Source organism: Lycorma delicatula, chromosome 12, assembly GCF_047948215.1.
Source record: "Lycorma delicatula isolate Av1 chromosome 12, ASM4794821v1, whole genome shotgun sequence".
NCBI classification, from domain to species: domain Eukaryota; kingdom Metazoa; phylum Arthropoda; class Insecta; order Hemiptera; family Fulgoridae; genus Lycorma; species Lycorma delicatula.
In genome coordinates, this window is record NC_134466.1 from 64784466 (window position 1) to 65029952 (window position 245487).

General features: G+C 30.2%; 3 protein-coding genes across 8 annotated transcripts; 2 read left to right on the forward strand and 1 right to left on the reverse strand.

Moving 5' to 3' along the window:
- The first annotated feature begins 30917 nt into the window (after window positions 1-30917).
- On the forward strand, window positions 30918-159782 carry LOC142333248 (E3 SUMO-protein ligase RanBP2-like). 5 transcript variants are annotated; one of them, XM_075380243.1, is made up of 36 exons: window positions 30918-31092; window positions 40662-40887; window positions 45120-45302; window positions 53047-53216; window positions 56077-56231; window positions 61416-61545; window positions 65326-65494; window positions 70567-70664; window positions 72602-72725; window positions 75571-75792; window positions 78210-78330; window positions 85819-85978; window positions 87691-87860; window positions 91488-91638; window positions 93172-93394; window positions 94688-94899; window positions 97295-97782; window positions 101430-104181; window positions 106875-107130; window positions 109952-110662; window positions 113733-113899; window positions 115945-116111; window positions 121097-121304; window positions 124972-125044; window positions 127466-127597; window positions 130050-130118; window positions 131458-131648; window positions 131826-132129; window positions 134380-134604; window positions 135852-135985; window positions 141800-142019; window positions 145641-145748; window positions 150586-150797; window positions 155553-155678; window positions 156503-156561; window positions 158658-158786. In XM_075380243.1, the coding sequence occupies exons 1-35, from the start codon at window positions 31003-31005 to the stop codon at window positions 156557-156559; spliced, it is 9204 nt and encodes a 3067-aa protein (XP_075236358.1). In that variant the 5' UTR covers window positions 30918-31002; the 3' UTR covers window positions 156560-156561; window positions 158658-158786. The 5 variants fall into 5 exon arrangements, 3 of the variants coding, with proteins under 3 accessions (XP_075236358.1, XP_075236357.1, XP_075236359.1); XM_075380242.1 differs by lacking the exon at window positions 156503-156561 and having other exon boundaries at window positions 158658-159782; XM_075380244.1 differs by lacking the exon at window positions 156503-156561 and having other exon boundaries at window positions 155553-155720; window positions 158658-158790.
- Window positions 159783-162138: 2356 nt separating this feature from the next.
- Window positions 162139-213957, reverse strand: LOC142333063 (pancreatic lipase-related protein 2-like). Of its 2 annotated transcripts, none has more exons than XM_075379884.1 (12): window positions 213826-213957; window positions 193258-193451; window positions 188861-189129; window positions 183349-183495; window positions 181376-181499; window positions 178236-178352; window positions 173686-173808; window positions 171286-171425; window positions 167541-167688; window positions 166464-166593; window positions 165163-165351; window positions 162139-162502 (listed from the first exon to the last, which is right to left on the reverse strand). In XM_075379884.1, exons 2-12 carry the CDS (start codon window positions 193418-193420, stop codon window positions 162406-162408), a joined length of 1647 nt encoding a protein of 548 aa, XP_075235999.1. In that variant the 5' UTR covers window positions 193421-193451; window positions 213826-213957; the 3' UTR covers window positions 162139-162405. The 2 variants fall into 2 exon arrangements, with proteins under 2 accessions (XP_075235999.1, XP_075235998.1); XM_075379883.1 differs by lacking the exon at window positions 213826-213957 and adding an exon at window positions 213424-213578.
- Window positions 213958-225084: 11127 nt separating this feature from the next.
- LOC142332788 (uncharacterized) lies at window positions 225085-239752 on the forward strand. The gene is made up of 7 exons (XM_075379403.1): window positions 225085-225188; window positions 228829-228948; window positions 233040-233841; window positions 233969-233976; window positions 234069-234228; window positions 234746-235066; window positions 239541-239752. The coding sequence occupies exons 2-7, from the start codon at window positions 228832-228834 to the stop codon at window positions 239750-239752; spliced, it is 1620 nt and encodes a 539-aa protein (XP_075235518.1). The 5' UTR covers window positions 225085-225188; window positions 228829-228831.
- The last annotated feature ends 5735 nt before the right edge of the window (window positions 239753-245487 follow it).

Consider the following 245487-nt stretch of genomic DNA (forward strand, 5'->3'; position numbering starts at 1 on the left):
TCCCATAATCATGTACAAAATTTCATCAAAATCGGTTTATAAAATCAAAAGTTTCAAACACGCCAATTCATGTTAATTCATACATATGATTATTACTCTCCACTATTTTTTTTTATTTTTTGAGGTCCCTGGATCATGAAAAGTCAAAAAATGTAAAAAAAAAAAACCAATCCCCAGTTATGTTTTTATGAATACCACACTTTCCTTCTTGCAACATAGAACTATGGTGTCAGCAAAGTAAAAAGCCGACAAAGAGTATAATGTAACTCGGCAACTCCTTAGTTACAGAGGGTTTATCAACGAATTATATTCTTACAAGGAAAATTAATAATAAACCTTAGAGATTTAATAATCTCGTGGCTTTGGCATCTTTCGATTACTTTTATTACGCATTCTTGATTAAGGAAAATTAAATTTATCCTCCCCCAATCCTGAATAAAATTTTCTTAATACATAACATGTGACTTTGAATCCAGAAATTACAAAAAAGAAAAAATATATTTTGCTTACAACCTTTTATGCGGGTTTGAATAAGACCAAATGCTATGAAAAAATATCTTGGCAACGTAAAATGCATTCGATTATTTGAAAACTGTTATCTAACTTTTTATTTATTTTCCTAATGTATACGTTATAAGCAACCCCTCCCCTCCACCAACTAAATGAGATGAGAATGATATATATGACATGTAAATGAAGTGTTCTTGCACAGAAAGGCCGATCATTCCTAACGGTGTGTTAGGAACGGTGTGTTAGGGTTAGTCTAGTGGTGAACGCGTCTTCCCAAATTAACTGATTTTGAAGTCAAGAGTTCCAGCGTTCAAGTCCTAGTAAAGTCAGTTATTTTTATACGGATTTGAATACTAGATCGTGGATACCGGTGTTCTTTGGTGGTTCGGTTTTTCAATTAATCACACATCTCAGGAATGGTCGAACTGTGAGACTGTACAAGACTACACTCATACATATCATCCTCTGAAGTAATACCTAAACGGTAATTCCCGGAGGCTAAACAGGAAAAAGAAGGCCGATCAATCTTGAAATGTGTGGTTAATTGAACCCCAACTACAAAATTATACCAGTATCTACTGTCTAGTACTCAAATTCGTATAAAGGCAACTAAATTTTACTAGGATTTGAACCTTAGACTTCGAAGATCAGCTGTTAAACAACGGATTTGTGACGACGAATTAACTACTAGACCAGCCCTAGGGTGGTCTATCCTTTAAAATACCCAGGACTAGGATTTAAATACCCAAGACTAGTGTGGTATATCCTTTAATTAGAATTTTGTGATATGGGATCCATGAAATCCAAATCTTCCTGCCCCTTCACCGATTGTAGCAAAAATTAAATGACATTAATGATCTAGGTAAAGAAATCATTGTGCCAAACTTCATTCTAATCGGATTCAAATATAGTCTGTAGATATCAACCATAAAAAAAACAGCCTACTTACAAAATAATATATATATATATCTGCTCCTGAAATTTTTCAATGTTAAAATTCTTTTCTTTTTTTTAAACGGGTTGGGGGTGGGTCATGAAACGTGTACATCTGTAAAAACCTCGGCAAAATTTGATCCGATTATCATAATTTCCCTTAAGCTAAACATTATAACAATTATATAGCCAGGAAAGTAATTAAATTGAAAAAAAAATACCTTTTCCCACGAGAATGTATTAAAAAAGCATTCCAACAATGAAAAAAATCCCCTATTCTAAGTAATAAAATTTGTTTAAATATTTATTTAGCTCGAAAACTTGATTTCTGTATTAAAAAAATACAGTATTATTTGTTTTTCATATTCAGAAACAATGTGTTTTATATATATATATATATCTTATCGAATTCGAACCGATGTACCTTCCCCTTGTAAGATCAAAATATTTCATTAAGTAAAATTTTATTTGGCTATAACTCTGGAAACAATGAAAATAAGTACCACATGATACATCGTTAAAAAGCTCTCAATGAAAACTTATTACTGCAATTAAGAAAAAATTCAAAAGTTTTGTATTATGAGCTTATTTGGACACTTTTGGTCCATTCGATTGTATTCAAAAGAGGAGGTACACAACTAGATGTTACAATAGTCCTAAATCCAAAATTTCAACATCCTACGGCTAATCGTTTATGAGCTATGCGAAATACATACGTACGTACAGACTCACGCCGAAACTAGTAAAAATGGATATTTCCGTTGAAATCTGAAAACCGAAATTTTTCCGCGATCACAATACTTCCTTTACTTTGTCAAGGAAGTAAAAATAGAGTTTTTTTTATTATTCTTTACAAAAAAACCCACACATTTAATTTTAATTATCGTGTTGCCATACATTTTTGTCTTAGATAAGACAATAATTAAAATTATATGTGTTTTTAGTAAAGAATAAAAAATATATATGCGTTGTACGATAAAAAATGCTTATCAAAAAGTTAATAAAAATATGTTAGTATAATTTTTTTTTACATGAATTGAATTTATTTTCAATTCTTGTAACCTCTCAAAGAGATCGGCAATTTTTTGAACATTAGTCGCTTCTGTGTCTTCTTCAAAGCAAAGTTTTTTGATATGTTGCTCTCTCTCTCTCTCTCTCTCTCTCTCTCTCTCTCTCTCTCTCTCTCTCTCTCTCTCTCTCTCTCTCTCTCTCTCTCTCTCTCTGTGTGTGTGTGTGTGTGTGTGTGTGTGTGTGTGTGTGTGTGTGTGTGTGTATTCGTTCGTATTTAATTTATATGAGAATTGCTTATTCGTTCCTTTTTGTGTACATGAATATTAATATATAATATAACATGTGATGGGTAAAAATAAAAAAAATAAGGCAGTTGTTGTACAGTTCTTAATTTTATCTTTATAAGTATAGAAAAAAACATGTCCTGCGCTATTGTCTAAAGAATATATCTGTGTTGTATTGATGGTAACAACTTCAAACAAAAAATGCCGTTTAGTTAATGTTCAAGGACAAAAATAAGTACGTGACGTATGAAATATATATACATACTACAGCTTACAGTAACAAACATATAGAAAGGAGCAGAGGACGGTGGGGGGGTAAAATAAAAACGAATAAGAGAGAGTAGAAAGACTACAAGTTTAATCTATTTAACTGATTTCTAGTAGCAATTTGTTCAGCTTAGCAATAATGAAATACACAAACTTTTATAGTATACTGTTTTAAAAGTTAGTTTACTCACACATACGCGCACATGTATCAATACACGAATGTATATAAATTTCTTTTTTTTATTTTTTAGATCAGAAATAATTGATTAATTTTTAAACAAACATTTATATTGTATACAAAAATAGTGTTTTTTTTAATAGTTTTATTTAATAACTCACTGTGTTTTATTTAATCACACAATTATGTGATTTTTAAATATATGAAAATATTTTTTGAATAGTACGATATTTCACCTTAATAATTGCTATTCTTAGTGTTAACAGCTTTAATAAAGAGTAATTGTGTAATCAAAACAAAGAATATTGTGTTTAATAATTCTCAGTTTCTGTTAAATTATTATTAATAAAGATTCATAACTATGATTGGTAAAATACAAAAACTATCTACAATATGACGGTGAGTGTTTATTTGTTTTTTTTTTCTTGTATATTTAATTAAAAATTATTTTAAAGATAGATAATCTACATTTTTATTATTATTATTATTTTTTAATTAGTGATAATATCATTATCACTACGCTAATCTTTGTAGCGGAGTAGTAATATGTTAGTCCTTCACCCAGAAAGTCCCAGGAGCGAACCTCATTCAGGTATATTTGATACACTAAAAATTTCCATGCACATACTTTTAACTATGTAGTAAATTAATCTTTTTAAACAAATGAAAAGGTATATATGTTATTACAAGAACTTTCAGTTATTAGAACGGCTGTTTTATTTTTTGTTTTTGTTTTTTCCTAAGAGGGTGAAAAACACTTTTGCGTTATCATCGCCCGAAATAAACATAATACAATATTAAAAAAAAAAAAAAACGTATTTCAATAATTAATAAATAATCGAATGCAGATGCTTGGCCTTAAAAACAACAAGATATTCGATAGTATCATCGTATTGTTTCCTAGAAATCTCGCATAGTTTGCTTGGCATTTCTTCCATTCGGTCGCCCTAAAGCATAAGACCGAATGTCTTTGCCAAAAACGGCTACTGAGCCTCGAAACAGTTTAGCGACCAGTGTCCTAACTAGTTCCTAGAGTTAACCTAAAAGCGTTGAGTGGAATAAGCGTGGTGCTATACACCACTCGCTTGCGTGTCCCACCGCCCACTTGTCATATATCACTAAAATGGGTAAGCGCACCCCGTCAACTACTAAAACATATATGACTATCAATAATTAAATTTATCTCGTCAGACAGCAATTCGCTGTCACGCCTAGGACGCTGAATGCCAGCAAGTACCTGTTCACCATTAAAACGCTTGGAGCTTTTAAATAACTCTCATGTTAGTTCCTAATCTAAATTTTCGACATAACTGCGCATAACACACGTAATACACAAGGATTTGGTGTATCGTTAGTTAGCGCAGTCGCAGCGAACACAAACTGGTGCATCGGTCTGAATCATTATGTGACCATGTGTAATATTAGTATGCCCGTGTATATATTAATGTATTGTTTGTCGTCAACGACAAACAATAACCTCCTGTCAACGATTATTTCGTATACTGAAATTGTAATATAAGGTTCCCCAATTTTTTCGCATTTTTTCAGTATTAAATTTTACTTAATACAACATTTTTTTTTAATAATAATTAATTAATAAAACATTACAGAAAACGGCACTTGTGCACTTTAGATGTACCTTCTCATTGATTTTCTCTTAGATATTTTAATTATAGATATAAATTAACCAAACTTAACCTACGGTCGATTCGCTCGTTAACCTTGACTAATTAACAGTAATGTTTTGTTTATTACATATTATGTCTTTTGATTTTACTTTGCTCAATTTTAGGTTTATTATATAAATTATTATATATATATTATAATAATATATTATATATATATATATAAAATCAAACAGTTAAAAAAACATTTTATTATATATCATTTTAAAACAACCCATCAAATTCCAACTTTACTTTCTTGAACGCTTTTGCCTATTTTGCCGCCTTCAAGAGGATAATTATGCTTATAAAACTGTAGTCTTAGATGAAAAAATGGAGGATATAAAACGAAAAAGTACTTTCATACAACCCACATTAAAAAATACACAATTATAAACTATATTATTTCTTTTACTTAGAATTGTATGTAAATTATGTTTTTAAGACAACAGAGAATTAAAATTTAACCGATATTTTATTTGACAAAGTAAAATTTATTCTAACTGAAAGTTACTACAGCATTCTAACAAACATAATTTTTATAAGACGTATATAGTTAAATAATTTAACAAATCAAATAAAATTTAAAAAAATTAAATACAGTCTTACCTGTAATTGTACCATTACACATAAAAAGATTACCTAACAGTACACCAATTTTTAAAAATAAAATCTAAACGTAACTCCTACGAACAGATTTTACGTCTTTCTTTTAGCAAAGATAAACAGCTGACTGCTAAATCTAAATACTAATTTCTGGAATTCCTTCAACGTAAATGTTTTAATAAAATTTATTTAAAAAAAATTTAATCTAAGTAATTCAATTGAAAATAAACAAATGGTTATTATATCTGGAATAAAAATGTATAACCAAATTCATTTCATATTTATTAATTTTCATTGATATTAATTGAATAAATTCTTCCGTCTTAGATAACTTTAAAAAAAAACTCGTTTTTATTACCAAATTCTTTTCTTACTTTCCCTAATTGAAAAAATTATTACTGGTACACAAAACAAAAATTCAATTCTGTAAAAGGTTCAAAAAATAATTTGTTAATTTTCAACTAGATTGGTTGGCAATTGTGTCGACGTAATGTTATTTTTGTTAAATAATATTTTAATACAGGTAACAATTAAATAAAATCATTTTGAAATTAGATCTGTCATTTTATTTTAAATGATGAATTTCAATTCGAAATTTATATTTTAAAGCAATCATTTATTGAAATTTACTTAAAATTATGTATGATTGAAATGACCGAAGACAATCAACGCACGGGATAAAAAAAACTTAAATTATGTCACGATAGGGTTGTTAGGTCATGTAAACAACTGTGTACTACATTGACTAATCAGAAACTCTGAAAAGTAATAAAGTGGTTTGTGAATTCTTTTAACATCGTACTAATGAGAGACATCTTTCAGTATCTTTGTAATCGTTTACATTTGTATGTGTTATATGTATAGTAATTTTAAAGAATCTTCTAGAAAGAAAAACAACACAGTTCAGGACATTATTTTAAAGTGAGGAACTTTTGATTATTTTTATTGTAAGTAACATAGGTTTTTTTTATACATGAGTATCAGATTAAATATCTTTTTATTTACAGCTTAAATTGTAAATTACGATTTCAATTTAGTTTTTAAAAGCACGTTACTTGAATTTGTATAATAGATTTTTTTTACATAAGATCTCGGTTTTTAAAATTTTAAATCTATTTTAATAGCTTGTTAAATAATAATTTTCTGATTTTTATATAAGTTGTTTTATTCAAAAAAATATGATGGATAATGTAATTTTTTGCCTGATGTGAACAAATCAATATGGTGAAATTTATACAAAATTAATTGATGTATTAAGATCTTATCTGTAACATTTTTTTTGTATAATAAATTAGATAATATAATTAATTTTCATATATGGATGGAGCACATAATAAAATGTTCAAATTTTGAGAAAGATCATACTAAATTTAAAAATTTTAAGAAAGAAGAAACCAGAAGAATAAGGAAAGAAAAGTTAGAGAAGAAATGCAGAAAGGTGAGCTCTGATTAGCAAAAAATGTCTACTTTGTTTTCTATTACTTCTCTACTAGTACATGAAAGTGAAATTAGAATTGAAAAAAAAATGTAACGCTAAATTACTTATTCAAGGGGAAAAAATAAATATGTTAAGATTCATTGATTATATTGATTTTACAGAGACAGAAATGATTTAAAAGAAATACTGAAGAACATAGGTTAATTGCTAGGATAAAAAGTAAGTTTGAAAATAAAAAAAAACAGAATAATATAATGAAGAATAAAGTAAAACACAACATAACTAAATGTTTTTTTATTACTTAGTTATAAAAATTGCAATTAGGTTATGTCAGTAATGGACTGGTACAAATAGAAGAGTTTTTATACAGAAAAATAAATCTGCTATTATGAACTGTAGTAGATCTGGGAATTCTTGAAAATATTTATGTTGATAGTAATGCTTTATGACAGCAATAATAAAAACAGTACAGAAAAAAATAAAAGTCCTTGAAACCCGGTATTGCAGAAGAATGTTGAAATTAGAATATCTGTAAAATACTATTGAAGAGGTTTTAAAACAAATAAGAAATGCTGGAAATCTGTGGCAGAATTAATTATTGATCAATTTTATATATAAATTAAAATTAATTTTATTCTGGTATATAAAGTATAATTTTATAGGTTAACAGTTATCCGGATATTTGACAAACAGACAGTTATTTGTATGTAACAGTTGATGTAATATATATATATATATATATATATATATATATATAAATTACATCAATTTTACATATATTGAATAGAAATGTTTTTTCTTGCTTTTGGCACCCTGTAATTCCATACTTACTATAATGAATATCGTTCAGGAACTATCTGATTTTTCTGTTCGATTTAACTGAATTCTTAATTAATATTCTGAAACGGAAAATACTTATGTATTCTCCATTATTTTTTTTAGAAACTGTATTAAAAGTAATTTTTTTTTTAATGAGATGTGCTAGCATAGACTGCTGTGGTCATTTAGTCTAAATGAACATTTATAAAATATGATAAATGCCATGCCTAGATTCAGGGCCTAGATGAAAGACTGAGATGCTACCACTTGTACAATGGAGGCCAGTATAAAGCTTTTGAATTAGGAAAATTGTAATATAGTGTTCTATAACAAAAAAATTTTAAATAAAATTTTTCATTTTTAATGAGAATGCTTTATTTGCATTGTATTTTATTAGTGTTTCCAGAAACTTCCACTAAATTTCCAGACCATACAGTAAAAAAAGTAAATGAGCAAACATAAATATTGTTGATTGTATAAAGTTTCACTTGCCAACAATTTTAAAAGTATATATCCAAGTACTTTCAGAACCATTACTCTATCATCAGGGATTTCCCAAAAGATGTTAATTCAAATTCAAATGTGTAATTGTATTTAAATTAAAATTGTTACGTTCAGAATAGTTGGTCGTCAAGAAAAAATTAAATTGTACGTCAATAAGAGCGTAACGACATGTTCATAAGATGTTTGCAACTATTATTTATTATATAAATATAGTTGAGCTGACCATGAGCAGCAGAAGCAGTGCAGTGTTGCCTAATGTAGCACATGAGAATGTAATTGGTTTGTTCATTAGATCAATAGATTACATGAAATTATTGCAATGCAAAATTACTAAATTATAATATAATTTAAGTTTTATATAATTGTTCGTTTTTTCATAGGTTGAAATGTAGCATATACTTACAATTTAACTAGATTATTATTTTTGACAGCCAGTAATTATTTAATTATAAAGTAAAGAATAGCCACGAAAAGCTCCTGATCTTGTGAGATATCATCACATAAAATGAAGGTGAAATAAGAATCAAATTATTGGGATGCCAAGATCTTTTCATCTAGATATACCCAAATTTTTAATTATAATAATGAAAATTGTGTACCTACTTTTATTGATATAAAGAAAGGGTTTTGATAAATGAAACAAATCAATATTTTCACTTAATACGCATATATTGCTAATATAAGATATAAATAATATATTGCTAATATAGGAAATTTAGAAGTGATTTCACTGTTTTCTTTTTATACAGATTGAAATTGTATTTCAATTAGGTTGAAAGTATAATGAAACCATGCTCACATCTCTTTGACTAAAATTGTATAGAATACGGTTATAAACTATATGGTTATATCCAGTAAATAAAAATTTTTGTTATGCTGAGCTGAAAAGTTTTTAGCTCAGCTTATATAACGTTAATAGTTAATACTTAGTAGTTAACATTAATAATTGATATTATTCTAAAGTGACTCAAATATCTGGAAGTAAAGCAGTCTGTTATCATAGATATCTGTTTAATCCATAACACTTATCATAAGTACTTATGATAAACATAAACACTTATCCATAGATAAGTGTTTAATCCATAATAACTTATCAGTAATTTTTCTGCTGTTAATCTTCGTAAAAGTACTGTGTGTGAGCTGGATCCCCACTGCTTTAAAAGGGACTTACAAGCATTTCTTTGAGCAAGTTTTCTTGCTTAGCAGTCTTTCTGTGGATTATTCTTTTCCTTTAACTTTTATTCCTTCTACCTCGATCTGTTTTCTGTTTTGGCTGAATTCTCACTGGATATGTGCTAAGGATGTGGGGACATTAGAAAAATTCAGTATCCTTGGTATTTATTTAGTTTGAAGGAGGGGTAGCTTTTCTTATGAATTTATCTAGCTAGTTTCTGTAAAAAGTGTTTGTATAAAAAGCTCTATCTCAGGCTGAAGTATTTAATAAATACAGATGGACCATCTAATCATTCCTAACACAATAAGTAAATATTTGTGTTAGAAAGAGTTCAGTACTATCATAATTAAAATGAATGTAATGATTTAAAAAATATATATTTATTAATGTCACAGCCATTAATGAATTTGTCTAATTTTCTTCTGTTTCAAGTATCTCAATGGTTCATTTAATAATCTTAGGGAGAGCTGCTATGTAAGTGGCCCTCCTCGCATCACGGTACTCCCTTTTACAATAGATTAAGTTTACACTAAATTTACTTACTTTTGTTATTATTGTTTAATATTATAAAATTGTATGTTAAAATTAAGTTGTGTAGTTTTAAGTTGATTGTATAATATTAAGATAAAATCGTGGTAGGTTCCCAGTCCCAATAGGGTTCACTGATAGGAATTTCTGTGTGGGATTTTTTAAGTGGTACTTTGTGTATATCTCTGTTTCAGGTTCAGCATTAATTTTACATTAAGATTACTTAGATTAAGCAGTATAGATTAAATTTGATGAAAGTAGATGTAAAGTTTTGTATGTTTTTTTCGGTTCAACATAGTTATTATTTTATTAATATTTAAGTAAGTCACGTCCATGGTCCAAATTCCTAGTAAGTTTCCCCATTAATAGGATACGATATTTTTCATTGTATTTTATACATACATCCTTTCTGTTTTCAGGTTCTACATATAATTCCTAAAATTACTGTATATTAACCCATTTCCCCACCATCTTTCATAATATGTTGTATGTTGCTATGTTTTTTTCAGGTTCATTAGTGATTATATAGTTAGATTTCTTAGTTTAAGTTTATTATGTAGGTTAACTTTATATAATATATTATAAAATAATATAATATATATATTTATATTTAATGTATTTCTTATATTTTTTTAATGTTTTCATATTATGTACAGTATTAATAGTTTTGTAGAGTGATTTTGAGTTGTATGTGTTGTACCGGGAATACTTTTAAATTCATGGAAGTTGTGACAAAAAAAAAAAATAGTTACCGATTTCAAATATACTGTTGCAAGTGGAAAATTATTATGGGTGCTAAAGAAAATTTTATTTAAAATGACTGACTATATCACCATACTTTTGAATCTGGATTGAATAAAAAGTAAGTAGCATTAATGACTAGTAGAATATCAAAAACAGAAAAATATCAAAAATAAAATTTTTTCATCATACTTTATTGATTATATCACTAGTCAACAAAAAAAAAACGGTTTTGTGTATCTGGAATCATACATGGTGATTTTAATTAATTTGGGGTGTTGAATTCAAAACTATTATCAGAATTTTTGTAATACATAAGTTTTTTTAGGTAAGTTTATTACATAAAAAATTTAATTTTATATTTATACAATTTATTTACCAGTAAATGCTTAATCACCGTGAATTCAGTATTTTATGAAAGTTATTATTTATGTGTATTCATTTATAATTTGTTTAAATCAACTAAATATTTATTTATTCAGACACAGATAATTTGAAATACATTAATTAATAAATTATTAAAACAACAGTTTCTAAAAGTCTAAAGCATTGAAAATGCCATTAAAAAATCACAGTTAAAAGTTGGAATCATTGGAATTGTCTTACTCTTAATTTTTAAAAGACAAAACTTTTCGCGTTTACAATGTTTCATATATGGCAAATGAAATAAATAACGTAATTATTTTATTGATTTTGTTTTCTAAATACAAGTTCTTTCTACATAGAAATAAAAAAAGTGTATTTATATATATAAAAGCTAATTCTTAATTACAAGTAAAATTGGTCGACTGTTCTTATGCAATATCAGGATAAATGGATAAAAACTCACATGTTTTACTTTAGTAAAAATTGAAAGTTATCTAGAAAAGACCACTCTACAATATGTATAGACAAATTATGCATGTATATGAATTGTGGTAAAAAAATAATAATATTTAATTATTTAGATCACTTATAAACACAAACTTCTAACGCTACATTTTCCCATAGTCACTTTCTACTCTTGGGCACTTGTACCCACAACTCCAACTTTTGTAGAATTGTGTTACAAATCAACCACCAGGGTATATCTCTGATGAACCCCTAATTAGTTTCATTATACTGATTATCTGACAGATCTTTATCTTAATAAAGAGATGGTATTCAAGCCAAACCCAGACTATAGGAGTAATTATAAAAAACTCAAACTTGAACCGATAACTGAAGCCTTTGAATAAACTATTAGTGTAATGTTATGCATTTACATTCAGAAGAATAATTGAGATTAGCCTACACTGATAATTGAGAGCAGCCTGCACCATTTGATTTGTCTAACTTCCTTCAATTCATAATAAGATTCTTATACTAATGCAATCCCAATTTACATGAATTCTGCTATTAAATTGTTTTGTTCCCAAAATGTTGTAGCAATCATTTTACAGTTGAATTTTTTTGGCTCACTTCTCTATCATTTTCTGGCATCATAATCATGTCAATATTAATATAAACATGAGATCATCATCTACAGATTTCAGTTACATTTTATGCTTGTTCAAAAAACAACGAATTGCAAAACATATCTCACCATTGTTAACAGCAACACTATAGTGTTTCATCAACTACTCCTTTACCAGAACTGAAAACAGAATGAATTTCTGGTAAAGGAGTAGTTGAAAATTTGATTAGATTATAGATCGTAGATTGGTGATTACTATGCAATTTATGTCATTTAGACATAAGCAATATCATGTAGAGTTGATTTCTTTAAGTTAATGATGACACTATATATCCAGTCTGTGGTAAACAGAAATAAGGGGTCAACAATTTCAGAGCTGAATATAAGCTATACTTCGATTGAGGTTTAACATGTCGAAGTCCAATAATTTTTGTGAAAAAGGCACACCCTTCAATACTCATTTTCCTCAGTAAGTTGTCATGATTTTTTTTTTTTTTTTAAGATTGGCTTAGCCATTTTTGGGAATAGATATGTGTCATGTGATGTTATCTGTAACTGTGTTACAGATAACCTTACAGAGTTGAGTTATGACTCCTACATAGAGACAAAAATATTAATTAGTACTGTTGTTCTTGTGAACTCAACTTCTTAAATCAAGGGGCAGGGGTCCCTTATTCCAAAAATTTGTTCCACATATATTGGTTATATCTTTTAAGCTTTGTCTTTTATAAAGATCTTATCTTATCTTTGAAGTTGAGGCAATGCCTAGTAAAATTGCTACCTTCTTAATCATTATATGTATGTACTTGAGATTCTTATTTCTCAGGCAAATTATTAAATTAAAATTACAACAAACCTAGACTTACATGCCTTAATGAATTAATTAATTAAGACTATAGTTTAATTCACCAAATTACTTAAAATAAGAGCGTAGAAATAAATTTTACAATTTATTTGTCCATACTTGTGGATTGAATTGTGTATGTACTATATATATAGATCATTAAACAAAAGATTATACTAATAGAAATTATAGACTTGTTCTTTGTTTCTTATTTAATATAATTTTGTAATAAATAATTCAATTGAAAAACTTTTGTGCAGAAATGCTGGAAGGAGTGCTGTTATGGAGGATGTTTATCACAGAATTTAACCTAAATGGAATCTTCAGTTTCATCAAATAAACTTGGAGAGAAGACAAATATCAGTGAGTTTTTAATTTAATTATTAAAATACCCCAAAAAATTTAATACAGTATAATAAGTAAAGACTCTTAAAACATTAATGTAGAAAAGTTGTAATAGCTCTTAGAAGGGGAAGACACTTGAAGGAAAAAAATAGAAGGGCTCTAAAAAAAGTTCCAGGTTTTTTTTAAATGCAAAGAAAATACGTAATAGGATTAGGAAAACTTGTTGGGATTTACTCATCACTTCCTGATTCTACAAATTTGTATTTATTTTATTACAATATTTAGAGGCTTAGTTCTATGTTGAGGTTTATAGACTTTAAATTACCTTGGATCGAAAATAATTGTCTTGAAGACAAATAGAATATTAGTAGTAAAGCAATTAATTTTGAAAGATTGAAAGTTCCAAGTTAACTTGGAAGTCTTGTAGATTACTTTGTATAAGAGATGAAGTTTATCGTGGCAGGTTTTAATGTATCTACCAGAGAAATAATCTGTTATTAAATAAAACTGGGGCAAGAGAGTCTTGCCCTGTCTCTCTTCTTTATTTTTAAATTGATTGTGGAAGAAGCAATTAAAAAAGCAAAAGAACAAAATATTGATAGCATAAAAACAATAAAATGTTTAACATAACCAATGATGTTATTTTAGTTAAAACTAAAAATGAGTTAAAATAAATGAATTATATACAGATTGTAGGTCAGAAATTCAAAGTCAGAATTAAACTGAATAAAAAATGGTAACAGAAAAGAGGATTAAGCATTAAGGTTGCGGAACTCAACATATCAGAAGTTAAAGAATTTTGTAAAAATATTTAAGTAATAGATTTACAAATTATCCTCAAATTAATGAAGAAAGGATCTTAAACATTGATTTAGGTTGTAAACACGGATTAGAAGATTTTAAAATATTTATACAGTGAAGCATTTATAACAATCAAGTACAATTATGAAAGTCATAAAAACAAACAGTAGAGGTTTTGAGATTGATGTTAACAAAAGAATTTTAAAGATTTTGATGGGCTGGTAGAATATTAAATGGAAAAGTTTTGAGATAGATTGTTGAAGCGAGAAGTTTGTGGAAGAATTTTGTAAAAAGGATAATGTGATTATTGGGACATGTATTACGGTATTCTGGATCAGTTAATTAGGTTAAAGATGGAATTACAGAAGGTCGAAGACAAAAAAGGAAGGCAAAGATAAATAAAGACAAGATTTTAATTTGTAATAAAGCATAATTGCATAATGTTGAAAGAAGAGAGAAGTATCTGAGCTAAGGGATTGTCACAGAATAGAAAATAATGGAGAACTGCATTAAACCAAAAAACTGAAAACCTCCCATTCCATTATCTGTAACATTTTTTCTGTTTCTCTTTTTCTTTTTGTCTTCCGTCATTTGACTGGTTTGATGCAGCTCTCCAAGATTCCCTATAAAGTGCTAGTCGTTTCATTTCGGTATACCCCCTACATCCTATATTCCTAACAATTTGTTTTACATATTCCAAACGTTCCCTGCCTGCACAATTTTTTCCTTCTACCTGTTCCTCCAATATTAAAGCCAATATTCCAGGATGCCTTAATATGTGGCCTATAAGTCTGTCTCTTCTTTTAACTATATTTTTCCGAATGCTTCTTTCTTCATCAGTTTGTTGCAACACCTTCTTCATTTGTCACTTTACCCACCCATCTGATTTTTAACATTGTCCTATAGCACCACATTTCAAAAGCTTCTAATCTTTTCTTCTCAGGTACTCATCCAAGTTTCACTTCTACATGAAGCTACGCTCCAAACATATACTTTCAAAAATCTTTTCCTGGCGTTTAAATTAATTTTTTATGTAAACAAATTATATTTCTGATTGAAGGCTTGTTTTCGCCTGTGCTATTCAGCATTTTATATCGCTCCTGCTTCGTCCATCTTTAGTAATTCTACTTCTCAAATAACAAAATTCTTCTACCTCCATAATCTTTTCTCTTCTTATTTTTACATTCAGTGGTTCATCTTTGTTAGTTCTACGACATTTTTATGTAATAAATTAGATAATATGATTAAATTAATTTTCATATATGGATGAAGCACATAATAAAATGTTCAAATTTTGAGAAAGATCATACTAAATTTAAAAATTTTAAGAAAGATGAAACCAGAAGAATAGGAAAGAAAGGTTAGAGCAGAAGGGAAGAAAGGTGAGCTCTGATTAGCAAAAAATGTCTACTTTGTTTTCTATTACTTCTCTACTAGTACATGAAAGTGAAATTAGAATTGAAAAAAAATGTAACGCTAAATTACTTATTCAAGGGGAAAAAATAAATATGTTAAGATTCATTGATTATATTGATTTTAGAGACAGAAATGATTTAAAAGAAATACTGAAGAACAAAGGTTAATTGCTAGGATAAAAAGTAAGTTTGAAAATAAAAAGAAACAGAGTAATATAATGAAGAATAAAGTATTAAGAAGTGAAACACAACATAACTAAATGTTTTTTTATTACTTAGTTATAAAAATTACAATTAGGTTATGTCAGTAATGGACTGTTACAAATAGAAGAGTTTTTATACAGAAAAATAAATCTGCTATTATGAACTGTAGTAGATCTGGGAATTCTTGAAAATATATATATATTTTTTTTTTTTTTTTTTTTTTTTTTTGAGGTTTTTAGGGGCATCGACTACTTTGGTCATTAGCCCCATCCCACTTCAAAAAAAAATAAAAAAAAGGTTCTTTAATTCATATTTCCATGAAGAAAATAAGTGATCAAAATTTCAATCTTCTAATTTAAAATCCAACAAATTACCGCCTAGGCTTTCCTTTCGGCCATCCTTTCTTACGTTTTTCCATTCTGCGAACGGCCTCAACTTCCGACGACAGAGTGTCTGAGGCTTCGGACATGGCATCGTCTTCTCTTTCTGACGTCAATGACGTTCGCCGGCTTACATCAGGTGATGAAAGCTTCAATGGTGCTGTGAGCATCGTTGCAATTGAGTCTAAACTTGCAACCGATGCACTTTCGGCGGCTGATGAACTTGATTCAATGTCTAAGGCTGTGCTTGGGCCGGCTGATACAGATGCTCTCGCCACAGTTGTTCTCTGAGCTTTTGGGGCCTCTGTAGGTACGGTTTTAATATCGTCTGTGTCTGGTGCTTTTTCGATAGTTACTTGCACCTCCATTTTGGTTGACGCAGATTTTTTCTGTACTCTTGTCACTGTATCCTTAGCTATATGACTCGTCGTCGGGGTGATCTTTAGATCTTTGTCGGATAAATCAAGATTTTTCTTCATTACGTCTATTGCTGGAGTTATAATCGAAGATTTTGCCGGTTTTTTAAACTGCGCTGTTACGGGTCTTCTGTCGGCGACGTCAGTCCGGGAATGAGCCTTCTCATGTTTACTTTGTTGTATCTGATGAGTCGACTCGATCTTGGAATCAATGATTCTTTCTATCATTGTCGCGAGACTTTGTGCCATCGTATTAAGCAACTGCTCCGCGTTGATTTTAGGTGTGGGGGGAGCAGCAGCTGCTTCTGCGTATGTAGTCGATGGTCTAGGTGTACGTAGGTTTACAATCTTCTTCGCTTCAGGGTAGCTGACTTTTTGAAGCGTTTTAACCTCCTGAATGGCTGTTTCTGATTTGTATACTGGGCAGTTCCTGGATCGATAGTTATGGTGCCCTTTACAATTAATGCAGACTGGAGGGTCTTTACATGGATCACCCTCATGTATCTTCATTCCGCATATACAAATTTCCTGCGCTTCACATCTAGCTGCAGTGTGTCCGAAACGTTGACATCTAAAACATCTCATCGGCTGCGGAATAAATGCCCGTACATCAAGCCGATGGATGCCAGCTCGTACCTTTTCAGGAAGACTTGGCCTATTGAATGTCAAAACATGAGAGGCCGAAGGAAGAATCTCACCATTTCGTCTCATAGAAAGTCTGCGACAATGTGTCACTCCCTGACTAGACATTTCCTGCACTATTTCTTCTTCAGTACAGTTAAGAAGATCACGGCAAACAACAACTCCTCTAGATGAATTAAGTGTACTATGCGGTTGGACAGTAACCGCAAATTCACCGATCTTCTTCAACGCCTGGACTTTCTGGCTTTGCATGTTGTTTATAGTTTCGACATGTAATCCGTTAAACGTCTTACGGATTTCCTTGACAGGACCACCAGCACAATTTGTAATCTCTCTAGCAATTAAGAATGGACTTACCTTTTGGAAGTTACCATTCTCTTTTGTAATGACCAAAAATCTTGGTTTGGGAACATTATTTCCAAACAAAGCTTTTCTTAAATCTTTACTGATTTTATCAGCATCTTTTCTAATCTTATCACTCTCCTTACTTTTTTTCCTCTTCGCTTGTGGCGAATCGGCGGTTTCTAAACGAGGGTGTTTACGTGCACCCTCTGCCACGTTAGTTGGTTCAGGAAAATTCATGAACATTGATCCCTTCTGTAGCAAGGCTAGCCGCCGGGGTACACCCCCACTCCAGGGCTACTAACCTTGGAGGCATATGTCCTGGCAGAGAGCGGATGCGCAGTCTCTGCACTGACTCCAGGCTCCTACTCACTGAAGCTTTCAGAGCTCCCATGCACACCGACATACATGGGCACCATTGCTACATGCTTGCCATCGCAGGGGGCATGTGGACAACGGAAGGGTCTCCGTTACACCTGCAATAACATTGACCCTGGCCGCCACATCGCCAGCTCTGAGTGGTATAAATCCATTTCCAAAATCGTTTGTTATTCCATTTACTGCAGGTAGCCAAAAATCCAGTCCGTTTAGTGACCTGAAGTTGGAACCAGGTCAAACTTAACAAAGAATAACCGAGGAATTTACTCAGAACCCCGTTAGCCAGCTATATGTGATGTACAAAGGTACAGCTGTTGCCGCCCTGGACGTGGAACATAGATGTTGTGTTCCGGACGTGGGGATTATCTACCTCAGGGCAAATATTTATGTTGATAGTAATGCTTTATGACAGCAATAATAAAAACAGTACAGAAAAAAATAAGTCCTTGAAACCCGGTATTGCAGAAGAATGTTGAAATTAGAATATCTGTTAAATACTATTGAAGAAGTTTTAAGACAAATAAGAAATGCTGGAAATCTGTTGCAGAATCTTTTAAAAAAATAAAATAGGTTGGTGGATCGTGGATTAAGGCATGGTTTTATAGTTAATTTGATGATGAAGGACTTGTAGAAAGTGAAAATCATAAAGAAAGAATGGAACCGAAGGTTGTAGAATGTAGTAAATAAATCAATGTTAAAAGATTAGTATGTAAAGGAATGGAGAATTACTGCAAACAGTCAATAAACAGTCAAATACTCATACATACATCATACTGCAATACATCAAGTAAGTATTTATTTACATTCAAAACTATAAGTATTTATTCATAAAATGGCAAAACACATTTAATTTGTGTAAGTGGATATATCAGGCTAATCATTGACTATGTGCTTCATTGAGAGAGACTATTAGATTCCCTCGCTGAAATAGTTGTTTCAGTAATACTTACATTCAGTTTTGTCTCCTAATTATTATTTGATCCAGATTTCTATATGTACCACGATAAACCCAGAAAATAACACAGCTAATATACACTTCTTTCACTTATTGTGAGTGAATGAATTTGTTAATTGTCATTGCCTCAAAGATTTGCCATTTCTACTTACTTTGCCTCCCATTTACTTTTTTACTTACTGTGTCCTCTTTGTCAGTTCATTAAATTTCGTCAAGGAAGTAACATTCTTAGTAGATTTTGAGTCAAGTTTGATCAGAAAGACCTAATTGTCTCATTTAATAGAAAATATGTGTAATTCTAGCCAAATATCTAAGTTTGTTGATCTATCTAAAGTGAATTGAGCAAAGAAATTTTATTTTTCCTGGTTACATGATGTTTTTACTTCTCACCCAAGGTACAGTCATTGTTTTACATCATTTCTGAACAAGTTTTTGTCTGATTTTATTTTAAGACATCCCATTTATTATCCTACACATTACTTAAAATTATACAATTTTTTTTAATCAAAATCATCTCTTATGATAAAGTTTCATTAATTTATGTCAATAAAATATTTGTTTGATTAGAAGTAAATTATTATATTTTTAAATGGATTTGAAACGGATTTTTGTTATTTTTTTGTTGTTCTTTTGCAGATAGGTGATCCTGATTCTATTCCTGGAAAGGCTCTTAGCATCTTTTTACCTATTATTTAATCTGTTTTTTTTTTTGTTAAAATACATGTAAAAGTGTATTAATAAGTATTAGTTTTTAATTTTATTAATATTTGTAACTGTATTATTATACAGTATTTTACTGAATGATTTATTAGCTTTAAAATTATATTTTTTTCTTTTTTCTTTACAGGGTTCATTAGATGCACAATATTCAAGAAATAATTAAAATTAAGCAATTTATGTTGTTTAAAAGTTAATTAAATGTATTAATAATATACTGTGAATGTATTGCCAATAGATTCCTTTTTGTAGTATTACATACCTTTAATATTGTAGCATATTATCTACATAAAACACTGTAAGCTGTTCTGACCAAGGTTTTACCACAGTTTCCCTTGGTCTAACAGGGTAAATGCCAGAACATTTAATGTTAGTTTACGTGGGTTAAATAAACTTTTTTATATTTCAAAAAATAAAATATTATTAAATACTTTTCGAATTATTTGTTACTTATGTGACTCGAATTTATAATCCTCAACTGTTATTTGATAGTGTAACTATATTTGGTAGTGTATGTTTGTATGTTAATACAAAAATGAACTTAAATAATTCCACAGATCAATGTCTGGCTATATAATCTTAATAATAAACTGTGATGTTACTTAATGTTTTATCATGGTTTCCCTTGATCTATCTAGCCAAACTTTGGCACAGTTCCTTTTTTTATATCTGTGGAGTAGTATATTAGAAAAATGAACTTAAGTTACGGTGCTGGAAATGGCTATATAATCTATACAAGGTCTGTAATTAAAGTAATGAGACTAGGTTTTTTTTGGCAGCTAAAGTGGCAACACTGTAAAGTTACTAGTAAACATATGATTACATGAACAGCTGGTTTATATTAGGTATTAATATTTTTAGTCTATTGTTGTCATGTGAAACATAAACAAACTTTTTGTGAAACAGGTTTTTGTTGTGCGTTACAAATATTAATTATGAGCAACGTTGTGCAATTAAGTTTTGTGTTAAACTTTATGAGAATACTACTGAGACTTTTTGAAAATTGAAAAGGGTGTATGGAGATGACGCTCTATTACAAGCTCAAGTTTTTAACTAATTTAAAACATTTTCAGATGGCCGGGAATCAGTTACAGATGATCCACACTCTGGAAGACCATTAATGTGAAAAAAGTGTCAACAATGTTGAGCGAATCAGAGACTTGATATGGTACAACCGGTGATTGTCAGAATGAACAAAGAACAATTGAATTTTAACCATACCACAGTCCATCAAATTTTGACAAATGAATAGGACATGAAAAACGTTTGTGAAAAATAAATCCCAAAAAACCTCACTGTTTGACAGAAAAACAGCAGGGTGGACATGTGCCATGGTTTTCTAGGGTGAATTGAAACTGATCCTGATTTTCTAAAAAATGTTATTACTAATGATGAATCTTGGATATGAGTTTTGAGTACGACTCTGAAACAAAACACCAGAGCAAGGAGTGGTACACTTCAAACTCACCACATCCCAGAAAAGCAAAGTAAGAAAATCAAAACCATGTTAATTTGTTTCTTCAATAGTAATGGCATTGTCCACAAGGAGTTTTTACCTTCAAGACAGACTGTAAATCAATATGTTTACCAAGAAATTCTTCAAAGACTGCGGAAAAGAGTTACTCGCATGAGACTAGCCATCCAAGACAACTGGATGCTGCATCATGACAATGCACCTTGTCACACTGCACTCTCAGTTAATGAGTTTTTGGCAAAGAAAAAAATTCCTGTAATTCCTCAACCACCTTATTCACCTGACTTGAGTCCCTGTGACTTTTTCCTGTTCCCAACTTTAAAAAACACCTCAAAGGACGCCATTTTGGAACAGTAGAAAACATAAAAAAGAATGAAACCGACCATCTGAAGGATATTCTGGTTTCTGAGTTCCAACACGTTTATGAAGAGTTGGAAAACCGTTTGAAGCATTGCATGAATTCCCAAGGGAACTATTTTGAATAGTAAATAAAAGGTTTTTCTGAACCAGTCTGATTACTTTATTTACAGATCTCGTATAATTAATTGTATATTTATTGATGCTGTTCTCATCAAAGTTTTACCACAGTTTTCTTAGAATATCCAGGCAAATGCCTGGCACAGTTACTTTTTTTATCCATGAAATAGTATATCCATTTCTAATGTGATGCATATCACATTATTATTTTAAACAAAGTAGATTTAAAAATTTATTTACGTAAATAAATACTAGAACACAAATATCTACGTAACACTTGCACAACTTGCATCTACTAATTATAATGAGGCCAGCTGTATCCTGTTGCACCACATTAAAATTTGTTGCAGTATTTTATTATTTTCTTTATTGAGTGATTAAAAATACTTCATTAAAATTTGTGGGGCTAGAAGATTATTCATATAATTTTTCCATCTACTGAATATAATTTTCTAATAAATTCTACATTGAAATGGCTTCTAAAAAATGGTGTTAGTTTGCTTTTAAAAGTCCCTGATGAGCTAATAAGTTATCTAAAAACCATTATCTATTTGACACAAATAGGTAATAAGTTAAATACTAAGGTTTTAATCAGCATAATAATTATTATTATACATATAAATATACTGCACTATTTTGAATTATAGCAAATTAACATTTTAAAAGATTGATATACATGATATTAAATGATAACATGTTCATTTTTTGTATTTCAGTACAAAAATAAGTTTTAAATAATTTGTAAATTGAATCTTAACCTAAACTTTTTTTTTAGCATTTTTTACATTATATAAGGTATATAATGTACATTATATAAGGTATATTTTTACATTTTATACATATATATGTAAATTGTTAATTTAGTGTTTTTAAGCAGAATCATCAACTTAAGAAAACTTATAATCAAAAGCTTTTTAAAAAAATTTGCTTTTGTATATACTCCTCCATGCTATATGGTTATTTGTGTTTCCCATCGTGGTCAGGGGATGTTTAGTCAATCAGGTTTATTTCGCTCGCCCTTCCCGTCTAGCCAGGGGCTCTGCCCCCTGGACTCCTCTTGTTTATTAAACTCATTGTTGTAAGAATAATAATGATAAATAAAAATTAAATCCTGTTCAATTTATAAAAACTATCAGTGTGTTCTAATTTCTTCAGGGAAACAGTTTGTCACCCACTAATTGAGTTCTTTGTGGCTTCACTAGCTGCATAATCAGAATTAGAAACATAAATTACAATCACAACGTTACTAAATCTCATAAAGATTGTTTCAATAGCGATAGCATAAACGTCAGAAATTTTAAAACTGTTTTTTTACCCCTTAAAATATTAAAATTCAAAAAACCCTAAAATATTTTTAGATAATTTTTGCAATTTTAGATAATTTGAGTAATATTTGCAAGCCCAAATCTACTGAATATCTTCTTTACTATAATCGAAAAAGGAGAAAATTTGCAATCATTGGTCAAAAGATTTTTACATTTCTTCACTCCTTTCAAGATCGAATTTAAAAAATATCTAAAAAATGGTTTTTAGATATACACATGAAGATTACACATGCCAAAAATTAACTTGATACCTTCATTTGCAGGGAAATTAAAAAAAAAAATAGCCAGGTTTCAAAAAAAAATCCATTTTAACTACAAATTTCAAAAATCTGGAGATTAGTTTTTAAATATTAAAATGAAGATCAACACACACCAAAAATAAAGTTATATCTTCATTTGTTACAGAGAATCTTCATTTGCTATGAGAAATTAAATAAATAGTAAATTTCATTGTTACTCTGTTATAACTGTTTAAATTTGGTATTTCAAAAAATCCTTTCTTAGTGTGCACTTATACATAAGAAGAACATGTATACAAATTTTCATCAATATATCTTCAATAGTTTTTGCTGGGTGTTGATGAATCAGTCAGTCAGGGCAAGTTGCTTTATAGGTAGAGGTGGAGCTCCAGATCATTATGGTCAGTCAGCAAAGGATTTTTTAAATGATCATTTTGAAGGGTGTGGATTATTATTAGGGACTCCCAAATTCAGTGGCTGCCTAGAAGTCCAAACAATAGGTGACAACTCTTTCTGGGGCATAATAAAAAAAAAATCTCCCATTTGCAACTAAGGAATGTTGATGACCTGCTGTTGTCAGAAACTGTTTTTATTGCTTTGATCCTTTAACACAAAAGTGAATGTCTAAACGCACTTGGCGACTTATAAAACTATATCCAGACATTGTAGTAGCATATACAGATGTAATTTAAAGTAAACTTTACGTGTTATAGTTTTATTTAAATATATTAAATAAAATAATTAAAAACAATTCATGTTTATTTCTTTATATGGAAAGAAACTTTGTGGCCTCTCTGATTGATATACATATATACAATGCTAATAAAATACAGGAACCATTAAATAACTTTTCAACAAAAAAATTAGGTTGTAACATATTTTATTACCACCAGATGATATATTTCTGGTATGATACACATCACAATCCCAGATGAGGGCAACTCAGAAATTTTAAATGGGAAAAAAGTAGAGTTGTGATACCATTTTGAAGGATATTGAAAAGCAATAAGTTTGACCCAAAAAACTTAGGTTATAACAACTGTTGGGGAAAGTTACAAAAATAAAATTACACATAGCTCGTTTTTGCCAAAAGAAAATTGGACATTATTTTTAACAGAATTATATAACCATATTCATAAAAACAAAAAAAAAAGCATAAATACATTATTACATAATTGTTTTGTTAAAAACAGATGTTTTGGACAAAATCTCCTTAGCGATATTTATATACAACAATCGTTAAGTAAAGTATAGGTAAACTTGTTACCTTAAATATTTCTTTTACTTACAGACAGAATATAATAACAATACAGAGTATAATAATAATATCTTATTATTTAACAGAGGATTACCTTATTATTTAGTAGACGATTACTAGTTTTTGTTAATGAAAAACAATATCTTGATACTCACTGGCACAGATTGTAATCTGGACTATCATAATAGAAAGTTTAACAGACGATTACTGTAGAATGAAAAACATTAGTATCTTGATATTCACTTATGCAGGATGTAATCTGGCTTATCATAACAGAGAGTTTAACGGACGATTACTGTAGAATGAAAAACATTGACATCTTGATATTCACTTGCACAAAATATAATCTTACAATCGTGGATTTTATATATGTCTACATAAATTTCTTTGAGTTTAATATTTTATCATACAATTATAGAGAAGAAGAATCACAAACATAATGTTTAAAGGATTTTTGACATACAACAGATTCATAAGTATTAAACATAAAGAATGTTCGCTGAGTTCACACAACAAAGATTCATAGGTATTATAACATAACAAATTGTTGAAAAATATATATAATTTAATGTATGTACTTGTATGCTGTATGATGATGTGTAAATCTTGACTAAACAATATAAGTCTTCAAATGATAGATTGAGAATAGACTAGACAAGACGAGAGTGACTGTGATCAGAGAGGCTGAGAGAGACTGATGGTCAGAGACAGACAGACTGAATCTAGTGGGGAGCTGGCTTATATAGTGTAGATGGAGCCGAGTGAACCACCAGGAGCAGAGTTCACGCAACATGTTTACGTATTTTTATTTATTTTTTTTTTTAAACATAAACATGAAATAATACAGAGTTAAATCTTAATAAATAATCAATACAAAAGGCATAAATAAAAATCAGCTGAGCATATATTTATATGTACGTTGAATGGGGGGATGCATAAATTTCAGTTTATGAAAAATTTCTTATTTATAATTGAAATATTCATTACACTGAAATACTGTTAAATTTTAGATGAAAATAAGTTAAATACCAAGTTGAATTAAAACTGCTTTACGCATTGGCGTAAACAACAACCTTTCTTTAATGATCTATAGATCTTAATGCCATATTTTTCTTTGTGTATTACATATGATGTAAGTTAATCTAATGATATGAAAACATATATTATATATATAGATTCAATTCTTTCACATTTGGTAACTATTAATAACTTTTCTGTATTATATAGACTTTTAATGTACCAGTGGTATCACACCCCCAACAAATATTTCATTATCTTAAACAGGAAAACTACATTACAATAAATTGCCGTAAATGATTTTTTTTTACCATTCAGAATCCACCTGTTCTAAGTTTAAGATAAAATTAAATTAAGATAAAATTTACACTCTTCATTTAGTGTATTATTGATATGTTATCTTTGTTGGTAACAAAAGTAAGATATATTTTTGTTTAAGCCAAACTGGGATTCAAAACCTGAAACTTATGTATGAAAACAAGATATCCTAACAAAACACCACAGAGGTTGATAAAATAATAAAAATTAAACAAATCCCTAGAGAGTGAAGAAAGAAAAATTAAGATATATCAGTTACTTGTTTTTTTATTATTCATAACTTATTTGAATATAAAAAGTAAGATTTTCTTTTTGTTATCACTACCATACCATTTTATTTATCTTTATCATAGGTTGATGATATAAGATGTTATAGCATCAACTAATTTCTTCCACTGGATTTTGTTTCGATAGAGGTTTGCATTTTGTGTCAAGTTGTATTGCATGTGTTTCATGTCTTCTTGGATTTGTCTGACCACAGTTTCCAAAGTTGCCCTCTTGATCTCTTCCCAATGCCAATACTGTTGTATACTTGGTATAGTATTGTAGTATTGTTATTGTCCATTCTTGAAATATGACCGAAACAACGAAGACAGCTGCAGAAAGCCAGACTAGTAGGTGGCACTTCAATAGCTTCCACACATCTTTGTTTCTGTAGCACTGCCACCATTTTATTTTCTGTAAGTACCGTGTGGCAAAACTGATGAAATTTCTTTGCTCTTGTTTTTAGAGCATCTGGATTTCAGATCCATACCAATGGGTTGATTAATTTGAACACTTTCATTTTCATTTTCAATAGAGGATGCTTTTCCACAGCATTTTCTTTAATTTATTAATATTAATTTATTAATGGTTAATAATTAATTAATTATTAATGCATTAAAGTGTGACAAAGAAATACTGAAGGAACCACCAAATATTCTATACAAAGCTAAATTTAACATTCATTAGCTTATTAGATAGTATGAATGAATGCTAATGTTTTAATTGAAAGAGTTCAAAGAATTTTTAATGATCAATGAACATACAAATTTTAAAGCAAATATAAATATAATTTCTTGATTTTTTTGAGGTCAAAGAACTGCTTAAAAAAATGTTCATGTTAGTTAATTCTCATTTATTTCTACCAATACAAGAATACTTTTATGAAGTCTAACAAAATGGGTATAAATAACTACCTAAAAAAAAAGAATGCGTTAGATCAGTGATAACCTTTTTAACTCCATGACCCCAAAAACTAACACAAACAAAATGAATATTTAACAACCCCCCAACCTCAACCCAATCCAATGAATTCTAATTAAAACTATTTAGCTTGGATGACAAGCGACTGGTATGAACATGCATGTATGAAGTATACAAACATGAGCAATTTATAGGTTCCAACTTGATGTGTACATGCTCCTAGTGATTTGGTCTGCTTGCATAATATTCATGTGAGAGTGTCAGGTTCAAACATGCATATGATACGTCTGAACACATAATGCTCTCAGCAGTACAAAAGAGGTGTAAAAGATTACAGAACCTCAGTTTAGTTTTGAATGTGAAGCGTGCATTTGGTGCCTTTATTTAAGTTTTTAAAAGCATAGTTTCATTGAAAATAATAATAATTATCAGCATACATATATATTGATCTCTGTGGCGGATTGGTAGTGCCTCGGCCTTTCATCCAGAGGTTCTGTGCTCGAATTGCGGTCAGGTATGGCATTTTTCATATGCTGCAAAATTCCACTTCCATATCCCATACACAAGCTTCAAACTTTGTGGTGATATCAAGCCAAAAAAATTGAAGTTTCAGTTATTTAGTGTATGATCAAATGGTATATATATATTTTTTTTCAATTATATTCTTAAAGTTTAAACCAAAGACTCTCTAAAAGTCAACCATTACAGAATAAACTGTTTGCTAAACTATGCAATGAAGTGGGCGAAAAAAAAACCCCTCTTCTTTTCCATACAGAAATCAGACTGTTATCGTGGAGGAAAGTATTAGCCCAATTATTAGAATTATCAGATGAATTAATTCTACTTTTCCGGCACAAAGAAGCACTACCCTCAATGTTTTTACAGAATAATGAGTACATGATGATGTTAGCTTACTAAGCTGATCTATTTTCTCATTTAAACAATGTGAATTTACAAGGACATGAAAAAAACACTTAATGACAGACAAGGTCCAAGTTTTCATTAAGAAGCTTGATATCTGGATTTGCTTTCAAACCAAAATTTTTGATATGTTTCCACTCACTTCTGATTACACTGAGAAAAATGGATAACGAAAACACTATTATTCACCTCAGTTTATATAGCATGAAGATACATTTGCATGAACTAAAATTCAGTCGGTGCAGTATTTCCCAGAAGATAAAAATGATTTCTCAAAGAGATGGGTACTAAATCCAAAATGTTGTTGCAGCTGCTAAGTTAGCCACCGAGATTCACGACCAGCTCAACAAAATGTCTGCCAATAAAACAATACAGCTACAATTCACATCTGAAGATTTAGATACATTTTGGCTTGCTCATCATAAGTAAATGTGGAAATCTAGTCATAGAAGCATTGAAAATATTAAAGCTTTTCATCACATCATACCTTTGTGAAAAGGATTTTTTGTCTATGGTTGCATTAAAACCTAAATATGAGAATTGTCTTTTATTACTTGAAAACAATTTTCTTTTGTGTGTTTCTAATATAGATCCTCATATGGAGAACACTTTTAAATGAAAAACAAATGTAACCATCTTGTTAATTTATCTTCTTTACATGTGTACTTACAAATGTAAGTAAAATGTTTATAATAATTGATATTTTTTTCTCGTAAAATGATTTTATTATTGTTTACATGTAAAATAGTAGGCTTATTTCACAACCCCCTTTCATATCACTGCAATCCCCAGGTTGAGAAACACTGCTGCAACAGATGTAAATTAGATTAACTTTTAGAATGAACGTAATTTTGACAACTTTGCTATAATTGTTTAGGCAGTATCTTTAATATTTTCTATATTAATGTCAACATTCAACACATTAACTTCTAAATGAAATGATAATCATTTGGTATTCTGTCGGCTTATATTTTAAACTAATACAACAAATAACAGTTTAAAAACTAAAAACATATAAAACATTACCTAATTTAGCATCTCAATCCCACAGGGAAAGACCACCCGCCTTGTTATGCTTCTGGTCGCCACACTTCCCACCACTCATTCCTAGCCCTAATGGGCTTTAACCGGAAACCTAATTTACCAGTAGCATTTCGGCAGTGAATTACAATCTTTTTGTATTTGGTGCTAGCATCACGCACCCAGGTTTATTAACTGTCTTATTATCACAGCTGTAGAAAACTTATTAAAATCTGAAAAGAAACAAAATATTTTGTTTTTAATGTTAACTACAGGAGTTGCCTTTCTTTCACTGCGCATGAAAAGTTTGAAGTTTTATCATTATATTATGCGTTTACATTAATTTAATTATGCCTACATCTAATATTTAAAATATTTAATTCTTTAACCAATTTTTTGAAGTATATATTTTTAAATAATTTATCAAAAAGAAATGATCTTTTTTTATTAATAAATTTTCATAAATTATTTTCCTGTTAAGTATTAGCTTTCAAAAAATAGGTATGTTTAACCAAAAAAATTAATCTTTTTAGTAATAAAACAAGATCTGTCTGCTAATATTTACTGATTTTTGTACATACAGTTCATTTTCATCTGTTTATCAGTTTTAGAATGTTATAGTTCAATATTACATAATTATATTTCAAACAACTGACTTAATAGAAAACCTTTGTTTTTGTTTTAGTAATACCATAGAGTTAATTTACGCTATGTACATCCGTTACTGCAAGCGTCTTCAATTTAAATGCAATAACTAAGGTGTTTTAAACTTGTAGAAACCTGGTATAAGAACAGCTTATCTTTGACTTATTGGTGATTATTTATTGAAAAAGAATATATATATTATATCAATAATAATTGGTAATATCAACATAGGTTCTTTGTGCCTAGGAAATATCCAAAATTTTAAGAAAACTCCCTTCAATACCAATGTCATTTCAACAATACACTTATTTATATACTAAAAACTGACATTTTTCATTCATATACTTGAAAATAAGGAAAGTTCGAAGTCTATTAACTCATTTATGTCAAAAAGTGACATTAGTGATTCTGATCTTACATCATAGGGTAGAACATCAATATAAAATGTATTTGGAGACAGTGTTGGCAACTTTGGTCTGTTGACTAACTGTTACCTACATTTTTACTACTTTCCTCTGTATATTAGGCGAGTGATCATAACAAATGCAGTTTGTGATATAGTTAATTACAATAATCATTTATATGACTGTTTAAATCAAACTTAAACCTGAATTGTCAGTTAATTGATTTAACAAAAATACTTAATAAAACTTAACAGCTTTGACTAAGATTATAGTAAAAGTAAATTCTATTTAAAAGCCAATTAGTACAATATTAAACTGAATATATGTAACTAATATTTTATGTGTATGCATATAACTAAACTAATTACATTTAATATACAATCAAATGAAAAGCAAAACGAAAATATTAACGGTTTTTCAGAAAAGTAAACGGTTACTGATAAATTGCCGTTAAAGATTTAAACCCTATCTTTAAACCTGTAATATATTATGAACACGTTCAAAAACTTAGATAGTGATTGAAAGCAATATGCATTTCAAACAATAAAAAATTATACACAAGAATAAATTGAAAATAGAATTAATTACAGATTAATACAAATATTAATATATTTTAAATTAAAATTATTTTTGCTCATAGTGTTAATGCAAATACATTTTTAAGCTGGAGATATCATTTAATGTTTTAAAATTTATACATTATTATCAACGTTTTGTTTTGTTAGCCTTGACAGGCGCACACAGTTAAAAAGTCTTTAACCATATTATAAAGTTTTTTTTCAAATGAAAAAAAATCTTTATATGAATTTATTTCAATATTTTATTAACGATTAATAATTCTGGTAGAAAAAAGTTAATAGTTCTGGTAGAAAAAGTGTGAATACAATTTCTGATAGTATTTAAAGTTCGGAAATAGTCAACACTTCTTTTTTTTGTTCAGTAGAGCAGAAATCCTACATATTATTGTTCTTCTTTTATCATGAAATGTCTTCTATTCACTTTACTAACTATGTAATTTTATTCAATTTTTTGGAGTTTAAATTTTTTATTATTAGTTTAAATTATTTTCTGTAATGTAGTGTGGCAACAATGTTGTTCACATTTTGGTGAGAAATGCTGCGTTTCGTTTTGCTACCTATGTGGTCTTAACATGTTTGTTTGTTCTCGTGTTAATAAGTGATTTTTACAATGTTGAAAATTATTTTGAGAGAACGCTCGAAAAGAGACGTTGACCGATATGTTGATGAAATTATGCGCAAAGTTAAAAATGAAAAGGAGGTAGGTGACTAGAATATTGTACCGCCATTCTGACCGGTCGGCTTTTTAAACCGAAACGACAGTTAAGTTCGTTGTTTTGAGAAGTAATTCACTTACATGATTTCTATTGATAATCTTTCTTGACTCTACTGTTAGGACTTCTACTATATCACAAATAAGTTTTCAATTTTAATGTAGACTTTTTACTGCGATTGCACAACTGAAAGTAGGGTTAAATATTTGTAGTGCACCGTAATGAAATGGCTTTATCTTTTCTGCTAAGTTAATTGCGATTGTATTAAACATTGTAGTCGCTTTATCGAATTTGAATGTTTGTTGAAATAAATTTCGATGTTGTCATACTTCGACAACTTAATGCAAGGTGTTTATTTGAATAAAAAATTACTATTAACAAAAATAAAGCATGGAGGTAGGTTTTCGCATTAATTGTGGTTTCAGTCATTTTTTAACAGTGCTTAAATTATTTTGTAGAAATATTGACTCCTATGTAATCATTAAACTTGCGACTTAAAATAATTTTACTATTAATGTATATTTTGCATAAGATATTGTATGCAACAGAATCAATTTTATAATTTTCAGTCAGTATTAAAGCCCAGAAAATGCTTTACTTAAAAAAAAATTATGTGATTGAGAATATGACTGAATTTCTATTGTTAATGTTGATAGGAAGTCTGCCTTAGTGAATCATTTGAGTGTAATTTACTACTGCTTTATATTTAAGTTACCTGTGCTGTCATGTTATTGATCAGTCTACTTGAAACAAATATTGCAGCCCATTTCATAAACAGATATTGTTCCTTCCACTGATACTTGAGAAAACCATAATTACAACATTTTTTCTCATTTAATTTAACATAGTTTAACCCTGTTACACATTAACAACAGGTTTAGTTAATTACCTCCTTTTTTTATTAACATTGTTTTAAACATAGACACTAATGACTTATTTTCCAGATTGATGTCGATCACTTTTTTGAATTTTTCAATTTGTACTTGTAAAGGTTTTTTAAGTTCAACATATATTGTGGGTGCATAGTATATTCCATATTTTATATATATGGTTTATATATATTCAGCAGCATCAGTCTATTGTGCAGCAATTTTCGCTCAACATTTTTAATTTTATAAAACTTATTAGCAGACCTCTGTATCTATATGAATGTAAAACTGCCATAAAAAACTTTTTGGGGATTATTTTTTTGGCAGCTGTTTTTATTTGCACCAATTTTGTTTTGTTTTCACAAATAACTTGCTTTACGGAAAACTGTAACTCCCTTATTTATAAAGACATCATGGTAATTTAAAAACCAGAATGTTCAGCATGAAATTGTCCAAACTGATTAAGCTATTTTCTTGTAAGTATATTAAGGAAGGGGTCAATCCATTTGAAGTGTCCCAAAAAAAACATAAGCTGGTTGTTTGACCAATTCAAAAAAAAAATTGAAACTTACCCACTTGCTTCTTACATGTTTCAGCAGCTTAAAACTATTTTTTTTTTTTAACTTTTTATCTAAGCGATTTACATGTGGCAGCCATTTTTGTTATGGTGTGCACACCTTTTTTTGTTATTGTAAGGGTTTACAGAAAAAAATCATAACTAAAAAACTATTGGTCCTGGAAGGATGAAACAGAAAGCAGTTTAATTATATTTTCTCAAGGTAAAAGATTGGTCCAGTGGTTGGTCTCGTTATTTTTCTATGAGAAAATTACTAATAGTTAAACATGAAAAACTGTGAAATTTCACTTTTGGTAATTTTTTCAAGAGGCAGGGATGGCATACATAGTTTGAATTATTTTTTTAATTGTTGGTATGTGTTAATAGTATTACCATAACTAATATTAATGGTGATATACTTACCCTAAAGTTTTATGAATTTTTGAAAATAATTTTTTAATATTCAAATTTTGGCTTCAAATAACTATGATGGGGCTGATGATAAAAATCTCAAATTTGCATAACTTTCAGTGTTTTTGTAGATGTTTATGGGAAATAAAAAAGGGTCATTCCATGTGGGTGAAATTTGTATAAGTTCCCTGCTCGACCCTCTACAATTTTGATGAAATTTTTATAGGATGTGCATTTGGGTCTTACATGAGGCCTTGCCAATTTACAGCAACATAAGTAGTGTGGTTGGGCCACTAGCCATATTTTTGTGAAGGCTACGTTTTTGATATGCAACTTAAATGTATAAATCGTTAAGTTTGTTTAATATTGCTCATGATATAAAGGACCTATCATGCTGAAATTTAGTAATCCTGTTGAACTTTTTCAGTATAATAACTTGTAGAACAAAAGCTCAATTTATAGAAGATCTGTCACAATGTGTTATCAAAGTGGCTCGTAAATCTTGCAACAAATTTGAACCTAAATTTTATTAGCCTGTATCTACTGAAAGAATAACTTTCTGAAGCTGATTCTTTAGTCTTTTGCAGCCTGTCAACATGTCATAAAGCTATGCAATTGGCATCTTGATTGCTCAAATAATAGAGTTATCTCAGTTCAAAGTCTACTCAAAAATTTATTAGTCAATTTTGGCTCATTTTCACAAGGCCATATCACCAAGGGATCACTCGAATTTGTCTCTTTACCACAGGTTCCCAAGCATGATTATAGGTGTCTGATTTTTTCCCAAGCCTGATTGCACGTGTCTTTAACAGGTTACCAAGCTTGAATGTAGGTATTTAACAGGTTCTCAAGCCTAAGGTGGTTATCTTTATGATTCCTAAGCCATAGTGATAAATTTTCATTGATTTAGTTGCTGGAATGTGTTGATGATAGCAATTCCAGTTGCTTCTGGCAAGCTATATTGTCAACCCATTCTTGTTACTGATGGAGTTGGAATGACAGAAATAATGTGTTAGTCTGGAATCTAACAAATGTCCTGTCTGGCTGGCCAGTAAAGTGAACGTACAGATCCATGGATGCACGAAACTGACTGAGACATCATTTTCTTCATTTGAAACTTCGGAGACATTACCAGTACATTGTTTTCCATCATAAATATAGGCAGTGTATTAGCCTGCCTGTAAGGCTGCAATATTTACATGAGAAACAGCTATACTTTTGACTTTGGTCAACATTTGCCACAAAGCAATTTGTCATTGGATACTCTTGTAATGCAAACTTTCCTTTCATTCAATGGCACAAAGTGATGATTCTCTCTTGTTCCTGATACTGTGCAGCCATTTTTGAATCTTTCTTGCACAGTTTCTTCTTTTGAATTAAAAATTAATTGGATTTTACTGATATTCTTTGTATGGTATTTAAATAAATCATTTTGTGTCAAAATCTGGTCCAGTTGGTCTTGCTCTTACTGCCAGGCGCTCTACAGTTCCTCCAAATCCATCACATGGAGATTTTCCATGGCTTGTAACAAAAAAGTTCTATTCAGCTGAGATTCCGAAGTCATTTTGATGGTGACAAAGATTCAGGAAATTTTTATATTGTGCTACTGACTCATCACTGAAATAGTGTGTGTGATTTTTTCAAGGCGACATTTCAGATCTTCTATTAACTTCACAAAAAAGAGTATAGAACAATTGTGTCATGCTTCAGGCTGTCACAACACAGTAGCTGATTCTGTCGATGTCCATATTGTTTAAGAAGTACACAACAAATTGGTATAAAGTTGCTTGGCTATTATCTCAATGAAAACCTTGAACTGCATCTTAAACAATGAATGAATAATTTTCTGCAAAATCCATTAATATTATCAGGTCTGTTAGTTTGAGGATTTCCTTTGTGCTTTAGGTGCTTTGGTGTTTAACAATATAATGATGAGTGGAAAGTTTGTCAATTTTTGAAATCAGGCTTTCAATAAAATCTTGAGTGGTTGGTTTCTAATGTGTCTTATCAGTGTGCACACACTGTTTGAACTAATAGTAGCTTCTGGATCAAAATCTTCAAAACTGTTGCAGAAATTCTTTTCCAGGGCAAATTTCACAGTGGTCTTTGGATTCCAAATCATACACTGTTTTAGCAGTCCTGTAATCTTTGATTGGACTGATTGCAAGCATCAGTTTTACATTTTGGTGTATAGTGGAAACAGACTTAATGGGTTCCTGCAGTATCTATAGTGATGCACCATTTTGGTCTCAATTCACAAAATTAGGAAAATCCAATTTCAGACCCATGCTGAAGTCAATATCCAGCAAACATTTCTTTCAAATTATTCAGAAATAAGTATTTTTGCATCAAAACCTTTTTCCATCTATTCTAATTGATACACAATCCTTTTTACCTGGGCAAATTCGGCTAAACATTACTATTCTTTATTTTACAGCATCTGGAATCTTGCCACATTTGTTTTTTTTGTGCCAGTACACCATTTTCTGCCTTTAAGTTTCTAGCTGCTTTTACCATCCTTTCTCCCATCATGAAATTCTTGCATTACCTCGTTTGTAGTCCAGCTTTGAGGTACTAATGTCAAAATCTGCAGTTTTCAGGCTGCCTTGACAATTGCAACTTCTTTCAGTTCTTTAATCAGCTGCTTATAATCTAAGCATTCACGACATGCCTTGCTTGTACCCTAGTACAAGCACCTATGTTTGAAAATCATTTGGGTCAAAGTCTCCAGCAGCTCTTGAGTTTCACTTATTTTTCGTTTTGCATAATCTTTGGCATCCTTTGTTGATACTCTGAAATTTTAGAGGGGAGACCCCAATAGCAGTTATGCTATTGGGGATATGCTAACTCTGGTTCATCTTCTGACTGGATTGAAGTTGACTGAGGCTGTAATCCTTTCTTTGATGCAAATTTTTTTTGACAGTGAGAAATCTTCTGACCACATTTGATTTGTTCTTTGTCACAGCTTTCAATTGATCTGCTGTTTTCACATTAACAACCCATAAGCCCTTTTTCATAGAACGGTTCTTTACACCAAAAAGATTTCATCAGGATTTCTGTAGAAATTCATACTTATCCAAATATATTGCTTTGTGATGAAAGCATATTTGGGCATTTTCAGCAAGACATAATTCACTTGTTTGGTTAAGTAATTATCATTGTTCTACTGAAAATTCTTTCATTTGTTTGAAGCCTTGTTGAGGTGTTTTTTTTTCAGATGACATGCAGAATTATCTGCAAAACCAATGCTGCATGGCATTAAAACATTACCTTCAATATACGTGGAACTTCAGTTCAATTTTAACTTCCAATTGCCTTTGCTTTCAATATGTGATTTGTAAAACTGCTGAATATTTCCACCTGAAACAATTGAACAATCATAGATGGTGAAAACTGTTGTGGGGAATTTTGGAACAGGACAGAAAAAACTTAAATGACCAGATAAACATTTCTAAAAAGTCAGACAGCTTAATAAAAATTTTACTTTCAGAAAAACACATTTAACTAGTAATGACAACAGGCTTTACATCATTTAAAAATGTACACATTCAAAAAATCTGCTCATCCTTCTCACAAAAGCGCCCTTCGGAATTATGATCAAAACATGTTTTTAAACTTCATTGTTATCTTTAAACTAGTCTGACTCAAAAATGTTCCCTTTTGAGATATGTCCTCTTAGAAGTGTGCCAAAATTGATTAATAAAATTTTTAAGAAGACCTGAACTTAGATAACTCTGTTATTGTTTGAGCAATCAAGATATGCCATTTGCATAGCTTTTTGATATGCTGACAGGCATGTTGTAAATGATTTATGCATGATTGACAGGTGTGATTCTAAAGAATCGGCTTCAGAAAGCTATTCTTTAAGTAGATACAGGCTCATAAAGTTTGGTCCAAATTTGTTATGAGCCACTTTGATAGCACATTGTGATAAATCTTCCATAAATTGAGCTTCTGTTGTGCAACAAAGCTATTTTACCCAAAAAGTTGAACAAGATCACTAAGTTTCAGCATGATAGGTCCCTTAGATCATGAGCAATGATAAAAAAACAAACTTGACGATTTATTCATTTAAGTTCAATGTCAAAAAAGTAGCCTTCACAAAAATGTGGGTAGTGGCCCAACCATACTACTTATGGAGCTGTAATTTGTCAAGGCTTCACGTAAGACCCATATGTACATCCTGTAAAAATTTCATCAAAATTGGAGAGGGTCGAGTGGGGATCCTTAGGCCACTTGACATAAAATGACCAAAATGTTTCTTGTCTTATACTAGTAAAAAAATTATAACCTCTCAAAAATCTTGAAAAACCTGTTAAAAGCAATACCATTTTGACTTGCTAAATAAGTACTCCAATGGGGTTTCTTTCTTCTTTACACTTACATTGAAGTTGAGGTTTTCAATATTTTTAAAATAGTGTTTTTTTAAATTATTAATGATAAGTCGTAGTTTAATGATAACTTAACCAACAACCTAATACAATTTTGATTAAAAAATATTTGTAAAACTTACCCAAACTGAGATTTCAATGAGTAACCTACATATTTTTTTGGTGGTGGGGGCAGACAAACCGTATGTCCAAAAGGTATCACCTTTAATGGTTTTTTCATGATTTTTGAGAGGTTGTGGAAATTTGAGATATTTATCACCAGCCCTAACAGAGTTATTTGAAGTCAAAATTTAAATTAAAAAAAAAAGTTTTCAAAAATTCATAAAAATTTTGGGGTAAGTATATCACCATTATTATTATTATTTCTGGTAAAACCACTAACATACACCTACATATAAAAACATAATTCAAACTGTTTATGATGCCATCCCTGACTCTTGAAAAGTGAATGACCAAAAGTGAAATTTCACAGTTTTTCATGTTCAAATTTATTGATAATTTTATCATAGAAGGAAGAGAGATAGATAAATAAACGACTGGACCAATCTTTTACCTTGAGAAAATATGAATAAATTGCTTTTTGTTTCATCCTTCCAGGATCAATAATTTTTTAGTTATGATTTTTTCCGTAAACCCTTATGATCACAAAAAATAAGGTCTTGAGACATGTAGGAAACAAGTGGGCAAGTTTCAGTTTTTTTTTTAATTGGTCAAGCAACCACCCTTGGGTCACTTCAAATGGATTGACCTGAAGTTGGTTAAAAAATATATATATATATTACAATTGAAATTCAATTTTTGAGGCCAATATTTTTCATGATGGTAAAGAGTCTCAAATTGATTATTTTTTCCTATCAAAGATCTTGTAACATGGCTTGGAACTTACGTTTTAGCCAGGAGACTTGCCTTTTTTTCCTATAGTCCTTCAACGATGGCCAATTGGCTGTTTTCATCCATTTTCAATGCCTTATATCTGAAAAGGGAGTAAGTGAAAAAATTTGAAAATTTTATGCAAAACACTTCTTCCAAACATAAACATTCTGTATACATTTGATTACTAAGACTTGCTTAGTTTAGGAGTTACAGATTGAAAATGCCAAGCCAGAGTATTTTCACACTTTGAGTGCTGCAATAAGGTTATAATTTCATTATATTAGGTGTTTTTATTTTTTTATTAATAAAACACAGATTTCATTCCAATAATATATGATACAAGTTTATTGTACAACAGACATAAAATTGTTAATGTGTGAGAGCATAAAGAATGAAAGCCATTAATATTGTTAAACTAATAGTGATGGTTGACAAATCATAATTTTATTATTTCCTTGAAGTATTAAAAATTGATGAGATTTCATTGCACAACGTTTTTGATGTATTATATATTCTTCCAGACGTGGTTGTTAATTTGAGTAAGTTTTTTCAAAACATTCTTTATGGGGGAACCCAACAATGTCTTTTTTAAATAACTGAAAAGATTATCTGGGACCTGATGGATCGAAAAAATGAACCAGAGCCTAGCTTTCTTGGTTTTTCTCCTTCACTCATCCAACCCACAATTTAAAATCATTGATACAAAAATGTTATCTTGGATTCCTATAGAGTTTGTGTTAGTAAAACAGAATAGATATGTTTGATGGTCTTCAAATTTATTTGATCTTGATGTAGGAGATAGCATTTTATTTGATTATCACATAAGGAATGAACTAATGGTAATTTCTATTGCTTTTACTTGTAAGCAACATTCAAAACTCTGTTTAAGTTTGTTCTTTGTGGAGTGTATTTCTTTTGATGGGACAAATATATATTTTACACCTGTAATTTTGTCAAACATATCTATTGGAGTCAAAATTTGGTCATTATATGGGCTTTGCAAGCTAACCCTTGTCACCTCTCGCTTGGTCGTGCCTCCAATTCTATCACAATTGTTCTTGCCATGAGAAGAAGCGAAGACGTTCCACTCGGCTAGTATTCCAGAATCGTTTATATGTTGGCATAAATTAATGAAGTTCTTATTTTTATATTGGCTACTGGGACCGTCGCTAAAATATATCAATTCGTAATATCAGGTAGCACTACTTTTAATTATTAGCTTTCATTGAAAAGTGTGTATAGCAGTAGTATTGCGAGAAAGGCTATCACTTATTGTACATAACAAACTTACTACTCTTACAACAAACTTTGCCTTCTTTTTTTAAAGTAAAACATAAAGGGAAGCTTTAAATTTCATTTTGAACAGTAACTTACACTGAGCTTAACTCCCTCAATCATCAATTTAGCATTTTGATGATATTTGCAGACACAGACACTCTGCATACCAGATGAATCTGGCAGAACATGCCATTTTGGCTGCAATGAACAAAACATTGATTGGCCTGCTTTGTGGTCAGGGTATTTTACATTATACAGACTAAAGAACTCATTTAAGGAGATCATGATTAATTGCTTTTTTTTATATACTTTACGGTTTTTTATGAGTGTTGAAACAAATTCTTTCTTCTTTGGACATAATTGACTATTTTCATAATCTTCATAAAATAAAATTACACTCTTAACAATCTCTTCACTAATCTTGTTACCTTGAATTTTTGAAAGATGTGGTGGAATATCTTGTTCATTCACTAATTGCCTCATCATATTTATTAGATGACGAGACACACCAGATTCTTCAACAATTTTATTTATTTCTTGACCATGAATTTGGCAAAAGGCTGATAATTTTGATTTTATAATCTTTACATTTTTGTATCATTTTTACAATTCTCTCATACTCATTTACCTGTGTGTTACAACTAGGCTGATTTTTTTCTTCAAAATCCTCCCAATGAGGTTTCCAATTTTCCTTTTACAGCAGATGCAATTTTTATCAGTTTTTTCTGTAGTGCGAAATGCTTTTGTTCTTTATTTAATTTCATTATTGGGTAAATCCATGTCAAATCAACCAATGCATAAAACTTTAATGTCAGGAATTTGGTTGATTTTATATATATTTATACCTTTACACAACATGTTTTAAAATACTTAATTTCAGAATTTTTGGAGTACTCTTTTTTGACTTAGGATTTACTTAATTCTCAAAATTTTCTTAACACCATGTATTGAAATCTAAATCTGCGAGGTTACTAGGGTTAATTGATATGTTATCAGGACTGTTTTTTCTTCAATTTGTGTTTAGTGAATTACGTGTGTTTATTATTATAATTATTATTGAGTGAACTTGTGTAATTATGTAACATTAGCTTTACTCTCATTAAAGATTTTGTTAATTTACTGAATAAGAATTGTTTATGAGGTTATGATTAATGGATATTGGACTTTATTATTTTTAGCGAAATTTACGTTGCTACCATATTGCCACCCAGTATTTTAAAGTTGGTGACTATGCGTCTGCACGGCGTTATGTATGTATGTATTTATCAGCCAAAGAAGATTCTCCAATGGCTCACAAATTGCTTGGACAGATATTTGAAGGACTTGGAGAAAAGGAAAAAGCTGTTTCTGAATATAAACGATCACTTGAGTTGGAAAACAAACAACCAGAACTTGTATTAAAAAGTAAGTTATTACTTTTTAATAATGTAGTTTTATAAGACCGACTTTATTTTTTTTTACAGTTAACATTTTAGATTTTTGCCTTCATTTCTTTGCCTCTTTTTTGTAGCATTGCTGTCTTTTTTTTTTTCATGAATTATTATGTGGAAATCAAGTTTTTTAAAGTAAGGGTGACTGATGTAAAAACAAAAGTGAGCGATATAGAAAATATATTATATATTAATAAACTGTATACTAGCTGCAGAGGTGTGGCTATGGCATGCCTTCCGCAGCTAGGCTCTGCAGGCGGCATCTCGAAGTGGGATTATTTATTTTTTTTTTGTCTTCAGTCATTTGACTGGTTTGAATGCAGCTCTCCAAGATTCCCTATCTAGTGCTAGTCGTTTCATTTCTGTATACCCTCTACATCCTACATCCCTAACAATTTGTTTTACATATTCCAAACGTGGCCTGCCTACACAATTTTTTCCTTCTACCTGTTCTTCCAATATTAAAGCGACTATTCCAGGATGCCTGAATATGTGGCCTATAAGTCTGTCTCTTCTTTTAACTATATTTTTCCAAATGCTTCTTTCTTCATCTATTTGCTGCAACACCTCTTCATTTGTCACTTTATCCACCCATCTGATTTTTAACATTCTCCTGGGATTATTAGGTGTCCAAAATTGATTACCTCTTGTATAAAAATATTTTTTTTTTTTTGAATGATGAAAATTGGTATAACGAAAGTTAAATTAGAAATTTAACTCTAGAAATTGATGCTAATGAATTGGGATTTTCTGCTAGTGATAGTTAAATTCAGTGCCCACTTTTTTGTTATAGTTGATTATTTTATGAAGAAAAACAATCACATAAATAAAAAAAAATAAAAAATATATTACTAATATGTATTTTGTATATATATCAATGTATAATAATATAACAAGTATACACCTGATCACCATGAGATATGTCCTAAAAAATCGGGATTTTCCGCTAGTGATTAGTACACTCTGATACTAAGCTAAGAGGGATGGACGGACACACACACATACAAATATCCTTTAATAGGGTAGGATATGTATATAATATATAAATATCATCTATATGTTACTATTCAATGCAAAACATTTTTCATGTCATTGCACTAGTTTCATTATTATGTTTTAAAAAAATTTCCCCCCCAGTGATTTAAATCAGTTATTTCATTTTTCAGTTCATTATTTTCAGAGCTCTCTCATGCAAGCCATCATTTTAAATAAAGAAAAAGGTAGTAACTATTAGAGCTGAGTTCAGGACCATAATGAATGATTAAAAAGATTTCCCAACAGAGTTGATTTAACACTTGAACTGTGTCTTTGTTTTTTGTTATGAAGCATTGTCATGTAGAAATAAAATCCTGCTTGCCAGGATCCCATATCTTTTATTCTGAATAACAAGAGTTTATATTTACATTTACATACTTCTACAATGTAGTAACTCTGTAAGTGTTATTCATTGTCTCAAAAAAACAGTGATTTTAAGTTACTTGTTTGAACTTTTAGCTTAAATTCTTAGGCTCTAATGATGAGTGCCACATCATTCAATGAATGCTGCTTTGCTTCAGTATTACTGTATAATATCAAAGATTCATCTCCAGTCACAGTGTTAAGCAATTCATTTCCTCCATTTTGGTAGCACTCTAGCAAAACGTTTTTCCTTTTATTCATCCATCTGTTAACATTTTTGGCATCCACTTAGCTTACAACTTTCTTTAATCAAGTTTTTCCATTAATATTTTGTAAATTGCTGATTGTAAAATGTTTGGAAATTTATTGGATAGTTATGAAACTATAAATCATTTGTTTTCACAAATTTTTTCATTTTCCAACAAATAAATTTTGTTCAGACAGGCAACCAAAAAACTATTTTCTTTGTCATAAACATTTGTCCTGGCCTTTCAAAACACTAATTTCAAATTTCCCAAACATACATAAGATTGTAAATGTTTTTTGAACTTCAGCAGCAGGTTTTTTTTTAACCATCAAGAAGTCAATTGCTACTCAACCCTCGACCCGTACACTTTATGTTAATTTACTTTACTACTAATTTCAATTAGATTATGCACATTGACTAATGTGAATATGACTAGAATATTGCTGCTAGTAGATTAATATTGATATAAATAAACATCAGGAACTTTTCCTTTAAGTGTCAGCATTTGGCTTTCTTTTAGAATAATGTAAATGCTCCTTAGCATAAGCTAGAATGACATTGTTGCATGTTGCTGTTGACACCGTAATGACTGGCCCACTGGCTGCGACTCAGTGTTGCCAGATTATTATCAAAACAGCGATTCAGTATTCGATTGATTGTAGTGTTATTCTCTACTTTATTCTTTTTAATTTTTTTTTTCGTTCATAATAAACATATACCATACAATAATCAACATAGACTGTACAAAAATAAACATACATAAAAGAAATGTAAAAAAATAACGAAATGAACTAAGAATACAGAACAATAATAATGTAGAATAATACAAAATATGAAGGATAATTTATTCAGACAGCATAAATTCCACCCTAAGTTTTATCAGGATCGATGTGCATATTAGGTCCACCGATCTCAAACGGATTATTTAGTAAATTGTCTTCGCACACCTTATGCATATAACTGTTCCAGTTGACATAGTGAATCCTTTACTGTAGCAGTAAATGAACGTGACAGTACGAAAATCTAACTGTCATTTGATGAGCCGATTCCGTGTCTCAATTGTTTAAACTCATGACGGTTTTTTCCGGAGCAAACTGAAGGCTCTTTATACAAGAGTATAAATTTTCATTTCATGCCCATTAGCACATAACCGTAGTTTATGTAGAACATCTTTATTATACTAGAGTTGAATAGTTGTTTCATTCTGAATTTGACTGGTCAATTGTGAATTCATTTTAGCAAATACTATGTTTTTAGAAAAAAATGAGAACTATGTTTTTACGAAAATAATAATAATGATTGAAGACTTCAACTCGCATTAATGATTGCGGCTATGTTGTCATTCCATCCTATCCTGAGGTGCATTTATATTATTTACAACAGGATGAAATGCTGTCACTTAATGAAAAAGATACAAACATTCTACACTTGTACTGCCTTGTTTGCAACAAATATATTTTCTGTAATTTATTTTTATTGTATTATTTAAAAAGTTATAAAATTTGTTACTTATTTGGTTAGTTTTGCTTTTAACAGGAAGTCACTATTATTATTTTATTATAGGTAACCTAGTTCTTAAATCAACGTTATTGTTAATTAACAAAAAAATAATCTTTAGAGATTTTGGTATAAGCGACTATTTTATGGATCAAATTTTAGCCTCCAGACATATATAGTTGACAGCTGATTACAGGTAACATGTAACACCCTTGTTTCATGATCTGTGGTTCAAAACTCAGGGAATCTATTAGAATTTATGTAAAAAATAACAATAATATATAAAAAATTAATGGTGTCCAGTAATTAATAAGTACCCTTATTTATGCATTGTATGTTCTTTAAGTATATATCTTTTATGTTAAATGAAATGAAGAAAAGGTTAACGACTTACCCTGATACCGTTTAGTTCAGGTTTTATATATATTATAAAAACAAATACACTATATCCGCTAGATACAGTTCAAATACAAGGTTAAGAACTCTCCCTAACTTTGACTCATCCTTTTCATAGTAGATTGTGACACTAGTATATATATATATATATATATATAATGAAATTAATTTAAAAAATTTAATTATGCATAAGCTTTGTAAAATTTTGGCTGATAGTAAAACGCCTACAGTTAGGTGAGTTAGTGTTCCAAGCTTTTATTTGAACTGTAACTAGTGTTTCTAAAGTACTTTTTAAATAATTTGTTTAATATAGTGGTATATATAATATTTGAAAAAATATATGTACATACTTTTTTTTTTAAATGGCTGTGATTTATTTAATGTTAATAACGTTCTACCATTTAAACGGAAGCTCCTGTTAGCATTTTTAACGCTGTCAGTCTAATGTTATTGAATATTTTTATTTTACTATTATTTGAAATCTTCATTTTTCAGTTATCTATCTTCACTTGACTTTTTATTTCTAATAGAACCATAGGATTGTGATAAATTTGTAATTTTTTTTTTACCAAATGTCTCATTGATTTGTTCATTTATATCTCAATTTCTTAAAATTACTAAATTAAGTGTCATCTAGTTTGGATTTCATATTTATTTTTTTCTTTCAGTATGTCAGTTAATTAATGAAAGTGAAGTACATTTTGATTTAGAGAGGGCACGATATTGGTGTGAACGTGGTGAGGAGATGTTTCCACATGATCCAGCTATATTTCGTCTCAAGGAACGTCTTCTTATCAGTAATAAAGAGAATGGTGTTTATAATGTAAAGGCTTTTGAAGATCTGATACGTTGTAAGTCATTCGTGTTCTGTGTATATAATATGTAAAACTTAAATTTTATTTTCCTTATTCATGGTAGTTTTTTATCTTGTGAAACATTGCATTGTATACAAAATTTTAGCAATTTCATTCAAGGTAATAAACATAAAATCATGAACAGCTGAACGTTACCAAAACGTGGTGAAATAATTTCTCATTTGTGATTGAAATGCGCCCTGTGCCCACAACTGAATATTTGAAGTTCCCTTATGCTTTTTTTGATGAAATGTAGCATCTATATTCAAGATGATTAAAAAAAGAATTCCACTTACTTTAGAAATAATTTTGGTTAATGTTTAATCTCAAGATTTTCTGAATAAAAATTTGTTCTGTCTGGTTTTTTCTATACTCTAGTTAACAAATTCCAAACCATCAAAACTTTATGATCATTATTATGTAGCAATTTCTCTACAGCATGTATTAAATCAGGTGTAGAAGTTAACAAAATAAAGTTATTGTTCTATAAAGCCTACAAAATTTCTTCACTTTTCAGAAAGATGTTTGTGCCTTTTGTTATATTCTCTTTGAACACCGTGAATTTGTACTTCTATCTTTTTTTAACAACTTTTTCATATTTCTACACCACAATATTTAGTATTTGTTTTCTAAACTGTTGTCATCTTTTATGTACTCTGAACATATTGGATTTATGCCTTCTGTTGTCATCTGCTGTTATGGCCTATGGACACTTTTCTTTCTATCTCGATGGTCTATCACAAATTTAATTCATTTTACATACCAGGTGTAATATCTGATGATCTTTTTTGTTGATTTCCTCCATCAACCATTTATCAAAATGGATCCCTTGTCATAATAATTCAAGTCAACCATTTTACTCATTCATAGCGTTTTATATAACAAAAAAGCACTATCGTGTTATAATGTTGGCAATATTTCACTGTTTTCCCAATCTTTAAATTTTTAATGCATTTGGTTTGTTTAAATGGTATATGAGAGTATACAATCTACTTTCTTGAATGAATACATTATGTAGATTTCATGTGACAGAATTTTGTTAAAATTCTCATAGGACTTCAAGGTTAATCCAAGTTTTTCTTCACTCTTCTTGACTATCACTTAATTCCCTTGCCACTAATCTTTGTATTCAAGAAATATAACATTATATTCCTTAAACCAAGCTTTATGTATATACAGTCAAACCTGTCTAATTTGAACCTCAAGGGACCAATATTTTTTATTATTTAGGAAGTTTTCTATTTAAAGATAAAATAATGAAACTTAAAAATTGTACAAAAAAATTTCATAATTTAATAAACATTTATGTTTATTAAATCTATAATAATGTATTACAGTACTAAATTACATTAGAAAGGACAAAATATGTATAGTATGTAAAAATAAAAAAAGTGAAATACAGTACAATACCTGTAATTATTTCTTGGAAAAAATCTGTAATTTTTTTTGTTTTTTTTTCTGGCAGATTTGTAAATCAAGGACATTCTCAATCTTTACGAATACACTCTCTTACTTCGCTTGAACTTTCGAAGGTTATTTATTGTGAATTTTCCATCTTTTGCTGTAATTGTAATTTCTACTTTTTCGTTATGAATTGTTGAATGTGACAGACGTGATGTCATCATCGGTTGGAGTGGCACTAACTGCAATATCATCAACAAAGTGTGCGAACAAGTCAAATGAAATTTCATCCATACTAATGTTAAAGTTTTTACAAATTTCATTCCATTCTTCTTCTGAAATTGCGAAAGGGGCTACAAATTCATCTTGATATTTTCCGAATGAAAATCCATAAGTTTTAAAGCGATTAACAATTGTTTCTAGGCAGACATTCCTCCACGCTTTATCAGCGAAAGAATAAGACTGGATGTTACTCATCATACAGTGGCACATGTAGTTTTCGTAATCGACTACTCTGGTGACTGGCAATAGAAATAAACAAGTCGGAAGTTGATTAACGTAGGTATTGCAGTGCTGGATAAAATTCACAGTCCACACTAATGATTGCTATACACTATTAAACTGATTTACTGCTCTATGCTTCTTTGGAAATCAAGTATAGTATGTAAATTCTTTTTTGAAAACGTTTGAAAAAATGTTTCCATCAAAGAAATAATATGTATATCATATCCTTGAAATTTTTGAATAAAGTAGATGATTTAATTCGATTTAAAGAGGATTTTTCAAGGGAACAAAGTAAATATTCGATTTAGGGAGTTATTCGAATTAAGGAGATTTGATTTAGGGAGATTTAACTGCATATATAAAAATCAAAAGCTACAGCATACAAGAATATTAATCAAAAGACATTTACAAAAAACAAAAATAAAAATAAATAATTAAATATGGATATGTACAATTTACTTGCATAGATTGTTTAAAACAGCCGTCTGTTTTAGTTTGAACTAAGTCCTGGTACATATTTTTTTCGATTAGCAGCTGCATTTCTGATTTTAAAATAATGCCTTTTGGTAAACCTTTTTGTTATGGAAGTCAAGGAACCAAAAAAATTAGATTGGAAACAAAATTAGGTTCACACCAAACCAAAAAAATTTCATTCACAAAGCTGTTAAAAAAGATGGACTAAGTGATTATAATTAGGAGGGAAATATGTTGAAAAATATTTAATTTTTTTTATCAGTTGCAAATAAAAATAATGGTTTTTTAATTTTCGCTTTACTTTTTGGCTTAGCATAGTTGTTTTCATATTCTTCGTAGCACCACAGGGAATAAAATAACTGTTGTATTTTCCTTAGGTACATTTGACAGTAGTATAACATCTTGGGATTCATATAAACTTGTCCTGTTTAGTCTGCTTTTAGAAGGTGGAAAAGTTGTTGAAATTTTTTTTTTTCTATTCCTACAGATGTAAGCAATAGTTCCTTTGAGTAATAACTGGAACACCGGTTATTACAAGTAAGGTTTTTAGACTACCCTTTAGAATGATTTAAATATTTATACAGCAATTTGTATAGTTGTCAATTCTCAGTTCCTTTTTCGGTTGTAAAATTCAGTATATTTTAATGTATAATTGGCGTAAGATATCTTAGTTTACTTATGTAAAGATTGTTACGCCACACTTGACCAGCTTCTTGACTGACAATGAATTTCTAAACAAAACTTAGTCCTCAAGTTATTTTTAATGTTTTACTACTATTTATAAATTCTGATTAGGAATTCATAAGGTTACCCGTAAACCGGTCTAAGAGTAATTGAAGTTAATTTATCAAACTTCTTTCTTTCATTCCTTGGATTTATTTTTATTTATCAAACCCTCTGGACTGTCAACAGGTACAGTTACTCTTGATTGACACTACCCCATGACACATTTCTGTTCTAGTCCCATCTGAAATTCATTGTTCTTCTACGTACATTCTCATAGCTTTGTTTGAGGCAAGAAGGTACAGCAATCAAATTATAGCTGTAATCAGTTTTTCACCATTATTATTTATGTCAATAGGAGCATGACAGTTAAATATTAAAAATAATTTTTAATAGTACAATAGCTTACAAATTAATTCACACAGATATTATTTAATAAAAAGTAATTTTATTTAGAAAAACATACCTGTACAATTTGCAAATAACTAGTAATTAATTACTAGTTTTTCACACTAATCTGTAGTAGACTTGTTGAATCTATGCCAAAACGCATATATGAAGTCATTAAGAATAAAGAAGGACAGATTAATTGCTAGTTAATTTATCAGACATGGTTACCGCTGATATATTTAATAAATTATTAAAAAATGAAAATCCACCTTGCTAGCAAATTCTAGACAAAGACTAGAAATCTTTTGTATAGTATTGATATATTGTTTGATAAACAAAGGGTTGTGAGAATTGCGATAGATGTCTGTCTGTATGACCAATTGTAAATTCTCTGTACGTGCAAAAGAACACATGGACAGTATTAAAAACAATAAACCAGAAAATTCCAACTTTTCTAAACATATATTAGATAATGGTCATAAATACAATCCTAATAATTTTATGAAAATTAAAGACATTTCTTACAGTTATAATACATCTAATTTAGAAAAATATCACATTTACAGTAATCATAAAAATCTAATTAATAAGCAAAAAGGTTTTAGAGATGATACATTTTTTAAACACACCCTAAGTATAAAGAAATAATTTAATCAAATAAAATATTCCTGATAACATGGTTTTCCTTTTAATTACATTTCAATCCGCCAGAGTATCTTTATATTCTTTCAGTAGATTGTTAGAATGCAAATAGTCGTGACTATAAGTATTTTAACCTTTGACCTTATTTTAATTTTTTAACTTAATATTTTCTCTCCTGATGATGGTTTTGAAATAAACCAAAAGATGTCGCACTTAATTTGTGCTGGTAAGGTGGATTTTCATTTTTTAATAATTTATTAAATATATCAGCAGTAACCATGTTTGATAAATTAACTAGCAATTAATTTGTCCTTTTTTATTTTTAATGACGTCATATATGCGTTTTGGCATTGATTCAACAAGTCTACTACAAATTTTTTTTCGTTTCTTCATGAAACCGTGCTGATATTATTGCTTTAATTAGTTCAATTTTTATGGTACAGTTCACTTTTGAGAGCCTTTTTCCGACTATTGCCCAAAGATTTTCAATTGGATTTAAGTCTGGGGAGTTCCTGGCCACAGGAGCACTTCACACTGCCTTCTTTGAAAAAAATTTTCTACTTTTTTGATGTGGCATGGCACCAAATCTTGTTGGGATACTCCATTGTGTTGTGTGGGAATTTCTTTTGCAGTATGTCAACCCTTTCCTTCAAATTCTTGATTTATCAAGATATTTTCAATATATTATCTATTTAAAGTAATGAAAAGGGCCTTCAAATGTGAAACAACTCTAAAATATTTTTTCCAGGGATGTTTTAACTGATTGGTGGATGTTAGTCGGTGTTGTATTTTCATCTGATTCTTTTGTAACATATGGAATCCTTTGTCCCTGAATATAAGAATGTTACTTGTCAGAAAACATATATTTCCACTTTTCTTTAGTCCACAAGAATCTTTTTTTCACGTTGCTGATGTTATAGCTGCTTTTTAGTTGACTGACAAGTTTTCCACCCGCTACAGGAAGTCAGAATTTAACAATTGTCACGTGTAAATCTGTTCCACTGGCTGCTAATTCTCGATTTAAGCCCACAGCAGATAATTTTAAATCAAGATTATTTTTTCTTAGTTATAACTGATCTTGTAGTTTTTTTTTTTTACGACCACATTTGCCCTTTCTGTTGATATGAAAAGGAACCGATTTCTTTAAATTATTTAAAAATATCATTCACTGTCTTTAGTTCAACATCACATTCAAAATCTATTTGTTATTGTGCCATACTAGTATGCTCAGAAAGAGAACTAGTTTTTAAATGCTTTCTTGGAGTTTCATCTATTATTATACATTCATGATACGCAGAACAAAAAATAGGAAAAAATTATTTTATAATAAAAAATGAAATATACTTGTTTACACCATTTGCTTAAGTCGTTTTATTCCAATGAATTCAAAGCTAGGGTTGGGTCATGTTGTTATTACAGGCATGGTAAATTTATTACTATGTTTCGTTTTGGCCTTGTCTTATGTGTATCTGTTTGTTTATATTTCTTCGGTTTATTCGAGACCTGACGTCAGCCAGACGAGCGATTTCTGTCATCTTTAGTGACCGCGTGTTTTCACTTCTTGCAAATTTATTGCTGCTCCCATACACTCCCTTTTGCTTCATTCCCATACTAACACTAAGACACTACTCTTGTTGCCAACACACACTCTCTCCTGTCCACTGCCTAGGCTTGATTTCCCCCTCCTTTCGCTCACGCCATCTTTTCATCATAGTAGATCAGACCTTCACCAAGTCAAGTTGCCTTTGACTCTTCGCTCTCCAATTTTGTGATAATATCTTCATCGCATTCATACTCGCATACACGTTGCGGTATTTCTCTGTCGAAATTATCTCTATTTCTACCAGTCAGTGGTTCGTTATTTCACCGATCTCTATGTTTTGTTTTTGCCTCGTTTCTTTGTCAAGTTTAATCTTCAAATTCTGTATATTACGTCTATGCTGAAAGTGCTTCAATTACTACAAACTGCCAATTGTATTGATGCCGAATCTTCCCTAGATGCTGCTTACTTTTTCATAGATGCAGAATCTCTCCAAACTCTTTGCTACATTTTTGAGACGCCACGTCCTGCTCAATCTCTAACCATGTTCTCACCCCCGTATTCCTGATACGCCACTGCGGACTACGCCCAGGATTACTGTATGTATTCATTCATCTTCATTTACGAGTTCGTTTCTTGCTAATATTTGTGTGCTACAGGAAAGTTCAATTTTCATTATTTATTACGTTAAACAGTTATTTTATCATTAAAAATTTGTGGAACATTCAGTTCATCGTACCTTATGCATTTTCAATTTCAAGTTTAGTTTAAAAACCATTTATTCACTTAAGTACAGTCACGACAGGTGATTTATATAAGACTGTGTCATCGTTCAGCTGCAACCTATTTTTACGTGCTTAATTAATTTCAATTTGATTACTGTAATTAACTCTTTTTGTACTATAATATTATTGTGGCCTTTTTTCTACATTAAACTAGAATTACATGTTTGTATTATTTAGTGCTAAGTTTGTTGTTCGTAAATCAGGAAAGGCCAGTGCCAATTAAGATTTACTGTAATTTATTTTTCTAAGTTGATGACATTTGTTCATTGCTAATTTTTCAATATTACAGCATTTGTCAGCAATGCAATAATTTTTTAGACATGCTATGTTTAATTGATGTTTTGTTTTTTCTAAATATATAATTGTAAATCTCATTTAATATTATTATTACTGATATGCTGATTTCAGTTGATATTCTTATGTATCATTAAGTTACGTTAATTTCATAATTTCCTTTTAGTTTTTAAGGTTATGATTTAACATAAGTTCAGTTGTTTTCTTTCTCATTAAAGTCCAATTTCTTTTGGCAAATACGAGCTGTGTTTTTTGTTAACTTTACCCAACAATACTCACAAATCACTATAATGTGAAATTTGCTTAACAACTAAAGAATAATAACCTTACATTACAGAGACAACTTAAAGAATGGGTCGGGTCAAGCAGTGTAGCAACAACATGAAATAAACAAAAAATTCCCTGTGTAATTTGCATGTTGATGTAACTATTTTTTCTGGTGTATTATGTACAATTAAAAAAAAAAAGGAATTTAAATGTATGCTTAATATTATTATAATTTTTTTTTGTCTTCAGTCATTTGACTGGTTTGATGCAGTTCTCCAAGATTCCCTATCTAGTGCTAGTCATTTCATTTCAGTATACCCTCTACATCCTACATCCCTAACAATTTTTTTTACATACCCGGAGATCCGAACGGGAGACTTATTATAATTGTTATAATTTGTTATAATTACTATTATTATAATAGTTATTGAAAATCTTTTTTAAGGAATATTCTTTTGAGCAATTGCTATGCATATAATTTGAATTTTCTCTCATTTGTAAATTTTATTATTCTCTTCTACTGTTAATAATTTGTCTTTATGTAATAATCTCCACTATTTTCACATTAGGGAGTAGGCAGTTTTGTAGACACATCTGTTAAAATCAGTACTCTCATTATTTACATTTATCTTCAACTTTCAGATTTGTATTTCACATTTACAATCTAAAATTTATTTAGGTTATTTTATGTTAAAGTGCATTTTTTTATACTTGTTTTCAGCTGAACTGAGAGCACTTCCTCAAGATGTTGGTGTGCGAATAAGGCTTTTGAAGTTATATGTCGATACAGGTCGTACTGAAATTGCTTATAATCATGTTATTGAATTAGAAAATCTACAGATATTTAGACATGATTTAGCATGGTATGAATATATCTGTGAACTTTTCCAGGTACCGTATTTACTTAATTCATAATCTTAAAACATTTTTAATTTTTGTTTGATTAAATAAGACATTATCCTGAGTTACGGATTGGCTATTATTTATTGCGGAAGTGAGATACAAAACACCTGAGTTACATAGAAGTCAGTGCTGTTGTTTCTGGGATTAATATTCTTTATACAGTCGGATCTTTTGATGTACAGAATGAAGATGTCATTTTTAGGGCAAAATATCATTTGCATTTTGATAGTTTTTACTTACTGTTGCAATTACTTTACTTACCAAATTGATAAATAAAATGGCTACTTACTGTTTACTCCTTGTATGTAGGAGTTAATATTGTGTATGTTTGTAGTGAAGGACCATAAAAAACCTTTTATATAAAAAATAATAAATCTAAATGTTGAATTGCTACATTTAATCTGGTTATAGATTGTTTGTATATCAAATATCTTCAATTAAGATGTACCATATTTGTTCAGTTCCAATGCCTGTAAAAACTTTATGGTTCCTGTATGACCTTTTGCTACTTTTAAATAGTTGAATAGTCAGTGGAGCTTGGTGGTTAGGATATACAAGGTCTATTAAAAAAATAATCAACCACCTAGCATTAAAATAAAAATACCTTGGCATTGCTTTTCTTTATCAAAATATTTTTTGGTCATTATGATAGTCGTAACATTCATATGAAAAGTCATAACCTTTAAGTGGTGCTTTTGGCTTATGATGTTTGGAGATCGGTAGTTCTTGGCAAATCTAGGAGGATTTTATTTTGCGTAAAGTTTCTGTAGTAAATGGGGAGAAAGATACTGTCATTGTGAAGGAATTTCTGGTTGACAATGAACTAGGACATGAATATGGTGAATTTCTGACATAGAACATTTTTTGAGATGTGCATCTAACTTTAATCATGTCAACACGTCTTTGATTCAGTTCTTTACCTACATAATTCTGCAGAGGTGACCACTAGTATTTGATAATTTATAAAAATACTTATTTATTTATTTATAACTTATGTAATTTATTTATTTTTTAACACCCATTGCATCACTGCTTATATAATTCCTTTTGCATTTTTATATTATTTTTAATATTGGCTTCACTGAGCTTTCGACAAAACTTTATATGCAATTGCACATTGTGTTATGTATAAAATTGTAGATTAATAAAAGTATTTATTTACCATAATTTACTCAAGAATTGTGGTATAGAGTAGCTGACTTCGCCATGTGAGCTTGGGAAATCATGCAGTAGGTGAACATTAAACACCACATTTTGACACCCACTGCTTCTGAAGAAAAATAAGACCTGACACTACCTGAATAGGATGTTTTATTGAATGCTCCAAATTTTTAATGAATATTTTATTTCAAATAATAAATTCTATTAACAATTTACATAGAAAAAATTATATTTTGAAAATGTTGTTTTGCGCTGAAAAATCTTTAACCTAAAAAATAAAAAGCAAAAAAAATTCAGTAAAGTTTATAATTTAAAATTATATGAGTCTCATGATATAAAAAAAAAAAACAATAACGTCAATAAAAATATAAAATCATAAGTACAAATGAACCTGTTCTTGAAGATACATGTGAATCATACAGATACAGCTGAACCTGTGAGGATACAGGTATGATAAAAAGACGCCAATAAATGAAAATTGCTCAATGAGAAAGAAAATTGAATTATATATGCACATGGTTAAAAAAAGTGAAACAACATAAGCATAAGGTAAGAAGCATTATTGAATTCTATACTCTTGCTGGATTATACTTCTGTCTTTGATTTAATTAGTACAGAGGAGAATATGGAAAAATGCAATACACACACATACACACACACACACACACACACACACACACACACACATATACATTCTTCAAGAATTTTTTATTTTTAAATTATTAGAGATAAAAAAGTAAAATAGATAGTAGAGAGGGTGTTAAAACATTAAGATCTTCAAAATCTCAATTTGACCCAATTAGCATACTTTTTCTTATAATAGTGTATTATAATTAGTTGTATATTATAACTACAGAGAACGTAAGTAATGTTAAGAATTCTAAAGTATATATTCTGATGATGTTAGAAAGGATTAAATTCATATGAAATCAGGGTGACTCATACCGCACGATTTGAATGTAAAATTCACAAATAGTTCTATTAATGACTGGTAAATAGCAATACTAAAGGCAAGGCTTACAAGATATGGCTGTCCTATGACGCACAAGTGGAAACACAAGTACCAGACAATGCGGACTTGTATAAAAAATACATGCTTAACAAAAATTCAACCATGTTAAAGTATAATTACAGGATGGAATAATGTGTACTCATTTTACATTAATGTCATCAATTTACATTGATTGGATGATTGTATATCAGAGTGGCGCAGATTGTGCTTGCTTGCTTGCTTTTTTCTGACACGTGAGTTAAGGAATGCTACATCCAGTTAGAAAAAGTAAGAGATGCATTAGCTGGACAGGGTAATGCCTAATTGGGTTTGTTTAAGACTGATGTTTTTATATGTAATTTGCTTGTCATGACTGAAATTTAGACCCAGAACCTTCTGAATGAAGGGAAAGGAACTACCATACCCAGTGGATCAACTGGAATGGGAAAGGAGATAATTGATGGCACAGTATAAAATTAAAAAAATATTATACATATTTTTTTGTTTTCATTAAACTGTGAGTAAGCATTTTTCCAGAATTATAACATCTTGGTTTATGTAACCAGATGACTATAGTAACATTGATATTTGTCATACACCAATAAAAAGAATGCAAAAAGATTTTTTGTAATAGTTGAAGTACTTGATTCTTTTTATTAATGATCCTACCTAGTATTTCTGATTTTTCTCTTTTAGATTTATTATGATGAATTTAAGTCACGTGTTAAAGCAGATTGGGAATTTTATGTTAACTGGTTATCTGCATTAGAACGATTAGTTGCTTTAACACTAGCTGAAACACCTGGTTCTGTACCAAGAACTCTTACTGATTGTTGTAATGGACTGTTTAAGTAAGTATTTTTTTCGTAATTTTTAAATTGTCTAACCATTACTAAAAATTGTTGATGTAGGTTAGCTGATAAAAAACTGAAAGTTTTTTTTTTATAAAAAATGTTACCTAAACTGTTAGAAATAATTATATTTGGGATATTCCATTTAATTCAACAAATAATCAGTGCATCTGTTTTTGATTCTTGATGATTTGGTATATGATACCCACCTTATAGTGGCCAAAAAAATATTTTTTTATATTTAAAAAAAATGTTTAAATGAAAAATAATAGATTATTTTCTAACTCACTAACAGGTAAAAACAGCCATTTTTATCACTGTTTCCATGAGCTGTAGCATCTTATTTTACATCGTACAGAGGGTCAAAAAGAGCTTTTTGGAAAGAGTAAAAGTGGAACTTCATCTTAGTATACTTAAAACTGATTTTATTACGTAACCGTATTTGTAATGTTTACTGAAGTTATGTTTAAAAATTGTTGTTTTTTTTCAAATTTTTATAAAGATAACAGGCCTGTTTTTTTTACCTTTAACTCTTAGGGTACTAGTAGTACTTATAAAAAAAAATTTGACTGTTACAGTTTGTCCTACATTAAAAAAAAAATGGCCACCAAATTGTAAGATTTTGAAAATGTCTCATTGTTGGGGCCCAAAAACCACATGTGGGACAGATAGCAAAAATCTGAAATGTTTACAGCACTAAGTACTTTTTATATACTTTAAAACCATATAAAGTTTATTTTGTTAGTCAAAGGGTTGATGAGTAATGAAGCCAACAAAACTGCTAAATTCATCATATTCCTTCTAACCATAAACAACGTATCAAAAAATACTGATTGCTGTTACGTATTTTTTTTAGATTTTTAAAGATTACAATTAAACTCATTAGAATGAATAAATTGATAATTAATAAATAGTTAATTACAAAATGATACAAATTTCAAATACATTTACAAGTTGTTCGTTCAATTCACTGTTACTTTATTTTTACTCCTACTAATGGAAGTGTTATGAATAAATCTTACACTTTTTGATAACAAACTTAATTAACATGACTTAGTGCTCCTGCCATTTTTTTTATTGAGAAGGGCTGATAAGTCCTCATTCGTCTTTGGTGTAATGTTGATAGAAACCTCTTCCAGTAGTTGATAGAAAAATCTCTGAAGGCGTGAGAATCTATAATATTTTCCAGTTGAACCCATGTTTGATTATCCCTCAGTGATTTCTTGAATGAAGTATCAGGACCCTGCGGATGGAAAAAGTGTATTCGGTGTTCCTCTTCATTTTCATGTACTTTGACTTTAATGACTTCGCCTGACCACCACTTGCCATCGTATATGCAGCATACATAATTTATACATTTTGGTTAAAGCAGTCAGAAACACTGTTGTCCTTGGGTACCGATACTAACGTAAATGTTTTTAGTTCAGAGGTCACCTGGTATTTCAGAATATACTTCTCACTTGTTGGAACATGACTGTGAAAGATTCTTGTTTCTGGGACTGTTGTGATTACCTGATAATGAGAACTGAGCTATTCTTTAGTCTCTTGAACAGCAGAAAATAAATGTTATACTTTCAATATTGTCTTTGCAATAATTGTACATTTCAGGTGTAACAGTTTGGTTGTTGACTGTCCTTTAAAGGCTTGCTTTAGTCACATCCTTTTTACAAATCCACCAATACCATCACATGGTCCTTTTCCGTGGTATGAGGCAAAAAAATGCCATTCAGCTGCGATTTCAAAATCTTGATGGTAGCACAAATTTATGAAATTTTTTTGTTTTTATACTGGGCTGAGGAGCCATCAGAAAAATAAAATAAATTGTGGTTCAGTGTTTTTACCTTATTTATAACTTGCTTTTGGAAGCAGAAGATCGATGTAGTATTATGCTTCAAGTACTCTCTTTTCACACAGTAGCTTTGGCTGTGTAATTTTCCTTCTTTTTTAAAATACATGAGAAGTGGATGTACTGTGGCATAAGTGTTTGACCAGTGATATGTCTGGACTTCATCCCTTACCACAAAAGGAAAATTTTAAGAGAAGTCTCCCATTACAATACATTCACCCTCCAACAAGTTTTCCTTTTTAATGTTGAGTAAATTAGCTTGTTGTTGAGGTATTAGCTTGTTTTAAATTGGTTCATTAGCTTGTTGGCAAAGTTTCACTTGCCAACAAATTTAAAATATATTTCCAAGTACTTTTGGAGTTGCTACTCCATCATCAGGGATTTCTTATAAGATGTTAATTTAAAATTGGACATGTATATTTAAATTAAAATTGTTATATTCATAATAGTCGTTAAGAAATAAAAAATAATTTATATGTCAATAAGACTGTAAGATCTGTCTTTCTTGAATTAACTTTTTCTTTGCAACAAAATGATGCCTATAGATTATTTAAATTTTCAGAAGTTTATCTAAGTAGTTTTGAAATAGAAGAATTTGGGTAGTTAGTTCACAACGGTCAGCAGAAATCAACTGTTTGAAGATAATTTCAGAATCAAAATCATCCCAGTTCACTTGTAATCTGAGCACTTCATTAGTGCCTGAACATTTTTCACTTTAACAGCATGCACATTTCATTTTCTGTATCGCATAACACGGTGGAAAGGAGCATTTTATATCAAATTTCATTTTTAGAGCAGATAACATGAGTTTGTACATTTTGGTAGGTGACACACACACACACACACAGAGGGAGATAGAGAGTGAGTGAGTGAGTACCTGACCCACCAGCCAGAACACAAAATTTAGGTCTTAAATCAGCAAATTTTGAAAACCAATTTTTAAATTATGTTTTTCTTTGAAGGCTGTGTACAATTCTTTTAAGTTACATAAGATAAGCCATTTTTGAATATTAATTTTCTTCCCAACAGCTAGCTTGTCTTACCGAGACACAATCTTTCTTGACTGTCATCATTCAGGTGTACTCATCTTGGACACATTCTCATCAATTACGTGACTAGGTTTCTTTTTCCCTGGGTTGTTGTAACTGTTTTCATTTTAACCTTTATTTTTTAATAATTAATTCTTCATATTCCCTACCTAAATCAGCATAATTTTGTGGTACTAAACTGGTTTCTTCTGTAGAAATATTTAAATCAAAGGATTCGTTTAATTTACTCTGGTTACTGACTGCTGTTTTTGTAATTTTATTTTTTTTTAAATTGGTTCCTTTGTGTTGCTCAATAATTTTTGGACCTTAATGGGTGAATTGTCAAGTGCTGAACAAGCTTTATTCACAGACTCGACTGTAACATATTGAGGTTCAAATATATTTTGACATTCTGATTCACTTTCTGTATCTTCTTGTGGTTTTTGTATTTTGTTTAACCATTTTGTACACAGTGCTCTGCCTGGAATTAATTTTAAATTTGGATTGCTTCTTGAAAGTGTCAAAAGATATTTATCGAAAAGATATCTTAACCGGTTTAGTGTGTCAGTTAAATGGGTCAGAGCAAATTTTCTCATTAATATGAAAATATTTATCTAAATATTAAGTTTTATGAAAAGTGCAGATATTTTTTGTTTCAGTACATCCACGTCTTAAAGATATCAATTTTATTTGCTGTTCAATAAAATCTAAAATATCATGCAATACTGAAGATCTATTGTAAGTTAATTTATGACATACTGTTTCAGTATGAATGCCAATTGAACACTCCATAATCCATTTTTATAAAATGTAAGGGTTCTTACTATAATAATACAATTAGTATAAATTATTAAACTACCAATTACACCTCACTGTCTTATCCTAGTTTCTGTACAGCTAAAATAAAAGTTTCTCTAATTAATAAAATAAAAACTAAAAGAGAAGTTCACTGCTAATAAAATTACTTTATAAACAAGTGTACATTACTTGTGAAATCATAACAGTAACTGAGGCTTCTACAATGTTTACATTCAGGATTACGCAAACATTCATGTCCATGCTTATCTATTCACTTTCGTGTTAAACATGAGTTTATGTGTACAAGTCATCCTTCTCATTATAGACATATCAAAACATTTTGTATAGTAGGCTTACATTATCTGAAAAAATACATGCTGTAAATTTTTTGGATACATTTTTATGGTTAGAAAGAACAGAATTTTTAATGGTTTTGATGGTTTCATTACTCAACCCCTTTGTGTAACAAAATAAATTTTATGTGGTTTTAAAGTACATAAAAAAGTACTTACTGCTGTAAAATGTAAGATTTTTGCCACCTGTGTCCCGTATGTGGTTTTTAGGCCACAAACATGACACATTTTAATTTGGCGGCCAGTTATATTAATGAAGGATATTAAGTAACAGTCCAATTTTTTTTATAACTACTACTAGTACCTAAGAGTTAAAAGGTAAAAAACAAGCCCTAAGTTACTCTAAGCCCTTACACCTTAGTTGGTTTAGCATCAGTCAAAATGGCTGGTCTCCCAGTTCTCTTATTGTCTGCAACTGATTTGCATTCTCTTTAACAGGCGATAATCTCATTACGGTCAAATTGTTAGGCACTGTCACATCCAGATATTTCTCACGAAATTTTTCTACAAGTGCATAAGAACAATTGGAAAAATAATGTTTGACAATGAAAACTCATTGCTGTTGAAAACAACATGTTTACCAAACAATAAACAAAGCACTATTGCAAGTGTCATGTGATCAGTAGATGTAACAATGGCATCTAGGTTTGTTTTTAATACCCATGGTGCTATCTTGCTGTAACCATTAGAATTTAATCAATTATACTACTATTTATAAACACTTTAATTTTGATGTGTGTCTTTTGGACCTCTCTGTATAGACTGATTTTTTTCTTCCCTGAAAATCTTGACTTATTTTGATCAATGTCCTTAACATGAGTCATCCTCAGTTGAGTCCCAACCAATTTTATTAATAATTATCTGAAAAAACTACATTTTGTAAACTAAATCTGAATATAAGTAAATAAAACATTTACTACAATCCTGTAAAATTTTAAAAAAGCATACAGTAAAGCAGCCAAATTAACAAAGTTTTTATGTATGTGGGATTTATTAAACTGGACGCAATGATTGTGAAATATATATATATATATAAAAACATGCTTTTAAAATGAGTTTTTATCAAAGCATTTTATTAACAATAGTAATAATAATAATAATAATATAAGTATTATGAAGGAAAAATATATTAGATATATATGTTACATTTTTGTTTCAGATTTGATAAAACTCTGCATCAAGCTCATATGATTTCTGATACATCCAGATTATTTGATGAATTTTTAAAGCACTTGTCAGCACAATTATGTTTACATTTCGCTACATATATTTTTAAGAAAGCTAAAAAGGTATGTTAATATTTTTTTATCCCCTCCTATAGTTATAATTTATTCTAATTATAATTTGATTTGATTTATCCAGTAAATATTATTTCTCTCTCATCCTTGTTATATGTTTTGGGTATGATCCGTAATAAGGATAATGGGAATCAAGGAAAACCAAAAGCCAAGAAACAAGTGCATGGTTATTCCTGATATTGTTATTTTGAGACAAAGATGGATACTGGTCCAAAAGCACGTAACTGCTTTGATGGAAGAAATAGAAAAATTGAGACTTAATAACCACAGAGAAAAGTTAAATGTTTGTAGTGACAAGAAAAATGGACAAATTGGAAGAGACAGTCTCTATGGTGAGAAGCAATAAAAATTTTTAAAAGTTTAAGGTATGTCAGGTGGGAAAGAAATGAGGCAGGAAATTAGTAACAGTCTACAGATGGCAGGAGGAATTTATTACGATGAACTTTATAATGTTGTAGAAGATCAATATAGAAAGGAAACACCAATGAAATTGGTGATTCTGTTGGTGTTACTGTTGCAGAAAGAACGACAAATAGTATTACAGTTTTGATTAAATACTTTGTAATAAATTGTGCTAAAACGTAAGTCTTACATTTTACTAACATTTTTAAATCTCATATAAGTTTTCAGGTGCAGTAAAACTTCCCAATATCGGACACAGCCTGGGAACAACAATCTGTCCGTTATTTAGAGGCATCTGCTATTCAGTTAAATGCGAATACAGTATTATGTTCAGTTACAGTACAGAAAAAAACACTATAGAACAACTGTTTTTTATATTTATTTCTTGTAAATTAAATTTAAAAAAAAAAAAAATAGTTTCTAATTAAAATGATTTTGTAAAATTTCAATATTTTTATTGTTTTCTGGAAAATAAAGCACTGTTCTATATGTTCATACTTTAATAAAAATAAAAAAGTCACCGTAAACTACTGAACTATATTGAAATGGAATAAAAAACAATGTACGCTAGAAAAAAAAAATCAAATAGCTACAGTATATAAGAATATTAATCAAAACACATGTACAAAAAATAATTTAAAAATGAAAATAAAAACTCAAATATGGATACATACAATTTATTTATTTATTTATAGATGTTTTAAAATAGCATCTATTTTAAATTGAACTAAGTCCTGGTACATATTTTTTCAGTAAGCGATTGAAAAATTGCTTTTGGTTATCCTTTTTGTAAGAAATAATGCTTTAATTTTATTACCTCTTCTGTAGTTTCCTTACTCGTGATAGTAAATCTGGGTACATTGCCATTCATTTTGGAAGTAATCAAGTATGAGGCAGCAACAAGATCCCAGAACACAGAAGCCATACACTTTCTGTTGGAGAAGGTTCGCTTGAACTTCTTTGGTTTACTGGGAGAATGAGAATGTATCCACTGTTTGGCTTGTTCTTTTTTTTCTTCAGTTTCGAAATGGACCCATGTCTCATCTCCTGTGACAATTTTGTTCAAAAAATCTTCTTCATTGTGGTAGCGCTGGAGAAACGTTAGGGAGGCGTCCATTCTCTATGGCTACTGTGTTCTGGGACCGGAATGGAGTTCTCTTGGTGGAATTCATGGTACATGGCACGACCATCACTGCAGCTTCATACCACGTGACTCTTCAATGTCTACGAAGGGCAATTCAGAATAAGCGGAGAGGAATGTTGTCATCAGGCATTGTCTTTCTTCATTACAATGCTTAGCCGCACACTGCAGCTGTAACAAAGAAGCTCCTGCAGCGTTTTCGTTGGGAAGTGTTTGATCACCAACCATACAGCCGGACTTGGCTCCATCCGATTTTCACCTCTTTGCTCACTTGAAACTCTGGCTAGGAGGACAACATTTTGGCACAGAGATCGAGCTGCAGACCAGCATAGAAATGGCTAAAAACACAGGCGGCTCCGTTCTATGACGAGGGCATTGGAAAGTTGGTACCACGCTACGACAAATGTCTAAATCGGAGTGGCAACTATGTAGAGAAATAGTGTAACTATGTAAATACTTGTTACAAATAAAAAATCTTTTACTTTCACTGTGGTTTTAATTTCGTGACCCGATCGGACCTTGAAAAAAAATAACCCTCGTAGTTCAGTGATACAGGTTTGGTTTCAAGTTAAAGAAATCAAAAATCATTGTTCTTCCGTATTGGAATCAATGCCAAAGAAGATTAATGAAATAATTAAAAACAGAGGACACATAAAATTAAATTTGAATAAGTTTGACTGTTAAACATCTTTTCTTTTAAAAATAAAATTCTGTATTCAGATTAATTTGTTCAGCACTGTATGTATAGAAAATTTACTGCAATGAAAAATACAGTACTATATTATAACAAAAGTATTACACGTGTTCATTGTACAGTATACACTTGCACATACGAATCATTCTGCATGATGAATTGATTGAAATCATCATCATCATAGTCTGGGCAGGAAGTGATGCAATTCTCAACATAAATAAATATAAGTTAAACAAAAGTTTAGTCACATTGAGTATATAATAAAACAAGAAAAATTATAATTTTTATTCCTGGTGTCTGCTTTCAGAACTGATTGAATATTTTGGATTAGTAAATTCATTGTTCGTGTCTGTTATTTAGAAGGTCCATTATTGAAAACTATTTTGTCCATTAATACCACTACAACAGTGCCAGGAATCCAAAAGTATCCAGTGTAAAGAGAGCCTGTTATTGGGAAGTGTCCATTATGGGAAGTTTCACTGTAGCCTCTATACAATTATAATTAGAAGAACTGAAAGTATGTGTAAAATTGTGTTATGTGCCAAATTGATATTAGATAGAAATTAAAAATTGGATTTATATATTAAGAATATTTCAGTGTAAAACGTTCATTATTTTGAAATGTCTTTTATTTAAAAAAATCATCAGAACTGTTTATTTTTCTTTATTATGATCTCATATTGTTGATTTTTATGTTCAAACAAATATATTGGTATCAATTTTGAAAATTTTGTAAAGAATCATATAAAATATTAAAAAATTGTATGTAATTCGTCATCTGTTTTTTATCTCTAGTCTGGCGAGACAATTAATTGGAAGTTACTTTTTTTTTTACTTATATTGTTTATGCTGTTATATTTAAATTTATAAAGATATAAAAGAATTTTTTATACATTTATATATTTACTGCAAAAATCAAATTTTAATTTATTTTTTGTTTCAAAAAAAAAATTAATTGAAAAATAGATAATTTTCATAAGTTTTATTTTAGTTTTCTAACATAAGAAAAGAATGTAATAAAGTACAGACAACTGAGATTAAGTTTTTAAGAAGCTTGTCAAGAAAGAAAAAGAGATAGATAAGAAATTTTGCAATAACAGAACTAAGATGTAGATGAGAATTGAATAGGAGAGACTTAAAACCGATTTGGGCCTAACAGAAAATCCCAGATGATAGAGTAGAGAAAGAAAGTGTAAACTTACATATATTGGGAAAAAGACCTAAAGAAGAAGAACAGAGGTGGAGAAAATTTCTGACGAGGAATGATAGAAGACAGCTGGAGGTCCATAATTTTCAGCCTGACATTGTAAGAATTTAGTAAAGGGAAAGAGGATAATAATTATTATTTATCGATAATTTTTCTAAGTAAATTTATAAAAAAAAAACTTAGTCATATATTACACTACATTTATTATTCATATCAACTTTTTTTTAAATTATATGTAAATTAATCATATAGATAAGAAATTTTGTTTTGAAATTGTATGAAGCGCCTTAATATATTAAAAAAAATTTTTAATTATTTTTTTCCCAGGACCAGAATAACTGGAAGGATGCATCTAAAAGCGTACAGCCATTGTTACTTTTATCATTGACCAATCGATTTGATGCGAATGCTCAGTTTACTGTTGGTCTACGTGACTCGCAAAAGAAACAAGTAAAATTGTGGAATGAAATCGCTTTATATAGGGTTTGTCAAGCAGGTAATTTTTAACATAAGTATAATGATGTTTTATTGATAATCATATTAAAAACTTGTCTAGGTGGAATGAAACAATTTTTTTTCACATACTATATATATACACTTTTGGAATCCAAAGAATGCCAAGCCTGACTGGGAACAAGGATTTTTTAATTAAAAAATAAAATATATATATATATATATATATATATATATATATGTCTTATGCCCTAAAAATCTTTTTATATATTTAAATTCTATTAAACCCCCTACTATAGCATATTGAGATAACATAATTTAATTTTTAATGAAAGTACTTTCATTAAAAAGGGAGTGCATCATCTTCAGTCATGATTGAAATAATTCTATTATTGCATGATAGAAATATAAAAATAATCATAATTACTTATTAATTATTAGTACGTCTCTCTCAAACACTATCTGATGGTTTATCAAATTGAAATTTCAGTTCTATTTACATTATGTAATATTTTTCTAATACTTTTAATTTTATGTCATCTTTATTAATTTTTAATATTTCTAAATTTGTGTAAATATCAGAAGTAGAATGTTTATTGTTTACTAGATGGTCTGCTGTATTAGATAAACCTAATTTATTATTTTTATAATTTCTATAATGTTCAAGAAATCCAGTTTTATTTGATTATTAAGTTTGTATGCTGGTTTAAATATTTCTTTATTGTAAGTTTTAGAAATGTTTTCATTGATGTTAGTGTACAAATACTTTATATTGGTTGGCTCTATTAATCATATTTGTATAAGTGTTAATTTTTATGAGACATGGGTGATTTGATTTTTTATGAATTGTTATTATATTATATGTAGGTTTTCTATATACTGATATTTCAATTTTTTCCCCTTGTTTATTTTGGATTGACATCTAAATGTTGTTTTAGTCTTAACTTGATTTAGTTTTTTTATATTTAATACGTTTAGTTTAAATGCCAATTATACATACATGTGTGTGTGTACACATATAAACACTAATGAAATAACAAGTTGTAACTTTAAAACTGTTCAGATAGAATGCTGTATCTTTAGGAAAGGTATCTATCAATTACTTGACCTTTTGATAAGAAATAGAATTGCAACCCCATCTTGGGTAAGGAGTGGCCCAGGGACTGTAACTCAATTATTTTCAATGGTAACACCATTTGTGTGATATTTTAAAGGTCTTTTTAAGACGAGAAAAACGGTATAAATAAAAAGTTGGATATAATGTCTGTACCCAAAATGGCGGCAGGATAAAATTTGGATTTTGAAAAAGATTATTTTGATTTAACGAATTGTTACCAAATGTCCTCCTTTTGTTGTTTGACAGTGTGCCAGTTGATTGTAAAAGGATTATATTGCTTTATTCAATGATTCCCTAGTTATATTTTGTGCTGATTCTCAAATTCTCTTTTGTGAATAATGGCCCCTGTAGAAAGTAATCCAATGGTAACAAGTCGGGTGATCTCGCTGGCTGTTCTATTTGACCCCTTCGGCCAATCCGTCTTCCAGAAAAAAATCATTTAAAATTTCACATACCTGAAGACTGAAATGAGGTGGGCACCATCTTATTCAAATGAAATGTTTTGGAAGTTGGTGGGCAACAACATTTTGAATGTTTAGAATAATATGTTTGAGAAACAAAGCCCTCATATATCACTGCATTTAAATCTCCCATCAATAATTATAGGCCCTATCCAATCGTCCACCAACAATACCTGCCTGTAAATTTACTTTGACTGGATACTGTGTTTGTGCCTCGTGATATCAGTGTGGATTAATATAATTTCTGTATCAGTTGTGGCGATTTATATTACCATTTTAAAAAAATGCGGGCTCATCACTAAAAATTGTGTTGTTTAATAAATTAGGATCTGCACAAATATTTTTGTTCATCATAAATTCATAGAACTCAAGCATGGTCCTCTTCATTATGTTCTTGCACCAGACAATTTTTGAAGGGTTTGAAATTTTCATCTTAATGTCTGAATCTCAGAACTTTGGCTGATGTTATGTTCTCGTTCTGCTGTTCGAGTTTAGAATTGAGGCTTCTCAAATTCTTGCATAATCTCTTTAACAATTTGTTATTTGTTGCAGATTTAGGTCTCCTTGATTTTCCCTCTGTTATTAATACTCCACATTTTTTCAAATATTTGATAGTTTTGGACACTGTACCTTTTGAAACAAGGTTATGATTATTAAATGTTGCATTGGACAGTTCAGAAACTTCATTATACATCCTAACTGTATCACCAAAGTCCCTCATCTTTAAAAGTGTCACCCTTTCCTGTTCACTAAGTGACATGTATGTTAGCAATGTTAGCAGGTATCACAAAAAAGATTAATTCAATATTTTTATTTATTTACTCATTAAATTAGAAGAAAAATAATTTTTAATTTTTTAAAATTTCAATTAATCTTTGAAATAAATTTTAATAAAATTAGATTAAATTTTTATTTAATTCAGTTTAATTTCTTTTTATTCAATTTTATTATTTAAACTTTTAAAATTTTTTATATTTTTCAAGATCAAATTATCCGCCACCATTTTGGGTACAGACATTGTACCTACTTTTTATTTATACAAACTTTCTTGTCTTATAGACTTTGAAATAATTTATCTTACAAAGTGTGTTATCACTTAAAATATTAGTTATAACCCCTGGGCCATCCCCCGAAGAAGAGATTGAAATTTTATTTCTTGTCAAAAGGTAAAATAGTGGACTGATGATGATAGTGTCGTAAAAGTTGCAGTGTTCTATGTTGAACAATTGTTGAGGGGTTTCCATACTTTTAACTCGCTCTGCATATAATAAAATTATCACTTGCTACTTATCTTTTTAAAAATTTTCTCACATTAGTCCTTTTACGGTGTGTACCACTTCATCAGATGCGTTAAAAATTAAAAAAGAAGGATGTTGTTACTCCTTAGTCAGGTTGTTAAATCGTATGCTAAACTATAAATTCATTATAATAATAATAATATATAAAAGAGCACACTAAGAAAGAATTCTTTGAAATTACAATTTTAAAGGGTTTAAAATTGAAAATGAAATTTACTTTTTTATTTCTCTGTAACAAATGAAGATATCAACTTAATTTTTGGTGTGAATAATCTTTATGTAAATATTTAAAAACCACTTCAAGATTTTTTTGAATTTTGACCTTGAAAGGGGTGAAGAATAGTAAAAAAATTTCCAGCAATGATTACAAATTTTCTCCCCTTTCTGACTACCAAATGACATTCACTAAATTTGGGCATGAAAATACTCTTCAAATTAATATCAAAAAATCATTTTCAGGTTTTTCAATTTTAATATTTTAAGGGATAAGTCTTTATGAGATTTGATAACATTTTTATGGTAATTTATGTTTGTAATTCTGACTTTGTGAGTGAAGCCACGATGGGAAATCTAAAAACCAGCTAGTGGTACTTGTACTAACCAAACTGTTTTGTTTAAAAATTACAATACACTGATAGTTTTTATATATTAAATAAGCTTTTTTATCATTTTTATTCTAAGTACGAGTTTAATAAACACTGAGATCTAGGAGGGCAGTGTCACCTGGCTAGACAGGAAAGATGAGGTTAGTGAGCCCTGACCAGCTAAACATCCCCTGACCATAATGGGAAACACAGTCGCATGGCATGGGCGAAGCTGTGATGGTAGTGCTTAATGTGTATATATACATATATATATATATAAAACCTTTATTCATTAATGTTGAGTATTTCAATGGATTTATATGATGAAATTACTGCAACAGTTCAAGTACTGCATTCAGATAAAGTATGGATTTGCTACATATAATGATGCTCTCTCATTTATAAAATTTATTCAGTGAAATTTCTATTCTGGTGGAATTAAATGAGTCCGTGGGTTTTATTTCTCATATGCAGCAGATCCATACTTTTCTGAATGTAGTACTTTTGAGTTTGAGACAACTTTGCAAAAATTCAATAATAAAATATAAAACCTATGAAATTGATTGTCAACATTAATTAATAATAAAACCCTTGGACCCATTTAATTTCACCAGATTGAAGGAGGAATTTTAATTGAATAATTTTACTTAAAAATTATATGCATACATAAAATCACAAAATATTTCTATATTATACTAAGAAGTTGAAGTGTGACGTTCATCAGAAGGAAGATGAATTTTTTTTGCACAGTAGTTGTATATTTTTGAGTTGTAAAATTTTAGTTGTTTTTTATTTTGCCATTGTTTTTAGTATTTTAGTTTTGAGTTTAATTTTGTTTTTAGATTTCTACTTTAGATTTTATTTTCTTTTAATTTCGTTGTTGTCTTATTAGATTATTTTAATATTCCATATTTTTGTTTTCAGGGTGATTGTAACGAAAACGTTTTTCGTCCCAAAAAATATTAACATTTAGTCTACAGTTTTGTTTTGTCTTTGTTTTTAACTTTCTACTTTAAGTTTTTATTTTGTTTTCATTTTTTATTCTATTATGTTTTGTTTGTATACAATTTTTAAAATTTAGTTTTTTAAAGCAAATAAATCGTGTTTTGGGCAATGATAACGCTGGAGCGTTTTTCACTCAACAAAAAAAAAATGAAGAATTGCCGTTATAATTTTCAAAGTTTTTTTTTTAATAAAGCTACATTGTGTAAATGTCTGTAAAAAATGTTCTATTATGTGTACATTATCATAATTTTGTCTGTATTTGTAAAACTTTTATTAAAATATTACCACAACAAAAGAAAAATATAGTGGATTTTTTTTCAGTATTATAAAATATATCGTTACATGCAAGAATCAGAAAATTATAATTATTTAAAATTAAATTATTACAAAGTTTTATAAAGCACAATGACAAACTAATAGATGAGGAAGTAAGAAGTACTGTTATATCACTTAATCATGTGACACGTCTGAATGACTGTTGAAATCTATTTATGTTACTATCTATCTATTTATGTTGGTGGGGTTTCTTTTCAATGAACAAAAATTGGATAAATCTGAAACCAAGAGGTTATACCCCTAAAAGTATATCTGTATTATTTTAATGTGAAACTACAATATTAAATTTTTTATAATTTAATATTATGTTGCAGGTAATGTTTTACTAAGTTTGACTAAAGATTCTGGCCCCCAGTTCATAGAGAAGGTGATTCATACATGTAATGTTAATTGGAGAGAGAAATTATTTCAGGTAATGTTCTATATATATTTTAAATCAAATAATTAACATATTGACCACTGTGCTATTAAAATTGCCATATTAATTTCAAGAATTAATATGGTAATCAACTAATTCTCCTATATAAGATAAAAACTGTTTTTAACTTTTTCCCCTTACTCTAACTAAAAAGATTAATAGAAAAGGGATGGTGCCACAAAACGGGCAAGACCCTTTCTTTTCATCGACCTAATCTTTCATCTTTTACAAATAATTTAAGTTAAGTAATAAATATTAAATTGTATTATAATTCTGTAAAATGTAAAATGTAATTCTGTAAAAGTGAAAGAAGTAAGAAATATAAAAAGAATCCATTTTCAGAAGATCCCATATCTTCAGTTTGTATAATTCATAATTACATTAAGATAAATTGTTTTTGTAACTTGTGAATTTGTCAAAAATGTTACTATTTTATAAGTTATTCTGGGTGAATACGCAAATGTTGCTGTCCAGTACTTCAAAATTTATAAATAGCAAAATGTGTTATACAGTAGTAATATAATACGTTATAAAAGTTATATAACCTGCATTTAGTGGAAGTAGAAGATTAAACAAAATGGATATTTTTTATAATATGAACACACAAAAGAATCTTATTTTTTTATAGCGAGGCTAACAGGCTACCTATCTGTAACATGAATTCTCTCATGTTTATACTGTAATTTTTATTTCAATATCAAAACCCTTGTAAAATAATACATAAGCTCTCTTCTAATATCTAACTCTGATTGGCTGTTCAACTGATTTAACAACCAATCACATTACATTGGCTTTTCAGCTGGTTGAACAGCCAGTTGCTCTGATCAACTGGTTGTCATAGTGACACAATAGATGCATAGCAGCTCATAATAAGACTTAGAATCCAAAATTTTTCTTTTGCCAACTATAAAATGGTATATCATGTGGTTTTTTTGTGGAAGGGCATTGCATCACTGAGATCTAGAGAATTGTGTTGTGTTTATGGTGCTAATGCTATAAGGAACAGCTTTTTGAGAGATTAATGTTAAAAATTTGTAGAGGAGTATATATAGATTTGAATAATAATGGAAAGAAGGATGGCGCTTGAGTGTAACTAAGGAATTTTTTTAGAAAACTGACAGGATCATATGTGATAATTATTTCATATTTTGAAAAAATTCCTGCAAAAAAATTTATATGAATTTTGAGAATTTTTGTTGGATTGTAACACTGGTTGGGTTTCTATAAGTTCTGTCAAAATTATAGGTAAACAGTCGGTTGAGATTAATTTCTGGTTACAATAAAAATAGTATGTACTTGTCAGCAGAATTGTGACTGGAGATAAGTATTGAAAAAAAAAAATTAGAAATTTTATGGAAAATTGAATCATGAGTGGTTGCTGAAGAAGAGAATAAATGAACAGAAAGAAAAAGCTCAGATGAATATCTTGTGAAAAAAATCTGAAAATAATTCGGAAAATTTTTAAGTGAAGAGCTTCATCTTGTTTACAAAATTGAATGAAAGTTTTATTATTTCTAAAAAGAAGAATTAGCAAAAAAAATAACCAAAGAATAAAACTGAATTTCCAAATGCCAAATGATGTTAGAAAACATAATAAGAATTATTGGGGTTGGTGATAATATCAAGCAGGGGTGGGGCGGGCTGAACCACTCTAGTATATAATTATTATTAAATAATTCATTTTTTATTGCTTAATGTAGTTTTGCATTTGTTTTTGTTACTCTCTTATTTATTATTAGCATTAAAAAAGTTAAAAGATAAGTAAATGAAATAATAAATATTGAAGGGCATTCCTTTTTAGATGCAAAGTTGATAGTTGATTATTTAATCTAAAACTTCTACACTAATTATTATTGATAGAGCTAAACTATTGTTTGAACATATTTATTGATACTTTTAAAGTTGTAGCTTCTGTATTTTTTCCTTTATAGAGATTATTTGGGCAGTGGGATATTAAAGAAGTGAAACTCAGTTCGCATTTTGTTCAGTATACTGGTTACAATACACTACCACATCATATGATACCTGTTTCTCAGTTACGATCTCCTGATTACAGTGAGTATTAAGGGTTGTATATTTGTATAATGGTATTAATTAGTAATAATTAAGGTATTGGTATTAGTAAGTAATAATTTGTTTTTTGTCTAACACCTGTTAATATTTTGGAAGTTTTGTACAAAATAAATTATCTTGTGCAGCAGACCTCTTAGGAGGACTGAGTTTATGTAACATAGGGAGGCACATATTCTCATAATGTGGTAAATATTAAATATTAATCTATCATAAAATATTAAATCTATATTAAAATATTAAATCTATCATAAACGTAATTAAAAAAAAGGAAAATGATTGCCAAATTTCAACTGCCTTGCTACTCAGCAAATAGAAGAATCAAAAGAGTATACTTTCAGGGAATAGTTCCCTATAAATTTTAACCAAATCCCGATGCTAATCTTAGGAAAAATACAAAAAACTGAATTGCTTGACACCCTTAGCCACTGACTGCTCGCACAGTACAAAAGGAAGAGGTTTTTATAAAATAATTTATTAAAAGTAAATACTGACTTCAAGAAATGATAATACTAAAAAGTTCTAGTAAAGTTTAAAAAAAACTTTATTTTAATTTATTAACTAAAGTAAAAGTATTTACAACAAATAACTATTTTTTGAAGCTGTGCCACACAGCACAAATCAGACGTAAAGTTAGTACCTCAACTGACTGCTAGGCGGCTAAATGGGATCTGAAAAGCATATAAAGAGAGCTTCTAATGATCATACCTCATCTTGAGTTCACAAAAGCATATGTACTCTGCTGTGATAATAGATCTACCTAAGCATCTAATGGGTGATCGTAAAGTCGTGCAATCCAAATGATAATGAATTGTTTTTTAGAAAGTATTTTTATTAATTTACAAAATAATATTAATGTTTACAAAAGTATTAAAAGTAAGTAGTAAAGGTATTATAAGTATAAGTGCTGGAAATGTCCACCATGACTTTCAATGCACGCATCAACGCATTTAATTACATTGTATGTGGCCTTTTTCAGTGCAGCAGTGTTATTTGATATACTGTCCTTAATATTTTAAGTTCATAAAGTGTACGCGGGTTGTCTTTCAAAAAGCCCTAAAAATAAAAATTGGGTGGACTCGGGACCAGTGAACAAGGAGGCCGTACACCACAAGAAATTATCTGGTCATCGACGAAATTGCATACTACTGTTTACCGTGTTTGCAGTTGCTTCGTCTTATAGCCATCAATCACGTTCATCAGCATGTAGCAGAGAACTGCATGATTATTTCTTGAGACTGTTTTGCTGGATGGTCTCTGAAAAAAAAGATAGGCCCGACGATTGTTCTCCGATGAGATACACCACTTCACACCCCAATTTTTTGTGAATGTAATGGCTGTTCGTGGAACAGGATGTGGGTTCTCTGAAGACCATATTCCGTCATTTTTATTGTTATAAAAATATCCATTAAAATGGAACCAAGCTTCATCACTGAAAAAACCTTGTCTAGAACAAATATGTCATTTTGAATGGAACCTCTAAACCATCAAGAATACTGCATTTGTTTCTTGGAGCCAATGACTTAAGTTAATCCGGTACAAATTTAATTTTAGAACTTCAGTAGCCTTATGAACCGGTAAGATAGCTCAGTCTAGTTAGAAAGCTTTCAAAGAAATTTTTTTGAGAATGTGAAGTGTTTCATTTGCAGTCATGCGCACTACGTGTATCCAGAAAATGATTATATAAATGACATAGAGGATTTACTTGGCACATTAGCATGTGGTAAAGCGTTTAAAAAATCTGGACTCTTTGCGTATGATTTCAATTTGCAGTAATTCACAACAGTAAAGACGTGTTGTTCTTGTGTAAAAGACATTGCTGCTCAGACTAAACAAACTGCTTGGTGCCATCCCCATTGTTGCCTGGAGGCGTGATCTAGCAGTGCTACCATGCACTATTCTGTCACACAAGAAATTACTCTAATTAAAATATCTTTTACAAATTTAACTGTCATTCCTACAAAGCAGAAAAATTTGGGTTATACAACTTTACAATCACTCTGTATAAAGTATTCTATCACATTTTTGTATGTATCATTTTATTAAGTAAAAAATTTAATAGAAATGAAGAAGAAATATATTTATCTCTCTATAATCTGAATGCCCAGTTTTAGAGTTTTAAATATTTGAATAAAAATAGGTTTTATTCCCCATAGAGTTTGTTGAGCCCTTTATAATTCAGGTAAGTGGTTATGTAATTATTTACTCTCTTAATGCTTGGAGGTGTGAATGTTTTTGTTCCAGAACTAAATCATTAATTTCTCTTTCAGTTAACTGTTCAGGTAATTTTATTTTGTATTTGTTGTTATTGTGTGTTAGTAATTTTCATTATCAATTCTTTTACTATTAATTAATTACTTATTGTCATAATTCCTATTTTTTTTTTGCAAATTGCCTTTATTAATATTGTTATTACAGTGGCTCTGACGAGTTTTAATCGCTATTTTGATATTTTGTTTTTTGTCTTGCTTATGTATTTAATTTACTTGATGTTATTTTTATATTTTAAGTTATGTCACATTTCCATTAATTTTCATTGTCCCTGTTTTGTTATACTTAGGACAATCCTTTGACAGTTCATGATCCATAACAATACTATTACAAAATGTTTATAAAGTTAAATTTTTATTTTTGTAAAAAAATAAATTTCCAAAATGAAAAAAAAAAATTTTTCTCCTGTAATTTAAACTAAATAGATTTGACTGCATTTCTAATGTTTTATACATAATATAAACACATGTTCTTTATTTTTTATGAAAAGAAAGAAGTTTTTTGTTTGGATGTGATACTTTAAAATTCTTACAGTTCATTTTTCATTTTTTTTTTATAGTAAAAGCTTGTGAAAAAGTTCATCCTGGAAGTCTTCATCACATCGCTTGGCTTGGTCTACAAACGATGCGACACTCATCACCTAGACCACCTCAGCTACTTCCTCCACCTGAATTTCACACTTATGGATTCCCTGACTTGCAATTTACTGTTCATAATCTTGCTTCTGTTGGTATTGAAAGTTTAAATCGACTTGATTTAGATTCTTTCTTATATGCTACAGGTTTGTTGTACTATTTTCTTATTTTTTCTTGTTTTGAAATATTTATTATGTTCCATACAGTAAAAGATTAAGTCTGGTTTTAATGTTGTGTATCTCATTAAGACAAATTTATAAAAATCTATTACTTACTTTTTTAAATTAATTATGTAGACCGTATGAAGTTACTTAAAGTTTTAGAAAAACTATTCTGTTTTCATTTAGTTTGTTTTTAGATGTGTTGGGTGTACAGTTTCTTTTAAATAAATATATATATTTATATATAATATAATAGAATATTTCATATATATATATATATATATATATATATATATATATATATAAATATTCTCACTTGTTTTTGAGATTATTCCTTTTATGACAGACTTAAGAGTACTAGAGTGTATGAATTTCAGTCATTGTTAATGATTTGCTTGACATAGTTATTACTCACACTTGATAATGTGCTGACTATATAGTCAAAAAATACTTTAATAAAAAGTACTCATATCAAGCCTTCTGTAGAAAGTGAAGCTGGATCTGAGAGTGAAACATACATACAGCATGCCTTCCTTTCTTTTTCCTGTTTAGCCTCCAGTAATTACCTTTCAGATAATGCTTCAGAGAATGAATGAGGATGATGTATGAGTGTAAATGAAGTGTAGTTTTGTACAGTCTCAGTTCGACCATTCCTGAGACGTGAGGTTAATTGAAACCCAACCACCAAAGAACATGGGGTATCCATGATCTAGTATTCAAATCTGTGAATAAAATAACTGACTTTACTAGGACTTGAATGCTAGAACACTCGACTTCCAAATCAGATGATTTGGGAAGACGCGTTCACCACTAGATCAACCCGGTGGGTTACATACAGCAGCAAGCCTATTCACGTTTTCTAAGGAAGAACAAGTTACTCTGTTACAGAATAGAAGTTAGATGTTAGTTAACAGATTTTGGTAAAAGTGTGGGGTTTTAATAAGTCAATAAAAGGTTTATTGGCATTCTAAGATATTAAATTGGAAAAGCATGTATATCTCCACTGCTGCAGTTTGTCATAACCTTTCTTCCTTAATACAAGATTGGTTTTTTGAAGCCTGCTAAACTTAAATCATTAATTACAATTCATTTTCCATTTAGGGGTACTGATACTTTTTAAGCTGTAGTAAAAGCTTGTGAAAAACTATGTTTCGCATTGGTACAATCAGTATAAAGAAACAATATTTATGGTAAAATTAGACTTGCACAAAGAGTTAGATTGAATAGAAATCTACTCTATAAAATTTCTTCAATTACAAATCCCAGAAAAAATTAAAAATATTATTTTAAAAATTCTCATTGCAAGTAAAATTGAATTGCTGCAATTCAATTGACTTAAAACCAGCAGATGGGAAAATACATTTTCATATTTTCTAGTAGAATTGAAATGAAAATCAGTACAAATGAATAATTTTTAAGTTGGTAAAATGTTGAACTATTCACAAGGAAAATTGAAAATCAAAATTCTGAGAAAGCATCAAATACATGTTAATGTTACCACTTGGTTTAATAAAAAGTAAATGAACATAAATTTTGCAGTTGAACCATTCTTGTTTGTTGAAAAACTATTGATAGAAATATTTGGTTTTTTTTCATATATAATAAATATAATATTGAATAGATAAAGCAGATTAAAGAGCAACCTAAGCATAAAAGAGGAGGATGGTTTGGATAAAGTATAATGCAGAGATTCTAGTGAATGTAGGAAGAAAAAAAGATACACTGTAGAAAAAGAAGGAATAGTAGGCCACTTTAAAAGAAAATATTTTTTCTTCAATGGAATTAATTAAAAAATATTTATTTTCAATCACGTAAAGCAACAATAACATTTTTTTAAATGTAATTTAATGCAAGGTATTGAATGAAAAATTTTGCCCTAACAAGCCAATAGTGATTTCTGAATTTAAGCAGCATAGGTTTAGCAGCACTTTTTTCCTGTTTAGCCTCCAGGAATTACCGTTCAGGTATTACTGCAGAGGATGATATGTATGAGTGTAAATGAAGTATAGTCTTGTACAGTTTCAGTTCGACCATTCCTAAGATGTGTGGTTAATTGAAACCCAACCACCAAAGAACACCGGTATCCACAATCTAGTATTCAAATCCGTATAAAAGTAACTGCCTTTACTAGGACTTGAACGATGGAATTTTCGACTTCCAAATCAGCTGATTTGGGAAGACGCGTTCACCACTGGACTAACCTGGTGGGTTGGATTAGCTATCACTACACTAGTGTTAGGTTACTGGATACTGGCATATCACATTGCATTATTTCTCAGATGATTAAAGATATTTATTTTTGTTTTAATGTACAATTTCTGTTACCCATTTATAAATTTTTTCAGTCATCAGCAATTTTCAAGTTTTTTTTTTTAATTTTTATTCTTATTTATTTTCTTTAGTATTATGTGCTGGTGCTCAATTAGATGATCAAATCAGAAGTGGATTTTTTGCTGTAAATCGCCCAATTACATTGCCCGCTGATATTACAGCTCAATTTTCCACACCTGAACAAGCCAAATGGTAAGTAATATTATAATATATTTATATTAAATGAAATTTAAACCAACAAAACACAATAAATAGATAAGTTAAATTTACCATATTAGTTCCAAGAATCTATTTTTGCAGGATCCCTGCAACTTCAGTTTGTATTAAATTCTATTATTACATCGAAATAAATCATTTTTATAATATATGAATTTTGAATTTTCAGCCAAAAATGTTTTGGTTTTATAAATTCTGAATTTTATTATGGGCTAATACTGGAATTAATCATGTTTTAAATTTTGTTTAATATTAAATTTTATCACACAGCGGGTAGAATATGATTTGTGTGTGTGTGAAATTTTTTTTCCAGCTTATGAATAGAAATGTATAGTATCAATAATATCGGTTACCAATAATTTTTTCCTTAAAATGAATACAAAGATTTTACAGAAAGGTAAAGAAATTTGAATTTGTAAGTATGAAACTCTGTACTGTTCTAAATATATGTTTAAAAATTTACAAGAATTACCAGAATAACCTATTGCATTATTAATTTGTTTAATTAATTTTTTTGCATAAAATTGTAATAATCATTAAAATTCAGTTCAGCATAAAAAAGGAAAGTAAAAAGACAAAGCATGATGTTACTTTGATTTTCAATCTATAACTTGCAGAAGTCACTAAATATTGTCCACAATCTATAAACTACTAGAATTCGTATAAAAGTAGAAAATGAAAATAAAACCAAATTATTTAAGTAACTTATAATTGTTTGTTACTTATAATCAGTGGAATATGCTTTCACTTGATGAAAATCCATAATAACAAATTTTCCAATTTGTTACTTGGTTATTTTTGTATAGAATCTAAATAAGTCTATTGTTCTGAAACTTATTTTGTCATGATTAAAAAAAATAAATTCTTAAATTATTAATAAATTCTGTTCTATTGTTGGAACAATGATCTTCATGGAAATGAAGCAAATTTATTTGAAGAAAAAAGCATATACTTCACTGCTGTAAATGCTTAATTTTATGTCCTTTCTTGGTGTAATTTAAATGAACAGAACATAGTTTGAAGTGGAGATCTTAAACACAAGGGCTATAAAACTTTGTGATACTTGGCAAATATTAAAATTTTTCTAGCTATATTAAAGTAGAAAATACAGCGCTCTTGTCAAAAATGAGATACAGGGTTTTTTGCAAACTTTGTTTTAGAATCCAACTAGTTCCTCTAAAAAAAAAATACATATGTGTGTCTCACCGCTTTTAATTGTGTGTATTTCAAGATGGACCAAACTTATTTTCTCAAATTTGGCTCAAATACTTCTATATCACCCTCACTCACATACTCACACTCTCATGCAGCAGAGATTATAATCTCTTTTTTCCTGTTTAGCCTCCGGTAACTACCATTCAGATAATTCTTCAGAGGATGATATGTATGAGTGTAAATGAAGTGTAGTTCGACACATTCTCAGTTCGACACATTCTTGAGTTGTGTGGTTAATTGAAACCCAAACACCAAAGAACACCGGTATCCACGATCTAGTATTCAAATCCGTGTAAAAATAACTGGCTTTACTAGGACTTGAACGCTGTAACTCTCAACTTTCCAAATCAGATGATTTGGGAAGACGCGTTAACCACTAGACCAACCCGATGGGTTAGTAGAGATTATACTAGTATTTTTCAAAGTTCTTATGGGGTGGGGATGTCATGAAAAAAGCAGTTCTGTTTTTCTTCAGAGGCACTTTAGAAAAAACTATTTTGACAAATTTGTTATCAATATTGCATATATAAATAATAAAAAATTTCAAAAAATCAACACCCGCATCTTAAAATTGAAATATATACAAATATATATTTTTCCTTGCTCAATCTCCCTTCGGTTTTAATTTTTTCTATTTTAAACATCATGGATAGGGGTATAACAAAAGTCTACAGTTTTCCAAAATGATAAACCCTGAATATTAAGCACAGAAATATTTTTTTAAAGAATTCGTTTTTTTAATAAGAATCACTAAAAAAATTTCTACTAGGTCATCGCCACATAGTAAGGGAACCCTGAAAAATGTAAAATATTTTTTTTAGTTAGGAAATTTTGATGCTTAAATCTTATTCTCATATAATTATACGATTAAAAAAGCCACATTGATAATAGGGGGTCTTAAATTTTTTAAAAATTAAAAATATTTTTGTTTTTTACATAACATTTATTATGAAAATAAAGATAAACTTTTAATGATTGAATTGGAAAGATATTATAGCAAAGTCTGGGATAGGTTTTGCATTAAAAAAGTTGTGCAAGGGTGTATGGCTTTACTGGCTTAACCGGGAAAGTCATACTGTACTTTGCCAGCTTTTTTAACTACTGTTATTTCTGTGAAAACCTTATTAATATTTTGAGATGACTGGCATCAACTGCTGTGGTCATTTTTTTGTCTTACAAATATGAAAATTTATAGTATATAAAAAATGCCATGCCTGATTGGGATTTGAATCTAGGACCTCCAGATGAAGGGCTGAGATGCCACACTTCACCGCAGATATGCTAAATAAAACTTCATAATATGTACTAAAAATGATGCTGCTAATTTTTAATCTACATTTTTTGGCAACCTTTTTTGTCTTTTTTTATATTTATATGTATATATGTTTTGTTTTTTTCCTACTTCAGTTATATAATTAAATGATACATTTTAGTAAAATTCATTTGGTTACTAATTATCATTTTATTTTTCTGTAAAAATTATTTTTATTATATAAATAATGTAGTTTTAGTTGATTGAAATAGAATGTATAATTTCTCTGAGCTAATTATAATTATCAGATTTTAAGTGTTCATTAATTAATTTATGTTTTAATATCTGTTACAAATGTTATTCTTGATTTTATTTTAAAAAGACATTGTGTATTTTGTTATATGTGATAATCCTTTCTAATATTTTGGCAGTATTTAAACAATAGGTATTATGCCTTCTTTATCGTTTATTGTTTTTACAGTATTGTAGTTTAATTTTAGTCTATTTATATTTGCATACATTACATTTAATCAACGATTGATTATTGATTAAAAATATTTTACTGTTTCAATTTCTTCCCTTCCACCCTGTCAGTTTGGTTATTATTTAAGATTTGTATATTGCTTAGAGTTGTGCCCCGATTTCAACTACTAGTTTAATGTACTAACTACAGAATGTATTAACTAATGTAAAATTTCTATAATAAATCTTGTAAAAATATTCAAAAAATGTTAATACTTTTAAAAAATTGAAGAAACATTTTAGAAATAAATCATGCCAATTCTCAAATTTGATAAATTTTTATGATATTAAAATGTTAATGATAAAATTTTATTAAATGTTTTAGATGTTTTTATAGTGTATTTATCTTTTGAATAAAGTATGTTTTAAAGATTAAGTAGTGGTTTGATTTTAACATAATCGATTTTTAGCGGTGCATAGTAAATGCAATTTCATCATATGTTGATTGTATGCCATCTCATTGATCAAATTCTAATGACTTAATTACTGTATGTATAATGTTGGTTTTCTGAAAATTTGAGATTTTTATGACCCCCCCCCCCCCTCATTTGAGTTATTTCAATATAAATTTACTCAATTTTATGCAAATTACTCAGCATTTGGAAAGTTGCTTTGCACTGGAATTATGAAAGTGTAATGATGAAACTTTCTTAATTATTACTTTGTATTTTTATGTTATTATTTTATAGAAGTTGATATTACAATAACTAAATATAGTTAAAATAAAAGATATTTTAACTATATTAAAAGGAATAGTTAAAAGATGTTGAAAATGACCTCCTCTTACATCAGTACAACACTGTGCACACATTTCAATTTGTATTTAATACACGTGATATACTGACATAAGTATGCCATTGTTGTGGTTTTTAGTTTGCCAATAGTGTGTGGTCTATTGCGTTACTCTGCTTGTTTCACTGACTCTCATAGAAATTAATCTGGGGAGTCAGATCGGGTGATCGTACTGGCCACAAACCCCTCAAAATGATTCAATGACCGAAGACATTTTATAATGTCATTAACCTGTTAATTATATATGCTGTGATGCCATCTTGTTGGAAACAACCATGATTGATTTCCACTTTAAGAGTTTGTTAAAACAGGACAATAACAATCACTATTAGCTGTAATATCAAAAAAGATTAGACCCACAGTGCGCGTTCTACTCAGACTGACAGTCTCCAATGATTGCTTCATGAATTATACATTCATGAGGGTTAGTTGTCAACCACGAATGTGTAATTTTTTAAAATCAATTTACCCTCCCAGATGAAACCATGCTTGATCTGTAAAAAAACATATTGTCGAGGATACTGTAACAAGACCAGTATAGTGGGCCTGAGTAACAGATTCCTACCAATTATTATGAAAGTGATGTAAACTGTAATAATTGCAGGAATCCTTAAAGGAGAACCCTTTTTGTAAAGTATAGGTCCGTTTAACAATTGTCCTTTGTTATACTACCCGCTAACACACAGCAAACACCTGTTGTACGGCGAGAAGAGACCAGGTTTGGAATTCATGGGAACAAAAGCCTCGATCAACTGTTTTCACGCTTCGACTTGGGTTCGGTCCAGCAGGTAAATAGTCCAGTAAGACTAGCTAAAAAAGAGTTCTATTAGAATCAGTCTGCAAGGTGTTATGGCGTCGGTCCTGCAAGGGCAGCTCTGTGAGGAGAGGCTGTGAGTTGTGTGGGTTCAGCAGAGTTCTGTGAACCAGTCCAGTGAGGAGAGTCACAGGTGTGAGTCCGCAAGACGTCAGTCCAGTGAGGAGAATAACCAGTTTAATATGATTAAAGTGACGCCTTAAGTAATTCCAGTAAACAAAAAATTCTATCTGTGAGTTACAGTAAAATTACAAGTTTATAAGTGAAAGAATAATGCAATAGACTTTATTCATAAACTGTTAGGGTAGATACAAAGGTATTTGCAAGTGAACACTATACAATTGTTTTTTAATACAAGACTAGTGGTTTAAAAGGGTTAAGATTAGCAGGGTTTTTTGTTAATGGGTCTAGTTTTATATCTATATTCCTGGAGTAAATTCCGAACAATTATTTATTTTGAACTCGTGTCTTATGTGTAATCTGTATTTACTACTTACTGACATTACTATCACTATTTTATGTGTAATATTTTGATTTTTATTCTTTGTTGTTACGTTATGTATTTTTCTCTGTTTTTATGTCATGCTTACTGTTTTGATTATGTTTTATGTCATATAATTATCGTTTACTACTATTATTGTGGTTGTAATTACTATATTAATATTTGTGTTCATTAATTGTTATATTATTGTCGCTTATTATTATTATTGTATTTATCACCATTGTTATTATTATTAATTTGTCTGGTTGTAATTTGAACATTTTAAACCAATGTACTGTAATTATATAAACATTCTAAATTGTCACAGTCAATATCCTGATCTAGCCCTGGAACACATGACAATACTTATGGAATTTTGGTCAATAAAATGTTTAAACCGTTGACAATAATTGTAGACTTTTGACATGATCTGTAGGTTTCAGTTCTTGAACATGCATTACTTTATAGGGGAAACATTTCAGTTCTTTTCTTGCAGCGTTATGTGCAGTAGCAAGTGCTGCTGTGCTAACTTAGGCATTGACTTTGATGGACTTGTGACCATAGCATTCAAAATAACAAGCAGCTTCTGTTCGTTTAGGTGGGTTTCCATTTCAATCACCGCCTTCAACAGAGCCTGTTGCCTAAAATTTTTCGATAAGAGTTTGAACTACATTTTGGTGAGGAACAGGAATGTTTGGAAAATTTTCAGAAAACCTGTGCTTCACTAAATCAGTATACTTCTCATCTTCATGAAAGATTTGTTCAATGAGAAAAATGCATTCTTCCATCAAAAGAACCATAACGTTTCTTGCAATTAATTGGTTCCAATAAATGAAACTAACCGCATTCAGTCATAACTTAACTGTTGTCTTTATTACTGAACAACCTCTGATGAACCCAAAGAGCAACCAATGTTAACGCCACATGAACAGAACGCACCATATAATTCTAAAGCATACTGCACAGCAACTTTCTGAACATGCTGTAGCTGTGTTCAGATGCTTCAACAGAAATAATTAAAATAAAAAATTAAGTAATATAGAGACTTTTAAACTTTTGTGGAAAGTAGTCTTCCTACTTATGAAAAAAAAATTTCTTTAAAATAAAAGTTGTCTGTTTTTTCCAAAAAAATATTTAGTCCCAAAATTGAGGTTTTGAATTTTACGAAGGAGCTGAAATTGATTCTTATATAACCAATTAAGCAGTCTGCAATCTATGATTCTGATTAAGTTAAAACAAAATGTTTTCAAAAATTCCGGATGGTGAAATCCTATGGGAGGATAGTGATTGATTAGCTGCATTAATATATAGGTGTTTCATTTTAATCACCTAAGGTGATTTTCTCATAAACTACGTACAATACAAAAAAATAAAGAGTGGGACACCTCATGGTGACCTTGTATTTGAACTTGGCCTTGACTATTATTTCAAAATTACATGATTTTTTAAATGGAATGACCTGTTTTTGACCTCGCCAATGAAAATACAGATGTTATATAAGTTACACGTTTATACAGTATTACTGGAATATTTTTTATTCCAGGCCACTTATAAACTGTGGAAAAGAGAATAAAAATAAATAACTTTACATTATCATAAACCTTCAAAAAAGGTTTAAGGTCACTTGTGTGACCATATATTTCAATGTAAAAGTTTTTGCTCTTTTCATTTGTGGGGTGAGAAATAAGTCATTCCATTTTAAAAAACCATATTAACCCTGAGATAAGGTCAAGATCACCATGAGGTGTCCCCCTTCAATCTGAGTTGCTTTTGTTTGTCATTTTTTTGTATTCTGCATAGTTTATGAGAAAATTGCCTGTGGCAGTTAAAATGATACACTATATAATTGTTCCCAGCTATGAAATTTCAAATATCAATGAGTTAATACAAAATGTGGCTTTTAGAATAATTATGAAGTAGATGCTGAAGATAAATGAAAACTAAGGTGTAGGCAAAGATGTCTTCCAGGATTTTACTATTTATTGCTTCTATTAAAAAAAAACTTACTAAAAGGTTACTAAATAAACACATTAATAATCTTACGTAATTGTATTCTTTTTTAAATTCAGTTTGTAGTTGCACTGATTTACTATCTCATAGCTGTAATATTTGAGTTTATTTTTGTTTCATAAGTAAATAGTGTAAATATTTTTTTAGTATTCTGATTGACGTACAACATTACTTTTAACATACTTTTTATCTATATTCGTATTCTTCATCATAGCTAAAGTCAAGATTCCTGTAAATATTGTGTTTAAATGTAAAAAATAAGATAAAAATGTATTCTGAAGTTTTGTGTTCCCATTAAACTCATTCTCTCTACTCTTTTGATGAGTTACTTCATTTTTTTTAATTTTCATTATTAAAAGAAGATATGATTTTTTTTAGGTGGAATGCTATATATAAAATATATTCCAAAAAAGCTGGCAACAATTGGGGTGATTTACGTCTCGTTGTACAAAGAGGTATTGAAGTAGTCCGTGCTATCGGCAACCATGGCTTAGATGTGTTACTGATGATTCAGTTAGCGCGAACCTTTGCTGAACGGGTAATTTTTTAAATTCTCTTTAGCTTGTACTCATGTCATAATTTTAAGACATTCCTAGTTTTTAGAATATATTGGATTTTAATTTTGACAATTTAAACATTAACTGAGGGCTAGTTGTTCATAAAGCTAAAGACATAAAAAGAAAAGTGAGAATTGCTATGAAAATGAAAGATGACAGAGTTTATGGTATAAAATTCTAATGTTATTATACTGAAACTTATTAAAAGTTTGCTTCAGTAAGCTAGTGTGAGTGTCTAATAAATAGCCTTTTATATACAAGGGATATCTGGTAAATTTGGGAAATTTCTCTCCTTAATGTTGGCAAACCTGAAAAATGTTATATTATATGTAGATATTTATTGTACAGAGGAAAAAGAAAGAAAAAATTGACTAAAAACATAATCAAATAAATTAATATAAATATATATTTTTTTTAAAATCAATTCTTTTAACCTTTTCAGATCATGTAGCCTTGGAACTGGTTATGTACGGCGTCAGTTTTAAAACGCTGTTACAAAATCATTTTATATGGCATCTAACTCTGTTATTTTGTTTTATATTCACAAAGGAATCAGTTTTATTACACAATTTGAACGACGTATATACGATGTAAAATGTTTTATTTAGACTAGAAAGAATATGACCATTTTTTTTTTCAGAAATGTGCTTGTGTTTGTGTGAGACTTGTGTATTATAATTGCTATGAGGATTACGGATTTATTTATTATTTACAAAAATAGCTTATCTTACTAGCAACATATTGATGTATTGAAACGCATAATAAATTATGATAAATGGCACACAAAAAAAAAATGGGATTTGTGGTCTTAAATACGTCACTTTTACTTGAGATCTATAAATATCTTTTCTGACAAATGATATCAGTAAACATGTAACACATATAGATTCATAATGAATAACAGTATACAGTAAAAATTGATTTTGTCAATCTGAATAGCCTTTTGAGTGGTGGGGATTTTTATAAAACGTAGTTTTCTGAATCTACATTCACTTATACTAACATATGTTACTAATCTGTGATTTATGACACGGGTTTTTCATCATATTTTGCCCAATTTTCAACCGATTTGCTTGAAAGTATTGCTGATCTTAAAAATCAGCAAACTATGTTTCATAAACACAAAGCAAAAAAAAAGAAATTTCGCTAATAAAAAATGCGGTAGAAATGCGCAAAAAAAATTCTGCAATTAAATATTGTAATTTTTATACTGTTTATACTGTTTTTTTTGTTACAGGCATAAAACATATCCAATCATAACTGGTTTTTTTTTTTGTCAGAATCTGTTAAATCTCTTTAATATACTGTAATTTTTTTTCACAAGAGGGTAGCATAAGACTATGAAGGGAGGCAATCAGATACCAACATATTTTCGTGGAGCGCTAATCAAACGCGGATAATTGTGATGGGAAAAGGTTAAGAATAAGTGAATGAAGTATATGCCGATATGCGGAAGTATATACCATATATGTAGATGCACTTTCGCAATTTATTTACATCATCAGCTGCATTACACATTTCAATTCGTTTACAAAACTTGTCCTGAAGACAGAGATTGTAAACTGCCTATTCTTCCGAGCAGTTCATAATTGGGAAGTCTGTTTGCAGATGTTTCATAGTTAGTATTTTCTAAAGTATCAAAAAAATGTACAATTTATTCTATTAAAAGTTGTCTTAATTTAAACTTGTTTAGGCAGTAAGTTGCACTAGTACCGGTAAAGGTAGTCCTGGGTATTCAGAAATTCCAGCTCTAGAGGCTAGAGCAAACATATATTGGAAAGGAGCATTACCATTGTTAGAGAGGATGGAAAAGAAACAAGCCCTGAGAGTTCCACCAACAAATAGACTATTTGAATTTCAAGGGTAAGCGTAATAATGTTGTTTTTCTTTTTTAGATTTATGTGAATGTTAAATGAATTTTACTGTACTAATCAACTGACCGACTTGAATGATGAATTAATTGATCAATTAATGCTTATGATATTGTGGACAACTTTGTAAAATGAGCCTCCTTGTAGCTTATGTCCTAGAAACTTGTCATTTGAGCTAAACAACGAATGATTGCTGGTAGACATTAAATTAACTAGTTTGTTGTAGACTCAACTTTTCATATAGGATGATAAGCATTAAATAACACACTTTTCTTAATTTTTTTTCCTTATTAGCCTGAGTTAATGTGTAAATCATGATCACTCTTTTGTTATCAACCCAGGTTAATTCATTCCCTCTATTTTCTATCCTAAGAATTGTTATAGTTAAAATTCACTTCTATAAATATAGCTTCATTACGTAAATATATATATTTGCTGTTAAATATTTATTTATTATTAAAAGAAAAAACCCAATTTATGATGTGTTTTAGTATTCTTTCAATTTACATGTCTGTTATGATGGTTTGCTAACTTTCTCAATAGAATAGTAAGAATTATTCTCAATAGCCGTTTAGATAAATGAAAATATATAACCAGTGGTTCATTTATAAACTATCATCATTACTTTATATAAAGGAACAATTTTAAATAAATATAAATACAAATGCAAAAAAAAAATTAAATTCCATTGTCGGTAGGAGAAAAAGGTTTATAATCAAGAAACCTATTTCTTTAGATTTGAATATTTTCTAGTGACATTATAATATTGTTTAGTTTCAGGTATTTGTTTTACTCATTAAAAACTATTATGTTTTGTTGGCCTCACAACCTCTGGTGTATTTAATGTCAAATTTTAGTAAAAGTTTATTTTCAAGTACACAAGATTCATTCCAAAAAAGATCAAACTTTTAAATTGCCACCAACGTCTGCAGATGGTGTGCTCCACCATCTGCAGACGTTTAATGTGTAAAACAAATGTTGATAGTTTGTGGACTGTGTAGATAAAATAAAACAGGTACAGAGTTCAATCCCTGGGCCGGTATTATGACATAAATAAAACAAATAAGAATGAAAAACACTAATTTATTGAAGATTAACATATAACTAAAATAACATAATATGGGAAATAATCATATTAATTTACTTATATACACTCATTTGAGTAGACTCTGCTTAATATTTTGATCACACGTCCATTAAGTTCGAACATAACTTCGCGACTGACTAATATATTAAAAAAAAAAACTACTACACAGTAGTACCTTCCCAGAAGTGTGACGAAAGTCAACAGTGAAATCATTCAAAATACAAAAGCATATTAACACAGCTAGAAGAAATATTATGCAGAAATCCTAAATTCATCGTTCCAAACATTTGCAGTGCATTGTGTCATTACAAAATTCATGTTGGCTTTTGTTGATAGATAACCAGAAGCAGAATCAGTTGAAATCTGTCAGGAACCACTTGCAAATGCAAGTATGAACAACTTCCGTGTGAACATGTCAAAAGTTTTACGCAAAATTTCACACAGACGTATTGTTCCTCAACTTTTTCATTTTTGTTTTTTCACTAATCTGACAAGCAGCTTATGCATGATCTCACTTAAAATCGGTAGTTACTCAACTAAAAAATAGATCAGAACCCAGTAAAAGGTAATTCGTTACCGCTCTGCTAGGTGTGTACAGTGGCTAAACCATGCCATTTGCATATATTGGTGTGCAATTTACTTACACTTGTATGTATGTATTTAATATCTATTACCATTTCTACATAATTAGGAAATTCTTTTTTCCTAATACAGCGGAGACTTCCTGTTGAAGTAATAATCTTTTCTCTATAAAATATATTGTACTTGCACAATTGGCAAGCTTTTTTTATTCTGTGCAATCTATTTTTTTTTTAAATCACAGAAAATTCAGAAATGTAAATGTAAATATTATATGTAATCATAACACTTAAGAATTTTTGGTGATGTTTTTTATATACATATATATATATATATTTTATATTTTCATTTAAAGAAAAATGTAGGGATGTTATTATGTGGTACACACATCAGTATTAATTTTTTTTTATAATCATTTTCTCGAATAGTTGTACAATGTCATATTTTACTATTAAAAGAGCATAAATAACAGGACACCAAAAAAGGCACATATAACTACACAAAATGCTGGTTTGTTGTGTAAAACATTTTTTTTTTTAATTATTGTATGAATATTATGAATTTAATGTACAATATTTCATACATATTAATTATTATTACATATAAATATGAATAATAAAATAATCAGTTGAAACAAATCGTGTAGCTAAAATCACAACTACGATATTACTGCTTTTGCTACTTAATAATCTTGCAATTGTGACATTTGCTGCTATTTTAATAAAAAAACTGTCTAAAAAGAACATTTAGCATTTGTTTTAATTCTGTAGCCATAGTAGTTGTGGTGTGAGGTACAAGAGATTTGCTCTTGCTGAAAGTGTTATTTTTTTCTTTTATCAAATTTATAAAGCACTTTTTTGTGAACAGTGATTGTGTTTAATATTTGTTAATTAAAAAATGTTAATATTAAGAGGGAATCCAACTACTAATGGAGAAAATGGATTTTCAGAGATGTTTTTGTAAGATCATTCACTGTGTCTTAATTGTTATCTGACTTATGATTCTATTAGTCTCATTTTAATGTATTTACAAAGTAATTATCATTATTTCAGGTTCTGCAGAGACCCCCATTAAATCTTTGTTTGCATTGCTTACCCTTACAAACTCATTTATTAAATTTACAAATACAAGTCTATTTCGATTTATTGTTAAATAATTTTTCATAAACTAAACATTTCATTTCATTTTGTGTTCAATTTTAATTATTCAGAAGTTTTATATTCTTATAAATCACTTTCATGTTGATGGTTTAGGAAATGGCAGAGATAGGAACTTTTTTCATGATTGTGAAACATGGAATTCAGGTTAATTTTAGATGAATCGTTAAACAATTTTTTTTTGTTTTTTTTTTTCATCCACACATTTGTTTTGCATCAGTGAAAAGAAATCTTGAAAAGTCATTTGCCTATTGCTAAAATCACACATTTTTTTGTGGCAGGAGAGATTCTTGCCTTTCAGTCCCAAAAATGTACTTCTGGTCTTTGGATGTGTTAAATCATTAAAAGTTTAAGTTTCCTTAGATAGTTAAATGTGAATGAAAAGGCAAACATCTTCAAATTGTGTAAGTACTTGAGTGATCAAAGGACGAGTCAAGCATTATTAACCTCTAAGCAGAAATATAATTTTATTATTATTTATTGATCTGCGTAATTTTGAGCTTTTAATTAATCTTTTCAGAACAGACAATAAATTATTATAAAGGAAAAATTCTAAGTTAATGATTTATAAATAAATATTTATTGTAATGTATATTCTTTAAGAAAGCATAACTTTAAAACTAAGGATTACGGGCAAATTCTGTTAAGATTTTTAAATTTGGCCTAAAAATGCTTACAGAATAAGAATTTTTTTGAGAAAATTATTTTTTACAAGTAAATTAGTGGCCAGTGTGTGTTTTTGCGGCATTGAATGTGTTTAGAAATAAATTATAATTTATTTTATATTTTTAAATAGGAAAGATCTTGAGGCATCACAAGTAACAGCATTATTAGAAGAAGGTCGTTTGTTTACTGCATGTCAACTGATGAAAGATGAAGAATATGAAGCGGCTATTGAAGCATTTAAACCATTGAGAAGTCCTTACGCGTCTTTCCATTCTGCTGCGGTCTGTGATTTTTTAGTTTTTTTTGTTTTTTTTTTAAATTAGAAAAATAATTTTTAATTATAGTTTTATTATGTTTAGAAGTTAAATTTGCATCTTATAGATCAGCAGTCAGTTAATGGAATTATTCAAAAGGCTCAATATAAGTGCAGCAGTAATAGACCCCAGTGTTTGGGTAATTTCTCCCTCCTCAAAAAAGAAAAAAGAATGATATATTTATGTATTGCTGTAATCGATTGACTTATCACAAATAAATATGATTTTATTGTTTATTATGTATGTAACACATTTCAGGATGATGGGATCTGATATTTTCCATTTTATATTGAAATAACTATGGACGTCCAACGTATTTTTCCAAAATAGAATCTTTATTAAATGTGAAAAAAAGCTGGAGTTTTTTCAGCTCATATTGTTCTGATTTTCTTTTAATAGCTAGTGATGTTTAACAAGAATCTTTAACGAGTTGGAAAAATAAAATTTTTTGTGAGTGATGTCTGCTGAGTGGTGAGTGGATGTCTGCTGTGCTAGTTGTATAAACAGTTATTTAGAAAAGGGAACTGGATTGCAAGAGAAAAATTTTATCTGTAACTACGGAAAGGATGAAAATTCCATCGTTTGAAAAAGTATTATTTCAAATTTTGGTTTGAGTATCTGTCTTTCTGAAAATTCCATGAGAATTAATCTTCTGATTTCTATAGAATGAAGCAAATTCAGAGCATCATAATCTGTTTGGATAAATATAAGGCTGTGAAGTGGAAAACTAAACTCCTGATAAACATTTTCCAAAACTATGACCAAGTGTGTTTTGGAATGTTTTGTTAAGGGAAAACAAAACAAGGGAAACGCCTTCAAGTAACATAGGCGTCTTACAGTGAGGAGATTCCATTCTTTCCTTACTTTTTCTGACATGTCGGAGGGAACATCTCAAACGAATTTGTAAATGAAACTGAGAAAAAGAGATAACAAAAATAAATGATCAATAAATATTATTAATGTGTTCCTTTATAGTATTCGTTGTTTCATTTTGACTAGAACATTTGATACATGTTTTCTAACAACTTAGTTATTGCAATGTTTTAGAAATTCAAGAAACATTCCAAGAATAATGTTGCAGTTTGGTATATTGAGATTTTGTTGACTAAGCTCGTATCATTTAATTTTGTCAAAATTAAATGGCATTTAAATTTTGCATGTGATAACTGTTACTTCTGAATAGTTATATACAGTTTCATAATTTATGATGCAATACCCAAATTCTTTTTATATATATACATCAATTTGAATTTTCAGTAGATAGATCCAGGGAGCACTAAGTCTATATGCCCATTAATCAGTAAATTTTAATTATAGTGAATAAAAAATGTAATTAAATATACAAATCTTATATAAGCAAAGGAGGGGTATGTTAATTGATTACAAGCAGGAGAAGATGGTTATGTAATAATTAAATGCACCAGACAGTTTGTTTACAAATTCTGTAATCAATTGTAACTCTCAAATTGAATTTTTTTTTACGTTAAATTAATGTTTCAGATATATAAGCGATTGGCCCAAGCCGAACTGAGTAATTGTCCTGGCGAAGAAGTGACATCTGAAATGAGATCAAAACATATTATATTATTAACTAAAGCGCGCGAGTCATTTAATTTAACCAAAGATAGAATTCAAAATGACAAACAACATCCTTTACATCATATTTTAGGATCTCATATTAGTGATGTCGAATCACTTTTGAGTCGAATAGAATTGGATAGCAGTAAGTTTATGTTCTGTTTACAATAATTCTTATTTTTTTATTTAGTACGATATGATTAATACTTTAACTTTAATAGGACAAAATAGTAAGAAAAGTAATTTGAATTTGTTAAGAAATTTGTAAAAATTTGAGAAATGATGAAAACAACCCTTATAAGTGGTTATAACTGGTTTAAAAGCAAAAATGTTGATACCCTGTAAAATCTTAAGAGTGAATTATGTACTTTTTAAAGATTACCAAAAAGAGAGCATCAGTTTGAAAAGGTTTGGGAACCTTTAATTTAGTCATTATGATGAAACTATTAAAAGTACAGACTTTTAAATAAGCGTGGTTAAAATTTACTTTGAATTTGTTACCATAAATAAAATCTTAAGATGTGAAAGTTTATTTATTATTTACTTAGAATTACTGCTGTCCTTTATTTCATTTTTTAAGATAGTTTTTTTTTTTTTTTTAATGTGGAAAAATGTAATATAGATGTACTAGATATAACAATAAATTTTCTTATTTTGTTTTATTAGTGCTTTTATAATGCTGTATTTTTTCTTAAGATGTAATCAAAATAAAATTCTAGAACAATGAGGAAAAACCTAAGTGATGGTAGTTTCATGATGTATCAACTTGCAAACCAGATTTCTCTTGCAAGTAAATAATGTAAATGTAAAGCTCACATTTTTATTTATTTTTTTTACTTTTTAGGAGAATAAATCAATTACAGGTTGAGCTAGTTGCAGACTTCAATAAACCTGTCCTTGGAAGTGTTTCCATAGATAGGACATTTTTGGCTGGGGATATGCATTCATTCAGTTGCTTCTTTGCTGTTGTTGTGTGTTTGTGTGTATTATATTAGTTTTGTGAAAACATTGTGTTGTATTTTGTTTATAAAAATTATTGGCGTCATAACAAATTTTTTGATAGTGATTTAAATGAAGTTTGTAATTTAAATATTATTGGTGATGATATAAGCTATGATGAGTTATCAGGAATTGAAACATGATTTGATTTGGAAAGTACCAGTTCGATCAATGTTTGTACGTAGTATAGTACTTCTCACGCCACTTCTCCTCCTTTTTTTCTTCCTTCTACATCAATCACTATCCCTTCAAATTTATTGTGGTTTGCAACAAGCTCTAAAAATAAGATTTTAAGGTAGAAATTTAAAAAAATAATATATTTTAAATATATTTTGGGCAGTCAGTTAGTTACTTTTATTTTTTCTAATTAATTACTCTTAAATTTATTTTCCATTTTTCATGAAATTGTTTTATGATTATGCAATTCATCCATTAACAGCACCATTAGAGGATAGAGGTGAAGATATATTACTGTCTGAAACCAGCTACTCACCTCCTGGTTCGATCATGTCACCTAATGAATCGGCTGGTGGTGATTTTAATATTGGTAGCATAACAACTCATGAAATGAATGGTAGACATCATTTAGGACATTATTCTGGAAATCTTATGTCGAGCACCCCAAAATCACGCCATTTACGAGGTACTTCGGTACGTATAATAACTTTTTTCTTTTTTTTTAATCGTATATTAATATATTTGTTTTGCAAGCTAATTTTGAAACTTTTAAATAAAAGTATTCAGTATCATGTATTTGTATTATTATCGCTTAATGTTATTTGAAGGTGAGTGAAAGAGTACTAGTGGTCATCAATTGATATGTAAATTGACCACTCCTTGTGGTAATATCTTGGTCCAAGCTGAGTTTAGTGACTGTAAATACAAAAAAAAAAACATACTGTTAGTTTGTCTGAGCTTTAAAAACTATATAAAAATATTATGTTAAAAATGAAATCTGAAAGGTGTTTCTTTTTTTAAATGGCAAATTCATATTGTAAAATTTCTGAACAAGGTGAGGTGCAAGTTATGAGGTTATGAATGAATCGAATGTTAAAAAAATCTCATTCAGTAAAGAAAGAGGAATTATTAACATCTGTCACTTATTGTTGAAGAATTAAAATAAAAATTTAATAATTTTTTTAAGAAGGAATTTTTTGCAAATCATGTCAACTTCATATTTTAAGTTTTAATATTAAAACTTACCATTGAAATCTTTGACACATAAAATTTGTGGAACTGGTTCCTTGAATAATATCTGAAAAGACAAATAGAAAAACAAACGGGAATGAAGTTAATGAAGAAAACACCTAAAATCACAATTACTTCTTTTTTTTTTTTACTAAAGTAAACCCTTTGCACACCTTATTCTGATATAGTTAACAATCATATTTAAAATTAAAAAAATATATTTTTTTTATACAAATTATGTATTTTAATTGACAAAGATGTACAGTGGTGGTTATAAAAAAAATTAGCTGTAAAAATGCACTAAAAATTTTGTACACTTGTTTATTTAAAAACTGTGAATCCAAAAATATTATTTTGAATGATTGTTAGGTTATAACTTGGTTAAAAGTTATCATTATGTAAAAATATGAAAAATGTTTCACGTTGTATAGACAATATCACCTTGTTATTACTCAGTGCAGTATCGCAGGATATATCATGTATCATGTAAATAAGTATTGTTGATGCATGGATCTTTCATAAATTTATGGAAAATAAATGCTGTTTTTCAGGAATTCCTTCAAAATCAAAAAAAGTAAAGCAAGTACAGAAAGCATGAAAAATAAGTTGAGCATTTACTCATACTGGAAAGATTTGAATCCATAAATTTAATTTTATATTAAGGATAACTTAATCCTTTATTGACGTTTGAGTCAGAAAGGTAGTAAATTCCTTTATGTTTGACACTTTTCAATCTTGTTGGAAGAATCCTGCTGGAAGATCAGTGAATAGATAGCAGAATACTTGGAAAATTGTACGGTGCATTTCTGAATTGACAGTTAACAGAAAATATTGGTTCCAGTGTAACATCACCAGTACCCAATTTTCTTATCGTGGATACTCAAACATATGGTGAAGATTTCCAATCATCCGGTACCTGTAATTGTGCGAATTAACCAGCCCAGATAAATAAAAGCATGCCTTATCTGATATGAAATACAGCATCAGATCTATCTGCCCATTGACAATGTTTTTGAGAAACCAGCATAATAGTTAAAGACATTAAAGTAAGTTGTACAGTTGTTACACCATACAGTTTCAAATTTAAATATTGAAGAATCTTACTGCAAGATGTATATTTTAAGCCACTTTTTGTGATAACTTACAGCTAAATTTTTTTCAGACCGACAGAAATTCTTTGAATATCAGCTTTGCCTATGGAGTTCTAACAGAAGTGAGGTTGTTTTGTGTTTGAAACCCATTCAGTTGTGCTCAATTTTTTTTTACCAAATTGTATATTCTGTTCTATTCTATGCTGGAATATTACTCGCATTTGAAATTTTTTGTGGATATTTGATGCCTCTCTTGAATAAATCCAGGACCCCTAAAAGGTTCCACTAGAGCAACTGTTCCGTAATCGAATAATGTAACTGCAAAAAAACTAATTGCACTGAAGTACGAGCAGTTTACAACTAACAAAGTAGATAAGAATAGTTATATACGCTACCAGTAGTAATAGCAGCATTAAAGGTAATGCTCAATTAACCGCACTTTAAGCTTGGTTTAGTTGTAAATTGCTCACTTGGTATTTTTCAATATTCCATTTACACATTTTCCCTGTGGGGATACAGAGTTAGTTTGGATTACACCAGGAGTAGTACTGATATGGATTGACTATCATTCCTATATCCTTAGCTCACTTGTAAAATTATAAGAACCAAAATGTTCTACAACCTGCCTTCTATAGGTTTATTTATCAAGTTCTGTAGGTTTTTCATTTAGTCATATGTGTTTCTTTAAAGCCTTGCAGTAAAAATTTAGTTAAAATGAAAATCAAATCAAAATGTTTCTCTGATCATAAAAATTACTATTATTTCAGCATCATCATTCCCATCAACAGAAAGTTGGGTTAAGTACCAGTGATGTTGAAAAAATGTTAGTGAAACAAGAAGGCTTGATATTAAACAAAATAGAAACATTATTAGAGAATCACTGTCGTAAAATTATTGAAGAAGTTAATATTAAAATGTCTACACAACTAGAAGCTATTGATGAATTACGTCGTGATGTGACAAAGTTACGCACCGATGATTTATATATGTTGGGTGATGAAGAAGACTATACTGAAGATATGTTGGGATTCCCATCAGCAGCCACTTACCAACCTCCCCCGCCAAATCAGACCGCTCCAGTTCCACACACTGCTGTGCCACCTGCATTTTATCCGGCTCCTGCACCTGTTGCCCGTGGAGCTCAGGGTACATCAACTGTTACTTATGGCGCACCTCAACCACAGCCTGCACAGTTCTACCCGCCTCAATTTCAGCCTTCACCACAACCACCAGCACTTCAACCACATCAACTGGGGTAAGAATTTTATGGATATCCTTGTTTATATATGTAATAGGTTTTCATTACTTTTTATGTATCTGTGTTTTATCGTTAGATAAGGGCAGAAACGTAAAAAACTTATAAATTACACATAATGTTCAGCAGGAAAATTTGATTGTGTAACTAACTATATATAATCTTTGTATTGAAACTTCTATGAATAACGGAAATTAGATTTTAACATAACAAGAACAAAAATACTATACTTGAATGGTTTATAATATTTTGGGAGTTATTAACATGTGGATTAGTGATGCTATTTACTAAATAATCAGTGCTAGCAGTGATTACTTTGTAAATAAAATTCGTACACCACTGTGACAGTTTATCTTATAATATGATTATGTGAATGCTGCCTTGTAAAATTTTTCTTAAGTTTGTATCATTATTCTATAGTTGTCTTCTTGTTATCACAAATAAATCTTAAACATGTTATTCATTATTATAGTTAACATAGTACAGGTTGGTTACCAGTAATATATTTATTTAAACAAGTCTGTTAAATTTGTTGCTTTCAAGCAGTTTTCATATCGTCAAAAATTCAGTAGTCTAGAAATATATGGATTGTATGCAAGAACTTATTTTCAAATTATTATTGAATATCATTAATTAAGGATGCAAACATCTTGAATTATGAAGTTTTGTTTTCAGGAACATGTTTCACAACATATTGTAAACTAGTTGCTCAATGTTGATCTGACAAATTATGTATTGTGGTATTACAAATATTGTGCTTAATTTGCATGATGTCGTACATCCTTTAAAATCTAAAATGAGACTTTTTTCACTTACAAGGACAGTCTTTCAGTTTACAGTGGAAATTGTTACCCTTTTACAGTGTGCTTGATAGAAGGGTATCTCTCCTTTAAATCCAAAATGGTGATTTCCAACTGAATCACATTTCCGAGTAAACTCCATATTGAGCGTTCAAATAGCGTATTGTGAACAGGTTGCAGCAGAACAGACTTAAGCGGTTTGGAGGGATCAATACTCGAACACTAGTGGGGCTAAGCAGGTGCACATGGTCTCTCAATTCCATCAGTGACCCCATTTCAGTAGCCAACATTGTGTGGATCTGAGCACATCATGGCTTTGCCACCCACGCGCACATATTTTAAAAACAACTGATTTCTGATGGCGATGCAAAGAGTTTTTCAGCGATGGTTCAACATTCTGTGCAATAATGCCATTCCTAATATGAACAGAACACAATTCAGTCCTGGGTTAGGCAGTTGGAGGTAACTTGTAGCATACTAAAAAGAGGTACCCATGGCTGATGCAGTCCTTCAGAACACCAGAAAATGTGCAGCTGATGAAAGCGGAAATCTAGCAGTTGCCAAGACGTTCTGCTCTGAGGCATACTGTTGCCATGGGGATGTCACTCTATACTTTGAAGAGGATTCTGCATTTCGATTTAGATTTTCAACCCTTCAAAATCCCTTACGTTAAAATTTTTTTTTACCTTCAGGTCCACTGTTAGGTATTGCTTCAGAGGATGAGATGAATGATTGTAGATGTGTGAGAAATGCCATGCCTGACCAGGATTCAAACCTGGGACCTCCAGATGAAAGGCCAAGATGGTACCACTCTTGCCACAGAGGCCGGCAGTGTCAAGAATTGAGCCCAGCAGACCACACCAACCCCCAAAATTTGTGTGAACAAATGCTTGCACAGATCATTCCCAGGGTAGCTTTCTTCAGTAGTGATGAGGCACATTTTCACCTCAGTGGGGCGGATGCAAATAAGCAAAATTTCTGCCAATATGATGAAAATAACCCTTAAATTATTTACGAAAGCTGCTACTTTCCTCTAACTAACGGTGTGGTGTGCATCACAATATGGCATGATAGGCCGATACTTCTTTAAGTATATAAGTGTTCATAAAAATTTATAAGTTATTGTTAAGTTCAGTTGAATAATAATAAACAAACATGAAATTCATGTAGGTTTTTTGTTATATTCTTATAAATATTTTTATTATAAGTACTGTATTATAAAAAAATATCTGCGTTAGTACAAGTTTAGATGAAGAGTTCCAGACCTCACACAGAGATTGCATTAAAACACTTAATTACTTGATTGTATCACATGTCTTCATTCTTCATTAGTTTACCATAAAAGTTTAAAGTCGCTGCATCACTTGTTATAGTATTTACAGTTTGTCAAAGTTAAGAGGAGTATTAGGGCATTTTTTTGGAAAATGGAAAAATCTGAAAATTTGTAGTGATAAAATACTTTTTTCTGATAGGCATTGGGTCGCAGAGTTTAAAATTGGTTGAACACGCACTAGCAGTGAACATACTTTTGAAGTGATTTTGCCAGAGATGATAGAAATAGTGCGTAAAATTGTTTTAGCAGATTGATGAGTGACAAGTGAATAAGTCAGCTGAGTCTGTAGGCATGTCAGCAGACCGCATGCACGATATTTTGTATGAATATTTGGACATGAACAAGCTGTGCACTAGATTGGTGCTGCGTTTGCTCACGACAGACTAAAAACAGTGCAGAAAAAACATTTCTAGCAACTGTTTAGCTCTTTTGGCACAGTCCAAAGGAATTTTTATGTCGATTTATGAGGTTGATGAGGCTTGAGTTTATCATAAACTCCTGAGACAAAACAGCAATCAAAACAATAGGTTGAAAAGGTCAATGTGCTCCAAAAAAAGTGAAAATTACTTTTTTCATGAAAAAATTATGGCTACTGTTTTTAGGCATGTGGAATAATTTACATTGATTATTGTGAGTGTCAAACAATAAATGGCAAATATTCTGAGACCCTACTGCAGCATCTCGGTGATGAAGTAAACGAAAAATGACCTCATTTGGCAAAAAGACAGTATTTTTCCATCAAGACAGTGCCTCAGCCCACATCATTGCAATGCCAAAATTCAACAAATTACGGTTCAAATTGCTCCATCAAATAAAAATTAATTATTTTAGAAAATAATTTTATCAGTTGTTTGTAATGCATACCTCCCCCCTCTCATCCACTGCCATCTCTCTGTATGTGCCTGTGCGTGTTTGCTCACACACCTGCATGTAATTGTTTATTAGGGAAATTTACAAACATTTTTATTTAAAATAATCCTTAGTGTTCTGCTTCAATATCAATTAGGTAAGAAAATCCACAGCGTATCTTAAAACAGCTATCCAGTTTTAATAATAATGTTTACATTATTCTTATTTCATTGTTGTAAACTAAGATAGTGTTACATACTGTTATATGGAGCAATTCATCTTGCTTGCTGTCTTTCCCAATTGATGTGTAAACTGGTAATTATGCTTTTCAATATCAGTAGCTGTAAAAAATTGTTTCCTGCAATTTAATCTACACCTAATGTTGTTTTGTCTAACATTTTTTGGTGCATCCCAAATATTATTAAAAATCACTTAGATTTTACATGGAAGTTAACTGTAATTATTCATGCTTATTTTGAATAACTGTGAATTAACAATTTCAGCAATGTCAAACACACAGTTATCACCTGTTGTCTGAGTATTGTGGATTTCATTTTATTAAAAATATTGAAAAATTCTTAGTTTATTGTCAGTATCTAAATTTATATTATGATAAATGTATTCAATTTCTCTTATGCTATCTAATTGTATGGTTTTTTTTACAGATTTTATAGTCAGGGTGCTTTGCCCTTCAGTGAAGGTCAACAGTTACCAGACTTCTTACGCCCAGGCCAAGGACTAGTATCAAAACCACCACCTGTTACAATACCTCCTCCGGTAAACGTTGTTATTACCACATCAGATACTCTTCCGACTGGTCCACCCCCTGTCCAACCGACATTAAGTGTTACGATTCCACCAAAACATCGTATGGGTTCTATACAGCCTCAACCTCATCTCCAGCCTCAGCCTCAATATCATCATGTTCAGCCAGTGCCACAACCACCAGTGGTTAATGTTCCTCATGAATTTCAAATAAGTATGCCACCAGCCGCTCATATACCTGATCTTCAAAAACAATCAGCCGTTATTGCAGCTCTTCAGGATGATTTGGAATCAGATGATGGTGCTGCTGAAGTGGAACATGATCCGTTTCCTGATTTCAAACCGAGCATACCTTTACCTGATGAAATTGTTGTCACTACTGGTGAGGAAGGTGAAAAAATATTATTTGAAAACCGTGCAAAATTATTCAGATTCGTCGATAAGGAATGGAAAGAACGAGGTGTTGGTATGTTAAAAATATTACAGAACAATTTGACCGGTAAAGTTCGTTTGTTAATGCGGCGTGAACAAGTGCATAAGATTTGCGCTAATCATTATTTAACACCCGATATGATCCTGACGCCGATGATAGATTCAGATCGTGCTTGGGTTTGGTTGGCGCAAGATTTTGCCGATGAAAAATTACAAATTGAAAAACTTTGTGCAAAATTTAAAACTAAAGATGAAGCGACTAAATTTAAAGAGGTTTTTGATTCTGCTAAAGTTATGTCTGTTTCTGCTGAACTGCATCACCGACCTCGATCATCCTCACATCTTAACCTGTCACCACAGTTGTTACCAAATCAACCTCTTCAGCCATTCCCATTGTTACCGCTTCAACCAGTTCAATTGCCACAATCTTCAGTAAAACAGCCTGTACAAACATCACATTCAATGCCCCAAAAACAGTTTCAGCTTCCTCAGTCTATACCAAAACAGCCAGTTCAGCAGCCAGGGCCCAAAATTGAAGTCTGTGGTTTTACATTCACTTCAGAACCGGTTTTTAAGCCACCTATTCAGGATATAAATAATGAAAATGATAAAAAAGAAACTAAGAATAATAATCAATCCGGTCCGAGTCCTTTTGCGTCATTTACTTTCGGTTTATCACCGTCATCTAATTCTGGACCGAAATCTGCCTTTTTAACTACTGGAACATCTCCTTTTACATTTACTTTCAATTCGACTCCAACTACTGTGACAGAATCAATTGTGACCGGTATATTTAAAGCTTCATCACCTTCTTCAAATTCATCTGTAAGTTTTACACCAGAGGGAATGTCACCGCGGAACAGTGGAAGTATTTTAAAACCTCCTGTATTAAATCCACCATTTGTTGCAGGAACAACATCCACAGTTACATCGATACCATCTGCTCCAGCTTTTGTCAAAGCTGCACCTACGATTTCTCCAGAAATAAAAAGTGTATTTCAACCTACGGTTTTTACATCGGCTACTACACCTTTATTAACTCATCAGCAATCAGAAATTAATGAATTATCAGCAAATCGGGATATCTTAAAAACGCCAATATTTACAACGCCAACAGGTCCAAATCTAATCCTTAATCAGATAGCAAGTAGTAGCAGTAATAATAATAATGAAAAAGCGGTAACTACATCTGCAGTGCCTGTTGCTGTAAGTATTACAACAGCAGTGAGTAGCACAACTCAACCGCAGTCAAAACATGTAATTTTTAAAGAGAATTTAGAAAGCAAACAGAAGTCCATGTCTTCTTCATCTCCAGTAAAATCAAACCAGCAGAATACCATCGGACCAAAATCTATATTAAAAGAAACACTCGCCGCAGAACCTTTAACAGTGTTATCTGTGACTAGTTCAAATGCTAATCAAAAGCAGTATACTAAACATGTATTATTTCAAGAAACATCTGAGGCTTTAAGTAAAGATGAAAACATTAAATCACCTCAGTCACCAGCAGATAGTAGCGATAAACAGAAAGATGATAAAATCACTTTACGTCGTCCCCATATTCCAATCGAGAAATTTATTACTTCTGGTAGTAATGTATCTAATGAAAAACCAAGTAAGACATCATCTGAAAGTGACAGTCCTTCTAGTAAGGTTCTATTTGATAAGCCATCACTAATTGATTTTTCAACTTTAGCTAAAAGCAGTGATAGTTATGCGTTTAAAACAAGTGATGATTTTAAAGGTTTTGAAGGTGCTGGGACTTCTGTTTTTAAATCTGTATCTCTTGTGAAGAAAACCGATCAGGATGGTAATAATGAAGATGATGGTAATGATAATGAAGAATTTGTACCAAATTTAGAATTTAAACCGGTCATACCGTTACCTGAATTAATTACTGTTGAAACCGGTGAAGAAGGACAAATTGTATTATATGAACAACACGCAAAATTACTTCGTTTTGATCATCCTGCAAAAGAATGGAAAGAACGTGGTGTCGGTAAGATGAAAATTTTGCACGATCCTAAAACCGGTAGTGTTCGTCTATTAATGCGTCGTGAACAAGTTTTCAAAGTATGTTGTAATCATAGACTTACTTCTGATCTTCAATTAAAACTCTCATTTAATTCAGATAGAGCATGGACTTGGTGTGCTGCTGATTATTCTGAAGGTGTTGTTACAAATGAATTTTTTGCTTTACGCTTCAAAACAACAGAACAGGTATCAGCTCTTATAAAATAGTATTTTTTTAGTAGTAGATTATAGTTGCCAGCTTTTGCTTTTAGGATCTCTCTCTCTCTCTCATGCGTGTGCGCGCATGTGTGTGTGTGTGTGTGTGTGTGTGTGTATACAGGATGTTTATAAAACCATTTAAAGAATTCAGGGGATGGTCCCCTACATCATAATAAAGAAAACTTTATATCAACATATGTCTGGAAGCACTTAATTTACCGGCTTTCTGCCATTCGCATTTTAACATAAAAACTATTTCTCAGTTTCCTAAAAACAAAATGTGGTTATCATATAGAGTTGAAATTGATATACCACTAGGGTAGAGGTTTATTTCAATGTAAGTAATGAACCTGATTTCTTACTAAATTTCAAAATGGCAGCCCTGTAAACTTTTTAATTGATGTCTTTGTAACCACTGTTTTTTTTTTGTTTTATTACAAAACATGTTAGTTATTTTATGGCAAAGTAAATGACACCTTATTTATTCAAATCCGTTCATAAATAACAAAGTTATGGAAAATATTCTTGAGGTGAGTCGCTCAAGATTAAAAAAACAGTTTTCATTTACTTTAAAATAAAAAGTGATTCAGTCACAACTGGAATAATTTTATTAATGTTATCATGTATGTTTTGTTCAGATAAAATGTAACTTATTTATATAAGATTAAGATTAATTGTGCTTTAAAGATAAATTTTTCATCCATCAAGGTTTTTCATAAGATTAAAGGTGTTATTACAAAATTTTTTAATATTGTTTTATATCAAAATTACACAAAGGAAATGCTATTTCTTTCCCAATCGTTACTTTCATCTTATGAAACTTTCATTGTTGGAAAAAATACTACAGTTGATCTATAGTTTCATGAGCTTTTTCACTTTTGCCTTTACTGTATCCACAGACTCGAAACAGGTCCCTTTTAATAAAACTTGATATTTGAATATAAAAAAAACATGTGATGCTTACTGAAGTGAGTGCAGCAAATGTCCCAAAATAAATCATTGAATGTCAAAATAATTGGCATTCTTCAGTGAAAAATTAATTGTTACTGGGTCACGTTCATTGTCTTAATAAGAATCCATGAGGTGATTTCTACATTTTACTCCATTTTTGTCACTTATTCGTAAATCCTACACTCCTGGTGATAGACTTGATTAATAGTTTGACTTTCAGGCACCCAGTCAACATGGAAGTCCTATGAATATTAAAAAATGCACATTGCCTGGAATGTGGGTTTGTTCATCTACTTTTTTTACCGTTGTGAACTGGGAATCATCCAACGTTTGGATTGTTACGTAGTTTTTGGATCATTACAAGTTTTTCATAAAAAAAACTTTATCACTTTCAATTTTTTTTTAAATTTTACAACAAGTTTGTTTTAGTTTCCTTGATTCGTGAATAAAGGGTCTTTGTATCATCATCTTTGTGCACACTTTTTTTCATGTTATAATTTTATGTAATGTCTGTCAGATTTTTTATTGTTTTCAAATTATTAATTGCTCACATGCTCTCACAACAACTTTTTTATGTTATCTTGTTTGATTCATGAGAATTATCAGAGCGTGAGATTGTCTCCCTATCATTTCCCCATGAAATAATTTTTAACTAATTCCAAAACTTCAACATAACAGACCTCATCATTTAAACTTAAATGTTGGTGGAAGGATCACTACTTCACTTTATACCTTTTCAGACATGCTTTTTTTTCAAGATGCATATTGCACAATAATGTTATAACGTAGGGATTTAAGCTATAAGTGATTGCTTTTAATGTCTAGTTTTACACTGAAAACATTTTTAATTAAATTGTGAACTAACAAATTCAAATTAATGTTTTTAAAAAATTAATGATATAATGGTTTCAAAGTCGCTCTTCTTGCTTTTAAGTGACAGTTGATGCTGCTGGTCTTGCATTGACCAGAGATCAGCTCAGCTTGGGGGAGAATAGCGCCACCCCAATAATTAAAAGTAGCTAAAAGATTGATAGGATATATTTTAACCTTCTCTAACTTAAATGAGTAATTTTAATACTTGGTGAATTATTTAGGTAAGTACAAGATCTGATCAAGAAGTTTTTAATTGCACGTGTTGTATCTTTTCAATTGAGTTGATTTTTTTCTATATATTGGTGGTACTGCTTGTGTTACATGTGTTTTCATGTGTTAAATTTTGTGTTACGCAGTAAAGCATTTAAAATGTTAAGGAAAGCCTTTGGAAACAATGGTATATTACTACCATGAGTTTCTTAGTAGTTCAGATGCTTTGAGAAAGACTGAGAGGAATCGAAGATGACATAAGGTTTGTGAGCCGTAGCACATCAAACATGTAAAGAATCACCATTAAAAAGGTTGCTGAAGCAATAGGAATTTCATATGCCTCATGCAAAGCGATTTTTACTAATGTTTTGAATATGAAAACAAGTGCAGCCAAATTTGTTCTAAAAATTCATGTACTATTGCTTACCAACATCGCTGACTACTCAGACTTGCTCAAATGCATCATAATTGATGAAACGTGGGTATATAGTTACAACATTGAGACAAAGACGCAAGAGGTTTCCAAGATTGTAAAAAGGTTTTGGCCAATTCTCTTTTGACACATGTTCGTCATATAAGACAGTTGACCTATTTTTATTTATTTATTTTTAAAGGTTAGTTGCTCTTATTTACTTTTTTTTTTTTAGGCAATTGAATTCAAAAATGCTGTAGAAAAAGCCAAAGAGCTATTGAAAAAAGACCCAGATCTGTCACTTATTTCAGATGTCTCAAATGAAGAACTCAGTGTAACCGGTTCAGCAGAATCCTCTGCACTCAGTAGTCATACAGATACAGATTTGTCAAATACATCTACAAATGATGACAATGAAAGAGAACAACTGAGTCACAGTTGGATTAATAGTTTACCTTTGTCACAGTTGAATACATTTAAACGTCCTGAAGGTAATCATTCATATTTATATCTGAAATATGTAGAGTTTATTTATTACTTGTTTAATCAACATCCATGTTGACCAATAGGGATCAGGATTTCACAAACAGCTCTTTTTTCCGGCCATCTCCTTTGCCATTTGTTTCCTCAAATGCAAACAATTAAAATTGCAAATTTCAGTAATTGTATTACAAATAGCAAATAGGTTTGATTAGAGTTCAATAGTGAATTCACCAAATTTTTTTTTCAATTTTCATTTTTTTTGGTTTTTCATATCATTTAGAAACCATTAAAAATCGGCTATTTTTCTTAAAAATATTTACCTCATCAAAATATATAAAAACCTATGAAAATGAACCCCGTAATTATGATACAACCTTTAAATTTTAGCCTGTTCCTGACCAATCTTTTATTAACCCTTCACGGACGGCACTGTTTTATGGCTGTGGGAGGAAGACATTTAAAAAAAAAATTTCATGCAAAAACTATTTAAAGTAACTTAAAACATGAATTCATGCATAAAAACAACATATCATAACTCATTCTAAATAAGTTTGTATTTGTAAATACAAATGCGATTAAAAATTTTGTGTTTGTGCAAGCAATATACTTTGGCAAAAAAAATAATTAGCTGGTATGTCATTGTGTACAATTACATTATGTGTTGTTAAATTTTCCTTATGCTCTCAGCAATATCTTAATCTTTAAAATGATGACACCTTAAACAGTTAATTACCTTGGAGAAACACTTGGGTATCCGTATCTAGATTAAGCAAACTTAAGAAAATCAAATGTTCAGTTAAAATTCTGGACCTGGTGCAAGGAGTGATTACATGATGTAATTTCTGGCTCCGCATATCCACAAATCTGATGATTTTTCACTCAGTATTTTTTTCTGGACATATTTTCTTGTTTTTGTTTTTCCTTGTTATTTTTCTGTGTAATGATTCTTATTCCTATGATAAATTTAAGAGGTGTGTGTGGGATCCTTTTACTCTGTATGTTTTGTTTAGTTTTATGTGCATTGCTGCCTGAAAAATAGGTTTTTGAACCTATATTTAAAATTTGTTTGTAAATTACATAAATTAGATATATTTTATACATATTAGTGATATTTTTGTTATTTATGTTTATTGGATGATTTTGACCTCCCTGATTGTTTACTGTTAAAAAATTGTTTAAAAATATATATGTAAAGAATTTCTTAATGTATTATTAAATTTTTTTATCAGTTCATAAAATGCTTATTCAATTGTATTATTTTGACATTACAATTACCTATCGGATTGTGTTCTGCCTATAAGAATTTGATCATGTTTCTGGCCATTTTGAAATGACCAGACAATATTGTCAGTATAAACTTGATGAATCTTAAATCTCATTTTAGCTGGAATAGTGTCACCAAACTTTTATAAAAATAATTGCTCAGCATCAGTTGGCTAATTTTGTCTCCATACAGATAAAGACAATACAACAGTAAAATTTAACTGTAATCATAAATAAAATTTGTTGGGCAGCGAATGATTACTGACAAGGCAAGAAAAAATGGCATGTCCTTAGCTATTTTTACTGCAGCAATAAGCTAAGTTCTTTTGAGCCAAGTAATGAGAGGTTGTATAGAATTAATCTTAATTCACAACAAAAGTTGTAATAATTTTTCAGGCTATTTTTTTCTGTTTAAAGTCACAAAAAACAAAGCCTTATTAACAAAGTTGCTGTAACTTAATGATGTCCGTAATTTGGATAAAAGAAATTACTGCCTGTAAACTATACAGAAAATTATAGAAAGGAGATAAAATAAGAAGTTGCTTAGTAAGGACTGCATGAACGTCGCATGAATTAAAAAATTATATATATCTTAAACTAAATTACTGGTTGCAGAAGATTAAGTTTCATACTTTATTTAACCTGTTGTCTTTTGAATTTATAGTCGCTTCCAATTAATTTGAAGAGAATCTGTAGAAATTGTGGCGAATTACATATAAAAATACCCCATTTTTCAATTGTTTTCCTCAGTGCATTTTCAATGTTGCATAACTTTCTGAAAGATTATATAAAACATAATTTTCCATCCTGGTGTATAAAATTATGAATTGTACATTTTTATTATTGATATTAAAACATGTTTAAGCGAATAAATAATTTATTATTTTTACTAAGAACTAAAAAAAATTTTTGTTTAAAGTGGATGTTATATTGAATCCACTACAATTCGTTTTATGTGTATGTATATATATATTTATTGTATTAAATTTTCTTAAAAAATAAACTTATCTCTCAACAAAGTTTCTGAGAATTGAAATTTTTAATATCAATTTTTTCAAAATTTTGTATTTTTCATCAAACAGTAGCTTTTTGTTTTACGACAAATACTATGCTTGAGAACTAGAAGGGTGACAATTAATAAATGGTGTTTAATAAATTATTGAGTTAATTCTATATTTACTATATAAAACTTTGTTGGGGCAGTAAAGAGGCCTAATCTTAGCTTTATCTAACACTACTTCAGCAGTTAGGCTTACTGTACAGTCACCAGACAGAAAACATACCCAGAGTTGGCCCACAGACACTAGAGGCAAAGAGTGCTGGGTCTTTAGGTCCTAACATCTGCAACAGAGTCATAATTTCACCCACATAAACAATGATTAATGAAAGGGGGATGTGAGAAAGGACTCTCCATCAGGATTACAGATAGTAGGCTTTTAAATTATAGGATCTTACAATCTTATCCAGAAACGATTTTTTAAACAAAAAAATTATACTTTTAGTTTAATTTATTTTAGTCTATATTATGACTTTGTACTGTAACCCGTTGACTTTTTCTTTTTTTAGGTTCTTGGGAGTGCAAGTTTTGTTTAGTTGTTAATGATTATGCCAGTAATGCTTGTGTATCTTGTAGCTCAAGTAAACCAGTTATCATTAAAGAAATCACTACATCTGTGACATCATCAGCAACAACAACAACTGATGCGAATAAAAAAACCACTCAGCCATCATTGAGTGAATTATTTAAACCTAAAGCCGGTTCGTGGGAATGTTCTTGTTGTTTAGTGCGCAATAATCCTGATGTTAAAAAATGCCCGGCATGTGGTACGATGAAGGAGGGTGAAGAAAGCAGTACATCGGAAACAGTCATTACTGGCACATCAGTATTCAGTCCCAGTTTTTTTTCTAGTGACAGTGGCACTACTGACTTTTCTAAAGGTGGTTTTTCATTCGGTATACCGAAACAAAATACCGAAGGTTTATCTAAATCGACGTACTCGTTCGGTAATCAAACAGCCAGTACGATTTCTGCATCGGAATCAAATGACATTCCTTCTACTGGTTTTAAATTTTCATTTGGTATTCCAACCACCAGCACAAATACAGTTGTTTCTTCTCAGACTACGACTATAGCTAGTAAACCTGAAGATATTAGTACAACATTTACAAAACCGATATTTGGTAACAGCAGTAATATCACACCTTCTAAACCTACAGCTACTTTTACATTTGGCGGACAAAATACTTCCACACCTGGTAAAACGTTTGTGTTTAAAGGTAAGTTGTATATTTTTTCCTTTAAATATGATAGTATTCCAAATCTTAATAGATATTCTCTGAAAACTTGCTTAGAATTGATCTGGTACAAAGTGTTTAAAAAAAGACCATTTTTGTTATTTAAAAAAGTTTTTAATATTTTATATAGGCTTATCCCGTCAAATAATCCCTGTTGCTTGTAATCCTGCGTTCCAACATTTCTTCAAAGTTACCTTCAGGCTGAGAAACAAGAAAAAGTCTTGTGGGGGGGCCAAGTGTGGAGAGTAGGGTGGAAGAGACAATGTCAGAAGACAAAGTCATCTTGTGTTTTGTCAAATAATCATGGATAAGAAGTAATGTGAACCATGGTATTTTTTATGATGCAACATTAAAAGTTTGGTTTTCCCACAACTTAGGCCTCGTTCCGTGTAACTCTATCTTCAAACTTTGATATAGAACTCCTTGTTTACTGTCTGATAATGTGGAATAAAATGAATTGATCAAACTTTTCCAGTCAAAAATCTGCAACATTATCTTGATATTTGACTGGCTCATGCAGGATACTTTTTTTTAGGGTAAAGATCCGTGATGGTTAGACCTGTGATGATTATGGTCTTGGTTTCCACATCTTGTTCTTAAATCCAAGTTTTTTCTCCTGTTATAATGTTTTTCAAAAAAAAATTATTTGCATTGGCGCAGTCAAGAAAGTGTTGACTAACGTTAACACAATTGTCTTTCTGTGATCTGTCAACGAATGCAGCACAAATTTTATGGAGATGCAAGTTAGATTTTTCATTAAAATTAAGTGCTATGATCCTGTGCTGATGCCCACTTAGAAATCTGTTGAGACAGTTAAGAAGCAATCTTCATTAACCATAAACAAACTGTATCGATGCTATCATTGTTGATTGATTTGAAAGATTGTGTTGGGTGTGAGATCTTTATCGATTAGCATTCCTGCTCCCTTTAAAATAATTGAACCCTTCACAGAAATGTGGTCTTCTGATGCACTCTTCCCAAATTGCTTACTGAAGTAAAATCTTTAATTTTAATTTTGTTAAAAATCCAGTAAGTTGTAAGTATGTTTGCATACTCCAACTGTTGTTATAACTGAAAAATTAATCATGTGTTGACTTGTCAAACAATATTGTGTTTCTAAAAGTTGCCACAAGTCACCACCACTAGGTGGAACACGCTCTGTGCATTGGTCAGTGCGAAATTAAAAAAGTTTGACTTTAACATCATAAATATTTGTCCAAGTTTAAATTTTATTACCATTTTACAAAATGTTTAACAAAAGGAAAATTACAATAAAATAAATCTGCTGCTTAGAGTAGTAATGGGAATAGTAATTAGCACATAATTAAATAAAGACCCCTGCATTGGGATTACAATATATCATTAAGACTTTTGAGAAGGTTGTATCAAGTAAGTTATAAGAAACCTTTAAAACCAAATTTTAAAAATAGAGATCATATATAATATGTCAATCACATGAATTTCTTGGATAATAATAAAAACAACATTGCAATACTGTTTATTATTTCAACACAAAATAGCAGTAATATCACTTTAACTTTATTTCATCAAAAATTTGTACATAACCCCTCATACACTCAAAAAATTTTCAAAGATTCATTGAATGAATAAGAATAAAATTTTACAGCAAGTTTTTATGTTTTCAGCTTTAAACTGTTATAAGACAGATATGTAAATAGTCTTGGAATAATTTTGTTAAAATATGTTTGTGAAATTTAATGCCTCAGTAATCAAAGACATTTTGTTATCTTGATGTTAAGTTATATCAAACATAGAACAAGAGTTCAGTAACCACATGTACATTGCTGTTCACTGTAAATATTCCTTGTTGCTATGAACTTAAGAATAAATCGTAGCATATAACACACAAAAGCAAATATATGTAGTCACTTATTAAATTATTCATTAAACTTATTCTAACATTTGGCATGAAGGTCCAATGTTGCTAGCTAGTACTCCATAGTTTTCCTTTGAACTACAAAAACTTCTTTTTCATTTGAGAATGTCATTTCATAAATTCCGGACTAATAAAATTATTAGCTGTTATGATGAATTAGCAAATCCTTTTGTCTACAATTGTATGATGTAGTATATTTCTGTCCCCATCAATTTTGATGAGGATCAGCAGGTTTGGAATGAACATAGTACTCAAAACTGCTAGTGGTTTTTTTTCAATGCATTCGTTTCTGCTTTCACTTAATTTTTTAATTCTAAATAGCTCTCTAATATTTTACATCCTCGGTTATTTTTGTTATTTATTAACAGGAAGTATTTGCTAACATTATATTCCAGAAACTGGCAATGAATGATTTGTTGTTACTTTCCACAGTAAAGAATGAGAATACTGCAATGTTTCACTGCCCTGTATTGCTAAATTCCAGAAGTATTTCTAACCTAACTTGAATAAAATGTTTTGTATGTATGTTCATAACTTATTCCTTACTAAACCAATTTCTGTGATCTGTGTACTTCTTTAGAAGTTTTTCTGGTGGTTCTACTGTAAATTTTTTCCAGGTAACCAAAATGAAAGAATATTTAAAATAATAAATTTAATTTAATTTTTTACAGATAATTTAAAATTATTTACATACAAATGTGAAGATATTTTCATTTTGTCATCATAGGTTAGTATCTGTAAATAGCACTATGATATATAAGCTAATTTAATTCTGGTATTCAAAATATTTTCAAATGAAAATTAGTTGAAAACTTTGGGTAAAAGCATGTTTTAGAGAATCATGACAATCTCAGTAGCATGTGTTAAGATTTTTATCAAGATAAAAATCTCTTCTCATCTAGCAGGGTGTTGACTTACACGTAACACCCTGTAGTAAGTGTATTTTTGATAGGAATTACAAAATTACACTCGCACTGCTAGTGTTACTTTGAAAATAAAGTTAAGTTAATGTGCTTTAAAAAATCTTATTATTGACATAATTTTTAATTATAATTACCATCTTAATAGAGGTAATGAAAGAAGGTAAACTGAAAACCTAACGGTTTTACAAGAATTTATTAAAATTGTATAATTTCCAATTGTAATTTTCTATAGGTCCAGATATAGAAAGTGAAGAAAATTCTGAAAATAAATTTGAGTTTAACTTCAGTGTTATTCGTAGCCCTAAACCGAGGTCTCCGGGGCACCCTGATACTGATGGCGACAGTGATGGTGAAGCAGCTAACGATGTTGATGAGGAAAGCGATAGTATTTTCTTTCAGGTATTTTTGATAATGAATGAAAACAGAATAAAAATTTTTTGACGTCAAGTCCATTTTTGATGACTTATTTACTTAATTTAGTCTGTGCTTCATAATTTTACTACCCAAATAAAATAATTTTATTTCTTATTTTGTTTTATAGTTCACATATATAAATAGTATACTAAACTCTTATAATTATAAGGGTATCTAATGAAGGCACCCATATATATAAAAAAGAAATTTTAGTACATGTTCTACTAGTAAAAATAAAGAAAAAAGTTTATGTAAACATGAGTCTGGAAGTAATTTGTTCTCAAGTCATAGCTTTCAAAAGATTTCACCCTGTTTTCTGTCCAAGAATATAATAAAGTAATACTGAAATTCCAGGAACTTAAATTAAGGAGTGAAAAATTGAATAAAACAGTTCCCAGAACTATTTTTTTTTTTGTAATTTTTAAGAAAATTATTGTAAAACAAAAAAATGTATGTTCCAAAACACAATTTTTTAGGTTTGATGTACAGTAACTTTGTTAAATTGCCAGTAAATAGATAAAATTATGAAACATTTGTAACAATTTTTGAACATTCAAAGATGTTGAACAATAATTGTGTAATAGTCAGTTTGTGAATTGCTTTTATTTACTTTTAATAATTGATTTTTTTTTCTAAATATTTTCCAATATTGAAATGGCTGTCATTTCAGTTGAAAATCTTTGTAATTAGTACAATATTTTTTTGCAGTGTTGTAGTCTGTTTTATTTTTAATAAAACTCAAATTTCTTTAACACTTCATGTTCAATTGATATTATATGTATAGGTTTTCTCAGAATTAAATTCTCTACAAATTTTATTTATTCCCAATTTAACAAAATTATTGTATCCTGTTCCATTCAATTTTTCAGGGCAAAAACTGTATCAAATCAAATTTACTACTTAAGTTCCAAAAATTTCAATTTGGCTTCATTCCAGGATTAGAGCAGAAATAAGAGTGAACTTTTATGTTTATTTTATTACTTAATAGTTAAAGATTTTTTAGTTACTTTGAATTTTTGTGGATGTCATAATGAATAATTCCCATTTAATATTGTCCATAAATGTGTACAGTTTAATATTCTACATTTCAACTTCTTATTTACTATTAGCAAAAAAAAAAAGAGAAATATTCATGTGTATCGTAATATATTTTCTGTATTTGCAGTAAAATACTATATTTTTTCTTTGCAAATACGGTAATGTATTTCATTATTACTAGTATTAATTACAGAAATATACGCAGCAGTGTGTACACTAGGCACTTAGCAAAATGAAATCGTTTACAATAAGCACATTAAAACTAGTAAATTACCTGTATAATAGTTTGTCCCATTCTCCTTGATAGTGTGGATAATAGGGCAATGTATCATAGATTATTGTTAGAGAACCCAATTGTTAATATTTATATGTTAAAATTAACATAATTTTTAATTCATAAACTTTTAAAATTTTGAAAATGTTTTGGTTTTTAAATATATTTTTCAGTTCATTTTTAATTTACTCATAAATTTGTTTTATAAGTTAATTCTGTTTTAGCAATTGTGTCCACTTTACTAAAGAACTGGAAGGTCGTATCTTACTGTAAATGAAATAAGTTTAAATGAAGTGCAGCAAAAAATGTGTATGTAATTTAATAGGCATACAAGGAAGCCATGCAGTGTCCACATCAGATTTTTTTCATAGTTGCCAATCACTGCAATATGTTTTTCATTCATTCTAGCTTATTCAGTCTTGGGAAAAATTTCTGACTGACAAACCAGCCAATTACTTTCTTTCATTTCCTCATCATTTTCAACCTCTTGAGTTACAAGCTAATGTTTGAAATAGAGAAAAAGTTAATCCGCACTTAGAATCAATGTTGAAAAACTTTTTCAAATAATTTTACTCCTACTTTCCTGTTGGTGTTATTCAGAGTTGTAACATTTCAATTTTATAACTTTTCTTAAATAAGCTTTAATTTTTATAAAATTGTTTGACTTTCTATCAAGATTAATGCCAGTCTTTATAGCAATTTTTTTCCATTTTTTCAGCCGGTGGTTCCATTGCCTGATAAAGTACCATTAATGACTGGTGAGGAAAATGAGAAAGTTCTTTATTCACATCGTGCAAAATTGTTTAGATTTTTTGATGGAGAATGGAAAGAGCGTGGTATCGGTGATGTTAAAGTGTTAAAACATCTGGAAAATAAGAAAATCAGGTAAGGAACTGTTTTGCTCTGTTATAACTTGTGTAGGTATGTATTATTATAACTAATTTATTTAAAAAAAAAAAAAATTAACTTGCAGAAATGGAACAAGTAGACGTCAATTTATTTATATATAATCTGCATCCCTGTCACAGCTTTACCTGTGCTACTACATGGTTTGGTTACTTCCATTTCCTGTCGCTGTCAATTTTTTTTTAGTGCAGTAACCAGAGGCAGGTGCATTCATTTGCACATATGGTAATGGTGACAGTAGCTATGTTGGTTGAGCTGCCACACCCTGCCATATAGTATACTATCATATCCCTAAAAAAAATTGAATTTAAAAAACCCAAAAATGGTTTTTAGATATTTTTCTGAAGAATATTTGCAAGTCCAAATCGACTGAATATCTCGTTAGTAAAATGGGGAAAATTTACATTCATTGTTCAAAAATTGTTTACCTTTCTTTACACCTTTCAAAGTTGACTTTGAAAAAATTTATAGATGTATTTAGATATTCACATGAAGATTGTACACCAAAAATTAAGTTAATATCTTCATTTGTTACCAGGAAATTAAAATAATAGTAAATTTCATTGTTACTCCATTTTAACCCTTTAAACGCTGATTTCAAAAAATCTTTTCTTAATGTGCACTTCCACCATAAAAAGAACATTTATGCAAATTTTCAAAAATTTATCCTCTGTAGTTTTTGCTGGGGGTTGATTATGAATCGCTCACAACATGTTATTTATATATATATATTATACAAGTAGAGAAGCTTTCAGAAGAAGAATGTAGAAGAAATGACAAAGAAATTATTTCTAGAAAGAATTTATAGAAAACTGTAGAAGGTGCAGACAGTTGAAATCATTACGCAAAAGGGTGGGTCGGGTACTGTAGAACAGGCTTTTAGGCCTGGAGTGTGTGAGAGCAATTCTAAGTGAGTGTGCTGTAACAAAAAAAAACAAAGAATCCTCATAAGAAGAAGAAGAAGAAGCTGTTTGGTGAGTTCTTTGTGAACAGGAGTCAGACATTCATTTATACAGTGTAAACTTGTTCTTTTTGTAGACATTAAAAGTGATTAATTATCGCACAAAGAACTGTTGATTTAGTAACTTATTGTGTTGTTATAATTTATATTTGGTATTTTAAGGTGTGTAGTAAACATATTTTGTACTCTTACTTAAGAGTAACGAATTGCATTTAAAGCGATTTTTACATGTGTTATTATCCCTCGATAACCTTGTTGAACCACAAACACACAACTTATATATTTATGCTAATAAAATTTAATATTACATGAAATTTAAACCACCAAATCACAATAAATATCTAAGTTAATACCATTTCTGCTGTCAATTGGAATGATATAAACAACAATTGCTTTAGTTTTTGTTCAGATATTACACTGTCTCATTTTAATTGATGTATGTTTCTGAATTTGGTTTATTTATGATTACAATGTTTTCTCAGTCATAAAATACATCTCTTCCAATCCATTTTCAATTCCAATAAATAAAAAGTTACAGTTAATAATAATAATAATAATAATAAATAAATTTACCAGTTATTAGTACGGAATGTTAAATAATGTAACAAACATAATTATTGACTATTCCATGAAATATTTTTTTCAGAATCTAAAAAATTGTATGTGTATCTAAAAAGTGAAGCAGTTTTTCTTTACTGGGTTTTTCAACTTATCTGTTTTTTATTTATCAATGTTCTTTTTATTAATATATACTTGCCATTAAAGTGAAATATTGCTATACTTATAAAATATATTTTATATGCAAAAAAACTTTACTGTGTTCTCAAAAAATTAAACATGTTGCTATAAAATTTGGTTTGATATAAAGTATCATCTTTTATGACCACAAAGGATCACTTTAGTCAGTCTATTATCCAAGTCTCTCTAATGGGATTGTTTGGGCCTTGCAGTCCTCCCACTATTTTTTCATATGTTTCGGTGTTTGTGCCATTTCTACTTTTGAAAATGTTGTGAGTTTTTTGTTGTGATTGTTCTTGATTTTTTGTTTAATTTCATCTTATCTGCGGTGTAAGGCCAGTTAACTTCAGATTCTTTCTTATTTCTTTGAACCATCTGCATCCTGTCTTGGTACTACCAAGTTGAGATTATACTGTACTTGCAGTTTCAGAAGTCTTAAATCTTGCATCCTCATGATATATCCAGAGAATCCTAGTCTCTTACGCATGGTATCAGTAATGGATTCTAATACTTTGTACTATGTTTTTGGGCATGATCCACCACTGCCCATCTTTCTGGTACTTTCTATTGATGCAGGTTCTTCCAATTCTTTCGATTTTCTGGAGTCTGTCTGTCTGGTTGATCTTTCAGGTAGAAGAGCATTTCTGCTGCATAAGTGGCTTCTGGTTTTATAACTGTGTTGCAGTGTCTTTATTTTTGCACTTATTGATAGGCCTTTTTTATTGTAAGTGTACTTTGTTAATTTTTGTGCTTTTTAGCTACCTTGTTTCTTATTTGGATGGAGAATTTTTCATTTATGTTATTATTTCTCCGAGGTATTTGAATTCAGTTACTATTTTGATTTTATTAAAATTTATGTTTACTTTTTTTAATCTTGTTGGTTTTTGGAACATAAGTTCTGTCTTTTTGAATGATATTTTAAGGTCAATTTCATTGCAATGTTCTGAAGTTCAAATATCAGTGATTTAGCTTTATCGATTTTGTTTGCTAGCAGTGCCAAGTTGTCAACGAAACCAAAACAGTTTGTTTTGATTTTTCAGCCTATTTTTACATTTAGCAGCATTTTTTGAGTCATTCCTTCATTGCCAATTCTAGAGTGCAGTTAAATAGTGGTGAGAGCCCATCGCCTTGGTGCAGTCTGTTTTCATCTCAAATGGTTCTAAGAGTTTTCCTTTCATTTTCACTCTTCACTTAGTGTATTTGAGTATCAGTTTTATCCTGTTTATAAATTTGGGATATAGTCTGAGGTGTCCTATCATTTTTAATAGGGATTCCCTGTGGATGCTGTCATAAGCTTTCTTGAAATCTACAAATGTTATCACTGTGTCTCTTCTCCTTTTTCTGTTGTGATCCATTATTAGCCGAGACTCATGATCTGGTCTAGACAGCTCTTACAGGGTCTGAAACTTCCCTGTTATTCTCCTAGTTCTTTCTCTATTTGTAAACCAATCCTGTTGAGGATGATTCTTGAAAGAATTTTGTATAAATTGTCTAGGAGTGAGATACCCCTGTAATTGTTAGGGTCTGTTTTTTTTTTTTGTTTTTTGTTTAGCAGATGGATGAGGGCTGTCGTCCAGTGATCTGGTAGTTCTTTTTTCCAGTTGTTGATGGGCAGTTTTTGCTGATCTTCCTGCATGACCAGATCTCTACAAAAGACTGATTTCTCACTGCTTTTTAATTCTTCATCTCACCCAGTGCTTGGTAGACTTCATTTATTGTGGGAGGGTTGATATTTTATTGGGGTGTTGTAGTTGGAAGTTTAGGGGTTCTGTTGGTTTTTCGCAATTTAGGAGTTTGTTGAAATATATTTAGTTAGGATTTCTGTATTGTCTTTACTGTTATGGGCCAATCTACTGTTTTCATTCTTTATTAGTAGAGTTGCGATTCATATTTTTGTAGCTGATCTTACAAGATTTTATAGTAGTCTCAGCTGTGTTTTATTCTGAATTCTTCTATTGACTTGAGTTTGTCTTTATATTGTTTATTTATTCTCCTTAGAGTTAGGGTTGTTTCTTTTCTTTGTTTTACTAGATTTTGGAAGGATGTCTCTGATTTTTGGAATTAGTGAAAGCCATGCTTTTGATTTTTCTCCACTGTTTTGTCACATTTGCTGTTCAACCATTGATGTTTTTTACCGGATTTTATTGGGGCTAATTCTGTGATTTGTGTGAGGTATTGACTAGACTTTCGAATTTTTCTATGATTGTTATTTTTTCAGTTGTTTTTGTGTAATTTTTATTCTTGATTAGTCGGGTAGGGTCTCCTTTTCTTTTAGTTTTAGGGGCTTGGTTATGTTGCTTTCTTCGGGAAGTAAATTTAATTTTACTACATAGTAATCTGAGCCTGTGTATACTCCTCAGAGGACTTATACGTTCTCCTTGTGGTGTGTTTTGTCCACAAATATATAGTCTAGTTGTCATTCTCCTTTAGTATAGTTGGGTTGTTTCCAGGTTTTGAGGTTTCCTCTTTAAATATGTGCATTTCAATAGGTTGTGGTTTCTGCAAAGATCGATGAGTCTGTCCATTTTTGTTTTTCTTTTGGGGGCCATTTTCAATGATGCGATATCTTCTTTCTCTGCCTAATTGAACATTGAAGTCACTGATTACTTGTTTAATATGGTTTTTGGGGGTGTTGTTTATAGTCAGGTCGAGTAGATCCCAGAACGTTTCTGTTTCTTTACAGTCTTTAGGAAACTTATTTTTATTATTATTGGGTGCATGGATGTTTATTATAATATAGATTTTATTAGATACTTTTAGGGTGTGTTGAGATTCTTGGGGATTGAATTCTTGAATGGAGTTTATTATTTTGAAGCTGGCTAAAAAACCTGTCACAAACTGTGGGATATTTTTTATCACTCTTCCCAAGTATACCTTTAAATAACATGTTATAAAAAACATAAAGTTTGTTTTTTTTAAATGTTGATCTTCAACATCAGTATGTGGGCATCTAAACAAACATGCCCTAATTCTAGTTAGCATCTGGCTAAGGAATAATGAGCTCTGTCACCTTCCTTAGTGGTTTAAATATCTGACGTATTTGCCATGATCATACATGGCACGGAATATATTTTCCTTAACTTGGGATGATTGGTTTGTTAACTGCAATGTCCTATCATTTAGAAAACAAAATAGATTTGTGGTGTCAATAGAAAAATAAATGCATGCTCATTTATCCAAGCCATAAAACATCCTTTTTTATTTCAATTGTTGTTTTCTCATCTTACTATCTATTATTGGTTTTAATTTTTTTTTATATACACAGGTTATTGATGAGAAGGGAAACTATATTGAAATTATGTCTGAATCACTTTCTTACACCAGAATTAGTATTTCAACCAAAAGATGATAAGACTTGGTTATGGTGTGCTATGGATTATTCAGAAGGAGAATTTAGTCAAGAAAAGTTTGCTATTAGATTTAAAACGCCAGATATTGCACAAGATTTTAAGGCTGCTATTGATGCTGCACAGGTATTTACAGTTTTCTTTGTTTTAACCTTAATCTTATGTCATATATAAAATATGAGATAAACCACCAAAACACAGTAATTAGATAAGTTAAAGTTACCTTATTAATTTCCGATAACTGGTTTTCGCTATAATGCACATCTTCAGTTTGTATTAGCAGGTTATCACGAGGTTATTGGATTGAATTAGTTAAGTTTAACGTATCTAATTACTGTGTTTTGGTGGTTTATGTTTCACATAATATTAAATTTTATTATCACAGTGATCAAAATGTTACTAAATTATTGAAATATTAAAAAATAATATATATTTTAATCTGTAATTTATAGGTAGATTTTTTAGATGTGAAAATGTTAGTTTTGAGATTATTTTTGTTCAGAAATCTTGTTTATGTTTGGATACAATATTATGTAGCAATATATAATGTAGAATATTCTAATTTGATTTGTAGTCACAACCAGATAGAACAATCTAATAATGCCCTTATTCAGTAGACAGAATAAGTGCTGTTACTCTTCATCTCAAATTTAAACTTAAAATGAGAAATTGGCAGTTACCCTCACAAAATCACATCAAAGTCGCATTGGCTGTACAGTTCCTAATCTCACTGAACTTAAAATAAATAAGGATAAGTAAAAAATAGATAAGGAAGGGGAAAAAACACCTGCTAAGAGAATAGATTTTGTAAGGTCCCCTCTTTTATAAATGCCCTTTTCAAATTCCTGCAAACAAAAACAAAACTAGTACAATTGCATCATCTGTATAGAAATCTTACAATCAGTATTTTTCTTGTTAGGTGAAAGTTAGTACCACATATAATGTTGTGCTCATTTGGTGGAGTAGTGTCAGAAAAATAGTAGTGAGTGATTTTGTGGTGCTCCATAGGAGCTTCTGATCTGACACAGTTTTAAATGGCCTGCATGAACCACACCATAGCCACTGAAAAAGAAAAAATAGAGAGAGTTTTTGTAGTATAAGAATTCATTTTTAAAAGTAAACACCAATAATGTGATGTGTACTTTCTTAGATTGCTTTCCACAACATAAGATTACATAGTAGTGACTCTTGGTGCATGATTAATATTAATGTAATGGTTCTTTAACTTCTTTGATTCGCAGTGGCTTTGCCGAATCCAGATTTTCCTTAGCTATCCTTTGTCAAATTCTAATAAGTACACTTTACAAAATAGCCAATAATATTTTGTAAAGAAGGTTAAGTAAAAATCAATAAAACTCATTTTAGATCACAGTAAATTTAATTATAAATATAGTGTCATTGTAATAAAAAATGCAGTTGAACAAATTCAACTAATTATAATTATAATTAGTAGGCAGGATAAGTCTGTTGATTGCCGTAAATTTTCTCAAATAATAAAATTAAACTGAACATAGTTGCCCTCATTTCCTTCATATTTATTTTCATCCAATTTTATCACAGCAACTGCTAAACCCCTCCCCTGCTTCACTCAGAAAATAAGCTGTAAATGAAATTTAAATCCTCTGAGCTTTACTGCTTAGAAGTGGGTATTCATCTTTTATTGATATCCAAAATTGAGTTAATTTGATGTTGCTAAATTTTGTTTTCAATGTATTGTCACAAGGCAACATCGGATTGTTTTATGTAACAGTAAATTGAGATTGAGCAGCGGCAAAATCAATTTTTTCAAAAATTAATTTCATATCTGAACAAAACTCAACTCCATTCGAGGCAAAAAAAAAGTTTGCAACAAAGAGAAGCATTGCTTGCCTGTGTCTTCATTAATTTTTTCTTTTCCTTAGCTTTAGTTTTTTCAAAGCTAAAATTTTTGCAATCAACTTTAACTTCCCTGCCGATAGAAATTCAGAGAATTCATATTTTCAAAAAATCAGATAAATGTGCTGGTTTTACCAAAACATCATTTACGAAATATTCTTTATATTTAATGTTCTCATTAAGAAAAATATAAATTTCTTGTTGCAATTCAAATGTACAAGAGAGTACATTACTACAAGAAAGCCATTGTAAGTGCTGTAACCAACAAAGACATGTCTTTGGATCCCACATAGTCTATCGAAAAATCTTGCATTCTACGGTTGAATCTTTAAAAAGATTTACTATATTCACTACATACTGTAAAACCTGGTTCAGTGTAGGACTCTACAATGTCTCAGGGGTTTTGCTTAAAAAAAAAAGTCTGAGAAATTAAATCTGACCCTCCAGAATGAACCTCCATCTGTACAGACACCAATCCACTTAGTTCACGCCTAACTGTTTCTGGATCTAACAGTATCAATGATCGCAAACAAGTCTTGAGTCTTTGTACTAGCAGTATTTTACAATGTTATTGCAATTTATAAACTGTACAAATCAAGTGAGCATAATTATTATCTGTGGCCTCATCCAGATAGCCAGATTCCTTCTCTTCTAATTTTGTGTTAATTGGTCAATAACATCCTCAGCTATGAGCTGTATTCTGTAGCTGATGGTGTTATTGGACAAAGGCTCTTTTGAAAGTAGTTTCCCAGTTGACACGCTGATTATAAAGTTGATATAACTGCAGCAACCAGTAAAATGAGTTCTTCTAATTGTATGGTACTTCTTACATTTTTGATTCTATGTGCTACCTTGTTAGATGCTAGTAAAGCATTACTTGATATTGATGTCTGCTTATAAAAACCCACTCTTTTGTTAATTTAATTCTCTTGTGGCTTCTTGTTAAAGTAGTTAAAAGATATGTTGGAATAAATGGTTTCTAAACGACATTTCAACTTCTTTTTGCCAAAACTTTCATACACAGAACACATCATGGTCTCTCTTTGCTTGTTGACTTGTGTTGATATAAAGCCAAAGTCCAAATAGCTGACATCATATTTTCAACTTTTATACTTCTTCACACTTGCCGCTGATTGACAACGGTGTGCCCTCTTCAACTTCACTCTCATAATGCTTATTGGCGTTTAGTAAAATGGAATCCATTTTGAAAATTACATATGAGAAAAACTTCACTTGACTCTGTCACAACAACATTCAATTGATAGAATCTCTGAAAATTAATTCAAAATTTTTAGTACTGAAAACTAATTTAGCACTAAAAGTGTGCAAAACTGACATTTATTTATATACAAATACGCAGTACCAAATATTTTGAGATTACTACTAAACAGTCGAGAGACTGGTGTTGCATCATCTAGCAATCTTTAACAGAGTATTTTGTAAACAGTAACTAAATTGTTTGTACCAGCTTCTCACCATATGTTGCACCTATGACATTGAATTGAAAATAAAAATAAAATTATGAATTCACAATATCCCTGCGAGGAAGTTATGGCTTCCCAGGGTACCAAGGTGCACACTTTGGGAACCATTGTTAATATTGTTTTGGAGCTCTGCCCCAGCACAATATTGAGAATATTTATTGTACAAAAGTATAGCAGATAATTCACCCAATCAACAATTTGCTGTTGTTTTGGTGCCTCTACTAATCATTTAGGGCACTTACTGCAATGTACTGGAAGAAAAATCAGTAAAACATGAAAATATCTGTTGCATAATTTTCTTTACAGAATTATTTATTGATCATCTGATTATTTTTTTGGATAAGTATGTGATCATTTATGATGAAGCATTTCATGCTTTTAACTTTGTTTTAGATTATTTAATAATTTTATTTTTAAATTTGTTTCTCTTTTAGGTTGAACTGTCAGAAAGTTCAGATGATCAATCTGTCTCTACTCCTGTTTCTAGTACACCTGAAGTTTCAACAGGTAAGTTAATTCAATATTTCCCAAAAATTGTATTTATCTTCATGTAACTTTACGTCATAAATGATTGAATAGAAAGTGCTGTTCAGCGTATAGCAGGTTATTGAAGCGGTTCAGTAGATTTGATTAAATGTATGTAAGAGGCTTATTTGTAAAGAAGTTCAGCTGTAGAATATGAACAAACTTTATTATTTGCATATGAAAACTACATTTATTTATTGCTTTTCTAGTTAGCTGCCTTCAGTTTCAACACATTTTTCTTGGCGTTTCACTAGCCTCTTCATCCCCCCTTCAAGTAATCTGCTGCCAGTGACAAACCACAATTATCCCCATTTTTCAATTTGTTGTCATTGTCATACTTTTGTGAAACAAACCACTGTTTAAGGTGAGAGAAGAAAATAATTGCTGGGAGCTAAGTCAGGACTTTATGGTTGATGATTGAAGATTTTCCAACTAAATCTTTACTATCACTTCAGTGTCTTATTTGCCGTGTGTGGCCAGGTATTATACAAAAATAAAATGCTGTAGGATAGCATCCCACATCATTTGTTATTAACAGTTATTATTTGAATTTCTTCGGTCTAGGAGATGATAAATGCCAACATCAAATTGACTGCTGCTTTGTCTAGATGTTTGAATAGGAAATCCAGGTTTCATCTTTGGTAACAATGTGATCAAACAACAATTCATCACTTTCATTTTTGTAACACTGAAAAAATTCACTTACAGCAGCAATATGTTTTCCTTGTTTCTGTCAGTAATGTCTTGCTAATGAAGGTTAACTCTTTCACTTTTTATAGCCCAATTTTTCAGTTAAAACTTCATGAATCAAAGTTCAGGCAACATCAAAGACAATTGGGACATAGTAAAGCACTGGTTTCCTCAAATTTTTTTTTCAGTCTTCTAAATCAAACCATCAGTTATCATCAACGGTTGGCTGCTATATTCTTCATCATGAATGTTTATTTGCTCTTCTTGAAATCAGTGGCACCAAATCATATTTTAGTTAGCATCATTATAATATTCACTTCTAAATGTCACAAATTTTCCTGAATACCTGCCTGTACAAGAAAAATCTTTGTTTGATGGCTACTTTGGAAGGTACCATGAGGGTTTTCATTGCTCCAGATATGCTGGTTGTGATAGTTTCGAACACCATTCCCGTTGAAAGAAGCTTCAGTTTTACATTGTTAACTTGATCAGCAGTAATAGTCGCTGTGTAAAATTATTCAAAAGTGAAAAATTAATATCAATTGTTTTATTGTTGTTAAATTTTATTCTGAGAAAATTATTACTTAATTTGATACTAATTTACAATATTAGAATTAACAATAAATAAAAACAATTAATATTTAATAAAATTGAACGTAAAGTTGATGAAATGAAAGCAGACACAAAATTACATCACTCATCTACCATAATTCGGCTATTTGTTAACCAATTTAAAAAAATAAAATGTCATTTTGTTCATAATGAAAGGCTTAATATTTTAGCAAATAACATACATTTTTATAAAACTTATATTTATGAAGATATAATAACAGATTGAGAAATGAAAATGGCTGCCATTTAATAATTTGTGAAGGTATTTAAGTCCTGATTTTTTGCTAATTTTAATAAAATATTAATGTGATTCCTCTATCCAAACTTGAAATATACATTTTTATCTAAAAATAACAAAATGGCAGACAAGGAGAGAACAGAGGAGAAATTGCCATTTTTCCTAAGGATAGTAGAATCTGAAAAAGTATAGCCAGCCCACCATTTTAGAGACACTCTGTATATGGATTAATATAAATAACAAAGTGACTAAATTATTGTGGCTAACAGCTGACTATTGATTGAAATAACTGAGCTACACAAGCATCATGCATGTTAATGTATAGCATGTATGTGTAGCATCAAGTTACACATGCATGTTAATATCAAATTCAAAACAGACCTTAAATAAGGTCTGACATACAATGTGTTAAAAACACCTTGTATGTCAAGCACATACAACTGCTAACTAGCAAAGTGTGTGTAATTAATTGGTTTTTTTTTAATGTAGATGACAGAACAAATGTTTTCTAACAAAAAAATTCATGCCTCAATGGTTCAAAGGTGTGTTTTTTTTGTGTCGTGATCTATTGGGTTGTTATACTATATCATTATGAAATTGTGAAGTAATTTAATGCAAGGCTTATAATAAAAAAATATCTGTAGCTTATTCCCATGATCTGGAGAACTATAGCAATTCTTGATAATAGTCTATATTATTTTTTGGCATATCAAATCATATTTTTCAAGGTTTCTTGTCTTTCTTGCAGGTGCCTTCTTTTACTATATTATTATTTTTACTAAAATATATTTAGTTTAACTAATTGAAAATATTAGGATGTTATTAGCATATGTAAACAAACTGATAACCTGATTTTCTTTCAGCTAAAGATAAAGAATCACCTGCTATGAAAAATTTTACATTTGCTTTACCAAAATTAACTGGATCACCAACTGTGACTTCTCCCAGCAGTACGTTTTCTCTTGCTGCACAGTTTAGAGATAATAATAATACCAGTAAGCTTCCATTTTCTTTAATCTGTAGTGTTAGTAATTTTTCTTTTGTACCTTGTGATCTATCAGTTTGGTGTTGCAGTGCATGGTACTTATACGTATATATTTAATATTATATGAAATATAAACCACCTAAAACACACTAATTAGATAAGTTAAACTAAATTAACCTTATCAATTCCCAATAACTGGTTTTCGCAGTCTCCCGCATCTTCAGTTGGCATCAAATTTTATATTTACAATTTTCTTTTCAGGAATTTTAACATTTTAAATGATATTATAAATGTACACGTACTTGTTTTGCCCAATACTGGACCGCATGAGATAAATCATTAAAAAGAATAAGTTTTAATGTAATAAAAACTTATTCTACTTATTAAACTATAATAGAGTTTAACACCAACTGAAGATGTGGAATACCATTAAAACCAGTTACTGGAAATTAATGAGGTAAATTTAACTTATCTAATTAGTGTGTTTTGGTGGTGTAGATTTCATGTATTAAATTTTATTAGCACCTTGGTCAGAATATTACTGAATTATTTTAATATTCAAAAAATTATATATATTATTGTAATTACTATATATACATATATAAAATAATCTTTTCAACTAAACTATTCTGCTTTATTTTTATTAAACTTACAGAAAGGTTTTTTTGTAGATTTAACTCATCGAATTAATATATTATTATTTGGTCAAGCTTTTGATCTGGCAAAAGGTCTCAACACATTTTATTTTACAACTCGGTTTTCATTATTGTGATGGTTTGAGTCATTGTCAATATTGTATGCGTGAAATTTAGAAGATTTTGGTTTTAATCTTTAATTGAAATTTTTATTGTTAAATGTTATTTAGAATAATTTCAGTAAATTATGACAGGATATCTTTAAAGACCGTTTCATTGTAAAAAGATTTATTCTGAAAACTTTATATATCTTTTATTTCTTTTAAACTACATTCCTTATACTACTTCTCTATATAATCGTCACATGAATTAAGACATTTATCGTAGCGATACACCAGCTTCAATAAACCCTCGTCGTATTCTTCTACCACCAGTCCATTTAGCCAATGATTAAAAGCATTTTTAAGTTATCAGTTGCGAATTGTTTACCGCTCAGAAATTCTTTTAATCTTCCAAACAAATGGTAATCAGAAGGAGCTAAGTCCAGACTCTATGGTGGTTTACTCTATCGTAAATTTCCCACTCAAATTTTCTCAGTAAATCACATGTCGGACCCGCAACATGTGGATGTGCATTGTCGTGCAGCAGGACGATGCCGTCAATCAGCCGCCCGTGTTGCCAATTTTGAATAACATGCCATTACTTACATAGAGTTTTGCAGTAGTAGGCTTCTGCATTTATAGTAGTTCCACGTGGCATGAAATCAATCAGCAGTATGCCAAACCAATCCCAAAAGACTGTGGCCATCACCTTTGCATCCAAATCGCTGAGGCTTGAACTTTGTTGGTCTGGTTGGGGATTGAGGCCTAAATGGTTATGAACAATGCAACTGATAACAGCTCTACAAACATAAGAAAAAAGAAGGGCCAGGTCGGAAATCATTGAGCGACGATCTTTTCTGATTTCATCATCGACACGTTTCAACAAGTCCTCTGTTATTATCGAGGGCCTCCCCGAACGTTATTCATCGTGCATATTAATTCTGTTGCTTCTAAACCTTTCACACCATTTTCGCAAGTTTCTTTTCATTCATTATATTATCACCATACACAGCAACCAGTTGTGTATGAATTACAGCCGGTTTAACATTTTGATGTTTTAAAAAACATTTGACTCCACGTATTTCACAGTCAGCTGCAACATCGATTTTCCTATTCATTTTATAATGTAATATCTCATACGTAATCAAAGGTACTACAACGCGACAACTTACAGACAACAATGCAGTGTGTACATTACTAGTGTGGTCATGAGCGACACATGTTTGACAACCTTAAGGAGAGAAATTTCCCACTGGTCTTTACTTTAGAGCTATTCCTCATAATGTATTACTATTTTGACAAAAGGAAGAAATTGTATTATTTTACAGGTTTACTTTGTTGTTAATTTGCTTAATGTTAATTTTATATTTTGTTTGTGGGGGTTCTGCAAATGCACACCACTGTGTTCTGTGTCTTTGTGGCTTCACTCTGTTCTTTCTATTTTACACAATATATCAAAAAATGTGTCATTTAATATGTTTTTTTATAATTTCTCTTCAGTATTTCATTATTGTTATTCACAGAACAATACAGTACTTTGTTGCTCTTTTTTTTTTGTGCATTGTAATTCGAAAAGTTGGTTTTGACTTGTTAGGTCTGAAGGTTGGTCTGTGTATTAATAAAAAATATAATGAAATTAAAAATCTAGAATTTGAAAAAATGAACTTAATTTATTGTTAATTTAATTAGTTGAACTATATGTACAGTAGCTTATTGTATTTTACAGCTGGTGATGTCCCTAAATCATTTGGTGGATCATCAGAAACTGCAACTGATGCTAATGGGAAAGATGAAGGTAAAAGTTCATTCCTATATAATGTAAATCCCAACATAAAATTCAAGCTTCTTTTAAAATAAACTGCGGTTAAAAAAACCATAGATTGACTTATACACCACTATTAAAAATATAAACTTCATGCTGTACTTTATTTACTTTTTACAAGAATTATATCAAAAGTAATATAATATAAATATTGTATTTATCATTAATAAACGATCATATCGCAAGGGTTTGTGTTAAATCTAGTTCTTTAAGTTCATCTTTTAATCGAAAAATATTAATTTGCTTCAACTTACAAAAATTTGGATTCATTTCTTAACTTATACGCAATTCATTTTTCACTTTTATAAGGAGTGTTGTTAGACATATTATTTTTAAAAAGTTCCCTAATGGAAAACTGGTGATGTGAGGTCATCACTGGTGAGTTGGGATCGAAAATATACAGTTTAGCTACTGTATGTGCTGTAGAGCATATCTTGTTATAAATATTTATTTACAGAATTGTTAAAAAAAATCAGTCCCATAATTTTCTTTTGTAAAATGATTAAACAGATTTTGTTCACTACATAAATATGATATTTATTCTAATGTATATACAGCATTCTGAATTCAGTTATATTGTGCATTAATGTAGCCACTTAAAACTTTAAGTGGCTACTATAAAACTTTCAGTAGGTAATGAAAACCATTTGCAGTAATTAATCTGTTTAATCGATTTGTATGTTCTTTTGAATAATGTTAATGCAATTTTGTGATTTTAAGCAACGTAGTGTTGCTCTTAAAAAACTTTTCAGGGATTCTAACCAAGAAGATAATTTACACATTGATTTTCTTGTAGACTACAACAGTCTTATTTTTAATCTCAAACAATTTCAGACATTTGCCTGAACGATGACCGTAGATGTCTTCAGTGGAATTGTGCAAGATGTCAGGAACATTCCAAAATAATTTTTGTGTGCAATAAGAATTCATTTACCCTTAGCGTTTAAAAATAAAAACCCACTTTACATCTTAATAAAACAGGTACAGTTGACATTAATTAAAGGAATATATACTGTATTAAGAACAACAATTATTACTGAAGACAAATTTTTATTTTCCTGCTACCTAAGAGGTAAGTTTACAAATTCTGGTAGTTATTTTAAGACTACCTGGTAGGCTCCTAACAGAGGTAATTATTTGTAACTTAATTTAATTACATGTCACTGTTGTAAAAGAATTACTAAAAAACAAATTACTATTATAGCACTTTTTACCAACTTTGTCTTTGTTTTTATATTACTAAGAAATTGGGTTCAATTAGATTTTTAAAAACGTTAAAAATCCTTTGGTATAGTAAAAAAATTTTTTACAGGTGATGTTAAAGTAGTTTATGAACTGAATGTCAGTGATGAGTTGAGAGAAGCAGCACTTAAACTTCAACTTCCACCAAATTTTTATTCGTACTTAAACTTACCGTCTTGTCCAGGTTGTGAAGGTTGTGAACGTGAAGATGTAGTTACTGTAGAAACGTTACCGATGACAACATCGCCATCAAAAACAACAGTCAGTTTTTTTTTGTTTTGTTTTATATTCAACTTATTTTTATGATTTTTTTATTGTCTTTATAAATAAGCTCATGGTTTGTTTCCTACAACCATGTAATAAAATTAAAGGTTAGAATACAAAACTTGTAGTCTGTAACAGTTTGTTTGTAGTCTGTTTTTTTATTTGTTTTTTAAGGTTACTACGTCTGCTGTATCTATAACCTCAGCGGTTCAAAATTCAGTAGTAGCTTCAGTTATTAGTTCAGCTTTAGATACATCAATAACAAGCGATCAAGTAGTTTCAGTCACTTCAACTTTAGATACATCGATAACAACAAGCGATCCGAAATTGATTTCAGCAAATACTTCTGACACAAGCATATATAAAACAGCCGCTTCACAACCAGATGAAGACAAAACTTGTTCATATCTTTTTAAAGATGCATTATCATTCGCTGATCTTAGCTCAAAAAGTTCGCAAATTTCAACTTTACCAGAAGGTAAAATTATTTGTAACAAATTTATTAAATAAATATGTTGAAAAGAATTTTAATTATATCAGCATCAAAAGTATCAATTAAAAATCTAGAAAAATGTGTGATGGTTTTTCAGTCAAGTTTAATTTAAAACCGATTATTATTTATCAGATGCCCCTCACTAGTAATGCTATAATTTTTTGATCTATAAATTATTACTTAGTTTTAGTAAAGTAAACTGAATATATTAAATTAGTTGTATAATTTTTCTGAACCAGTATTATCAAAATGTATTTTAATTGTTAGTACATTTTTTGTTACATTCAAGTACTTTATTAAATAATTAATTAATTCATATAAAGTATAGGTTTGCTAGATCATGTGTTATAAAAAAGATGTAATATTTGCGTAGAAGGAACAAGGTATATTAGAGAAAAAACCTTTAGCTCAGCAGCTTTGTAAAAAAAATTGGTTGTAGATAATTTTCTTCTTGTGCCATGACGATTATCAATTATTAGCATCACACTGGCTACCATCCTTATTATCTTAATTTGCATTATCCTAAATTCAAGCTTCTCAAATTGAGGCGTCAAATCTGTCACAGCATTATTCATGGCATCCCCCTTGTACTCAAGTGAGGGAGTAGTAGATGCCAAACAGAAAGTTGATTTTAAAAATTTAAGAAAATTAAGTTAATATTCTGTGCATTATGTAAATCTCTTTTAAGGAATGGTATTTTATGTGTGGTTTCTTAAGTAAAATAATTTATGAATTATTATTGTAATGTATTTGATTCAAAAGTAATCATTATGAAATTATAGGGAATTGTAGCCAAGATAAATTAGTTATGTAAATGACTAAAAGATTTATTTTCTGTTTCATATAAAAAAGCCAATTAAAAATTGTAATTTGTAAATAGATTCTACCACCCTGATCGATTTAAGGAACATATTTTTAAATAGACAAAAATTCTACAAAGTAAGTTTATTATGTGGGAGAATTTTTTAACCAGTAAAAAGTAAAAAGAAAAACAGTAAAAACTCGTAGGCATGCAGTACGTGAACAGACAAAATACATCCAAGATCCACCCTACACTTCAAAATTTCATGAGCCTGTGGCTTAAAATTGTGCTCAGTTTCATTATAAGAATCGGTCTTATTTTCTCCTGTAAAATTGCCAAAAATGCTTATTAAAAAGGTAACATTAGGTTAAATATATAATAATGTACTGAGAATGGAACAGAGCTGTAAATAAGTCTGAGAGTGGTGTCTCAAAAATAAACATTAAGATTAGAGTTGAAGTAGAATGAAGTATTTAAATGTGAACTGGGACAACAAAAACAGATTGGGATTAATAATATCATTTATATATATAAATGATAAATATATAAAATATTTTTTCAGCCTCCACAAAGTAAAGAATTAGAGAAACTCTTACTTTTACTTTTATGTTAAATTATCTACAAGGTTTTGCAGGCCTAAGCCCATGTTCAGTGATATTTTTGAAGAACAAATATTTTTTCTGAATTTTTGAAATATTATTAATGACAATTTTTATGAAATAAAAATAAAAAGATAAAATTTAATGTGTAAATGAAAACAGATAAAGAATTATTTAACAAAAATATATATATATATATCCATGACTAAATCACAAATAGAGAAATGATAAAACGGGTTAAATCTGGGCCTTACTTTGCTTTTTTTATTGTCAATAACCTAACATTAAATAAATTAGCATGAAAACCACAAAGAATCTGTGGTGAAGATGTTCAATTTTTCAATAAGAAGCTCAGGTTATAGCAATCTGGCAAATGAGAACAGATGGGCAGAAAAAAAATAAACAGTCCTAAGGTTGTCTTTAAAGAAAACTTTTTACAGAATTGTGTCATGTCTGGGAAACTGTTCAACCAGATATCACTCACTAAAATAGTATTACAGACTTAAAACAGTTGCTACCCGTAACCATTCAGTACAGAAGAGATTGCAGAATTTATGTATTCATGTACATAAAGTTGCAGTGAAGTACATGATGGAGAGTAATATGAATTGTTTGAACAAGGTAGAATTGATTGACCAAGACTGGGAAAAATAGATATATTTGGGAGAAGTTTTGTTCCAGCAGAAGGGTGTTACGGCAAATTTTTGAAAAGCATATTTTTTTCCAGAAATATGATGAAATTAAGAAATTATTGAATTTCATAAACACATTTTTTGTCAGTTTATTTCTTCTTTTAAAATAAAATTATTACACGGTATGTTTTTTTTTCTACAGCATCAGAAAATTTTCGGTGGTCTGGTGCCAATACTACTGTGTTTGGTAATTATATTAACACCTGTACTTCCGCAGCTCCTAAGCAGACTGAAGGTGGTGGTGATTCAAGCGGTGGTGAGGATGAAGGTGAGGTGTCACAGAGTCAAAATGAACCCCATTTTGAGCCGATTGTTCCACTACCTCCTTTAATACAAGTAACAACTGGTGAAGAAGAAGAAGTTAGAGGTAATGTAGTATTAATTTTATTCTTAACATTAAATCTGTCATACCTAATCGATTGATTTCTTTTTTTATTACATTTAATGATCCTACATAATGTTTTGCTAGTTTATAAACAAACTGTTCAAACAATTCCAATCCAACATCGTCACAACATCACAGACGACTACAACAGCTGTATGTCAGTGCTACACTAGCTCTTCTTGTGGTGACGAGGAGTACTATTGATGCAGTATGCCCACTTAGCCACTAATTTAGATCCTTTATTGGAGTAGGAGTGTGGTTTTTTAAAAAAAAAGTTTGTTGCAAATATTGTTATTTTTTAATTGTTAACAAATTTTCCTAAGAAAGATTATGACCTTAATTAGAGAAATGTCAAGATACCTAGGTCCCTCTTGGTGACCTTGCCCTATCTACAACTCACCCACTTGACCTTCTAGATTGAAAATTTAATGGCATCAATGCCTCATATGTAGAAGTAATCTGATCAAGGTTGGTAAAAAATCAGTCTTGTAGTTCTGAAGATATAAGGTGATTTAGAGGGAACATTGAACACACACACACATGCATATGAACATCCAGAAAATTTCTTTTTGGTTTTTTGGGTTCCTTAGGTGTCAAAGTAACAAGATCTGGTGAAAACCACATATACCCAAACTGGACCAATTACAATTCTTTCCCTTCTAGAGCTATAGCGCTTCTGGACAGGAAAGTAAAAAAAATTACTATATTATAAAAACTGTATTTCTTGATGATTTAAAATACTATAGCAAGAATAAAACACTTACAATTGAAATTAAACAGAAATAAACTTAAAGAATGAGAGTTCATTAATTTAATGAAGAATTAAAATTATAGGCTACATATTTATAATACTTAATATTTAAAGAAAAAGATTTGAAATAAAATGAGCGGGAACTTGGATCAAACTGTTGTGTATCATGAATTCTTGAATCATGCTGTCAGTTAAGAGTTTTTCAGTTAATAAATTTTTCGAAGACTTTCTAAAATTCTGTCATGAGAATAAGAAGAAAGATTTTCAATTTACTCTTAAGTTACAACGGAACTTGAAAGTCAGTACTGATGCAGTCAGTAATGTTAGACAAAAAAAAGCACAAAGAATTTATATTATTTTGTTTGGCTGTTTACTCTGCTAATGAATGTATGCTTTAGGTAATACCATATATTATAAACATTCTCTATATATAATTTTATTTATAAATGTTTCAACATTTTTTTATTTTTTTCCTCAGTGTTTTGTCAACGAGCTAGACTGTATCAGCATCATACCGATATAAAGGAATGGAAAGAAAGAGGTGTCGGTGAAATGAAAATATTGCATCATCCTGTGAAGCTTACATACAGATTTTTAATGCGCCGTGAACAGGTACACTATTATGTTAATTTTATATTTTGTTATCTCGATTTATCTTAACAATTTCACACTTGTCTTAATTTAATTACATTAATGCCCCTTAATTAAAAAATGTGATTATTATACACGGTCTTCATAAAAGAATGGTGGGGTTTCTTTATTTCAGATCAAGGCAGTAGGGAAATTTTGAGACGTTATGTTGGTAGCCCTGATAGCCTCCAACCCAAAAGTTTGTGTAACAGCAATTCAAACCACTACACTAATTTTTCTATTGTTTGTTACTATGTTCACTGTTGAAGATAAAGCAAAACATGGTTTGTGGTAGGCTGGATTAAGTTGTGATTTTAGTTCAACATGCATAGACGTAAGCAGGGTGGGGCGTTTGCAACCCCCCCACCACCATCTTATTTAGTCAAATGAAAAATGATAGTTCAATATCAATAGGTTATAATAGTATTGTGCGGCAAGAAAGCATGTTTGAGTTTTGGCAGCGCTCTCTGGTGAACAAGTGGGGAACTGGAGGTTCAAGATCTGGGTGGTGTGTGGTAAAACTTGAAGATTATAGAATATTCAAGATTAAATTTAGTAGGAAAGTTCTAATACCTTCTATTCCCTATTTAAACACCGCAATCAGTGCGAGTGAGTTGACACATTTCAGCTAATTCAGACCGCAATTCTATAACAATAGCAATCTAAAATCTATATTAGAAATGTGTATAGCATGACGAAAGTTATGTATCTATATTATTTTCATTTGAGTTGATGAGTCTCAAAACAATTTAATTGAAGTAATCTAAAACATTCAGGAAATGTGAAGTCTGTTAACAGACTTTGCATTTCCTGAATGTGATTTTGATGTCTTTTTTATCCTGACTGTGATTTTGATGTCTTTATTGAAATTTTAAGAAAAATTATACAATACTAAATAAGGAAATAATAACAAGTGTGTACCACACTCCAATAATTTTTAGTAACGATTGTAAATTGTAATTAGCTACTTTTGCAGCAGTTTTACTTAATTAGATGGTTTTGAATTTTGAAATGGTTGATTTTGCAATTAGCTACTTCGCTGGTTGCAAATAATAAAAAAATTTGTACACACTATTAAAGGTTTAGTCTACCATCATTCAGTAATAAAATAGCATTAAAAGTTTGATAACTAATAAGTAGTGAATGGTTCAAAATTCATAATAGTCCAATTTTTATTGTGATCAATTTCAATTGCTGCAAGAGTTATATTAAACAATTTCATTTTGTACCCTGCCACAGCCTGTTAGATTTGACCATTCCACAAGTTTCTTTGTGATTTTTTTTCTACTTTTTCCACTAGTAAACTAGTAGAAATGAAAAAAAATTATTTTGTAAATTTGAAAAAATACAGTTATGAAATTCAACTCATATTTAGGTTAAGAAAATCTTTCACAAAAAAAAAACTTTTTTACTGATTTTCAAAACATTGTTACTTTGTGAAAAATTATTTATAAAAAACCATTATTAAGCTGAAGTTTCTAGTAGAGAGTTCGTTCAGAAGCTTAAATTCTTAGGTGCTTTAATTTTCTTCGGAAGTTTAGTAGTAGTTATTCATTTTCTTTTAGGGAGATGGAAGAGGAAGCAACCAGATACTAGTAACAAAAGTGGTAGCGGCAAAGAAGAGAAACTGAAGCAGAATGTTGGTGAGACATCAAGTGGATCTTCGCTACTTTATGGTTCTGGTGTACAGGATCAAACATATTTTGATAACGATGCAGGTCACTGGCTTAGATCTACATTTAGTAACAAGAAAAGCTGCTTTTCAAATGTATTGCCCTACTACAAAATCAGAATTCATCATTAATGTTTCATAGCAAAATATTTGGCATTCCTTCAACTGGCAGTAAATGCTGTTTCAGCAAGTGTGAACTTACTTTAGTGCGCAAATAAAAAAATAAAAATGTGTAAATAAATAAAATTACAGACATCATGGAAAAATACCATCTAAATGCGGTTGTTGAAAGTGAAAGTATTGTAACAGAGGCTGAAATAATCGTCGAGCATCTTGGAACAGATTTCAATATGCTGCAAGTCATAAATCAGCAGAAACATCATGCGAATCCACCAGCAAAGACTTCTAGTGAGTTTTGGAGAAGATCACTAATTATTAATGTTTCTGGAAAAGCGTTTTTCTGAGAACTTGCCCGGATCCTCATTGTTTACGTTGCATCCTCACATAATAATGCTTGATATGAGAATTTTTTTAAAAAAACTACAAGTTTTTGTAGTTACTACAATTTGAATGATTTCATCTTTGAAGCTGAACTTTAGTACAACAAATGGAAAGGAAAAAATGTGCCAAATGCCGAACTGATTGTGATAGACTAACTGTACTAGAAACCCAATTGTTCTATGCATCCATAAAACAGGCTTTTTACTTATTTCACTTACACGGCCCTGCACAACGTCCACTATTGAAAGATCTTTCAGCACCTTACACAGGGTAAAAACCTTGTAACGGTCAACGATGAAAAAATCAGCTTGTCGATCTTTGTTTGATGAGTATGCATAAAAAAAAGACTTCTGGAAACAAAATAAATTTGAGAAAGAAATATTGTCAAGATTTAGCCAGAACTTTCTGTACACTAGTACTGAAATAAGATTTAGATTGGTTCGAATAGCATTTGCAACTGATTATTTTTAGTGTTTTCAAGTAAAACCATTTTTTAACAAAAAATGTTATCTTTACTACCCCCCCCCCCCCCAGAGAAAAACCTGGCTACGCCTATGCGAACATGCATTTCAACATAAATATGGAAGAGCCACGTCATAGAAATAGTATATGGTCAATCTATTTGAAGTGACCTAAGGGTGGTTGCTTGACCAATTAAAAAAATTGAAACTTACCCACATGTTTCTTACATGTATCAGAGAACTTTTAAAACTTTTTTTTCAATTTTTTATTTATGCACTTTACCTGTGGCAGCCATTTTTATTATGGTGTGCACACCTATTTTTGTGATAAAAAACTATTGACAGTGGAAGGATAAAACAAAAAGCAATTTATTCATATTTTCTCAAGATAAAAGATTGGTCCAGTGGTTTATTTACCTATCTCGCTTCTTTCTTGAGAAAATTACAGATAAAGTTGAACATGAAAAACTGTGAAATTTCACTTTTGGTAATTTTTTTCAAGAGGCTGGGTGGCAAGCACAGTTAGAATTATTTCTTTATATGTAGATATATATGTTAGTAATTTTACCGTAAATAAAATTAATGGTGATATACTAACCCCTAAATCCTTACGAATTTTTAAAAACTATTTTTTTTTTTTTAATTCATATTTTGGCTTCAAATAAGTCTGATAAAGCTGGTAATAAAAATCTCAAATTTGCACAACTTAGTGTTTGTGTAAATGTTTATGGCAAGTAAAAACATTTCTTGTACTAATAAAAAAGTTATAACCTCTCAAAAATCATGCAAAACCTGTTGAAAGCAATGCCATTTTGACTCTGTGCTCCAAGGAGGTTTCTTGTCTTCTTTGCACTTACATTTTTTTATATTTAGCCTCTATGTATAATACATATAAAAAAATAATTCAAACTGTGTATGCCATCCCTGCCTCTTAGAAAAAATTACCAAAATTGAAATTTCACAATTTTCCACGTTCAACTTTATTTGTGATTTTTTTCATAGAAAGAAGAGAGATAGGTAAATAAACCACTGGACCAGTCTTTTATCTTGAGAAAATATGATTAAATTGCTTTTTGTTTTGTCCTTCCAGTACCAATAGTTTTTTAGTTACGATTTTTCTGTAAACCCTTACAATCACAAAAATAGGTGTGCACACTGTAACAAAAATGGCCACCACAGATAAACTGCTTAAATAAAAAATTAAAAAAAAAGAAGTTTAAGGTCCTGAAACATATAGGAAACAAGCGGTCAAGCAACCAGCTTATATTTTTGGGACACTTCAAATGGACTGACCGCCTATATGGCGTCAGTTCAAAGAAACTGGATCTGTTCTTAAGGAAAAATCAACTGGCAGACCGCACGTATCAGAAAAAACTGTTGGAACGAATTAGACAATCTACAATCAGAAGTCCTAACAAATTCATCTCTCATTGAAGCCTCGAGTAAGATATTCTAAAAACAACAATTCACAAAGTTTTACACAAAAGATTGAAATTACTACACGCATATAAAATGCAGCTGTTGCAGAAATTTAAACCTGATGATAGAGAAAAAGTTTCAATTTGGAAAATTTTTTTAAATTTCAGTTTTAACATTTTTCACAAAATCGATGAAAATGAATTATGTTTAGAACATAAATTTTTACGTATGTATTTACGTTCCATATTAATAGATGTGTTAACAGACACGATTCACAGAAATGGATCTGAAAATCCACTCGTAATTTTCGAGAAACGAATCCACATACTTAGAATTAATTTTTGATATGGTGTGATGAAAAATCATAAAATCTGGCCTTTTTTCTTCACTGAAATACTATTAATGTAAATATTTAACTCAATATGTTAAACAGTTACTGCTTTCTTCCTTTGAATAAACTCGAAAACATACATCAATTTCCGCACTTTATGCATTCATCAGCCAGGCTTTGAATGGAAAATTTAGGCATCGATGGATAGGCCGACATGACTTATAACCTGGCCTCCAAGAAGTCCAGACCTAACATCTTGCAATTTTTTCTTGTGGGTCTATATTATAAAAAACATCACGTAAAGGAAAGGATTAATGAAGCAATTGTGACCATAACAGAGGATATGTTAATTCGGGTATGGGCAGAAACTGAGTATTGATTGTATATTTACCAAGCAAAATAAAAACCACCATATTGAAATTTATAATTATGTAAAAAAAACTTGTTTGAATGACAAATTCAATAAATAAACATCAACTGTAAGTATTTTTGTTTTCATTTAATCCACGTTCAAAACCTCACCATTCTTTTATGAAGTCGTATTTATAGAATACAAGGATGATTTTAAAGTTGAAATCAAGTCATACTTAATTTTTAAAGAATGCTGTAACTAAAAACTTTCTGTCTGGAATAGAAGGATAAAATGAAAAAACTAAATTTAATTGATATGTTCAGTTCAACATGAAAAAGACAATACGAGAATCTCATTCCTTATTTATATTATTAGCTATTTAATTCTGTTATTCTTGAAATATCATTTTTGATCATCGCTTAGTTTCATGTAAGGTCATTTGTAACTGCTTATTTATCACACATAATAGACATTAGAATCTTAATTAGACACATAATGTATTGGAATTATGGTTAGACATTTTGTCATAAGATAAAGTATGAAATTTTTTAAATGTTTTATGTCCATAATACAAACCAGATTGTTTTTAAAAAAAAAATTGTTTGATTAGAATAGGAATTATTTTGAAAATATAAAGAAAAAAGTAGAGAACTGTCAGTTAAGAAAAAAAGAAAACAAGAATAAGAAGAAAAAAGAAAAAAAGTATTAGGCATTCACAAACCTAATAGATAATATTGTCAGGTCTTTTTTTATATATATATAATTGATAGGCATTCACAAACCTAACAGATAATATTGCTAGTCTTTTTTTTATATATATATAATTGCATCAAAACAGGCACTTTTTTAATTTTTACTAAGTCTTTCGGAATCAAATAAATGGAAGTTGTCGCAGTAGCAAAAAATTAATTTCTGAATAGTATCATACCTCTCAATTTTTTAAAATATTCATGGGGCAAGCACCATGTCCTGTGTACCTATTCTTTGAATAAGATTTAATATATTATTAATTCTTAATTGTATTCAGCTTATTGTAACATAAAATTTTGTTTTGATGCAGGTACATAAAGTAGTTTGTAATCATTTAATTACCCCTGAATTAAATTTGGCACCGTTGACAACCAGTAGACTTGCATGGTGTTGGTCGGCCATGAATATGGCTGAAGAATATTCGCAACCACAATTGGAACGTCTTGCTGTCAGATTTAAAAATCCAGAATTGGCAAATGCATTTGGAGATAAAGTAAATGAATGTATCGCTCATATAACCAAAATTAAAGGTACGTATATTTTTAGTGCTTAAAATTGTTATTTTAACTTAAGCATTTGTGGTTATAAATATTTTTTTCTAAATAAGTTTTCTGATTTTCGAAATTAAGTATGTTAGAATTTTTCATAACAATTCCATTTCAAAATTGTAGTTTCTATTTTTCATTTTTACATATTTTATTTTTTTTACATTTTAAGCTTAATATTTATCTCTTGAGACTTTTATTAGACAGCATTATGTCTGTCTTCTCAGGTTAACGTTTTTAAATTTGTTTTCATTATTTTTGTCATTTTTCCCTTGGTTACTTATTCACAAAATAATTTAAAAGATATGACAAAATATTAGGAATTTAATAAATGGAAAGCTTTCTCAATCGATCAAAGTCTGTGATCTCTCTTTAATGCTGACTGTACCTTTCATTTATAATTGCAATCAATAATTCTGATTTGTTCATTTAATTCAGTTTTATTGTACATGTATTATTATTATTAGATAATTTTATATTAAATTTTATCATTTCTTTAAACCATTATTATCTTCAAAATTTAATTATTCATTTATCTTATTATTACTTCTCAATATTTGAATTTTTTGTGATTAACAAAACATAATCTTTCTAATTTCTATAAAATGGCTTCCATAACCAGTAATAAAAAATTAAAAAACTTAATATAATTTTAAAAATATTTAAATAAATCAGGTATATATAAGATAAATTGTGGGAGTAATAATTGTAATAAATTTATATAGGCATGACCAGAAGAACAATTGAAAAAAGATTCAAAGAATATTTATAGGCTTTTAAGAAAAGGTAAACAAAAATCTAATTATACAGACTGTTTAAAAGGCAGCAGTCATAAACTCATTAATTTACAGCATATGAATACATTAAAAATAAATAGTTATAAATAAAAATTGTGTGTTAATATAAACAAGTACTGCTATCTGTTGCAGTCTTTGTTTGACCGTTTATCAAATTGAAATTTTATTTTTATTTATCTATAATATACATCGAACACCCCAATTTACAACACCCAGAAAACATCAATCTTCCCACAATAAAAGAAATCTACCAAGCACTGGGTGAGATGAAGAATTACACAGCAGCAGAAGATCAGTCTTTTGATCAGAGATCTAGAAGCATGCAGGAAGATCAGCAAAAATTGTCCTAAATCACTGGCTTGTTAACATGTGGATCAAACAAGAACTACCAGAACACTGGATGACAGCCAGTTGGGACAAAACAGACCCTAACAATTACAGTAGAATTTCACTCCTAAACACAACATACAAAATATTTTCAAGAATTGTCCTCAGCAGGATCAGTTCACGACTCGAGAAAGAATTAGGAGAATACCAGGGAGGTTTCAGACCCTGGAGGAGCTGTCCAGACCAGTTCGTGAGTCTCAAATCTAATAATTGATTACAACAGGAAAAGAAACAGAGAAAAGGTAACATTTGTAGATTTCAAGAAAGCTTATGACTGCATCCACAGACAATCCCTGCTAAACCTAAGATACCTCGAACCATGCCAAATTAATAAACATGATAAACTCTGACCCCTCAAAAATACTAAGTCGAAGGTAAAATTCAGAGGCAAACTCTCAGAATCATTTGAGATCAAAACAGGACTGCGCCAACGTGATGGGTTTTCACCACTATTATTCAACTGCACTGTAGAAATGGTAATGAGGGAATGGCTCAAAAAATCAAAACAAACTCTTGGTTTCACTAACGACTTGGCACTGCTAGCAAACAACATCACCTCGGGTTCGAATCCCAGTCAGGCATGGCATTTTCACACACTACAAAATTATCATTCATCTTTTCCTCTAAAGCAATACCTAATGGTAGTCCTGGAGGTTAAAAAAAACCGTAACCCAATTTAAATAACTTCAAATGGTAGTAAACAACCTAAACGAAAAAATCTCAATCCAAATAAGAAGAACCAAACTAGCTGAAGCTCAAAAATTAACCTGGTACACTTACAATAAAAAATGCCTATCAGTAAACTCAAAGATAAGACAGCACAACACAGTTATAAGACCAGAAGCCACTTAATGCAGCAGAAACACTTTTCCACCTCAACGAACAATTATAGACAGACTGACTCCAGAAAATTGGAAGAACCTGCATCGATAAAAAGTACCAGAAAGACAAGCAGTGGTGGATCGTGCCCAACAGTCATGTACAAAGAATTAGAACCCACCACTGATACTGTGCTTAAGAGGAGACTAGGATTCTATGGATATATCATCAGGATGCAAGATTCAAGATTTCTGAAACAGCTAGCATAGTACAATCTCGAAAAAAACACCCAGCACAGGATGCAGATGGATCAGAGAAATAAGAGAGGATCTGAAAGAAATTGGCTTTACACCAGCACCAGAAGACACCACAAATAAAAAAAATCAAGAACAAAAACACTTTAAAGAAAAACTCACAGGAACATAGGCACAAAGATCGAAATATATGAAAAAGTACCAGGAGGATCGCAAGGCCCAAACAGTCCCATTGAAGAGACTTTGATAATGGACTGACTAAAGTGATCCTGTGTGGTCATAAAAGATAATAAATAAATATGTAATATTTTTCTATTATTTTTGTTGTTTTTATTAATTTGTAGTATTTCTAAAATTGTGTTAATATCAGAAACAGAATGTTTATTCAAAATTACCATTTATTTATTTACCTAAGAAGATGAGACATCTCCTTCTTTTTTACTTTAATATTTTAACATAACATTTTTTTTTATATAACTTATGTAGTAGTGATCATTACAAAAGCACTTATCTAAACTACAAATTACAAGCAGTAATACAATTTTTATTATTGTTGATATTATTATAACAATGAATATATTAAATTTAATTCCAAAGGAGAGAGGTCAGCTATTTGCAAAAGTGCTAATAAGTTTTTGCACATCACTTAGGTAAAAGAACTTTTAAATAAAAAATACATTGTCTACATGACAAATTGAAGGTTTTTTTTAAACCATTGCACATTACTGAATGTTAATTTCACAATTAATTGCTGATAATCAAAATATTTCACATAAAAATTGGGGTAAAAATATTCTTACTTTCTAGAAAGCCTTGACTCATTCTGTATTTTTTAATTTTCATCATGACAAGAGATTTTTATGAATGCTTTTTTATATGGTCTTTGTTTATTTGTAGGCTTATATCTAATAAATAAATAAAAAAAATTATAATTAATCACTCAAGCATATACTTGAGTTACTTAGTTTATCTGTTTTACTACAGAGTTCAGTAAAAGAAGGGCCTAAATTGGATGTGGATATCTCATTGATCATACTGGGAAGAAGAAACTGACAAGTACATTGTATCAGCTATTCTTGAGAAGTTAAAATATCCCTCACAAAAATAATATCTTTTTTAATTGTTTTTTAAGTATTGTTTATTAAATTAAAATTCAATATTATTCAAGTAGTTTACAGTTAATCACTCAGTTCCATCAAACCACTCGGTCAAATAAAGAAACATATTTGCTATCTGTTATTACGTTAGAAACTGTTACATTAGCTAATTCTACAACCACTGTAGCGATAAGATTACATGTTTTCCAGCTGTATATTATGTATTCTATTTTATTTATTTATTGTTTACAGAAGAACAGGCTGCTGCCCAGCTCACTGAAGAAAAAAATGTTAGCAAAACAGATATTGATGATGATGAGGATGATGATCCTGAAGAAAGTAGTGAATACATTGATGAAGGTAACTTATTTTTTTCTTATATTTAATTGACCTCATAAGTCCCAAGTGTTTGCTTGGGAATGTGGGATGATATGTAGGTTCTGAAAAAATGTCAAGAAGTGTAATCGGGCTTTTTTATGAGACTTCTGACACTACCACACAGGTTAGCATTTTGATACAGTACCTAAAGGAATATCAAAATAGGATATCAGAGAAGCACCTTAAAACAAACTGAAGAAGTAAGTAACTTAACTCTGCCTATCTGCTCTCACACTATGTTATAGACAATTAGATACAGCGGTTGCCTGCAGTGCATTTACACTAAATAAAAATTGTTCATTTCCTTTTCTGTCTAGCCTATTACTATGGAGAAATTTAACGCTTAACTGTCTTGTCAAATGTTACTGTCTAATGATTTTGATACAAAGCAAATTCTTTAAGCCAGAGAGATTTGCGAAAAGTTCTTGTAAACTTCATCCCTTGTGACAAATGCCATCAGTTTGTCTAGCTTCCAAGTCTGTAAATAGACTGTAATGTCAATTGAATCTTGTAAACCATTTGATGAAAAAAAAAAGACATAAAACAAGGCTTGTTTCTTTACAAAGAATGAAACCTGTTTTCTACATTATTATTAAAAGCAATTTCATGTTTATAACTTTGTTAAGAAATTATGTAAAAAAATTTTTAAAGAATATTCATATAAGTGTTAAAGTATATTTAGTTTTGTCATTAAAAAAAATAATAATAAAATTGCTATTTTGGCTGTCAGTAAAGAATATTTTGTGCTCCCCTATTTTGATCAATTAATGGAACATATTTACACTTTTCTTACACTTAGTCTCTTACTGGCCTTTCTCCTGAATTCCTCTGTTATTTCTCTTCTTTTTTTGTTTTGTAGCTTCTTCAAGATTTCTTTTTAAGTTTTCTTAATTTTATCACTATATATGTTTTTAATGTTAATTTCTAGATGAAAGAATAGAATTTTCTGGGGAATTCTATTATTCTCATCCTTAAAATGTGGTCTTTGAAAAAGCCACTTCTCTCCCATATAATATGTGATTTCTTTAAATTACAGGTATAACATTTTATGGAAGAGTTGATTAAGTATCATTCTGTATATGACAAAATATTTTCCTCTTAGGTTATTTCATTTGAAAGCTCATGTCGATCACCATCAAACATTCTCTGAATTTTATATATTTATATATATATTCTCAGGATGAATGAATCACCTGAAAGTCAAATGTCTTAATTTTACTTTCAAAGAAATAGATTTCTTTGTTGTACATGTTTTATGTTAGACGGCAGGCAGATTCAATTTTATTCACCCAATTTCTTAGGATTATTTTTTCTTGTATGTTCTACAGGGTTCTCCAAAGTATTTAAACTTTTACTTTTCCATAGTTGGTTTTTAAAAAGGTATTCATGAATGTTTGTCAAATATAGTGTATTTTCAAAAATATTTATATGCCTGTTGTTTTTAGTATTTCTTGTAGTATGTATTTTCAATAGATGCATAATATCATTATTTTAATTTGCAAACTGAAAAAGGTTATGAATGAAAGAAAAATTTCCATTATAGCCAATTCTGTTATTGATAGAGAAAACAGTCACTTTTCACAGTGTTCTGTACCTGAGCTGTGGTATAGATAAGTACTTTATCTTTACCTGTGTAAATAACTATACCATTTTCTAATAGATTCCCACATATTTTTAGCAAAAATTCTACTTTCCATTCAAACTTTTTTCTGTCCCCTGTTAATTAATATAATGCAACTGTTATAGCATATATATATGTTCAGTAAAAAAAAAAAAAATACTTTTAATAAGCCTAAATAATAGGAATTTAAAAAAAAAGGCTGATATATTGAAATTGACCATTGGAAAAATTATTTTAACAAGGGAAATCCTGTTTATCAATATAAACATGCTCCATTAATGTAGTTTTTATAGCATGTCAGAAATTATGAAAAAGAGAAAATTTTAATTGACCATTGCACAATCCACCCATGTGCATTTGAGAGTTCTATTTACTTGAGTTGTGTTTTTACTTTTAGGGCATACAATTAAATAAATGTTAGTTTCTCAACTTATACAGGGTATTTCAGTTTAATTGCCCCAGATGATTTTCTTGTAAACTAAGCACAATACAAAAAAATGACCTAAACAAAAGTTACTCAGATGGAAGGGGACACCTCATGATGACATCATTTTGTATTGTGTGTATTTTATAACTGCCTGGGGCGATTAAAATGAAACATTTTATATGTATGTAAATCTGAGAATTTTAAAAAAATATATATCTGCTTGTTTATTCTCTGAAATTTCAATGATGTATGCTAATCGTAACGTATGTTAAGTATTTTACATATGACATATTTTATAGCCATGTAACTAAATTTTTAATCGTATTACTATAACAATTTTTAATAGAATATTTAACATAGCAATAAAATATAAAAGTGAATTCTGGTTGAATACTTCATCGGAGTATATTAAATTTTATCTATACATGGAGGAAACCCCATATTATGACTTAGTGGAAGGATTACTGAAATCAGGCTAGAAAATTGCTGACCTGATCACAGTTAACAAATAAAATTTCTTTGCTGTAATCAAAGATATCTGCACCGAAACCATGACACATCAGAATTTTGTACAGACTGTTATCAGTATAGACATATGTAAGTATGCTTCTCAGTTGCATCATTAATTCTAATGCTTATCCTAATATTAACACGTTCAGAAAAGGTAAACTGTTTTAAATAATTCAAGGAAATGCAAAACTGTGAAAGTGATGATGTACTTGTTTATTTTGTACGTCAGAATGTTGTTGGATTTTAATATAAATAATCTATATCGGAAAAAATAAACAACCTATTCCGAAAGTATTCAAAAAGCTTATGGAGAAGAGAAAAAAATTAAGAAGAATAGAGAAAGAAAAAATGTAATTTAGCAAGATTTAAATGTTAATTAGAAGAAAATTGGAAAGAAATTTTATTTTATCTTTGAAACTGAGATAGAACCTTAAACACTGATCGAGAGGAAATTGAGATTGTAAATAACTTTATCTGGAACAGAGAATCAGGAAGTTAAGACAGTGGGTTGAAATTCAGAAGCTTAGGTCAAACCATGCTCAATAAATTTTGTGATAATACAGTGAATAAAAAGAAGTATTTAATAATTGCATCATACTGGTGTGGAACAATGGGTGTAAAACATGGACTGTAACAAAGAAAGTAAATAGAAAAATTGAATACGTGTAAGAGCGGATGGATCATATTAAGTTTGGCAAGGAAGGACAGAAAGTCTAAGCCATGATCATGGAATGGAATTAAAGTAGATGAGATAAAAAAAATTAGTATTAGAAAGGAAGTGGGACCAGTCAGGGCAAATAGTCAGAAGTAATGATAATAAGAAATGAACCAAAAAGATACCCATGGACTCTGGATAGAAGTAAAGAAAGATTGGAAAGCAGAAGGGATAAATTAGTATACAGAGGGACATAATGGCAAATAGTAGCGAGAGAAATAATAATGGGAGAGAGGATGAGAAAAGGTGTATGGGAGTGTATGATTAAACCGGTACTAATTGTAAAAATTCCTTCATTCATAAGTTATGTCTTATTTTTTAGGACCAATCTTGTTTATTTATGACCGTAAGATTTCTGCTTAATTTAAATGTACAGTCAATGTATCAATATCCATAATTCTTTATATAAGGAAACCATTATAGAAGCTGATATATTAAACGATATTATTGTAAAATTTTAATAATTCAAATATGAGAAAAGAAGGAATAAATGATTTGTTAATTTATTTTATTATAAAAAATATTGACAGTAGTGTGCAAATTAATTCGAACACAGGGAATTTTTGTTTATTTCTGGCTAAATTGCTTGTCCACACACATTCTTTAAGTTGTTAGTGTAATGTAAGGTTATTTAATAATTTTCATGTTATAGTGTTTTATGATAGTTTATTTCATTTTTTACTACAAAATCATATTTTTTGTTCTGTGTATGTTGAATATTTAATAATGGATGTAACTCCAAGAAAGCTTTGAAAAATTGTTTCTCTGAGTATACCAAAATTACATAATGACTAATAGCTTCTGAATGTAATGCTGGACTAGGAAAGTAAATGCTACTTTAAAATAAACCGGTTCCTTTTCAACTCAAAGAAAAGGCAAATGTGGCCCTAAAAGAAAAACTACAAAATTTGTTATTCGTGAAAAAAGTAAACTCAATCAAAAATTATATGCTGTCGACTTAAACAGAGTTTACAACCAGTGGAACAGATTTACCCATGACAACTGTTAGATGCCAACTTCTTGCAGCTGGACAGAAAGCTCATTGGACAGCTAAAAAAACACCTTTTAACACTAGCAGTGCGCAAAAAAAGCTCTTGTAAGCCAAAATACTTGCTAACTGGACCAAAGAAGACCGAAAAAAATGTTTTGGGGATTGTTTCACATTTGAAGGTTCATTATTTCCAATAGATGGTATGTTGAAAAGTGTGATGGCTATATTCTGAAGAAAAGGGTTGAAAATCTTTGTACTATAGTCAAAAAATGAATTGCACGCAAAAATTGACCTCATTAAAGCAATATCAATATGGTTTCATGATGAAGAAATCAAAAAAAGTGTAGTACAAGTTGTTGTATTGATGCCAAATCACGTACGTAAAGTGATAAGGATAAAGGAGGATATATTAATTATTACATATTCACAAACAGTACAGTATGAGTTTTTTTAAAAATAAAGTTGTTATTAAATTACATCTGTTGTGTTCGGATTAATTTGCACCCTACTGTACTGTTGTAATAATTTTATTGTTTGTTTCTATGATTATTTCAGAAGATGATGGCTATGAGATTATGTTTGAAAAAAATGTCACACTTTGTGTTCGTAATACGAGCAAAGATCAGTGGAGTACTGCCGGTACTGGAATGCTTCATATATTGTATTGTCCAAAAATAAATTCTATGTCTGGACAGATCCGAATTATAGATGATAAAGATCAAGCAATTCTTAGCCTTACAACAATTGATGCTAATAGTAGTATTGAGGTAATCTTTTCCTTTTTTTCACTTAAGGAATTTGTGGTAAATTTTAATGAAGCGAGAAATATTCATTACATGGTCTATGCAAACGATTTTAACTTTTTTATTTTTTTGCTTAGTATTGAATTGTAAAAATGTAATTGTAACAGCATGATTTCATTGTGATATTCATGAAGTATTTTAGCATGAACATTCAGAAAGGGTTAAGCTTCTATTCTTTTTTAATTACTTAATTATTTGACTATTACGTAACACAAATTAGAAGGAATATTACTTTTCATAAAGGTATATTAGTTTGATTACTTTTTCGTCCATATAGAAATCTTTTATTATAAAAAATAAACAGGGTAGGTTTTAATATGTAACCCGTTCAAAAAAATAAATATTTATCCAGGTGTGAATTGTTTTAATTGCAATTCATATGGCTTCATTCAGGTGGTATATTCATAGCTGTAAGACTGACATTAACTCGTCTAAAATTGATGAATTTGTATGAGCATTTCTTTTTTAATTACTCAGCATTTTCTAGGAAACTTGTCTTAACATATTGTCATTTTAAAATAGCACTGCAAATCATTAGAGTCACATACGTTTAATTTTACTGACTAAAGTTTTGAGCAGCTATCATGATGTTTTTTTTTTTTTTAGCTTTAATATTTATACTGGAAGTAAGGTATGCACAAATATGTTCTTTTCTATAAGTTGTCTAATAGTTATAGTTATTTTTAGGTTTTATTATCTGAGACTTGTTTTTCAATTTTCAACAACATTATAAGATACATTGAAGGCATTGCTTTTAAATTTTAGGGGAATAGCTTTTATTTAAATAATTTAACATATCCTTGTTTGTTTAAGGATTTTTTTTTGCATAAAATTGACCATAACTGTTTGTCAATAGACAGTATTTAAGAACATACTGAAGCTTTCTGTTTCCAAAAGTGAATGGATATTAATTTTTCAAACCCTAATACTACATTTTTTAATTATTTTTTTTGTGCTGTCTGAAGTTGTTTTTAAGAAAAATTTCTTTTATTATTTGTATAACCGTTAAAACATTAAATGAGGATCTGCAAAACATTAATGATTTTTTTATCACTAATAACAGTTTCTGGTCTCACACTGTAAGGACAATTTCTTACAGTATTGGTTTCTTGAAATTGTAGAACAGTAAAAAACTTCCAAGTATGGACATGGCTTGGGAACAAGATTTTGTCCATTATTTAGATTAGAGGCTTCTGCTATTCAGAAAAATGTGAATACAGTATTTTATTTGGTTATTGACAGGAAAAAACACTGTATATGAGGGCTGTTATTTAAACCTCTGATCATGCATATTAGTAAACAAGAGATAAGCAGGATCTGCGCATGGTGTGATTGCACTGCCCCCTCACCACTATCTCTGCTGTTGCTGGCTCCAGCAACAGCAGAGATTCACACTGATTGCATCAGTGTGAACCGAGCCGAGCTATATAGGCAATTGAACATGGTCACTATAATCGATGCTCCCACCAAGTGTGATATGTTTTCTGTAAGAATAAGGATGTAGTGCTGCTGAAATCGATCGCAGAATGAGCCTAGTGTATGTTGAAAACTTTGAGTGATGGTAGTGCATGGGAATGGTGTAGGAAATTAAAAGGCCAAACGGATGTCTATGACAAAGGTGGGCAAAGACACAAGTCTATCGCTACTGTACGCCTGGTTGAGTGTGTTGATGATTTTGTCCACGGCAAACAGAAGTTTACGATAAGTGAACTTTCTGCAGAAGTCCCAGAAATTGTAAGGTATTCTCTGTACACAGTTGACTAAAAGACCTAGGATTCAGGAAACTGCATTTTTTGGTCCCAAAAATGTTGAGTGACAATCACAAAACGCAGCGAATGGCATCCAGCCTTAATGCATTACAATAAGGGGGAAGAGTTTTTAAAGTCTATTGTTACTGGTGATGAGACTTGGATCCAGTATGTCTAAGCAGTGGATGCACACTTCTCCAAACAAGCCGAAGAAGTTCAAACATACTGAGCAACAGAAAAACAATTGCTAAAGTTTTTAAAAATTCCAAGTTTTTTTAGTAGTTTTTCTGAAAATAAAACACTGTTTGCTCTATGTTCATACTTGAATAAAAAAAATAATACTGTACTATACTAAAATGGAATAAAAAAACAATGGACACTATAAAAATATTAATCAAAGAAGCTACAATGTATAATAATATTGATCAAAACACACGTATAATGTAAAATCAAAATAAAAAATCAACATTTACTTTAGTTTTATTGTTATTATCATACAAAACAATCTCTCACTGTTGTAATAGTAATCTGCTTTATTGCCATACAAATCCATAAAACTACATCCAACACTAATGCTTTTAGAAAGCTCATCAGCATCTCTAACTTTATTCATTATTGAAAACAAGTACCGTAACACCTTTTTTCTCTACTGAATTTTAAAGTTCTTAATGATCCCCTTATCAAACTGGACATACTGCAGTAGTATATGGGGAAAGAAATATCAGTTTTACTAAGCTAACATTAGGGTGGAATTTTTCATTGTCCAAGAACAGTATGACTTTCCTATTTCGCCTTCCCATTTTACAATCAAGAATTAACCAGTCCATCATTATGTCCCTAGTCATCTAGGATTTTTTATTTTAATACCATTCAATCTCTAATGAATTTATGCTATGCCCTTAAAACATCAGGGTTTTGCAGCTTTGTTGATTATTAATGGTCTTTCAAATCACCTGAAATATTCACAAGCAACATAACATATTCAGTCTTTCTTTTGATTTCTTCCCCCAGTACATTTTTCCTTTTTCAACGCTCGTTTTACCGGGCAAAAAAGACCAGTCTCATCACAATTAAAAATGTTGCTTTCATTATAACTTAACATATATGTCATTTAACTCTTCCTTCCACTTAGACATCAAGTTCTCATCTACAGCCCTTGACATTTCATCGTAAATGTTTTTAAATGAAATGTTATATCAAATTCAGAATTAACCTAATCAACCTCCTGATGCTTTAAACTCATCGTAACAGAGTTCATAAGTAATTTCTAGGGTTTTCTCACATATAAAAAGTCCAGAGACCAGAATGTTATTACCACAAGTCCTGCAAAACCACTCATAAGTCAAATTGTCAACTGCATGTCTGGCGTTTTAGGAAATGCACATTTGCTTAACTGATTGTCATTTTCAGTCCACGAGTTTAATACACAAAATTGAGCATATAGTTATAGTTTGTATAGAAAATTACTACAATAAAAAATACAGTACTATACCGTAACAAAAATATTACACTTTTTCAATGTACACTATAACACTTGCACATAACTGATAAAGTATCACACTGGATGATGAATTGATTGAAATCATAACATCAGCATCTAGATTAGAAGGAATCCAATTCACAACAGATTAGTCACACTGATTATAAAATAAGAAAAAGAAAAATTACACTTTTTATTCCTGCTGTCCATTTTTCAAAACTGATTGAACAATTTTTACAGTTAAATTCATAGTCTGCATCCATTATTTAGAAGGTACGTTATTGAGAAATATTTTATCCATCAATACCACTATAAAACTGCCAAGGAATGTAAAAGTGTCTGATATTACGAAAAGTTTGTTAGGGAAGTCGCTATACTATCTTGATCTTAGTCGATTTACTTATTGGTTTTTTTTAAAAATGTTAATAAATAAATCCCATATCACTTTAAATCCATACTCCAGACCCATATATCATCAGTTATTATTTCCTTTTCACTTATTATTATTTGATAAATGATGATGATGATTTATAATAACAATAAAATTTGTACTAGAGAATAAATAATTGAACCACTACAATTTGAATCTGGAATACATAATTTAGAAACTATTAAATAGTGACTGTACTTGTTTTTTGAAATAAGAAGCCCATAATGTGAAGTTAATAACGTACATTGTTGTTAACTAAAAACTGATTTATTACTCAAAATTTATATTACATTTTTGAAACTTTTAATTAAATTTTTTTCAAATATGTTGTATTAAGTAATTTAGAATCAAAAAAATTTAAGTAAATATTAGTGCCCTAGTCATTTAATTTGTAGTGTAATGTTGCAAATTATTAGTTATTGTTTATTACTATTATAGGTGTTGTTTTTTATTATTATAAAGGCTGTTATTATTCATGTTTAGGCCATTAATTCCAACATTTAAACTTTATTATTGGAATGCAATTCTGAACATAATACAAAGTAAAAAGTTTACTACAGGACATTTTACCTAGTTTTATTAATACTGTGATTTTTTTTCTACTTTGATTGCTTTTAACTTGAAAATAAAGGCATTTCTCAAAAATCAGTTTTCAGTTTTTGAGTCCAGTTGGTTCTGTAATTCCAGAGCACCAACAAAGTAGAGCTCACACATTATTAATTGCACGTTAGTGACGAAGTCCTCAAACATTCTATAAACAAGGAATGCATATGCTCCTTACATCTTGGAAAAAATGTGTAGAACTTAAAGGAGACCAATAAATATGTTTTGAATTTTTATTCTCTACTAATAAGTGTCAAAAATAAAAGTTTGGGTTGTATTTGATTGATCCTCATCGATGGAAATATTATGTCATCATTTTTAAATCATTTTAACTGATAGTAAAAGTTCTTTTGAAAGAGCTTAATCATTAAGGAATAAGAACAGAATGAACCAGATAACAATATCTCCCTTATATTTACTTCTTAGATAAATTTATTAATTTAGATGTATTTTTTTAGGTTCAAGACCACGTAGCAGTTTGGTCAGCTAAAGATGCTGCTTTAGATGTTCCAAAAGAAAGACAACTTATGGCTAAATTCATTAATGAGTCTGATGCTGAATCATTTTTAAGCACTTTCAATGAGGTGACTGACTACCATATTTATATTTAGATGTATATCACAAAGGTATTCGAACGTTCAATTATCAGAATCTGAATTATTTCTGTGTAAAATATATAAATCAACTTGGCAATTTGTACACATAATTTATTTAATTGTAGGCCTTTATTTTTTCTGGCTATTTAATATACATATTTACTATAAAAGATGGATTTTCATGTTTGTGTAGCCTTCAAAACCTTTCTTGTTAGTAGATATATCCTTTATGTTAATAAATTGCAGATGAAAAATAATATTACTCTATATGGGTATAGTTTCCACATAAATTTACAAATTCTTTTAATTCTAAGAATTTATGTATATATATGTTTATATTTATATTTTTTTCCAACATATTTTTTATATAGCATTAATCCTTTACACTCAAAGCAATAATGAAGATAAACTTATGAAAACTTGCAGCACATCAATAAGCAAAATCTTAATACTGATTTCTTGATAACTAAACTGGCCAAACAATGTCATGATAATCCTACAAATGAAATGAGGACTTCAAGTAATGAAGACAGGTGGCCGCTGATAAGTAATAATACCTACAAAATTCCGTTCTCAAAGACAGCGATGACGATTAAAAATGCCTTCTGTTTTTTATCTGTACAATGTATGTGTAATGAAATGCGCGTACAATTTTTATAATTTCATATTAACTTTTTTATACCTTTTCTTAAGAATTATCTGATTTAAATAAAGAATTTTCTTATACAAGATAATTCTTGCATATTTTATTTTGTTTTTATAATTAAAAGCAAAGAAATCTTTAGAACTTAACAACCTTTTTTTTTTTGTAGGTATTGTGTAAGTCTTGTTTAACACAAGTCCAGGAACCAATAAACCATGTTAAATGAGGGTACTGTATTTGCTTCATTTTTGCTAAAAAAAAACTTTATTAGTGGTTTTTAATCTAGAATTGTTAGCTCATAATCGTCAAGCAATCAAACTTCCGGTTGTTTACCTTAAATAAAAAAATTGTTTGTTAGAATGTATATTTTTAAAGTAAGATCCATTTTGAATTTGCTGCCTTTGTGCGCAATGTAAATAGATAGATGGTGCTTGTATAACTCAGTTATTTCAATCAATAGTGTCAGTTGTTAGTGACAATATAGTTTCTTTGTTACGAGTTGTTTATATTTATCTGTCTATATTGAATGCTACAGTTTGTTACCCCACAGAGAGTAAAGTACGAATAGTAATCCAATTTTTGATGATAAAAAGCAATTCTGCAGCTGAAATTCATTGGAAAATTTGTAATGTTTACAGGCTAAAGTAAGCCAATGATTTCAAGAAGATGAACGAACTTTCATGATGAAGTTAACGGCTGTCTCTCAGTGATAACAGATGATTTGATTGAAGAAAAATTCAAGATAATTGTTGCTTTACTGTGTCGGAAGAATTGTCATTGATATTTCACAATTTTTGATTTATGAAGTCTTGACTGACAAATTGGATCCCAAAGATGTTAATTGACATGGACAAAACCATCTTGTTCCAGCACATGAATTCTTGCGACATTATGAAACTGAAGGTGATGAATTGTTTTTATTGTTATTGGATATGAACCTAGATTTCTTATTTGTACATCAAGAGAAAGCACTTTGTGATGGCAACATTCATCATCTCTTAGACTGAAGAAATTCAAACAAGAGCATTCAATAAAGAAGCTTGTAGCTACTGTTTGTTTTTTGTTTTTTTTAAGAGTGTTTAAAAGCGTTTGCTTATCAGATTTAGTGATTGTGGATACTGATATGTATTGCAAAACATTAAAAAAATCCATAGAAGAGCTATAAAAAACAAAGCTGGATATTATCCTGCAGGACTTTGATGTTGTCTGGCCACACGTTGTAAATCAGAAAGTGAAACGATCAGAGAAATTTCAGTGGAAAATCTTCAATCATCCGCCCCAGTAGCCCTAACTATGGGTTATAAAAAATGTGTCGAAGGCATCTATGTAGAAAAGTAGTAAATAAATGTAGTCTTTATGCATAATTAATAAGGCTTTTTCATTTTTTCAGTATTTTTTTTACTTCAAATGAACCTTACTTTATTAAAAACCTTGTATCACATTCAAACTTTGGTTAATAAAAACAAATACTTTACCATTGTTTTAGAAAAATTAAGTAAGCTATTAAGTCATAAAAATTTACACTCAGTCTTGTATAGTTTATAATACAGTAATATATAGAATTTTAGCGTAGGGGTTCTGTAAGTAAAACAGTTATAAACTTGTCGGAATAATGCATGAAAAAGTGATTAGAATGGTCTTCAAAGGTGACATAAATAATTACAGAATACCATTAAACTTGAAAGATAAGTTTGTTGTAGAATCTATTATGATCACGAAAGTCAACAAAGAAATTGGCAGTAAAAAAATCACAAATTTATTGCTTATAAATATTTTAACAAACTTCCTGAAAGCCTTAGAAATATAACAACAGAAAACTTTAAAATAAAATTATAGACTAGTATAAAAGCTGTGAAAATCTTAGAATTAGTGTTATTTAAAGGTATTAACCTTTTCAGGATTGATGTCACTTATGCGACAGCAGTAACTTGTTCACAAAGACTGCGGTCACAAACTCATTTCAGAACTTTATCATTTAAGTACTATCATAGTGTTTTAACGTGACTAATATAATTCTTTCACCAACATGTGCTGTACTTTATTGGCTTTAAAGTGAACAATTTCAGTTAAAGCTTGGTACAAACATTTTTATGTACAGATTAGAAAACAGTACATTGTTTTATACTTCAGAAAGAGAATCTGAACTTCAAAAACCTTCATATAATAGTGCCTTTTTCTAATCTTTGGCAGTTATCACTTTTTAGTCCTTTCTGAGTTGTACATAAAATCTGATTGCAGCATTTTATAAAGATAAATATCATTCGGTTTTATTTTTTATGTAGCATAACTTGACTTTCGCATAATATTGTGGTAATTTTTTTTAGGCTAAAGATTATTCCAAACATCATGAAGATGATGATGATGACGATGATGATTATGATGATGATGATGATGAAGAAGATTATGATGATGATGATGATGATGATGATGATAATAAGGAAGTTGAAGGGGGTGATGATTAGATGATTGTCTAAAACCACAGTTTTGACACTTACCATACTTTTGATAAAATCTTAATATGGTGATGATTAAAAATTGTGCTTTTAACGCTAATTAGATAGTTTGAATTCTTTTCTTTTTTTTTAAATCTGTTAACGCATTTTCATTTGTTATCAAAACTTAGTTGATGGTAATTATATTTCTCTTAATGTTATTTAATTAATAGATAAGTATAGTTTAAAATATTAATAAATTAATAAAAGAACTATTTTATGGAAATTTTCAGAATTTGTCTGATTAAGGATATGACAAATAAGGTAAATATCACATTCATTGTGTTATTGTTTAGATTAAAATTTCAAAACATAGGTGCAATGTCATTCTCATCAAAGCCCAAAATTTATTGTTGTTAATCCCTTATGCAATTATTTGTATCTTGATTTACTCATTTTGGTGTATTAGTAATTAATATTTATATTTTTTTTATAGTTTAGTAATTTATTTGTCATCATTTTTTGTAAATATTTTGATATAATACATGTATAAAAAAATATATATATTATTCGGTGATTTATATGAAAGTCTGAAATTAAAATTTTAATGTATATTGTATTATTTTGTTTCTCAAAATATATCTGTTTGAAAATGCTATTTTCTTTTTAGTGACTTAAAATTAAAAAAATATTTCTCTTTATAGTGTATTTTTATAGCTGTTTATGATTATTGTAGTGTAATTATTCAGGAACACTATTGAGCAATATTAAATGTATTTGTATTATAATTTTCAATGCTGCACTGTTATGTAAACACTTTGGGTTATTATTACACAGTATTTAGATAACATACTAAGTTGTAAAAAAATTGTGTATATTTAAAAAAAAAAGAAATGAAACATTCTCATTTATCATGTAACTATTATTTTGTACCGGTTAGTTTTAATTTTTAGTTTTTAAAATATTTCAAAAATGTAATATTCATAAAAAAAACAAAAGAAATAGGCACCGCAATAAAAATGTTCCTGTAGTTTTAAATTGTTGTTTTTTTTGTAGTGGGTAAATGGACGGATAGACAAGTAGCAAAGTAGTTTATCCCACTACACTAGTTTAACCTGCCGGATTAGTCTAGCGGTTGGTTAACTCGTCACTGCAAAATCAGCGTATGAGTGTTAACTCTCCCTCGTTCTTTCCATCATGTCCGTGCTCGAACCCCCCTGTGGAGAATAAACCATGTAAATTTTACACTTGATCTTACAACGTATGATAAGCGTTCCACGCCACCTATTGTTTTCCGGCAGATGTTTCAGTTTCTCCTCGCCAAGTCGAACCCAGGCGTGGTGATATATACTGATGGGTCGAAGCATGGCGGTAACATTGGTTGTGCTTTTGTTATCAATGAACAGTCCTATATGTTTGGCCTACCCGGTGTTACGAGTGTGTTCACTGCGGAACTACTTGCTGTGGATAGGGCTCTAAGTATCGTTGGCCCTAAATATAGGAGCATTCTTATTTGCAGTGACTCGTACAGTGCTCTCCAGGCGTTGGGAAACCTTTATTCCAAGCATCCTGTCGTCATTGACATTTATGATAAAATCACTGAGTTAAATAAACGCAACAGGGAGATAAGTTTTTGCTGGATCCCTAGCCACATTGGAATTCTGGGTAACGAAAGAGCAGATTCTGCTGCCAAGGAAGTGTGTACTCAGCCTCCTTTCACCACCCGAGTACCTTTGATTGACTGCGGGCAAGGTGGCAAAGTGACTGGACGGCTACCGTCGATAATAAACTCCCGACGGATTAAGGATTCAGTATTGCCACGGGGCTCCTCTTGCAGGAGCTCTTGTCGTGAGGAAGTGGTCCTCCGTCGGTTATGGTTGGGACATACAAGGATCACACACGAATACCTAATGTCAGGGTTAGACCCACCCCTGTGTACACGATGCAACTGCCGCATGACTGTGCACCATATTCTCGTGGACTGCATATATTATGCGGCGTTGCGTCGTCAGTTTAATATACCCAGAAACATCCATGGTGATGTCTTGTGCGAGGTAGCGGGATTTTGGAACGGATTTAGTATGCTCATACATGTTTTTCTGTAAGGACAGTTTTTTTTAATAATTTTAACCTTTTATTTTCAATTTGATTTTTGGTTCTATGTATTTAATTTCACTGTCCGGGGAGGGGATTTCTGCACAACCCATCAGAGTTAAGTAAGTTTTATATACTTTCTTTAATCTATTATTTTAACTTTCATATTTTATCAACTTTGTCTGTGGTATTAGTTTTGAGTTTTATTTTGCCTTCTTAGCTTGTTTTAGTAAATTTAACTACACATCCCAGGAGTGGTCAACCTGAGTGTGTTCAAGGCTACACATTTACATGCCAGACTGCAAGCAAGATACCTTAGCATCTCTGCAAAGTACTGTTAACATGCCACTGCGCTGTTGTTACTCTGTAACCTGGTATATATAAATAAATAAATAAAGTTATTCTGATCGATAAATAAATAAAGCTATTCTGATCGACATGTAATGTACATTATATAGATCGTGTTTGGATAGTTATAACAAAGCTAAGCTACATTGCTTTGTTCATTTCTTATTAACCCCTAGAATATGCCGAATCATTTTTGTGATCACTTATATAACTATCCAGACATGAGATATATAATGTACATTACATGTCTATCAAAAAAGACTTATTTATTTATTGATCAGAATAACTTTATTTATTTATATCAAAGCAATGTTGGTTTGTTCAAAAAGTGGAATTACAATTAGTCTTTATCGATATTAAACTTATTATCCTATTAAACTTATTATCCATACATTCTTCCAGATTTTCATATTCGTTTTCTTGTGTTCATCATATTCTTCATTAGTTGAATGCAGCTGGGGTTCAGCATTAGTGTGGTGTGTTCTTGATTGTGTGGTGTGTTTAATTATGATTGATTATTTTTTATTACCTATGTTTTGGATTATAACTTGAAAGGAGATCTTTAAGTTTATACATTAGAGAATTACTGTAGCATTTCGCCCTGAACTTGTTGAGGTGTGCGATACTGGTTAAAAGCATCATCATCTTGAAAAAGTAAAGCAGTCCATCCATATATATATATATATATATATCAAAACACTCCATTGATTCATGTCTTCTTTTTTTAATTGACCCTCCAAAATTGTCCTGTGTTTGAACTATATGAAACATTTTCAAGTAGAATTGCAGTTATGCACAAACTGTAATTAAATGAACAGTCATTATTTATTTACATTCTTCCAACGTTTAAAGATGTTACATGTTATCTCAAACTGTAACAAAATGGTGCTTGTAACAATATGCTGAATTGTTTAACAGCAAAAAAGAATAATTACAAAACAATATCTTTATTGAAAAAATAAAAACTGTACATAATAAATTACTATTAAAATAACAATAAAATACTATTTAATACAGTATTTTACAATATTTTACACATTACTGAACTAATAATGACAAAGAGATGATCGTAATGAATAAAACAAATCGTGAAATATTATATGCGGACTATATGAAAAATAACAGCTATTTACATAATTACACTTTGTATGTAAATAAATAAATATAAATTAATTTAAGATGATGCATTTAGATTTTCTCAGATCTCATTTTTAGGCATATCATTACAATTGTGTAAGTTTACAGGCACTGAAGAATACACTGGTTCTACATAATTATAAGTACATAAACGAATCCTAAAAACAAAAAAAAAAATGTTAGAAATGTCAGCAACCCATTTGTAAAAAAAAATGAAATAGTAATTTATTAGAAACAATATTTTACGATACACCTATACTATTAGTAAAATTTCATATGAATGTAAATGAATATAAAATGGTCTGATAAAAAATCAAATGAGAATACTATTGCATTAAGAGATTACGGTTTGGTTAGATTTGAATCAAAGTTAATTCGTTGATCTTTTACTCAAGATTTCTGTGTTTTAGTGACAGCAATTTGTGTGATATTTAAATAACTGCATTATTTATATCAGGTGATCATTTGGGCAAAAGGTTTTAGACAAATTAACTTTGGTTGAAATCTTAGGAAATGTAGCAAATCCTCGGAGCTAAATTCGTAAAATATCCTGTGAAACGGGTTTCTTATGGTTCTGTTTTCACTACATTAAAATTGAATAAATTTTTTCCATATAAAATTCAATTGACAGAAGGATTGAATTCTATGATAAAATGATTCACATAATAGATGCCAATCCAGAGTTTACAAAAAATAATTGTTTTTCTGATGGATTTCATCTTCATTCTAAATGGCTTTGTTGATAAACATAACTGCTGATACTGGAGCGATGTAAATACTCATGATTTTAATGCTGAAAAAATAAATTTGTCGGTCGGGATTTACAATAACATAATCAATCGGTCCAGTGTTTATCAATGGGAATTTGACAGGTGGAAAAGTATTTGCAGTTGCTGGATGAAGTTATTCACCTATTAGTCCGTGCCTTAGAAATTAGTTCGACGACAATGGAAACATGTTACTTAACGAAGACATGCTTCACTTTCAGCAAGATGGAGCACCTACTCTCTGCTCACTTCCAGTTTGACAATGGTTGGACCGAATGTTTCCTGGGTACTGGATAGGTAGAAGAGGAACAGTCGACTGGCCAGCAAGATTTGCTGATCTTATACTACTGGACTTGCTTTTTGTGGGGGTTATTTACAATCTATAATTTATAAAGAGATTTATGCAACATACAAGAGTTCAAAAATAAAATTATAAGAACATGCAGAGGTGTACTTTTATTTTATTAGGTAAGAAAAAATGTTTCATTTATTATTTCTTAAGGTTGCTATTATTAAAAGCCTTCATAACAAAATTAACTAATGAATAATTTAAGCTTTACTTTAGATATCACAAGCTACATCATCTCGTTTAAAAAAAAGTTTTCAACCCTTGAAAATTTATAAAATATTTACAGGTGAAATTTTGTGTTTGTAATTCAAAATAATTTTCACAGTTTTAATCCACAGATGATTATTTCAAATGGTTTAAGTAATATCATGTAACTTTACATTTATTTTTGTTGGACTGAAATTTAAAAAAAGTACTACCCAAAATGGTTTTTCGCACCTACTGTGCGAAAGGGTGGGCGGATTTTAACTTTCTTTTCACTAATATTAATTATTTTTTTTGGGTTGTCAATTAATATAATTTAAATGTTACCATTGCCATTTAAGATTTTTGAGTTTGGTAGGTGTAGCGAAGAGGGTGGGTCCACCCCTTTGAAAATAATTCTAAAAAGGTACCCCCCCCCTGAGAATGGTATACATGCCTGAAAACAAAAATATGATGGAACTGTTGTTGTTGAATAATAAATGTGGTAACTTTTCAAATGATCATCAGTATAAGATTTACAGGACTATAATAATTTTTAAAAAATGTCACTAGATTAATAATAATGTGAAATTAAAATTGTAAATATTAAAAAAATTGTGTGTAATTAGTTGGCTAACAGAAGCCTCTGTGACTTCTTAATATCAAAGCGAGAATGTAAAAAAAAAAATCATCCAAATGCGTATAATTTGCCTAACTCTGTATTGCTATATTGAAAGTCAGGATGGTGTAAAAGAATCATTTATGATTTATAAAGTGAAGTAAGACCTGATTTTTATATTTTACACTAATAATGTTATTTTTCTTCTTCCCCATAAAAAAATTATAAAAGTTTTATTGAATCACATGTCTCTCAATATATGTAAGTTTTAATTTTAATTCAACTTAATAGTTCAAAATGCAAAGTATCACTAATGAAGGCATTTAAAAAAAAAAATTATTTTAAAAATACTTAAAACTTTTAATAACATTATTTTTTTTCAACCATTGAGATCTGGTTATTTACAGCAAGATATAACAAAATTAGGACAAACAACATGATGCAAACAGATTTTTGGGATTCCAGAATGTAAACTAAACCAGTTTCCTCCCACTAGAGGCAATGTAGACAGAACTGTTAAATAAGTAAGCAAACAAAATATGTCTGCAATGTGTTTTTATTTATATTGTTGTGCAATATAATCTTCAAAAAAATATTTCATGACTCTGTTGATCAACTTTTCATGAAAAGTTGCTTGTACTCGAATGAAATTTTTTTTAAATTTAACTTTATCCACTAAGCATCTCAACCGATAGTTTGGTTTCTTATATAATTACCAGACAGAAAGAGAGTTGTCTTAGTACAGTTTCAAACGTGCACAAAGCGTCATCCTTTTGAATACCAATAAACAAGCAATAAAGAGTAGAGAAAGGGGATGGCTCAATCCTCCTTAAATGTAGTCTAAAAAGTGAAAGTTTAAAAATTTGCCTAGCACCCAATTTTTTGTTTGTTAAGACTTACCTTTGACGTGGTTCATCAATGGTATCCACATGAACTTCGTGCAGGTGTATTAATGTTTTTCCAAACCTCCAAGTTAATATATTCATGGTCATTCTGTGCTCCCATTTTAAAACTGCTGTTTTTATTCTACCAACATTAATGCCAGCAACAACTTGACGATGTTTACTACCAGGTACAAAATGCTGTTCTCTAAAAGACAAAAAAGTATACGTTAATTATAAATAGGTAGGACTAATTATACATTACTTTTAATAAAATATTATTTGTGCATCACAAATAAATTCTTTGAAGGGTTTATCTTGTGAGCCAGCCGTTTGAAGCAAAAAATTTCAATTTTGTATCTCATTAAGGTTTGTTTTTTGTGTTATTCTTGAGATTGTTAATGTTTAAAGAAAACTGGTATAAATTATGGAAAATTACAAATAAAAAGTTGTACTCTGTTTCCCGCTACAGAAAGCTCTTTCTGTATCCTAATCCCCTAATAACCAAAATATTTTCTACCATGTGGTTTGTGCCTACATTTTTTAGTATGATGAACAAAACAATCTGAAATTTTGTCTATATAATTTTAATGAGTTTTAAGTTTCAATTGCTATGTCTCTTAACCTTTTCAGACCAATTTAGCCTTGGAACTGTTTATGTACAGCGTCAATTTTAATTACAAAATCATTTTATATGGCATCTAAGTCTGTTATTTTGTTTTATATTCACAAAGGAATCAGTTTTATTACACAATTTGAACTATGTTTATACGATGTAAAATGGTTTATTTAGAGTAGAACGAATATGACCATTTTTTCTCAGAAATGTGCTTGTGTGTATGATTATTATGGATTTATTTATTATTTACAAAAATAGCTTAAATAACTAGCAACATATTGATGTATTGAAACACATAATAAATTATGATAAACGGCACACAAAAAAAAAATGGGATTTGTGGTCATAAATACGTCACTTTTACTTGAGATCTATAAATATCTTTTCTGAACTCTCCATCTTCTTGACCATGTTTAAGAGTAAAAAAATACCCAATGAGAAACTTCAAGGCCTTCCTGGCAGTCAGCCCACCCAAAATTTCTTAGGAGTTAATAAAATATAAGTTCAAATGAATTGCTTTTCTTTTAGATATCTACAGCCATTTTAAGATAAGTCTCAAGTTTCCTTTCCTTGAGATAAACCTTTACTCATCCATAGAATTATAATGTATGCAAGATTATCCAATTGACTGTGTAAACCATTACATCACAACCCAAAGGAAGATATAAACATATTTTACACAACATTAAAATCAGACATACCTAAATAAATTGATGAATCCTGTGTCTCCATTAACGCCTTTTAATTCTATTGCAAATAATCCTATTTCACCACCATACTCAATACTTTCAGTTGAATTTGAAATTATAACTGTCACCCTATAAAGAGCACCTAAAAGAAAAAAGAAAAGTTCCAGCTTAATAGATTTTACTTTAATTTTGTTTTGGTTCAGGTCAGACTTCAATGCATGACATTTTTTGTGTTTATGTCCACTTGTAGCAAAGACCTCTCTCCTTCATTCCTTTATATCTCGTGTATGTTTCCTTTGGTAACTATGAGTAATATCTACTTTAAAGCTAAAAACTATGTGCTTTTTCATGCACCCACATATTTAACAAAATAAAATGTTTGTGAAGAGCTGTGCTCTGAAATATATAAAATATATCCATTGGTAGAAATAAAAATAGATTAAATTACAGTATTTTTTTAAATGAAAAGTACATAAAATGTTATTTCATTAATAACTTCTGATATTTTCCATATATATATATTTTTATTATTATTATTGAATTATTATTTATTGTACAAATTTTTTTGCAGAGGTTAATTTTAAATAAATCAATATATTTAAATTAAAAAAAAAAAGGAGATGAAGTCGGATTGGAATCAATGAAAATAAGTACCACTATGATATATCATTGAAAAGCTCTCAATGAGAGCTTATTACTGTGATTAAGAAAAAGTCCATAATCCAGATTTTTTGAATTTTGGACACTTGGTCCAGTCGATTGCAATCAAAAGGGGAGGTGCATAACTAGATGTTACAACAATCCAAAATTTCAACATCCTACAGCTAATCATTTGAGTTATACGAGATACACTCGTGTAGATTTCTAAATGGATTCAGGGATGGTCAAAATGAATATTTCTGTTGAAATCTGAAAACCAACATTTTTTGCAATCACAATACTTCCTTTACTTTGTACAAGGAAATAAAAATTAATATATATTTTATGCATACAGAATATCATGAAATTCTCCCAGGACTTTTATAACCTATTCTACTCATGAAAAAAATGGTAAAAGTTCATATAAACATATGTCCTACTTAAACTTACGGCAGAAAGGTGCTTCAGATTGAGTTATGGTAAAAAGTTTTACCATACTTCTTGAATATGGAGCATCTATTATACCGAGGCCAGCCTTTTGACGTTGTACTGTATGAAAAGAGTTCATTCCAAGGTGAGCACAAACTCTGTTATCATCCTGTAATAAAAAATGTAGTAGTTAATAAATAAAATTACATCATCCATATAAGTAATTAATAAAAAAAAATATTATTCAATGAATTCTAATATCTGACTTTAAAACAAATTATGTAGAATCAAGTTTATGGAATGAATATAGAATAATAAAATTTCTAATCATAGCAAAAGAAGACAGCAATTATGCTACAATCTATCACTATTTTTCAGGACAGAGTTAAAACATCAATTTATAATCTACTCCTTATATTATTGATGCAGTAATAAAATTTAAACTTAGTTTTCACTAACTTGGTGACTTCAGTTTAGTAAATTATTAATTTACTGAAAATTTGTAGCTTGTTTCTTTTATAATCAATTATTTTAATTTAGAATTATCCTTCATATGATAGTATAATCGTTTTCTAAATATACTTTGAGTTCTGTAATTGCTGTTAATAATTTAAGGTTAATAATTTCTACCTTTGAAACAAAATTACTTTTACAATTAAATCATTCGGATCATTTAATAATCAATGAAAAAAAAATATATATATATACTATTAAACAGAAATTCTGGTTTTAATTCAACCAATTGACTTTTTGTTTTAAAGGTCAACATGCAATTTGCTTTTAAAAAGTTATTCAAAAAATATACAGTTAAAATCTAATGTATTTATAAACATTGTTCTGAAAGCTGCTTAAAAGTTAGCCATCAACTGAGGAAACATTTTTACTTGGTTGTCTTATTCCTAAATTGACAAATTTGTCAACTTCACAGAAGAAGAAAGAATAGTTTAACATTTATTTCAGTTTCAAATATGTCATTAAATCGCATTTACAACATCCACATAACAGTGTTTTCTTTATTTTTGTATAAACTAAAATTTTGTAAGAGTATGTTATAGATTAATTTTTTTAATTAACAATTATTTTATATGTTCTCTGTATTTATATCATAAAACTTATATCTTGTCTTCTCAAGAAATTACAATGGTGTCCCAAAAAATAATGCACAGTTCATCAGGATTCAAAGAAAATTTATTTGTACATCAGATCAAGTTTACAGCCCTTTAATCTAATTTCTCCCATGTGTGATGCATGCTCACTAATGGTTTGGCAGCTTTTGGATTCCTGTAGAAGACGATCTTTGTTGAGGTGCCTAATTCCCTGGAAATGGCAACCGATAATTCTTTCCCACTGCTAAAATAAATTGTTCTTTCAGCTTTGGAAATTGATTTAAGTTTAGCAAACTCAAATCAGGATGTATGGTAGATGATAAAGTGTTTCCCAAGGATAGTCAATGAAAATATCAATGACAGAACTTGCAATATGTAGGTCCACATAGTCGTACAAAATTGACACACCATTGTTGATCTTTTCTAGACGCTGTTTTCAAACTTTTGGTCCCAAAACCTTCTGAATGAAGTTTCTGTAGTAATAACAATCACACTAACAACACAATTTATTACTTTGTATCAATTATCACCCTCTTCATTGCAAAAATCATCATCTGCTATACTTTTGACTGCATGCAATGACATTTCTTTGGTTTCAGAGAGTGTAGATTCTTCCAAACACTGCTTTGCGACTTCAGTTCAGATTAAAAATCATGTAAGCATCTTTCATCAATAGCAATTATTCTATTCAAGAATTGCTCACCTTTCGTGTTACATGTACGCAGTTTTTGTGTAATTTTAAGACATATCACTTTTTGCCACTCATTCCGTTAGAACGTACCTATCATTTTGTGATCTCTTCTGTTAAAATATGGTGTACTGTAGATTTAGGTATTCCAGTTTGATTTTCGACTGCGCGCACTGTCATGTGAAAGTCTTTGTCGATCACCATGGCAACAATAATGATGCTTATATTCTCTTTAGCAGTAGTGATCAACCAGAGAATGGCTGATCTGCTATATTACTTCTGCTCTCCCTAAACATTTTCTGTAATGTTGCAATCTACAATACTATCACCACACATTTTCCCAATTGATCAATTATTGGCACATTATTGCCTCTTAAAGTTTTTAATTTTGATATCTGTGCGTTGCTCGAATTTTGTTATACGACCTGAGTTCATTTCTGCCTCGTCTTCGTACTGCACTGACATTCTTATGCACTTAATATAACCCAAACAACTTATATGGTGTACTTCATGACAGTTCAGGCTACATACTTCTGTAAGCGGACCCATGTCTTCGTTTTTGCATGCACACACACAGTCCGTTACTTTTGATTCAACCCTCAAACTTATTAATCACATATTTTTTCTATAATTTTTTTATTTTACATATAAACTATCAAATTTTACAGTTGTAATGCACTAATTTGAAATAAAATATTTTTGTTTTTAAAAAAAAAAATCTTAATTAAGCAAAATATCTAAAAGCAAAAGTTAAATACTAACTGTACAACTCATGTCTATGTGTTCGAACATGTAATCTTTGTGTTATTTCTAATTATTTAATTAGTTTGTTATACTTCAATTACTTCTTCTTCTAAACTGTTACTTTTTATCTTAAGATCATATTTTCTAGTTAGCTGAAATTTAATCTTTAAGTCAATTTGAACACTTAATATAACAATTTAAGAATATATAAATAATATTCATAAAACGTTACACAAACTTAACATGAACATTCAATGTACAACATTAACATTCAATCACACCATTACTATGATGCGATGAATTAGCTACTCAATATATCATGATGCAAGATTAGCACACTATGTTTGTGAACTTTCCTTCATGATGAGTACAAAATTTTTTTCAGTTAATTTAGAAATTAGCATTCATTAATTTAAAAAAAGTACAAGTTTTTACTTTTATTCTACAAACACTTTAAAAAAACACGCATTTTACAGTGTTTTGTCAACATTATTCATTTGCTGTATGTTATATCGTTTATTGACTAAATTATTATTTCTTAATTTTTTTTTTTACATTATTTTCTCAACTCTACTGATGATGACTTAACAATCAAAATGGTCAACTATTTTTGAATTTTAAATACATTTGTTTTTATTCAGCTTTTAGTGTTTTCTGGTTTTATTTTAGGTTTGCTTCAAAATAAACAGAAACTCTCAAGAATAATGCAGAATATAATATTAAATGTAAACATGAAATGGAATTGTTTTTGTCACATATTTTTTTTATGAAAATCTTTAAAGAAATTCTTTTGCAACTTTTAGTTATACTTTAATGTTGAATTTGATCACTAATAGCAGTATAAAAGATATTTTGATACAAATCAATTAAAACTTTTAATTTGTTTTTCTCAAATGTAGTTTCGTACCCGTTCTACAGAGATGCCTCAATAGGTTTTTGGGTTTATTTATTCACCTCACTATTGCCACAGAATCTGAACATATAACAGCACGTAATGAACAGTCACCTATCTCGATTACTTATCTGTCATTTCTGATGCTAAGTCAATGATAATCATTATCACTACATTAGGCATTAGTTGCATGTTAATATTGGAAGTAACATGGCTTCCGCCATCGCATTATTTTCTAATACAAAACAAATATCGATTAGTCAGATGGTAATCAAACAATTCGTTTAAGTAAAGAAATATCTAGAAATAACTTGAATTTATGAATAAAATACTTACATCACAATCAAAACATTCACCAGCAATAAAATTTTTCCACGAATCACACTCAACAGCTAAAAATTGGCATTGTGTATTGACAGATTCAGTAAAATATTCAAGGCTACGAACATGATCGCAACCCAAAAATTTTCTAATTCCTGAAACAAATGAATATCTAATAAAATTTTAATGAATTAGTATGCCTTAACAAGTAAAATAAAATTTATTATTCTATACTAAAAAAGCCGGCAAAGAATTACATAAGTTGCCTGGCTAACTTGAAAATTATAACTTCACCAGCTAAGCCGGTCATTCTTTTTTTCAAATTTTTATGTAAAAATATTTATTTCTAATTTTATGATACATAGTTAAATAAATAAATACAAAAAAAAAGATTATTTCTATATTAATGGAGGATTTAATGAAAGATGAATATTGTTTGTACTCTTGTTCTTTTCCAAAGATATAAAAGAACAGTAAGTGAATAGAGAATGACTTTTGTTGATATGTCAATCAATTGTTCCCTATCCTTGACACATATTTGTATCAACTCTTGCAGTAATTCATCTAAGGATTTTCCCAGATTTATCATTTCTTCAAAATTATTAAGTTTTAATTATAAATTATTATTAATTAATTATTTAAAGTATATTTTTTTAAATTATTTTAAAATTAAAAAAATATTTTTTGTTACGACAGACCATTGGAGTGGGATGGGCAAAAAAATGTTAGTGGTTTGATGGTTTGAAGGCCACTTTATATTTTATATTGAAAATACACATGCAAGAACAAACCATTAACTTCTTTTCAGAATCAAGATACAGCTAAAAAAAGAAAAATATATAATCGGTTTTTTTGGAGGGGTAAATATTAAATAAAAATATTTGATAATTTGTGATCTTGATAAAAAATCGTCAACTTTTGTACGGAAACGTTTTTTCTAAAGTGACCCACTACAGATTATAAATGTTATTTTAGCAGTAACTGTCTAGTGTGTTTGAAGAAAATTGTTCAGTGGGATCAAAATTATAAGACTAAATACAGGCCAACATACACACATACATAAGCACAAACATCCTTAGAACAAAAATACATTTTTTGGACTTGGAAGCATCAAAATAAAAAGATTTTTGCAGATTATTTACAATTTATTTAAATCTATTTTTGTTGTTAAATTTCTTTTTTATCTCCTTAAAAAAGGAGATAAAAACTTAAAAAGAAGACTAATTTTTTTTAGATTTTTTTTTTACCATTATATTTTTTCTTGTTATAGCTATAGCAGCATATTACTAAAGCCAGAAGAGAAAAAATACATATTCCCTTACAATCTACCAAATTTTTATCTTTAATTGTTGTTTATTATAAAATTTTTAAATATTTATTTGTTTAATAACAATGGTTACCGATGAGTGATAATGAATTTTGCAGCATGTGAAAAATGTCATGCCTGACTGGGATTCACACCCAAGACCTACCGATGAAAGGGTGATATGCTATCACTTCGCCATGGAGGTTGGTGTGGATAATATATCTCTAGTTGCTCTATTTCATGAATTTTAATATTTACTTCTAATGGTAGATTATTTTTTATAAATTGCTCCAGCTACATTAGATATTTTTGTATAATCTCATTTACTTTAATAATGTTTACTTTAACCCTAGAAGATGTAATCTTTTATTTCTGTAATAAGCTACCTTACGCATTTTCTATAAAAATGTTCTTGTATTTTTTTAAAAACTGCAGGATGATTTCATATTATTTTGTTCACACATAAAACAGAATTTTTTTAATGTTTTTTAGCACATAAGTACGACTGAAAAGAAGTAAAATAAACAGAAATAAAACAACATGATAATCAATACTCATGAAGACTTGTAATACTATAGCACTGATAATTATTGACCCAAAAGAAGGAGAGAACGTAAGCTCTCAATCGGTATTATAACAACTGAATGCAAATGATCCACGTGATCAAAACATGGATTATTGTTAAGTGACAACCAGAAATATTTAATATTTTTCTGAGTTCTGTTTAATAAAAAAAATTTAAAAGAATATCTGCAGACCAGCTGTTCTGAAATAATAGAATCCATGCTGTTCGATTAATCTTCTGCATTTCCTCTATTGATTATTTTGAATCCATGTAATAGGATTCAAAATAATCAACCGGGTTGTTGATAAGGACGGAATGAATGGATAACTATAATAAAAAAAAGGAAAAAAGATATAGAACATCATAAAACTGAAAAGGAAACAAATTTACAAGTGAAGAAGAAAAAAATAGAATGGACCCAAGAAAGAGAAATTTCCACAATAGCAATGAAGAAATTTGCCGTGGATAGAGACATGAGGTTAGTTTCCTGGCAAAAAAAAAAAAAAAATGGCAAACAAGGAGAAAAGGAAGATCTAAAAATTACCTTTAATAAAACTATTTTTTTCCTGCTGAATATAATTCATCATTCCTTTATCACATCCAGGTTGATTTTCTCCACCGTTTGGATAAAAATCTAGATGTCCGATCGGTTCATCCATACCTAATCCTAAAAAAAAATTTTTTTTTAATTTAGTAATGTATATTTAAGAAATATTTTTCTGGTTAGCAAAACTATAAAAGATATGTTTATTAAAGGTTGAATTTGGTGATTTGCTGTAGAAGAATTTTATATTGAAATTTATAGTAGAATAATAAAACGTAAAGAAAACATTGAAATGCAAATAAACCTTTTTTGTATCTTGACTTTACTAGACAATTGTATTGTTTTCATTTACTCCTATTAAATTTGTTTAATTTGAGCCATGCAAATGGCATAACATAAATAAAGTGACATCTACTAGTCTGACTTAACAAAAATTACACGCATAATATAAAGTGAAATAATATAATATAAACATAATATAAAATTATACTTAAATAAAAGATGTTTTCCACTTAAAACACAAAGCACTAAACGTAGCATGACAACACATTTATAAAAACATTATGAGTTCTGAAAAATGATAAACTAAATCCCTTACAAACAGATGGTTCAGCAAAACCTGGAGCTTCTCAGGGGAGTACCATTTTGAAAATTCAGGGGTGTAAAGTAAGATTAAATAATAATGGCCAAAGACATGTTCAATGAACTGATTCCTACAGATCACAAAAGTAAATAAGGAGTGCAGAGTGAAGTTCATTGCGTGCTCTTTTGGTAAATTATAAACTAAGAAATTTATTACATCAGTTAATTACTTTATACATAATCATAAACAATTTTAATAATTAATAAATAAAACATTATAATCTATACTATTATATAAAGAGGAAGAGGGTTTTTGTTTGTTTGGGGAAACAAAAAAACTACTTGAATAATTGCAATCAAATTTTTAATCATGTTTTTTGGCTTAACTAAGAAGATTTTTAGATATATTTCATCTCAAAAAATCAAACTAGTCTGATATTCAAATACTAAAAAAATAATACAATTAAATTTACATTAAATAAAATATTAATATAAATAAACGTTTATTTAATGTAAATATTTATTTACATTAAATAAATATTATCCCTGCTAAAATTCCTGAGAAATTTAGGGCTTCACCCAAAACTAGTCAAAATCATCGGACTAACACTAACGGATACCAAATCCAAGGTTAAATTCAGGGGAGAAATATCTGATCCATTCGACATCAAAACAGGACTGAGACAAGGAGATGGAGTGTCACCATTTTTATTCAACTGTGCCCTTGAATTTATAATACGGGATTGGAAAAAATTAAATAAAGACAACGTTAAAATAGGAAAAGGTATCTCAGTAAATTGCCTAGGCTTTGCGGGCGATTTAGAACTATCCCAATTTGCGGACTATCCCAAAATATAGAAGAGGCCAGATACCAACTGTCAACACTGGAAGAGATTGCAGGAAAAATTGGTCTAAAAATTTCATACAAAAAAACCAAAATTATGGTGAGATCCACTATGCATAAGCAAAGTAAAAATAAACAATAATGACATAGAACTAGTAGAAAACTTTAAATATTTGGGGGAAAACATCACACACAACCTCCAAGAAAATCCAAACTGGAATGAAAGAATAAATAAACTCGTCAAAGCCACAATAAAAACACAAAATATCTATAACAAAAAATGCACGTCCATAAACACAAAAATAAGACATTATAACTCAGTTATTCGACCAGAAATACTTTACGGATGCGAAACCATATTTGGACCGTACCAGACAAGGTTTACCGACAAACTGGAAAAGATTGAAAGACAGATTCTACGACGATGCATCAGGAAAAACATTAAAAAAGACAGGATTTGGAGAATTATTCCAAACGAAGAGATTTACAAAACGATCATCCCGATAACTAATAAATTTAGAAAGAAGAAAATTTCCTTTCTAGGATACATTTTCAGAACGGAAGAGACCAGACTTATCAGATGGATAATCGAACTTTTCTGGAACAAGAAAAGCAGACCGAACTGGTTATATGAAGTACAGAAAGACATGGAGGAATTAAGACATACCCCATGAAAACCTAAAAACGAAAACCGGAAACTATGAGAAATTAAAAAATAAAGAAACAAGATTCCTATCAAAACCCAAGAAAACAATAAGCCGGGTATACTCTGAACAAGAAAGGGCAAGAAGATCTGAAACCCTTAGAAATTACTGGCAAAAAAGAAAAGCTGAAAAACAACAAATCAGCAAGAAAAGAAAGAAGTTGCCAAAGTGATCCATTATGGTCTTAAAAGAAAAAAAATGTTAAAAAATTTGTGTTTAATTATAATGGGCCTCCCATGGGGGGCTGCGTGTGAGGCTAGAGTAATGAAGTATGCGAGCATCTCGTGCGAGGCTAGACCAATCATCACCATCAACTGGAACAAACAGGGTGTCCCTGGGGCGCTGCTTTGGGAGGTACAATGGGATGCTTTTATAATATCACTGCAAACAATCATCCCATTTTTAGAATTGAAACGGCATATTTGTTAGTAGATTGAAGACTAACTTTTGTGTACATCAGTTACACTCTCAATCTAACAGATCATGGTTATTCAGAAAAGAGTGTTGCATAGTCTTATATGTATACATATTTAAACAAAATCAACTAGATAACTTGTTTTATTCTAAATTAAGATTTTTCTTAACATTTTAAACTTTTTCTTCTACCTCTTAGAAATGACACTGACTAAATGTAATCTAATTCTCTCATAAGGTCACCCAAGTGTTCATTTTCAAGACTGTTCTATATTTTGTTTTTAAAGAATTCATAGCAGAAAATCCACGTTTGCAGTCTGTGCTGGGTGCTTGAAAAATTCCCATAATGTTATATAGAAAGGAAAGGTTCAGAGTTAGTTTGAACAACGATTAATGTATCGCTAAAAGTCTTGAACAATCCTAGTTAGTTTTCTCAAGAATTGTAAATTTCAATTCTTAATATTTGTTCCGTATTTGATCTATATCAAGTTTTTATTTGCCATAAACTCAGAATAATTTGGAAAGCTGTAGTATATTTTGCTTTCAAAAATCAAAATAATTTCCTGATTTATAATAATTTCATTATCAAATGCTTGCCGAACTTTTAATTCTTCGTCTGGAAATCTGCTCTCTAAGTGAACATACACGTTCATAAATCGAATTATAGCTGATGTGTCAGTATCATTTGAAATTCCAGTAATATTTTGTGTCCCAAATATTGATTTCTCCGTTATTTAACTGTAATTTTTACATACTGATAAGCATCAATAACTGTTAAATCACTTTTTTGTAGATATTTGCATAAGGATGTAAGCTCATCTAATATATCTTTCAGAGCAAATATTGCTACCTGATATTGTGAATTAATCAGAATTTTTTAACAATATTTACAAATGGGGTCATTGTATTTTGCTATCTGACTTATACTATACTCAATTATTGTAAATGGGGTCATTGCATTTTGCTATCTGACTTATACTATACTCAATTATTGTATCATAATTTTTTACAAAAGCACCAACTGCAAAATACCTGGATGACCATTTAATAGTTTAAATGATATAACATCATGTTCTAACGCTTGAGCAATTCTTCAAAATTTTTTTAGGTAAAACATTGTGTACACAGTTGTAATCAAATTTTTTATTCCCGCATAACAGATACTTTTTCCATGCATCATCTAATCCTAAATCTTCCCTATGCACTATAGTGTTCAGTTAAACATGACATTTCTCTTTTGATAATAGCTACTACTGCATTTTTCTTCCCGAGCATAACACTGGCTCCATCATTCATAAACATTACTGTTTTTTGTGTGATGAACTGCTGATAACTGAACAGAATGTTTTTATTGTGAATAGTAGTTATACACTCTCGTATGAAAGTCATGGTGTATGCTACTCCATAGTCTCAAATAAATGTCATTCAGTATACCTGACATATTTAAAATAGCCAATTGTATATGAGCAGGAAATAAGTTTCTCTGTGCAATTTATTGTAAATACCTCTAAAATTATTGTGCAGCTTTGAGGGAACTATGATCATGAGTACTATTGTAACACTTGAAACTATGAAACCCACACTAAGGAGGAAATGTCCTGGTTCTCTCTCAAAATGTATTCTTCTAGACAATAATTCCTGGCACCCATACCACTCAAAAGTCACAGGAGGCTATTCAAAAGTTAGTTCACTGGTGGTGTTACATCCACCGGTCCCAATCGTTACAATTATCCCAATAACTGTTAACAATGAACAGATCAAGAATAGCTCGGACAACAAGGTGAATAATTATTTACTATTGGAATAAGAAAGTTCACAAAAAGATGGGACAAGTGCCTAAAAGTAGCCAGGATTATGTTGAAAAGTAGCATTACTTTCATTGCCGTTGAATAAATATTAATTTTTTAGTAAGTTGTCTCTTTTAATTATAGAATGACCCTCATATAATATAAAAACAGTATTCCAGCAAAAATATTTTAATAATATATGACCAAAAAAATCTTTACCTCCTTCAATAAATGGTGTAGCATCAGTATGAATTATATCAACAAAATTAGCATCTGTTGGATCCAAACGAACTATGGGATCAGTTTTACTAAAATGAGGTTCAGCTGGGTCTAAACCTGTAAAAAGTATATTACTCAATAATAATTACAGTAAAAATAACACGATATAAAAATTCAAGGTAATCTATGATATAAATTTCAATAAACTACCAAATTATAATTAAGCTGATATAAAACAGCTAAAGTTATGAAAATTTTGTAAATATTCCAATAATCCATGGATAAACAAGATAAACAATAATAATAATAATTTAATCCGCAGAGTTCATATGCAATGTAATAGTTTAATTAAATACAGAAATTAATGTTATAAAAACCATAACTAAAAATAATTTAATTAATAAAACAAATTTACTAACTGTAAATAAAAAAGAAATATGTGTATTTATAAATATTCAAATTCAATCTGCGAGTAACTAAACATATTTTTTTTTTATATAAAAATAAATATATCATTGCATTTAGACCTAAAGAAAAACCATTAATAAATTCTGTAATTGTTTTCATCATAAGTTGATGAATTTAACCTAACTGGTATTTATATAATTATTATTAATCTTTATTGGTAAAATCATCAGATCATATAAAAAGAGATTTATAGAGTACTATGTAAAGCTAATAATAAATTTTCTAAGTGCAACAGAGCTCCTAATAAATGGTAAGTAAGCATAACATTACAGGCATTACAGGTAAACAAGTGTGAAAATAAAAGATATCAGTAGTATTAAATTGGAAAATAAGGAAACGCGGAGACTGTTTAAAAAAACTGACTTAAATCTAAAACTAAATGGCTATTTATAATGTTAATCATTATCAATAGAAAACAAGGAAATATTACATATAAAATAACAATAATAATTAATTATAAATAAATGAAAAATTGATAAAAAAAATAATAATTATAAATTTATAATACTGAACACTACAAAATTAATATTTTGGTGAACCAGTTTTCTCATTCCATTAATGAAGAATGCTGGCAGTCTTTCCTTGATCCACGACTATCTCACTGCGCTCTTTAGCTTCATCATCCGTGATGAAATCAATACCCTTAATATTCCTCTTTAATTGCTGAAAGAAGTGAAAATTCAACTGGGAATCAAATCTGGAAAGTATGAAGGGTTTGAAATAGGTTCAAATTTCAATTTTCTGCAGTTGCTTTCATTGAGATGTGACCTAGTATTATTGTGTTGCAAAATTTCCAGCTATATGGATTTTCGAACAGAATACATATATAAGGCATTTTAAGGTCTGTATGTGTTGCACAAAATTTACAGTCCACCAGTTTCCAGCCTCATATATTGAGATTTATTCTCAATATTCTTCACTTTACCAACTTCTGATTCAAAACATGCTAATGTGATTAACACATTAGCATAATATCTTCTTTCTTTCCTGAACCGAGGTTGATGGGTCTGCAGTTCCTTCCTCCCTAGAGCCAATCTCTTGACTTCCTTGTATGATCTTCCTACCTTTACTTCATCTATCTCCCTCTTCCTTTGCAACCTTCTATATTTCCCTCCAGAAAAGTGGTGAACCAGCTTGAGTGACATAGTAGATGACTGACCATACTATTCCTCCTCTTCACTATTGATCTTAGCAATGTCCTCTTTCCCCTACTCAGAATAGTACTTCTTCATTCACTGCATTCTCTTTCCAAGGTAGCTTCAACATCCTTCTCCAGCACTACATCTCGAAGGCCTCAAACCTCTTCCTTCCTGTTGTCCTTATAGTCCAAGTCTCTGAGGTATAAATAGCACTGATGGAAATGTATGCCAAGGCATTTGCATCGGTGGCATCCTGACAGAGGCCAAACTGGTAACTGTTTGTTATCAGGTTTAATGGGTCTAAAAGACAACCTCCGGTAATGTCCATCAGGGCTAGGAATGGAGGGGGTGGTGTGGCAACCGGGATCGTCACAAAGCAGGTATCTTTGCCTACAGGGGTCAGAATATTTTCCCATTTTGAGAGAGAGACACTTTTAGATGTCAGTAGGCTTTTCTTGTTGAAAAATTCTTCTTTTGCTGGTACTATTCTACTTTTCATGTCAGATGTACTTCTGCCATCCGTTGTATACAGTTCCCTAAATAGCGATACCCGACCCTTTTCTTTCCCTTATCTTAAGCACTTCATGATTTTGGTTTGTTGTTTATTTATCTTCATACCATATTTATCCTATCATATGATGGATTGCATCTTATAGTTCATCTTCACTACATCACAGTAATCAATGTCATCTGCAAAATGGATTGTTTTAAAGTATTCTACATTCACTCCTATATCATTCTTGCTGGTTTCTGAAATTCTTTTATTGCAAATTCTACGTATAGATTGAACGGTAGAGGTGATAAGCCCCAGCCTTGTCTCACACCTTTGGAAATCTTTGCTTGCAACCTGTGTTGGCCTATGAGAATCTTCTGATTCTAGTATAGTTGCAAAATTATTCTTTGGTTCCTAAAGTCCGTTCTTGCATCTCTAAGCAATTTGAACATGATGTTCTAGTCCACATTATCAAAAACCTTTTCAATGTCAATAAAATCTATAATAATTTTTGTAAAGTCCAAGTGTTTCTTCTAATATTATCCTAAGGATTGGTACAGCCTTTTCTGTTCCTTGATTTCTCCTAAAACCAAACTGATCCTCCTACAAGGTTTCATCTATCTTATATTTCATAGATGGCAAATAACTCTTGCTAGTATTTCTGAGGTCAGTGATATGAGGCTCACAGTCCTGTGGCTTTCACATTTCTATATAGTGTTGCTTTTGGGTATACATATCATGTGTGTTGTTTTAAAATTTAGATCCTTGGCCACAAATCCTACGGCCTTTAAAATTTCTCCAGTGATATCATCTTTTCCTGGAGCTTTATTATCTTTTAACTCTTTTAGTGCTAAGTTGAATTCTTAGTATTGTTGATCTGATCTCCTCTGCCTCAAGATCAGTCTCATTTCGCAAAATATCTTTGTCCAGTTTGTTACTCAATTACAGACAGTTTCTCTATGTACTTTTGTCAATGTTTTTTTAATTTTTCTCAGACCATAATATAACAAATAATTATTATATTGATTTATATCACTTACCTGTAATACGGCCAAGTTTTCGATTAAACTTTGTCTGAAGAATATTACCAACATAACCAGCCAAATGAGCACCTAAACTGTGACCAATCACATGACAGAATTCTGGCTGCACTCCAACTTTAGTCTATATAAAAAAAAAATAAAAATGGATTTTTATAAAGACTATTTTTATAAAGATTTATTGTTTATTTATTAATAATTATCATGCAGTATTTAATGCATCACATTACTGTAAGCATCATGCTTAAACCAATAATGTTTCTTCAAATAAACTTTCTTAAATTTAATTTAAATGATTTAAATTAATTAAACAGAATTTAGAAAACAAAACTAATTATCAGTTCTGTTAATGTTACCTCTGCATACTGAAAATCCTTGAAAGAATATTGAAAATAAAGAATGAGAGAAATTTGAAAACTGTTGAAGGAAGAACAGTATGAATCCTGGAGGTAAGGTTTCATTAGATTACTGCCATGAGATACATGATTAATGAGAGTTAGGAATTTGGGAAATAGTTAATTACATCCTTCATAGACAATAAAAAACCCTGTGATAGCCACCCATAAAGTATATTCTGCATTAAGGAAAAGAGGAAGTACATTCAGTTAACAGATAAAGTTCATAGGGTAAATATTTATTTTAAATAACTGTTTTTTAATCAGTTTTTAACTGTAATTAATTTAGTGTAAAAATACCATTACCATCTGCTAGTTTCCATGTTCAGTTAGCCCTTAATTCTAAAATAATTAAATTTGTACGTGAATTTTAACTATCAAAGAATCTTTCATTCTTTAACTATAACTGAACAGTGTAATCCATTTTTTGATCACTCACAAATTTTTTTTGAAAATTTAAAAAATATTAACATTGTGTTAATATTACACATAACTATGTATTAATTTAAATGTTTTCTTAATAATGAAACATTTAAAAAAAACTTAATTTCACTTTTTATCTTACAAAATTAATAAAGTTGTGGTACATGACAGGTAAATTTTAAAAATTTGTAAAAAATGTAAACTAATTATAAACAACATTATAAGCTTAGCGTGATTGATTCTAAAATAAATTTCTTCTCATCAAGATTGAAAATTAATTGGTAAATAACATCCTACATATGCAATTACATAGATTATAATCATTAATATATTAGGTAAACATACTGTCATATCTCTTTCCTATTAAAAAGAATATAATAAATAATCAATAACAGAAATTTTAAGCTTATTTTTCATGATTACTTAACTTAATTAGATATTTTGAGAGTCATATCAATCATTTCATATACAGATGGTGATGGTGTTGTTTACTGTAAACTATTTTTTTTTTTTATGTTTTGTAAATATGCTTCCATTTCAATTTTAAAATGGATAAATATGCAAGTCCATCAAGTGAAATTCTTCAGTTTTTAAAAACTGGAGATTTATTAGACACTGATAGACTATTTTGGCTGAGATGTACTATTTATTACACAATCAATTAAAACCGATCCCAATTTGGTGAAGTAACCTATTTCATGTGTTGTTCACAATCTCAATAAAACTTTAAATTTCTTTTAACTGAAGAAATATAGATCAGAATTCTATTTTAAATGCATCTAATTTACATTAAAATGTTCTCTATAAAAATTCAACTGTGTACTTGATTTTTTAAACACACTTAACTCACTTACATAAATATACTGGTAAAATTTTTGAAATGTTTAGACAATGATCCCATTTAAATTTATAAAACTTCTGTAAAATCTTGCAGTTCAGTATATGGCACTTTACATCAGCTATCATTTAATAGTTGCTATCAGTTAATAGTATCTAAGGTTGTTGCACAGTAATTTCTTTCATTTTTTAATGTAAAAGATTAGTTTTTAATAACTACAATTAAGCTCTACTACATCTATTAATTAGTTCATTATAACTTTATTACAACCTACTAAATATTCAAATAAGATAAATATATAATTATATAAAACTTACACTCATTGTATTAATTAAAAGTGCTGTTATTGTTCCGACTAACCGAATATTAGCAACTGCTTGTGTGTACGGAGGACTGGACCCAAATCCCCAATCAACAGTTATAACATTGACATCATTATTTGCTAATAATTCTGCTGTAAGTTTCTGAAACATTAAAAAAAATGAGTAAAACAGTAAGGTCATCAACAGTCAATTAATCATTTGTTCCCTACTCATACATACATATCCTGACAATCCCCATAGAGGAATTATCAACTTACAATTGCAGTCATCACACCACCACCTCTGTTATTAGCCCTGATGGAATTTACTCAAGGTTGTCTTACTCTCGGTCAGGATGCCACCAATGTAAATGCGTCAATAGACTTTTCCATCAGTTAAGTTTAACTCAACTTTGCTATTGTCTTCGTTGTAGACTTCTTCCAACATATTTTTGCTTGTTTACACTAATTTTTAGTCCTCTCAATTATTTAATCATTTCATGAAATCACAATCCCCACACCTCGCTCTAACACTAAAGGGCACAAATTAGTCATTCAACAAATAAACTGCAAAACTACATTGACAAATACATAAAAAAATAATTTGAGTCCGAAAACACCTAATATCCTAATCTTATATCTCTTAAATTTTTGATCATAAAAATTTTCTCCTATAAATGTACCAGATTCATTTCTTAACTCATCAGACACAATTTCACAAAAAGATAAGCACTAACTTTTCACCGATCTGGTTGCTTTCAGGAGCGTCTCCACAAATCTCTTTAGCAGAGTGGTAGCATCTTGGCCTTTCATTCAGAGGTCCTACGTTCATGGTATTTTTCATACTGTACAAAATTCTATTTTCTTATCCCCAAACACAAGCTTCAAACCTCTGTGATGAATTAATTCATCAAGCAAAAAAAGTATTCACTTGTCCTCTCTTTTTTCATCCTACTTTATCATACAATATATTTTACTTCTTTATCCAGATAAATAATACAGCATATCCCATGAAAAATTTTTGTCTTGAATTGGTTGCAAGATATCTTATTCATCGACCGGTTTGGCTAAATTTCACGCAGAGATCAAAGCAAGGAGGAAAAAATAAAACCTTTTTTAAACATAAATTATGAAGTAGAGTCAGTAATATGTTTCCCTTATCAATTATTGAAGATGTACTACATATAACAAGCCGGTTCTTAAATGACACTTCTTAGATATCATCCACAAGAGAGAACTACTTATTGACTTCCAGCACACTATTCTATGTTGTAGGTAGTTCAACAGTGGCAACTGTTCTATCATTTTGTAAACAAGAACAGTTGTAATGTGTAATTTGGTTTTCATGGACAAAAGGGATGGCAGAAATTGAAATGTATCATGAACTTGGAAGATTTATGGACTCAATGTGATGTGTAAACAGCTGCAATATTGGAAACAAACAGATTTTTAACAGTTAAATATGTGATGAACAAAAAATGATTGCACAGAGTTGTCAGAATATTACCATCACAATAGTATAATTATTACATGTGATGTGTGACAACCTTTTTTTTTTTTGTACATCATATCCACTATCAAACACCGACAATCATCTACGCAACTGTAACTTTGTCTACAGTTGGCCAGAATAAAGAGCTGGAAAACCACTGTCTTAAATTCCTTAAACGTGCAATTTTCTTTGACTTGGTTTTCCATGATTTTCCCTAGTCTTGCTGAAGAAGCCTGGTCGTAAGGACAGAGACCCGTTTGGGTACTGGCCACTTTGCCTCCCCAACACATTCAGCAAATTGATTGAGGCTTTGTTGGCGGAGAGGCTACAGAATGAGCTTGAAACTTGTGGCAGGCAGTCTGACCATCAGTATCGTATTTGACCTGGAAGATCTATCATTGATGCCCTGATGAGGGTCACTACTCTGATAGAAGATGCAGTTCATGGCACCACGCACATGAGGAGATTGCCATTCCTAGTATATTGGTTGCATTCCTGCCATATTTCTGGATACCAGGAATGCATTTAATAGCAAAAAGTGGTCACCAATCCTCCAGGAGCTAAAGGAGAGGGGCATATCACCTTATTTAAGAAGAGTGATTTAGATCTATCTCTCTGGCAGAAGAATCACAGCATAGCGGAAGACAGGCTGGTCGAGTTCTGTATGGAGAGGGATGTTCTGCAGGATTCAGTACTGGGAGCGCTCGTATGAAATATCATATATGATGGTCTTCTTAAGCTGGAATGGCTGGAAGGGGTCGAACAGGTGGGGTCTGTGGACGACATAGCCCTAGTAATTACTAATATATTACCTTGTAGACTAATGATGAAGACCAATAGATCTGCTGAAATGGCAAGGGCATGGCTGGAGGTTAAAGGGCTGAAGTAAACTGTGGAGAAGACCGAAGTCCTCATTCCAGCTGGCAGGGAAAAGCTTCCTCGTATGGTTGTCCAAATAGGCAAACTGGTCATACACCTAGTAGCATTTGTTAAATACCTGGGTGTATGTCTACACAGAAGAAGGACCTTTATGGTCCATGTCCTCAAAATTGAGAAGGCCAAGAAAGTAACTTTACAGCTCACAAGACATGAGAAATGTAGGAGGACCAAGGCCGTCAAAACGAAAACTGGCCACTGTGGTGGAATGCATAGTTGAGTACGTAGCTCCAGTGTGGCACTGTGCAGTGAGTTATTCAAGGTGCAGAAAAGCAGTTAACAGGATACAAAGGAGGATGGTGCTGCGGTCGCCTCCACATACAGGACAGTATCCAGCGATCCAGCTTTCGTGGTTGCTGATGCACCCCTAATGGATCACAAGAAAGTCAATAGATGGAGGGGTATCCTGAATGTCCCTGGCAGGGACATTCTGTTAAAGAGGTGGCAGGAAAGGTGGGATGAGGCCTCATCCACCCTAACATAAAATGATGGGTCAATTGGGAATATGGGAGGTTAATTTTTGGCTCACCCATCTCTTCTTGATCAGACATGACGCCTTTAACACCTATCTGGAAAGCAGGAAAAGATGAGAAAATACCAAGTTTGTCTACTGCGGTCTTGAGGTCATAGTCAGGCCCACCTACTTCAAATGCGACAGGTGGGCTGAGGAGCAACATTGATGCACAGTTGTCACTGGAAAGCTGACCATTACCAACTTGTTAGAGGGCTTGCTGAAGAATGAGTGCTCCTGGAAGGCAAATACAAATATAAGCAGAAAAATACTGCTAACAAAAATGCGCAAGAAATGGCAACAGACCAAAAGAACTGCAGAATGGCAGCAGTGTCAATTCTATTGGGCTGGGTGGTGAGGCGATAGCATGGGTGAGGAGGTAGTTGGGGACCTGAAGGAGTCATCACTGCTTTTGATGTGTTCAGGACTCTTCAAACAACCCACAGGTATCCTGTGAGAGTGCAGCACGCCTCTGAGTAATAATGAAAGAGAGGTATCAGGGCATGCTATATAAGGGGGAGGGGTTTTAGTTGGTTAGAACCCAACACTGCTGTCTGTGCAGGCAGGCAGCAGCTTGTAGAGCTTCCTCCTACTCCGACAAGAAAATAAATATTTCTCTGTAAGTCTCACCACATTGCAAAGTACTCTACCATTTTTCTCTTAATAACATTAACTATCACTTTGGAAGTGTTTAACCTTTTGGTACATTCTCAATGTAAATCTTATCTCTTCTACTATTTTAAGACACTTTACATGTCTGTTTTAATATTTCACATTAATATAAATGTTAATTAAACTACTAAAAAAAAATTAATAGGTAATAATTCTTTATATATATATATATATATATATATTTTTTTTTTAATTTTATTTCTACTATTGTATAACACCTAAGACCCCAAAGGACAGTAGGCAGCATGTTATAAAGTACACACAAGTCATAATTTAAATACAATACATATAATAAAAAACACAATAGCAATAAAATAAAACATATCATTTTTTAGAAAAAAATAATTTTTCAGTAAAATTATAAAACACCAATTGCCTAATAGGGCACTTATACATCAAGTGCATGAACCATATATATATATATATATATGGAGTGAAATGTGAAATACGTGAATGAAGCTAAATAAAATAAACAAACCATTTTCAGTCATCATTTGAATATCTTGGTCACAGATAAAGATGGCCGACCTGACCTTACAGCATCCTCAAGACCAAAATTTCCTCTTTCAAACCCTCAGTATTACCTAAATATTGCTGTATGACAAGGACAATCCTCTCCAAGCACAGGAGTTATTTCTTCTAAACACTGATCAACCCTTAACCCACATGCAAAAGTGCTTGGTATTCAGTTTTGACCACAACCACATCACTATCTATTTTCATTTACACAGCTAAAAATCAAATAACACTGAGGGAGTGACTACAGCAACTACAGTGCAGGTTGAATCCTGTCTAAACACTTGCAAATTTATAACAGTCTATGATGATCTGTTCCGTCATGCTGCAAAACTTTCCCAGTAACCTTTATACAGCTATGAGATAAAGCAAGAATTAGTACTGATGCCAAACATAAATGATTTGATACTATATACCGGCTAGATGTTAAGTTCTGTCTCTAAAGTTCATACACCCTGAAATGGCACAATGCTAAATAAAAACAGTTAACTATGCCTAAAGTAGTTATAAAGAACCAACTAGTGTTGAAACACTAATGAATATAAACTTAATAAAATGACAAACATGGATTTTCCTATAAAATTTAAAATTATATATAAAAATGTTCACAAGTAATAAATCAAATATAGCCCAAAACTGATAAAAATATATAAACAATATTTTTTCATAATTTTTCAAAGTATAATAACTGGAAGATGGAAACAATGAACTCACAAATATACTGATTTACTTATAATTGCTTGCTGGGTAATGCTTATCACGTGATCTGTTATAAGCTAAATTTAATAGCTTTTATTATAATTCAATTGGGATCTATTCTTTTATAAATACAATATATTAACATACTCACTTATCTCATTTAAAATTTTCTTTTTCAAACCAAATTTTTTAGGCTACTTTAATAAAAGTAGCTTGTTGTCTAATAACAAGTAGAATATTCTTACACTTCTAGTGTACAGAACGAATCATATATTTATTACCCAAATATATACAAACTTGACTTCAGACTCATATTATATAGAATAGATTGTGTATATTTATAGTACGTGTAAAGGAAATGTTCAACAGATTTTTTATTATTTGATTAGTAAGTAGAAAAGTTTTTGAAATTTCAAGAATTTAATAGACTATCTTACTGTTAAAAATAATAGGTAAAAAATCTAAAGACTCAACTGGAAAACAACTATGGAACTAGACAATTACTACAATCTCCACTATTTTTTAATGATGAAAAAATACATTTTTGCTACATGTCAAATGATGTAAGTTTTGAATCCAAAACCTTTTGGATACCACCAAAAGCATACAAGAAATATACTTAGTTCAATAGAATAAAAAGAAACTAATATTATAAAATATTTATGTGCATAAACTACACTTAATTTTATTATAAAATCTTACCCGAATCCAATTACGATCTGCATTTTCAAGAAATCCATGAGCAATAAAATAAACTTTATGAGTTGGTACAAGAAATGATCGATATATTGTCTTAGAATCTGAATAAATAAGTTCTTGACAAAAGTGTTTATTATGTCTAGTATAAAGACAATACTTTGGTTTTACTTTTTCTGGAGATTCAGGATATTGAGACACTGGACGTGATATATCTGTCCACGGTGGATTTATTGAATAACAACCCAATTCACCGTAGCATTTTGCAGCAACATCTACATAAAAAAACAATAAATATATTTTTTTTTAAATGAACAATTTTTACATTAATTATTTTACTCAATTATTAGTTATGAAAAATAAATTTCAGAACATATTTGCTTAATAGATATGACACTACAACTTCAAGTCAAAGTATATGTGTAGGCAATATTATAGAAAAAAAAATCTAATGTGGACACTACATGACTTTTTTACACCTATCAGATTACATACACACATTTTTTTAAAATAAAAAGTACATAAAATTTTATTTTATTAATAATTTCTGATATATTTTCATTTTTTTATTGTTATTATTGAATTGTTTATCATAAAGATTTTTTTTACAATCAGAGGATTATAATTACTAATCAATATATTTAAATTAAAAAAGAAGGAGAAGAAGTCTGATTCGAACCGATGTGCCTTCCCCTGTAAAATCCAATATTTCATTAATTAAAATTTTATTTGGCTATAACTATGGAACCAATAAAAATAAGTACCACTTATGATACAGCGTTAAAAATTGCTCAATGAGGGCTTATTACTGCAGTTAATAAAAGTCCAAAATTCAAATATTTTTGGATTTTGAGCTTTTTTGGTTCAGGAGATTACAATCAAAAGGGGAGGTCACAACTGGATGTTACAACAGTCCTAAATCCAAAATGTCAACACCCTACAGCTAATCGTTTTTGAGTTATGCGGGTTACATACATACGTACAGATGTCACACCACAACTAGTCAAAATAGATTCAGGGATGGTGAAAATGGATAATCCATTAAAATCTGAAAACCTAAATTTTTTGTGATCACAATACTTCCTTTACTTCATACAAGGAATTAAAAATACAGAAAATGACATAAGATCATGATTATTTTAAGTACCTCTGTACAATTTTAGAAAATGCAAAAATGATTCTTTCTTGAAAAAGAATGAATTTAAATTTAAATCTCCTCGGAAATTTCATACGAATCGAATAAATGTAATACTGTATGATACTTAGGTAAGATAAGACATACAGGATAGGCTGACAAGTTCTTGACTCAACTGAATCATATTAGGTAAAATATCTCATTACACTAAATCTATTTAATACAATCCTTATCGCATCATATATCATTGATATACATATATATATATATATATATGATGAATAATATAAATTAACAGGTTACAACACATATACAGGCCCTTCTGATCTGTGGGGCATTCATAAACTGTCTTGGAGTACCTGCCACTTATTGTAAAAGATGGCTGAAGGAGCGACTGTCTGTTGACCATCCAGCCCATTAATCCTTCCTATTATCTCGTTTCCCTTATCACACCAATAAATATCCTAGAACTCCGTCCCGTATAGCCAATCCGTTTTGAGCAAGTGCGACAATTATGCTTGCTCAACCTTCAATTATTGTTAATCATGATGGATGTTACTGAAGTAAAACGTTCTGGACTAGACCCACATTCGGATCTCCAGAAGGGTCATACTGCAGTACCAGCCAAAAGAAAAGCGGAAAGAAACAGGAATTTATGGATCTGTACTTAAAAATCCACTGATTAAGCAACAAAATGCGATTGAAGAAACTAGAGGAAGAGTTGAGAAATATTAAATGGAATATTTTTGGATTGAGAGAAGTTCGACGGTGAGATAGAAATTACCTGCAGTTACAGTCTGGTAATATGCTTTACCAAATAGGAAATTCTAATGTAAATAGAAACAGTGCTGGATTTCTGAATAACAATAATATTAAGGATAGGGTCAATAAAATAGAGGCTGTTTCAGATCATCTGGTTGGGCTTGAACTCCAATTAAAAGAATGTTTCAAACTACTGATAACACACGCATATATACCAATAAGGAGTCATGAAAATGAAGAAGTTGTGGCAGTACATGAAAAGATTACTAGGCATCTGGACAGGGGAAAGAATTGTTACTTTAGAATTACGGGGAATTGTAATACAAAAATGGATACCAGGCAACATGATAATAAGAATAGTAGGCAAATTTAGCTTGGGATTGAATAATGAAAGAGGCGAAAGATTTGTTCAATTTGCTGAATCTTCTAATAAGTACATTATGAACACTTTCTTTAAAAAGCATTTATGACAACTCTTTAAAATCTATCTTAAGAGATCAGTTTTATACAGTGTAACCTACAGCACATTAACCAAGATGTACTTGTGTTAAATAAATTTGACACCACAGGTAGCAACCACAGACCAGTAAGAGCCAAAATTTTTCAAGATGTTTAACTTGAAGGAAAGAAACTAACTGAGAAGAAACAGGAAATGATCAACTTTCAGTTTTTAGAGGAAAAGCAAGAACAATTCCAAATATTGCTTTCGAAAAGAATAATTTCTAATGATAAGTTTAGCCGAGTTATTTACGTTAACAGAAAAATAAATTGCTGGGACCATCAAACCGAGCCAGAAAGAAAAATTTTCTGAAGCACTAAAGAAGTTTTACAGAAAAGAAAAAGCTGAACCAAAATGCCGCTGAATATACTGAAGTTTGTAAGACTATTAGAAAATGAATTAAAGAAGACATCAAGAACTATAATGAAAAACTTGTGAGGACAGTTATCAAGAATAAGGAAGGCTACAGAAAGGTTAAACAGAGACTTCTGTTGGAGAAAAGACAACTGTTTGCTGTAACTGGGAACGCCAAATTGTTAAAACTAAAAGGGACATTCTACATCTCATAAAAGAATTGGATTGCAAATGCTCATGAATGATCTTGGTGTTGCAGTCTGTTAAGAGGATGGCCTCCAGATTAACTCTTCAAAAACAAAGATATATTCAATGGGTAACTCATGAAAGAATTACAGTGGAGGTCAATGAATTGGAAAGTATTAAAGAATATACATGGGACAACTCAAACTGAATAGCTCAGTACTTCCGGAAGTCCTAAGAAGTATAAAATTGGGGTGGAGAGTATTTAGATGTAACTCAACGATTTTCAAGTCCACAATGCTTGTGACAAAAAAATCTATTTGATCAATGTGTCATACCGGTACTTACTTATGGCAAAGTATGGACATTCAGCAATGCCATAAAGAGAAAATGAATATCAGCGCAACGAGGAATGGAAAGAACTATGATGGAACTGAATAGAGACAACAACCAGTATTAAATCTATTACAAGAATAACAGATGTGCTGGGGTATATAAAACATCTAACGTGGTAGCAGGCACAGCATGTTGCAAGAAGAAAGGATGGCTGTTGGACAGCTTTGATGTTGGACTGGTATCCACAACAACTGATTCAGTTAGGAGGAAGATCAATGATATAAAGAAATTAAAGGGACTCCCAAAATCAACAAGCAGAGGGTTTATGATAAAGAGGCAAGGAGGAGACTGGAGGATGACTTTGTCAGAGAGTGATTAGTAGGAGTAATCGAAAAAGGCTATAATAAAAAATGTCTGCAAATAATAAAAAAATAATCATAAACTTGTATACAGTGTAACCAATATAGGTGTGCTCATGGAGGATGATAGATGAATGAATAGTTAAATGTAATTTTCTGACTCTTCCAAAAACATTTTATTTGTGAATCATACTTTTCTCATTTGTTCATTTTATAATTTAATTAATAATTTTTCTCTTTTATTTTACTTTTTAATAAAGCACAATTTATATTGTACGTACATGATAATCAGTATTAGAGTCAATGCAATTTTACACATTTGCCAGAATTGAAAATATTCATTATATGAATCTCATGTTGGATGTCACCTTTTTTTTCTTTCTTTTTTTATCAAGAAATTATAGATGTTACATTTTCCAGTTTATTTTTTATTAAACATTAAAAATATTCAGCCTAGTGAGAGGAGAAATGCTTAACAGTAAAATGTTTACTGCATACTATCTTATGAAAAAATACTCAGGACTATTTAATACAGCAGTTTAAATAAAATAAATCCTATCATTATATGAATAAAAAATAACATCTTGTATCATTTATTTAGTAATAAACTACTTTTTTTCCTAATTTCCTACAGCAACATTATTAAAATAAAAATAATAATAAAACAAATAAATAAATTTTGGTATTCAACAGTGTCGTGGAAAAAACTACTAAGTTTTATATGGGTAACACAGTTGCAAGCACTCTTACATTACTACTAGTGTAAGTATTTTACCTGTGCCTTTTTCAACGTTATAAATGGTGTTAATCACTATATCATCAGCAGATCTATGAATCGCTTCAGTTCTATTGAAAAAGTTTGTATGTTCAATTTTTGGATTTAAATTGGCAAGATAAAGTGCAGTTTGAAGAAATAAACTACCTGTTTTGTTAAGCATTATTTTAATATTTTTCTATAACCTATAAAACCTGAAACAAAAAAAAAACAAAAAACCATATCAGTTTACATCACAATTAATTGAATTAACTTAAACAAATTTTGGTTATCTGAGACTTTCTTCCTCAAAGAAATATTGTTTTTTATTAGACCTAAATTAAGATAAAATTTTTTTTTTTCTAACGAATAACCAATATCTTTTTATAAAAATAATTATTTATTTTCTATATTTCCTGCAATAAAGAACGGGAGAGATAATCACCTGAAATCGACTGGCTCTAGAATTGTTTGCCATATCATTGTAAAAAGATTGATCCTTTAAAATCATATTCATTAACTTCTGATAAGAGTACAAACTCGGAGTAAATGGCTGTAAAAGAGAAGGTCAAGGAATAAAAGTGTGTAACACAGGAAACATTAAATGTGTCGAGGGATGTTTATCTCATCCGATTTCACCAACAATAAAAATTTCACTATTGGTAAACGTAGAGCAACCAGCACATAATTTATTTTGTATGTTTGGCTGCAATGGAGGTCTGGCTGTGGTTTTCCAGTTGTTGAATTAGGATTAACACTAACATCACCGTTTTTAATACTAACAAGAGCTTCTTGTTCTACTACTAAAATTACATGGTTTGTAGTATTTGTAAAAAAAAAAACCATACTTTCAAAAGTAGTTTGTTCCTTTTTAGCTGCATTTTCTCTTTTTTCCCGCACTTTTCTTTTTTAAACTCCTGACTTAGGAACATATTCCATTTTACAGCTGTAAAATTTTTTGAAAATTACTGTAAAATAAAAAAAAATTCAGCACACTTTTCCTCAAGTTTAGTTAATAGTACAAGCATTTTGATAGTATAAATATAGATTTTTCTCAAAATCAACCCCCAAATCCATTATTAAGTTGTCTCGATACTGACAAACGGCAAACAATCTGATAATTATAAACAATCTGATATGGTATAAGGCTATACATATTGCTAGAAATTTCAGGCGACTTCAGGGAATTCATAGACGTGCTTTGATCGGAGTAACAAGTGGATATCGTACGAAGCGGCATGTGTTCTTGCCTCTGATCCACCCATTGAACTTGGGGTGTTAGAAAGATGGTTGCGTTCCCAAGGTATGGAGAAATTGCAAGCAAAGGACCAGATAATGGATAAATGGCAGGAAAGATGGGATCAACATCAGGGCGCCTTGTGGACCAAACGCCTTTTTCCAAGTTTAAGACAATGGGTGAATCGGAATCACGGAGAAACCGGATACTATATCACACAATTGCTCTCGGGCCACGGAAATTTCCAGGCGTATTTCTTCCGATTTGGCTTGAAAAATAGCACCAAATGCATGTATTGTGAATACGAGGATACGCCTGAACACACCATCTTCAGATAAGTTAACTGGTATGATGTGAGATTACAGCTGGAATATCGGACGTGGAGCCGGAGTAACTTGCCCGATTCCTCCTATCTTCTGATGAAAATTGGGGGAAATTTGAAAAATTCACCTACACTGTCATGAAGGAGAAAGAAGAGGAAGGTAGAAGAAGAGGGTACTAGCAATTTGTCACTTCAACGGCATAGGACATCGGAATTATGGGGAATAATAAAGATAAGACCGAGACCCGACCTAGTAGTTGGGGTCCGTAACGGCATAGCCGGGGCGGGCTCCCCGGCTGCGAGGTTTGAGGCAGGCATAAAAAAGACCGAGACCCGGTCCCTGAGGTGGGGCTGGGGACAGCTTTGCTGGCTTCGTACCTGGGGATTTGAGGCAGGCAAATAATTAAAGTAACAAAAGATCCGCCCGGGGGGGCCGACCTGCCGTGCCGGAATTATAGCCGGTGGGCGGGAAGGCCCTCTTAGAGTATAAGGACACTCTCCCAGACCGAGTATACTTAACCGGTCTGGGGGGAAGGGAAAAAAAGAAGAAAAAAAAATCTGTCAGATTGGCCGGCCTCCGTGGCGAGAGTGGTAGCGTCTCGTCCTTTCATCCGGAGGTCCCGGATCCAAATCCCGATCATGCATGGTATTTTCTCACGCTACAAAATTGTCATTCATCTCATCCTCTGAAGCAATACCTAACGGTGGTTCCGGAGGTTAAAAAAAAACTGTAAGATTGACAGGTGCTACCGTGGACGATGCGGAATGTAATATTGTCCGGCCCGGAACCCACACCCGTGAATTGCGTTACCGTCAATCACGGTGATTAATACTAAACCGAATAAGAACTTAATGATTTTGCTAATCAACACAAGTCAAATGTATTTTGGTCTATATTTCAAGCAAACATTATGAAGGTATCCTCTAATATGTAAATAAGTTTCAGAGAGCATTCCAAAACTATAGAGGAAGATGAACTGTGAGCCTCATCACTTTGTGAGCTGGATTTGAACTGAATGATTCGAATCGATCGAATGAAAAATATTATAAAAATAAAATTAAATTTACGTTAAATAAAATAACATTAAATAATTTTTAAAAATTCTGTTCAATAATAAAAATAATAATAATAATAATAATGGGCTTCCCGTGGAGACTGCGTGTGAGGCTAAAGTAGTGAGGTATGCGGACACCTCGTGGGAGGCAAGACCAGTCATCACCACCAACTGGTAACAAACGAGGTGTCCCTGCAACGCTGTTTTGGGAGGTGCAATGGGGTACTCTTATAATATTTCGGTAAGCAACCGTCCGATTTCCAAAATTCGAACGGGTTATTTGTTAGTATATTGAAGGCTAACTGATATATGCATCGATCTAACAATCATGGTTATTCGAAAATGTATGTATATATATATATACACACACACACACACACACACACACACACACACATTTATATAAAGTTTGTCTGTTATCACATCACGCAAGAACCGACCAATTACTTTCAAATTTGTAGGATACATTCGTGTTATCCCAGAGAAGGTTTTAAGCCATCGACCAAGGCCCTAGCTCCGTTGAAGGTTAAGATAATAAAAATATTTATTATTTCTTCGCCTCCAAGGACAGTAAAGTTGTGACTTAAAAGATATTTATTAAGAAAAAATAGATTAATCTTTTTATTCATTATTATATTTTACCACCACGGCAAAGAAATAAGTTATGAATTTTTCGTCGTTAAAGATTGTGTACTTTAATTACTATTATTCTATATTTTGTAATTTAGTTTCTTTTTCAGGTTAAGCCTGAATACTATAATCATTATTTTCAGTATTATTCTCACAATCATGAGGATAACGTACAGTGTGAGGGCCCAGAGGGTACAGCCGTCTCGGTAGATGAGAATGGCGACCGAAGCAAGCTCTACGGATGGGCAGGGCGCCGATCTCCCTGCAAATTGGGAATGGTGAGCAAAGCGAGCTCTGCTGCCATAGGATAGGTCCCGTGATCTGAGCCCCAAGGGTCTAGGTTTAGACTAGACGGGCCGGCTAGTCGATCAATAAAGTTGTATTTATAAAAAAAAATGGGTCAGGCTGGGCCTCTTCAGTAGTTCGGGCACCATGGGTACGAACTGACGTCCCTGCCTTCTCGTCGGACTTGTATAAGTGATTTCATTTTCATCGGCTTTAAATATTTCTACAACTGAATTTGTACCGATTGTGTTAATAATATACAAGTCTAAATACATAAATTAAATGAAACATAACAATAAAATAATTGATTGATAAAACCTAATAGCTCCTAACAACAAAAGTATAAATTTACTATTTCTCATAAATTAAGTCATTCATAAGGCAGTCGTGTAAGAAAAGTAGCAATTACCTTCAACATCACTTATATACGATTTAATTAGTTAATAACTTATAATTAAAATTCTAATACATATTTATTAATTTTTTAAAAATTAATATTAATCATACTCATTAATCCTAATTGACCACAGTCAAAATTATGGAGACGACAACCATCTGTCAACCACAGCTGATGAATTAATTGTTTGTAATTAACAAATACATTGCTGATTGCTTTCTACCAATTAAAATTAGTTAAAAGATCAAAGAACTGTCGGTAGAATTTTAAGAAGGCATATTACATCTCATCAAAAAATCGAGAAAAAAAAAGATGTATTTAACTCCAGAAAGAATATGTAGAATCTACTTTTAATATGTTTTATAATTATTACTGCTCATTCCTTCACCAAATTTAAACAATTTTATGCAGTTTTAAAAAAAAAAATATTACGAATGTTTTCTTTATTCATACGAATTCCAGAAGTCTCTAGTTATCTAGTACGTCATTCTCAATCGACATTCTGTTTCTTCTCCTAACAAATAACATATCTTCTGTTATGGTAATAATTGTTTCCATTAATTCGTTCCTTTAAGTTATTCTGGCAATGTAATTTTTGTTAAACAATGTAGTTAATGTATCTTTATAGGAGGTTAGATCTGAATTTCTTGATGACAAGGATATAGGATCTTTTTGGGCTATGTGTTATTCAAAGCCTGGTTAACAAATGTAAAAAAGTGTGGGAATGCATAATCTTGTTGAAAATAAATACGACATACATTTTCGAGTTCATCGGTTGAGGAAACATTTCCATAACAGTCTTTTCAGCAAAGAAAAAAGAACCTAATAACATTTTTTTATTAAACCATACAAAACAATTAACTTTAGGTGTTTTCTAAAAAATTACACGACTGTTTCTATATCCCTTCATATAAATGAATTACACATTAACAAATCCATTAAGGTGAAAATAAGCATCAGAAGTAAAAATTATATCTTTTAAAATTGAATCGTTTTCATTAATTTTGCTTAAAAATTTCAACAACTAACTGAAAACGATTTTCGTATCAGATAGTTTTATTTCTTACAACAGTCGAATTCTGTATGCGTACAATTGCAACCTTTTATGAACGTTCACTTTATGAACGGTTTTCTAAATTTGTACTCTGATAAAGCCGAGGAGGCCAAATCTAGAGATGGATTTATTAGGACTTCTGATTGTAGATCGTCTAATTAATTTAATCCTTTCTTCTATTACTGATGGCGTTCCAGACGATTTCTGTTCTTTGAAACTATTGAACCCAGCGTCGTATACTGTTTTCATGCGGCGATTTCTTTTTTTTTACATGTAAATCGAAATTGAATTCAATTCGGTATAACACAAATCATATAGTGCTTTTTCTTTAACAGAAAACATAGTACTTAGTAAAGAAATGTAAAACACATCTCAGTAATCAGACTGATGCAGTGATTAAAACGGCTGATAAAACTTTTCGTATGAAGGCTTTCAGTGGTACCAACATAATTTTTCAAAATATCCCAAATGCCTTGATTTTCTTTCTTTTCCTGTTTAGCCTCCGGTAATTACCTTTCAGATAATACTTCAAAGGATGATATGTATGAGTGTAAACGAAGTGTAGTCTTGTACAGTCTCAGTTCGACCGTTCCTGAGATGTGTGATTAACTGAAACCCAACCGCCAAAGAACACCGGTATTCACGATCTAGTATTCAAATCCGTGTAAAAATAACTGACTTTACTAGGACTCGAACGCTGGAACTCTCGACTTCCAAATCAGCTAATTTGGAAAGACGTGTTCACCATTAGACCAGGGAAGACCCTGGTTCAAATGCCTTGATCTGAACTTCTAAAACTCCACCATTTTTTATGATGACCCTGAATTATTGAATAAAAATCATCTAACAAATTATGATGAATGCGATTCAAAACAAGAGATAAGCTTTAGAACTGAACACAAGTTGAAGAACATTCATTAGAATAGCCTCTTACTGAACGTAAACGTCTTCTTTTTCTGTTTAGCCTCCGGAACCACCGTAAGGTATTACTTCAGAGGCTGGATGATGTAAATGAAGTGTAGTCCTGTACAGTCTCAGGCCGACCATTCCTGAGATGTGTGGTTAATTGAAATCCAACCACCAAAGACTATCTGTCTCAATGGAGGCCGTTCTGGTAGTGTCGTCGCTCCCCACTGTAGAGTTATTGGCGGCGGAAAGAATTGAGAAAGCGATGGGAAAGAGTAAAAGGAGTGCCAGGGAAGAATTAGAGGTTAACCGGCAAAATAGGTGGGGACAGAGCTCAGGTTGGGAGTTGGACATGGCGGCTGATTCCGTCCATAAAGTTGTGGTTCCGGAGGAGACATGGGGAGCTCTCGTTTGAGCTCACCCAGTTTATGACAGGCCACGGCTGTTTTAACAGCTACCTTCAAAAGAGGAAGAGAGAAGATCTGACATATGTCTCTACTGTAGGCAAATAAACACGGTAGAGCAAACTATTTTCCATTGCCGGAGATGGGCAGAGGAGAGGCGTGAAGTGCAAGAGGTTTGCAGAGTCGGAATAGTAACTCCAGAGAACATTATTGAGGCTATGTTTCTCGGTGAGGGTACTTGGAAGATGATAAGTGGAATGATGAGTAGGATCATGAAAAAGAAGCCCGCAGAAGAAGTCGAATAGGGGTAATGCTAATGTGAAATGTTAGAATAGGGTCGGCGGATAGCCCCGCTCATGAGGGGTGAGATGCTGAGGTATCCAGCTTCCGATGAGTAAACAGGCCGTGGCGGGACCAGTTTTGAGTAAAAAAAAAGCTGGTATCCACGATCTAGTGTTCAAATCCGTACAAAAGTAACTGCGTTTACTAGGATTTATAACTTTCGACTTCAAAAAATCAGCTGATTTGCGACGACGAGTTCACCATTAGACCAACCACGGTAAATTTAGGCTGTTTGGAATGTACAAAAGGTTATGTGTAAAGACCGTTTCATTGTAAAAAGATTTATTCTGAAAACTTTGTAAATATTTTTTATTTCTCTTAAACTACATCATGCCTTTTACTACTTCTCTATACAATCGCCACATGAATTAAGACATTTATCGTAGCGATACACCAGTTTCAATATATCCTTGTCGTATTCTTCTGCCGCCAGTCCATTCAGCCACTGATTAACAGCATTTTTAAATTCATCGTCACCCGCGAACTGCTTACCACTTAAAACTTCTTTCACTTTCCCAAACAAATGGTAATCAGATGGAGCTAAGTCCAGACTATATTGTGGGGGATCGCAAATTTCCCATCCAAATGTTCTCAGTAAATCACGTGTCGGACCCGCAACATGTAGACGTGTATTATCGTGCAACAGGACGAAGGCGTCGGTCAGCCACCCACATCGCCCATTTTTAATGGCGCACCCATAACTTACGTAAAGTTTCGCAGTAGGCAGTCGTTCCATGCAGCATGAAATCAATCATCATTATGGCAAACCGATCCCAAAAGATTGTGGTTTGCGTCCAAATGGATGTGGCTTGACCTTTGTCTGTCTGGTTGGTGATTGAGGATGACGCCAATACTTGACTGCCGTTTTTCCTCTGGCGTGTCATACGAAATTCACGTTTCATCGCCGGTAACAATTGAATTAAGAAACTCATCACATTTTTCTGTGTAGCGCATCAAAAATTCCAAATCAGATCCCATTCGAGCTTTTTTGTGACGTTCCGTCAAGACGTGCGACACCCAACGCGCACAAACCTTTCTGAAGCCTAATTGGTCATGAACAATGCAACCGATAATAGGTCTTGAAACATATGGAAAAAGAAGAGCCAGGTCGGAAATCGTTGAGCGACGATCTTTTCTGATTTCATCATCGACGTGTTTCAACAAGTCCTCTGTGATTATCGAGGGCCTCCCCGAACGTTATACATCGTGCATATTAATTCTGTTATTTCTAAAACTTTCACACCATTTTCGCACGTTTCTTTTCATTCATTACATTATCACCATTCACACCAACCAATTGCCTATTAATTTCAGCCGGCTTAACGTTTTGATATTTTAAGAAACATTTGACTCCATGTATTTTACAGTCAGCTGCAACATCGATTTTCCTATTCATTTTATAATGTAATATCTCGTACGTAATCAAAGATACTACAACGCGACAACTTACAGACAACAATGCAGTGTGTACATTACTAGTGTGGCCATGAGCGACGCAGTTTTGACAACCTTAAGGAAAGAAATTTCCCACTGGTTTTTACTTAAAAGATATTTCTCATAATGTGTTACTGATTTTGACAAAAGGAAGAAACTGTATTATTTTACAGGTTTACTTTGTTGTTAATTTGCTTAATGTTAATTTTATATTTTGTTTGCGGGGGTTCTGCAAATGCACACCACTGTGTTCTGTGTCTTCACTCTGTTCTTTCTATTTTACACAATATATAAAAAAATGTTGTCACTTAATTTGTTTTTTTTTTTCTCTTCAGTATTTCATTATTGTTATTCATAGAACAATACAGCACTTTGTTGCTCTTTTTGTGCATTGTAATACGAAAAGTTGGTTTTGACTTGTTAGGTCTGAAGGTCGGTCTGTGTATTAATAAAAAAATATAATGAAATTAAGAATCTAGAATTTAAAAAAATGAACTTAATTTAATGTTAATTTAATTTCTTGAACTATATGTACAGTAGCTTATTGTATTTTACAGCTGGTGATGTCCCTAAATCATTTGGTGAATCATCAGAAACTGCAACTGATGCTAATGACAAGGATGAAGGTAAAAGTTCATTCCTATATAATGTAAATTACCGTTCAGGTATTACTTCAGAGGATGAATGAACGAGAATGATATGTATGAGTGCAAATGAAGTGTAGTCTTGTACAGTCTCAGTTCAACCATTCCTGAGATGTGTGGTTAATTGAAACTCAACCACCAAAGAACACCGGTATCCATGACCTAGTATTCAAATCCGCCTTTACTAGGATATGAATGGTGGAACTCTCGATTTCCAAGTCGGCTGATTTAAGAAGACACGTTCACCGCTAGACCAACCCGATGGGTTTTGTCAGAGCAACTGGTTTCCATTCAAATCATTTATAATTATCCACAAAAATAACAAGAATCTTATGCCAAGATTATAAAAGAGGAGAAAACGAGGAACAAAATGAATCTTGCTTCAGATATCAAATTCTGTATTTATCATTTTCGGCCACTGAAATGTAAATAATACTCATGCCTACAAGTGAAAACTTCATTACACTGCAGTGCAAAATTGTTGTTTACAGCAAGGAAGATGTTATCGCTCAAAGATATACATTCAATTTACATGTTGAAAAAGGTAAAAAAAAAAAACTTCCCTTTAAGAATATATTTCCTGTATATAAATAACAATTAATGTTTATACATTTATTTGAATGTGCATTAAATATTACACGCCTGCATTTCAAACAAAACCAAAAAGCAAACAAACATGTTATGTTCTCTTAATGTTCATCACTTTATCAGTATAAAATATGATCAAACTAATTTAAAAAAAAAATTCCAGGTTGAACTAATTCGATCTTGAATTATGTATATTAAACAATGTCTTAACTTCAAGACCGATTATCTCCTTTAAAAAAAAAATACTTTTTTTTTAATCGATGGATGATCTCTTTACTTGGTGAAAATGCATATAATCAAAAATTGGAATATGTCACAAAACATATTCTGTACTTTACATATGAAGAAGATGTTGCATATATGGAAACAAATGTCAAGTTTAATTAGACTAGTAAAATAAATAGTAAAAAAATTATAGTAAATAGTAAAATAAATAGTAATAAAATTGTAATACTAAACATATATTGTTTTTATTTTCTAATTTTTCTTTACATTTTTTTATTTTCTTATCAATATAAATTTTGACTTTCTGAAGTCTGAATCAAATTAGATACAAAAACTAACAATAATTTATTACATTTTATTTGACTAAGTCTTTAAAATTTTGGTAAGATTTCGGAAAAAGTATATTTTTACATAGCTTATTTTAATGTAATTCTACTATTAAAGAAAGGAAAAGTTTATTTTACATCAAAATTTTTATTTTTATTTAATAAAACAGACCATAAAAAACATTGTATGTATGAAATAAAAGAACACTTAAAAGAAACTTCAAACCCTACATCTTGATAAAACTACAAAAAAGAACAAAGTAATAAGACTACTACTGAGTATGAGCTAACGGTATTTGAGAATAAGTGTTTTAATTTTTTTACTTTTTACACATATAAAATTTAAAATCAAAAAACTTTTCTTTAGATTGGGTTTTAGATTTACTTTTTACATTTATGATACATTACTGGCAATTTTTTTTTATCAATTTTCATGTGAAAATACTTTGAATATCAGAAAAATAACAATCAATCTACAAAAAAATCTATGGCTACGTAATGATTGTAAAAAACTAATACAGAACATCTTTAAATTATCAATGGACACATTTCATTTTAAAAAAATCTTACGCTTAAATAATTAAGACCCTTACTACAAGAACTGGTAATTGCAAAAAATTTATCCTGAAAGATTCTCAGTGGAGAAATTCATAAGGAGACTTTTTAATAAAATATTTTAGGGGGCAAAAGATTTATAAAAAGATAAATAAAAAAAATGTATGTTTTTTTCTCCTATTAGTGGGACTTGCAGCTTTAGATAGGAGCATTTTCTTCAGTAATTTACTTTGTTTCAGTTACAGTTTATAAAAAGACTTTGTCAAGCAAAAATTTAATATAAAATAAAAATTTAAACAATTAAAACATATCTATCGATCTCCATGGTGGAGTAATAGCATCTCGACCTTTCATCTGGAGGTCCTGGGTTCAAATCCCATCAGACATGGCATTTTTCATACGCTAAAAAATTCCATTTCCATATTCCATGCACAAGCTTCAAAGTTTTTGTGTCATTTCATCAACCGAAAAATAAATAAGAATCTTTTCTTTTTTAAAAATACCCCAGGAGGAATGCCAGGTACTGAAAGATCAATATTTCATAAATTTATTGAGAACTGCCCTGCTAATATTTGCTTTATTAAGTTTCCTACCAAATTAATTCAAATGTATATAAAAAACCTAAAATAAAATATCACTTCCAAAATATTAAAATGAAATTTGGGCCAAAATCTAGATTGATATCACGAGGTAAACGTTTGAAATAAATTAGCTTCCTGATGTTTACGGCATAATGGAAACATCTCTGGGTTTTACCAAAAAAGTTCTAGGTTCAAACCCCATTGCGGTATGGCATTTATTACATGAGGTAAAACTCATCTATCATTAAGAAACTGGGTTTGGGTGACAATTTGTCTTCTTTCTGGAGAAATAAAGTGCGTGCAAAGCTGTAATTAAGGAATTTTCATAATTACAGTTATTACACATTTCCTTCTTAATTTTAGATTTTAGGTAGAGAACAATTCCATTGAGTTAGAATAAAAGCAGTTGAACTTTATCTTTTACAACCTGATCATACCACTACAACTGGATATCTCAGCAAATAACAACTTGAAAATTGAAGGATGTGAAATAAGAATGAAATACTACCAGTCGTGTTTAATAAACAATAGAACACCGATGTTAAACATTACTAATAATAACTACCAAGCAGCCAATAGGAGTTGAAAGTTAAAAAAATAAATAAATAACCTCCTGAAATAAAGGAGTAGCTTTCTTTCTCAAACACTGTTTAAAAAAAAAAAAAAAACTGTACTACAGTTACGTAGAATAATCTTTAAAGGCAGAATAGAATTATCTTTAAAAAAGATGCAAACACAATGTATATAAATAAATAAAATTATTTCCTTTGTTATATTTGATAACCTGTAATACTACAAACTTATGTTATCATACAAGTTATAAAAAATAAAATTGTTTAGTTATCAAACAGATAACATTGAAATAAAATTACGTAATTTTTTTTTTAATTAAACATATATCTGCAATATATGCATGTATTTTTAGTATATAGTGATCTCAATTATCATCATTACAGAATAATACAAATAATGATAATTGAATAAAAGTATTTGCACATAAACATTGCATTTTAACATTAAAAACACTGAAATTTGTTGTTCATATATTTATTTACAAATCTGATAAACAATTTTGAATACAATTATTATAACTAGTAATATGTACATAAATAATACAGTACTTATAGATAAACAAACAATAAATAATTTTTTCACAACTCTATCTTCAGCAATAATAACAAATAACATAACAATATTATTTTATGACTATACAATAAAAGAAATGCTGATCTTTTTTTATTATTTAAAATAATAAATAACAAAATTATAAAAAAAAAAAGTTGACAAGAATGAATTGTACTACCATTTACAAAAAGCCAGTCATCGATCTCTCTGAAAATTTTTTCAGAGAGAAACTTTCAATTTTGTTGATTTAATCTATATATACAATCAAATCTAGCAATAGTGAACCATTGCCGGGTCTTCTAGTGTAATTTAAATACAATCACAAATCAATTATAGAGTTAACTTTTAAAACATAAAAATTAGATAAAAAATAATTATGTTTTAATAAGTAATATAAAATTTAAAAATATATATAAATATTTTTTTTATTAAAACAATGTTTAATTACTAAATTAAGTGGCAATGATTAATATAATTAATAATTAAATATACTTTGGCGGACAGCTAAAAAAATTTACTGATTATAATTACATAATAAATAATGAAATGAAACAGATATTGCAAGTCACAAATGTATATTAAATGTTAAAAAAATAAATAAAACTACGGATATTACCATAAAAAATATATTTGATTTAAACTAGATAACCTATAGCATTTAAAATGAATACCATCATTTTATAATGCGTAAATACCAATAAATCCAGAAATTACCAGTAAAAAACTAACATAATGATTGTTGAAATATAAGTTTAAATGCCTAATTAGATTTAATATTAAAATATTTTAATATTAATTAAATAATAATATAAAATAATATTAATTAATTAATATTAATGTTTACTCTGTACTTAAAAAATAACAATAAATTGGATTAAAGCTCCGAAATAAATCTGCAGTAAAGAAAATTATTTTTGTAATGTCAAATTTTTTAAAATAGCGAATACATTAAATAAATAGAGCAAATAATCAGATCCACTTAATGGTTCCTTTATTAGAAAGTATAAAATACTTCTAAAAGAAACTTTCCCGTCATTAAGTGGAAAGATAGTAGTAATACATATTTAATTTTTTTTTTTTTATTAGATTTAATTTCTTTTTTTAATATTTCCTCAAATTCAATAAAGGAAAACTTAATAAACATAAAATAATGAGTAAAATATGAATATGCTCATTAAAATTCACGACAAGCACCTGTAGCTGCATGTGACCTGATGGTTCAAGTTGACAGTAACATAATATTCTCGGAGAACAAAAAAGTTTCATTTGGTGTGTTCATTAAAATTTTAATTTGTAACATAAATATATAGTTACATTAATATTCAGAAGAAAAAATAGCAAGATTAACTCTGGATTGACACTGCCACCATCTTGAAGCAGAAGGGAGCTGAATCTTATACAATGATCATACGTATATTGTACATATACTAATTTAGAGATCCGATTAAGGCACACAGTATTAAATCACAATATGTAATGTAATTTACATAAAGGTTTTCCTATCGTTTGGTGATACCAATACACACAACTACTGATACACACGGTCTAAAAAATAAACTTGCCTCCTGCAACTGCTCCAACTATTCCAGTATGATGTTACTTGTGAAAGCCACAGGCACAACAAAAAAACCTGTGAAGTTAAAGTAAAAAAAGGAGAACAAGGGTAATCAAATTAAAATAAACATCTATAAAAACTTCAAAACTGAAATTGCAATTAAGAAAATACTGTAATTATGTTAAACTACTACAAAGGTAACAATATAACTTACATATTTTTCAGACACGGTCAATGAGAAAATTTTACTACAAACATGAAAATTAATAACTAAAAAATACACAAATTTTCTAATTTATATAAGCATTTATAAATATTATGGCTATATTCTATAAAAATTTAATTTGAATCCAGAAGAATAAATTTCATTTTAGAAGCCATTAAGGTGAGATATTGTGAGCTCAAAATACAGGCTTTTTGCAATTCAATCCCAAAATAATAAATTTACAATTTCATGAAAAAATAACTATTACTGATTATGCAAATTAATAATAATTTTTATTTAACGTGAAAGAATATGTTCTATATATATTTATCTCAAACGTTTGTCAAATTAAAAAAATCACTTTCAGCACACCAGAAGGTGATGGTAGATTTCACCGGTGCTAAGTAAGGGATAAAAAATATTTCCACCTTAAAGTTAAGAAAAACTTCAAATTTACTCAATACAACAATGGTTGCATGTGAAAAACGTTTCACATGTTTAGCATGCGACAAATCCCATCTTCCAGCAACATTACAAGTCCGTAAGAGTTGGTCATATCAAAAATTGATTGAAACAAATGTTTTACATAATGTTTAAGGACTAATGACCACTTTAAACCGATTTGATATTGTGCCTATTAAGGAACGTATGATTTTATTTTGTCTTCGAAACCCCATTTTTTGCAACCCCTGGGCCAATGGTTGGTGATATCAAAAAACTTTACTTAGATAGGTTTTAGGCCCTTATCTAAAGAATAGTAGTAGGGACTTTAGATGAATTCGATATTTTACTTAATAAGAAAGTTATAGCGATATTTTGTTTTTGTTTTTTTCAAAAAAGCCCACACCAGATCCGATTGACCAACTCCATTGACCAGATCCATTTAACCAGGTCCATTGACGAACTCAACCGAGATTATTTATGATTCTACGATCGTTATATTTATGTATCAATTTGAAAGTAATTGGTGCAAAATTACTGCAGTTACACATCCATAAGAAAGTGAAATATATATATATATATATATGTATATATATATATATATATATATGTATATATAAACTTTTGAACTGATGGTGGTTTTGGGGTCTGGGGGGAGGAGGAATGCAAAAATATGTCAAAATTTTCCAGAAGTCAAATCACGGTACCCATTACAATAGGTAGCTTTCTTATGAAATCTACCTAATTAACTGTTTATAATTTATTTATGGAAAACAGAAAACCATGTTTTTCTTTTTTTTTGTGAGGGGGTTACTGCAATTGTTTTTTTAGAAATTGTAAGGAATATAGTTCTGAAACTTACTTTACTCAATTTTCCTGGTCAAAACATACAAAACCACTAAAGTTTCCCCTTAATTTGGGTCCAAAGAATTCCTGTATCACTTTATTACAGCAGAAATCAGGATGAAATATTTTCCTAGCCATAAAAAAAAATAATGAACACAAAATATATAAAGTTTACAGCTTCTAACAATATCAATGTCTTTTTTTTGCTTATATCAATGTCTTAACACAACTCTCAAAGTAATTTTGAATAATCCTATAAATAATGTATGAATACATTAAAATAAAACTTGATAATTGTTACGATCCTCAATTAATTGTGTAGATCATGACATAACCATCATCATCATCAGTTTTATGTAACATTTTATAACTTATGATTAATCCACAACTTCAAAATATTTAGATATATATTAACAATTCTATATTAAGCCTCCTACTTCAAAGGATTCAAAGGTGATTTTTATTAATTAAACGCAGCGCACTATAAATTTTTAATAAATTAATATATATATATATATATATATATATATATATATATTTTGTATTTTTTATGATCAAAAACCAACTTAAAAACCCAAGTACAAAATTACAAAGCATCATCAGTAATAATTGTACAAATTATCCCGCATCATCAGTTGTATATAAGAGATATTAATATAAAATTACATATAAAACATAATTTTTTTAAAAATTAAGTTATAATTAAAAGATTAAAATTAGAATCATATATACAAAAACATATGAAGTCAATTAAATGAAGTAACTACATACACATTAATATGACGTCACAATTAAAAAATTTTAAATTAAATTAAAATAAATAGAAAATTTATATTATGTAACCCGGCCAGCCAATGTTACATACTGAGTGGATTTAATTAAATTATTTATATATATTATGATTATATCTATTTTTATCTAAAAACATGGTGCTATATATATATATATATATAAACAAACGGGTCCATCTAGCCAGAACCTGGACCCTCAGGTCTCAGGTCAGCCCAGGCGAATCCTGGAGCCAACTCAGGGGCTCCTCAGAGCCTTCCAGGACCTACCTCTAATATTTAAAGAGACTTTAAAGACTGAATACAAAAAAAGCTTTATTAAAGGCTTCAGTTAAAAAACAAAGAGCAGTGGGTACATACTAATTAAGTAGTAAATACATTAATGTTTTTAAAAATTTAATAATAATTTTTTAGTTTAATAATACAACAAATAGGAATATTAAAATAACTAGTCATATCAATTTTAATAAATCTCTTTTAAATGAGCTTTTAAATCAATATAGAAAATCAGTTATATTATCAATTATATATTTCATCTCTGCACTCTATTTTCTTTATAGTTATGAATTAATTATTTTTTTAACCATTTCAATTGAATATCATAGCAGAAATATTGTAGAAATATTGTTATTAATATCACTTTATGATATTAATAACTGCTTAACATAATTAATAAATGCTATGTTACAATTGATTATATCAATATCATAGCAGAAATTAAACAATATTAATTAATTCTGTCTCGATGTAAACATTAATTTGAATTAACTTTGCTTCAATGTAATCCCTACCAACCTATCATAATAATTAATTGTAATTGAAAGTTTACAACCAGCTCAAATTGATAGTGACAATTTAGACTATACTGTGAATCAGGAAGCTATGTAGCATATCAAAACAATAACATTAACTTATCATTGGTAAAAAAAAAACACACAATAAAAATCTTTAAAATGTTTTAACTCATCTAACATAGAAAGTTTGGTCTTAAGAAGTCATTCTACCATTACAATACCTACTTATATCTACAACACAATCTCTGGTATAACAGTACAGTAATCACATTTTTCGATTTTAGTTGAACACAAAGTACATCAAGTTTACAACTAATATAATGGCAATGTCATTTTTGTTTATATCAATGTCTTAAACACAGTTCTTTAAGTATTGATAAGCGATTTTGAATCACTGATATATAATGTAAAAATAGAAACAAAATAAAACTAAACTCTTCAAAATAAATAAACTCTCCCAATTTATTAATATATCTCTACAAGTATTACAGTTATTTATATCTACTATAGTCTCAGGTACAACAATACGGTAATCAAGTTTTTCCATTTTATTCAACAAAGAAATCTTAATCACTTCACATTATATTTTAATGAATACATTGAAATTAATCATAAATCTTCCACATACAACCAGGATATACAACCCAGGGGCCTTCATTATAATAGGCAAGCACTTTAATGTTTATGTTACTGAGGCAGTCTTATGCGAATCAAAAGAAAATTTGGAAAATATTTAAAACATTACTAATGTGTAGCATTCATAGGTACTACACTCATTACTAATCTAGAAAATTTCACAATGAGAAATTTCCAACTTTACATTCATTTCATAATATATTTATTGTTTAACTCTTTCAAAGAATATACTAACATAAATACTTTGTTTATGTTGTAGGCCTAAATTTGCAATGGTCCAAGATCGAATCAACATGTAAGTTTCATTGAAAGTAGATAATTAATATTTATTTTTAATATTATTATTATGGTTTAAAATAATTTTTACACATTTCTTTTGAAACCACCAAAATATGTTCACAGGAAAGGTTTTCTTCAAGCTGGGATGTATATACTAAGTATTAGTAATAAAATGTTTAAAAAAATCTGATATTTTATTAATGAAAATTCACAATTCTTCAAATTATGTAAAATCAAGAAAACCTTTCTTCTAAAGGATTTTAATGATTAATTTAATTTAGATTATCACTTTATATTAATTGTAATATTTATTGATTTCCTCTATGAATTAAAAGACAACAATGTATGTATGACGTATTATTTCTTCCGAAGAATTAAATTAATTTGTTCCTTTATAAAAAAATTGTGTAGGCAGGCCACGTTTGGAATATGTAAAACAAATTGTTAGGGATGTAGGATGTAGGGGGTATACTGAAATGAAACAACTAACACTAATAGGGAATCTTGGAGAGCTGCATCAAACCAGTCAAATGACTGAAGACAAAAAAAGTTCCTTTATATCACACATTTTTTATAACTACTGTGTTTTACTATCTTATAATAGTCAATATGGAAACATGGAGTACAGCTCTGTAATCTTAAGGAATTAAAGATGGATTAATTGATTACCAAATAGTTTATTACATATTGGTTATCTAATCACATTATTGAAGTTCTAGATTACAGAAGTCTACTTTCAACAATCCAACTAGATAATTAGTCTAATTAACAAAGTCAATGATTTCAAAGTAATATTAAAAAAAAATTTTAATTATGATAAATAAATAATGGAACCTAAAAAAGCAATTTGTTCTATTGTTTTTTTTATATGATATTATGTCACAGAATATTGCTCTTGTAGAGACATATTAATGTGACTGGAAGGATTACTGACAAGTTATTACATTACAAACAACAATGTATACAACAATCACAGATGTAAAATTAGAAATGAATGGTTTATGTAGTTCTATGTTTATAGTCCCTATAATTTTGAAAAGCAGTAAATATCTGCAACAAAGGTCATGTTTCGCTCATGTTCATTTTTATTTCTTCAAATATTTTAAATTTTACAAATTTAGAATAAATTCAATGACAAGCAATTTTTTTGTAACTGGATGGATCAACTGAAAAGTTCCAGAATAAAATTAATTAAAAACACAGAACTATTTATACTTCAAATAAATAAAAATAGACACTTTTTATTTTTTTTTATGTGTCAACCATACAATTGCAGACAACCTCTTTCTTTTTCCTGTTTAGCCTCTGGTAACTACCGTTTAGATAATTCTTCAGAGGATGAATGTGGATGATATGTATGAGTGTAAATGAAGTGTAGTCTTGTACATTCTCAGTTCAACCATTCCTGAGATGTGTGGTTAATTGAAACCCAACCATCAAAGAACACCAGTAGCCACAATCTAGTATTCAAATCCGTGTAAAAATAACTGGTTTACTAGAATTGTAGACAACCTGATATAAAATAATTCACTATTAGATAGCAAAACCATCTGCAAGAATAATCAGCATCATATGTCAGGGTTAATATGAAAAATAAGGAATGCAGCGGTTTCTCCACTGAATCAAATATAAAGTTGTGCATGATTATGTCTCAACTAAAGTTGACATTCAGCTCTAATAGTAAAACCTTCACTCTGTTCATCATAATTATATAAATAACATCATTACTCTGAAAGAAACCAACTCTGATAAGTGTCTCTTGTGCTCAAGTGCTGCATCTTCGTGTCTCTTAAGTGCTTAATAAGTGTCAAAGTCATAATGAAGGCTGGGACACAGTCTTCATTATAGCTTACACTTAAGTAAAATTATAGTTTTTACTAGTTTAAAGTAAAGAATTAAAACATCCGTTTACAAAAACCACATATTTTATTAATGAAATTTCTTTTAATTTTAATTAAAAAGAAATAAGTAATTTTATCTTCACATTCTGCTACATACAAGCTAAGACTTCATTTATCACACAAAATACAAATCATATCTTTATTAAATATCACAGTCCTACAGCAATTAAATAATAAAAAAGTGAATATTCTAAAACAATTTGTTTGTTTATTAGCTATCAGCATTTTTATCATGCTGAAAGTAATTTTTATTACAAAACAATAAAAGAAAATGAGCAGAAAATAAACTCTTAAAAATGCTTGAATTCTTGATTTCATGAACAATATTAAATCTTTTGTTCGTTTCAGAATATGCTCAGAACTGAGCAACAAAGAATACAGTAACTCTAAAAGAAATTGTATTTCACAAATTCAACTGATTGTCAAGCAATTATAAATCAGTTAATTGAAAAATAAAATACCTCTCACCATAACTAAAAGTATTTTCATAAATTTAAAGTAATCAACAGTAAAGCTAACAACAACCAATTAAATGTAAAAGATAAAAACAATATTCAACTATGAAAATTTTAAAAGAAATGTTTATATAAATATATGATGCGAAAGTAAATCAAAGAAAGGAAATTACTCACCTAAAATTACAATTCTAAGTGGCAGTTACAAAAATTATTCGGCAACTAAATTATTAATACTATAAATAATACAGATAAGTCACTAAATCCTCGTTTCCATTTGACACTGTGAAATAATGAAGAAAAATATTATATATAACACAATGCTAAATACGTCATATATTTGCATTTCTTTAATTGATTTATTTGTATAAAAAACGGTCAAGGCAGTTATATCATCTAACGACGTCTTGTATATGCTCGTTAAGTTAATCTAAGGTTCATGGTTCAATTGTGCTGGGGTTAGAGGTTGTGCGTACACCAAATATTAATAATAGGAAAGACGTAGCTACTCAAAAACTCTTCAGACATGAAAAGAAACTAAAAATTTAATTTAAATAGTAAAATAAAACGTGTACTTACACCAAAATATAACTTCACATAATTAACAGATCAATGAAAAAAATTGCAACCCCTACTGACTAAACCACGTGTTGAAAACCGTTACGATGAAACTACTAGCGCTAGTTGTATTTTCACTCACATCAGCTGTTAGTAAAGATAATCGTAGTAATTAATATCCTCATAAAAATAAAGTGAAAAAAATAAAGCAACAGTTGAAAATTATTCTACCACGTCAATGAGGAAATAAAAATGAATTGTACTGTTTCAATACTTATTAAGAAACTAATAACTCACCGGCCAAGACAAATCATTCAATTGTAAGTAAAAGCAGGTTATACAAAAAGTTATCAAACGTCAAAGAAAGGATAATCGTAGTCATTATCAGTTACAGATAATTCGCACCTCATTGAATAAATATCGATTCCTGGTATCCTTTTAGAATGTAATAGTCAATTCAAATATTAATAATTAATCTTCGTCGATCTATTTGTAACAAAACTTTCAAATCCCAGTACCTGTCTAAAATGAGTTTTATGTTTTTAGGCCAAGTACGAAACAATAAAATTAATTACGATAGTATAATTTACCTTGCTTACCAAATTAGGATGAAACAAAAATATTTCATTAAAGAGGATAATAAAACATAAGAATAAACTGTTTTTAATATTAGGCAACTCACTTTTAAACTAATGTAACATTTTTTTCTACAGTTTTTACTGGCTCCTACTGGAGCTTACAAGCTCCTTCCTAAGTGGATTAACACTGCTGCCAAAGCCCTCTGCTCTGAGAGGATATCAAAAAGGTTATTAACAAGATTATTTAACCCCATTAAATATATAATTGAATAATATTGTACTTGTGATATGAATGTCGTTTAATATATTATTTTAGTCAAACTTAAATTATTTGTAATATCATTTTTTCAACTGTGTTGAAACTTGGTTTTTATGTATTATGTGTAAAATTTGTATGTATGCCTTATTTCTCTGTAATGATTTACAAAATTTTATTCTACTGAGTGTAGTATTTGTATTCCTAGCATCTTTGGGTGAATTCAGTCTGTAGAGTATACTATTTAATGCAGTCACTTAGTTTCATTTTTGTTTCATTTATTGCTGGGTTGCTGTGTTTGTCAACATTCTACATATCTTGTCAGTTGTTTTGTAAGCGATACAGTAACCTTTTTTACTGAAAATGTTGATACTTTTTATGCATTTTAATGATATCTACTTTCACTAGATGTTTTTCATTTTTTATAAACATTATGTAGCAAGTTGTCTGTTAAGTGAATATTATTATTTTCTTTCACTAGGTGTTTTTCATTTTTTATATACATTACGTAGTAAGTATCTGTTAATTGAATATAGAAAATTCACAACTGATACCCTTAACCACAGTATACATAACCATCTCCACACAACACAAACACAGAACCTTTCTTCACATGCAGCATTACCTAATATATACACAAGTTAACTACTACACTGAAATATTTAGCCATTTATGAAGCTACCATTGATAGCCATCCATGATAGTTCAGTTAGTACTTTCAGTAAATGTTTTACTGAAAAGCTTGTTTGATAACTAACTTCGATTTGTCAAATCCATTTTTTTATGAAGTAAGTTATCATTTTATTTCATTACCTGCTTGCAAGTAAATTCGTATATAAAAATTATTATTAAAAAACAGTGCCAGAGATTTGGGTGAGTTTTATAATGTTTACCGCCAAGAGCCATTAAATATTGTAAATTTTATAATTAAAGACCCTCTGCTCAATCTAATGAACAGATGTAAATGTTTGATGAAAATCTTGACCAAGTTTAAAGTGAATGAAATGAGTTTTAAAACTACCAAATTGGTTACACAAAAACAATTTAAAAAAAAAACTGCATATCAATGACATTACTTTTTATTTACAAAATAATAAACATGGCTACATACATTTATTATTAATTATAATTGTGTAGTAATACAACAAATCTTATTAAAAATGTGTAAAGTGATCCTAAAATGTTAAATGATTATAAAAAAAATTCTCTCATCCAAATATCAACAGAAAACTAACCAACCCATATGGTGGTAACAATAATTCTAGTTTTAGTAAGTTTAATTATTTTTAAATACTAAAATTAGGATATTACTACTAAATACTGATTGTACATTTGGTATAATAATATTGATTTTACATTTAATCGGTCTACAGTTCAATTCCAATTAAGATGGTTGAATTTTTAATCATTCCATTTATCATCATAAAAAATCTATCTTGGACATTTGCTGTAACAATTAAGTAAATAAATAATTTTTTATAAAAATTGTTGATGCCCGTTTATTTCTTGATATTCTTGTTTTAATTTCTACTGTGCAAGTCAAATCATAATTTATAAAACTCCCTAAGTATAAAAATTTCTTCATCTGCTCGAAAACTTCATTTTCTACCTTAATCTTCGACTCTTTTCCAACTAATATTTCAATTATACATTTGTCTACATGAACCATTTAATTTTTATTTATGTCCTGAATCACTTTAATACAGTTTGAGCAACTCCTCCCAGGACATATGGGTACCTGAGAGGTTTTCCAACTTTTTTAAACGGATTAAAAACTGCTACTTTTAACTCTATGCGAAAGTGCTATTCTTTGAAAGAAAATGTTCCAATATTTAAAGAGCGAGTTGTTTAATATTTAATAATTTATAAGTGTTATATTTTGTCATTTTCTTCAACAGGTTTTTATTTAATTTAATATATAAAATGTTGATCTAAGTTTAAATACACTAAGAGGCAAATATACATTTCTAGAACTACTAAAGGACTTTGTTCTTTCCATATCTCAGTGATTTAGATCTGTAATGTACCCCCATAATATACCGCAATTTTTCCTATTTTCACCTATTAAAAAAATTGTATAATAATGCAAACTGGAAAGGTAAGATGACTGTTCTTCACAGAAAAAGAACATAAAGAAATGATTTTAACAATAGAAAAAAGAATTTCAGTGGTATGAAAAACAATTCTGCACTCTCCCAGATCTTGTGCCTAAAGTATTTGTACATAATTGAGGACTGTCATTAAACCCTATTTTTACTACTTCATTATGAAATTAAGAGGTGCATTCTCCTTCAAAAAAAAAAAAAAAAATTAAATTGTACTGCTTTTTTTAAATTATTAATTCTTTTTTTCTTGGCGAGTTGAAAACATAAACACTATTCTACATTATTTAATATTAAACAGTATATTCTTAGAATAAACCTAATGACTAAAATTATTATAAAACTTTTCCTTTTAATTATTTTAAAAATATTTATACAATAATTCCCTTTATTTCTTAAATCTAATAATAAAATTATTAATTACAAAAATCTACTAAAAATAAATAAAAACAAAAAATCAAATAAAATTTACAAAAATATTTTCAATTGCCACTTATTTATAAAAAAAAAGAAGATATCAGTCTGATCAATAGCAATATTTCTATGTACATCTTTGTGTATTCTGGTGTAGTTTTATGTTAATCTACTTTTGTGCGATAAGATTGAAAATTTTCAAAAATATTTCTCTTATGGTACAAACAAGAAAATAAAAAATCACTAATGAGGAAGGGCAAATCAGAAATTAATATCAAAAAATGTAATAACTCCTGAAAAAATTAGAAAAACATTTTTCCAGTATAATAATTTTATTATAAGAGGCTAAAAAATCTCCTGATGCGTAAAAACAAGAATTATTGACATTTTATTCTTGCATTATTTTATTTTATGTAACCAAATAAATGTCGTAAACAGCACCCAAAGTTCGTTTCTAATTTTCATGATCGGGTTTTTCTTTTTTTAAACATAATTGGAAAACCTTTAATAAATAAATCGATCGATTCGATTACTGACGTTCATATTTTTTCTGTGTTTCAGGTTAAAATTATCACGTTTAATGTACATAATACGTAATAACGTAAAAACCTAATAATGCAAATAATTCTCTTCGGAGCCTCGTCGATTTGGTTTTTCTTCGTTGAAGAAAAACCACATAAGCATGATTAGTGTGGATATCAATAAAATCTTTGAAGTGTTATTTCTTTTGAGTTTTTAATTACTTTTTCGCTCGGTATTGCTCCGAAGAATTTAAAGATAACATTTGATTTTAAATCATCGTAAAACGAATTTTTATGTTCGACATAAACAAGTTTTTTTTTTAATTTTAGTCGTTAAAGTTTTGAATAAATCCATTTCATTAACTCGTTTTGATAACATATGTAATATCTTTAATAAGAAAATACTTTATGAATTCCAACTGCTCTATTAAAAATACAATTTAAATGTGACTTCTTCAATCGACTGATTGAATTGGAAAATAATTTTTATTAAAAATGATAATAGTCTAAGTAAATAATACTTTACCTTAACTTACTGAAACAGATTTTCTCATATATTTAATGGTAATGCTTCTTTCAAACGATTTAAATTGTGAGAATTAATTCATACATAAATAAGACGTTTAAAAAAAATTATTGTAGAACTTTAGTCAAAACTACTGTAGGTGTAATAAAAGGAACGGCTATAACCTAAACGGTAGTTTTGTATTGTACTTAGTAAATTATCTTGAAATATTTATGAGATTTCATCCTTCTTAAAATTTTTTGATTTTATAAACATGCTGAACATACACTGTACAAAAAAAAAAAATTAACGCACAATTTATTTATTATGAATTGCATTCTTATGAAAGAATTTCCAGAATTTTATTTTGAAATTTATGGTTTACTAACAAATTTAGATGTAACAATGACCTTTCTCACAGTGAACCGAGAGAATGGGCTAGCCGCTTTCTCACAGTTTTATCTTCGTCTTAAGTCGGTAACTTGTTTATTTCGATAGGTTTTATTCTATTTTGAAAATAGACTGTATTTGTAATAAGGCAATTTAAAGTATCTAAAAACCTTTTCTTCGTAAAATTCGTATAATTCCTTTTTACATCATTTCCGTTTTGAAACACGCGACTCGTATTCATTATCTTTTCTTACTGCTTACTTCGTCTTTTTCATCAAGTATTTCGGGTATGATTGCCAGTTCATCGTTCGAAAATTTGCAAAGATTTCATTTAATAGTTTACTGCTAGTATAATAATATTTGCGCGAATATTGACAAATTTATCGCTTTCATTTCTCGGGCACCGTTGTGTTCGAATAAACCTTTTCCCTTTTCCAGTGCCGATCACTAATACCTGATAAAACCGATACCTAGTAAAAACAAAAAGGATATAGTCTTAAAAGTTCAAAAAAGAATTGTCCTATTGCTCATAAAATTTAGTCGGCTAGGGTCCGTCGTAAAACACTAATTGCAATTTACATAAATGCTTTTTATCAGGTTTACAGTTTGTTATTGATCTCATTAGAAAAAACGAAGTAACTGTAATTTTTCTATGTTTTTAACTGTTATTATGAATGAATAAATAAATAAATATTACGGTGTATTTACACGTAAACAAATATAATACCAATTAAGCGGTTGCCCCATTTACCAAATTATAATTAAGAAGACGTAACTCTCTTCGTAGGTTAAATATTTCTCATTTGTTAAAAATATGGTTCATTTGCATTTATATGTAATGGAAAGAAAAAAAATATATATATATATATATACACTCAAAAACACAGTTTGCATAAATAAATTATATGACAGGGTCAGTATTTACATATTATTATTATGCTTTTACGACCAACATGGGACCACTTAAGTCAATTTTAGTTGGATCTTTTCTGAGAAAAGCGTGTTATTTTACTCTTCCGAGCTGCCCAGTATTTCTTCATCCGTTCAGATCTTGCTTTTATTTTCTTCATCCGTAAACACCCTCTTCGTTGTATTTTGTCGTTTGTCTGTCTTTTGTTTAAATCTAATGCTTTTGTCTTTTAGCTTTATAATTTTTCCAGTTTTATTCTGTAGATCGGTCAGGGAAATTCCCAATTCTTTCATATCTTCTCTAATTTCTTTGATCCATCCTACTTCTAGCTTTTGGAACCAGAACTTTTGAATGATATTTCTTGACAGTCTTGTTTCCGGTGTCCTTATTAGATGATCAAAGAAAGAGATTCTTTTTTCCGCATAGTATCAGTAACAGGTTCTATTTCTCGATACACCACCTCATTTGGCGCAATTGATGAGTTGCCTTCTACCATCGGCCTTCTTTTTGGTGTTTTTTATTGATACACGTTCCGACAATTCTCCTCTCTATTTTCAGAATTTTATCGATTCGGTTCTTCCGAGTGATTTTGAAAAGGGTCTCGCTTCCGTAGGTGACTTCTGGCTGAACTACAGTTTTATAATGTTTAAGTTTTGTTTTAGCAGAAAGACATTTTTTGTTATATGTTGACCGAGTTAATTTTTTGGATTTAATCATTTTATTTGTCCTGTTTTGCCATGTCACTTTTTCATTTAAATTATAAGTTATTATTTCCCCTAGATATTTAAATTGTTTTACTATTTTAATTTTCTGATTGTTTACCGTAATGTGCTCTATTACCAGAGGATCTATGGCCATTAGTTTTTTCGAAAGAGATATGAACCCCTATCTTTTGTGCTTGGTTTTGAAGGCTCATGATTTGTGTTTTGGCTTCTTGAATATTATTTGCTAAAAGAGCGAGGTCATCTGCAAATCCTAGGCAATTAAGTGCGATGGAGTTTTTCTTAGTACCCATTTTTATATTTTTGGGATTTATTTCATACCATTTTCTCATGACAAATTCGCGGGCGCAGTTAAAAAGGAGTGGTGAGAGGCCGTCTCCTTATCTACATATATAAAATAACATATCGTAAGTGATTCATAATCAACGCCCAGCAAAAACTGTTAACGGTAAATTGAAGAAAAATGATATAAAGTTTATTTTATGGTGTAAGTGCACATTAAGAAAGGATTTTTTGAAATGCCGTGTTTAATAGGTTAAAATCGTGTACAATAAAATTTATTTATATATTTTTTTTATTAATTTTTCAACAACAAATGTAGGTATTAACTTTAATTTTGATGCGAATATCTAAAATCAGAATTCTAGATTTTTTGAAATTCCGAGTTTTGACATTTTTGCTTGAAACCCATTTATTTTTTTATTTTATTTTTTGGTAACAAATGTAGATATCAGCTTGTTTTTTAGTTTGTCTAATCTTCGTGTGAATATCTAAAAACCAGTTTTTAGATCTTTTTGAAATTTCAAGTTTAAAGAGCTGAAATGGATTTTTGAATTTTGTTCGAACAAATTTCTAGATATTCTGAAACCCGACCTTTAAAGCAGGGAAAAAATGATTGTAAAATTTCCCCATTTTCGTCTATACTAAACGAAGTATTTAACGAAAAACATTTTTTAGGTTTGAAGTACAATAACTATGTTGAATGACCAATACTCCTAAATGCGTACATTCTATGATCAAAATGTATAGCATATTTTATAATGAGAAAGTTGATTTAATAAGTCCATGAAAAAAATTTCATTTTTTTATTAACAAAAAACTTATGAATTTGTAAAAATTAAAAACAACTGTTTTTAAAACAATAAATTTAGACCATTGACAAATTAAAACATTTCTAATTTACTTTTATAAAATATTCACTGTAGTTTATATCTAATAATTTATTACACGACTGCCCAAAAAGGAGTGTAATATATTTAGGGTGTGTGTGTATATGTCAGATTAATAGTAGAAGGAAGTTTAAAGAAAAACAAACCGACATACTTGGCGTTTATAGACCTAGAAAAGGCATTCGATAACGTAGACTGGAATAAAATGTTCAGCATTTTAAAAAAATTGGGTTCAAATACAGAGATAGAAGAACAGTTGCTAACATGTACAGGAACCAAACAGCAACAGTAACAATTGAAGAATATAAGAAAGAAGCCGTAATAAGAAAGGGAGTCCGACAAGGGTGTTCCCTATCTCCATTACTTTTTAATCTTTACTTGGAACTAGCAGTTAATGATGTTAAAGAACAATTTAGATTCGGAGTAACAGTACAAGGTGAAAATATAAAGATGCTACGATTCGCTGATGCTGTAGTAATTCTAGCCGAGAGTAAAAAGGATTTAGAAGAAACAACGAACGGCATAGATGAAGTCCTACGCAAGAACTATCGCATGAAAATAAACAAGAACAAAACAAAAGTAATGAAATGTAGTAGAAATAACAAAGATGGACCGCTGAATGTGAAAATAGGAGGAGAAAAGATTATGGAGGTAGAAGAATTTTGTTATTTGGGAAGTAGAATTAGTAAAGATGGACGAAGCAGGAGCGATATAAAATGCCGAATAGCACAAGCGAAACGAGCCTTCAGTAAGAAATATAATTTGTTAACATCAAAAATTAATTTAAATGTCAGGAAAAGATTTTTGAAAGTGTATGTTTGGAGTGTCGCTTTATATGGAAGTGAAACTTGGACGATCGGAGTATCTGAAAAGAAAAGATTAGAAGCTTTTGAAATGCGGTGCTATAGGAGAATGTTAAAAATCAGACGGGTGGATAAAGTGACAAATGAAGAGGTATTGCGGCAAATAGATGAAGAAAGAAGCATTTGGAAAAATATAGTTAAAAGAAGAGACAGACTTATAGGCCACATACCAAGGCATCCTGGAATAGTCGCTTTAATATTGGAAGGACAGCTTAATATTGGAAGGACAACGGCTGAACCGATTTTGATGTATCCCATATTTAAGTATTCCCGCGTCGGAACACTTATATTACCAGGAGGGCCATAGACTATAAATAAATAAATATATATATGTATATAGAAGGGTTTGTTGCTAGTCCATATCTCGTGACAAATTTGACTTGACGTGACAATTTTTGGCACTGACAGAGGGTTATGGAATGTGTTCGAAATGATCACCAGCAGCTTTTATATAATGCCTATGGCGCCGAACTACGGCTGTTAGTGTATCTGGCGTAATAGCGGCACATGACTACGATTTTTTCACGTAGCTCGTGGAATGTTGCTGGTTTTTGTCGATACACGACATTCTTGATGGTCCCCCAGAGGTACAAGTCCAGAGGTGTCAAATTAGGAGACCGAGGTTGGTACTCAACAGCACCTATTTGACCCACCCACCGTCCGGGTAGAATTTTATCGAGGTACAACCTGATATCTCGATAGAAGTGAGGCGGGGCTCCGTCTTGTTGCACGTAAAAACGTTCATCACCATACAGGTTTTGAATGGCAGGTAAAATACTTGTCTGAACAAGGATTGTTCAGAAAATATATATATATATATATATATATGTTTAGATTTAAACAATTATAAAAAAAATTATACATGTACAAATACTACATACAAAATTTTCACCAGTACGGTCTTTCTATTATATTAGTAGTTATTCTATATTAAAAGGCAATGTTTGTCAGCAAAGTTTTTTCGAAGACGTGTTTTTTAATTTTTAATATTTCTCTCTTGTATTCAATAAAATCTATTAACTTTGTTAAATCATATAATATAGTTAACAATAACAATCGGTAAAATTTATTACTTTTTTCATTACAGGACGAAAAAAGATTATTTAAAATATTTGGTTTATAAATCTACACTCCGTGTAAGTAAAGGAACTCAAAGTAAGGAATGATAACTTGTGGCGTACCTGAACGCTCATCATGCAAAATCTATAGGACAAATTTAATAAAACTTTGCAAATTTATAAATTTGAAGTTTGGTCATTATCACTAATTAGAATTATTACGATATTCCTAATGAGAGTTAAGACGTTAAGCAAATTCGTTAAAGAAAAAAAAAATTAATCCTTTGTATTCATTATACAGAGTGATTAAGGAGGTTAGGGCAATACTTCAGGAGGATAGGACAACTCATTCTAGAGGCTAAAAATAAGAAAAACGTTCATATAAACATAGGTCCGAAAACGCTTCGTTAGCGAGTTATAAAGGCTGAAAGATTTCGCCCGAGTTTCAGTTCCTCCGGGTAAATTAAGGCTTTCTGAAATTCTGGGAAGGTCAATTAAGGGGCAAATTCAATTGTTTCTTATGGTTTTAGAGCTGGGAAATCGAAAAAATAGGTCCCAGAACTGTATCTCTCTCAGTTTCTAAGATATGCCATGTAAAACGCCAAAAATGGTGTCAAAGAACACATTTTGTTTTACGTTTGACGTACAATAACGTTGTTAAATTGCCAATAAATCATTCATTTATTTAAACATAGATTATAAAGAATTTAATTATAAGAAGACTAAAAATTCGCAAATAATGTCGTAGATTATCCAAAATGGTAAATCAAGATGAAAAATTGAAGTTGCATAAAACACAGCGATCAATGAAAATATTATAAACAGACTTATATGAGGTGTGCCGGGGGTTGTATATAGTAACGAGCAAAATCGAATGATTTTAATAATCGAGATATTAGTAATGGAATGATATAAATAATCGAATGATTTATTTGAAATATGAATATTACTAATCGTTTTTCACGAGTACAAACATTGAATAATTATTATTTTGACTAATACACTTTAATAGCTGTTACTAATGGATCATTTCTTAAGTTATACTGTTTACTGGTTACTGGCGCCGCAATTCATCTCTCCCTAAAAATTATATTTTACAATGCAATGGTTTTATTGAATTATTATGTCATTCTCAAACAGTCGCTAATATGGATATCTTTGTTTTTTTTTTGTTTGTAAATCTTGTGTTAATTCGTATGGAACATGAGAATAGTAAAAAATGACATTGTTACTTCCTTCTTTTTCCTGTTTAGTCTCCGGGAATTACCGTTCGGGTATTACTTCAGAGTCTGAATCTACATGAGGATGATATGTATGAGTAAATGAAGAGTAGTCTTATATATAACATAGAGTTGAAGGTGAGTACGAATTTAAATATATTTTTTCAAATTAATAGTAGAAGTTGTATAGCATAGTGAACGAAGTAGAGAGAAATTACGTCAGAAAATAAATACGTGTCTGCTGGAATTGGTAATTACATATTAAAATATTCACTTGCCCGAAAATGAATAGTAGTAGTTCAGATTCTCTCATCATTCATATTCCTGTTATATTCATATAAAATAGTATTCGGCCTATTCATCTTCCAAATCCGAGCGAGTGACGAATTAAAAGTAGTAAAATTTATTCATCATTCATAAAAATTAGTAATATGCCCTGCACTACTGTATTTCAAGCGAGATAATAATTTAAAAGATGCATTTGGTAATTCGGGATATCTCGAAATATTTCAGTAATCGAATTGTTACTACATTTTCATTCGACAGATCATATTACTACTCGATAGTCTAAATACATAGGTAAATTATTGATCGTTAGGAACAACGCTTGAAAATAATAATTTACTATTACAGTATCAACGTATTGAATATTGAACCTTCTTTGAATAGCCAGGAGGTAAGTAAATCTTACTTATATTCTGTGAAATAATGGGACCGACTCAAATTATGGAAATAGTCAGGTAATATATGCGGTGTGACATTACTAAAAACACTTATAAATTTAGATGTTTTTTAAATTGCTTGCTTCCCTCCAAATAATTAGTTATGTTTTTATTAATGGTTGATAATGACGTATGAGAGGCTGCAGTTTTACAAGTTTTCACATCACATGTTATGATGTTAGATTAATGAAAAGTATTAAAAACGTAGTATGATTGTGTTAAAAACACTTTATAATATTGAATCTCATGTCATATTACGCTGATCGAATAATGTTAATGCTGCCATTTATCGGTCCAAGATGGTTGTGTAAGGAAGTTGTAACTAGGGTCAGGTTAGATCACCTCCTTTTGACTTGCGTACTAGTAATAGCTAATGGAAGATTGTGCTTATTTTATGTTACTGGTGTCTTACTCTGATTATTGTTTTTCAACCGTAAATTTTTTGATTTGGTGAAAATTACTTTTCATGTTTTTACAACTAAATAATTTTCCATTAATAGTTAAAAAGTTGTAATAATCTTTGTTTATTTAAGCATCAAATTCTATGTAACCAGTGGAAACTTTACTTTTGCCAAAAATTGTACCTTTTAAGGGAATATAAAACAGTGACCTGTACTGTTGTTGCCAACTCATGTATATTTTTTTGAGATTTAGAAATTCAGTGATCATTCAGTTACACCATAAAACTCTGGTTTTCATGTGGTGTTTGTTATTGTAGATTATGTTTGTAGTAAGTCATTTGCATACCTAACTGACACAGGTTGGTGCTTTGGAATACGCTCCGATCGATAGCATGTCTTAAATTATCTTTGACTTTATAGTTAGCTCTAATCTCTTGATTTCATCAGATGTTAAATTTCAGTAATATTTCATTATTATTATTTTATATTTTTTCCTGAGTATGGATGCACAAACTGATAATTCATTTGTGGAAGAAGTTCCATTATCCTTGCCTATTAAGAAAGAAAGCATACATGAAATAGGGCAAACAGAATATTCGTTCGTACCTCTTTTCAAGACAGATGATGATGAACTTACAATTATTATACAAGTATGTTATTTTCTATTTTATCTTGGTTTAAGTTAAAAATATAAAACCTAGTTATTGCAAGAATTTTTAATTATTCTATTCATCAGGATATGTTTATTTACTATTTATGGCTTACATATTGTTTAGCATTCATGTCTAACATGAAATATTGTGATTTGTAGTGTAAAAAACAGTTAATGGAGTAAAGGGAGGTAGACAGCTTAGATGATTGCTACTAACATTTTATAATAGATATACATTTTCTATCACAATACATAACAAAGAAAATACAGTGAGCTGATGCCTCAAGTTATAAACAAAGTTGCCTATACATTATTCATTTTATACCCTGATTCAACATTGTTTACCAAGATAATAGTAAAACAGTACAAAGCTTTCCTTGCTTTTATGAAGCATGTTCAGTTATGAGAAGTTTTGTTATTGTTTTCAATAAATGCCCATTCTAGGTCACTCCTTTTTTGCTTTCAAACAAGATTGATGGATTTTTTATGTTTATACCAGAGACTTATGTCTTTTGACAAACCTTTTAGATTGTGCTTAGGGGCAAACATTTTTCTATTGATAGATTAATTAATGGCAATGCCTGCATTATATTTGTGTTCTGGTGAGATAAAGTCTAATAATATACTGAAAGATGCCATTTGCATATTATTATCGAAGCACTTGCACAAATGAATTATTTCAGTGAAAACCATTATTTTATGACCGTAAGAAAAATAGATGTTTTTGAGATCTTGAATTCTGTATATCATTGCTATAACTGAAAGGAGGCCCTCTTAAACTGAGGAGAATTTTTCCCCTTTACAGTCTGTAAACAGTATAGATTTTCTCCTCTTGAATACTCTTATTAAAGTTACTAGGTTGATTGGTACAAAAGTATAAAAAAGAATAGCAGAAAATTCAGTGGAAGGAAATTCTTATATAAGACTGAGTGATAAATGCAGGTAGAACAGATGGTGAATGCAATTCAGTGGTATTCGTTTTTAATTGACTTCCACATTGTTGAACTTTTTTTAGATGCAATAAAGTATGTGTTATATCTGATTTCTCTATAATTTATTTGAAGTTTCAAATTAATTATAAGTAACCAATTAACTTAAAATCTTTATAAAATATACGCTTGCATTTGCACATTGTTCAAATATAATATATAGAGAATTACAAACAAAATTTTGGATCTATGTTTTTTAAAGTATTCTCTAACTGGTATAATAAAATAATTAACACATTAGCTGCCACAAGGGGCTCATTGGTTCCTCACATGACTGCTCAGTTCAGGCATTGAGGATCCATAGTGGTTGCTAACAATCCTTATTTTATTGTTTTTACTTAAGAACACACCTAGGAAATACCTAGTTGAACTCAAACTTGGCTGATTACACAGCCTGCACCCTTGAGAAGCATAAACTTCATCTTGGGCACAGAAATCTTTCAATTTTGAATGTCTATCCCTCTGAGGTTGACAAAGACGACTGCACTTGGTCTTCTAGCTGAAGTCATGAGTTACCACGAACTAACAGGAGACAGTCATCAGTGAAAGCCTGTGCCGTGACCACTTTCGGGAATATCAGTCCCAAAAATCCGTTGAATACCAGGTTCAACAGCAAGGGACTGAGAACGAAGCTCTACGAGCTTCTCCTGTTGATGGATTTTTCCAGAACTAGGTGCACATCCATGAACCAAACTGTGCGATCAGACAAGTAGTCATGTGCTACAGCCCTCTGGGCTATGGGAACATTGCAGCTTTCCAACACACAGAGTAGCACTTGCGCGCAGCACGTTAAAGTCAGGGGACCACCACTGTTTTCCAAGTCTCCTCCTGCGACTAATATACAGCTCCTCAGAAGCGGAGGTCATGATGACTCTAGGCACTCTCAGATCAGCGGACTATCTACTACCTAAGGTTCCAACCATTGGCTGAGGCCGCCATAGGACCCTATCGAAACCAATCTTGATGGTCCAGCCAAGTTGTTCAGCAACAATTTTACTTCTTCCTTGTGCTCCATGCGCCATTCCAACCCCTGTAAGGCAGCCACACACTTGCGCTGCGGCCTGTCCAGATACAGACACCTTAGGTTATAGCATCCTGAATCTGGAGCTCTTGGACTGCCACCATAAGTGATCTTATAGGTTATATGCCTATGTGATAATGGTGTATGGGAGGCTATAGTTTTACAAGTTTTCACATATTTGTTACTATGTCAGATTAATGAAAAGGGGGAAAAGCTTGTCAATGAAATTAGGCACGCTGAGTAGTATGCCTGTGTTAAAAACGAAGTATAATATTGAAATGTCATGTCATTTTATGCTGATAGTTAAGTGTTAACGCTGGCATTTATGAGTCGAAAATGATTGTTTGAGGAAGTTACCGACACAGGTTGGTGGTTTGCAACACGCTCTGATCCATTGAATTATTTTGAATTCTTTGACATTATATTTAGATTCAATCTCTTAACATCATCAGATGTTATATTTCATTAACTTCGTACATTTTATGTTCCATTAATATAATAACATATTTTTTTTTACTTTATTTTTTACAGAGAATGAATGTACAAACTGGGAATTCATTTTTGGAACAAAACATACACGAAACACAGCAAAGAGAATATTTGTTTATACCTCATGCAAAGACAGATGATGCACCGACAATATCTAAACAAGTAAGCTGTTTTCTATTATATCATGGTTTAAGTTAAAAATTTAAAACCTAGTTATTATAAGAATTCTCAATTTTTCTATTTTCAAGATATTTGTATGTACTGTTTATGGCCCAGATATCGTTTAGCATTCATGTCTGACATGAGATATTTTGATTTATAGTGTAAAAAATGGTTAATTATGGAGTATAAGGAGGTAAATAGTTTTGATAAACAGAATGCCTCTAACATTTTATGGTATATAAACATTTCTTACAACAATACGAAACAAAGAGAGCTGCCTAAACATTATTCATTTTATACCGAGATTCAACATTGCTTACGAAGATAAACAATAAAACATAAAGTAAAATAATAGATAAAGTAAAACAGCCCAAAGCTTTCCTTGCTTTTATGAAGCATGTTCATTTACCAGGAAGCTTTGTTATAGTTTATGATAATCCTCATTCTTGGTTAGCATTTTTGTTGTTGATAGACCAGATGGTGAATTCAGTTCAGTGATATTCGTTTTGTAATTGATTTCCACAAGTCATGGTAGTGTGTTGCCCATACAGTGGTCTAAATTGTAATGTGTAGTGGACAGAGGCAATCAGTTTGACCAACCAAAAAGTTAACAATTATTATTCAATATTTTTTTTTGCATAAAACATCAAATTTTGTTTACTCACTTATCAGATTGTCTTTATAAATATACATGTAATTATACCAAACTATTATTTTTATAATATTGTTAGAATAGTGATGTATATTAATAAAATTTTCTGTGTCGTAATTATGATTTTTATTTAGAATGTGGTTAGCAAAATTTGATTTTTTTATGCAACTTTTATTTATAGCATTTATATGTTCTTTGATACTGATTGACACATTTTAAAATCACGGTTGCTCATTTTAAACCTTATATATATTGTATATATATATATATATATACCTGGTCTATCTATATTAAATTTATCTTCTTTTTTTTTTTTAGGATTGACATTATTTATTTATGTTATTGTTAGTCATGTAAGCAGTTTTTAATCTGAATGATTTAAAATTTTGGTTGAACTTTCTATAGTTCATTTTATATTTGAGTTGAGTAATGTGTAATAGTTCAGTGTTGTGTGGACGTGCTGTTGTAGGAATTGGGTGGAGGGTTCATATTTAACATCTAATTGGTACTGTGCCGCAAGAGATGGAGACTGCAGAGATCTTCCTGAAATGTGCCAATACAGCAATATCTTCCGTAGGGACCCCCTAATTTAGTGTGGTCGATCTTTCGGTGGAGGAGAGGAATATTTTTGGACCTGCTGAATGGGCTAGGAAGAGGCCTAAAGACCAGTATGGACTCCAACAACACGGAGATAGGTATCTTATTGGAGGAGCTTCAAGCGCTGGTAGACATGTGCAGAGCACAGCGTACTATTAAGAAGGTGATCAGAGAGTTCGTTTCCTAGCTAAAAAATCAGGCTAAAGTTGACTGAAGACAAATGGATGCAAACTGTGCAAGTCGATCTCCAGAAGGTAAAGGAGAAGAGCTTGAGGCTAGACTCAAAGGGAATACAGTGCCAGATAACCTCAAGTACAAGATGGCCACTGTAGCGTCAGGTGTGTCAATGACAGACAAAACTCTTTTTCAGATTTGCCAGATTTTTTTCAGGTGTGTCAATGACAGACAAAACTCTAATATCTAAACTGTCTGTGGTCCATATTAAAGATTTGGTTAGTGACACCGCTAAGGAAGGGGTGGTGGAAGTTGTCAGGAGACGCTCAATCAAACAATTGAAGTTAGCGTCACATCAATTAGGCTGGTCTTTGGTAGCTGTGAAAATGCTACCATAATTATACCAACCAAGGAGGCTGGTCTGCACTTAGCTTCAGGGCGAATGGTCATCGGCTACCATTCTTGCCAGGTGGAAGTTAGAAGCCCAGATCGGACATGTTGCTACTGCATGCAAAGGTGTCGACAGGAGGAATAACTGCTACAATTGTGGCAGTGCTGGGCTTAAGAGGGCAGACTATTATATATATTAAGAGAGCGAACTAGGTGTATTCATTGATCAAACAAGTCATCGGACGGAAGCTGGGAATGCACTTGTTATAAAAAATGAAATGTTTTCAACTCAATACCAACCATCACGCTGTGGCCTATAACCTTGCCTGGGTCATAGCAATAAATAATGATGTATATTTCCTACTAATAGTGGAGCCTAACAAGAGAATGATGACATTGGGCAACTGAATTGTTTATTGTATGGGAGATGCTGCCATTATAAATTTTTCAGGGAGATATGCTATCTCTGAGATTGATTGCAAAGATGGTTATGTGGCTGTGGCCTTGTCTGAATATACATTAGTGAACTGTTACATCTCTCTGAATTTAATATAGATATATTTGATGCAATGATGAATGAGCTGGAACGCTTTATAAGACGATTTGCTAACCTGGTTATTTTGACAGTGATGTGAATGCAGAATGTATTGAGCTAGGTGGACAAGGTCTACCAGTCATGGATACAGATTGGCTACCATGCTGGGCTCGGTGAATCTGGTGGTCATCAATACTCCATATATTCTAACAACCTTTATTGGAAGAGGAACAGAGGTTTGTTGTAGATATATTGGCGATTCCAGGTTGGCTGGCTGAATGAGTGGCCGATTTGCATGTCCACAACACTGACCAGCAGGCCATAGTATTTAAGTTATTGGGGGATAGATGCCCAAGAGTGAAGTTATCTCAAAAATGGAAGCCTTCCGAGGCTCAGGCTACGACCTTTGCTGATTCTGTGGCTGAAAGTATCTCAATTATACAATCGAGAGATCCAGATGAGTTCTCTTTTATTATGTTTGCAGATTGTGATAAGCTGCACAGAAGCTACAGCTTTGACTTCAGGCGAATTTACTGGTGAAATGGGAACATTAATTGCATCTTTAAGAGCTGCAGTCCAGTAAGCTAGAAGGTGACTGCAGAGGCTTAGGTCCAGAAATTCAATACAGACTGAAGAGGCAGAATCTACATACAAGGCTGCCAGAAGCAGCCTTGTAACTGCAGAGATTAAGTCAGTGAAAAAGGCAGACTGACTAAGACTTGTAGAAGACCTGGAGGTGGACCCGTGAGGTAGAACCTATAGGCGTGTTACCAAAACGTTTGTGTGTACCTGTTCCACTCCTTTCAAGGGCTAAGGCATTGAGAAATATGTTGGACCTATTCCCGATGATTCAAATGGAGCACTGAAATATGATTGCTCAGGAGAAGAGGTTCACCATTGGGGAGCTTAAATGAGCTGCAGATAGAGTTAAATCTTTAGAGCTACGATGGACTGTATTGATCGTTGATTGTAATTGAATGAAATGAAACCATATTCTTCTAGGACAGTTGAATTTATTTCATACAATACTAAATAACACTAGTCACATTAGACCGAAAAATACATGATCGCGCCAGACAGGATTCTTTACTCGAATGAATGTATAAAACTGACTTGCAGGCCAGCGCTAATAGAAACTAGAGCGCAGCACTAGCTGGCTCATTCTAGGAACGGAACAGATAGAATTAACCTCAGGAAGTGCCTGGGCCTGGATTGGTTGTTGGGTTTGTTGATGAATAGGTTGGTAGAGTTTTATGTCCTGGATATGCTGAATACGGCTTTAAGAGGGGCAGCTTCCCCAAGTCATGGAAGGAGGCCAGACTGGTCTTGATACCAAAGACCAGGTCAGGGGAACAGGGCAAGAAGTATTGACCTGTATGCCTTCTTGATGTCATAGCCAAGATATATGAACGAATGCTGACAAAGAGTCTTTGGGAAGAGATTGATGAAACGGGGAGGGCCTGTCCTCCAATTAATACGGATTTGTTAGGAGTAGGTCTGCAGTTGATGCCATTCAGCGAGTGGCAACCTGGACCATATGCGGAAGCGACTCGCAAGGCTGCAAGATACTGCTATACTAAAGAAATTTTAATTTTACTTCTTACAAACATATTGAGCTTGCTTAAATGTGAAGATAAGATATTTAATATTAGAGTGTAAGTTGTCAATTTGTATTTAGCATTATTAAAATTAACACAGTTTTCCGGTAAATTTTTAACCTAACAGTTACGTTAATTTTTTTAGGATCTTAGTGGAGAAGCTATCGATGATGTGGAGGAAAGAAGTACTGAAAGTAGTTTACAGACATCAAAATGTGTGGTTTGCAATAAATTAAAATGTAACTGTATATGTGATAATGTCATTAGCAAAGAATATGAATTCAACAGTTTTTCTTTTAAAGAAAAGTGCTTGCCAATTACAGAAAAACCAGTTAAGGAAAGGAATGTCATATCTTCTCATCTTCCTATTCACACACGTGTTTTTTGTCAGGAATCCTTCACTCAGAGATCTACTTTAGAGTCACACTTATCTATTCATTTTGGTAAAAATAAGTTAACATGTAATTTTTGTAAAAAAAATTTTACTCATAGCGGGAATTTAAAAACACATCTCTCTATTCATACTGGTGAGAAGAACTTCACTTGTAATTTTTGTAAGAAAACATTTAGGCATAACTGTAGTTTAAAAGAACATCTATCTATTCATACTGGTGAGAAGAACTTCACTTGTAATTTTTGTAAGAAAACATTTAGACTCAACAGTAGTTTAAAAAACCATCTCTATATTCATACTGGTGAGAAGAAATTCACTTGTAATATTTGTAAAAAACCTTTTAGACGAAGCAGTAATTTAAAAAGTCATCTCTCTATTCATACTGGTGAAAAGAAATTCACTTGTAATTTTTGTAAGAAAACTTTCACTGTAAAGAGTAGTTTAAAAAGACATCTCTCTATTTGTACTGGTGAAAAGAACTTCACTTGTAATTATTGTAAGAAAACATTTAGACACAGCAGTAGTTTAGAAACACATCTCTACATTCACACTGGTGAGAAGAAATTCACTTGTAATTTTTGTAAGAAAACATTTAGACAAAACGGTAGTTTAAAAAGACATCTCCTTATTCATACTGGTGAGAAGAACTTCACTTGTAATTTTTGTAAGGCAACATTTAGACACAGCGGTAGTTTAGAAACACATCTTTATATTCACACTGGTGAGAAAAAATTCACTTGTAATTTTTGTAAGAAAACATTTAGACAAAACAGTAGTTTAAAAACACATCTCTCTATTCATACTGGTGAGAAGAAATTCACTTGTAATTTTTGTAAGAAAACATTTAGACACAGCAGTAGTTTAAAAAATCATCTGTCTATTCATGCTGGTGAGAAGAACTTCACTTGTAATTTTTGTAAGAAAACATTTAGACTCATCAGTAGTTTAAAAATGCATCTCTCTATTCATACTGGTGAAAAGAAGTTCACTTGTAATTTTTGTAAGAAATCATTTATTCAAAAGAGTCATTTAAAAACTCATCTCACTATTCATATTGGTGAGTAGAAATTCACTTGTAATTTTTGTAAGAAAACATTTAGACACAGCAGTAGTTTAAAAAATCATCTGTCTATTCATGCTGGTGAGAAGAACTTCACTTGTAATTTTTGTAAGAAAACATTTAGACTCATCAGTAGTTTAAAAATGCATCTCTCTATTCATACTGGTGAAAAGAAGTTCACTTGTAATTTTTGTAAGAAATCATTTATTCAAAAGAGTCATTTAAAAACTCATCTCACTATTCATATTGGTGAGTAGAAATTCACTTGTAATTTGTGTAAGAAATCATTTAGTCAAAAGAGTAATTCAAAAGCACATCTCTCTATTCATACTGTTGAAAAGAAATTCACTTCTAATTTTTGTAAGAAATCATTTACTCTAAAGTATAATTTATTAAGACATCTCTCTATTCGTACTGGTGAGAAGAACTTCACTTGTAAATTTTGTAAGAACATTTAGACACAGCGGTAGTTTAGAAACACATCTCTATATTCACACTGGTGAGAAAAAATTCACTTGTAATTTTTGTAAGAAAACATTTAGACAAAACAGTAGTTTAAAAACACATCTCTCTATTCATACTGGTGAGAAGAAATTCACTTGTAATTTTTGTAAGAAAACATTTAGACACAGCAGTAGTTTAAAAAATCATCTGTCTATTCATGCTGGTGAGAAGAACTTCACTTGTAATTTTTGTAAGAAAACATTTAGACTCATCAGTAGTTTAAAAATGCATCTCTCTATTCATACTGGTGAAAAGAAGTTCACTTGTAATTTTTGTAAGAAATCATTTATTCAAAAGAGTCATTTAAAAACTCATCTCACTATTCATATTGGTGAGTAGAAATTCACTTGTAATTTGTGTAAGAAATCATTTAGTCAAAAGAGTAATTCAAAAGCACATCTCTCTATTCATACTGTTGAAAAGAAATTCACTTGTAATTTTTGTAAGAAATCATTTACTCTAAAGTATAATTTATTAAGACATCTCTCTATTCGTACTGGTGAGAAGAACTTCACTTGTAAATTTTGTAAGAACATTTAGACACAGCGGTAGTTTAGAAACACATCTCTATATTCACACTGGTGAAAAGAACTTCACTTGTAATTTTTGTAAGAAAACATTTAGACACAGCAGTAGTTTAAAAACACATCTCTACATTCACACTGGTGAGAAGAAATTCACATGTAATTTTTGTAAGAAATCATTTAGTCTAATGAGTAATTTATTAAGACATCTCTCTATTCATATTGGTGAATAGAAATTCAGTTGTAATTTTTGTAAGAAAACATTTAATCGAAGGGATAATTTAAAAATACATCTTTCTATTCATATTGGTTAGAAAAATTTTACATGTAATTTTTATCTAAAACATTTTACACAAAAGGTAAGGTAACGATAAGGTTGACAGGGTGGTATAAATTATCTCTATTTAGTATAGGGTCTTTGCAGTTTGTAGCTACTTTCTTTTTCTTTTTTTTTGCATTGCATATACACTATTATTAAAACTAATTATTTTATACATAAGATGATTTGAAATGATTTATATAATGTATGTATAATTCTTTTAATAAAAAAACTTTTTAATAACTTGTTTATTAAATGATTCATATTTCCTTGTTTTCAGTTTGTCTAAGAAATATGGAGACATGTAGGACAAATTTGTGAATACATTTATGGTTATTGAAAATTAACATTTTGAGACCACATGCAACATTTTTTTCGATAAACTTCTACAATTTTTCCGTCCACACAATAAACAAACCCTACACTATAGAACTTCAATGGTTTCTGTTCACCGACCTTTTGGTGTATGGCTTATGGTTTTCACAGACCTTTTTTGAACTAAGTTAACACCATTCAGGGTGTTGTTGCAAAGACTGAGACAAATGATATGCTAACGGTCTTATGTACAGCTATATGGTGGACGCATCAGAACCTTACATTCAAGTTCTCTCAATTGTTGACAGGTTGTTAAAGATGTATGTGGTGTGGCAGTTAACACCGTGTCGTATGAAGTCCTTTCTGTTGACCAATTGAGGTCGTTTCTTTTGAATTGCAAGGTGCAATTACTTAATTGTCAACATTACAGGTCTGAGTCTGTCATACTGCCTGGCAGCAGCAGCTTGTGATGCACAATGCCGTTCAAGTCTCGCTAAACACACAGTATAATCTTCCTGGTCATCAGCGTGGGCTTTGCCACAGACTATGGAGTTTCTCTTCACTTCAGTCACAATGTTTTTCGCACGTTGTTTTCTTAATGAAGCTTCCATGTTGTCAAAATTGAAGACTTCTTACAGGGGATCTTTCATTTGTACAAATTCACGTTTAAAATTTATATTTTAAATACTGGTCTCGTTCGTACCCCGTGTTTTATTTCTATCAGAATAATTATTTACTTTTAGAAATGGACATTTAAAATCAAACACAAAAAAATAAATAGATGTATAAACTATATTTATACTTGCATTTTTAAAATCAAAGGCATTTAAACTTTTAATACCAAATTTAAAGAAAGAGAAATTAGATTCTTAACGATTCAGAAAATTGCACCTCGATTATTCTGATAAGTAGAAATAATAATAAAAAAGATAGATTTCTAAAAATCTTTATAATTCATTTTTTTATTTTTAACGAGCTGATAAACTGCATTTGAAACACCGAAACACAAAATATGAGTTTAATAATATTAACGTATTTATCTGAGTATTGAGAGTATGAAATAACCCCTCCCCATCGTTTACGCAAAACATTTCATGGGATAAACCGTTTTAAATAGTTCTAGGTATGTCAAAATGAGTAAACGAAAACAGAAATTTCACACGGTTATTATCGCTTGACTTGCAGTAAATAGTTTATGTTCAGCTTATGGTTTTTTGAGAAAAATATAATACATACAGATACACAGCAATTTAAAGTTATTTTATATAAGACATATGCATTTGAAAAGAAGATAATAATGAAATAATATGAAAGCCTTTTGCTTTAACGTGATTATAATTTATTTTAAACAAAAAATATTGCAGCAAGATGTTTTATCAAAATGTTATTACAAAAATTTATTTTTATTGAAATTCCTTAAATTGTAACGGGTACCGACTTAAAAGAGAACCGCTAACGACTAAACCCAGTCGCCGCATGTAACATTTTACGAATGAAATGAACGAGTTAAATTAAATTCTATAACTACATTAGCAAAAGTTTATATATTTACCAAATTTTTACAAAACACGTTCGAAATAAGCGTCCTACGGAAGCATGCATCTTTGTGCTCGAAAGAGGTTATTGAGAGACGCGTGACGCAAAATGTTATTGAAAATTCGTTTTCAGTTCATCGATAATGTGGAGGATTTGGTTCGTAAACTCTTTCCTTGAAAAAGCCCCAAACGAAAATCTGAAGAGAAATCCGGCAAACGCTGAATCCATCGTCCTCTACTGACAATTCGTTCTTTTACACACAGAAAACCGCACGAATGCGTGCTAGTGAATTTTTTTTATGTTTCTCCGTCGTATTTGAAGAAGCCGTCCCCTTTTCACCATTTGTTAACCGATAGTAGAAATCTACAAATATTGTACGGTAATACTTCTGTATCGACAATCCGGTCAAAAAATGGTGCTGTTCGATATCAGAATCGTATCATACACCGAATTTCTCATCATGAAATGGACGAATAAACATCCGGTGTGGCTTTTCAGTCATCCTGTACCTTGTGCCAATCGAATTAACACGCCCGATTAAATGAAACCGTGTTTCGACCGACCTGAAATTGAGTCTATTTCTTCATCGATAATGTTTTTTAAACGCCGGACAGAACAATTAAAACTTTTCAGTTTCTATTCTAATAGATTTTTGCAAAATTGTTACACGATACGATTTCAAATTCTTTGAATATCAGCTTTTGCCTCCGGAATCGTTCATTTCGTTTTGCCTTTGAAACCGATCCCGTTGAACGTTACTTTTTAAACAAATCGCGTACGCTATTCTGCTGGGCTACTGGCATTCGGAAATCTTTCCGCGATTATTTGACGCGTTTCCTGAAAGGATCCAGAACGCACTTACCGTTTCCCTTTAAAACCTCTTCCCTCGACCGAATAAGGCGTTTTAGAAAAATACAACTGTGAAGAACGAAACTATACAGCGCTGAAGCACAAACGGTTTGCAACCGACAGTTAACAGACGTAGTAGTAGAAAGAAGCAGCGTTAAAAGTGACCTCAAATAATTGTATTTGGATCGGTTCGGTTCGGTTTTAAGTCTCTCATCTTGTGCATATGAATGTAATTTCGCTCCGTAAATATCATTTGGTACTAATATAAACTGTAACATAGTAAAATACAGAATTAGTAAACGGAGTAAAATATGTGAATTTTCCTTTTCAATTCTTATTCCCTCCTAGTAAACATCTTATTCTTTTTCAGTTCAATTCGATGTTTAGTAAACTTAGAAGCCTATCACTTCTAATACGCATGCTCTATTCCCTTCCATCTACCCGACGATTCTCCTTATTTCATCTCTTATTCGATTCCGTTACGAAAACAAGCTTATATCAACAAACCTCATCGCTAAATAGAGAAGGGAAATTTTAAACTGTTAGGCACATGTTCTATATCACATCATTATTCTTTTTTCTTTTAATTTCATTCGGGGGGAAGCTATGTTGCACAATATTAATTACTGTCGTTCTATTTCGCATACTGTCTGCTTAAGATATTTTTTACAATTATTCTTAGTAGACGGATAAAAGACGACAGTGGTATCTGTTTTCATGGTGCATAATCTTTGCGTGTTTTATTTAGTGTTGTGTTTTTAGTTTTTTTATATTTTTTTATTTGGGCCTACTCAATTTCGTAAGATTTTTTTACTTTACATAATCAGAAGACTATTTTTTTTCTAAATCGTTATCGGTATTATTTTTTTAAATCATTAGTTTTTACGTAAGTAGATATTTTATAAGCACTTTTAAAAAAGTATATTTTGTTTTTAAAATTATAAACATGAGCTGCCGAAAAAGAATCACGTCTGGACTTGCTTTTCCGAAGCAAGCCCCGGAAAAGCTTTGTGTAATCTTTGCCGTAGTTCATTATCCTGTGCCGGTGGGACGACTAGTAAGTAATCTATCTCGTCATATTAAAGTTAAACACCCAGGAGTTGATATTTCAAGACAAAAAAATCCTTGTCCTGATTATGTTTCAGAAATGCATTATAATTTAAATCCTACTACGTCTACTGCGACTGAACCAAATGAATCGCAGCAATTAGCCCTTAAATTAACAAAACTTGTTGAATCGCCTAATCCTTCTTCTGTGCATCCAATAACATCTTTGTCCTCAATAAACAGAAAAATACAACAGTTGTTCCTTACTTTGTTACAAAACCTGTTCCTCAAAGTAAAAGCCGAGCGTTAGATATTCAGTTAATTAGGTTAATAACTAAAGAATATCAACCTATTTCACTCGTTGAGGTTGAAGAATTCAAGAAGTTTGTTCATACGTTAAACCCTGGGTATTCGCTTCCTTGTCGGAAAATAATTACAACTAGTTTTAATTCCACAATTATACGATAGAATTTCTTGTGAGATTCGTGAGTCATTATATAATATAGAAGCATGCGCAATAACCACTGACAGTTAGACATCAGTTTCAAATAATAATTATACGGCTATCCATTTCATTGACCGTGATTGCAATTTAAAAACCCAGTTACTTATTTGTATGGAAATCTGCAGTCAACATACGACTGAAAACATTGCCATTGAATTACAAGGTAAATTCAATGAATGGGCTATTACTGACAAAATAGGAGCGGTTGTTAGTTACAATGCAGCAAATTTAACAGCTGCTACTTGCAATTGTCGGCTACGCCATATTCCTTGCTTAGCGCATACAATTTGATTGTCCAAGCAGCAGTGTCTGAAGTAAAAGCAATTGTGGTAAAATCGAAGGTAATTGTTGAATTTTTTAAACGACGTTCTCAATAAACTGTCGCTATTTCAAAAATGTGTTTATTGGCGCGAGCGATGACAAGCCATGTACTTGAAATCGTTAAAGTATGTAACAAGATGTTAGACCAACCACAACATAGATTTAAGGATGTTGAAAATAATATTTTGCTTGAAAGCACGCTATTAGATCCTCGCTTTAAAAAACAAGGCTTTAAAGATGAAGCATCTTACCAAAATGCTTACACAATACTTTCACAGAAGGTTTTGTTTTTATTATTGAACTCTCCATTTCAACTGCATAGGAAGATTTCGATAAAAAAGTAACGCCAATTTTAACTAATTCAAACGCAACAGTAGCAGGAATTTTAGAGCTAGATAAATAAATAAATGAACCGCTCATCTCAAGAACACAAAATCCTCTCTCTTGGTGGAAAAGGCGGTTAATTTAAACAAGATTATTTAAAAATAACGCAAACTAGACTTTCCATTCTTACAACCTCTGTTCCCTGTGTACGAATTTTTTCAAAAGCGTCTTTTTTTTCATTTTTTTTTTTTTTTATTATTTTTTGTGATAATAGAACCAACAATTTTTAAAAACAAAATTTTTGTATATGTCTGTATTAAGTATATATGTATTTCATAAAATAAATTTAAAATAACATCAATGTGATAAAAGAAAACAAAGACTGAATCAATGGCCCGCTCAAAATTAAGGTACGGTACAAGCTATATTATTTTGCATTATTCATTTTTTCGTTTATAGCTTTAAAGAAATTAGTATAAGATAAATTTTCTAGTTATAAATACTTTTACCCCCCCGGGTTGGTCTAGTGGTGAACGCGTTTACGCAAATCGGCTGATTTTGAAGTCGAGAATTCTAAGGTTCAAGTCCTAATTAAGGCAGATACTTTTATACGGATTTGAATACTAGACCGTGGATGCGGGTGATATTTGGTGGTTGGGTTTCAATTAACCACACATTTCAGAACCGGTCGAACTGAGACTGTACAAGACTATACTTCAGTTACACTCATAGATATCACCTTCTGAAGTAATTCCTGACTGTGCTACCGAAGGTTAACAAGATATAAATACTTTTAATGAGTTGAAAAAAAAATTTTGCTCTCGTTTCGCTGTAGTTGATGATAAACAAAAATTGTTTTATGAGGCTTACAGATAAAATTTAATTGTTTAAGATTAACTCGGTTAAATAGCACAGTTAATGAAAATATTTTATAATCAGAAATAATAAATTTGCCTAATGTCAATAAACATTTATTTTCTACTTTTCCCGCTAAAGCGATATATACTGCTACAACAGCTGTAACGGGAAATTACGAGTAAATCGGTCAAAAAAAATGTCTAAAAAATTAGTATTTTTTTTAAGTTTGGTACCTTAAGGTGACGTTAAAAAACCCACCCTTCCAAAAAAAAATTTTTAAATCTGCAATTTTTTTTTTATTCCAATGCTCCAAATTCAAAAAAAAAAGTTTTATCAGTCGGACGTTTGTGCGAGGGGGGAATGTATTAAACGTTTGCGAAAACCAGTAAAAGGCCGAAATACAATTTCAAATTTTTAACCGAGGCACTTTAACAAACAAAAGTTGAAAACGTTTTTAATCGATATGAGAAATTACAACAAAAAATTATATTTAATATTTTCCCCCAAAGAATATATATTTTTTATTTACTTTACTTTAATTAGGGGTACGGCCGGACCCGGAATAAAATTTAATAGAATTACACTTATGCAGAGAAATATTTTTCCCGTTTTATGAATTTTTAGTTACCCGTTTCGGAAATATATTATAGAAACTCTATAACAGTTAAGCTACAAACTATCGACTGACAGACTGCCAGTCGAACAGATACTGCAAACAACTGGTATATACAACACTGTACCAAATTTTTAGATCCTATAATGCCTCTACAAAAATTAAAAATTTTTAAACGGCGATAAATACCCCGCTTTTTTAAATAAGTTCAAAATTTTATGTTATCAATGCCTTATATTTATGTGTTGATATACAGCAATATATGAGCTAAATTTTAATTTTTAATGGTTAACGGGGTCACATTAAGCAGGTAATGAAAACAAATACAACAAATATAATTATAAATAAATAATATTTATTTTTCTTATTTTAAATGCGAATAAGGATACCAAATATTAAATTCCACGAAAAACTAAATTAACTGTTCCGGCATTTGCCCTATTGTATCAAGGAAAACCGTTGTAAAACCTTGATAAGAACAGCTTGACAATATTTATGTCTATGATAACATTATCAGATTACAGGCAATAACATAAGTAAAAAAAAACTTTTATAAATATTTTTATTTATAAATTTTTTCCACATCTGATATCCATCCTTTTTCCCTGTACAAAAAAAATATATATATAATAACGATCTACAGTCACTTATCAATAAAAAAATTGTTACAAGTTTACCCCCATCTTCAGGAGAATATAGAAAGAAATGAGTGAAAAAACACATCTATAATGATGGTTTATTGCAAGTAAAAAAAAAATCAGTTATTTTCCCATTATAATTAAATCAAAATATTATTCGTTTTAATGAACAAAGATTGTTTACTACGCTTAATTTACAATGTATGAACAGAATTGTGCCTTTCATATGAACGACGTAAACAAACAAATCGATTTCAACTTTAGATGACTGAGATAACATTTAACGAATCAAACTTTTTTTTTAACTAATATTTCTTCTGCTACCAATTTAGGCCACGTATCGATGGCATATAGACCCACAGTCCGATCTTTGGAACTCTTGCTAATTGTAATCTTACGTAGCAATCATTTTACTGATAAAGCTAAATATTTAAAACTTATATTTAGGTATAAAATAAATAATAGGGTACATAGGCATACTAGGGACAGACTTTACTTTTATGACTAGACTGATTTACCGTTAACAACTCTTCTTTTAGCTGGGCGATTATCGATGTGGTCGATGTCTGTACACCGTTATGGTCACAAGCATGAATTTAGCCGATGGCAGGATCTACCTTCACAAAAACAGACTTTGTTGGCTATAATTGAATGAATCGACTGATTCCCGTACATTCACGTCAGCAGTAAGGCTTATACCATAATCGTCACCCTTAATGACAGACCGTTGTTCCTCTTGGCTATGTTACTGTCTAGCAACCAAGAGTGTTTATTTAAACGAGTTAATTAAATCTTGTATTCTGATCTTTAAATAATAATACATTATATACATCGTTATTCTACTCTGTGGATTATAACACAGCAGCGTTACAAAATCATAATTCTTAAAAAAAAAAAATTGATGTGATTAAACATATATATATATATGTAAATTTTTTTTTTTTAATTTAAATATTTCATCAGCATATTGACCACTGTGCTAATTAAATTAATAAAAAAAAAAATTATAAATAAAATTATTGAATATAATGAATGCTACAATAAAAAATATGTTAATTCCTGAATTTAAAAATCATAAAATTTGTTTACAAACATAACAAATGCCTAATTATTATTCAGAACTAATCCATTAGTGGAAAAAAAACTCTATAGAATTTTTAGATTTCTTAGTTCTAGTTTATTAAACTGGAAATGAAACTGTAATGTTGCAAAGAAAGAAAATGAGGGATAATATGAAATATGGAACAAAAGAACTAAAATTTGAAAGGGTTCAGAAAAAAATTCTAACTTATTTTCCAAGTGATTATTACGCTGAGCAGTAAATATACTAAACGCAATTGAGTTTACTTGTTTCTTACAACTCATAATGACTTTTAATTAAAAATATAAATACTTTATTTCTTTGATTTTGTTTTTGTCAGAATTATGATAAATCATTTTAATATGTGATTTTTATCCTGTTAGTAGTACTGCAAAAGAAACTTCTTAACCCTTGCATTACCAAGCAGGGTATTCTGAATAATCCAGGTTTATTTGTTCCTGTAATAATTTTATCCGAAGAGATATGTAGTTGTGTTTCATGATTTTTAATCTAAAATGATTGATATTGTATTCACACTTGTGAGTGACCCATGTTTTTTGTTTTTGTAGGTATTATTGACAGGATACATTGGAGGGATTGTAAGACTACCCTGCTTGGTATGGAATGTCTTATTATAAAACTGGCGAAAAAATTATCAATTGTCATTTTTGACAAATGTTTTCCCTTGGCTGCTAAACTACTAAAATGAAACACGATACTGGTTGGCATCCAGCGTTCCAGTAAGAAAGAGATTCTGAAGGAATTTTTGTCTGACCGAAAGAAAGAAGTTCATTCTTTAATGTTTGGTCTCACAAATGACTCGACTGTAGTTTCCAATGTTCCAAACAGGAGAAAATCGGTAATCTTACTCTCTACCCAGCATCATGAGAAGCAAGTGAATGGTGAAGAAAGTGAATACTATCCTGAACCACAAATTGCTTTCTACAGCATTATGTAGTGTTAAAAAATATAATATAAAACGAATAAAAGCAGGGTCTGATTTACGCCCATAAAAATGAAAACAGGAAATTGATGTTGATGAAGTTAAATGTTAAAGTTATTAGTGCTGTATATTTGTAATACTGAATGTTACGACGTTATTCAATTAGACCAGAGAGGCAATGACCTCTTCCCAGATGCATCAGTAAGCCATCTACACTTTTGTAGTGGCTATTTCTGGATTCTGGGAAATTCTAATTTTATTCCTCCACTATTTTACTGGTAGTAAGGCGATGGGAAGTATAAGTAATTTTACAGTATCTATGCCGCCCGCTCGCCGTTGGAATCCTTACATTACAAGAAGTGTCATAGGCTATAAAAATATGTATATATGTTTGTATAAAGTACAAACTTTAATGAACTGTGAGCCTCTATCACTGTGTTAGCTGGATTTGAATTGAATGAACACAAATCAATCGAATTAATAAAATTACAAAAATAATAGAATTAAACTTACATTAAATAATAAAAAATAAATTTAAAAAATTTGTGTTTATAATAATGGAATTCCTGTGGCAACTTGGTGTCATGCAAGCATCTCTTGCGAGGTTAGACCAGTTATCAACATCAAATTGTAAAGAATGGAGTGATATTTTGGGGCGTTGTTTTGGGAGGTGCTCTTATATCGCTGCAAACAGTCGTCTGATTATCAAAATTCAAAAGGGGGTATTTGTTAGTGGACTGATGGCTAACTTTTGTATGCATC

What these genes read in the sequence shown, in the direction of transcription:
- LOC142333248 (XM_075380242.1), top strand. Translation starts at nt 31,003, where the DNA reads ATGTTGAAAATTATTTTGAGAGAACGCTCGAAAAGAGACGTTGACCGA. An exon ending in ACCAGAACTTGTATTAAAAA is followed by an intron (nt 40,888 to 45,119) that starts GTAAGTTATTAC and finishes TTTTTCTTTCAG; the next exon opens with TATGTCAGTTAATTAATGAA. An exon ending in TGCTAATGGGAAAGATGAAG is followed by an intron (nt 130,119 to 131,457) that starts GTAAAAGTTCAT and finishes AATTTTTTACAG; the next exon opens with GTGATGTTAAAGTAGTTTAT.
- LOC142333063 (XM_075379884.1), bottom strand. Translation starts at nt 193,420, where the DNA reads ATGCTTAACAAAACAGGTAGTTTATTTCTTCAAACTGCACTTTATCTT. An exon ending in CAGATCGTAATTGGATTCGG is followed by an intron (nt 183,496 to 188,860) that starts GTAAGATTTTAT and finishes TTAATGTTTCAG; the next exon opens with AAACTTACAGCAGAATTATT. An exon ending in TTTTAATTAATACAATGAGT is followed by an intron (nt 181,500 to 183,348) that starts GTAAGTTTTATA and finishes TTTTTTATATAG; the next exon opens with ACTAAAGTTGGAGTGCAGCC.
- LOC142332788 (XM_075379403.1), top strand. Translation starts at nt 228,832, where the DNA reads ATGAATGTACAAACTGGGAATTCATTTTTGGAACAAAACATACACGAA. An exon ending in CACCGACAATATCTAAACAA is followed by an intron (nt 228,949 to 233,039) that starts GTAAGCTGTTTT and finishes TAATTTTTTTAG; the next exon opens with GATCTTAGTGGAGAAGCTAT. An exon ending in GAAAACATTTAGACTCATCA is followed by an intron (nt 234,229 to 234,745) that starts GTAGTTTAAAAA and finishes TAATTTATTAAG; the next exon opens with ACATCTCTCTATTCGTACTG.